We start from the raw sequence: 257,046 nt of genomic DNA, 5'->3' as shown, positions 1-257,046 counted from the left end.
TGTTTCGGACTCTCTCCTTTTCCCCTCTCACTCCCCGTAGAGGGTAGAGGGGGATCGCCTCCCACCCTGGAGTCTCCGATCCCGGCCCGATTTTATCTTCCCCGGTTCGCACTCACGTTAGAAGGCTCTCTCAGTGGATTCTGTGTCCTTTTTCTCCCAATCTCTCAGGTTTTGTAAGGTTTCCAATGGCTTCAGATCTTTTCTGTGTGATGTATGGGCGCGAGTGCAAGTGCGGAGCTCCTTACTTCTCCGCCATCTTGCCCCCCTCCACTTACTAGATTTTTTAATGACATAGTTTATATGTTTTATAATATGTAGAATTGATTAATCAATTAGGTGTTTAAATAAAATCTATCATATTTAATTTTTAAAAAAATTATGATCTATTCACATTCACAATGGAAAATATGATACTATAAGACAAAATTTAACAGTGAGAGGGTAGACAGTTGTCTCTGGTACTTGATAAACTAATTGAACCATATGTCCTTACTTAGGGCAGGGGTAGAATTCTTTCTCTTCTCTCCTCAGTTTTCTATACCTCACTTACTCTATATGTCCCCTCCATCCCTGTACTCCCAGTTCTCTTCTCTCTCTTACCAGCATTGTGTTGGCTTTCTTTTCTTTTCTTTTCTTTTTTTTTTTTGTCTAAGTGTCCATGTTTGTAAAGTGGACTTGGATCTTTTTTTTTTCCCCCTGAGATATAACTGAAATCTCAGAAGCCATCACCTTCAGCATTAAGTTTGAATTCTTGTCCCCCAAACATTCTACACAGTTATTGGTACAGCCCAGTACTTTAGATAGGATAGAGTTTGATTTCAGGATGGAATATAAATAATTTCAATTAGTTTTTATAGAAGGATCAACAATAATAGGGCAGGCAGACAGATAAAATCTTAACTAGATACACATTTGCTGGCATAATGGGAACTATAAGTGGAAGAAAAAGAAGAAGTTGAATGAATTAAATATTTATCTTGGAAGAATATTCTAAGTTCAATAAACTCAAATGAATTATCCTAGTTTAAAAATTATTTTTAATTGTGAGTTACAAATATCAACTGAATCATATATGAGTTGAATGGCTTTAATTTCTTATCTTAAATCTTTTAAGACTGGTGGTTCTTGACCATGGCTGCATATTAGAACTGACTTTGGTTGGGGGTGGGTGATTTAAAAATTCCCAAAGTCCAGGGACACCCATGTGGCTCAGTTGGTTAAGCATCTGATTTCTGCTCAGGTCATAATCTCACCATTTGTGAGTGTGAGCCCCCTTTTGGCTCTACATGCTGACAGTAAGGACCTACTTAGGATTTTCTGTCTCCAACTCTCCTTGCCCCTCCCCCACTCACACTCTCTCTGTGTCTCTCAAAAATAAATAAAAATAAAGCATTAAAACACCTAAAAATAAAAATTCCCGAAGTCCAGATTGCACCCTTCACCATAATATGTTGGGGGAGAGATACAGATCTTCACATTTTTCTGAAGTTCCTTAGGTAATTGCAGTATGCCTAATACAATCACTTCAACAGATTACTAAATGTTCATCTATGTTGAATTTAGAGGTTGGCTTTAAGAACATTATTTCTATTGTGACAACAGATTTTGCTTCTCAGCCACTTGAAATATGGCTCTCCTCATAGGAATATCTTCCCATGGAGTAAGGATATTCAGTTTGGCAGAACTCAAACACAGGAAGAATCACAGAGGACTTTATCTTTCCTCTGGGCTCACAGCAATCATTACACATGAATGTGTTTATTTATCAGAATAGTAAATGTGTCATTCTGCAAACTCCATTTTAGATTCACATGCAAGACTCTACATCTTCAAAGAAGAGCCATTCAAAGACTAAAACCTCAAACTCACTCTCTGCATATATGTGAGTTTTGGTAGGCAGAATTTTCATTGACCAAAATCAAAAGGAGAAAAATTTTAAAACAAACAAACAAACAAATTTTAAAAACCCAGATATTTCAAGCAGGATGAAGAACAGGTGATTGGGCCCTTTCCTTAGAAAGAAAAATATGGGAAGAAAACATTCTTAGAATTCTTTTGCCATCCAAGAATCTTACATTTGTTGTTAAAGCCAATAGTTTTTCATTGTTAGGGAAATGGGGAATCTGAGCTTTTCCTCCACTTTGGGAATACTCCCCTACATAAACAGAGCTCAGCCTGTAGTCAGATACCAGCTAAATAAAGAGCCATCTTTTAATAGCTAAAGCATGCAATACTAAACAGCCCCAGTGGATAGAGATAAACGGAAAAGGAAAATTGGTTGATTTCAAGAAAGACATGGAATCACCCTCTGGGCTGACCCAAGTTGTTTCAGATGATGAGTGGCTATGGAGGTGACAAACTTTATTGGCCTAAAAGAAATATAGGGAAAATAAATAAGCTTTGTTTGCTTCTTTAGTGAAAAAAAATGTGTGCAGTGAATTTCCTCCCTAAGATTGGAGTGCATAGCCTGCTGTCAATTTCCTAAATATATCACCTTACAGAGAAGCAAAGACTACAAAGCCACCTTAAGCTGTGTCTCTAAGTAATTCTAAATAGAAAACCCAAGAAATTGAGATAGGAAAGGAAATACCCTTTTCTTAAACTTTTGGTATCAGTATCTTTTTAGTGCATCCTTAGCTCCCTCATACAACCCCATAATCCTTTACTGTTTTTAGTCTCCTTACATATCTAACCATCCTGGACAGGGTCCCTTTTATTTCAGAATAGTCTCGGTATTAGGCGTTATCACTTGGTAGGGGACTAAGGACATCACATGTGAACAGTTTAACTTGTTTATATTGAAGCACTATGGAATTCCATAGGACCTTTCAATACTAGTACCAAGCAGACTTTGTATTTGACTGGGCAATATTCATACATGAAATTTGCTGGCCAAGTTGAAGATGATACCCTTTGTCTCTGTCAGAAGTTAAACATTTAAAGATTATTTCATTTCTTATTTGCCCTTGGACTTTCTTTTCCAAGGTTGTTCATTGTTTTCCACATAAATACAGGAAAATTTTCCTGTTTGAATGGCAGTGACTCAAACTAGCTTGGGTGGGTTTGCATTCAAGTCATTCCACCAGCAATTGACTCTTGCACCCAAGAATCTGTTTCTATATACTAGCACTCTCCAGAAACTATTTTCCATGTTGAAAATTCAGGGAAGGGATGGAAACACTGAAAAATATATTCCTTGTTATTAGAGTATACAAACTTTACTATGAAAATAAAGTTGTTTCTTTTAATTCACTACTAATAACTGAAGTCCTAAAGTGTCGCAAGCATATTACTTTAATCAACACTACAGATTTCTGGGATTGCTAACCTGGTGAGCAAAAGAGTTGAATCATATAAAAAGATTTTTTAAAAAGACCAATAGATTTGGGGGCACACTATTGCAGACTTATCATTATTATCGGTATGCAACTTTTCCCCCCTTAACTTTGCAAAAATAATAGGAAATGGAAAATGTTATGTATTCACAATTTGAACTGAAATGTATCAAAACAAGAATGGGTTAAATGTCCTTTCTTGGAATGATGTACTTACAGAGTTGGACCACAGGATAATAGCTAAGATTCTACAACTCAGAAGAATCAAAAGATACTGCAGTAACACAAAATTGACTTTTAATGTTTGTTTACCAGTTCATTGTATCTTACAGAAAATGAAAACATTTTTTTTTGGTAATACAGATTGGTTTTTCTCCTCAGATTTGTACTCAGTAGGTATTAAATGCCTTTAAATACTGATTGTTCTCTTAATCAGGTGGTTTAATGACTCTGACTTTTTCATTTCTTTTGTTGTACATCATTGCTGCTCTGGCAGTAGTGAGCTATGAGACAGTTCACTTCTCTACAAAATTATGTCAGTTATCCATTGGTTGTTCTTGATGCCTTCTATGCTGAAAATTGATAGGTAATTCCCTTTAAATCCTCTCCTCCTTAGTGGTCAGCTACTCCATGAGACCACCATATTCTTTGGAGCACTGAAATCAAGAAACCCAGTATGGCTGCCAGCAACCAAATCAGAATCTCCTTTGAGTCTACTTCTAATTGCCAAAATAATAAGCAACTACATCATTGCATACAATAAAGGTTTAACAGGTACCGGCCCCCTTTCTATGACAGAAAGTTTAAATTTACAAATACCATATTTGACTAACAGTTACTGTGATAAAATATGGCAGCAGTCATTTAAAGATGGTTTCCAGTGTTAATGTGACTTACTTTCATTCCTATTCCTTCTTTTCGTATGAATCATTTCTTTTTGTTTGTGTTTTTAAACGTAGGTATCTCAGTGAAATTTTCAAATCACCTTTGCTCTTTATACGGGCCACACGTGTTAATTATGGGCAAAATGATCAAAATGGGATTTCCTAACCCAGACTCCCATCTCATCCCTCTGATGTTCTTGGAACCCAAGTCTGAGGAGTAATTTCTGAATTTGTCAGTGCTGTACTGACTTTCTGTTAGGAATTGTATTAGGATAACTTTTCTTTTTTAGAAATTCGCAGTGAGATATCTTGGAGAATAAAGTAGGAAAATAGACACTGGTGGAAAACAGCAAAATAAGAACATTAAAAAAACCCTTATTCAGGTTGGAGTCCAAAGGGATAAGAGGATTCTAGTCCTTTGAGGGAAGTCAGAAGATAAAAATTCTGCCCAGCAGTATTCATTCTGTTAAGGTTTTTTTGTTTTGTTTTGTTTTTTTTTTTACAAGCATGGAAAAATGGTGTGCAACCAGAATAGATTTTATTTAGCTAACAGTCACTCCAGAGATTTTGATCAGCACCAATTCCAATACTAGTAAGTATTCAAAAGTTAAGAAATACTACTATGCATAATATTATAAAGGTAGAGTTCTGCAGCAATATCTGAAAATTATATATCTGCCTCAATAGAAATTTGTTCCCACTTGCATTTCCCATATAATTCTTATAATGTGGGTCATAATCATTCAAGTATGGGCTTCCTCCAATGAGCTAACCCCCATATTTGCGGTGTTAAATTTGCTATTTTGGAGATACCCCTCTTTAAATAATATATTCATCTTTTCCTAGACCATTCAGGTATTTTTAATTTAGAAGTTTGAGTTCTAGTTATATCAGCAGTGTTAGAGTTAAACTTTGCAATCTCTTTGGATTTATATTTTTGTACAATTTGCATATCCAACCTAATGTAAAAAGTGCATGCATACATTGTCCTCTTTTAATATTAAAGCATCTGAAATTTCCCAGATCTACTTTGACAAAGAAATGGTCTACTTTTATTTACAATATTTTGTCTAGATAATGTATGAAGATAATTATGGTTTCATGGACTTCCGATTGTTCTATACCTTCCACACATGTAACTCTACATTTATATAGAGTAAATTTATTAGAATTATTACAGAGCTTTAAATGCAACCACAATCAATTCAGGAAACAGATTTATTTACTCATGTTCATGGGAAGAAAATCTGCATAAAAACATTCATGAAAGCATACCAGCTATGTCATACTTGGATTATTATACTAAATCCCATTTATTGGAACTCATTGTGAAACAATGGGAAACCATGAAATGTAATTTGAATACAAATATTGGTCCCTGCGGGGTCTCAACAGTCATAAAAATATAGGAAAACAGAGCTTTATTTAATTTTGGAACTGCTAATGTCTAAAGTTGTTTTTCTGAAGCTGACCTTACCCTTTCATTTAAAGCCTCAAAGATTTTAGTGTAAACTCTTTGATGAGAGCTTCTGCGTTTCATTTAAGCCTAATGATGACCAGCAAGGAAAGTGACAACATTGACCACATTTTCTACATGGAGGAAGGTTTAGAACTACTTGTTCACTCCCCCCCCCCCCCACAGGCACCAGTTGGGCTTTCTAGTAAACATACAAATAAGAATAATAAGGGTTTTGAAAGTTGGCTCCATATTTCTTGTTTAGGCAAGTGTATAGTTATACATTATTCTTGTGATTTAAATTTTTTTTGTGTAAGGTAAATAAGGAAATATTAAATAGTTTAAAGTTATTTTTATAGGACAATAATATTTCATAAGCTAACATAAAGTCAAGCTGCTAAATTTTACAGTTTTTTCTGTCCAGCAGTTTATCTATATAACTGCCCTGAGTAGATGCTAATGCTGCTTAGCAAACGGCCCTTAGAATTTAAATATAACTCAGTAAAGCTACTCAAAAGATATAACAATTCTTCTCAGGTATGTGTAATTTTAATTAAAAGAAGATAGGAGTCTCTCATTGGTTAAATATTATCTGCTTATTTATGTTTCATACTTCATATAAATGGGGTTATTAAGGAGTTTTAACTGTGCTTGTTAATATGCATTGGAGTCCATGTGAATTTATTTATTGGTTTCTTTTGGTCAAAAGGCAGGAGTTTTAAGAGTAAAACATTCTGTCCATTGGAGAATTGAAAGAATACCTTTTAGAAAAGTGTAGATTGTTCCCATGTGTAACTGAGTTTTGTGCAATCTCTCAGAATCTGGGTTTATGTAAAGAAGTTCAAATCTGTTGCTCTAATTTGCTGATTGTAGTGCATTTGAAAATTGTACAAATGTGAAAAATTTGTGCTTGTGGGAGCTGCTGCTCTGAGTAGCCAGTGCCTCCCTTAACTTAATCCTAACAATCCTCAAGCTATCGCGTGCCCGTTCATGAAAGGATACTTTGCTGGGACGATGTAGCTGAAACAGTTTGGCTCTAAAGCCTCCTTGTATAGCGCTTCCCTCAAAATTATATTAATTTATAATAGATATTGAATGATAGCTTTACAAAAAAAATTAATGAATTGGTCTTTATGAAAATGACTCATTACAGTAAGTAAAAAAGGGTTATCACAGTTTTGGTAACTTGCATGAGTTCGTATTGAAGAAAAAAAAACACCTTTCACATGTTCTTAATGACCTTGACACTGATGTGCTCTAGGGGCACCCTCAGTTGTATGCTCTGAAGCAGTAGACACCATACAGCTTATGCTTTTTATCTGGGAACCCCACGAAGCGCACGGCAGCCTCAGTAGGACTGCAGCGCCGCCTTGGCCTGGAGATGGGGTAGCGGACACTGCCATCCGCCAGCCAGCCTGCGTCGCAGCGATCATATCCCAGAAGTTTCCAGGCAGCGAAGATCTGGCCCACTTTGGCAATCTGAGCACCATCATTGAGACAAGCCTGCACCGCCTCATCATAGGTCAGCTTGGTGGGGTGGATCAGGTAGTAAAAACGGCCTGTGGAGAGGAGGAGAGAGTCACTGGGCGTGTCTGCGGCTGAGCCACACAGAGATGGAAGAAGGCCACATGGGAGTGTTTCTCCATGAAGGGGGATAGAAAGCAATGTCTGTAAGGCTTCGAGAACATAGGGTTGTCAGTTCAATGTACTGCCCCTCAGTCACTCGCCATTAAATTAGCTTATTCCTTGCCCCTTACTATGTGATCAGACATGCCCTTTTATGGCATTAAAACAGAAAAGGGAAATGACAGTTGCAGTTTCTGTTAGCTAATTAGTGATTCAAAGGGCCCTTCTGTAGCACTAGAGAAGACAGAATTCCATGTTAAAAGCAAGAGCTATTTAAATTCTAGCTGTAGCAAGACTGAACCCCAGCACAATTTTCTGGAGAGGCAAAATTTGAATGTGAAAAGATTAAAAAACATTCCTGACATAAAAGTCCATTTAAAAAAACTCAAAAGCCCTCAAGTCCTTTTCATTACAGGTATCAATAAGACATTATTCTTATTCAGAGACTACAGTATGAAAATGCAAAAAATACAGGAAGTCACTTGCCATAAATAGTGCGGACTCAGAATGTGAATCCAGTCTGTTCACTTACTGGCAAAGAGGACGAATTTATTTTTTTTCAACTTCCCTCCATGGGAGCCCTGACACCTAACCATTTCCTCACTTCCCAAGAAAGAGCAGGTTAGTCTCAACCAATTATTGAGTGAAATTAAACACTGAAATGGCTTCAGTATGTATTAAACATGCATACGATGTATGAAGTATGACATCAATGGACTGTGGTGAAACACTGAAGATTCTTTCAGACTTGTAGCTTCAAGTAGAACATAATCAGACTCTCTCATCTGATTATACACTGTAATGTGATGTCTTCTTGCCCTCCATTACCTATAGATTATTGAAGTCTAAATTAATGCTTGCCATTTCTTCCATGGCTAAGACAGTGTGATTTGGAGAAAAGGTAGAGGCCACTGCAACATTCGCTGCAAGGTTAGGTCTGTCATCCACACCAGAGGTCCTCAAGAGTCCACTGATGTCTTGTTAGAACAGAGCTGCACCCATCTGTGTAAAACTGTCTACGGCTGTTTTGTGTTACAGTGTACAAACCACACCGAGTAGTTGCAACAGAGACCATGTGGCCCACAAAACCAATATTTATTATCTGGCCCTTTACAGAAAGTTTGTTGATCCCTGATCCGTGCTGTTTTTCCCACAGCATATCATTAGGGACCTACAATATAAAAGGATGGGTCTAGTGTTTGCTTTATGAATGTGTGACCTGTGCAGTTACCCTGGGCCCTATGCTTGGAGTAACCTGCTGCTGTCACCATCTAAAAAATCTTACGTTTTGAAAAAGGAGCCCGTATTTTCATTTGTCACTGGGCCCCACAAATGATGTAGCTGGGTTTGGATGGAACAAGACAGGCTTGGGGGTTACATGGAAGGGAGTAAGCAACACCGAGGCAACCTGATCCCTCTTCTGCTTTCACCTCCAGTGTTATTGCTACTTTGTTTTCTTGCCAAGTTGTCTTTACTCTGAGCTCTCCTCCTTACGGTGCACTTTGCTGATCAACTCTGAACATAACTGGCTTTGTAATTTAGAGAAGGAGAGCATGACTCAGAATCTACCCTTACTTCATGAAAAGCTCTGTGTCCCAGGGCACACACCTCTCTCACTCACAGTGGCAGTATCATCTTTGTCAATAAGAAACAGACTCCCTACAATACCACAATTTAAACTATTTTATAATAATCAGATGCAATAAAACCCAGGAATAATAGAAATATGCATTTTTGCTTGCCCTGCATGGATAGTTTTTGAAATTAGGACATTAAAGAACTTTCCATTTTTTCAAACTGGAGCAATACATCAAAGCCATGTTCTTTTCTGACTGGTAAGGTTAGGAAGTTGAGTGTGGTGAGTACGCATTGGTGCCCTGGGACCTGGGAAGGAAAGAAGGCAGTACAGTTAATAGCTTACCATTGAAGTTAGATGTAAAACAGAAAACATCATATCTGCTTTTATCTTTATCCCAAAACCCGTAGTTTCTGACGCCGGGCACCGTGTTCTGGCCTCCGCAGGGCTCTCTGGGCTTTGTGATAGGATACTGCACAGACCCATCACTGAGCCAGCCGGCATTGCACCAATCCAGCCCGCCCCGCCAGGCGTCGTACAGCTGGTCAAAGGAGGCGATCATAGCATCCTGGTCCAGGCAAGCCTGCTGTGCCTCGTGAAAATTGAGATTGTAGCGCCCCAGTCGTGGGAAGTAAGGGAACACCACACCTGTCCAAAGGAGAGGCCAAGGGATTAGTGGTACAAGAAGGAACTATGAGCAAATGCCACTTGATTGGTGAAAGCATAGTAGAATCTCCATCTGTTGAAAGTGCAGTTTATGGTCAACTTGCAATGGTTTCTCATGGTCCCTTTTCCCCATCAACAGCGTCTTGGTTCTGAGCATGTCACAGTGAGCTATGCAGTTTCATACATTCAGTGATTTACCCTTTTGCTAAGAGTTCCATTCAAGCCTTAAAATTCTCCTTTCTGGAATGATTCAGGTTATATTTTTAAATAGCCCTCCTTGAGAATTTACCTTCTGTTGTTGGTCACTCATCTTAAAATGGGTTTCTACTGAGTCCTTTGCAGCTGGGAAAAAGTCAGTATTGAATACTAATAGCGGTACAGGGTATAGAAATAGTGCTCAGAGAGAAGGTATTTTGTTTTTCTCCATGTTTTTCTTAGTAATCATTCTCACATAATTAGTAATTAGCTTAGTATAGCCTTTTAAATATATGAACAAACATGGTAACAGATGATTCAAATGTAGGTATATACTTGCTTTTACATATGTTCCTAAACACTTGCAAGTAAGATACTTTCCCTTAGGGGGTTTCTTATTTAGAGAAACTCTAAAGTGAGTTTACATGTCAAACAAAAACCTAATTAAGCACCCTATTTCATATTAATAAGATCATTCTTTCCAGTGTGGCACAACCTCCATAGTGAGTATCCTGACTTTTATCCTTTTAAAAAACAAATGTTTGTAATGTTTATTTATTTTTGAGAGAGAGACAGAGTGTGAGTGGGGGAGGGGCAAGGAGAGAGTGAGACACAGAATCTGAAGCAGGCTCCAGGCTCTGAGGTGTCAGCACAGAGCCTGATGTGGGGCTTGAACTCACAAATGACAAAATCAGGACATGAGCTGAAGTCGGATGCTCAACTGACTGAGCCACCCAGGCGCTCTATAACTCGTAATACGTTTCAACTTTTAGTGTAGCCCTTAATCTTATTTTTTTTCTGTCCTTGAATGGCACAACTAAAATGAGAGTTTTCATTAAAAAATATTTATATTACTGTTTTCAGCTTCCATATTCATATGTTGAAAACTGAAGCTAGCTTTTAAAAACATTTTTTATTTCAAATATAAAAACAGAAAAACCTTCTCAAAGCTTAGCTTATACAAGGTAGATACAGAATAAACATCTTTTGAATTAATGCCAAAGAATTAAGTGAAATATTTGAGAGCGTGAAAACACTTAACGAATGTGAACAGTGTGACTTCGGCGCTTGACTTCACCTGGGAAGATGCAATGGCTTTCCAAAAGCATTCTTTTTGGTTAAATAATCACCAAGGGTCATTTAGCCGTCTCATAACTTTCTGTGCAATTTCCTTAAAGGGTAAGAATTACATCACAAGGAAGCAAAGTTGTATCATTTGCCGGACTTTAGGAAGGACCACTGCATCAAAATGTCTCCCCATAAATTTATAAACATTAAAAAAGGGGGTGCACCTGGGTGGCTCAGTCAGTTAAGTGTTGGAGTTTGGCTGAGGTCATGATCTCATGGTTTGTGAGTTCAAGCCCCACATCAAGTTCATTGCTGTAAGCATAGAGCCCACTTCAGGTCCTCTGTCCCCCTCTCTCTGCCCTTCCCCCAGTCATTATCTGTCTCTCTCTCTGTCTCAAAAATAAGTAAACATTACAAAAAAATAAATAAAAGACTATTAATTTAGAGTGGTTATTCAAGGCCTTGCCTTGGATTTTTTTAATATAATTAGAAATGATGAACACTTGAGCATGTGGAATATGAAAAAGTGTCCCAGTGACACAGTAATTTGGTAGGTTATATCACAAGTGCTATTTCATGAGACCGCAGACCGTATTCAAGATGAATGTAGAATTCACTAATAGTGTAACCAGGACAAGGAAATGTTTCCTTTTATAAGTTGTCCTAGAAGACTCTACAAGAAGAAATTTCAATAGCCTAAATCAAGTCCTGTCCACCCAAGGCCTCTGCAGGACACGTTTGTCCCTCTAGGGCAATCCAGCTGGCACTCTTCACTGGAGGCAGAGATCCAGGAAGGCTTCCTGATCTCATCCTGCCTTCTCAGGTTCTTGGCTGAGGGATCTGTAAGCTGAATCAGAGCCAAAAGGAAGGAGGAAAAGACTCTCTCAGTTGCCACTGCACCCTGCAGTGATGGGGGTGGAGGGGAGCCTGAGATGGTTCTATCTAAGAAGAGTTATTTCCAGGCATCTGGCTAAGAACCCCAGTTAGTCCTGGGAAGGATCTGCTATAGCCCTCCCTGTCCCCTCATGCCTTTCATCCTCTTTGCTCAGAACTCCAGCAATGCCCATGAAAAGAGAAATTTATTAATTTATCCAGTAGAGATTTCCTTGGCAGCTAGACCCCAAGTGAAAGAAAAATCTCAAAGCATTTCAATCTGGAGAGAGAAAGAAACCATTTGGGTTGGATTTTGTTTCCCAAATGTCTCAAGATGGGAATAGGGGAGAATGTAGGATATTTTAATTTGTAATGATTTTAAAGGCCTAGACAATCTTTCTGGTTTAAATTCACCATGGTGTATTTAGTGGACTCTCATGGACATTAGGAAAAAATTATCTTTAGTGGTTTGTTCTTGATTAATGATTATTACTGAAATATGATTGATTCCGTTCCAAATTTAGTGTAATTTATTTTTATTTAAGTTGCTCTCAAATTTAACATAACTTCATGCAACCCCTTCTTAAAATCAAAGTGAAACCCTATATTACAACTTTGTAATTTTTCAATTGTAGGAATAAATGGTCAACTTATTGTTATACCAACTTAAAAGATTTACTTGAATTTTAATTGATGTTTGATGATTATGGAAGGAGTATATTCCAAGCAAATCACGATCAATTTCTATGTCTTAGCCAAAGTTGTAAAAGTTTCACTGTATTGAGCACATTTGGTGCACATATTTCAATAATCAGATGTTTCTTACAAGCAGGGGCATTTCTGGAGCTACATGTTTGTTACCATTTTATTTATTTACTTGTTTTGCTTCTATCGAGTTAAGACTTTAATATCTAAGACTATAATTGCAGAAACCTTGGCCCTGTGGAAAAATGTTTCTACATTTCCTACAGATGAATTATGGGGCAAATGGTTATTGCTTTTATCCAGCATTACAAAAATAAGAAAAGTTAAATTCCCACATGTGAACACTAAGGGTGTGTGATTATTTTTCAAGTATGATTATTTTATACTTACATGTCACAGTGTTACCAAAAACCATATCTTTTCCCATGAAGGGATGGTATGTATCACTACAAAGGAGATTAATAAGAATGACATATTGTGTGGAAAAGGATAATAGCAAATGATGTGAGTTCACTTAGTCAAAGTATGTTTTGAAAACACATTCATTAATATTTACAATTTTGCAGTCCAATTCTTCCTAGTTGTGGGCAAATATCAATTTGTTAGACACATAAAGATGTTCATACCATGGCCCATATGAAAGCTAATATAAATTTCAGTAATCTTATAAAGTAAATATGTTGAGTAATAAAAAGACAGAAGCCATAAAGTATTATTTCACTGTCTTCAGTGCCTATCAGTCCTATACACATATCTGAAATTATTTTTCTATTTGTAGAAGTTCTCAGACTATATTTTTGTATACCTGGAGCTGTTGTTACCAGTGGAAAACCAATACAATGGAAGATTGGAAGCAAGATATCATGTTCTTTTTCATAGCTCTATTTATATATGTGTTGATTGTTGAGATGAATTCTGTAGACCCAACTATTCATTAAATTCTGGTGACATGAATCTCTTCATTATACATTATACTCTGTCTCTCTGCCCTTCCCCCACTTGCATTCTGTCTCTCAAAAGTAAATAAATATTTAAAAAATTTAAGAGCAGGGCACTGTGCTGTGTTCTCTAGGATACAGATTTGGGGTATGACCTATTAGTGAAAAGAGCTCATGATTTGATATGCATATACTACACATGTAAAAATTTGAATCCAAAACAGAATAAAATCTTGTAATATAAACCGAAAGCATATAATTTGGACATCTCGAAGAAGAATGACTTTTTCCTAATTGGAAAAATTCTTTTGAGAACATAGCACTTAGTCTGTAATAAAGGACAATATCGTTTAAGACATTGTACAATCACAGTGGAAAAGGAAGCATAGTCATGACACTTAAAATGACACGCTTCCCTCTTCCCTGCTCTTATTTATGCACATGAGCAGATTGACAAGGAGCTTGACTGAAACTTGCCTGATTGGTAGATGGTCTCATGTAAGGACAAAACTGATAATGAAAACAATTCAAAAACTGGGGTGGAGCTAGTAAGTGATAACTGCAAGCTTCCTTTTGCCACATGCAGTTTATCTTAGCCTTGAGACTGCACCTTACTCCTCTATCCCAGACTATGTGGAAGCTATCAAGTCACTTCCAGTGTCTATCCTCAAGTGAGCAAGCGAGCTCCTCAAGTTTTATTCTCCAATGGCTGTCTTAATTTTTTCTGTAATTTCATTTTAAAAGATGAGTCCTTATCTCCTATTGCAGCATGTGTGGATAAAATACTATGCTTTCTGAGTTTTACTTGAAAATTATTCAGTAGAAATAGGATTATATAAAGCAAGATACTATAAGATGCCATTATCATAATTTTTGAAGCTGGACAGTCTTTATACTTTCCAAATATTTGAAATTGGCTATAATAAAAATTTCCATCTCACCCTATTGCTGAGCTTAGAGCCCTAAACCAGTCCATGTGGATACTGACTGTCTATGGCATCTGTTGTTCGCATTTTAATCTTCCAGGAATTTCTCTATCATACCCAAGAAGGCCCTCTCCCTTGCTTTTTCACACTCTCTACCCTTTGGAAGGACCAATTCATCTTTCATGGTCCAAATCAAGTGTTGCTTCTTTCAGAGTGCTTTCCATGGCATTCACATTTTGTTTTTTGTATTTAAAAGTTAAAACCCAGTTTATCTAACATTCAGTCGCTTGTAAACTATTTACTGAGCACCAACTGTGTTCATGACACTTGAATGCCTTCAAGTAGATTGTAGTTAGCAAATGGAAACAAGCAAGTTTGCAAATATTTACAAGACAAAATGTGATTAGTGCTAAATGGAAAGCTGTGTAAGCTTAGGAGAGGAAGGGGAAGGCTCAGGGTAGAACTCCAATTTTATTCTTTGAAGATTTGTATTTTCTTCACTTGCTCGCAAATGGGTATAAGGCTAACTGTTAAAATAATAGCTTTTTCAAGGCAGGTCCTCTGGTTACTAACGGCTTCTACACTTTCTGCAGCACTCAAGAAAGTTGGAAAACCACTGTCTGCAGTGAGGGGAATTGAAGAGCTACCATGGATACACCAATTAATGCAGTAGGACCAAGGTATAGTTTGTAGGTTATCTCCCAAATAACTCTGGGGACTTTAGGAATTCTGTCAGGCTGGGAGCGGCCAAAGACTGCTGTCCTTTTGAAGCCTCTGGTCTTGTCTCCAACAGAGAATTTGTCCTTCCTATGAATCCCTGGATCATAGTGGATAAAGGCATAGGGTTTTCCCAATGTCTTGGTTTCAAATTTCAATTCTCACTCTTGCTACTAGCCGTGTCACCTTAGAAAAGGAGTTTTCCCCAAGTCTCATGTGTCAGGTGGGAAAACTGAATGTGGGCAAAATACATAGTACATACAATTATAGCAGTTGGTTTGTACCCACTTACTTTACCAAATTCTACCTGATTTCATTTATTTATTTATTTTAATTCAAGTGTAGCTGACCTACAATATTATAACTTCTGCCTTATTTTAAAATACTTCCTTTTAAAAGTGTATGAGAATCTTTAATGGCCTATAAGACTTTTGAATAAAAGAAACAAGGTTTGGAAATCTTTACATCTCCTGGCACCAAAACAGTCCTTGGAAAAATATTTATCAGTTAAATTGGTTTCTTGGACACAGTTACTTGGCTCTTATGCTTATGGGTTATATGGTAGGGAAGTTCCAGTCGTATGGAAAACATGGCAATTTGGCATGGTACAGAGCCCAGGCAGGAAAAACTATTCTTCTTATAGTTCCTTTTCAGCACCTCTAATTATGTCTTGAATACAGTCTCAACTTGACCTTAGAGTGCATTATCCTCTAACATATGCTGAATCTCCTTTTCAAGCAAAGGTAGAGCAGGCTTCATGCTCAAAGCTATGAGCACACAGGTACCCAGGTGGAATATAGAAGTATCTTATATTAGTTGTGTTTATTTTTGTGGTTTCTTTCCATTTCTGGCAAATTATACTGGTTTCTATTCACTTAAAATTTGATTTTAAAACAAATGTGGGGAGGCAGTAAATATGGTTGTGAATTATTTAGGTTTAGGAAATAAATGGTATGTAAACAGAATTTTAGAAGAAAAAGTAACTGAATGGGTAATAATAGTTCAACGTATTATTGATAGAAGAGGAAGCCAGGTACCATAAGGATAAATAACTTTCCCTAGTTATAAAACTCATACTGGTAGAGATGGAACTAACCTAGGAGTCTTGGTACTATTAGCTCAAGGCTGTGTTCACTGTCTAATGCTCCTTCAAGAAAGGAAATTGGCTGTCAATTCATATTTGATGATTAACTGTCTTCTCTAAGCCAATCACTTCTTTCATCCTGAATAATGCTAATGTTTATGGATATTAATATAAATCAATAAAAACTGAAAGTACACGGTGACATGTAATCAGGAGCCAAGAACTACAACTATGACAAAGAAGGTCACAAAAATGTACTTTATGACATTGTACAAATCTATTAGATATGTAAAGCTAATGAATCTCCATACACGTGATGGGATTCTATGGGATTTAGAAGGTCAAATCATCAGTGATGTGTTAGTGGACCAAACAGATTCTCTTCCAAAGGCACACATCTGTCCTAGGATGTGAAAGGAGCTTCTAATAAACATACACCTATAGTTTATGTGCATAAGGAAGGAACGTGTTCCAACAATTTAGCCAATATTCATCCTTCAGTGTAAAGAAACACTGAAATTCATAAATATGAGAATGTTTTGAGATACATGAGAAACAGAGAGGAGTTCCCTATCAGTGGGGCATATAGATGGTGGGCTTTGGGCAGAAGGGAGGCAGGATGGCGAGGACATTTTTTATTGTTTAGCATTCTCTACATTTTGGATTTTGAACCTACTACATAGATTACATATTCAAGAAATAAAATTCCCCCAGAGTCCCTTGAATATTTGGTATTTGGTGTCTAAAAGACTCTGGACCATTAAACATGTTTACTTCTTTACTTACTTATTTAAGTAAATCTGGAGGGCATTTTTTTGTTAAATTAAGTTTTCAGTTACTTTATAGAATACAATTACATGTATTTTAGTTAGCAGATGTCCTTCACAAAAGTTGCCATTATTTGAAACTGAGATAATTTTAGAAGCATAATAAAAATGCATCCAATCTGAATCTCTCAATAACCATGTAATGAGATTTAAATTTTGAATAAGCATAAGGCAGTTTCCAAGTATTGTTAATTCACTTCCACAGCACGTTTCTCCTACTTGCAAATAGCTTCACTTTTGCATATAACCATTGTGTGTACATTTCACACATGAAAGCTGGAAGCAATGACAGACTGCAAAACACAAAAGAGCAGAAACATTCCATTCATGGACTTCTGATTTCTCACATTATCACTGTGGTAACCACTAGACATTACTCATCACGAAAAATGATTAATTATCATTTCCAAGGTTAGCATGATTTATAGGTACCTACCTTGTAAATCTAATGCTACCACAGCAGTATCATCTTCTAATCCTTCAATCACCTCACACTTATATCTCCCATAATCCTCCAGGGTGAGGTCTGCAATCACCAGAGAAGCATCATTATCACTGCCTCCCTTCAGAAACACTCTGCCCTGGTAGCCTCCATAGGCTTTCTTGTGATATCCCATGGAAACAAAAACGTCCACTTCCTTGAGGTAATCTGAAGTTAGCTTGGTCCACTTGATTCGGATTTTGTGGGTTCCTGAGCCAAATGCTGTAGGGTCTCGATAAAATTTACATGGCAGTGTAACATTGCCACCTCTGTGTGAGAACACCTTGGTTTGTTCTGCTTCTACGAGTAGACGGGGGCCATTTTCTGCTATAATTAAAAAGAAAAGAAAAGAACCATTAAAATGCTTGTAGACTTTTTAAAAAATAAAATGAAGTATGCTATCTATATATCTATATAGGGTATCTGCCAAAGACTAGCATTAGGTAAAAAGCTTTGCTGTGTTCTTGAACAGTAACCGTTTTTTGAAGCACATAGGAAGGTACCTCTAATACCTAGAGGGCATCTATAAGGGAGTCATGTCCTTTAAACCATTGAAAAAAAGAATGGTGTTAATTAGACTAATTGAGAGTTATTGAATAGAAAACTCTACAATCTTCAAAGTGTAATGATTTAATAACAAATTCCATTCACTTTTTTCTACGTTTAAGTATCAAAAATGTAGAAACAAGACCAAGGGAAATGATATAGTTCCATGACTAATTTCATCAATCTAAACCAAAGCATTTCAAGGTGGGTAAATTTCTCTATCCTCCTGAGCTTTCTAATATAATAAATCTCTATTTTATTTATAGGAAGAGTATAAAACTACATGATCAGTTTTCATTGCAGTGTTCTGGTCAAAGAACTTAGAATATCCTCACGTTTGTGGCTTTTGTTCAAATACACACCTGTGATATGCCATCCAGAAACATTTCAAGCAGTACTTACAGAATTTATTTTCATACAAAGACTAGACATCAGAAAGGTACTTTTAGCCAGTGCTTTAAAAAATTCAGATTTTGAAATATATTCCTCAGAACTTGAATGCTGAAAGTATATCCAAAGTTACGTGTATTTTCTGATTAACCAAATAATTACTGGTTTCTTTGTACCCTTACAATCTCCTTCTACTCCTTGTCTTTGCTTTCCGCTACATCTTGTTTGATAGTTTATCTCATCGCTCTCACCTTTCTTCTCCTCACCCTTTGGTTTCCCTCTTCCCTGCCTCAAGAACAAGAGAGCCTTCCAGAGAGTACCGCAAGAGTCCAAGTATGCCAAGCCAGCAGGGCTGCCATTCTCTAGGTAGCCAGCTGTTATTTTCACATCTTGCCTTTCTCTGGGGTTTTTCCTGGTTAGCTCATTGTGCTTTTGACCTTGACAAGGTCTCTTGAGGACATGCAAGATTTGAAAATGAGAAAGCAGTTTAAAAACTGGACACACACACTTCTCATCTCTACACAGCTTTCGAACTATATACAGGTCACGAAGAGTACCCACTCACCTCTGGACAGATTCTACACCTTACTTATTTAATGGCATATGCAGGATTCAGATTTTAAAATAAAAAGTGTGAGAAATAGACATAGTAGCTCTATTTTTATTATATAGCAATGAGTATTTCAAAATGAACATATTTCATTTCTAAGTCAGCCCCAGTGCTCAGAAGCTGAAAAGTTTAAGACATTAATGCCTCCACTTGGAATAGATAATAAAATAAGAGGATAATGGCTTAATTAAAATGAATCATAAATCCAGCTCATTAAGCATTTCCTTTGCATTTTATTCTTTATCTTCTTATTTGGGAAATTATAGAGGATGAATGGTAAATCTACCCAACTCTAACCTACATGTAATTTTTTTCCTACAATATCCCTAATGACTGCATCCAAGTACCTTCTTTCTGGGAGGGGAAAGTGCTGTAGACTGCTCAGTAGTGCCTGAAGGGTGTAGGGAACATTTCCTACCTAATCCTTGGAAGGACACCTGCTACAGGAGCCTGGAGTCTCATGATTCTTTCAAGATTTTTACAGTTGAAACCAATGTCCAAATACACAGGCTTAGGGGATATTATAGTAGTTAGGAGTCGGGACTGTAATTTGATACCTCCTTATAACCTCACCTCCTCAATTTACTAGCTCTGTAGACTTCAGCAAGTTGTGCAGCTTCTAAGTTCTGATTTCTTTATATGCGAATTAGGGATAGTAGTATCTACCATTTATAGGATCTAATAGACACACAAAGCACTTAGAATCATGTCTGATCAACGGTAAGTGTGTACTCACTGCTAATTCTTCCTGGTGCGTGGATTTTGCACAGGAAGATTTATTTCTCAAATATGGTATGGCCTGATACCAAGCATAATTTTGGCATATGTTAAGCTTCCACAGTTCTACTTACTTATAAAGCTTGGAACCATGTGGGGTGATAAATACATAAAATGACACTTGTGTTATAAAGGAGATGTAGAAATCATTGTGTGCTTTCACATAATCATAAGGTGTTCCAGAATGAATAAAAGGTCTGAGTGTTTCATAAATTAAGGAGTTCAAGCAAAGATCAAAACCCTTGTACAAGGGACTGAGACTTCTAATTTCTTTCCTGTGGTTACCTGTACATCATCTTGTAGTGTTGTAGAATTACAGGCTTCTGATTTTTTAAGGTACTCTTTGCTTATAATCCAACATTATGAGTAGGTGATGATTTATGTGGTATAATATTGAGAATTGAGCAGACATCAAAACTCCACTGATTTCCCACAAAATAATTTTCCTAACAAGGCTGCCATAGTGTATACAATTCTACCATTCTTGTTTTGGGGGAAGGGAGACTAGGGTGTTGAGGGAATCAAAGCCATGAGTCCGTTGCTGAAATTCAAGGAACTCTAAGAAAGATGTGCAATACATAACACATTGGGTGACAAAGGGCCATCAATGTTCATTAGGCTACACCCTCAGCGTGGCATTGAGAACAATGGTGTTTGTTTGTTTGTTTATTTTTAGAAGATCGAGACTGCAGATTATACAGCACTGAGTACTGTTGGTGAGAGTGGTCTGTTGCAGAACAAGTGAGATAGAGTAAGGAGCGCTGGCCAGTGAGTGAGGAGCTTGGGGAGTTTGACTGACTGGTCTGCCTTATGAGAACATTCAGTTTAAGATTCTTACCAGGCTCTTAATCATGAGAGGGGTCAGCCAGGAAACAACAGCTAGAGAAAGGAGAAGGTGGGTACAGAGCAGAAAAGAGAATCGAGTGTGCGGATGACAAACGTTGCATCCATCTTGCCTAGAATAAGTCTTGAATCTCATCACTGGATGCAAAAACCCACGTGGTTTGAAATTGATGTTTAAATCAACCTGTTTGATCAGTGGGCAAAGCACATAAAAACATAAAAGATAAAAATAAACTTTGACCATCAGAATGAGCATTGCTTATTTCCTTTTTTTTTAAATTAAACAATATGAAAGAATAAAGATAGGCAACATATGCTCATTTTGGAAGGACTGGATTTATTTTACAAGTTTAACTTGTAAGTTACAGAAATTTCCTATTTCTATTAGTGAGTGTCCAAGACAGTGACTTGACAGATTTGATGCCCTTCAAAGACCACAGTTGTCTCCAGGGGAAACAGCAGGGCCTCATTATTATTTTACAAATTCTGCTGTGAAATTCAGAGGACAGCATTCAATTTCACCAAATTGTGAAGGCAGTGGCATGACTAAACAATGGATCTTTGCATTGCTGTGTAATTTAGATGAAGTCTTTTACATAAAAGGACGAAAGCAATTGGTTGCAGCAAAACAATTTAGAAATATGGTATTTCTACCATATTTCATTGTTCTTAGTTCCTCTAAAGGTTTCATTGTTGCTATTATTATTATTATTATTATTTTAGCAGTTTACTGTCAAAGAAATACACATAACAGAAAAAAAGAGAAGGTGTTATGGATTAAAGTTTGTCTTTTAAAAGTGAATTGTGGATTCTGCAAAATAACCAGTGTTAGTATTAGTTACTTTCTTATTGGGGTACAGATGAAGAAGCCTCAAGAATTTAGGATTCCCTAGACTAATAAAATGTAAAAAAAAAAAAAAAAGAAAAAAACCACCCAGAATAAAACTGAGGAATATGTTTAAGATGGCTAAACAAGGACATTAAAAATACTCTTCTTTCAATAAAAAAACTCCACCAACCTCATTTGAAATATTTTTATTGTGGTACAATGTACATAAAATTTGTCATTTTAATCATTTTAAGTGTACAATTCAGCGGCATTAATTAGTTTCACTGTGTTGTGTATCCACCACCACTATTTCTAAAATTTTTCATCACTTTGAAGAAAAAGCTAATTCCTCCCTGGCATTCCAAACTGGGAGGCAAAAATTCAATTGTCAGCTCCACAATGAGTCATTTGAGAAAATTGCACAGGTTTTAAAAATAATTCCTTATTTTTGTGACATTTGTTATCACCTGGCGAGTTTGGATGTGTAAGACTAACAGTGTGGAAGGTGTTAGTTTCCTTAGGGTAGACAAACTAGTTCGAGGTAGCTTCATCATAAGCATCCTTGCTGCAAGGTATTTTTGCTACAAATATTCAATTGCATAAATAAGTGGTATAAGGTAATTTTGCCGTAAAAGATAAAATAACAACAACAACAACAACTGTTTGCCATTTTGGTTTGATAGTTTGTTAATTTCATCAGCTGGTCGACAGTTTGGTTTCATTTCTTCATTGATTGAGTACTCCCATTTTATGTTCCATAAACTTTAGCCTTCATACAGAGACACAGAGTTTGAGCCCATGTTTCCCATAGAGCTTTGGAATGTCTACCATGGGACAGGGACAATATGCCAAGTACAAACAACAGTGTGGCAGGCTTTTTGTATCTGTGTGTAACTGTGATACAAAGCTCAGTTACAAATAGGCATCCTCATATTTGGAAATTGTTTAGTCTCTTAATGAAGGAAGAGATTTTAGAGAAGAAAGAAAAAGTGAGAGGCTGAACAAGGAATTGAATCAACAGGAAAAAAAAAAAAAAGAGCCTCATACTATGAATGAAAGACTTTGAAGACAAGTCTTTAAAGGTGGCATCCACAAAACAAAATCAGTTCTTTGCTCAGTATTGCCATGACTCTACACACATTTAAATGTACTCAAATATTCTGTATTTCATAATAAAGTGTTTTTAATTGTTATTAATACCTCATGTTTCATTATGTCCCTTTTTAAAAGTTTGCTTATTTATTTTGAGAGAGAGCAAGAGAGCACAATCAGAGAAGGAACACAGAGAGAGAATCCCAAGGAGACTCCACACTATCAGCTCAGAGCCTGATGTGGGGCTAGAACTCAGGAGCCATGAGATCATGACCTGACCCGAAGTCAATAGTTGGATGCTTAACTGACTGAGCCAACCAGGTGCCCCTCAGTATGCCTTTTTAAGTGAAGGTCCCTTTTAAAAAATTTTTCTGTAGTTTTTTTTTATGGCACAATTGTCTTACCGCCAATCAGTTATGCCATGAAAATGTCTGCAGCAAAAATGCTATGGGGAAGATGTAAGCCAAACCTGCTGAAGGATGAGCAACTCAGATGGGTTCCTGTCTTCAGGGCTGTGCTTACCGTAATCTACTGAAAATGACCGCTCTGCCTCTCTAGGTCATGCCTTGTTAACATTGTTCCTCCAGCGTCAGGTGGCGCCTGGCGACAGCAAGTGTCTGGAACTGCCATGGGCTGGCTCTGCCTAGCACCTCAGCTGGCTGTGACAGACATGGGTGTGCCTGGCTTTGCTTTACTTCCTAATGTAGCTCCAAGGTAAAAACATTTTATAGACATAGTTAAATATACCTATTAAAAGGACAAGATTTTAGCAGAATCTTTGACCTTTGTTTCTCACTGTACCTTACACATTACATTTGAGTAGGAGACATAATTTAGGAAAAAATTAAGGAGCATCTTACTCATTAACCTTCACCTGTGAATATTTTGTTTCCTTCAAAGTGGAATGACTCTAGTTTTCTCCTGAAGTTGCCCGCCAGGAGTCTGAGGCCATTGTTTGGCCATGATTCTGTTGTGTCTAGTCAGCTGTGCGTTAAAAACTTTTATGTGGGCCCTTTCTGCTGTCTTGGCTCTTCCCTACCCCCCCACCCCCCGACCTGTCTCCAGACAGCCTTTAGTGTCCTTTCTGAGGGATGGTTGCTTTTAATTTTTCAGAAACAGAGCTTCAATTTCTTCCCCAGCTGTTTCTAAACACAAAGGATGCTTAGCCTCTCTGCTGGGACTCAGCATCTCAGGAAAAGCTAACCTGAAAAGGCCAGAGAACAAGCTCTAATGAGGATCCATTCTTGCCCTTTGTCCTCAGCTAGTTGATTTGGGTTTGAGATTTAGGTTCCTTCTTTGGATTTGTCTGCAGCCCATCTTTGCTTTCATCTGGAGTTCAAAGTCTGACCTGGGGCACCTGGGTTACTCAGTCCGTTAAGAGTCTGACTTGGGCTCAGGTCATGATCTTGTGGTCCGGGACTTCAAGCCCTGCATCAGGCTCTGTGCTGAGAGCTCAGAGACTGGAGCCTGCTTCAGATTCTTTGTCTCCCTGTTTCTCTGCCCTTCCCCTGCTCCCATTCTGTCTCTCTCTTCCTCTCTCTCAAAAATAAACATTACAAATTTAAAGTCTGACCTGAGGATACATAGGAAAAATTTTCTATGTGTTTCTTGCCATTTATTTAAATTCAAAAGAAATCATTATATTTGCTTAAACTGTATCTGAAAGGATTTCAAGAAACACAAGGAACTAATAACTTTGGTAGCCTGTGGGAAGGTGAGGTGGATATCTAGGAGAGGAATCTTGAGAGAATTTCATTATGCACATTTATATATTTTAAAAATTTGGAACTGTGAAAATATTTCACCCATGCCCATGCTAAATAAAATGATATGAAAATAAATAAAATAGCCGAGGGAATTTAATTGACAAATAAATAAACACAAAGCTTTGCCGAAAGTACCTCTGGAGAGATGCACAAGACGATGGTAGCCACAACTGCAGTATATTGTTGTGTGATTGCAGGATTGTATTTTTATAGAGTTATGCCTCTGTTGATAAAGATGTTATCTTTAAACATGTCTTCAAAGCATGAACGTTTGAATTCATTTTCCCTTTTCTTTGAAGAAGCTATTGACAAAGGTACTGATTGTTGTCTAGTTTTGACTATAACGGACCAGTCTAGTGTTAAAAATATGGTAGGCAAGGACTGCTTTTTGCTATAAAGGGATTATAGCTGTTTGTCACCATCTGCAACCCTGCCATTTGGACTCACAGAGTACAGGAACACACCTCTTCCCCCCATCTACCTCTGACCCCCTGCCAGGGCCCACTTTTTCCTTAACTACTGTATAGTCTGTGCCCTGCTAGCTCCTATCAATCTGCAGCTGAATCAAATTGCCTAGAAATTGTGGCTTCACAATGTCCTTAAATGGCACTTGTCCTTTCTGTCAAGACTTGCATTATCTGATGTGATGTGCTACGGAGCATTATCTTACATATTGGCCATATCCATCTTCCTTCCTTGCCTTAGAGCTAAATTGATTCTGTAATGGGAAACTGCCCACACCAAAATATAGTATTGCTTTTGAGTGATGTTTATCATGAATGTGCATGGTGTTATTGTCTTATCCAAGTTTCATAGTAAAAAAAATAGGGATACATGTTATCATTGTTTTAGACCCTAGAGGTTGATCTATGGCAATATTTGAAAAATGAGAAAAACATTTTTTTTCTGGGACAGTGGGACTTCTTCTTCCCATAGGATATCTTAGACAAAGCTTTGCCACATATATCTGATAAAAGGTGAGCTTCTCTGCTTGAAACAGGCATCAGGAGCCTCCAGGTAGCTCTAGGGGATCCACTGAACACAGTTTAAAAATCTTTGTTCTCAGGGGTAAACCTGAAATTGTGTTAACATCCTGAAAAATATTCTGTCTCTTCTTCATCTGTTTTTCTAGCAGGAAGAAGTAAAGTATGATGAGGATGTTTAGATCTGTCTGTTAAGTTCTTTTTGGGCTTTGTTTTTCCATGTTCAGGATTTGTTCATCTATGTTTTCAGCGGTTATAATTCTTTGATTAAGCATATGGACTCTTGTATTGTGTTACTTAACTTTCCTGTGACTCTGTTTCCTCTTGAGTAAAATGGAGTCAAGCCACCTTCTTCCTAGATTCTTGTGTGAGTTAGATGAGGTAATTCATTGGGAACTTAGCCTTGTGCCTGACACACCATGAGTGCCTAGTGTCTCTTACTAACAAATATTTACTAAGGTCCAAAGTGTGCCTGGTATGCAAACCAGCTTCTCTCTTCCACATTGGCTTCTTTCCTGTGCTCTTTCAGAAGATAGTTCCTAGAAAGTATTGGTTCCTGAGAAATTGACATCTCATCAACTTTCTATGGTTCTGCTAATCTAGTAGTTCTTAACAGGACAGGACTATATCCAGGATCACCATCTTGAAGTCTTTTCAGATAACTCAAATCTACATACGTCTAGAGAATCCAACTTCTTCCTGCCTCCTCCTCACTTTCCCTGGGGGGTTCCAGACAGTCTTCACTTATGGAAAGCGGTGGCATGTATGCATTGGCAGCTGCCACTCCACCTTCCTCCTCTAACTCTTCTTTTTTTTTTTTTTTTTTTTAATTTCTAGGAGAGAGAGAGAGACAGCGTGAGCAGGGGAGGGTCAGAGAGAGAGGGAGTCACAGACTGAAACAGGCTCCAGGCTCTGAGCTGGCAGTCAGCACAGAGCCCGACGCGGGGCTCGAACCCACGAACCGCGAGATCACGACCTGAGCGAAAGTCCGACGCTTAACCGACTAAGCCACCCAGGTGCCCCCCTTTTTTTTTTTTTTAAATGTTTTTTATTTATTTCTAGGAGAGAGAGAGACAGCGTCTCCTCTAACTCTTCTTAAGAATCACTACGGTGGCCAGGTTTCTCCTAGAAATAGGAATAGTCCATAAGAATAATTTACTCAAGGTCCAAGACCAGATTTTTTAAAATAGTGATTTGATTTCTTCTGAAACATAGTTATATCGATGGAATGGAATAAAATGAGAGCCATTTTCACCTATTGATTCACTCAGCGGTCTTCAAGAGTTGACTCCTATTTGGATTAGGAGCATGAGAGTCAGCCTGCCTGAGTTTGAATCCCAGCTTTCCACTTAATAACCATATGACCAGGGGCAAACTTCAAACCTCTCTCAACTTCAGTGAGGAGAACCACCTTCATTCAGTGCTGTGGTGAGTCCTAAACGAGATGACCCAGATAGTTCATTTTCTGTTGTGGATCACACATAATTAGTGGCTTTAAATGTTAATAGTTGCTTGTTAGTATTACTGCCATTGCTTCGTCCAATATAACTGGCTTAGTACTAGAGACAGGCTTGCTACTGTTGTCAACTCAGGGTTATCCGCTCTGGTTGATAATTTTCAGAATTTAAATTTATGTTATCAAAGTTTGATTCATAATGAAACAGCATTTAATTACTGTTACTTTAAACTAAATCACAGTGATAGAGAGATTAAGGAGTACATTACACAAAATAAAATAAAATTGAATTTTCACTAATAAGCTGAATGGCATTCCTAACAACAACATACTTTTCAGGTTTTTAACTGTAATACAGGTTTCTTTCAAAGGGTACGGGGAAACCAAAACATTAGCATGAGTCAGTCTTCCTCATTAGGCTATTATTAACCACACACTCTTTAATTATTGGCAATGTGGCTTTATGTAGTAAAGGGGTAGAGCTCAAGTCTATTTGTCTCTGCTCAGACCACTTCCGCTTTGTGGTGAAAGGTAAGGTCAAGTTATCCATGATTGGCAGAAAAGACATTGTTGGCTTTATACACCAGTATGGTTAAAGTCTTCACTTAGTATGCAAGACATCAAGATAATACTGTCACAGAGTCAATCCTGGGGGCGAAAGGGATCTTTTGGTTCTTTACAATAAACAATCATAAATTGATAGTCTATAATGTGTCAAGTATCGAGTTGAGTGCTGAAGCAAATGAAAGGTCAGTTGAACACAAATGCCCAGGTGGGCAAGGCTGAGGGAAGTGATGGGCGCACCAAGGTACTGAGGAACAACAGGGAGTGGAATGGACCATGCCATCCATTCTGATGGGGAGCAGGATACCGATTCCCACTGACGTTGTCCAGTGGGAATGCAGGTTGAAAAACAGCAGGTCTCTGGAATTTTCAGCAGATGCTAGAAATGAACATTTTCATGCAAATTTCTCCAATTTTAAAATGTTTATAATTAATTTTGATTTTTTAAAATGTTATAGGAGAAAAAAATTACTGTATATCAGTGATCACGATTCAGACTCTGGGAAGCAAACCTGTGACCATTGCATCCTCTTTCACCCTACCTGTTGGTGTTGAGCATCTCCAAAGCTCAGACCAGGGCTATCTCCTTATCTCTGCCTGCACTGCCTCCTTCTCTAGGTGTTTTCATCTGATCCATGGTTATAAATAGCACCATGTGCTAATAATTCCAAAAGTTTCTCGCAGTGCACTTTTCCCTGAGCTTTTAAATGCTTCTGGAGTCAAGTCTGAACTCTATACTCTAGACCAAATATAAAGTAATATGGTCTTACTCCTGCTTACTCTTCCAATCTCATCTTAAATCACACCCTTGTCACTGTGAGGCTGCAGTCCCTCCAGCTGCTTTCCAGCCTGAGGACACCATGTTAGTCCCATCTCAGAGAATTTTCTTCATTTCTCACTCTTTCTACCTGGAGTGCTCTGTCCCTGGCTTTTGATGTGACTGGTTCCTGCTCACTGTGAGATCTCAGCTCACAGAATCCCTCTTGACTCTCCTCTAAAGCAATTCATCCCACACCCCCTTGGAGGCCCCCTCACAACATTTTTTTTCCTCTTAAAAACACTTTTATATTGATTGCTTATGTGTTCCTTTGTTTCATTTATTTAGTTACATATGAGGCCCATATTAAAGTTGTAAGAAAAGAGACTGAAGTTCAAGAAGCTTTGTTTTGAAGTAATGTCGATCTTAGTATACTGTAAACAGTCTATAAAAACCTGTTATTTTATTCATCTTTTAAAATAAGATATTCTGTTTCCATGAAAACATTTCAGTGAAGTACAGTATTAACTATGTAATCAGCTTTTCATTATGTAAGCTACAAGACTCCTCCTTAGTGATTGTGTGATAAAAGACAATGTGAGAATTAAAAACAATCTTATGCATATTTTGGAGATTTAAAACCTATCAGCATAATTTATGACACATTTCAAAAGAAAGTAAGAATTGTTCATAACCTACATTACACTAGGGAAGAAAACTTTAAAATTTACCCGTCCATTCTTAAAAATAAACAAAACAAAACAAAACAAAAAACAGGAAAAATAAACTATGGTGTGAAAATGTTCATTATTTTTTCTTAGCAATAATATTAGCCCCAGCTAATCATAATTCCATATTGAAAAAATACAGTCCTGTAACTAAGAACATAAGAAATTTACATAACGCCTATTGTGACTTATAAGGAAACCTACCTGTCTTCAACTGCCATGTCTCTTGTTCACCTGTGCTTTCACTACCATTCAGTAACTCTGTAACTCTGAGCCAAATATGCAAACATCATTTCCAGTACTTTCCAGGAATAAAGCAAAGCAAGGAGGCAAAGCAAGCACCATTACAAATAGAATCATCTAGAAGTGGAAATCTCCAGACTTCAAGAAGATAGGTTTTCAATGGTGTTCTTCTTTTAGGTTTATAATCCCTCTTGAGAAATGTGGTAGAACACTCCTTTTTTCCACCTTCTTCACCTAATTAACACACTTGACTATAGTGAATGCTCCCTGTTGTAACGTGTCTTGTTCATTTCATATGTGATGGACGAGGTAGCAACTTTCTGTGTTTATATCTTTAATGTCCCTGACCCTTTCAAGTGGACAGTGTTTGGAAAATGTAGGGAGAATTCCTGTTTAACTTACGTTGTTCAATATACCTCACAGAATAATCCATAACTGTGTGAAAACATACTACTCAGAGCTTATACATGTGGTAATTTGTCACTGAGTAAGCACAGAAGTCAAGTAACCAACATGAATAATTTAAACAAGATTAAAATGCATACTGTTTGTATTGACTACATTTTTGAGTGCACACATTTAGTCCTACTACAATAGACACAAAATATTTTAAAATAAATTTTATAGAACTTTTACATTTCTTAATGCTCTTCAGTGTTTTCATTTTAAAATAAAAATATTGCCATAAGAAAGATTTATCTCCACTGGATATTATCAGTTTGATAACCTCTTAATCAAATATTTTAACTTCTTAGCATTTTGGTAGATTTTTCTATGCCAAAAGACTCTTCTAAAACAGTAATTTTTCACTTTACATTTAAAATAAAGAGCCAAAGCAATAAAGAAATCTAAATCTATTATTTTCTTGATATCTAGTAAAGTCAAAGAAACATAGAATGTTGAGATTAATTTAACATTCAGCCATTAAGCTATAGGTCACTCTTTAGCTGAGTCAACATTGGTTCTTGCAAAATTGCAACCAAAGGGAAAGGTTTCTCTATTAAATGGGTTTTCTCGGTGTTTGGGAAAGTTTCCAAATAATTATTGGCTTCCTGCATGATTTGCCCAGTTCAGCACCCAGAACGGAATAGAGAAAGCATTGGCTGTTAGTGTGAATTTGTTGCTACCTGAAGAGATTTTTAAATGTAGGTTTTTATACCTGGAAATATTCTAAAATGTATTGCTTTAATGTGCATTATAGAATAACACAGAATCAGCATTCCAGGTTACTCAGTAACAAGCATAGAAATATTCTTAAAATGTATTTTATGAGTTTAAATCTACTAAGTGATAAAAAAAAAAAACTTTAGTGAGTATGGACACAAAGTTCTAAATAGTAAGAGGTTTTTCTTTAGTTGCCCATTACTCTTTTCTCCATGTTTCCACCTCTGTTTAACACTTACTTTGTTCGTTTTTGGTCACCATTTTTTGCCCTCATAATCTTGTCGGTAATCTCACTGAGGAAATGATCCCGTCCTTCCTCAGAGAAGAACCCAGTGCTTTGCTTGAAAGAGGCCAATGTCCATCAAGTGCCTGACTGCAGATTTTCTCAAAAGGACACACAACTGCAGAGAAGCCTAGGGCATGGGCTAGCAGATGCAAAATTGGCGTGAAAATATACTTATTTCTGAATCAAGATTAAGGAATTTATAGAAATTATATATCAATCTAGAATCATTTCATCCCTTGCTTTATCTGTTTATAACCATTGCATATGTGTGTATATGTATATAACCGTACACATGTGTGTGTATCCAGTGACTATAGTTGAAGAAAGGTATTGCCATATTTGACTTTTATCTGGAAAGAAACTGCTTTTTTGAATGCTTCTGTTTAAATAAAAGTGATAACAGGTAATGCTGTCTTCTCTGTAGTATTCCATAATTTCTCTATCAGTTATCATAGTCATTAGTTCTATATTCATAGTAATGTCTGTCTCTCACTAGATGAAAAGCTGTATGAACACAATGACTGTGTGTTCTGTTTATCATTCTGTCCTCTATGCCTCTAGGAGTAGGTGCTGGCTATAGACTGAATGTATGCCTTCAAAATTCATATGTTAGGGGCATCGGGGTGACTCAGTCAGTTAAGCATCTGACTCGTGATTTCAGCTCAGGTCATGATCTCACAGCTCATGAGTTTGAGCCCTACATGGAAGTCCACACTGACAGTGTCATGTCTGCTTGGGATTCTCTCTCTTTCCCTCTCTCTCTGCCCTTCCACAGTCATACTTTCTCTCTCAAAATAAATAAAGTTAAAACTTTCTTTTAATATGTTGAACACTGATCCCCACGTAATGATTTTTAGAGGTAGAACCTTTGGTATGTGACTAGGTGGTGAGGGTGTAGCCCTCATGAATGGAATTAGTGCCCTTACAGAAAAGAGCCAGGAGGGTACCTTGTTCTTTTCCACCATGTTCTATGAATCAAGAACTAGCTCTCATCAGACACCACATTTGCCAGTGCTATGATTTGGACTTCTCAGCCTCCAGAACTGTGAGAAATAAATTTCTGTTATGTATAAGCCATCCAATTTATGGTGTTTTCTTACAGCAGCACCACTAAGTGCATATATGTATGTATGCAGTTCATGAGTACTTTTCCATATGCATGATTATATATACATTTTCCTTCCTTTGAGGGCTCATTTATTATGTTCATATTCTTAGTCTGACCAAATGATAATGTAGTTGGTTCTTATTATCGTATTTGGCTTTATGTCCTATCATAAACTAATAGATTTTAGAAAGATCATCCAATACTCATGGTGTTGCTAATTTTTATAATTTGATGATGAACTTTGCTGATATTTTATAGCCAGTAATTTCTAGATAGAATCGTCAATAGTATATATATTTCTCTAAATGCAATTTGAAAAATATACTTAATCTTTGGATTTTACATTTGTGACAAACAGCCTGACTCTGCCTCAAAAATACAAAAATGAATTAATTTATTAATTTTTTTATAACAGACTCAGAGTCCAAATGAGTTTTAAGCGTAAGAGAGAAAATTAAGCTGGAGGAAGACGTATCCAGTTCTCACATTAAACGTTGACTCTGCGAATGGTTTGTGATCATAAATTATTAAATTCATCCCATCCCCTGTGGTCCGCTCTGCACCACCAGATCCCAACTCTGCAGATATTACATAAGGAAAAGAATAGCATTGCAGTGACCAAATGTAAATCGAATAGTCTTCAAAGCTGCATATACACATCAGGAAGATTACTGCCTTCTGTCCCTGGTGCACTCTCGTGGAGTGTAAGATGCTATGTGCAGTATGCGAGCCATGCATACAACCAAACAAAATTTGCTATCACACTTCTAATTCTCATCAGCTGCCTCTCATTCCATGAACTGGAAAGACATCACATTCATTGCTTTGGTAACACTGACTATAGCTTGATTAGAAAACGTGCCTGGATTTTGGTCCTGGATTTATTCAACAAATATGTATTGATCACCTACTACGTGCCAGGTAGTGGTTTAGGTGACTGGATATATCAGACAAAGATCCCGACCTACTTTTGTGGAGTAGATGGACACATGTAGCAGAGATGGATACAATTACATAAAAATAAGTAGAATAGAGGGGCACCTGATGGCTCAGTCAGTTAAGCACCCGATTTTGACACAGGACATGATCTCCTGCTTCATGGGTTTGAGCCCCGCATCGGGTTCTGTACTGACAGCTCAGAGCCTGGAGCCTGATTCAGATTCTCTGTCTCCCTCTCCCTCCGCCCCTCCCCTGCTCATGTTCTGTCTTTCAAAATTAAGTGAATAAACATCTTTAAAAAGTAGAGTAGATAATCAGTGCTATAGAGAAAAAGAAAAGAAAGTATTAGAGAAATCGGGGTGCCAGAGAAGGGGCAGAATGTAGTTGACAGGGACATTTCATTAAGAAAGTGAGAAACGTGCCCAGATTTGAAGAAGGGGAGGGCATTAGCTGAGAAACTTCCCCTCATCAGCCGTGCAACCTGGGACAAGCAACTAAAGGGTATGAGTCTTGATTTCCTCATTTGTACAATGGTGTATTGTTCTAGATGATCTACACTAGTTCTTTTAAATTCCTAAGTTCTGTATACTATGATTTAATTTATGCCAACATTACAGAATGGAAGCGGTCCTTAATGTTCATTAAGCCCACACAATGTGTGCTAAATGCTGTGAATGACTCAGGACTTAAACACTCATTATGATAGCAATCATTTGGAAGTATCTCTTTGTACTCATTTTTCAACAAACATACGCTAAGTACCTACTATGTGCCAGCCAAGCACTACCACACAGTTGGGGTATTACAAAGCTCACAGTCTGATGAGGCAAGGGAGGCGTGTTAGCATAAGCAACACATATTAAACTGAAGCAGAGGAGTTGTTTGGGACACACACTGGGTGAAAGGATCAACCGCACAGAGTGGGCGTGTCCACTTCCGCTGGGGTTCCAGACATACATTATATTTTCCTCTTAATATTCTTTCAAAGAATTTAAGGTAACTTATCTGTGTTCACCGAGTAAGTATGTTAAGGGAAATATTACTTATGTTTGGAAAGCTTCAGTTTCCATAAGAAAAGTAAAAATTATCAGATGATGTTTAACATTGTTGGAGAAAGCTTAAATTGTGAAATTAAAGAGGACAAAGAAGATACCTTATAAAATGTTTACTTCCTTAGAACTAAGATAATGATAAGATTCTGTTAACAAATGAATTTGAAAAGATAACCAGTGGTTTTTTTTACTGGTATTTGTGTTCCTATTTCTATTGAAAAGTTAGGGTTTCTGTTGTTGTTGCTATTATTTTTTTCTCAACTATTTATTTATTTTAAATGTTTATTTTTGAGAGACAGACAGAGACAGAGCACAAGCTGGGGAGGGGCCGAGAGAGGGAGACACAGAATTCAAAGTAGGCTCCAGGCTCTGAGCTGTCAGCACCGAGACTGATGCAGGGATCAAACTCACGGACTGAGAGTTCATGACCTGAGCTGAAGTCAGACACTTAACTGACGGAGCCACCCAGGCGCCCCTCAACTTTTTATTTAGATTCCAGCGAATTATCATACAGTGCAATGTACAAATTAGCGATTCAACACTTCCATACAACACGTAATGTTTGTCCCAAGTGCCTTCTTTAATCCCCATCACCCACTTAACCCATGCCCTCCACCCATAAACATCAGTTTTCCATTACGGTTAGGAAGTAATACCCATGACGATAATTACTATTATCTAGCAGGAGCTTATTGTGTGCTAGATTCAGTACTAAGCACTTTTCCATGCATCACCTAATTTAATTCTCACAGAACTCTATGGAATCATGATAATGCCTACTTTCCTAGAAGTGATAACTGAGATAACTGAGTGACACTCGAAGAGATTAGTGTCCAAGGTCTAAAGCAAGTAAGTGGCATGGGTAAAACTCTTGAACTTGCAGTCAGAAGACCTTCTCTTGAACACTAGAGGCAGGAAGTGCTGGCTTTCTGACTTGGATTAGGTCAAGCAGTTACATAGTCAGTATAACTCACCTGCTTTGCTTTTCCCATTGGTTAATGGGCAAATGAGCATAACATTTCTGTCTTAAGTTTGTACTTTAAAAAGTATATTCATCATCTCTGAACTTCTACTAGCAATTGAAAGTCTACACAAAGAGCTTTTGGACCTGATCCAAATATTTTAAAAATTGTGCTTCTGTGTATTTTGGAATTCCATATAAAATTCTTCCCAATGATCTCAAGTTTCAAAGGATATAGAAGTTGTTTGACTAGGCACATTACGAAATGAGGAATATAATCCATTAGTTGAGAGTGTTATGGAGAAGGCATTAACGGAAACCATCTCTTCCTATAGAACTTTTTGAGGAAATGACCCTTTCCTACGTTGAGGACAGTGTATGACATATAATCTGTTCTCAATATATATGAAATATCTTGACTACTCATTTATAGCAGACTTCACAGACAAGTGAAATTTGCTTTCTTGTGTAACCAAATTGATTCAAGAAAAAAAAAAGATTAAATTAGTGCATGTGCAAATTTTTTTAAAGCTGTGTTTTCCTCCATGGGAATCTGGGAGACCTTTCATCACCAGATAATTCTTTTCACTAAAAACACTTTGCATAGAGGCCTACACTTGCTGGTTGTTGTTGTTGTTATTTTTTCTCCTGGTAATCTGACTTTTTAAAAAACCCACATTAAGTTTTTGTGCCTCTATCTCTGTAGAAACTTCTACAACAAAATTGGCAGGAAGCCTTCAGGAAATTAATTAGGTAACTCTTATGCATGACACTCAAGGATGTATTAAAGCGTTGAACATTTTTACCATGGCAGCCAAGGAGAATCTGAGGATGATGAGCATTATTCCTCCAGTGTTATTTAGGCCTGGTGTACTTAGAGTACAAAAGCAGAGACTTAATGAAAAATGGGAGATAGAAGAGGTATTTTTGCAGTAACATGACTCTTGAGCAATTTTCTATCCCTGAGAGAAGCTCATACTGCTTCTCAGTTCAATTCAGGAATTTGGGATTTATATTACTAATTTAATCCTCTGACTGCAAAATTCATATAAAATTTCACGAGGATTTCAGCTCCCTTGAATGCCTTCTGTGCCAAGTTTGATTAATAACAGTTTCAAACGTGCAAAAATGATGTAGTATTTCAGCAAATAATAAAGGGCATCTGCTTCCATGATTATCTGCTGTGCTGTCTGCTTTACTTTTGTGTTGTATAAAGTCAACGGAAATTATGGCAGACCACTTGGAGGTGTTTCTCTGAAGGACCGAAGAATATGAAAGTTCAATCTGAGTACAATCCTCAAGAAAAAAGACAACTTTTTATTAAATAAAAATAACGATGATGGGTATTTAGGGCAATATTAAAATAACTTCCGACTTACAGACATAGCATCATAATATTGTCCCAAATCACATTTCAGTATCACCTTCCACAAGCAAAGTATAGTGTTGTTACTTGAAAGCTGTGAGTAACTTTCTAAGAATAGGAATTTACAATTAAAATGAGGAGGACTATCAGGTCACTTAAAAAATTGGGTGGTAGTACATGCAAATAAATGATCTGGATAATTCTGACCCCTTGTGTCAGAAATTCCTTTGCACTGAATTTCAGCAGAGTATATGGGTTTGGAAAGGCTGGAAGAACTGAAGTTCTCCTTGCTGAGATAACTTGAGTTTGACTTAGAGACTCCTCAGGAGTAAGTTTTAACATGTTAACACATTTTAAAAATAATATTTTCATACTCTGGGTGCAATTCAGGCTAAATGGTTTGTACATAGTTAATAATGTCACAGGAATTTAATAATTACTTGAAACCACAGCTAGAATTTATTTTACATTGCATTTAAAACTGCTATTGGTAATGACTAGGCATTACTATTTTGGCTGCATTTAATTCTGTGATTAGATGTTAAAGGATGTTATCCCTCATGAAAAAATCTCTGTGTAAATACCATATAGTCTTTGGGAGACAGCCTGGATTCTGCTCGACACGTTCAAGAAAACTGCTGAGTCAGCAGCTTGCCTAGTAAAATTTATGATTATATAATTCCTTTTCACGGTCCAGCATTGGAAAACCTAAAGCTGTGGGGAGCAAAGAGAACTGAAAGATCTCTAAAATAGCTAGACGTCATCAAATTCAGAATTCTATTTGTGCTGTCATAATATATACAGGAAAATACTTCGAGCCAGACTAGCATTTGACCTTCACCAACCACACTTTCCAACAGTGAATGCAGTTTTCGGAGACTATACTTTTGACCTTGAAGATGTAACTTAATGTTTTACGTCTCTGAGCAAACTTACAATACTTCTGGTCCCCACACTGAGCTCATCTAAAATTAATATCATCATGTGCTTAAACTGTTAAAGTCTATAATTCTTATTTTAATTATTCAGCATTCAAGGGCAAAGAGAAAAGCTGCAGCTCCTTTAAAACTATCTTTTCTTATTGCATAAGTCTCTCAGCTCTCTTAATGCAGGATGTCCCTTGTCTGAAGCTGGGACTGAGGAAACAGCTGCATTGTACTGCAGCCTACAGCTCTCAGGCTTAGGATTCAGCTGAGCTGAAAAGACATATGCGGGAGCAATAGGCTGGTCTATGGGAACTAAAGCTTTGCCAGAGGAGATTGTCATAGAGTGAGTTACTCTTTCCTGAACCTTAGCTTGTCCGACTTTCATTTTCACACTGTTTTCCTTAATGGTCACTCGAACAGAATGACCTTAAATCGTAAGTTTTACTCCCTAGTGTTCCCTCCTTTTGCTTACATTTAAATAAACTTTTATGCCCTTCATTCTACTTGGAAGACACCAACTGTAGTAAAAAGCCCTGAACAATTGCATCAGCCCCTTGCGGTTGGACATTCCTAAGCCATTCCACGTTAATCGTCCTCAGTGCTCTACTGTAATGCAATAACATTCAAAAGCCAGAGAGCATGTTCACCAATTAACAGAAAGGAAAGAAAAAGCCAATGCTGCAGGGCTAAAATTAAGAAACACCAACCACGCACCCCAACTCCAAGTAACTTGGAATTAATTGACTTTCATATGAGAACCTGCGTTTTCTTACCTTGGGTGTGAATAACTCTGTCATGATCTAGAGTGTAGTTGTCTGAATGAAGATCAGCCCCGCAGATTGAAATCAGCACCAGGAGAAGTAGACTCTTCATGTTTATAACCCACAGAATCTTCTTCACTGTGAGAGCATCACATACAAAGAGGCTTGTGAGATTTGGAACCCTTTGGAGTGTTGCACTGCACAACTTATTACCGTCTTATCATCATAGAATGGGTCTGTAAAAATATTTAACCCAATCTGTTCAGAAAGTTACTGTAGCTGTCTTTGGGAGCTGAAGACTGCAGCTTTGAATAATTCCAGTTTCCCTCATGCAGCCAGAGTCCAAATAGTGTTTAACTCTATCTTTGCAGAATTGTAAATCTAGTAATTTAAATCACTACTGTTTTGATATAGAAAGTTACAGTTAGTTACAAAAGATATGGCAAGGATTACAAATTATTTGGATCTCTGAATTTGAAGTATTACTTAACAAAACCACCATCTGACATATCTGCATGTGAGTATCACCCGGTCTAATTCAGAACTGAGTCTTAAACCACAGCAAAAGAAGAATATTTGCATGAAACTTGACAGCATCACTCATTTTATATCTGGAGTCCTAAGCAGGTTGGATTTGTTTGTCCTGAAAAAAAAAAAAAGAAAAGAAAAAGAAAAATCCCTGATGAAGCAAAAGCAGCACGTTTATTACAGATTCACTTACCATCTTAAACACTGGTTGGGTCGATGGTGAAGAGTTGAAGATTAGGGACAAACTAGGTTAGAGTTGTGCAGGGTACCACTGCAGTCATCCTGATTGATTTTTCATTCATTCCTACCTAAAGTGCTGAAGCACCAGTTTAGGGTGCCAGGTGGGGTCTCTGCAGTCAGCAGAGGCACGGCTGCAGGGAATGTCCCTGCCAGCCTCCCAGGGCAATTAGGGCAAAGGAAGAGCTGAGACAACAGCCTAACACAGCCCTGGTCCTAAGTGAAAGGGGCAGAGCCATCCCTTGGCTGTTCTTTACTGCAAGCTCAGTTTCATCAAAGGGGGACACAGTCCCCCCAAATGTTGCCATTGGAAGGACCAAAAAGTGACTCCAAGTGATACAAACCTTATGACCTTGGCAGTATTTGCCAGGCAAGAATTTCAGTGTAGCTCCTCCATTTCCACGTGAAAGCCGAGGCAAGTATTAACAAGGGCTTTCTTTTTCTCCCATGCACATCGCAGCCTTAACAACACTTGGCTATTTTTAAAACTGAAATTGCACAGTACTGGCTCCTCACACTAATTTGTTTCTTCCAGGAAAGCCTGACTCCCTGGAATACTCATTACAGAGCGCTGAGTCTGTTCCTGGAGGTCCTCGTAGGCCTGCCTCAACTCCAGAGCCCGATGACGCACTAGTCACGAGCGTCTCGGTCTCTCCTGGGGCAGAAATCCCTCTCTGCATTCTCCTCTCTAACGCTGGGTGTTGCTGTGGTGCCTGTGGCTTCAGCCGTTCACGTTAGCTCCAATCCTTTTCTTTCTTTCCTTATGTCACAGAAAGAAGATGGTGGATGAGCAAATGAAGAAACTTACTCTTCCAGAAAATTGAATGTCACTTTCCAAATGTTACTTCATTTGCTCATCTTACTTTCTGAAGTTCACTTGCCTGTGACTCTGAGGGCTTTTTGGAAATGATTGTTTTTAAAAAATTTTTAAAAATATTTATTTTTGAGTGAGAGAAAGACACACACAGAGCATGCGTGAGGGAGGGGCAGAGAGAGAGGGAGACACACAATCTGAAGCAGGTTCTAGGATCTGAGTTGTCAGCACAGAGCCCGATGTGGGGCTTGAACCCACGGACCTCGAGAGTGTGACCTGAGCCAAAGTCAGACGCTTAACTGATTTAGCCACCCAGGCCTCCCAGAAATGATTACGTTTTTGAATATACTGACTCTTGTCCATAGGAATATTATTAAGAAATATTACCCCTTTTCAGCTCAGAACTGCACTTTGGGTGAATAAACATAATAAAAGTGATCTTTTGGAATTTGGAATATAATTGGGACAATTACGTGCACAAGCAGAAGACAACAGGCAAACCAGCACAAGAGGTGTCACAGGCTCTCTGCCACGGGAATCAAAGGAGAGGGGAATGTAGGGCTGCCTGGGTGGCTCAGCCGGTTAAGCATCTGACTTTGGTTTAGGTCATGAGCTCAAGGTTTGAGAGCATGAGCCTCACATCAGGCTCCGTGCTGTCAGCTCATGACCGGGAACCCACTTCGGATTCTGCGTCTCCCTTTCTCACTGCCCCTCCCCGACTTGCGCTCTGCCTCTCTCCTTCAAAAATAAATAGACATTAAATTTTTTTTAAAAAAAGGAGAAGGAAATATGGAAGAGAGAGTGGGAGGAAAGCCTATAATTTCATCAGTTAAAGAGTGGAGAAATTCTAAGTGAGGTATCGGATGAGCAGAGGTAGAGAACTTACTGCATTAATTTTCGCATTTGTGTGGTCATTTACAGCAGAATTTATATACACACACATACATATGCACACTGTTAGAGTTGTACATCCTCGCACTGTAGTCACCCTCATTTTTATTCACTTTTACCTAAAGCATATTATACACAAATTTCTGTATCTCCTTTAAATCCATACTATAGTATTAGAAATTATATCACTAAAGGTTCATTCCATTGAATTAACATGTTAATTGTCCAACATCTCAATTTTAAAATGCAAACATCCCAGATTAGGTGGGGAGTATAAATAATAATAATAGTAACAACAGCACCTTTTAATTGAATGTCTACTTTTTGCCAAGTGCTATGCTAAACACAGTACCTACAATGGCTTGAGACCATGAGACTAAAATTCCCATTCTTCCTGACACAGACAGTTACCTCGCTGAAGATCATACAACTAGGAAGCAGTAAGTCACATTTGCTTTCAAGCAAAAGCAACATCTACTCTGAGTTATATTTCTTGTTCTGAAAGCAAAACTTAACTTGTTATTGGTTTAATTGCCTTTTTTGTTTAGGCTCCTTAACGTGTACCTATTAAGCTCTTAAAACGTCCATTTGTGTTATATGAGAATATAAACTTGTTTTCCCACAACTTATAGAGGAGAAGTCAGATGGCACTTTCTTTAACGTGGCTGTGCCCTGCCTCATTTGTAAAACCAACCCAGTGCCGTGGACACTGCCTTGATGCTCATGTGCGCGCACACACAAAAACACACACAGACACACATACTGTCTTCATTTTTAGAAGGCTATGGCACGTCTTCAGTGATTTGTGATCCAAGTAGAGGTGTGTACACTTTCACGTGCCCTCACTGACATTCATGCCCTCCAAGCAGGAGAGGGTGTGACTAGTACATGCTAAGCTCCCCTGGCCTCATTACAGTTGTCTCACCAAAAGAGGTGAAACTAGGAAAGCGAACTCCAGGCACACAGTGTTCAGGCGTTGAAGCAAACCGCACTGCGACATGAGGTACTGCACACTAGGGTGATGTCCTTCAGGACAAGGGCTGTGCCAGAGGTCTGCGTGCTAGTGCTCAGTGGAGAAGGATGTCTCAGACGCAGCAGGTGCTCATGTGAGTGAATGAATTGAATCCTGCTTATTTGTATTTTGTAACAATGTTTTCTCTGAATATCTCGGTATGTTAGGTAAAAAGTTTTAGTTTTTGATATGAAATTCCTAAAATTTAGGAAATCTGGGGGACTTTTATACCACCATTATCAACCTTGAATTAGCACTCAGTTCAACTGCAACTCACACCATCGACGGTCTCTTTTTACAGGCCGTCAGCCTGGATGCGAGATGGTGCAGCCAGTTTGAAGATGGGTTCAAATTGAATTGCCTGTGTTCTTGGTCAAAGACATATGATAGGGCTGTAATTTTCCAGTGCTGCTTTGGTGATAATTAAATTGCTATTTGGAAGCAAGGTAGTGTAGCCAACATAGACGTCTAGTAGTTTGATAGAAATTTAAATATACTAATACCAACATTCAAATACCAAAGTGGCCAATTGCTATTCCTTAAACACTATTAAAATTTGTGTTAGGATGGTGGCTACACTGTGACACAAGGTAATGTATAGACTTGTCAAATCAGGGGTGCGTGGGGGACTCAGCTGGTTGTGTCAGCCTTCGGCTCAGGTCATGACCTCATGGTTCATGAGTTCGAGCCACACATTGGGCTCTGTGCTGACAGCTCAGAGCCTGCAGCCTGTTTTGGATTCTGTGTCTCATTCTGTCTCTGTCCCTTCCCCCCTCATGCTCTCTCTCTCTCTCTCTCTCTCTCAAAAATAAACATAAAAAAATTTTAAATTAAAAAAAGAAACAAACCACTGTGTTGTACACCTGAAATTAATGTAGCACCGTGTGTCAACTTTAATTGAATTTAAGAAAACAACAAAAAATAAAACTACTGTGTTAGGTGGTAGATTAATAAAACCAAGTGGAAGGTATGCATGCTGTTTTCTGTGCCAGGAGAGCTATGTCACATATTTCCTGAACAACTACTACATGCTGAGCACTGCCCTTGAAGCTTCATCCATTTAATTATTACTTCTCAAAGCAATGCAATGGAAGAATCGTATTCTTATACACATTTTACAGTTCCAGAACCAGAGTCGGAGTGGTGAAGTCCAAAGCACATAAAGCAATAACCAGGGGACCTGACTCCAGGGCTTGCACTCTCTGGTGCCACTCACAGCATCTGTCCTGTGTGCCTCAAGGAATGCCATCAGCTGTCCCAGCCAGGTCTCCCAAATCCCTTACAGTTCACACAGGCTAGATTGCTGTCCTTCATCTCTCTCTCACTGGATGATAGGAGTAGCACCTCATCACAGCCCTGTTTGCACAAGACATGTTTGAGTTCACAGTATAGATGTTTTTCTCACTGCATGTCCAGCACTCAGAACTTCCCTGTGTCCAGAGGAAGGATGAATGGAAAATCAGACCAGGGAGAAACAGCTACAAGGACCAAAGCAGCGGAGACTGAGGAGACTTTAATACTGTTTAAAGAGTTTCACGTATTATTATATGGAGGGTAGCAAGAGTTACTTTTTCTCTCCCCTAAGGACTTACCGAAGTAAACCAGGTGTCCATTTAGTACTTGAAACTTAGTTTAAAAATTGTAAGAATCAATACAAAGGTTACTATACATTGAATAAGAATCTCATTTGACAGAGTGACTTTGAAATAGATGGAATCTTTTCCTCTTTGGTATCTTTTAAGTCTGATCTAGTTATAGGCAAAAGAGCGTTTATGATCAGTGCTTCTTAAAAATTAGTCAGTGGTGCAGTGAAATGGAAAAAAATAAGAAAGAAAAACAAAAGAGAAGGGAATGCAAAAGTGTACTTTTTTATTTGGTAAGGTTAATTCATTTGGTAAGGTTAATTTATTTTTTAAATAAAAATTTGTTCTTTTTTTGAAGTAACCTTTTTTACCTTTTTGCTAGTAGAATGGCCTTTATTTCAGGGAATTAAGAGTTATAGACTTCTCAAGTTGTATATTTTTTGTGTTGACCATTTTTTTAAAATGATAACCTTATGCCAACTTCTCAGTTGTTTTACTGTTATTATTTGGCCTTGCTTTCTGTTTTGACTCTACAGAGGTGTGCAATCCAGTAGTCAGACCTCTGACCCAAATGATGGCTAAAGAATTTACATTAATGATGCATTCGAATTGTTCAGTGTGCAGAGGGAAACTTGGATTTTTACCTAAGCCCCAGGATTTATTGCACACAATGGGGGTGGTAGAATGCAGAACAGCTTGGAATATACCCAATGCTCAAGAGAAAAAGCATGATAAAAAAAGGAGAAATCTTTGTTCAATGATACAATTTCCCTCAGAGTGAGTCTGTATAAACTTCAAGTGAACATAGCATTTCCTCCTGCCATATTGCATTGTTATATCAAAGCACAAGCTACTGAAGAGGCTAAAGAGCATTTTTGATGCCCTGAATTAGATGGCCAGCCAAGGTCACTTTCTCATCTGGTCGTGGTCAGTCTATTGCTTCCTAGGATCCTCATGACTCTTAGAATAACCTGCATCCTAACATTTATGAGTTATTTCTTTTTCTCTTTCTGTAGTTTGAAATCACCGACTTTATTTCCATTTGTCCTCTATGTTTTCCATCATTGTTTTATGTCTTCTTGTTTTTCCTCTCTACTTCTATTTCTCCATTCACTGCATATGAATCTTACCCTGCCTCTCCACTTTTCTCTTCTTCTTATATTTTATTATATTTATCACATTATTCATTGTTTGACATGATTAATATGCATAGAATGAACAGGAAAATTATTTATATGGAAAAACAGGAGTGTGTAAATTGGGGCTCTCCTGGGCAGATGGGGAGATATGGTAGAAGTGCAAGGAAGGAAGGGCAGAATTGAGTTTCATTTCATTCCTTGCTCTGCCACTATCTAGTTGTGTGAGCCTGAGATAAGTCATTCAGCCGCTTTGGGGTCCAGATTTTTACCCATCATTTGGAATAGCTGATGACAAATGTCAGTGCCTTACACACATTATTTATTATTGTTTTTATGTAATTCTTTCTTACTGGAGAGATCAGGCCCTCCTCCATTCTACTTATATTGCATTTTAGGGCTGTCATCCCCAGCAAACAAATTCATGGGTTTTTAAGGGGATAATATCAATAATGCTTGTTTAAATAGCAATCCAATTCACTTACTGCTTTTGGCTGGTCATTCTTTGCCAGCCCTCTCCTAGAGAATATTGAAGGAGTTTGAGACAAACTCAGCATCCCTTCACTTAATCAAAGTGCATTTGCTCAAGCTGTTCATTGACCCATCTGAAGCTGCTTTGAATAATTCTTGAGGTAAGAGTTAGACTTCCCCCAAACCAGCTTTATGAAAGGGTTCTACAGTGATTTTGTTTGCTGATAGGTTTTCCCAAACTGAAAAAAGGCATACATGAATAAAAATAGGAATTGCATTTGATGTTTATAGTGTTCAATTCTGCAAGCTTTTGTTGAGTATCTAAGGTGTGTGGGGGAAGCAGTGGATATACATATTAATAAGCTTAAGAACTTGTTTCTGAGAACAGTCTAGCATTGCTCGATGAATAAATAAATGAAGCACATATAGCAGGATTCTGATTCTTCTAGGTTATAAACTAAGTAAAACCCTAAACTTAAAGTAATGCTTAAAAGTTGCAAACATTTCATTCAAAGTTGATTTGCATGCAATACCTTCATTGGAATTGTGTTATCAATCCCAGCTCATACTGAGGTTGGAGATGGATTTATAGATATAATATAGTATTATATATTTATTTTACAGCTTATTTGATTCATTTTTCTACTATGAAAAGAGTAAGCAGAGTAAATTATGCCTTTCCACTGTTGTAGTGTGTCCTCTTTACGCAAGAATCTCTCAAAATGGGATAATACCACTGGACAGGTGGTTGTCAAAATTCACTCACAGGACAGGAAGGAAAGAATTTAAGTTGTAACTATAGTAAAAGAGTACTTTCTCGTGATCGTATGTTCTTAGTGACTTTTGCATGTGTAGCCACATCATATGGGTGGTATGGCATGTGTACACAGACACACCTATTCATTCTGAAATTACATACTTAAAAATGTCTGTTTCCCTGTGCATTTACATGGACAGTCAGTAAGATCCTCCTTTCTGGTCATTCAGAGGAAATCACAGACTTGCTATCAACGCATTTCAATATTCTAGTTCTAATGTTAGCAGATAAGTCACAATTTGTTGGAGAAAAAAAATGGTACCATAGGTAGACAAGAAGACTTACGGTTTCAAAGCCATAGAATGTAGTAGAAATTGCTACAGAAGCTTTAGTGTATTTTTGCCAGCTCTGTCTCCATACCATCTGCAGGTATTCTCACCATCTACTCAAAAGCTTTTGGTTACGTGAGGTTTCTAAGATTTCAGGCAGGAACGTGTCTTCCATAATTAACGGAAGACATTAATTAATTAATTAGTTTGTTTCTTAAGCAGATAGTTGTTAGTAGAGGAAGTCAATAAATACATTATTAACATATAACAATAAATACATTTTGATGATGGTGATGGTATAAGAAAATCAATATTTTCCCTTTTATTTATCTTTGGCAAATGGATTTTACTTTTGCTACCCTGAAAACCATAATTTTACCATAGAATATTAAAAATCAGAGTATACTTGATTTAAATATTGTATTGCTTGCTCTTAAATGTGCATCCTTCATGGAATACACAGGAAAATATTCTTTTTCTATCATTACACATAAAGAAAATGGTCAAAAATCAAATCACATCATGAATATTTCTTAAAAGACAATTCAATCTGTCAGAATATAAATTAACATAGCTGCCACTTCTCAGGAAATCTCATAGTTTCTTTATTGTTTAATAGGCTAAATGCCACATTATATTGGCATTATAATAATGATTAGATTATGGGGATAATAAGTCCACATGCTAGAGGTAATTTTGACTAAAATAAAAATTTCATTAACATTTTCTTTATTTCTAGCCTAGAGTAATTTCCTCAAAAACCAAAAATAAAGCGTATATCTATGTTAGCACCATTCTCTGAAAAAGGTTTTCTCTCTAGAGTGAATAAGCATAGTATAAAGAGTATTCCTGCTAGGCACTCTTGTGCAAGAAAGACTTCATTTTATCATTCATTCCTTTTTGATTCCATGATGAAAAATCTCAGTAGCATCAATAGCAAAGCATTATGTTGAGCAATAGCAAATTAGACTTCAAAAATATTTTTTAATGTATAAAATCAAGTGACTTACTGTCATTATCAGTAACCGTAAATGGTTTTTGAATACAAAACCAGGAATTCGGCACTAAGTTAAGAACTCTACAAAGGTAGACATATTCCCTAGTGAATTGCAATTCAAACAGAACTTAATTAAACACAGCATTTAAAAGAGATTGGAAGGAGCCCTTTAACCAAAAATGTAGACATCTTTTTTTCTGAAACAGTATAAAAGACGTATATATATATATATGAAGAATTTAGATTGCTACCTCATTGTGTCCTAACAAATAACAAATCTGAAAACAGACAATAACAAATAAAACAACTTCCATTTTTTTTTACTCATTTACATCATTTTTAAACTGTGGAAAAATAATTACCTTTTTAATATTTTAATGTGCAAATATGAGTAAAATTGACAAATATTAGGACTGCTTTTAATCATAGGCTACATAAGAATGAGTTTAAAATCTAGCTCACATGCATACCAGTAATTGGATGCAAACCTCCACAGTCCTTAGAATTTGAAAGAAAAGTTTTTAAATAAAATATTTAGAAGTAGGGTTTATATGGGTAGAGAACTGATCATAACATCACTTACAATTAAACTCTGTTTGAAAGTATGTCTACTCAAGCTGACACAACACTATTTTAAGACTGTTTCATTTAAAATCTTGGCATTTCTTTAAAAGTTCAAAAATTTCAACAGCTCTAAGTTAAACATTATATTAACACTGGATCTAAAAATACAGCTGCACATCATCTACCAGACAGCTTTGGTGGCATCACGGACTAAGTGTCACCAGTTTTCTGCATAACACAAAATCCAACTCTAAACTCGGCACGGCATCCCACATCATGTGCTAAACTAGCTGACAAACAATAAGAATCAGGCAACTCACATATATTTTTTACGGTGATCAGACTCTGAGGAGGTGTAGAAAGACTTTAAATGTATGTCAATTCTGATTTTTTACCAAATACAAGGAAGAGCTTTATGATCGATGATTTACTGAGGTATCTGATCGTACTAAGTCATGATAAAAACAAAAAAATCCATTAACGATCGTTAGCAGCAGAAACTTCTGTCCCCTTCTTGCTTGGTGCAGTCCCCACCTCTTTTGGCTGACACTTTTGAGGTCTCTTCCAAGACCCTGAAGCAGGTTTACTATTGGTTCATATCCTACGTCAAAGCACGATTCTCATCAGAATTCAGTTCATTGGCTTATGAGTAACAAAGGCTGTTCCAGCCTAGAAGGCTGCGTCTACACCCCACAAAAAGGGAGAATACAATATTCTCCAATTAACTTGGCAAATATCCACAGTTAAGCTCATTAAATTAAGTTTCCAAATTGTTTTTATGATGCAAGATAGAGCCAATAATTCACCTTGATGGGTTTTTAAGTTATAGTAAGTTTTGAAAGTACTTTTTTAAGATTTTAAAATGAAATAATCCTCATTTACATCTTCTTTCGCTGAGGAATTTGTTCATTCTGAAAGCAACTAAAATCATTTAACGAACTAACCAACCTTCTTTATAGGCACTGAAGCACTGACTTAGTCACTTAGAGCTGACTACTCTAGATTCCAAAGCATCTACATAATTTGTAACTTTCTTTTCTAAATAACAATATCATTTACAACTTTTGTAGTATATAAGGATTAGGCTTGCCTTTGACTTAGAACTAAATAATCATCTGAGTATAAAATATAAACATATGAGTAGGATTCTCACAAAAAGTAGTGAAGATATGTACACCTGAATCTCAAAGGTTTTCAGGGTCCTTGGACACCATAAAATTACCATCCCCACCCCTTCCACAGACTCTTCCTTTCAATCTGGCTCCAAATTCCCACCACTAGAATTATCAACACTAAGTCTCCCAGGGTCTTTTCCATTTCAAATGTGACCATGGCTTTGTAAAGTTTTATGGAGAGTCTCAAGTCCATGCTAGTGAGAGCAGTGTAGAGGTGCCATTGTTCCTGGGTGGGTTTTGCCAAAGTTCAGAGGAAGGGAGCCAACATAAAAACTGTGTTTTGCTCTTCCACAGTTTTCATAGAAAGCAACATTCATTCCCTGAACATAAAAGTCCCAAATTCTCATCAATGCTGAGCAAATGACAGTTGAGAATTATTTCTGTACTTAAGACCTTTGAATAATCTCTTTTACCTTGTTAACTAGCAGGTATGCAGATGTATTTATACCTAGGTGATGAAATGTGATCTTGAGAATACACAGTATCAGGAAAGCAAGAGAAATGGTAACATTGTATAACTCTTCAAAAAAGAAACTGCGATCAAACATAGCACATGCACACCTTACATACAGAGCTCTCAGTCACTGTGCTCGGAGGCTGGTAATAACTGCACAGCTGAAAATAATTTGTAGTGCCTACTATACAGCAAATACCGAAGAGGACCCCTAAAGCTACAAATGTCATGGGCAATAAACCCTACTTCTAAATATTTTATTTAAAAACTTTTCTTTCAAATTCTAAGGCCTGTGGAGGTTTGCATCCAATTACTGGTATGCATGTGAGCTAGATTTTAAACTCATTTTTATGTAGCTTCTAAAAAAGCGTGCTTTTGTAAGCGGTTGTTGAACATGCAAAAGCCCCTATCTCTGAGAAGCACCCAGAAAAGAACAGGAGAATGAAGAGGAGGAGCAAGAGGGGAACGGGGAATTGGGGAGAGAGAGAAGAGAAGAGAAGAAGGAGAAGAGGAAGAAGAGAAAAAGGGAGGGGAAGGAGCAGGAGAAGAAAAACTCAGCAGCTGGAAGAGAAGGAGCAGTGTTCCTTAGTGCTAATAGACACCTGGCAGTAACAGCCACTGGAAATGGGAAAAATGACTTGAAGAACAGAAATCACAACCAAGAAAAACCTGCCAGATAGGCTAAGTGAAGAATCTGAGCAAATCCAGAGAGGGAAATACCAGCCTTATGTAGTTTAAGGGCCCCTGAATTATGTACTATGCCATATGAAGCCACAATTCAAGTAATTATCCACTGAGTACCACTTTATGGCAGGCAAGTAGAAATGAGGTTTCAGATCCCAAAGCAGTCACCCTTCAGGAAGGCTGCACAGGAGCAGCACAGAACACAGTGTGAAGTGCATAGAGACATACTCGGGATGCTATGAGAGAAAGAGGAGGGGCTTCCCAGGGTAGAGGGCGAATGGCACCCTCTGGAGTTGTATGATGCAGCAGCCTTGGCAGGCACCAGAGCCAGCCTGGGAGGAGACAGGGATGGTTTCACTAAGAAGATGATGGCACAGCTGTATCTGCAAGACAAGGAGATAGAGAAGAGGGCAAAGCCCGTTGCTGTCTATCAGAATAGCCTGCGCTAAGGAAATGAGCTGGGAGAGGCCTGGGGTTGCTGACCGGTGCATGAAGCCTCACGTGACTGCAGAGTAGGATCATCAGAATAATGATGTGGATAAGCAGGAGCGTGGTCGGACAGGCAGCCAGGGCACGGTCAAGAAGGCCTTGCAAGGCAATGAGAAAGAATGAAATCTGGCCACGTGTAGCGACATGGATGGACCTTGAGGGTGTTATGCTGAGCGAAATAAGTCAGGCAGAGAAGGACAAATACCATATATTTGCACATATAGGAGGATTAGGAGGAACTGAACGGAGGACCGTGGGGGAGAAGAAGGGGGAAACAGTGGGGGAGAGGGAGGGAGGCAAACCATGAGAGACTCTTGAATGCTGAGAACAAACTGAGGACTGATGGATGTGGGGGGGAGGGAGGAGATGGGCATGGAGGAGGGCACTTGTGGGGATGAGCACTGGGTGTTATATGGAAACCAACTTGACAATAAACTATTTGTAAAAAAAAAAAAGAAGAAGAAGAAGAAGGCCTTGCAAGGCATGCTAATTTGCATTTTTCCTGATGCTAGCGGGTCTTCTAAACAATGCTTCACCACTACTGCAAATCATTTACCTTATCTCTACATATCTCAGAGCAATACCCTAAAAAGATAACAGAGAGCACTACAAACAGGGATTTTCTTGATCATGCCATGTTCTATTTACTAAAGAAGTTGCATCCATAACACACTTTGAAAAGATTTCCGATGTTTTACAAAAAGCATGATGTAAACATTTCAAAGTCTGTCAGGCTAACTTTTAGTATTGGATTTCATCTACTGTTCAGGAATGCCAGATTCACACAGATGTTGCTGTAAGTTCAGCCTCAATGTAATCACAGAGCACACCAAACATTTAATATATTTTCATATTGGGTTGTATCGAAAGAGTGTCAAGTTGCATACTTGAAGCTAGTTCTCTGAATATTATGTGGGATGCAAGAGCAGAATACACCCCATTGCATGAGTGTGTAACTCCTGGAATGCAAGCTCCAGAACGGTAGAAATTATTTACCACGATATCCTCTGGGACCCACTAGGAGCTCAGGGGTATTGGTGTTGCACTGTGCACTGCAGAATGAATGGCACCCCCCAGCATTGTATGGTACACAACCTGCACAACCGTATGTTGTAGCCCTCTCTATATGAGACATAAAACACACACAGACACAACTAACCTATTGAACAAATCATCACATTTCATACAAATGAAAGAAACAATCATAACTTTTTCAAATGATTAATGAAGCATATCAAAGTGATTCCATGCTAATGTTACAAAAGTCTAAACCTCACTGAGGACAAAAACTGGATTTCAGAGTTTAATGATATTTTATAAAGATACTCCTGGCATCTAGTGAGATTTCCCTGACTGTACAATGAATGAATGAAGGAGGTCGGAATCTCTGTGGTCCTAAACACAGCTGATGTAAGGGTGATCCACAGTTAACTAAAGCAGTTACTAGAGTAACTCAGTTACTCCCTTGCTTGGGTGGATTGCTATGATCCTTTCTTACCTGCCTCAATCTCAACCTGCCATGGGCATATCTTGTATTTGGCTGGTCATTTGAAAAGCATAATCCACTCTAACATAAGAGCCCGCTTTTGGCCAAGGGCATACATCTGCTTATACCTTCTCTCAAGTATTTCCACACAAGTTTTTACGGTCCGATTGCAGGAGAACATAAAGCACAAAAGTTACTAAAACATTTACACAGGCTCTCATTGCTAACTGCCCACCTCCTCTACCTCTATCATCAATCCCTAGGCCATCTTCTTGATAGAATATTCTCACACCGATGGAAAATAAACATAGGATAAGCTCCTGAAAGCTTAGTATGAGTGAGTCGATATTTCATCAGTATTTTCCACTTTATTTCTTCGTACTGGTACTCTGGAGATTGTCTGAAGTTGGACTGCCACTGACGGCAGTCAAACAAAAATTAGGGATGGAGAATGCAGTCAAAGAGGGGGAAGAAAGGAAAGAACAAGATGGCGAAAATATCTGTCTCACTTCCTCCTACCTGCTAATTTAAAATTTACCTACGGATCATGCCCTTAGACTAATACCTTGCATGATTATCTGACCTCTGTCTTAAAAACGGAAAGGTATGACAGGGAAAACAAAGAAGCAGCAGTTATGAGTGGTGAAAAGGTAGAAGAGAGAACAAGACCAGTCTGTCCAATATAATCACCTTAGTGAGGCTTTCTGAACTCTGCTGGTCTCTTCCTGCACAGCTTATAGAAACCTCCCCTGGATTGTATGAGAGGCAAAGATAGTGAAATCCACATACTTTAATTCTCATCTTTAATAGCAAGAGCAGCAATGAAATAAAAAGGCTCAATGCTGTTGGAGGTGGTAATTTCTAGCAATGAATTCTGAGGCAACCATGTTATCTCTTTCTTTTGCTGATGCTGATTGAAAATGTAGTGCAGCAAATTCAGTGCCAACGCAGGCAGAGGCCCCACCCCCCACCTCATCCCAGACGTTTCAGAGACTTGGCATGTGAACTCAGGAAACTCTTTGGATCTACATTGCCAGGCCACAGGGTGGGAGAGGAGAGTCAAGCAGGTGGGGTGCAAAGTGACACAAAACAAAAGAAGGCCAATTAAATTTCAGGAAGTTCACAGCAGGATAAGGTTTATTTTCTCCACATCTGGAAGGGTGTGTTGTTGTTGTCGTCGTTTATTTCTTATTCCTGAATTTCAAGGGAAGAATTTCATTCTGTAAAAATGCCATTAGAGACAAAAAGCTAATAAGTTAAGCTGGCTGTTTCTAAGTTAAGATAGTTAATGTGACCGGTATCTAAAAATATATACAAAAGAGGAAAGGTACTTGAAAATAATGAAAGGACTTCAACATAACTGGTATAAAAAGGGCTGCAAGTTATTAAAAAGCAAAACACACACACACACACACACACACACACACACACACATGAAAAGAGGACGAGACAGTGCTCTCATTGAATCATTAACCTCAATGATCCAGTCCAGTCAAAATCAATTTTTTAAAAACTGCACAATTGGCAAATATTCTCTTGGTATGTAGTGAATAGCCTAAGGATGCATCTGCTGTTTCTCCCATTGAATAGCATGGCCCTCAGTTAAGGAGTCCTTGACCACAATCTGCATTTCTAGTTGATAGTTTAGGCAGGTCTTTGCAAAATGACCTGTTCAGCAAAAGCATAGATTTCTGTTTAGTCTCCTGCAGAATGACAGAATAAATATCTACTTACTGGCATAGTATACAAAGCAGTTTATTCAACAGTATTTTAGAGGAAAGTATATAAAATGCAATTCATAGCCCCAAATATCTTACCATTATGGAATCCAAAGCAGGAATGACCTTTTTAAATCCCATTGGATTGCATTTGATGTCATACAAATGTGATCAGATGCTCAGTTTCCCCAACTAGAATGTAACTCTCTTGCCCATATTGTATTGTCAGTCCTTGAATCTCTACCATGCAGCCTGGAAGAATGTCCTCATGCTATTTTGTAAGTTATCTGTCAATTTTAATATTTTAGAACATTCTACTCTTTAATCTGGATAATGGAAAGAAAGGAGAATGTATCGGGAGATTCGATTAACTTTGTATTTTTGTTCTTTGGTGTTACAAATATAAATTATGGAAATGCATTTATAAGAACATTCCCAGTTACTGCTCTTCATTTGACACATCAAAAGGCTTCGTTTGTCCCCTTGGTTTTTGTTAAGAAACAAATACCGGATAGACAAGAATTTCTAGTCACAAAATAAGCCAAATGTGATGAAGAAAATGTGTTCTTATATCCCTCCATTCTTTCCTTTGTTTCTGTTCTTTCTTCTTCCTCCCTTTAGAACACCCTGATGTGGGGGACATTTTAGTTACTCAGAGACTTACATTCAAGGCTCTTTCTTCAGACCTGCTATCTTGACCCTAGTGATAGCTCTTTTCTGACCTTCCGTATCCTCAAATCCAGTATTTCCTTTGCCTTGAGGCTTCTGTTGGTCCCTTGCTTCTTGAACAACACCTTCGATTTTTATCTTCCAGAGCGAACATTTTAGGCAATGGGAGAAATATTTTGCCCAAGAAATCATCCCAGTGACTACTGAATCACACCATCCACCTTGGCTGCCTGTTCTGAGGCACAGGCCACGTTTATCTCTATATAGCAGGGTAGTTCCTGCCATTCTTTATTTGGTTCTCTTCACAAGTTAAACTTTTCAATATCCACAATGGATCTGGCATGAAATCATTGGCATAGTCCCCACTTTAAGAAGCCTTTATTCTCAATTGTAACATGAAGTTGCTCTAAAATACTACCATAATGGCAAATCAAAGTCTCTCCAATAATTTAATGCACATGAAAAGCAAATGGTTGTTGAACTCGTGAGCACCCACAATTGTGGATAATTTCCTGGGATAGTAGTTGTCAAATGCAGGCAGGTTTGAATCTTTTTTTTTTTTTTTTTTTTACTTTGGAAAATGGATATTTGAGGAAATTTTATTTAAATGAGAGACATTAGTATAGACTGGGGAGACAATAATGCTGTAAGGTGATGCATTCAGGGCAGATACTGGACAGAGGCAGAAAACTTCCATCACTTTCTGCTTATGTACAATGAGAAACAGTTACTAATAATTCCACGAATAAAGCCTTAAGCTAAGAAAACTAAGCTGAAGGCCATGGCAATATTCATTTGCCCACCAATGCCTATTTGGCCAAGAGAAGATGAAGCTTAGCAGCACCATGGGGGAACTTATTCAGGCTTATGTACAATTAGTACAGACATTGTATTAGTACAGCCAAAAATGCCATTTAAAATGTGCTTGCCTGGAAGACTTACAAAGTCTATAATAGGTATGAATAAAGTCTACTTTACTTGAATTTGCTCAGTCCATTAGCCAATCACCCTAATTATTAGGCCCCCATTTGTGTAAGATTTTCTTTCTTCATGACAAAATTAATTTGACTATCCTTTCTGTTTGGGGTGGATGGTGGGGAGAATTTGGAGTCACTGGATTTAGCCAAGGCCCTAACTGAACATTCTGAGCCTAAATGGTGATTGTTTTCATTGTCAAACTGTTAGGTAGACACAGCCAGTATAGTAATGAAAACCACAGTTATGGGTATTTGAATAGTGATGATTAGTAATATTGTCAGCCTGTCCTATGTTTCTCTGGAGGGGACTGCTGCCCAAATGATTATTTTTTTGTGCAATAAATGGCCTCAAAACTGAAATAAATTTTTTTTTTCACTGACTAGCCAAGAAGTCTAAAAAGGAGAAAGGAGATTCTGGAAGAAGGAAGTACTGACAAATACCTACTGCAACTACTTTAGTCTTTTGCCTAGGGCAGACTGAAATTGGGGGAATGGAAGGCAGATAATATCTGTAGAACACATGAGTGATTTCAGATTTGAAAGTAGAATCAAATATGCAGACTAAGGCCAAGTAATGACAATTTTTCTCAGAAATGGAGGAAGTTCTTTATTTATTAAATATCCTTAGATATTTAAATTTTATTGTACACTGATTTTAATATAGAATGTAGAATGCACATAGGCATCTATTTCCATATAAAAATAATAAAACCAAGTACACAACACACACACACAGAGTTATGCTCAGTTAATTCTAAGCCCAAATATATACACATTAAACATTTTTTTCTTCCATTGGATTTATGTCGTTTTTCCCTCTTAAAAGTCAGAGATAGGAAATTCTCTGTTAATAAACAAAAGACACTAAATTTCTATTCATTCTTCCTTAGTTTTAAGTTAAATAACTAATATCATTTTATATTTGTAGTATTACTTGTTCACTATTTTCTTCAAAGAACTATTTTTTAAAAGACCACCCAGAAGTTTGAACTAATTGAGGAAGCAATCTTCAGCTTACTTTAGAAGAAAGACTGCACGGGACATATTCCTGGCACTAGTCTTTGGTCATATCTATTTGGAAATAATGCAAAGGACAATCATTTTGAAAATACTTGATCTTTTCTTTTTGCCCTTAAAAGACCAAAACATTCATAGTTAAGAACCTCTGATACTTTTTTTCAGAAAAATTGCTTCATAATTTGAGGTTTAGAAATGCCAAGAATAAACGAGCCACCCAAGGAGATCATAAAAGCCAAAGTCACAGATGTAGAAACAGGTTTTTAGTAGTGTGATGAATCTGAGTTTGGGAAAAGTGAAAGATGTAATTCAAAGTTGAGCATTTAGGCCATGGAATTCTCATTAGCTATTTGGTCATGAGAGAAACATCTGTAAGTGGGGACTAAAAGGATTTATGAAAAAATATAGAGGGAACACATGGAATCTAGAATAAGAAAAATGTTGGGCCACTTCTGTTTAGAGCCATGTTAATGGCATTTTCATCAGTACAATTGTGGCATTTTAGGGCTATTAATATGAGTTTGATATATTGAAAGCCCCATGTCCCTTTTTAAAGATTTTTTCTATTTTCCTCTCTTAGGTTATGATATTTGTGTGCCTTTGATTTTATCCAGTCAGGGAAAAAATACCTGATATAATTTGAAAATCATTTATATAACTATTTGTTAGACATTCAAGCATGTTAGTATGATTAATAACCAAGTAAATCCTTTAGTACTATCCTGACTACTATTAAAATAAGTCAAATATCTTTATTATTACAAGTTTCTATGTATGTGTGTACTATTTCAGAAAAACTACAGAAATAAAGAAAAGCAAAAAGCTGAAAATAAAACCATGTAGAACTTCTGCTTCAGATCCAGATGGAGTAAAAAGGGCAGGATTTATACCCTCCTGTCTAAACTAACTTAAAGAAAAGCAGAAAAAACATAGAAAAACCCGCACTCAAAATGTGCTATGTGTATGACTGTCCCAGGTTATTGCCTAAAGAAAGTTTCCGTGCTACAGTGCAGGATGATGGAGTCTACATCAATGCCACTGGAAAACTTCAGATGAGGGGATGGAGCACAGAGTTCTTGAAATCCAGTGAAGTCAGAGATCACAGGGCAGAATGATTGAGAGGAGAGAAAAGAGAAGAGAGGAGTGGAGACGAGAGGAGAAGAGAGGAAAGATGTGAGGATAGGGGAAGAGAAAGGAGGGATGTGGGGAGGAGAGAGTAGCTCAAAGAAAGAACTTAAGTGATCTATACACCCAATATGGGGTTGGAACTCACAACCCTGAGATCAAGAGTCATGATCTAGTGACTGAGCCAGCCAGGCACCCTGAAAACATTTTTAATGTTAAATTAATCCAAAAAAGAAGAAAAAGAGGGGGCCAAGGAATGAAGAATAGAAGAGGCAAATAGAAAAATTAGCAACCTGATAGATTCAAAACCAACAATGTCAATATTTGTGTTAAATGTAAGTGATCCAAGTAAAACAATTAAAAGCCAGATATTGTCATACTGAGTTTAAAAGAAAGACTGAACTATTTCCTAAAAGATACTCACGTTAAATGAAAAAGACAAAAAATATTAAAAGTAAGAGAATGGAAAAGTATAAAACTAATGTAAAATATGTATGCTAATACTAATAGAAAAGAATCTGGGGAGACTATGTTAAAATCAGAAAGTAAATTTTAGAACAAACTATCAGCAAGGAGAGGAGGATAATTTCATAATGATAAGGAAATAAAATCATTAGTAAGATATTACGGTCTTACCAAATGTATGCCCCTAATAGCAGAGTTTCAAAATACATGAACGTTATACCTAATACAACTGTAAGGAGAGAATATCTCTTTGTCAATAGTTTATAGAGTAAATAGTCAGAAAAATCAGTAAACCAAAAAAAAAAGATTTGGATGCTATAAATCAGCCTGATCTCACTGGTATTTATACAACATTCTATTCAATAATAGCAGAATATACATTCCTTTCATGTGTATATCAGGCATCTATCAGGATTCTACAAGATACTACATTCTGGGCCATCAAATACTTCTTAATAAATGTAGAAAGATCTAAGTCATGCACAATATACTCTCTGACAATAGTAGAGTTAGGTTAGAAATCAGTTACAAAAAGGTAGTTGGATACACAGATCAATGGAACAGGATAAAGACCTAAGAACTAAACCCAAACTTCTGTGGTTAATTAATCTATGGCAAATGAAGCAAGAATATATAATGGGGAAAAGACAGTCTTTTTAATTAAGGGTATTTGGAAAACTGGACAGCTACATGCAAAAAGGAAAGAAACTGGATCACTTTCTTATAGCATACACAAATATAAACTCAAAATGAATTAATGACCTAAATCTGAGACCTGAAAACACAAATTTCCTAAAAGAAAATATAGGCAATAATCTCTTCAACATTTCCCTTAGCAACATATTTATGGATCTGTCTCCTCAGTCAAGGAAAACACTAGCACAAATAAACCATTGGGACTACATCAAAAATAACAGCTTCTGGATAGCAAAAGGAACCATCAACAAAATGAAAAGGTAACCTCCTGACTGGGAGAAAATATTTGCAAATGATATATCTGATAAGGGTTAATATCCAAAATATATAAAGAAGTCATACAATGCAACACCACAAAACCACAAATAATCTGATTAAACATGAGCAAATGATCTAAATATACATTTTTCTAAAGAAGACATACAGATGTTCAACATCACTAATCATCAAGGAAGTGCAAACCAAAGCCACAGTAAGATACCACTTCACAACAGTCAGAATGGCTAGTATCAAAGACACCAGAAGTAAGTTTTGGTGAAGATATAGAGAAAAGGGAACTCTTGCACACTTTTGGTAGGAATGTAAATTGCTGCATCCACTGTCGAATACAATATGGAGTCTCTTTGAAAAAGTAAAAATAGAACCACCATATGGCCCAGTAATTCCACCAGTGAGTATTTACCGAAAGAAAAAACAATACTAATTCAAAGTGATATATTTACCACTATGTTTATTGCAGCATTATTTTTACTATAGCCAAAATATTTATTGCATACACATCTAAACCTTTTAGCCAAATAATAAGTGCTCTTTTCATTTTCACGGAAATAAAACCGAATTATATAGTGTTTTTAAAAACTGAATATATGATTGGCATCTTTCCATTTCATCAAATCTCCTTTTACATGGATATGGATGTTTAAATGTGTATAAAATATACATGTCAAAAATATTTTTAAAAATTAATCTATTTTGTATATGTAAGTATATTTTTATCCTTTTTCTAATAAAACATTGTCATCACATAGCTATAGATAAATTTTTAGCAATCTAAATTTATTTTCCTAGGCTCAGTTCTACAAAGTGAGATTAGTAAGTTAAAAATATATATCTACAAAGTTGTGCACCCATTACCACTGTCTAATTCTAGAACATTCCATTACTCCTGAAAGAAACTTTATACCCGTGATAGTCACTCTCCATTCTCTGAAAACCACACATCTATTTTCTGTCTGTATCAATTTATCTATTCTGGACATCTCATATAAATGGAATGATAACACTATGTGTTTTTTTAATGACTGGCTTCCTTCATTTAGCATCATGTTTTCAAGGTTCATCCCTCCTATAACATATATAAGTACTTCATTCTTTTTAATAATCCTTTGCGTGAATATATCACCTTTTGCTTATCCATTTAGAAGTTGATGGCTATTAGGCTTATATTTTCATTTTTTGCCTCTGATGAACAATGCTGCTATGAACATCCAGGAACAAGTTTTTGTGTGAACTGGTAATGGAATTGCACTTCTGTTTTACATTCCTACAAACAATGCATGAGGGTTCTGATTTCTCCATGTCTTTACCAGGATATGTTTTAATTAAACAAATTATTGTCTGTCTTTTTAATTATAGCCATTCTAGTGGATGTGAAGTGGCATTTTAATTTTTAAAAAGTTTATTTATTTATTTTAAGAGAGAGAGAGAGAAGCAGAGTAAGAGGAAGAGAGAATCCCAGGTAGGTTCCACATCAGTGCAGAGCCTGATGTGGAACTTGATCTCACAGACCGTGAGATCATGCATGACCTGAGCCAAAATCAAGAGTTGGATACTTAACTGAATGAGTCACCCAGGCACCCCTCATTTTGGTTTTCTTGTTTCCCAGTGACTAATGATGTCGAACAACTTGTCGTGTGTTTATTGCTCATTTGTATATCTTCTTGGGAGAAATGGCTATTAAATTCTTTGCCCATTTTTTTGGATTTCTTTTCTTTTCTTTTTATTTTTTTAATAAGTAAGGTCTTTTTTTTTCCTTTTATAGTTTATTGTCAAATTGGTTTCCATATAACACCCACTGCTCATCCCAACAAGTGCCCTCCTTCGTGCCCATCACCCTCCTTCCTCTCTCCCCTAGCCCCATCAACCCTCAGTCTGTTCTCAGTATTCAAGAGTCTCTCATGGTTTGCCTCCCTCCCTCTCCCCAACTATTTTCTCCCCATCCTCTCCGCCATGGTCCTCTGTTAAGTTTCTCCTGTTCCACATATGAGTGAAAACATAGGATATCTGTCCTTCTCTGTGTGACTTATTTCACTTAGCCTAACACACTCGAGTTCTATCCACATTGCTATGAATCTCTTTGCCCATTTTTAAATTAAGTTGTTTTTTAAACATTGAGTTGTAGGTATTCTTTATATATTCTAGACAACAGACAACAGATACATGGTTTGGAAATATTTCTCCCAATCTGTGCATTGTCTTCATTTTCTTGATGTTGACATTTGGAGCATAACGGTTTTTAATTTTGATGAAGCCCAGTTTATCCATTTTTACTTTGCTTGCTTGTGCTGTTAATGTCATCTCAAAGAAACCATTGCCTAATTCAAGGTCATGAATATCCACTCCTCTGTTTTCTTCTAAGAATTTTATAGTTTTAGCTCCTACATTGAGTTCTTGGCTCTATATTCAATGAATTTTGTGTATGGTATGAGGTAGAAGTCCAAACTGATTCTTCTGTATGTGGCTGTTTAGTTTTTCCAGCATAATTTGTTGAAAAGAGCATAGTTTCTCCATTGAATTGTCTTGGCACTCCTGTTGAAACTATGTTATTGATTTTTAAGAACTTTTTGCATATTAGGGATACTGCTCTTTGTGTTTTCAGTGCATAATGATGGTAAGCTACATCACATTGAATATTTTACATCTCTTTGGTTACTTCAGCTATGGGCTGTGTAGAGAGAACCATGAAATAATCAAACAAATGTGATGAGCTTACCATCAATAAACTACTGAAGGAACATATTTGTTTGTTTGCTTATTGGGTTTGGGTTTTTTGGTAGAATTTATTCCTTCTGTCCTCTGTCTCCTTCCATAGTGCCCTTTGAAATAAGCTTCTAATCCCTATTACACTTTGTATCTTAGCCAACAAGCAAAGGCTTTCTGGCATCTAAATGTAACTATCTGGCCTTATAAACAAAGATACAGTTTGTTTTTTTATCTCTGTTCACCACTTTTCAATCTGCTCTTTAACCAGCTAATAATCTACCAAGAGCAGAGACTCTTAGAGGAGATTATTTTTGTTATCAGGTGTGTCCAAAATATTTTTGGTGATTTTCCATGATTACTATCCTTAGGGTAACTTACATAGAGCTTGCTCATGCTGAGTAACACTCCTTTGGTTATCCTTAAGGGGCAAATTGTAAATTATCAAGGGCCAGGATTCCTTTTGTTTTACTTCAAGAGAAATCCTATGGGCTGTACAAAAAGTTGCTCTGCTCTGGAACAATGTTCTTTAATCAAAGGACCCTAAGAATTACACAGAGCATGAATGCAGTTATATCAAAACCTCAACTTCACAGACAGTCAATATACTGCAAGCCATTTTGCGTACGCTTAGATAATTTTCAGCTGTATAGCAGGGCACAGATGAAGGGAAATGTTCTTGTATAGTCCATTCAAACTTGAATTTCCTGTAGTGTTCACCGAGGCACCAAAAATTTGGATTTGCAATTCATGAGAACATCCTGATACACATATGAAATATATAAACAAAAAACTGATTCCTGTTCTATTTAATAGTAAACCAGTCCTGTTCCATAGTTTAGGATAATAGGCTTAATTAACAACAGATTAAAATACTTCAAGCTATGCTTGTACTTTAACATCAGGAGCAGAACACTGGAATTCCTTCTGTCAATTGGCTAAAACACACACTTTATTTAAAACTACACTTATCTACTACTATGCTGCATAGAAACCATGATTTTAAAAAAGAAGGTGCCCTGGCATTCTGGGTATTGTAGGTGGGTCATATCTGAATAACTTTCTCCCTTTCTATTAGTTTGAGGTGGCAGTTACTGGCCTATAGCAAGGCCATGGAATATTTATTACCCAGGAGTCATAGATTGTTTACTTCTGATCCTTAGCATGGATATTTCATGCCGGTGCAGACAAAGAGGGATGAGGGGAGGCAGTGCATTTTTTTTTTTTTTTTTTTACAGAATGCATAGTCACACACATTAAGATCATGTTTTGCTCCATACTAATTTCTTTTTTAAATTTGAGAGAGAGTGTGAGTGTGGGTGTGGGAGGACAGAGAGAGATGGGGAGAGAGAATTCCAAGCAGGTTCTGAGCTGTCAGTGCAGAGTCCTAAGCAGGACTTGGCTTGAACTCAGGAACCTTTAGGTCATGACCTGAGCCAAAGTCAGGAGTTGGATGCTTAACTGATTGAGCCACCCAGGTTCCCCTGCTCTATATCAATTATAGTAAATTCGTCTTTTCCTTCACCTTTTAGATCTCAAACTCTTAGTACCATTTTGTTTTACATTTGGGCAATTAATGCATTACCATGAATAACTTAACTGTGAGACCAAGCTAGGTTTCAGTTTTTGATATAACCTAACCTTTTATGGGATGCAGATGTTTAAATGATGATGCATAGTTCTTCTCAATCTGCTATCTGAAGATTAATTTGAAATAGTAATAATACACAATGAGATAGTCACAATAAAGGACTACAGAAGATCAATGCCTTCTATTTTGAAAATAAAGGTTTTCAACTCTGCAGTGACATTTATTTTCCATTTCTCTGGTGCACCAGCTATTTGTTTAATAAAAAGAGACCTTTCCAGTGACAAGGACATTATCTTACTCATTTCTATAATTCTGTGAGCACTATCAATCAGGGGGTTTGCTTTCAAGTCATGTTAATACAAAGTGGGTTTTTCGTTTCAGTTGTAGATCTCAAAGCCTGTACATGGGGTATAAAGCTAATACTAAGAGTAATTACAATGACTGTGGCTTGGAAGCTAGATGAAATAAAATGATCTGTGGAGTTTGGAATGATGTGCCCCAAATAATAAACTTTTATAGAACAAAAGATACTGTTTTGCATTTAGAAATAAATTGCCCAGATATGAACTAGGAAGATAATAAACTTATTCAAGGTAACTTCACAGGACAAAACTAGAACAAATGGATGACAGTGAGGAAAGTCAATTTCACACAATGCAGAAAGAATTTTGGTTAAGTCTTCTCAAAGTGAAATGAACTGCCCTACAAAATACATAATGCTTTCTGGGGCTGCAGGTGTTGAGGCAGATCAACAAATTATAACACACAAGGGACTCCTGCAGTGGAATCCTTTCGGGTTGGAATCTGATCTAACCTTTCAGGTCAAAACTCTTTAGAACATCAGGTGGATAAAACAGTCTGTAACAAGGAGGCTATAAATGAGCAAAAGACATGTCAATAATTAATTACAGCATAAATACATAGAAAAGTATGCTACATAGAGTGATGGTGATGCAAATAAAATACTAAGAGGGAATTGAGAAAAAAGTGACTAATTTCAGCAAGTGGTACAATATAAGGTTGCCTGGAGGAAGTATTCTATTAATGATCCTAGTGGGAGCCATAACTCAGGTGGGAGGGATCACGTGTAAGGGATTCCTGCCTGAGAGAAGTGAACGAGCAAAGGATGAGAGAACTATATGAATGTTTGGGAAGAGAAGATAGATAGTCTGGAGAGTGTCATTATCATCATCTTTGTGATAAATTTGCATTTACTGTAGCTACTGAGATCTGCCTTAACAAATAGTTGCGGTATTGTAAAATATCCTATATAAATCATAAACTTCACGATCATTCTATTGATATCCTCTTTGTAATGTAAAATAACATTGGAGAGTGATAAAGTTACAAAGTTAGGAAGCTTCTTCCCTCACTAGGAAAATAAAAGTAAGTAATGTTTTAAATCATAAACCTAGTCTGATTTGCTCACAAGATCCATTGGGTTCCTACTTCAGTTCAAATAACTGTAAAATTCATGCGGCAGTTTAGTTTTAGCCATCCTCTATTTATTGAGTTCCATCTTTTAATTGTTCTCTTTAAAATGTTTTTCTGGGTATCTGATGTTTGCATTTTCCACTTTTTTTGACAGTAAAGTATCCAAGATAACCAAAATAAATACATAAATAACATTAGATTGTATTACAGTTGGATATGAACCTCCCAAACTTGTTCATAATTTTTCCTAGACAGCAATACGACTGGACAACACCTGAAAACAGACTGCAGGAACTGAGTCACCATTAACTCTCAGTATCTCAGTCTAGCTCCTTCAGGGAACTAAGGACTCTGATATCCCTCTGGGCTTGAAGACTTCGCTCTCTCAGAGAAATTAGGCCAAGAAGTTCAGAGCCACCCAGTCAAGCCAACCTGCTGACTTTGGGCATTTTCTACTATGGGGGAAAGAAAAGCAGAATTTCCAACTGGCTGATGTTGCTACTTGTTAGTCTACCTGAAGCCCTTTATTTCCAGAACCTATTATTAGTCTCTCTTTGTTTTTGTCAGCAGTTTTTCTATGCCGTGCCAGGGGGTGGTTTTTCTTTGTTTGTTTGTTGATTTTGTTTTTTGGTATTTATTCTGTTGTAGCTTTGTAGTGTTTTTTGAATCTGTGCCATGGACAGTAACAAGCTATTATTTCTAATTCTTTTTTTTTTCTTTTTGAGAGAGAGAGAGTGAGAGAGAGAGAGGCAGAGCGAGGGGGAGACACAGAATCCAAAGCAAGCTCCAGGCTCTGAGCTGTCAGCATAGAGCCGGATATGGGGTTCGAACTCACCAACTGAGAGATCATTACCTGAGCCAACACCCGACACTGAACAGACTGAGCCACCCAGATGCCCCACAAGCTACTATTTCTAAAACATCGTTTCGTTCTCACTTGCTGTTTCTCCTTCTGGGGTGGCCATGTCCACATTGCTCACAGATCTTTTACTCTCCTCTCCCCTCACACCTTGTTACCCAAGCCCCAGTACCTTTATCCCTTCTGTCAGGTTTCAGTCGACTTCTTGTTGTCATTGTTGTTTTTCAGACCTTTTTTTCATTTACTGTCTCTTCAATGTGTCTCAACTTTTTGTAAACTCCTGGATTGAGTTCTTAATTTTAGTTATTATTTAATTATTATTGTTTTCCCAGTATTAGAATTTCCATTTAAATGCTTTTTGTATTTTTGTAGTTTCCAGTTCTTTGGCAAACTTCTTTAGAGTCTAATTTCTTACACATATCACTCACATAAAATCTACATCTGATAACTGATTTTAGATCTCTTATTGATCTGTTTCTATTTTCTGTTTCATTACTGGGATTTTTTGCTTATTTCTTTTTTTCTTTTTTTATGTTTTTATTTTTATTTTTGGGAGAGAGAGACAGACAGAAAGACAGACAGTGTGAGTGGAGCAGGGGCAGAGAGAGAGGGAGACACACAATCTGAAGCAGGCTCCAGGCTCTGAGCTGTCATCACAGAGCCTGACATGGGGCTTGAACTCACAAACTCTGAGATCATGACCTGAGCCAAAGTCTGACACTCAACTGACTGAGTCACCCAGGGTCTTCTTTGCTTGTTTGTTTTGGTCCTTTGGGCCTTCCAGCTGATATACTGGTTAATTGTAGGTGAGGAGAGGTGAAGCTAGAAAGGTAAGCTAGCTCTGGTCACTGAGAACCTTGCAAATGATATTAAATAATTTGAACTTAATGTTCAAAGTAATAGAAAGGTGTTGAAGGGGTTAAGCAGGCAACTGTTTTCAGATTTACACTTGAAAAACAGTAGCTTCAGTGTGGGAGAACAATGGTAAGATTTGCAAGAATTTGGACAAGAGAGGATGGGTCACAGAGGGTAGGGTTTATGCTAATGGAGATAGACAAGGAGATATTTATGGGATAGAATCAATATGGTGACACTGTCTTTCTGTTTTTGGAAATAGAGTGTAGACAAAATGGTGTAATTCACTACACTAGATAAAATTGGGAGCAGTTAAAATTTCAGAGAAAGAAAACATATCAAAACAAATCTTCGGTGACCCCAATGAGGAGTGTTCCATTGAGGTAGTTGAGGGAGAAAGCATATTGTTGTGAGTTGAAAAGTGGATGTGGTGAAGGGTTAGAGCGTGACCATATGTAATCAATATATGAAGCCCGGCTCTGATGGGAAGGAGAGAGATTGGTAGATAGGAATGCATGTGGGATTATGGAGAATTATATATTTTTAAGACAAAAAGTTATGACCATAGTTAAATGCCAATGGGAAGAAATAACCAGAGTGGAGAAGTTGAAGATACAAGAGAGAAAAAGCTTAATTAATGGGGACTATCTCTGAGAAGACAGGAGGATCTGGGATCTGGAGCTCAGGGGACAATGTCTGCCTTAGACTCTTAGAGGTAAAGTATAGCTTTTGTTGTTGTTGTTTCCTAATAGAAGGGAAGAGAGAATATATGGGGGTGCTGATGGTCAAAAACAAGCTTTGCTGGCAGGAGGGTGACATAATTCTTTCCAGATGGCTTCTATTTTCAGTATGAATTAGGGAGGCTTAGACATCTGCTACAGGGGTTCAAGAAACAGAAAAACCTGTAAGAAATCTGGTAGAACTGCCACACAGCATTAACAATCCAGCTGAGGTCAGATATGATGACCTGTGGCCCATTCTACAGGGTGTTAGAAGTTTTCCCTAGGAGTTCCCAGCAACTTGGAGCAAGTATGGAAGAAGTAGGCTGTTGGACTTTCCTGAAAAAGCATTTCTGGCTGGTGGGCTCCTCTGCAGACAACGGGTCAGTGACAGCGAGAATGTTGGCAAGCTGATGGACAACAGAGGAGCAAGTGAAGTGAGGGAGCAAACAGGTGGAAGAAAGACAGCAAGTCTGGGATGGAAGTTTCAGGTCAATTCGATGGAACAGTAGTCCAAACGTTCTTGTTTGGATGACGGGGACTGTGACAGTTTTTAACTTGTGTATAAGAAAACCAGTTTGCTTGAGGCAGTCTTGGTTTATACTTGGTTTATACTACTTTGCTGGAATGATTAGTAAGTCACCTTACTAATTTCACCTTCCTTCACCTTCCAAGTGTTCTCAGTTGGCTAATAAATTATATGGCCTTGGGTCTATATAGAGATGGCATGGACCAGGCTTGGTAGAAGGAAGATAATGAGTTCAAGGTTGAAAGGTCAAGTAAACATTACATGCAGATACAACCAAAATTCAATCATAAAACAAAACAGTTCTAAAGGATTTATAATTTATTATCTTAAGAATGATATACCAATTTGCAGGTCATAAACTTATAAAAAATATTTGCATTAAATACTTGAGAGCCCTTTCTAGGGTATAAAATATATGACACTTTTGGTAAAATGAAAAATATTAATCACGTGAGGAATCTGGTATAACATGTAAACAAACTGAGTTAAGTTGAATCATACCTCAAAACATCACAAGGTGGCAGCACAACTACAAAATGAAATAATTAACAAGAGCAAAGATCCCTTTTAGCTATTTCTGCCATTAGAATATTTGGGAGTTTATATCCATTGTACATGCTTGTATGAATGTATGCTTTTTCATTTCAAAGTAATTTTATCATTATGTTGCCATAATGTTTTATCATTATATTGCCAACTTGAAAAACTGAAAATTAAAAAGTTTAAGTTTTTAACATGGACATTAGTTTAAAACATTTTAGGGAGGCCAAAATACATATCATTATGTCATTTTTATAACTATTAGCGTATAGGCTATCTATACAAAACACCATCATTACAAATGTTTTATAAATTTGCATCAGTTGGTATATTGTAGTTAGATAATTTTATCTCAATGACCTTTTCAATACATTTTTAACTAGAGAAAATAAATTCAGTAACTTCATTTGGCGACTTGTAGAAGGGAAGTGTTCAGAAGTCTCATGGAGACCTTCTTGTTTGTCATATTCTAGTAGTAGTAACTTCAAGTGCAGGGTAGGGTTATCCAATAAAAACTACAGGATGCCCAGCTAAATTTGAACTTCAGGTAAACAACAAATAATCTCATTAGCATAAGTATGTACCATGAAATATTTGAGACATAGTTCTACAAAACATTATTCAGTTATCCTTTGGTGTTTATAAGGCAGTACTAGTATGGGGAGCACTGGGAGGGAGAAGAACTGAGGGGTGGGGGGAGTGGAAAGCAAGCTACTGGAAAAAAAACAGAGAAATCCAGGACTCTGGGCTCCAAATCTGATCTAAGATTTAGAGGTCTTCAAGATCAAGGAACTAGGAAAAGAATTATAAATGGACCTGAACTAGGCTGCATTCTGTGGCGAACTCATTTGTATGTTAAGCTAAACAACATGGGCTAAGGTTAATCAAGTACTTTGGTGAATTACCATCTACACCACACATTGATTACTGATTTTTAAACAACAAAATGCAACAACATATATTTAAAGCTAGCTCAGTATCAGACAAAATTGAATAAATAACTACAATTCAGACATTTGGGGGTCTTACCCGGGTTCAGAGTTATTATTAAGTTATTATTCTGAAAATCTGTCATTAGAGTATCGAGGCTCGGAAATACCATTTTAATTTCATTTAATTTAACAAACATGTCTCATGTCTGGTACCTTCTCTATGCAGAGGACTGACTAAGACTCTGAGACATAAGGATTCATAACACTGTGATGTTATCCAACTCAGTGGACGTTTATCGTTGATAAAATAAGAGTTAAAATCATGCACAAGCGATGGCAAAATTCATTCTTACCAATTTTTTCCTGGGTTTCAGTTAATGGTCAGCTGCTTTTCCCTTTGTTCTTCCCTGAGATGATCTCCTTCCCTCTTCCATATGATTTTCAACTACCATTTTAATACCAAAGACTTCCAAATCTATTTCAGTCATGAGTTCTCCCCTCTGCTTAAAATACATACATTCAACTCACATGGGTTCTTCACTGTCCTGTCAGTCTTCCTGAATTAGATTCACAATATTCTCCTAGAAACTTTCATTCTTCCTTTATTCTCAGTCTTAGTCTATTGCATCTCTTTTCATGTTATCATATGCCCTTGAACAAGTCACACTATCCTTGACTTCTTTCTTCTATTCAATAAATGCATCCTTTTTAGATCATGCCTACACTGTTCAAAGCCTCTCTAAACTCATTTCCAGGCTTTAGTCTTGCTTTTCTTAACTTCAGAGAATTATTGAAATTATCAATTCTACTTACAGTATTCATCTTATGCCAATTTTTATTACTTAAATCTGAGAAGATTTTATGCACTTAACAACACTGAAAGATAGAAAGAAGACTAAAAAGGAAATAGAGTCAGGGGATGGCCTGAGGCTGGGAAGTGTTCAGACATCTGGAACACAGGCACTTGGGAAAAAAGACCAGGAGATGCAGAAAGCCCCATGTTCTGCACTTCCTGGGCACTGACAAGAACAGTAAGCATTTATAGGGCACCTACTGAATACGGGCATCTATATATTCTAGCTAGGTGAATAATGCAGACCAATGAGCCTTTTCCTCTAGGCTGCGGGGAAGAAAGGGAAGGAAACGGGACTCTCTACATCTGGGTTATCAGACCTGGCAATTTAAAAAGGGGTGAGAACATCTTTATATAAGAAAAGGTAGTATCTCACAGGACTACCAAACTCTGGTGTCATAATCCAAGGAATGTAATCAACGAGAACATAAATCTGAAGCAACTAATAAAATATGACTATTGTTATGCTGTATGTTAATTAGACATAATACAGGAAGGAATTTACACAAATGACTGTGATTAGTGTTCCTTATATAAAGCCAAAGCAAATGTTCAATTTTTTTTCCCCACAGTTCGTTTTCCAGAATCTATAATCAGAATCAATGTCAAAATTTCTCTGAAGCCAATTGTAGTTAGGTACCTGAGCCTGATTTCAAAAGATGTTGACTTTGACCCATATTTTCAACATGAGGGTTGATTCCTGTGCTTGCCCTACACATATTTCATCTTCTTCCCTCAGCCCCTTCACTTGGAAGAGTCCTTGGACCAAATATGTAGATTTCTGTCACTCCCTCCCTCCAGACCTGGACATTTAGGGTAGCCTAAGGGCTCAAACAGTAGAACATAAGAAGCTCTAGGTGCCCTCTCTGTCCAGGAGCAGCAACCCAAGTGCTGCAGAGGACGTGAGAGCAGCTTTTGGCAAAGTAAACCAAAGGGTTCAAACAGATGGGCTTTGGAAGCCCCTCCAGGCAGGAGAGGGGAAACTTGGTCTGGGCAAAGCTCTGGGAGAGGGTGAAAGGACAGGCTGATCCGGCTCAGCTAAAAGGAGCCATCATTAACAGGACCCAATGTCCTTCAAGTTTTTAGAAACTGGCCTTGAGGGAGTCCCCCTAGCCTCACACGTGGAGTGGAGAAAATGAGAGATTGAAGACCATGGAGGACTAAATCAGCTTAATTACACCCTTTGGTGTAAGGATAGGAAGGCCCCTAAATGTTTGAAATTCTTTTTACAAAACAAAACATTTGCTTTAGGGACATAAAAGGCTTGAAATGTAAATGCATGAGTGAAACTCATTCACACTGAAGTGTAATCAGTCAGTCAAGAAGTCAATAAACCAGAGAAGTATCAGATCTTCCGGAGTGGGGGTGGCAAGCTGGCGTTTCACTTTATGAGGTAGAGGCGAGGTGGAAAGTTTGGATAAAGGCAAAGAAAAGAGACCCAGGAGACTATGAAGGCAAACTTCACCTACGTGGTAAATTTTACTAGTGATTCATGATGTGCACCCACCTGTCTTCTCCACTGGCTTGTGAACTCCTCACGCCAATTACTCTGCAACCCCTAGCATGGTGCCTGGTGCAAATGGTAAGCACGACATCATCCTGTGCTCAATCTGAATTTAGCTGCAAACTGGCAGACAGCAACTGTGTGCAAATGAATTTTTGCTTTTCCTGTCCATCCAAGCAGACAGATTATTGGAACCCTAGCCCTCCTGGAGTTCTGGAGTGTCAGAGGTGCCCTCCCAGGCCCATCTGTGCCCACACAACTGAAAAAAAACAAAGCTCTTATCCACTTAGGTAGATAGCAAATAAGGAAAATGATTTTAAAGGTGTATGCCCCAAATTCTCCTAATATGAAAACTCTGAGGCTAGAATTTTTGGGTTGTTTCTGTTTCTCAGTGTACCTTCGGATCTTGTAGCATTTTAGATTCATTATCATTATTTTGACCTGATTTTTTTTTTTTAAATGAATTTTCATGGAAGGGTCCCAGCACATAGGGCTAGCACAGTGCCTGGTAAATAGCAAGTATTGAATCACTTTTCATTGAATGAACAAAACAAATGCGTGAATGATCAAATGAGGTGGTCCCCAATTCAAAATAAGAGAGTCAAAATAGGAAAAATTCATACACTGTAGGTGGGGAGTGATCCAAGATATTATTCATGAAACATTATAAGTTTAGGAAAATCCAGATGCACCATAAAAATAATATGAATTTCATTTAACTTAATTGGATTTTATTTAACACAGTAAATGTACCTGGAGCATAGTAATTGGAATTTAGTAACAAATCAAGTGATTTGTGTTCCTTTTAGGGACACTTCTGTAGCTCCCAAGACTGAGAACCAACCCCTGAACTGTAGTCAGTTTTCTGTTACTTTTATTTTGTGAGTTTGTTTCGCTTGTTTTTGTCTTGCCTTGTTTCGCAAATAGTCACTTGGTCTGCTAGCCAACCCCCCACCCCCATCTCAGGTGTCACTCTCCCACGCCTCTGTTAAACTAGAAGACAGTGAATAAAAGTTCAAAATAGTCCAGCACCATTTGATATTTTAAACAAATCCTGGATTTATCTGAACATGGCTAGGAACTCTTCAATCCCAGCAGCCTCCTCATCTCCATCCCTGGGAGAAGCTATTCTGTGGGCCTAATACTTACGATATAGCCAAGAACGCAGTAGCAAGAGAGCATTTCAGAGATCTTGACTGGTTCTTTCTCATGAATTTGTTATTATCTAGTACCCTTAAGTCAACTGAAATCATTAATGACAATTTTGTAATCTGAATTGTCTGAATTTTGACTTTCATGGCCTCTGACTTTTAGGTGCTTACGCTACAAATATGGGGTCCATTCTAAATCACAAGGATGGTTAGATGAAATTGTTAACAGAATGGTTTGTTTCTGGTGGATAACAACCTATTAGAAATAAGAATTAAGATAATATGCCTTATTTTACATGATTGATAGTGTTTCCAGCCACCACCTCTGATCAACTCAGGCTATAATTTTGTGGCATTAATGAAAAAGGACTTAATGAGAGGTTCTCCTTTCACCGCGTAGGTCTTACTGCCATACACAAAACCAAAGTCCCCAAAATAGGAAACTTCCATTCCACACCAGCAAGCCTAACTCAGTTTGTGGATTACACCTCTAGAGCTCAGCAAGTAACAAATTAATCATTTCTTTTTCTTACCGAGGCATTTTACCTTCCAATGTGAATTTCAGAACTTGTCTTGATTAACGCTCGTGTGCTGAACACTGTTGCCATTAAGTCATAGATCTTGCAAAAGGCCAATTGGAATAATATCTCATGTATCTCCTGGAGAAAAGTTTAACTTTTCTCAATGCAGTATTTTGATGGATTCATCTATGCCTTCCTGATGCTTCTTTCAAACAGTGGCTTTCCTTGTAATAGTTGTTTTTTTTTTTTTTAGGATTTTTTTCTATTATGTCAATTTAATGAAAGCAATGTTCCTGCTTCAAAACTGCATATGAACAGCAGGTATTGAAGATGTTGTTCCACATGCTAATTACTAGCATTTGAGAGCAATATTCTATAAAATATTCTTCTAGTATCCCCAAATAAATTTTACTACTATCCTTTTACATTTAAAGAAAAAATGTCTAGAGAATATGTAATAATATGTGCTAGTATATGTGTGCTAGTTTTTTTAAGCTAGTATTTATTTACTCATGTAAACTCCGTAACACTGAACTTTACAGAAATGTATTTCCATTTGAGAAAGTGATTCAATATAGAAATGTACTTTCATTTAAGAAAGAGTGATTCAAGATTCCATCTCTCCCCATCCTTTCTTGAACTAGGTAGGTCATGACATCTTTGCACAAAACACATCCTCTATTGGAAATGGGTTACAGTTATTAAACTATCTCCTCATGGGGGCAGAAAGTTGATGGTAAATTACTCAGTACAGATTATTCTGATTTTAAATGCAACCACTGGGAATTTAATCAACTATTAAGTGGTGCCTTGAGTTTTAAATGATATGAAAGCCACTTACCGTATTTTCTACTGTGAGCACCTACCCCAATGTCTGGCAAACAGTGTTCAATGTCAACAGAATGGAAGTCAGACTTTCAGACTTTTTTTTAAGGAGAGGCTGGTGAGAAAGCCTTCTGTGACTCTTCCACTAGGTGGCACACAGGGACCGTACTTCACACACAGAAACATCACAAACCCTACCTTTCATGGTGTAAATAAAGAGCTGCATTATTAATTTATGCTATCACGTCCATTCTACACCTAATATTTGTTTAACCAGCTGTTTCCTCTAATTCTCCTTAAACACTATTGATTACAATCCTAAGTATATTCAGGGTTCCATATCTCCCCATTTTCTTCCAACAATATTTTGTTACCTTTAAATAACAAACTAAATACATTTAAATAGCATAGACCAAGTACCGTGGTTACTAATAATGAATCCAAGATGTTGAAAAATTAACTAAAGGCAACAGAAGACTCTGATGTAAAAGTTATTTTCAAATTTGCTGTGCATTTTGTTGGAGTTTTAATTGGTGGAATACCATTACCTTAAAGTAGTCTGGAAAATAAAACATGCATGGGGAACATGCAAAAGGAAATGAAAAGAAAGCTAGGACTAGTATTTTCTGGAAATGAGAGTTATTTTCTGAAAATTATTCGTGTTCATTTTTCCAGAGGCAAAGTAGTGTCACCTTAAGATTCAAAGACTTCTTCAGCTCTTCAGAAAATACTAATATTCCACAACCAAGATGTTAAAAGGCAGGACTGTTCCGTAAACCATCTACTCATAAAGTATCTTTCTGCATATTCCGCCAAATGTATTTATCCTGGATGTGTTACTTGCTCCCAAAGGAAGGAAGAGGAAGTGAAACTACTAGGGACATAATGAATTGATTCTTCTCTGTGAAAGTCTCTTCAGTACTTCTAAATTACAGTGTCCGTCATTCCTCTGAAAGACAGGGTCTGCTGACAATAAATAAATGGCTCACTTTATAAGAACATGATGCTCTCCTCTTTCTTTTTTTCTAATAGAAAGCCCAGGCCCACCAGACGCTTCTGTTTGGAATACCGGCTTCTGGGCATGTTCTCCCTGGGGACCAGATATCTTTTGAGTTTGTTGGTTTTTTCTTGCTCATTCAATTAAGTTTAAGGAAAATTACTTCCACTTATCTATTTTCCCATTTTAAGCTGTTTCCAATTTTGTGAAGAGGTTACCAAAAGTGTAACATCATTCTCATAGCTTAAACAATTAAATTATTGAGAACAGATAGCCCGCAAATGACTAAAGGCTAATAAATACTCAATAGACTTCTGGCGTACATTCTATTTTACTGAATGGAATTGAAACTTCTTAATTAGTAGAAATAAATGCAACTGAGGGTAAAAACTGATGTAAGAATTAAGAAATATCGCACTAAAAGTTATCCAAAAAGAACTACTATGATATGTTTTTGGTAGAACAGTATTCCCATTTTATGATTCCATTAAAATATTGAAGTCACCGAAGTGTGCATAAAATTACTGCAAAATTTAGTACACTGAAATAATCAAATAGAATGATTACCAGAAACGATATTTGTAATGAATAAATATTACATTTCACTTAGAAATTAATTCATGGGCTTTATTTCTCAAGAACCGTTAGCTTCCAAGAAGCCAGCCAGTATGTTTTATTTTATGACATCACGCTGGAACATGTACAGGAATACTTTCCACCCTAAAAATTCCCAAATGTACTAGCCACTTTGTGTATTTTTCCAGTGATAAATGAAAATAAAATAACTTATTTTCAAAGTAGTAAACCGTCTCATTTTGAACACAACAGTCACATTCAATGGAAGAAAACAACTTCACTTAAGCCCCAAGGTGTTCAGATTTGCTTAGAGTGGCGAACAGTCTCACCACATAAATTGTTTAACCAACTTTTAAAAGTAATCTTAACAACTATGACTTTAAACTATTTTTCAGTGTCTTAAAATCATCTATCAACATCATCCTATGTATGACATGCATCATAATTCTATGATCTTAATTTCACAATTAACTGGTGAAGCTGGAAACAAAACCGGGAACTTCTCAAAGATTATCAGTCTAACAGGTATTACCTACATGATTATGGTAACTTTCTTTTCCACACAAACTTATGTATTTCCTACAACAAAACTTCTAGGTCTGGAATGGTCGTTTCCATTCCTCACCATTTCCTTCAACCTATACTATCCTTTTTTTTTTTTTTTTTTTAATCTCAGGTGCTATAAAAATGCTTGTTGAGACACAAATGGAAAAGCCACCAGTTGGAAACCACATGCCTACCAGATTTATAGTAGCGCTAGCAAAACCCAGGATACTAGAGTTAATCCTTACCCCAATCTAGACTGAACTTCTTAAATTGCAATCCAGCATTTTGTCTGACAATATGACTCTTCCAAAAAAAAAAAAAAGTGGAAGTGTCATGTTAAACCCCCCCAAAATTAAAGAAAAATAAGAAAAATCATTTTAATGTATATATACATCATAATATGTATTGCTCTCTGAAATCTTAAAGGCACAAGGTTTGAGAGGAAGAGTGAAAAATTTATGGAAGTTTTACCTTGTCCTGAAAGCCAGAAGTTCAGATGCTCTCAAGTCCTGATGTGGTTGGTGCCTGGAGATCAAGTGAAGCTAGCGCTCTTTCTCCTCACCTTAAGTCTGTCTCTTGGCAAGTGTATGTGTGTGCGTGTGTGAGTGTGTGTGTGTGCAGAATGTGCCTTTGTGGCGCTGGATGGCAGAGGTCCTGGTCCTGGGAAGAAGGAGGCACTTTCTCACCAAGAGCAGAAGAAAAGCAAAGCGTCACCAGGAAAGTTCTCCTCCCAGATCCCCTAATTACAGCCTAACGTGCACTTCATGCAAACTTCAGGGAGGAAGGGAGGGGCAGCTCTGTGCCCAGATCTTGTGAAACAGCAGCTTCTTAGATGACTTTCCACTCTGCTCGGATCCCCGAGTATCCCGCTCAGGGGTTCAGAAAAAGCAGCAGCTAGAGCCGCAGCCCCCGCCCCCCCCCCAACACCTCCTGAACCCTCACCAGTCCTAGGTCTGTACAGAGGGGCTGGAGCAAGGGGTCTGGAGGATGATCTCTGGGGCAGCGGTGTGAGGCAGAAACTCCAGGACAGTACATTTTCGCTTGGTTTTTTAGCCTCTGTTTAAAGAAAAATCCGAAGGTAGAAAAGGTCCTGGGGCTTCTCCACCTCCCTCTCCCCAAAGTAGATCAAGGGTGAATAGGTAGAGAGGCAGTCATGACAACAGCAGACAGAGTTTCACAAATGGAGGTACCCTTTCACCCAAATTGCAAGAAGTGTGTTTTCTTGTCAACTGGACTCAATTATCAATACTGGGTTTGAATCTCCCTTAACAAACAACTGCTATTGTATCCCTGGATGACAGAGCTCAAAGAACCTGGAGTTATTTATAGAGTGAGGAATGCGAGGGGCAGACGAGATGGGTGGGGTTGGCTTATGGATCCATACCCAGGATTAGAACCAGATGGGCGCAGGGTGCGCACACACACAGGCGCGCGCGCGCGCGCGCACACACACCCCTAAAATAACCTCTGGGGAAGATGCTGGGACACGCGGGAAAACGCCTCCTGAACAAATAGACGTTTATTTATAACTCCTGGGAGAGTATATAGGTCCATTGATTCCCGCCTTGAGTAACCTAGGGTTTTGGAGAGGAAACGGCTTCATATTTCAATAACAGAGCCACCTTTGATGGAGACTAGGAGGGGAAAAAAAGAAACACACCGCAGGAAGCAAACGGCTGTTGGAGCAGCCGGGAGGGAGCGGGGTTGGCCCGGGGATGAGGACAAGCAAACAAGCTGAGGGGCTCCGGGCCAGCGAGGAGGCGAGACGTGGGCTGGCCCGCCCGCGAGCCCGGGGGTGCAGGGCACCACAGGCGCGGGGCGCTGGGAGGCGTCCAGGGACTCGCGGCCGCATTCCCGCTCTGGCCCGAGGGCCGGGGAGGCGCAGGCTGGACTGCGGGCTCCTCACCACCGCGGCTGCAGCTGGGGCGCTCGTAGGGCGGGGAGACCCGTGGGGCAGAAGGGCTGGCGGGGCCGAGGACTCAGGAGCAGACGGATTGGTGCGGCCGGGGGACTTGGGGGCAGATGAGCTGGTGGAAATGTGCAATGGGACAGAGGCGCAGTGAGACACGGGTCCAGGGAGGCAGGGACGTCCGCGGGCCAGGTGACTCGTGGGGCAGATGAGCTGGCCGGGTGGGGGACGAGGGCGCGAGCAGGGCCAGGCGACAGGTCTGAGCTGCGCCCGAGGCGGCGAGCGGCGCTATTGTCTCAGAGATAAAGCCAAAGCCTAACCCACGCCGGTGGCTTCCGCTGTGGAGAGAGGCGGGAAAGTGGTCTTAAAAAAAAAAAAAAAAAAAATTTGCCCCCAGCTTTCCCTTGACGTATTTCACTGATTCTTGCCCCAGACTCGTCGTCCTTGCCATTCAGGTGTTTGGTAAGTTAACACGTGCCTCTTGGAAAGATTTTGTTCCAAAAACAAACCAAACACCCACAAACCCTCACTAAAAGAAGGCAGTTATATTCAAACTGAAATAATTAAAAAAAAAAAACGAATCCTCCAACAGCCAATCCAACATCTTTCTTGTAGAGTCGTCCCAAAACCCGGGGAAGATGCCGTTTTAGTCATTTTTTCTATTTCTCCCCACAGAACACTGGCCGCTAAAGGTTTTGCCATTTTATGTCGTTAATTTAATGGCTATTGAGACAGCTGTTATACTGTAGGCCCCCACATTAATTGCCAATAAAAATAAGATACTTCTCTGCTTTTCAACTATGAGAAGAGTTTTTATGCTTTCTTGTAAATGTTCAGGATGATGTATATTTTAAGGAACATAAAGGAATTAGGCTTAAAAACAAGTATCTTACAGCTTTTATATCAAAGATTCATAACGATGGTGAGGCTGGTGGTGTGTGGTTATGAAATCATGTAAAGCGAGTTTAAACACTAACCTTGTTCTTTCAGCTTAAAAACCTAATTTCTGGGAGTTGCCTGGGGAGTACATCAAATCGGCTGGCCAATGCATGGCACTTGTTCCCTTTGTTTTGTGGTCTGCTCCATAAATTTATTCTCTTCAGGAATTGTCTGTTAGGCATACAAGGCCATCTGTTTTGCAATTTGGATGGATCGCAGTGAGTTACTCTAGAATTTTTGTTTGTTTCAATCTCAGGTATAACCCCGCCAATTGAGATAAGCTTCAAGAAACCATGATAGCTACTTACCTCTGTTCCAGACAAGAGGTATCCTTATTTCTTAGCTCCCTTTCCAAGTCACCTAGTTACTAGCCTTTGTTAAAAGATCTCCAGTATTTTTAATCATAAATACTTACCTTGTCAATAGTGTGTGTTTTAAGGCTGATTAAGACTTAGTTTAATTGACATCAGATACATTTTCATTCATTTTCGATTTCACATATTTTACCAATTATTTAAAATTTACACTGGAATCATCTTTAAGAATCTTAAAAATATTTTTAGGTTTAAGTTAATTAATCTTCACCTAAATAATGCTTTATAGAGGTAGACATTACTTTGATCAATTACTATAATTATGCATCAGGTCCAAGTCATATTAATAAATCTTAGTTAAAAAAATCTAATGAAGGAACTAATTAAATAAATACAAATCTATTTTATGACCAAATATATTGGGAAGGTAGAAGTTGTAGGGGCGCCTGGGTGGCTCAGTCAGTTAAGCGACCGACTTCAGCTCAGGTCATGATCTCACCGTTTGTGGGTTCTAGCCCTGCGTTGGGCTCTGAGCTGAGCTGTTAGGCCTTGTATGCCTAACAGACAGCTCAGCTCAGAGCCTGGAGCCTGTTTCAGATTCTGTGTCTACCTTTCTCTCTGACCCGCCCTACTCATGCTGTCTCTCTCTCTCTCTCTCAGAAATAAATAAAAAACATTAAAAAAAAAGAAACTGTAAAAAAAATTGGAAGACCCAAATACCTGTATTCTGTGTATGGAGCTTCCCTCTAATTATTAACATTACTAATTCATGTGGAATCACATGTCTTTCATGGCATATTGAAGTATTTTTGGTTTTGTTTGGGGGAAGGCAGGGCAACCAGTTTTTAATATTTTAAGAAAAGCCAAATATTCTCTCCAGTATTAATTTTTAAAATGACTACGTGCTTAAAATGTATGTCAGGTTCTACCTTAAGTTACTTGGCTAGTGGTAGAGATACAAAACCTAAAAATCAAAGTTGAAAATCAAGGCAAGTGCAAGAAAAACCAAATACAAAGTTAGAGCTAATGGTCACACACACACACACACACACACACACACACACACACACATCAGCACATTTTGAGAGGATCTTGTTTAGCATGGTGCAAAAATACTTTTTAAGAATGAAATTAGATCAGGATGGTACTATGAAATGTAACTTTCCATTCTTTTCCTAATTGTAAGACAACTTAAATAATCCAGTTGGACTGGATAACTTGGAATATTCAACCATTTTGACCTACAAAAAGGCAATTTCATCCACCTTAACCTAATACAAACTTAAATATGTGCATAAACATTTTCACCATTAAAAAAAATATCAACCTAAAATATCATGAATTTTTAATATGTGATAAATTTGCAAGGAGAATGGCATTCCTCCTGGCATATTACATCGCTAATGAAATATACATTTGTATTCAAATGGTGATTATCTAAATTCATCTGCTTTTCAAACTCTGAAAGAGGCTGTTCTATTATCCACTGAATTCCAAAGAACTCTTAGCCTGTGAGTTCACGTTTCCTGGAATTTTTGCCTCGGGCTAATATTATACCTGGCTGAACATCTGTGGGGATAAAGGTGCAGCTATGTGCACTTTGAGGTGCCTAGGGAGGAAAGCCATTTGACCTTTCCTGTCTGAGGGCTCAGAACTTCATTAAAACATCCCTTGGGATTGCAGGCATAACCATGAGAAAGACATCACTTGTAATTAAGTCCTTCCCACTGGCTATATTCCTGTTGAACTCCATGATTAAAATACAAATTCAATATTCGAAATGGTCACAAAGCATTTGATAAAAGGTTATTTTGCTTTTAATGCAATGGGGGGATGATAACTTTCCAAGGGCCCACTTTTTGTGCTCTCACTCCCAGAAAGTGTCCTGTAGAGAGTCTCTTCAAAAGGGCAAATGAAATAATTAGGCAGTAAATTGTTCAAATGTTAAGAGCAGAGCTGTTCTAGAAGCTAGTGAGGCTATATGAATATCATATCAAGTGATAAATATCCTCACCTCCTGAGAAGTGAGCGTCTACAGGGTCCCCTGCTTGCCTGTTGGACTGGTTTTGGTTTCGTAGCACCTTTCTTATAATCTATTGTTTCTCAGTGTGTTTCTTTTGTCCAGAATGCCCAAACTCTTTCTTCATATTTTCCACAAATTGCTATTTCATTATTAACCAGATTCTTTCCATTTTGCAGTAAAACCCAGATTGAGTCCCATGACTTTTGTCATGTTGTCTTTGACTGTCCTAGTATCAGAAACGTCTTTGTCTTTCACAGTCCTATATTGTGTTAAGAATGCCCACTTACCACTTTATGCTGCCTTGCATTTTATTTGTATTTTCATAGATTCAGCTTTTTAAATCAGCTATGTCATAAACTTCCCGAAGGACAATATTATATCTTTGCATCTTCAATTTCTAGCACACAGCCTTGCTGTTGGAACCTGATCAAAAAATGTTTATTGCTATTGTTGAAGGTAATGATGAGAGTATCTATATTCAGGAGAGAAAGTAAAAACAAATGAGGAAAGCTAGTTATTGAACAAGCTAGTTCAGAGTATTTTGCATCTAAAGCCAATGGCATAAATAGTAAATCATCGAAGGTTGATTAATAATTTGTATCATTGTTATTGATCTCATAACATTAAGAGAAACATAATACATATTTTTCTTCCATGCTTGGCTAATGAGTGATGTTATAAGTGATAATAAACAAAGGTAAAATACTTTACTCTTTTAAGAAACTAGGTTGAGGTTAGGAGAAAATAAGGTTATTGTTTTAGAATTATAATATCAACCACTGAAACTGATTTTTTTTGCTTGCGTTTACATTGTTATTTTAAATTGAAACCAATTGTAACTATCAGTAAATGGAGTTCTTTTTGTATTTTCTTCTTCTTTTTTCTTATAACCTTTAGAAAAGGATGTCAAGTCTAATTGGGCTGGAGTGATTTATATGTAGTTCTTAGGCTACCATGGGTGAATTAGCTAATGCATCAAGGTTGGCATAGAGAAGACTACTCAGGAGAGACTGAAGTGTGGGGCTTTTATTATTTGAAAGTGAAGGAAATGGTCTAGAGGTGTCAAACAGATGGAGAGAAAGACAGGATTATATTATATCAGAAGCTCATGAAGAATTTCAAAACGGAGAGATTAGTCAAGTGCCAAGATTAGGGACAGTTCTACCAGAAGGCTGGAAGAGAATATTAACATAAATACTTAGAGTAACGTGCCTCTTAGTGAATTTTAATTTAAGCTTGAATCGGAATCAACATTGAGGTATTTTGAAATTTTATAAACAAATCCATGCTAAAATCTAACTTTTTCCTAATATGACCAAATATACAGAATTAATTCTCTCCTTATATCCAAGGCAGGCACTAGACAGTATTTAAAAGAATAGCTAAGACAATATATACACACATACATCTACCATATATGAATAGATATGTATACTTTTTTTGCATTAAGGTCATTAGAAAGCTCACTTGCGGTTTATTTTAAGTGCTGAGGAAGTAAAAGGATTTTAGAAGGAGCCTTTGAACAGTAAGAGTAGAAATAGCTTTATATACATTTATCTTCAATACTTCCGTTCACAGGCTAGCTCAGCCAATACATTCCACTGCAAATAGGAAATCTGAATTTCTTTCTTAACCATAATCTAATTGTTCCAACATATGGCTAAATTAAGGTAGGAAAGGTTAAACTGGAAGAAAGACCCAATTTGTAAACACAGAAAAGAGGAAGTATTTCTCCATTTTGTGTCTAATTGCTACTAGCCTTGTTGCAATCCTGCCCTAAATGTCAACTAGAACACTAGAACATGCTTGCTGGTGTAAATACCCAATGTCACATCTCTTTTGAGCTTAAAGGCAGGTAATTTGGGAACATGGAAATAAAAGCCTTATCGGTAACTTCAGAATCCTGCAAATGTCCTCTGCCCTAAGCCCTCCTTACCCCCTTCCAATAACACTTAAGTAGAAGCACAAAGTTTTTAGACTTAAAAGTAAGCTAAAATGATTTAACTCAGTCCTTTACTTTCTGGATAAATAAACGGAGTCTCCTGAGATTAAGGAATTGTTCCAAAATTGCCCTAGTATCCTGTGAAATGTTCTCAGCCACCTATTTCTGTACATCAAAGTACTTAGAATACAGTTGTAATTAATGTATTTCTTCTAGAACATAACTAGGAATTAATTATTTCTTCCTCTATGTTTATTACCTCATAACTCTATTACAGAATTTTGCATAGTTCAACTCATTAGTTAGGTATATACCTATCTTCTTCATTATACTTTAAGCACATTGACTGTTTATGTCAAATTTATATTGAAACCTTCTAGCATTGCCTACTACCCATCGCAAGCACAATGCCTTGTACCTATAAGGTTAAAGGAAAGTTTGCTGAATTGAATCACCTCAAAACCACAGAGGAAGTATGTTAGCAGGAGAAAACCGGAAAGTGATTTCTGATTGAACTCTCAGGTTTATCTTCTATAAAAAAATAACAACATAATTCGATTTGGGACTCGACTCATTTTTATGGCCTCTTCCCTCTTAGTTTCTTCTCGTCAGCTTCTCAGTGCCTTGCCACACAAATGCCTGAGCATTCCTACAAATTGAATTACCATGTCAGGAATCTGTTGCCTCTAGAAGGAAGTCTGAAGTGTTTCACATACCTGTCTCCTTCTCATTTTGAATGTCCCTTTCTATTTGAATCTCACTCTTTTAGTAGCATCCTGCTTGCTTTCTCTGACTCAGCTCTCACCAGCAGTCTGTTTCTACAGGCTCATAATACCATTTTCCTCTGTCACGACTCTGAATATAACACTGCCTTCATCAAAACCTTTTTGACAAAGCTTGCTGGATAGCTAAAAACCTGAGATGCGAACTTGATTTTGTGATCTAGATGTTAAAAACTACATTGCTTTACTATACTTGGCCTGAGTGTGGCATTCTTTACTCTGAATTAATTAAGTTGTATGGAGGAAGTAGAAACTATCTTTGGATAAAGTTGAGTGAACAGAGTTGTTCATCAGACTCTGGCAACCCCTAAAATAGATTTTTTTGATGCCCTAAATTACTATGCATGAAACTTAAACAGGTCACTGCTGAATGGAATTTTGTACTCCAATTTCATAGACAGTCACTATGCTCTATTTTTGTGTATCTAAAAACAATAGAGACATATTTATTGTCCAAAAATATGCTCGATCATTTTGTGGTACGGTTTGATGCCTTTGTGGATTTTCTTGTGGCTGTTAGGCTTGAACTATTTGAAGATTACTTGTTATCTGAGTATTGCTATTAGAATAGTGTACAGAGTTCAGGAGCTATCCCCCTCAGCTGGAATATCTGTAAGAAATAAAAATGGAAAACTGTGTACATTGCTTTACTGAGTGTCTATTTTAAAAAAAAATCCTTATTTTTTTAGAGCAGTTTTAGGTTCACAGCAAAATTAATAGAAGGGTATAGATAGCACTCAAATTCTCCTTTCCCCACAATCTCCCCCCTTACCAATATCCCCCTGGAGTGATCCATTTATTGCAAATGATGAATCTTTTATATCGACACATCCTTATCCTCCAAAGTTCTTAGTCAGTCTTGGTGGTGTGCATTCTGTGGGTTTGGACAAAAGTATAATGAGATGTATCCACTATTATAGTATTGTACAAAATATTTTCACTGCCCTAAAAATCCTCTGTGGTCTGCTTATTCATCCTTCTTTCCACCTAACCCTTGGAAATCACTGACTGAGTTTCCATTTTTGATGCTTCTCAGTAATTGAAGAAGCTAAGAATGAGTTTCCATGAGATCCCATCCTGAATGAATATAGTCCTAGCAACCATTAAGAAAACACAACAAAGCACAAATTTAGGAGCTTAAAATACATATTATTTATTTAAAAATATGTCCTAATACTGTCTAACCTCTGTATAGGAGAGGATAAGTATAAGTATTAAGATAAAATCAGTGCAGTTAGGAGTATATTCCTGGCACCTTTAAAAAGGGTAAAGCCTTTTTTCTATCTAGTTAACTGTCATGAAGGCTGGTTTACATTCCTGATAATTAATTCAGTGATTGACCTTTGATGGTATTATTTTCTATTTTGTAGTTTTGCTATTAAAAATCATGAGCTATTTTTAATCAACTTCATAATTTAAGGTAAAATTAAGGTTCATGGCTTTATTTTCATTTCAGTGTAAACTATTTATGTCATTTTGTAACTACTCTTTGAAAAGCTAACTGTGAAAATGATTTCTTTCCGCCATTTAAAAAAATAATTGAATTGGAAGCATATTTTGTCTCATTGATTCTTCAAAGTTCTGGTTGTCAAAAGGTATTTTTTTTTCTTTAGGGTCTAGAGAAAAAAGATGAGTCTTAAATAATATAACACTTAAATTTAATGCCTGTAATCTTTCTGATATTATGTATGCTAGTATTATCAGATAATAAGAGAAATAATAGACCCATGGCTATAATTTCCATTCTTAACTTGACCTCTAGGAAGGGGGTAATTTGATACAATCCACATTTGTTGTTTTGACGCAGTGACTATTTTGGTTAAAATTTTTGTTGTTTTCATTTGAAAATGGAAGCAGGTTTTATCCCAAACCATGATGACATTAATCAATGACATTAATCAATTGATCAATTAAAAAGATACCAATAGTCTGTTCTTTATGTTTTGAGTCATCTAGTTTGTGTTCTTGTATCAAAATATTCATTAGCAGTTATTGAGACTATTTGGAGTATTCATGCAATGAAACGAATAATTCAAAGGGGTGCCTGGGTGGCTGAGTTGGTTAAGCATATGACTCTTGATCTTATCTCAGATTTTGATCTCAGGGTCGGGAGTTCAAGACCTGTTGGGCTCTGCACTGGGCATGGAGTCTTAAAATTATTAAATTTTCCCTTCTGTCAAGGGAAGGGTGAAGCATTTGATGCTTGGAAAAGTTGTAATAGGGCAGTAGTTTTAGAACCCTAATTGCCTTGCCAGATACATTTCTGTTGTTTTTTCTTAAAGGCATTGCATGATTTTCTCTTCTTTAGAAGTGTTTACCAGCACATTGGTAAAAGGGACTATAATCACTTCTATTTTAATTTGTACTTGAGGAATAGTTTTTGGGAAAAAACACCCACTTGATCTGTCAAAATACTTGAAGACTTCTGCTTATGCTGTCTTTGAATTTCAATCTCTATAAAATTATACTCTAAACTAGATTAAGCTATTATAGTTAGAATATATAAGATTACTACCTACCAAGTTCTAATGTTATTTAGAAATTAAAAGTACAGTTATATATGAAGAGGAATCTGAAAAGGACCTCCATTAAATTCTCTTTTGCTCTCATTTCTTTTTTTACAATACTTTTCACATAAGGAATGATAAACTATGAAAATTGTAATAGATCTGGAAGTAAACGATATCTAAATTTTTCCTCTTAAGAATTATAGCTTTATTATCTAGAATAATTATGCTTATTAATATTTCTGTAGGGATAGTGGCTTAGAAAATTTTCAGTTAAATGGGACACTGTGCTGCAGTTGATACCAATAAATTTTGGAACACACACGCACACACACACACATGCAGAATTATAGTTTCAGTTTCTGTGTCATAAACTTCCTTAGCAACCTGGACCTCTTTACATCATGTTTTTATGACTTGTTTGATATTTGTCTTCCTTGGTCTGAGCTACCCTAGGGCAACAACTAAGTCCATTTTGTTCACCACTTTATCTTGAGTGACTAGCATGTGGAAAGTTATTAACAAATACCTGACAAATGTTAAAAAATGAAGTTTATTTTAAAAGTTAAAAAACAAAAGCGTGTCTCAGCAGGTCAGTCGGTGGAGTGTCCAAGTTTGGCTCAGGTTATGCTCTCACAGCTCTTGAGTTTGAGTCCCACCTTGGGCTTTGTGCTGACAGCTCAGAGGCTGGAGCCTGCTTTGGATTCTGTGTCTCCCTGTCTGCCCCTCTCCTACTCACACTCTCTCTCTGTCTCTCTCTGTCTCTCTCAAAAATAAACATTAAAAAAATTAAAAGTAAAAAAAATTAAAAATAAAAAAGAGCAAAAAATCCATAACTAAAATTAGATTTCATGTCCAGTGTCCTTAACTGAATCTTCGTAGGACATTGACAGTTGAGAGAAAAATGTTTTCCTATTCTAAGTTACTTGTTCTTTTTTACAAATCTTCCAGATCTATTAATAAGAAATGGTATTAAATTTGTTTGAGGTACAGTGATCCCAATTATAAACAGAGTGGGAGGCAACTTCCGTGGTATAATTTGAGGGACAGAGAGAGGTGTGTCTGTTCAAAAATACCCCCCACCTGGCTACCACATCATTGGAATCCTCATCGAGTTGTGTGTTGTTGTTGCTAAAGTGTCTCCAGGAGACACATTTTAAACTTATTTATTCTGGTTGTTGTAAAAACAAAAGGACATACTACCTTATTTATGAGGCCACTTGTTAAATGACATCAGATGTGCTATCATTTTGTTGAATAGGCAGAGATTTTCCACCTGGAAATTCGAGAAAGGGGGGAAGACTCTCTAAAAAGACCTGTTAAGCTTCAGAAAAGGATTAGAAGGTATTCCTCTAAGAAGGGTAAGTGGATAAGAGATTAAACAATATCAGCAAAGAGATTATCAGTGTAAATCTAATAAAAAAAAAACCCAAAACATTCCTGAAGTATGGAAGAAACTCGGAATGTGGAAATTCAATGTATTATTCATGTATTTGGTTTATGGAATGAGTAGGATGACAGGGCCAAAGTTTGATGACCAGGGATGGGGGACAGACCTGGGGGTGAGAAAGGTAAATTGCTTAGCAACTCAAAGGCCATCAAAGCAATGAGACCTTGTCAGAAGAGACACCCTGGCTTGGGGGATCACCATCTGCCCATTCACCTAAGCCAGGAAGCACAGGAGAAGTAGGGCTAGGGGTGGTGCAGATTTCACCTGATTTACATAAGCCTAAGTGGGATACTGGGATTTATAATAATAAATATAGATTTGGTCTTATCTCTGTTTCTGGAACAGAGCTCCTAAAACCTTTGAAATTTCCTAAGTGAAAAGAGCAACAAAGATGTCTTTTCTTTATGTTAATGAGGTGACTTTTAGACGGTGCCTAAGGATGAGGCTGGGTGCCGGAACCAACCATGATTTGAGGATTAGAACTTTCAGTTCCACCTTGGGGCCTCCCGGCAGAGGGGAGGGGCTGGAATTTGAATCAATCGCCAAAGGCCAATGGTTTAGTCATGCCTATATAATCATGCCTAGGTAATGAAGTCATAAAAATCCAAAAAGAAAGGGTTTGAAGAACTTTAAGGTTCATGAATAGGCGGAGATTCAGGGAGAATAGTGCACTCTGAGAGGGTATGGAAACTCTGTGCCTTTCCTTTATACCTTGCCCTACACATCTCTTTCAGTTGGCTGTTCCTAAATATTATAATAATCAGGTAATCAAAGGGGGATGAAGGCGAGGCAAATTAAGGAACAGACTCTTTTTTTAAATGTTTATTTCCTGAGAGAGAGAGAGAGAGAGAGAGAGAGAGAGAGAGAAAGCTAGGGAGGGACAGAGAGGGAGACAGAGATCCCAGGCAGGGTCCACACTGTTAGTGCAGAGCCCAAAGGTGGGGCTCAACCTGATGAACTGTGATATCATGACCTGAGCCAAAATCAAGAGTCTGGATGCTTAACCTACTGAGCCACCCAGTCACCCCAAGACTCTTAACTATAGAGAACAAACTGATGGTTACCAGAGGGGAGGTAGGTGTGGGATGGGTGAAACAGGTGATAGAAATTAAGGAGTGTACTTGCTGTGAGGAGCACCGGTGTTGTATAGAAGTGTTTAATCACCTGAAACTGAACATTACACTGTATGTTAACTAAACAGAATTTAAATAAAATCTATTTTTTTAAAAAAATAAACAGGTATCAAGAAAGTAAATTTTTTCTGATTTCTGTGAGCTGTTCAAGCTCTAGTAACAACCTGTACTTCTGACTGTCCTCTGAAGTTGGGGGTCAAGGGGAGCCATGGTTGTAGGACTGAACTCTTAAATCTGTGGGATCTGATGCTCTCTCTAGGTAGAAAATGTCAGAATTGGGTTAAAATTCGAGTTAAATTGTAGGACACTCAGTTGGTTTTCTGGGCATTGTTGGTGGTTTGGAGGATCCTCTCACCCTCCATACACGTTAGAATTGAGGGCTCTTTGGTGGTGTGAGGAAAACCTTCATGTCTCAGATGAGTAGAAGTGTTCTGTGGGAGTCTGGTAGTAGTGTGAGAGTAAAAAAGAAACACAGAAGGACTGGGTTTTTCCTTACACCTGTAGATCATACTGCTTTTCCTATTTACTGCTTTTCTTTTTCAAGATTGCTTTGCTATTTGGGGTCTTTTGTGGTTCCATACAAATTTTAGGATTGTTTTTTCCAGCTCTGTGAAAAATGCTGGTGGTTATTTGATAGGGATTGGACTGAATGTGTCGATTGCTCTGGGTAGTATAGATATTTAAACAATATTTGTTCTTCCAATTCATGAGCATGGAATGTTTTCCATTTCTTTGTGTCATCTTCAGTTTTGTTCCACACTGTTTTATAGTTTTCAGAATACAGGTCTTTCACCCCTTTGGTTGGGTTTATTCTTAGCTATCTTAGTGGTTTTGGTGCAATTGTAAATGGGATCGGTTTCATAATTTCTCTTCCTGCTCTTTCATTATTGGTGTATAGTTTTTATTAAAACTTTATTTAAGTTTTTATTAAATTCCAGTTAGTTAATATACAGTGTAATATTAATTTCAGGTGTACAGTATAGTGATTCAACACTTACATGCAACACCTGGTGCTCATTACAAGTGATTTCCTTAATCCCCATTATCTATTTACAAAGGTTAAATCACCTGTCTGGAGACTGCTAGGAAGAGAGCATGCTCAGATTTAAATATAAATAGTCACTCTCTGCTGTGGTTCGTTTGTTTTTTGGCTTCTTCTCTGTAGGTACGCTACTCATTTATTCGGTGGAAGAATCCTTGGGTTAAGAAAACAGGTAAAAAGTGACTCAAATTCTTGATGATTCAGGAGACTGTTTATTATGGGAATAATTAATCTATTACTTTCCTTTCTTCCTTCTTGGTTTTGCTGAGTAGCCACTGCCGAAGACCTTCTCACCTTTCATGAAGAGAAACTAACCAAAATCTACACAAGGTAAACTAAAACTACTTTGTTGAGGGCTTTTATCATGAATGTGTTTTGTACTTTGTCAAATGCTTTTTCTGTGTCTATTGAGAGGATGATACAATTCTTATCCTTTCTTATATTAATGTGGTATATCATGTTGATTGATTTGTAGATATCGAATAACTCTTGAAAACCAGGAAGAAATCCCACTTGATCTTGCTGAATGATTATTTAATGTGTTGTTGGATCTGATTTGCTAGTATTTTATTCAAGATTTTTGCTTCCGTGTTCATCAGGGATATTGGCCTAAAGTTCTCTTTTTTACTGGTCTTAATATGGTTTTGGTATCAGGTTAATGCTAGCCTTATAGAATGAATTGGGAAGTTTTCCTTCCTTTTTTATGTTTTGGAGTAGTTTGAGGAGAAAAGGTGTTTATTCTTCTTTAAATGTTCGGTAGAATTCACCTCAAAGCTCACTGCCCTTACCAGAAGTTAGCTATTTTTTCTTGAATAAACACTGCTTGGATTCTGGTGTGTATTAGTTAGTTTTCAGAGCTCTGAGAAAGTTGGTTTTGTCCTTGTTTTCTTTACTTTTATGGAGGAGTGCATTTTTGGGGATGCTTATCCTCCTGGTCCAGAAGCCTGTCTCTTCAACAGTATCTTAGTAGTTTCCTTTCTTGCCAACTTGGATCAAGCATGTAATTTGACATCAGTGAGCCCTAATCTCTTCATCTGTAAAGTAAAAACCATCACATAAGCCTCATCAGGTTGCTGTAGATCATGAAAGTTACCCAGCTCTGTGCATTGATTGTAGTAGGCTGTTAAGAGAGATGGTTTCTCCCCTTCTTCTTGTGTATTTCTAGTTCATTGTGCACTGTTGAAATCTTCCCTAAGTCTAGCTTACAAACCGGAAGTGATTATTCACACTTTGGAAAATCTACTACTCTGCTTATATCTCCGTGCCTTCCATGTTTGAATCCTAATTTAACTTTCCATTAAGAGATTTTTCTATACTCTGGCATTAATGCTTGGCTCCAGCCAGCCTGTTTCAGTCAATTGTGCTTGGAGTACATATGACATGGAGGTTTTTTCAACTATTAATCTGTTTACTATCTGGGTTTTCCTCTCTTTTATCTCTGCTTTCTCACTGATACCCTGCACACTGTTTCCTGCCCCCTCCCCCCATTCCCAAACCAGAGCAGATCAATGAATCAAGGCATTTCTTACTTGACAGAAAGGCAAAAGCATTTGGTCCCTGCTAGCAGAGCTGTTTCTGGGTGTCCTACCCTTCAAAGCCCTCTCTGTCTTTATCCTATACACCTCTAAGGTGCTCAAGTGCTACCATCTCCTTTAAATGTTCATTCACACCCACTTTGAAGCTCAGTCTATTTCTGTACATGATTGAAATCAGTTTATTTAGGTATACTATCTTTTGGTCTCTATGATTGCTTTATGGCCAAAGCTTTGGCAAAGTGTATATATTAGCATATCAGTTCAATGTACAAACATCAGAAGAAAATAAAATTTTAAAAGGTTTGAGTATAAAAATAGGCAGTATTTCAGAAAGGCACTAATAAAAGGAATTTTTGTGCAGTTTGTTCCTGCATAATTTTGCCCATGGCCTCTAAAATAAAAGTGAGTTATCTTTTAAACCGTGCCATTTGGAAAATGTAACTTTAGATACTATCAATTAAATAGCTTCTGTAAATGATTAGGAAATGCACACACATTTTGCTACTTCATATCAAACAACTCCATACTGTTGTTGTCAAGCATATTACTACTCTTGGTATTTTCAAGGTTTATAGTATATACATTCTTAAACTGACCAAATATCTACATCATTTTAAGTGATAAAAACACTTTGCAGCCTTTGTTCTGTGGACGAGTAGTCTATTCCGTGACAAGGCTGTCCCATAACTGATGTAACCTACATCCTCTTATAGGACATGTATGATAGTTTCCATTTTTCTTAGTAAAGCAATATTCTGATGATTAATCTCAGCAAGTTTTGCTCACATAAGATTCCTATCCTTTCCTCCTTAGCTTTATGAAGAAAAAACCAAGAAAAGTTAAAAAAAAAAAAAAAAAGTCTAGGTAATCATTGGCTCTCCTGCTGACCAAGCATACAGGAATTTCAATTAATGTATACTAAACCTACCATAGTTCACCCATAAAATTAAAATGTAAATGCCTTTCTCCCTGAGATTTTGAAAGTTGCGGTTCGATAGCATCTGAAAAAAGATACACTATCAAACAGCGCAGTATATTACTAATTTCATTGTTGAGGCAGTTTTATGAAATGACTGCCACCCCAGCACTGCTTTTATGCTTTATTCCTTTTTGACATAAATGACTACTTAAAAAAAACTGAAAATACTATGAAAATGTCACAACAGTCCTGGGTTCTACACATCCCTAACTTTATAGAATCTAGCAGATCATGAGGTTTCAAAATAGGTTTTCATTAGGAATTCCTGACACATATCTTTTTGGAACAATACATGACTTTTTTCAAATATTTCATTGATGAACTATTGTATTAGAAATTATCAACCTAAAACTTTAATAGGGGGATTATTGTCCCTGTAATTGCAGTCCAATCCACCAACTATAGTGATGGCATTTTGTGTATTTTAAAAAGTCGTCATCTCTACATGTGCCTTATAAATACAGATGTTAAAATAATCACTTTTAGCTTGTTAGGTTAGTGCCTTTGATAATATTTCCAAAAATTACACTGAAACCCCTACCCTCACAGAATGAGTTAAGGTTGGAGAGCTTTATTTTTAACAATCTACCTAAATATATACTTAGGTTAAAGGAGAGACAGTGTGCATTAATAATACAAAATGCTACCATTTATAATTGCCTAATGAAAAAGAAAAAGCTATTCACTGACTCTGTTGAGTGGAGTGTCTGTATGTAAGTGAAGTCTCTGTACCATTAGCTTTGATGTTCTGTTTAGAAGTGTTTAACAGAGAAGCAAATGCCATAGTAAATATGCCACAACTTTGCAAGGGATAAGCAGTGAAGCAAACATACAGTAAGATGCTACTATGTAGTGAGCACTGTCCTAGGTGGTGGAGGCCCCAAGATCAGTGAATGGTGGTTTTTGTGTCTGACGAGTTGATAGTTTAGGGAGAGAAACAGATTCTTGGACAAGTCATCTTAATCTAATTGTTGTAAATTATTATTTAGGCAGAAGCACTACAAATACTTTGGGGAAAAGAGTATTGACCCTGTCTGGAGAGGTGAGGTAATGGTTAAACTCAATCGTCAAAGATGAACGCTACTCACATAGAGGTACTCTGAAGTCCAGCTCCTGATGATCTGACTTGCTCTCATAGGCTGTTTTGTAATTCATCTGCCTAGAGCAGGCACCTTTCTGTAATTTCTGTATTGAGTGTGGTTTCTTTTTGTGTTGATTCACTCAGAAGGGGCGTTTATACATTTATACAAAGTGTTTATATAAATTATGCCATTTATGTGATGATACTGTACTGTTAACCTTGCACTGTTGATCAGAGGGCTAGAACTTCTTTTCATGTCCTTTTTAACTCAGAAATTTTCTAAGCTCTAACATCCTTTACTCTATCTTCTGGAAGCTTCCACATATCCTGAGCTTTCCTGTCTGTGGATGGTGAAGAGCTATCAGATTGAGAAGCTGATGGAAAGGGCTGGTCTGGCTCTCGGCTGTCTCTCTGTGGTCTAGATCAAAGTCAATACAAACTGAAGGAAATGTGGGCAACTGGCTGACTACTCAAGGGAATGGTTCTCAAAAGGCAACAGCTGCACATTTAGTTAGAGTCCAGAAAATTTAGCTTCCAGGGACTAGTGGTTTCCTTACTTTATTTTCCTTTCTATGTGGTGTATACCTTCCTCCTAATAGTTTGCTTCTAGAGATGCTGCCAGTGGAAAACTTCTGCCATAACTCTGAATCTTCTATCTTCCACTGTTCTCAGGCTCTGTTTATGTTTGTACATTTGATGATTTCACATGTACTTTTCCCTGTGGAGCCTTGGGAAAGGGAAGAGGTTCCTGGGGGAAACAGCTGGAAAAGTTCAGAGAACTAAATTCAGACAAGGTGTTCATATAGGGAAAACAGATTTAAATTTGAAAATACTATACTACCATGTGTGTATGCTGGAAATTACTTAGAAAAGAACACTTTGAAAATGCACTAGGATAGTGGCCAGTATATACAGTCACTTAGTTAAATTGAATGAAGGATTCAGATAAAACAGATCTCCAAGAAACAGGTCCATAGTACTGGTAATGAACAGTGCGCAGTACAATATCACAACTCCAGCAAAGAGAAGCTTGGTACTATGTTTGAAGTTGGTAGGCAAATATTAACCCTATAGATAATAAAGGATTGATAGTAAGTAGTTTCAATTGCTCTTGTGCTCATTGAGCAAGACAAAAGACCCTTAGGAGTATTCAAAGGCTTTGAGGCATCTGGCTGGCTCAGTCAGTTGAGCCTTCGACTCTTAATCTCAGAGTGTGAGTTTGAGCTCCATGTTGGGTGCAGAGTTTACCTAATAAATGTTTTTTTAAAAAGTATTCAAAAACCTTTAAATTTCTTACTAGGTGTCTCTGAGGAGCTCCAAGGAAAAGGTTGCAAACTGGGAAGCATGACTTTGAACAGAAGTTGTGTGATCTTAGGGAAGTCCCAACCCAGCAAAGTCTTTTTTTACTTAAAAGTTGGACACAGAAGTCTGATTCTTAGCCAAGAAACCCAGCAGTAGCTGTCCAGTGATCAACTGGAAACTAAAATACACATTTTGGAGAGGAAAACTGCTGGGATAGAATTATCCAAACAAATTGGAGGATGAGATAATTTGATCAGGGCTCCTGGAAGAGGTGATTGACATGTAAGCATGACGTAGAGAGACTGAACAAATACTACTCCTTAGGGTAGGTAGGCTCAAGGTAATTTTTGACAAGGTGACCAAAATTCTGTAGACATTGTGCCACCACCACATACACCACCTTAAGGCAGTGTTCCATAGAAAAGGCTGAAGATCACTTGCAGCACAAGCATTGGTGATACTGTGGATCTGTGGATACTGGTGATATTGTGCCCGCTAGATCGTACCCTGGGTTTGCATCATTGGTATGTCTGAGAGTGACATGGGAAAATGTTTTTGTAATGACCCCCAGTAATCCCAAGTCTATTAGCACTTAAGCATCAATGACTTCTAGAATACTACATACTGTGTACAGTACGGAGAGATGAACATTTAGGAGTCTGTTTCCACAAAGAAGCTACAGATGGAGACTTTTAGACGCAGATACTCTAAATGGTGTGTAGATGACTCTTTACGAGAAGACTGCAAAGATACATTGCTACTTTAGAAAAGAGTTCTTCTACCAAGTCAATATGCTTTTCACTTAGGTTTTTCCTTCTTTAAAAATCATGAGACAGTTTTATATAGATGAATTGGGAGTGGATAGATGAGAAAAAGGGAAAGAATTCTGGTGTTGACATAGTAGCCTGCCTATAATTAAAGTGATAAATGCATAAATAAATGACACTGAGTATTATGGTGATAGGCTTGCAAGTGTGGAACCACTAGATCTTTGGGAAAAAGTCCTAATTTGTAGAATTTGCTTGCATTTGTGGTGTAAATACCAGGCTGATCAATTTTGAACTACCAACAAGTTCACATTTCCATGCATTTTCCCCCCCTTTGCTGCCCTTTGTGCATCATTATGATGTACTGCAGCATGGCCAGTACAATTTTCACATCAATTGTTTTTCTAGAGTTACACATCTTTAATGTGATTTGAACAGAAACAAAAAGACCTTACAATAGTGATGAAAAACTAACGACTACCAGATGAAGTAAGTTGAAGTTATTTTTAAAAAGTACTTATAAAACTAAATGGCATCAATATATCAGATACCATCTGATTCTTTTTTAAAAATTCTCTTCTGAAAAATAACGTGGTTCATAGACTTGGAGGATAAGGAGGTATCTGGCTCAATTGCTACAAAATTCTAAATAACTGTGCTTGATATTCACTCTCAGTGAATTCTCTGGCAGCCAATGGGTCTGGCAGAGAAATAATTGTTGTATAATTTTCTGAAGGCATGGGAGAAATCTGGGGAGTTCTTAGAACAGTATCTAAAGATACCACATAAAACTTTTCAGAGTTGGAGAGGTTAGTGAAAAAGACAGGTGTATTTTGAGGAAGCTCTGGAAGATGATTGTGACTTAATTATTATGATACCGTCTATGGGCTGCTCTCCCTTTCTCTGCCCAACCCACACTCCTTTATGAAGTATTTAGGTAGGATATAGACAAATATTGGATAAGAGTTATGATTAATTCAGTTCTACCTGAAAATGTCAGTTTTATAGGAAGTTAGGAACTAGGAATTTAATTTTACAAAGCATGATTAAATTGTTGTTCTATTGAGTAATTCAGCTAAAGTAATGTGGGCTAATTGGTAGGGGGGGATACTGTGGTGAGATTGGCTAAAAACGTGAAACCTCTGGATTATACGTTGTTAAGGACTGAATTGTGTTATAAGGAGAGACCCTAATTGGAGAGGACTAGTGTCCTTATAAGAAGATAAAGGAAGAGCTCTCTTGCCCTCTTCTTCCCTCCTTCCCTTGTTTGCTTCTCTTCCTCTTCCCTCCCTTTCTCCCTGTTTACCCTTCTCCCATTCTCCTCCTCTCCCTTCCTCCTGGTCTTCCCTTTCTGCCCCTTTGTGTGCACACAGAACAAAGGCCCAAAAAGAGAGCCCTCACCAGAACCCAACCTGTGAGGCCTTCATCTTGGACTTTGTGAGAGTCTCAGAACTGTGAGAATAACTTTCTCTTGTTGAAACCACACAATCTGTGATAATTTGTTAGGGCAGCCTGAGCAGATTAATATATATGTATTATAAGATGATGCATATTGGTACTTTCAAGCTTATCAAATAATTAAAGATGGGCTGAATACTTGTTTAACACTCTGAATACAATAGCCTCTTACACTTAATAAATTCTTCTGCTTGTTCATATTTCTGTTTTGGCCACACACAGTCTCCATTTCTCTGCTAGTATCAACTCATTTAATTGTCACAAGGCTATTGAGCTGGTACTCACATTATTGTTTTTCCTGTGTTAGGAAATGAGGAAATGGGAGGCACAAGAGTTTTAGGAATTTGTTCAATACCACGCACCAACTAAGTGGTAACATCTTTGAACCTATTCTGGCTCAAGAGCACAAGCTCCTACTCACTATGCTATAAGAGCCATTTATTTGTGAACTACAATAATTCTGTGTCGATCAAGTTTTATTTTCCTAAAAGTAAATTATTCACCTAAATTGCTTATCATTCTTGACCACAAAGCTATCATTTGTACAAGTTATTTCCAGGGGAGTGTAGGTTAAGGGTAATAATAAAAGTTCATCTAAGCTTGTTTAAAAATCCATCCCTCTTGACCCCCTACCCTTACTTTAGCCATAGAGAACCCCTGCTACTGACAGGAATTATCACATATGCCAAGAGCACAGAGAAAGGACATGTTTGAGAACCATTGGTTGATATCATTAGATTTTTAAAATAATAATGAGGGACCTGAATGAGTCTCTAGACCATAAGTTCTGCTTTCTTGACAACACATGCAGTAGAGTATGCACAAACATAATTACTTGAATAACAAAAATGTTTTTGGACATCCAGTTGTACCTAAGGGTGTGAGTCAAACAGAAAAAGGAAGTCAGTATCTATTTCCAATGAGTTTCCATGATAGAAAATTACAATATACCTGGAGAAAAAATGTTAATGGGGAAAAATATATTTCACAGTGGAGGTGAAAATAATTTAAGGCAGGACTCTGTTTTCTAATGATATGTATTGTTTTAAATATAAATTTCACTCTCCCAAATAGAAGGTGGGTTTTAAAGCAAACAAGTACATAACTATGCTAGGTTCTTGTGTATATTCCTATATGTGGTAGCATTAAAGATAAAAAGTGAAGCCAAAACATGGCAAAGAAGTCCCTGTTCTTCTCACCAGGGATAAGATGGTTCCCCCCCCCCCACCCCGGAGTGTTGGTATTTTAAGGAAAGAATAGTCTCATAGCCTACATAGACTTCTTTGATGGTATAACACTTCATCACTTGGCAGTACATCTTCTTGTCCAAAACTCTGGTAAAAGTTCTGCTGTAGAACAGAAATAGTTGATTCCTAAGAAGGAATAAATAAAGATGGATCTGTAGCATTCATCAGTTTACTTGGGTACAGATTTTCTTTCTTGCTTAAAAAGGAAGAAAGGGCTGGCTACTGCCCAATTTTTTTTTTTTTTTAAAGAACCTATATCTAATACCACACACGTGCACGTGCGCGCGCACACACACACACACACACACACACACACACACACACATTTCCTGGCTAGAACAAAGGGTGACTTTGGTGGTTATCAAGATCCTTCCTGTTTCTGCTATATTTGGCATCTTCCTGCATTCTTCTCTTTGGCTCTTCATCTCCTTCAGATCCTCTGTCTTGGCCATTTGCTTGAACTTTGAACTTCTATTGGCACCTTCTTGGAGTAGTCTGTTTATGTCTCTCACAGTGTAAGGTCTTAAGTATTTCTGATGATTATTTTTTTCATTAATAACTACCCAGAGGTTAACTTTTGGTTCCAATAATTAGAACCATTTATTAAAAGTACGAGTTCAAAGACTTAGTAGTTCTTTAAGCTTTCATTTTTAGCTTACAAATCTTAGTATTGTAATTACTAAGTCTAGCAACTTTGAACCATCATTTTAAATTACTTTTGGAATAATATTTGGCACCACTTCAAACTTAGTGGACACCTTCAAATATACTTAGGTGAATTTATAGATTATATACTGTATGTTGAATATTCTTAAATATTTCAATTGTGCAAAGGGAGGAGTCATGTCCTCCTCAAACCCTGCATCTTTCTGCTTGGTTTCTACCTGGCTGTCCTGTGCTGGTGAGATACTGCTTTCAAGAAAAAGCCATGGAAACGTGAATATCCTTCAGTGCAGTTCCCTTCTTCAGTTTAATAATTTGTCCAGAGTTTTAATTGTTTTATGTGGGAGGGTTAGTCTGATACCAACTACATTGTCATTACCTGAACTGGACCTCTTAGATGAGAAGCTCTTGATAAATAGAAAATGGAGACTGAGGAAATAAAGATACCACAGATAGTTATCCAACAACAAATAGCTTATTTCATCAAAGGTGGAAAGTTTAAATGCAGAATTCACATGTGTATTGGGCCATAGTGATGCAGTAAAACGTTTTAAATTTTATTTTGGGGACAGCGAGACTATTGTCTTCCTGGCAGAACAGAAGGGAGGCTGCTATTTCATTTGTGTGACCAGTGGTGCTTTAGACTTGGCAGTGGCTAAAAATTCGTCTTCCAAAACCTTGCCCTAGAACCCATGGCTTAGATACCCAACAAATAGAAGATAACTGGTCTTTTAGCCTGCAAAAAAGAATGGATATGCCTTTAGCATATCAAGACTCTTAGACTTCGATAACTATAAATTCTGTGAGCTTAAACTTAAGAGAGAATTTGTCATTACAGCATTTGAAACTTACCATTCTACCAAAATGCCTCATTTAATGCTTTGGATAAAAAAATAGCAAGGAGGAAGTACAGAGGATGGTAGAGGAAACAATTTTCAACAAAACATTACACATACAATGTATATGAGAAAAAGGAACACAGAGACATAGGGAGCTGGGTTAACTGTCTCCACCAAAAGAGTAACCACTTTGGTGAACTGGTCTATGCCAATATGGCTTGTCAACAATGTCACATAAGATAAATAGAGATACGTGGGAGGCTACCTTTCATGTTAACAGGTGATACTTTATGTTGAAAGCAAGTCTTAGCCTAAACCCAAGTTCTGTCTAATGTATAAACGTTTATTAATGAACAGAAAAAATCATAGTCATAAAATCTGTTCTTATTTCCTATGGAACATCCATTTCTCTGTTCTCAGCCATTCTGACAGGTAGCTTACATGAAAGATTTAACCTGAGGCCAATGCTACAATATTTTGATGCCCATGTCAGCCAATGGTTACTGGGGTCAAATGACAGAGTTGTCCCTGAAATGGAGTGGCCCAAGGCCTTGGCAGTCATGAATCTCAAGTGATTGCCAATTTGGATTTGTTGAATTTTTATGCCATCTTCATTTAGTCTCGGATTTAGCCAATCGTGTATTTCAGAAACGATTAATTTTAGCAATGAAAATTTACTGCTGAGTTTCTTTGTGATGAACAAAGTTTCTTGTAGAGTTTTTGATAAAATATTTGAAGTGCCTAAGTGCACTTCCTGACTGTGGATTTCTCTTTAATCTATTTGAAATGCTAACTCGATGCCTTGCCTTGAGTATTAAAGGTAACCTATACCTGTATATGTTACACTGCTAACTGATGGGTTTTGAAAGCAATTGACTTCACAGACTTCTATAAAATCAGATTTGTCTAGAATCCCTTCACCCAAATGAACAGATCTGAATCCCCACCCATGCACTGAGGGTAGACATTGCTAATGAATAATTACCAGCTTCCTGCTAGGATTAAATACAGATTCTCAGTCTTGAGCAGCACAGGCAGCCACTACCAATCAAAACATTCAGCAAAGATACAAGTTGTCTTACTGGCCTTCGTCTTCCTCAGTTTAATGTCCAGCATTTATTTAAATGTTTAGGCAATAACTGACCCTTTCCATTTCACATAGAATGTGGCAGCAGCTTCAGGCAAGACATATTGGACATTTGTAGTCATTAAATATTTGTGGTCCTAATGCAGACAAATAAAGTGGGAGGCAGTTCTTCCCTAAGTATCACAGCTTTGAGAAGTCAACATTGCAAACGATTGCTTGAGAGCAGTAGGAGCAAGAGACCGCCTATGAGGAAAAAAGAGATAATTACAAACAACAATCACAGCTGCTACCAGCAGCACTCATAACACATCAGAGTGAAAAGATTGTAACTAATGCATCAGACACTGAGCCACACCCAGTCACCGTGATGGACCCGGAGCAGAGACGATCTAAAGACAAAGCCAGCACTAATAGCACGGGAGGTTGAAACTATAGAGTTGTCCTTGTGTGAGAAATTCTTACTCATTCCAGAATTGAGACCCAAAGGTTTAGCTTATTTTGCATAAGAGATTTATTATCTAAAGGTTACTTAACAATCAACTCTGCAAGCCTTCTTAACATACTTGAATATTTCCTATAAATGGCACTTGAATCATTATGCTTATTTTTCCCAACTGGATAAAGAACCACCCTTCGTACAGGTATTGTGCTCTGTACTCTAGTTCCAAAGCCGTTGAGAAAACATTTCATTGCTCCTTGACAGGGACATAGAATTTTCAGTAGCCAAAGCTTAGCTGTGTTGGACTCTTCTCCAGAAAAAGATAATTATGATTTATTAAAGAATATACATTTCTGCGGGCACCCTCCTACACTGTTGGTGGGAATGTAAACTGGTACAGCCCCTCTGGAAAACAGTGTGGAGGTTCCTAAGGAAACTAACAATAGAACTCCCCTATGACCCAGCAAAAGCACTGCTAGGAATTTACCCAAGGGATACAGAAATGCTGAGGCATAGGAGCACATGTACCCCAATGTTCATAGCAGCACTCTCCACAATAGTCAAAACATGGAAAGAGCCTAAGTGTCCATCCACAGACAAATGGATCAAGAAGATGTGGTTTATCTATACCATGGAATACTACATGGCAACGAGAAACAATGAAATCTGGCCATGTGTAGCAACATGGATGGACCTTGAGGGTGTTATGCTGAGTCAAATAAGTCAGGCAGAGAAGGACAAATATCATATGTTTGCACATATAGGAGGATTAGGAGGAACTTGACGGAGGAACAAGGGGGAGAAGAAGGGGGGAAATGGTGGGGGAAAGGGAGAGAGGCAAACCATGAGAGACTCTTGAATGCTGACAAAAACTGAGGACCAATGGATGTGGGGGGGAGGAGGGGATGGGCATGGAGGAGGGCACTTGTGGGGATGAGCACTGGGTGTTATGTGGAAACTAATTTGACAATAAACTATTTAAAAAAAATACACGTTTCTGGAAATACTCATTTCATTTCCTGTGAAGCATTTTAAATATTAGAATTATTTAGTAAATGTATTTTTCCTTTAATTTCTTTTGCAGTCCTATATTACCAAACTCACAGAATAACCAGCAACTGTGACAAGTCAGGTGATGTGAAAAAACAAAACATGCCTAAAAATAACATAAGTCAAATAGATTAATTTAAATTCTGATAAAATCATATTCTGCTTTGAAATAAGCAGTATAATCAGAATATATAAAAATTTATAAATAAGGTAGAAGATAATATTGTCATCACTGCTTTTCTTTGTGTTCCCAATCTGCATATCCTATTAACATAAATTATATGCATTTGAAATGTTTATTGTCATGCACAGAAAACATGTTTTGATTTTGGCAAAGTGTTAGTAATGTGTCTACTTGAGGGACACCGAATGCAAAAATAAAATGATGAATTTAGTTTCTGTTTGAAGTAAATGTGGGTTAGCTGGCCTATGGTGAGACTTAACTGGATCTATCTATTTGAGAGATGAAAATATACAGAGTAGTTACAGCCTTTGCCAGAAATGAGTTTGCATGGGGAATGTATACAGGAGCATCTGATTGTAAGGCAAGCAAAGATGTGTGTAGATTTAGGTTACTTAACGAGAAGGGAGGGATATTAGGGTAATTTCTGCATCCTGGTGCTTCTGTTTGCTCTTAGAAGAAAGGTGAGGTTACTTTCAAAACTCCTAGTGATAATTCCTTCTTACAAGTTTTGAACGACCCATTTCTTTTTCAAACCTCAGTGTCCCTGTCCCTCCCGCCAAATATGATTTCCCTACTGTTAATGTTGATTTTTGGAAGGAACTTTATGTAAAACGTACTTTTTCCATGCTCCTGGACTATGCTCCCTGCTCCTGTGCAGATCGGTCATGAGTAAAGTGATGACCACGGGAAAAACTGCACACGTTCCTTTCCTACCTCTTGCATGTGTGCCAATATATCAACAAACTAAAGAACTTTTGCATATATCCAAGTGCATTCTGCATATAGACTATGTTTAGCATTGTCACATACAATATTTTATTAGATCTGCATGATAATCCCAAAAGAAAAAAGGGAAGACCTTAATATTATTCAGACTCTAAAAGCATTTCCTGTTTATAAAGCATCTTACATAATATGTAAAGTATTTTCATACAATCTTACCTCAGCTTCAGACAAATTACCATGGTACCAGGACAATTTGCAAGAGAATAAGTGTGAGTAGTTAGTATTCACCAAAGTTGTTCAAGGTCACTTATGATCAAAGAAATACAAATTAAAATTACCACAAGACATTGTCACCTGTCAAATAATTGAGGAAATGATCTCCATTTTGTCAAGGGCATGTGTTGGTAAAATGGGGGCTATTACAGGCTGCTGTTGAAGTTACCATTTGTTAGACCTGTTCTGAATGATTATTTTGGCACTAGGAATTCACTGAGGGTAAATTGGAGATATAAACAAAGGTTTATGTGTAACTGAATTCATTACAGAGGTATTTATAATACAGAATTTGAGAGATGACATTGATCTGGGAAAATGTAAGTTGAGGCAGCCATTTTGGATCATGAGGAAATCTTGCAAATTGAGTCCCTATAAAGTGAAACAAGTTGAAAGAAGGCTGGGAACAAGAGTGGCCATAATCACCTGCACTGCCGTTCCCTTGAGTTTTATAGGAGAAAAATTAAATGCTAGTGTAAAGCACTGGGACTGTTCTTTTGGGGTTCACTTGTTAATAGCCCAAACTAATTTTAACTGATGTAACCATACTTGCTGGCTTATGGATATATGAATGCATTTATTTAATATTTAAAAATATGTTTTAGAAAACCTTAATCCCTTTATTGTAAGCACAGAAACTGTTATTAGGGAACAGTAGGAATGAATCTACATAGTAATCACTGACTCGTTAGCCAATAGAAATTGAAAATCTAAAGGTCTTTTCAAAACTATATAAATATGTTTCTGATTAAACTGCTTAGGTAATATCCTTTATTCTTCTTCTAGAACTTGATGATCCTGACACTTCTTTTAGCTTTATGAGTCTACAGTTGGTTCACTAGCCACATTTATTATTTGAAGAAAGCAGGAAAGCTGGTGTTAAATATTCCTTAAAGTAACACTGAGGTTTTAATTATTACAGGACACATGGAGGAAAGAGGACCTGAGCAGCTTCTTTCCAAGCCTGAAAATTTTTCAGTGAATATTTCAAAATACAGCAGTGTGCCTGTTCAATGAGGAAGCTGTTGATGTTTGTTTATTTGCTCTCACTGGGCAAAACTTTGGCTACTCAAGTCATTGTAGCCCTTCTAAATGAATAGAGAAAACTTTTTGTTCATGGATGAATATTCCCTTAATTTTCACTTACACCAAATCAATGCTATAAAAAGTATGAAACAGTTTGGGTTATGGATGCATACCTTGGGATATAATTTTGAGGGCACCGTAACAGTTAATGAAATCTGCAAAGTTCAATTCAGTATACTGAGCTGTAGGAAATTCTCAAATTTCTTCTCTTGTGAATTTTGATAGTGAAGATGGCAGGCTTTTTGACTATTTAAACAGCTTTCCTTAAAAAGTTTTTTTTCAGCTGACAACCCTCATACTTCTTAATTTTTCTATAGCATCTTCCCTTATGTAACATTTTCTCCTTTCTCCCTGTTTCCCTGCCTGTAACCTTTTCTCTTTTCCTTCTCCGTTACTGAGAGTAACATGTTGGTGCTGAGGGGTGCCTGGGTGGCTCAGTCAGTTGAGCTGACATCAGCTCCAGTCATGATCTCACAGGTTCGTGGGTTCCACCCTGCACTGGGCTCTATGCTGACAGCTTGAAGCCTGGAGCCTGCTTCAGATTCCGTGTCTCCCCCCAACCCTCCGTTCCTACCCCACTTGTGCTCTGTCTCTCAAAAATAACATTTAAAAAATGTTTAAAAAAATGTTGGTGCTACAGTAGATAAGGTCCATGGGAAACTTTGGCTTTATTTGGGCATTTTATCGGGAGTGGGACTAAAACACTCCCTGGAATGAATTAGGCCACCTGCATGCTGGCATAGATGAATGTGTAAGGGCCGTCTGTACCTGCAGGCATACATGGTGGAGAGCAGAGAACTGTTATGTTCTGAGGACATGGGGTTGCAAAGGAGAGCTCTGCCTTCCTGGGATCTGTTCCCATACCCCCCACGCTCTTGCTTTGTTCTGTCACTGCTCATTGTCCTGTTTTTTGTCTCCTCTGTACATCTCCACCTAATTTCTTCATTGCTGCCTCCTTTTCTTCTAGGTTGTTATCTTGAAGCTTGGTTATTCCTGGGTTTCATTCTTCTTCCTTTTACCCACTCCCTTTGGGGTCTCTTTGCACAGTGTGGCTTTACTTATTTATAAAGTTAATCACTAAATTTACTTCTTCAGTTCTGGCTTCGAGTCTCCTCACTGAACATCAGTACTAAAACTCGTTTTTAAAACCAAACTTCTCTTTCCCTCTATACAAACCATCCCTTTGATGTCACATTTTTGCTACTATATCACACTTCTCTAGTCACCCAGACGCAGAAAGTCTGATAGCCTTTCCTCTAATCAGACATTCCTTTGCTGTATCTTCTGAATCCATCCTTTCCTTTCCATTCCCACTGATACCACGCTGGCTCCATCCGCTTCAAGATCAGTTGCACCGAATTTGAAAGGCCACACAAAGATTAGCTTATGCTCAAAGCGTTTTTAGCCTCTCCCTGGTTCAGCTCACCCTGCATACATCAATCTTCTTTAAGGTTAATCTCCCTTGCCTTTGGGACTAAATCCCTTTATACTGCATCTGAGGGCTTGCACAATTTACCCTTTATATACCTTTGGAGCTAATCTACTTTGCTCACACAAAGCTTCGATTCCAATCCAATTCCTTTAACATTGTTTTTCCTCCATGTCTTTGCTCACTTGGTTCTCCCTACAAAGAAATTTTCAGCACATTTTTCTATCAAAATACCACCTTTCTCTAAGGGTCCAACTTAAAATTTCACCCTTTCATGAGCCTCTCTCAATGTGAAATTATATATGCTGCCTTTTCAACTCAATGATGTTTTTATGACATTTTTGATAATTTGTCAGTTTTATGATGCTTTGTGGCTCTGTCTCCTATGATATCTTTTTATCTAATTTTAGATGTGTGTTTTGATCTATCATTTTATTCCATTCTTGGGGTATTTAGAGCTCCTATTTGGAAAGTTACTGTTATCGTTGGTAACAATAGTTGTTGTTGGTAAGTATTATCATTGTGCACAAAGAAGTAAGTCTCTGGAAGTTAGCAAAGCAAATCTTCTCATTCTATAACCACATGGAAAATTGCCAGATTGAAACTATCTGAGGACTTAGGACTGCCCCATAAGAAGGCTTTTCTGTGACAATCCACAAAGCTTGAAGTTTCCAAGGCTACAAGTAACATATGGTCAAGTTGGGGACCAACAAAACTAATGGGAAGACCTTTCCCAGAAAGACCTTGTGGTCGTGTGGTCACCTTTGTCCTGGGAACTGACACCCCTCCCCACCCAGGGTGTGTGTTGACAATGAGGCTGACAGCAGGTTCCTCTCCCGCTTTTGGAAGCAAAGGTTGGTTATGGGCAGTAAGAAAACCAGTACAGTTAAAGCATCTGCCTAACATAAAAGCCATACTGCTTATGTTTCAGCACAAAATGAAAAAAAAATTAAATACGTGGAATTCATATTCCAAAAAGCAGTTCACATAATTTGCAGTACTTACTCTTGGTGCGGGGGGGGGGGGGGTAAGAGAGCTTGAACAGAAAATGATGCAGTAGAAGAGAGGGAGAGAGAGAGAATGAGAGAGCGCTCTTTGTTCTCAAATGTGAAGTAATTCTGACTTTTTTTGTATATTGAAAGAAGCCACTTTGGAGTTGTAAAAATCTATAGAATCCTTTGTTTCAGATAATTTTTATTGATTCATCTACAAGCAGAAATATTAGAATCCAATTGTCTGTAAACTGCTTTCATCATGTATTCATTAAAATGTACTATGCACATTTCCCATAGCCTCTTTTTTGTGTTCTTTTTCTAGGCAAACTGTACTACTAAGCATTCAGTTGGTACAATTTCCCACCTCTGAATCTCTGTTCTTATTATCTTTACATCAGAAAACCCGAAGGATTGCGGTATATAAGCAACCCAATATTAAGTGAGTTATAGTATACCTAACCATACCTTCTTTGTAGGAGACAAAGAAGGACTTAGGGTCACTCTTAAATTATATTACATGCAGCTGTCTGGCTACTTGATAAACATCTTCAGATAAGTAATGAAGGACTGCAAAAGGGTTAAAGTAGTGGCTGTACCAACCTTTGCAGTTGTAATGGTGAGCTTAGAAAGAAATCACTGTCTCTAATTTTTGGAAATTAAGATACATGCTGAAAGAGCAAGAACATATAGTTCTCACTTTCAGGACTCCATTCAGCATTTTTAGAACCTGGTAAATTTGCAATAATTTCTATGGCTGTTTATGGCCTCTGTACAGCCAGTTGAAGTGGAGGTTAGCGTTGACTGAAGTAGGGCAATTTTCTGGTTTTTGGCAGTGTGTGACTTTTAATATTGGTTGCAGTCTCTGTTTTGATTGCTGAGGTTTTCAGATTTTGTTTTAGAAGTAAAAAGTTTTGATAATTCTTTAAAGGTTCTAGCTTTAATCATGTTTAGCATGCTTAGAAATTAAACAGCATCTGATTAGATGCTTATGAGAGAAAGCAGAGCAAAAGGCAAAAATCTAGCTTTCAAGCCTGGATAGAATTAGCTTATCTATATAAGTAAAGTTTTTAAGAAATAACTGCCAAAAGTCATTATGTCCAGTGCTTTGCTGAAGTTATCTCATGTATTTGTCATGGTGGTAATGTAAAATCGGAATGAGTAAGCCATGCTGTGGACTTACAAAATTTTTAAATTGCTTTTGTCTTTTTCTTTCTGGAACTGCTACTCCATGTAATTTTGATGGTGCAGAAAGTAATTGTGCCTTCATTTCTATGTAACATAGATCAAATTGGCCATTTTTGAAAACTTGATCTCAGTAGCCAAAGTTACTATTCCAAGGTTGAAAACAGAACTCCGAAAAAGTCATCCAGAATCCATGGTTCTGGATTCATGGGGCTCCTAGGGGAGAGACACCTTGCCATTTTATCTGGGTTTTCTAGTATTGGGGAAATCTATATACTATACATCTTTGCTTGCTCCATGGGAAGAATCTTCCTATAAATGAGGCCAACCCTAATAAAACAGGGTTAATAAATTATGGTAGCCAATACATTTTCTTTGTTTTTAGTTAAGCCACCTTTAGTAGGGTTTTTGACATTTAAAATCAAAAGAATTCTAAGATTCCTTTCCATTGTATATAGAAGAGTTTACTTGACTTCCCCCAAAATTCACAGCTTATTGGTGGTTTCAATCTAAATCTCTGATTCCAGAACCACAGTCTTATAATGACACTGAGAATAGCTTGGGGAATTTGGGACCAGTCAGTTAAGCTATCAACATGGCCATGGGCTCTGACTCCAATTGAGGTAACCATTTTCTTCCCAAGAGGTTTTTGTGTGCCCTAAAATGATAAGGGGAATAGTTTTTTTTGAAGGATGGATGTAGCCCGGAAGATTCTAGCAAATACACTCTTTTTTTTGTTGAGACAGTTTTGAAGAATGGTTGCTTATCTTAATCTTGGCAAGTGAAAATGTTCTGTAGAAATTGCTATTTTTTTTTTTTTTTTACTTCTATCAGTGTTGGCTTGCACCAGTTATAAATTGTGGTTTACTGTGGTTTTCCTCATATGTGCTTCCATAAGAGACTTTCTAGCCCCTCCCTGTGTTTTGATGACCTAGTTAGTAAGAGCTCTGTGCTTGGATGGCATGGATAACTATACTGTGGGAAAGCTGCTTCTCTGATGTCTGAGACATTTAGTGAAATCTTACAGTCTGGACCACTAAGTATATCCCTTTGGTTGAGATAAAAACAAGTGTAGGAATTCTCAAAGATTTCAAAACTTGTTCCAAAATTTCCTCAAAATAAAATGTTTGAAAACAAGTTTAAGTATTAAGATAGATGGCACACTTCTTAGGTGCAGGGAGAAGTGCCTTCATTTCTTCCTGAAATTTAAGTTCCTTAACAATAATTTATGGAGATAAGGTTGCAAGTATTCAATAATTTAAGAATCTCAGACTTAGTGGATACAATGAAAACTTGTGAATGGTAGATATTCAGGTCTCACAGATGTTCAAGTTTTTGTTTCATTTTGGGGACGCTTTTGTTGACTCCAGAGCAGAAAGAAAATTTTCAGTACCCCGATTCCAAAATTTAGGATTCAAATACTCAATATTCATCAGAGTGCCTATTTTAAACTCTATTTACCCAAGTTCCAGGACCAAGGCTGAGTTAAATATCATATCAAATTACTTTAAAGTATATTTGTACTGCCTGCTATCCACTTAAATTTAGTTGGAAGAAAAAAAAAATGACTCCAACTTTGTTGCTAGAAAATCTAGTGTTTGGGGTTTACAATAAATAAGTAGACATGAGTAGTTGAGGCCTAACTTTTAACGTCTTTAAAAACAAAAGTGTAGTATAAAATGCAAATTGTGAAGTTAAACACAGTGGGTTGAATAAGCATTAGCATCTGTTCCCTCCTGAAAATGTAATAAAATGACATAGAAGTATTTTTTAAAGATGAGGACAATGAGAGAGAAGAGGAGAGATCAGTAATGAAACATTGGAAGCCAAAAGATGGAAGAATTATAACTGACTTAGCAGTTCCCAGAATGCGGAGTCCTAATTACACAGCGGAGAAAGCAAAGAAGCCAACTGATTTATACCATGAGACCTGCAAAGGGCTCCCGAATTGCTGATGCTAGAAAGTGCTGGAAGTGGAGATAAAAGTGGGCTGGAAACAAGAATTTTGGTTGAAAGTCTTTTCAGGAAGTCAGTCACCCAATTCACTCCTCTCTTCTCTGCTCAGCTGGCCACTGCTTTCCTCCAGTGCTGGCAGGTTTGTCCCCTATAGAAGGTCTGTCCTGCTTGTGTTTGAAAACACATGTAGAAGCAGGGGAATGAAGTGAAGATTGATGTATCTATGTTGACTCTCCAAGCTTGCCTGTTAGGATTATATCCACAAGCAAGAATGGAAGAAACTGTCTCTGGGGAATGAGTGGTCCCCTAAGTAAAGATGTTGAGTATCTCCAGTGGATTAACTTAGGTAGACAACTCTAAAAAGAAGACACATTCATCTCTGTTCACCACAGGTAGACTTTCTAATCAACAGTTTTTGATACAGTCATAAGTTGGAGCAGACTGTAGAGGGTCACCAGGCATTTGAAAAAGCCTCCAATGTGAAAAAGTATACTCCAAAAATTAAGAAACAAAGTCATCTGGAGGGAAGAGTTTCTGGTGTATAGAAGAGACAAAATGATCAGAGTATATTGAATAGCCTACCATGGCTGAAAATGAACACTGGTCTAATAAAAATGATGTGTTATCCTGAGTGAATGGGAGATGGGAAGTATTAATGCATGGGTGGGAGCCTCATCTTCACAATGGGAAGTCAATAGTGTCTGAAATGCAAAGGTCAAGAAGAAGCAATTAAAGTAGATTACTCAGAAAAATAAAAATTAATAAAAAATTGTTGAATTCAGAAGTGGTTGCCACTGTAAATCAGGAAGCAGTGGCATATGGGAGGTCAGAGGCGTGCTGTTTTGTTAAAACAAAAGCTGTTACTTCGGAATAGTGTTCATGTATAACTTTGACAAAAATAAAAATCAAATAAAAAATATCATGCATGGGAGGAAAAATTTTTCAAAAGCTATATAGGTATCTGGACTACAATTTTTACAGACCCCTTTGCCATTCAGTGTCGTAATGTGTAGTCTTCATTACCTGTGAATATACATATATATAACACAGAAATAGGTACTCCTGTTTCTTTTTACTATTGAGAATAAAGCTGCAGTTTACATCCCTACTCATAACTTTATTCTTAAATTTTTATATGTATATGTATGCATACATACTCATATACTTATGTATATATCCAAATAAATGATTTGTGATTTCGAAATGAGGGTCTATAGAAGGGAAAATGATAGAGCAACTTCCAAAATTGCACTAGAGCCCCTTCTGGCACACTTAAAGCATGAATGTTCATTTCTTACCATGTTTTTAAGGCCTAGCTCAAATGCCAGTACTACAAGCCTTCGCTGACCCATTCGTCTGAAAGCAAAGTGGACTATGCATTCCTTTACCTTTTGATCTTTGTCACAAGTGATTGTCTTTCTGTTTTTGCCTCTAATCTAGTGTTGAACGGGGTTCCTTTACCACCTTCTTAAAAATTTTACATATTTTGAGAGAGGGGAAGAGTGTGTGTGCCTGCACTCATGCACACACTGGCAGGGTAGGAGCAGAGAAAGAGAGGGGGAAAGAATCCCAAACAGGCTCCAAGCCCAGAGGAGAGTCCCATGTGGGGCTCAGTTTGATGACTTTGAGATCTCCTCCTCAGCTGAAACCGAGAGTCAGACGTTTAATTGAATGAGCCATCCAGATGTCCCATGAGATGCCTCTTCTTAAGACATCTATCTGTATGAAGGAGAAAGGGTATTTCCAGAAGGTACTAGACAGAGGCTTCAAGTATTTTCCACACCAGTGTTCATTATTACTGCTTTAGAAAAGAGGATGAGTAATTATTGGTAAGATGATGTTGAGTCAAACCTGTTAAAGTAAGAAAGGAAAGGTGTCTTGAGATTTGTTAAAGAAACCGGCCCTTCCCTGCTGACCCAATGCTGTTCTATTCATTGATTAATTTATTTTGTTATTAGGTTTAATTAAGACTGTATAACATTAAAAAAATTTTATATATAAATATGGTGGTCAAAGCAATAACTTGATCTCTTACGTCTCTTCACTGATAACATTTATTCAGCAATGTGGTTTTCAGATACATGTTCTCAAGTGTTTAATGCTTCTTAATTTCTGTAGAAATTCCAATAAAAGGTTAGATTGGATCACTATAGAAAAATTAAACCAGAATCTGATCAATAGACACAGAGATAGGACTGTAGGAAACAGAAAATACTTGGGCAATGGCACAGTTTACCAGTTGAACATAGCAATAAAATTGTCCAGCACTATTACTGCTGTCAGGTATTCAGTGATACAGGTATTGCCACTGAGGAATCTGTAACTGCTCAATGAGGTAGGACAATAGGGATTTTAGAAAATCTACGTGATGTTTAGATTATAAATATACGTAATTATCAATTCATTTGAGGAGTACTGACCTAAGAAATGATTCATGTGAATAACTGTGTTCTTTTTAAACCTTTATTTATTGAGAGAGCGCGCATGCGCGCGCACGCACACACACACACACACACACACACACACACACACACACACACACACGTGAGCGAGGGAAACCAAGAGGGAGAGAGAGACTCCCAAGCTGAGCACAGAGCCTGACACAGGGCTGGAACCCATGAACCCTGAGATAACCTGAACTGAGATCAAGAGCCAGATGCTTAACTGAGCCAGGCACCCAGATACCCCAACCATATTCTGATTTGTTGGCATTACATGATTCAATTTTTCACACTGAAATTGTCCTTTGTCTAAACATATGTGTGTTCATTTAATACTTAGTCCAGAGCAGAAAAACAACATAATTTTCTCTGAAGAAAGTTTCATTCTTTGGGAAAAGTTGCATTTTTATACTTGATTCTTTTGTAATTAATGGATTAATTTTGCGTTCTTACTTCGTGCTTAAGTATACCAAGTACAGATTCCTCATTTAAAATACAGAACCTAATCATCCTATTTCCGTTGCTTTGGGAGCCTTGCTCTCCCAGCTAACCATTCATCATTGGCATTTAAATTGCTGTAGGCAAGCAGAAAAGGATTTCCTTCTTTAAATTTTCTTAGTATAATTTCACAGAAAAGAAAATTAATAGAAGTATAAAAGACTCCCTGAGAACTTTTGCGCCCACTGCAATTTAGAAACGTTATTGAATTGGTACAAAAGTATGAAATAAAAATATTAGGCTAAAGAAACCTGCAGTTTTGCTTTTTAAAGTCTCTGTAACGAGGCTCAGGCTGACTGACCACTGTGGTCAAAGCCTGCTGCTCCACAGAGACGGACACCCCCTCATGCACAGTCTCATCAGCCCAAATGTTAGATGGTGACTGTGACAGTGGCAGACGCACCCAGTCTCATTCTGAATGAAACACAGGTAAATCACAGCTATAATGAAATACTGTTTCCAGCTACCAGATTGGCAGAGATTGAAAGGTTTGCTAATACACTTGGAGAGCAAGCATGTGGAGAAAACCGCTTTTTGCCCTCCAACCCTATTGGGAATGTGGGTTGGTATGACCTCCACAGAGGACAATTTGGCATATTTACCAAAATCAAAAGTGCCCATACTCTTGGCCTAGAGTTCTATTTCTAAAAACTTACCTTTAGAAACTATATCCTTATGTATAAAGATATTCATTGTGACTTTTGTTTTTGCAAATAAAGCAATAAGCCAGGGAATACTTTAAGCATCCATTCATATAGACTACTGGTTAAATAAATTGTGGCAAATATACGATAGAGGAAAGTCTGTACCATATACAAGAGGTACTATAAATGCAGAGTGGTGTGTACAGGCAGAACACTACCATTTGTGTTTTCTCTCTTTTACTTTTTTCCCTTATTTTTAAAGACTTAGTGATTCTGTGTCTCCCTTTCTCTCTGCCTCTTCCCTGCTCATGCTGGCGCTCTCTCTCCCTCTCTCAAAAATAAACATTAAGAAGCTGAGTACAGTATTTGCCTTGGAGAGGGAGGTTCGAGGGGATCTTTTGATATTGTGAAAAAATTTTCCCATGTCAAACACAACATTTTCTGCTGAGATAAGAAAAAAAATGGCAAGTCTGGTTTCATGAGCTCATATTCCTACTGGCCACTGCAGCTCAAACCTGTCATGGACCCCTAAATGTCCAGTGGCAGGCTCCAGAGCTGACAGAAAAGTAGGAAACAGATGGAGCAAATCCTGTGACATGAATAACAAAGGAATCATGATATTACTTCATGTCTTTTGAATACTTATAATGCTCCTGGTATTGTAAGCATTTTGCATGGATTAACCTACTTAACTCCTACATCTATCTTAGAAAGTATATATTGTCATTTTCCTTATTTTTAGAGGAGCTAGACCTGAGAGACAGAAAGATTGAGGAACCCGGCCACGATCACCTAATTATTAAATGATTGCACATGATTTCAAAGACTGCCCTCAGCAAAGTGGGGGAGCTCCCTGCATTCCCAACCAGCACTATTTTGCCCTTTATGTTCAACTGGATTCTCAGTCCAATAAAAAGGTATTTTTCTCTGTGTGCTCATTTTCAAAAAGGGAGACCTGTTTTAGTTCACTATTCGAATTTGCAAATATTTGCAGAGACTGTTTGGCCCCATTAAAACTATTTAGTTCCTTGGAAATTGAAAGGCTAAACAAACAAAGAAATGAGTGGAAGATATGCCAGGCAAATGCCAAGAGAAGGATAGTGGGTTGTCAATATCAGAAAAGATTATAAGAAAGTCATAATTCATAAGAAAGCTTTCTTAAAATATTGGCAAAATATTAAATAACCACAGTAAAATACCATGGCCATGAATATTGAGTCATTAAATATATGAAATGCATGCAACCAAAGATAGTAAAAACTCAAGAAGTGGACAAAGCCAGTTACAGTGGCAGATTTTAACACATATTCCCATCTGTCTCTGTCACATCATATATAAAATGATAATGCTATAAATAATAATAAATGAAAGAAAAGGAACTAAAATAAGCTAGTGATATAAATGATTTACAACTCTGCATCTCATAAAATTTGCATATACATTTATTAAAATTTTTAATGATCTGGGATTTTGATGCCAATGTAGGATGATGGGATTTCTTTCCCTATATAACATTTCTTGATGATAGCATAGGTTATTTTAAATCGTAGGAACATGATAGGATCATATCGTAGGAAATGTATTCAGATGCAGGCAATAGTAGCATTCTTAATAAGGTAGAGAAAAGAGATTCTGCTAATAAGGTAATTGGAGTCATGCTATTCAATTACTGCCAATCTTTTAGGGTAAAAAGATATGCTTGCCTTGTGGCTTTTACACCCTGATGCTGAACCAGAAAAAATGGAATTTTTAAAAATCCCCTGCCTACAAGCAGAGACTGATAAAATCATCAGGTAGAACCAAATGACTGACAATTTAGGCCAGAGCTCATGCCAGAGAAGTGGCAAGACACAGACCAGAGACCAGAAGGGGATAAGGGACCATGGAGGGAAAGTCCTATTTCTCCATTTACTGACCACTAGGATTTCTTGTGAGTTGTCTAGTCCCATCCTATCTATTTTTAAATTAGATTATTTATCTTTTACTTATTGTTTTCTAGAAGCTACTTATATATTATTAACCTTTTATTTTACATTCAAATTATATCTAAATATACCTAAATATTTGTATACAATTGTACATTAAATATTTTTTAAAAATGTTAAGTTTTTATTTAAATTCCAATGGACATACAGTGTAATAATAGTTCCAGAAGTAGAATTTAGTTATTCAACACTTTCATACAACACTTGGTGTTTATCATAGCAAGTGTACTCCTTAATCCCCATCACCAATTTTACCATCACCCACCCACTTCCCTTCTGGTAACAATCTTTGTTCTCTTTGGTTGAGTTGTCTGTTTCTTGGTTTGCCTCCCTCTCTCTCTTTTCCCCTTTGTTCATTTGTTTTGTTTCTTAAATTCCAAATATGAGTGAAATCATATATTTGTCTTTAACTGACTTATTTTGCTTGTATATACTAGCTCCATTCACATCATTGCAAATGCCAAGAATTTATTCTTTTTTATAGCTGAATGATATTCCATTGTGTATATATGTGTGTGCGCAAGTGTGTGTGTGTGTGTGTGTATGTACACATATGTACATACTGCCTCTTTATACATTTATCACTTAATGGACATTTTAGCTCTTTCCATAATTTGGCTATTGGAGATAATGGTGCCATAAAGATCCAGGTACATGTATCTGTTCAAATTAGCATTTCTGTGTCCTTTGTGTAACAACCTTGTAGTGCAATTGCTGGGACATAGGGTAGTTACATTTTTAACTTTTTGAGGAAACTCCATACTGTTTTCCAGAATGGTTGTACCAGTTTGTGCCTCTGCACACACACACACAGAGTGTTCCCTTTTCTCCACATCTTTGTCAGTGCCTGTAGTTCCTTGGGTTGCTGATTTTAGCCATTCTGACAGGAGAGAAGTTTTGATTTATATTTCCCTGATTATGAGTAAGGTTGAGCTGCTTTTCAAGTGCCTGTTGGCCTTCTGTATGCCTTCTTTGGAAAAATGTTTGTGTCTTCTGCTCATTTCTTAATTGGATTATTTGTTGTTTTGGGTGTTGAGTTTTATAAATTCTTTATAAATTTTGGATACTAACCTGTATCAAATATGTCATTTGCAAATATCTTCTCCCATTCTATCGGTTGCCTTTTAGTTTTGTTGATTGTTTCCTTCACTGTGCAGAAGCTTTCTGTTTTGAAGTCTCAATAGTTTATTTATGCCTTTGTTCGCCTTGCCTCTAGAGACATACCTAGTAAGAAGCTGATATAGCTGGCAGGCTACTACCTGTGTCCTCCTCTAGGATTTTATGGTTTCCTGTCTCACACTTAGATCTTTATCCATTTTGAATTTATTCTTGTGTATGGTATAAGAAAATGGTCCAGTTTTATTCTTGTGCATGTTGCTATTTTTCCCAACATCATTTGTTGAAGAGCCTGTATTTTGCCCATTGGATAATCTTTACTACTTTTTTAAAGATTAAATGGCCATACAGTTGTGGGTTCATTTCTGGGTTTTCTATTCTCTTCCATTGCTCTTTGTGGCTGTTTTTGTGCCAGTACCATACTGTCTTGATAACTACAACTTTGTAGTAGAACTTGAGGTCCAGAATTTGATGCCTCCAGCTTTGCTTTTCTTCTTCATTGTTGCTTTGACTATTCAGGCTGTTTTGTGATTCCATACAAAGTTTAGGATTGTTATTTCTAACTCCGTGAAAAATGTTGTTGGTATTTTGATAGGGATTGCATTAAATGTGTAGGTTGCTTTGGGTTATATAGATATTTTAACAATATTATTCTAATTCCTGTGCATGGAATCTTTTTCCATTTCTTTGTATTTTCTTCAGTCTGTTTCATCAATGTTCTATAGTTTTCACAACGCAGGTTTCGTCACTTTGGTAGGTATGTTCCTATGTATCTTATGGTTTGTGATGCACTTGTAAATGGGACTGATTTTTAAATTTCTTTTTCTGCTTCTTCATTATTGCTGTATAGAAATGCAATGGATTTCTGTGTGTTGATTTTGTATCCTGCGATTTTACTGAATTTATCATTTCTAACAGTTGTTGGTGAAGTCTCCTGGGCTTTCTGTATAGAGTATCATGTCATCTGCAAATATTGAAAGCTTGAGTTCTTTCTTTACAGTTTGGGTGTCTTTTGTCTCTTTGTGTTGTCTGACTGCTCTGGCTAGGACTTCTCGAACTATGTTAAATAACAGTGGTGAGAGTGGATATCCCTGTCTTGTTCCTGACTGTAGAGGAAAAGCTGTCAGTTTTTCCTAATTGAGGCTGATATTAGCTGTGAGTTTTTGGTTTTGCTTTTTTGTTTTTAAATTTTATTTAAATATAAGTTAATTAACATGTAGTGTAATGTTGGTTTCAGGAGTAGAATTTAGTGATCCATCACTTTTATATAACACCCAGTGATCATCCCAACAAAGGCCCTTCTTAATGCCCATCACTCATTTAGCCCATGCCCCCACCCGATACCTCTCCAGCAATCAACTCTGTTCTCTGTAATTAAGGGTCTCTTATGGTTTTCTTCTCTCTCTATTTTTATCTTATTTTTCCCTCCTTTGCCCTATGTTAATCTGTTTTGTATCTTAAATTCTACATACGAGTAAAATCAGGATATTTATCTTTTTCTTACTTACTTTGCTTGACATAATATATTCTAGTTCCATCATTGTTGTGCAAATGATAAGATTTCATTCTTTATGATTGCGGAGTAATATTCCATTGTATACCTATATCACATCTTCTTTATCCATTCATCAGTTAATGGACATTTGGGCTCCTTCCATACTTTGGCTGTTGATAATGCTGCTATAAACATTGAGGTGCATGTGCCCCTTTGAATCAGCATTTTTGTATCCTCTGGATAAATACCTAGTAGTGGAGCTGCTGGGTTGTAAGGCAGTTCTATTTTTAACTTTTTGAGGAACCTCCATACTGTTTTCCAGAGTGGCTGTGCCAGTTTGCATTTCTCCCAGCAATGCAGAAAGGTTCCTCTTTCTCAGCATCCTCGCCAGCATCTGTTGTTGCCCGAGTTGTTAATTTTTGCTATTCTGACAGATGTGAGGTAGTATCTCATTGTGGTTTTGATTGTTTTTCCCTGATGATGAGTGATGTTGAGCATCTTTTCATGTGTCTGTTGGTCATCTCGATGTCTTCTTTTGGAAAATTGTCTATTCACGTCTTTTGCCCATGTATTCACTGGATTCTTTGTGCTTCAGGTTTTGAGTTGTCTAAGTTCTTTATAGATTTTGGATACTAACCCTGTATCAGATATGTCATTTGCAAATATCTTCTCTCATTCCATCAGTTGCCTTTTAGTTTTGTTGACTGTTCCTTCACTGGGCAGAAACTTTTTATCTTGATGAAGTCCCAATAGTTCATGTTTGCTTTTGTATCCCTTGTCTCAAGGAATTGCTGTGGTCAAATTGCTGCCTGTTTTCTCCTCCAGGATTTTGATGGTTTCTTGTCTCATATTTATGTCTTTGATCCATTTTCATTTGTGTATGGTGTAATAAATTCTTCTGCATTTCGCTGTCTAGTTTTCCCCAATACCATTTGCAAAAGAGACCCTCTTTTTTCCATTGGATATTCTCTCCTGCTTTGTCAAAGATTAGTTGGTCATACATTTGTGGGTTCACATCTGGGTTCTCTATTCTGTTCCATTGATCTATGTGTCTGTTTTTGTGCCAGTGCCAATGATTACAGCTTTGTAAACTGTGGGTTTTTGATGTTGAGGTATGTTCCCCCTAAACCTAATTTATGAGGGTTTTTATCATGAATGGATGCTGTGCTTGGTCAAATGCTTTTTATGCATATACTGAGAGGATCATATGGTTCTTATTCTTTCATTAATGTGGTATATCATTAAGATAAGAATATCGAGCCATCCCTGCAGCCTAGGAATAAATCCCACTTGATTCTGGTGAATGATTCTTTTAATCACTGTCAGATTTGGCTTGCTAGGATCTTATTGAGATTTTTTGCATCCGCATCCATGTTTATCAGGGATATTGGCCTGTGGTTCTCTTTTAGGGGGGTCTTTTTCTGGTTTTGGTATCAGGGTAATGCTGGCCTCATGAATGGATTTGGAAGTTTTTCTTCCATTTCTATTTTTTGGAATAGTTTGAGAAGAATTGGTATTAGCTTAAACGATTGGTTGAATTCTCTGCTGAAGTCATCTGTACCTGGACTTTTGTTTTTGGGGAGACTTTTGATTACTGATTGCCTTTCTTTGCTGGCAATTGGTCTTTTCCAGTTTCTAGGAATTTGTCCATTTCTTCCAGGTTGTCCAATTTGTTGGCATATAGTTTTTCATAAAATTCTTTTATAATTGTTTGTATTTCTGTGGCGTTGGTTGTTATTTTTCCTCTTTCATTTATGATATTCTTTATTTGGGTCCTTTGTCTTTTCTTTTTGATAAGTTTGGCTAGGAGCTTATCAGTTTTATTAATTTTTTCAAAGAACAAGTTCCTGATTTCATGGATATCTTCTATTGTTTTTTTTTGTTTTAGTTTCTGTATCATTTCTTTCTGCTCTAGTCTTTATCATTTCCTTCTTTCTGCTGGTTTTAGGCTTCTATTGTTATTTTTCTAGCTTCTTCAGGTGCAAGATTAGTTTGAGATTTTTATTGCTTTGGTTCTATTATATTCAAATATTAACTCTATAATATATCCAAATATATTTACATAGCTTCCAGTGCATCTTTGGATTCATTTTTGTGTAGTTTTATCTACAAGTGTTTGTATTTTGTGTGAAATGTATGTTTTATGTCCATAATCATTTCTAGATCCTTGTTTTATTAGATAAAATTTAACAATTTCATTTAGTAATGGTTTTTCCAAATTAGAAATTTTAACCTCTATCCTAGTAGCTCCGTTTATTACTTCTAAGGTATTTTAATTATTACGTGGAACTTGTTTATCCTGCATGTTTGGTACATTAACTTGGGAGTTAACCCTTCCCTTGGGGCTCAGTTTGGTGAATCCTCTTGGTGACCTCTTTAAGAGAACTTCTTAGTCCACTACTTAGGTGCCATTTTTTTGTTTTCATTCTGTCTTTGCTCTCTGAGTTATGCAGTCTATGGTCTGCTTTGATACTCATTTCCTAAAACCTGCCAGCAGGAAATAATTAACTGTAATTGCTTGATCAATAATGAGGTAGGGACTATCTTTATTTCTGTGTCAGATTTTATATCTTCCATTACTATTTATAGTTTCAAAATGTCCATTATCTAAGCAACACATCAGTAAAAATACACTCCTATTAAAATCCCCTTTATTACTCTCCCCCCTGTAAGACATCTATCTGGCTACTCTGCCTCAGATTCACGGTCCTCAGATGGTCTCTTTAAATGGCATCTGTCATCCCAGTAGGGCGGTGAGTGCTGCCTCTGCCCGTCACTCTTTGGAACTACCTTGCAAGGACTCTGTTCTCTCACTGCTCTGTCAGGTACATATTTCTCTTAGTATCACCTTAAATCTTTGTGGTGCCAGAGCTTTAAGATAATCTTGTACAATTGGGGAAAAGTGTCTTTTCCTCCTTTGTATTATACCTTTTTAATAGAATTTAAAACCTGAGTTATTTGGATCCAGTGATACACTATATTCAGTGAGTAACTTAGTTTGGATTCCTCAAAAGCTGACTCTGAGATGAAGACTTAATAACAGGTGGTTTGTTTATGGAGTATTCCAGGAAGTACAAATTAAGGAGTAAAGAAAGAGATGGGGTGGGGGTTGGGGGGAAGAAGCACTGATAAAGGTTCATTCATAAGTTGGTGATGGGCTCAACCTCACTATAGGCTACTTGAGATATTGGGTGGAATACATGTCACAATTGTCCACTGAGGGCCTAGGAAGCTTGGTTATTTATCTCCTGACTCCCATTTCTCATTTGTTGAGCAGTGCTTCTGGGGAGTGACAAGTCTCCAGCTGGGCTATTTCTGGCCTACCCTGTAACACTGGGCAAATCCCCATGACTCTGGAGAAAGCCCTATGACTGAGAAACAAAGAGATGCAGGTTCTGAGGCAAGCTAGCATTGCTGCTACCTCAGCACTTGCCTCTGACAAATTCCACTTTCATTTTATACTTAAAAACTCCTTGTACCATCTATGCAAATATATTTTCTCTGAGCCAAGTTTACCATGAATGTTGCTGTCCTTTGTGGAATCCACCTGCTGTCTAAACGGGCTGCTGCCTTCTCTTCCCCTGATATGCTCTGTCAACTACTCCAGCTTTCCAGGTAGACCTGAAGACATCTGAACCCCATAAATGGATACAGACTCGGTTATTTCCAGGGAGCCCCAGTAGACTTGCTTACAAACAGATTTCCCAGTAGTTGACAGCATGACACATTTGAATAGTGGACACAGTAGCCCTCAAGCTGAGAATCACACCACACAATCTCAAAATAAAATTTTATCTTATTTTTTTTCTGACCTCTGCTGACTGGTACTTGGCTTATTCTATATACTGTAACACAGATTTACTTACAGTGTTTTAACAGTTTTCTCTAGATACTCTTAGCAACGGGCTTCTTAAAACCTGTCTTAAGTGCAGAGTTAAAGTGACAGCATTCCTTTATTTGAGACATTGGAAAGAAACTAATTGGTTCCATCATGCTTAGAATGCCACATGATTTGTTGCCCCTTCTTTGTTACATACATTCAGCTGCATTTATTTACTTATGATGATTTAGAAGAAAATATGTCAACAAAGTTTAACTTAGGCAATTGACCTTCTGTCACAACCATCCAAAGATAGAAGAGAATGATTTGCACTTGGGTGGTTACTGATGTCCTCTCTCCATTGATGTATGTTGAAGCTCCAGACAAGGAAGCCAGCTCCTGTATCATGCACCTCCCTCTGTTTTAATATGGTAAGACTTATGTGCTAAAGGATTCCAGGAAAGGTGGCCAGTGTAGGCCAATGTAGTACAAGGAGAGCCTGCAGGCTCCTGTTAGCAACCCACATTAGGTGAGATTAATTTGTGTGTGGGTTACCCTCCCAATTAGCACTGTACCTGAAGTAGCCCTTGTAGGGCCTAAGCATTTATTGTTTGGGTTGTATGAACTCTAACACTGTTTCACATAGGTTGTCATCTGATCGGTGTTTCTCTAGACTACCTGGTTTAGCACTGTATCCATGATGTACTTACCAAATGCCAAGTGATATATTGCCATATGTTAAGGCTATATTAAATAGCCTCAAATTTGTATCTAATATTTTTCTTCATATTCAGGGGAAGAGACAAATTTGTAGAGAAATAAAGAATTTCTTCTTTATTATAGCTGTAGAATTGAGGGAAGACAAATGGTCAGTCCCTGTTTTCATTTCTTTCCAGTTCACCTCTATGTTTTTGTTTTTGTCTACCCCCCTCTTTATCTATTTCATGCACATGCACACTTGTGTGTATACACCCATACTATTGAGATTGTCTCTTTTCTGCCAAGAATATTCCCTACACTTAAAGTTAGACTTGACCTATCCATTTGAGATGCATGAGTAGGGAAGTGTCGTATTAGTGTAAAAAGTAGAGGTTTTGATAATGAACAGTTTTGAACCCTACCTCTGACACTCAGCTATATGGCATGCAAGTTACATAAATTTTTGAACCTTCTATGAAGTTCTAAATATTTGCTAGCCCTCAACAGTGAGAAGAAGGACATATCTCTTCCCATGCCATGTGGGTCATGGTAGTTTTCCCTGAGAGTATTAGACTTCTAGCCATTACATCATATTTGCCCAAGTGACTTGCTTTAGTCAAGGTATTGTGAGTAAAAGCTTTAGGAGCCATTTGGGGTTTCCACTATTGGTCTTTTCCTCTCATAAAACTGGTCTATACGAGATAGGGACTGTTTCCTCAGTTTTGGTCTGGAAAAAAAGAAGACATGGAGCACAGACACAACCTATCCACAGTGGAGACCCATAATGTGAACAGGAAATAAACCCTTATTGCTGTAAACCACTAAAACTACACAGTTCCTTAGCCTAAAGTGATTTAAACATTCTCGTATCTATAAAATGGGCATAACATTATGCATCCTACAAAGCTAATGTACAACAGAGTGAGATCTTCATTAAGACATACGTTAAAGCTCAGGAGCTGGTAGTCAACACAAGGCTTAGAGATGGCAGTTGACAAGTTTGGGTGCTAACAAGGAGAGATTTCAAAGGTGCTTTTCCAAGAAAAGACACTTTCTTCTAAAGTAATCTCTTTTTTTTCCCTTCTGGGAAAATGTCTTTAATTCAAGTCACAGTTCTAATTTCACATCTTCTCTAAAGATTTACCTGAACCTCTGTCCCTATGAAAAATCAATTGCCTCTCTGTAGCCATAACAACATTGTATTATAAATGTTTGCATGCTGACCTTCTCAATAGACTGTACAGGCCTTTAGGGTAGAAGCTAATTTTTATATTCAAACATCCAAAAAGCAATACAGTAGGTAGAAATTATAGTGGAGTCTCATCATAGTAACGATTTTAATTTATGCCAACAAACACAGCAAAATTTGATAGGACCCTATTGTACAGTAACAAACACATCTAGTAATGTGCATTCACATTTTATTGATGATCTCAAAGAGCCAGTGGGAGTTTCACTGATACCTAGTCTAGCTAGTGGGAACCGGGATACTACACTGTCTTGTATGTGTTTCAGGAACTGTTCTCACTTATCCTTACGGATGGTTCTGGCCCTTTCTTTGAGTAGTTTTGCCTCTACGCATGCTGTGATCTAAACTCTCCTGAATTTTCAAGAGGGATCTTCTGCAGATCTTTAGTGCTTCCTTTTCTGTGCATCTGACTTCTCTCCAGTACTCTGTCTTGAGAACTACATCCTCTTGGTCTCCCTTAGATTCCATCTCTTCACCTTAAAGAATCAACCGAACTCCACCTTGTCTCCCCTCCTCATAACACTATCAGGAAACTCTCTCAAGGCAGTGAACTGGGTAGTCACAAGGATCACTTCATCTGTTACCCATCCTTGGGGATCACTGTTTTGTTTGCCTGGTGTCCAGAGTCCTGAAATTCATTATTTCAAATATGCTGTCTGTTGTTGGCAGTGTTTCAGAAAGAGGGTTAATCTGACCCTGTTATTCCATCTTCTTCCAAGATGGCAGAAGTCCCTTACAGTGAATTTTGATTATGTGACTTTTTTTACCTCATTAAATTAAGTCTAAAAAAGTTATCTGATGTGATTAAGATTATGCTGCTAGTAAATTAAGCCTAGCTAGGAACAGCTAGGCCTAGAACTCATAACCGGGTCTTTATTCCATTCAGTACTCAATCTCTAACAACCTTCAGTTTACAAAATTTGCATGTAGTCATGTGTATGTTGGGCACATATGCACAACTATATCAATTTCTGATGCTCAATAACTTAATTTCAAGTAATTCACACATAATGCCAGTAAAAAATAGCAAGTTCAATAATATGATTTTTGCAAAGATCTATTCCAGTCTTCATGCCTACAGTTACTTTCGTGTAAATTCACCATTACCTAGTGTGTGATGGAGCTAACAGATCTAATTTTACGGAGTTTTTCCAACACTAATCATACAAAGCTGTCAGATGTCAGCTATATATTTATTTTACATCAAGTATATCCTCAAAGGTGAAAATTTCTACTTAAATATCATGATTTCTATGCAGAGATAATGCTTAAATTAACAATAGGGAGATTTAATTTCATTTACATATTTTAACATAACGAGAAATTGTATCTTCCAGATTTTGTTGGCAAAAACTATTTTTGTTTGTTATTGGCGAATATATAATATTAAGTGCTTCCATATGGGAACAACCATTCGTGCTGAATTAAATGTATCACTGGACAGTTTATGAGTGTATGTATGTATGCATATATGTATATACTCGAGTATATACATATATACATATATATACTCAAGAATATTTAATTAATGAGTGAATACTTGTATGTTTCTTCAAGCCCCTGACCATACTTTCTGTTCTTTCATTTTTAACTTTACAAATATTGACTGAGTGCTTGTTCAGCTCATGAGCACAAAGATGAGTAAATCTTAGTTGCTACACTTACAGACCTGATGGTCTAGCATATGGCATTATCCAGGAGGCACAAACTATAGAGTACAAGGTGATGTATGCAGGGTTAATGCCATACAAGAGCACAACCAAAGTTCTTAAAGGGTGGTCATTTCAAAATCAGGGTGCAGACACCTCCACTCAGGAGGAATTAGGAAAAGAGACAAGGCATTGGAGATGGGTCTGGAAATATGCATAATACTGTGATAGTAATATTTGATGAATTAGGCATCAAGGAAATTTTAAGCAAGAGAACAACATGTACACAGCTAGGCGTGCTTGGGTGATGACAGTGTTCCATTATCTAATAAGTGGGGAAACTGCAGAAAGGGTTGAGGGATAAAGCTGGAGTGACAGAAGAATAAAGTCACAGTGACATTGTTAGCAGCCATGAAAATGTGCAGGACGAGTTTGTGTCTGATGTCCCTAGGCAGCTGGAAGCCACTCCCTTACTTCACTAGGGATTTGGTATATGATCAGAGCTGTGTGCATGAATACAAACCAACACTTGCATGTATGAAAGTGGGAGGTGATACTTGTGGAAGCACAGAGCATAAGCAAAATAATTCTGGGGCTGAATAGGTGAAGTAGGAGATGGAAACATTGTACAGACGTTTCATAGGCAAAAGTCTATGTAATTTGGCAACTGGTTAAATAGGAGTTATTGAAGTGAAAAAAAAAACACGAAGGGATTTGCTACAGAGAAAGAATTTTACAAATATGCTCAATCTGTTTTTAGCCAAAATTCCCAAACAAGAAACCAAAAAATACTGAACATGAAGTATGTGTGACTACATGGTAATATGAATGTAGCTGTGTCGTTAAGATCTGTACACAGAGGGGCGCCTGGGTGGCTTAGTCGGTTAAGCGTCCGACTTTCGCTTAGGTCATGATCTTGCGGTTCGTGGGTTCGAGCCCCGCGTCGGGCTCTGTGCTGACTGCCAGCTCAGAGCCTGGAGCCTGTTTCAGTCTGTGACTCCCTCTCTCTCTGACCCTCCCCTGCTCACGCTGTCTCTCTCTCTCTCTCCTAGAGATAAATAAAACATTAAAAAAAAAAAAAAAAAAAGATCTGTACACAGAAATTGATGTCTGAAACATTAGACCAACACATTGGGTAAATAAAAGTTTTTAAAAGCACTCCCATGGGTAGGCTAAGGCACGGTTGTGAGGTTGTATGGCTAGTGGAGTAGGTCTACTATTAATGGAATCTTGGAATCCAGGGAGCAGACCAATATATTGATTACTTAACAATCCCATCTCCTTGGATTCCTGAATGCCACCAAAACCAAACAAAAGAAACAAAACATTTCAGCATCTTTCTTCTTCATCTTCTCTAAGAATAAAAAATCGTATTTGAATTGCCAGGTTAAAGACATATGACAAAGTCAACTGTTCTTATAGGAGAACAGTTGAAAGAATGGGTTAGGTTTTAAAAGGCCACAATTAAGTCCATTCATTGCAAGGTCCAAATGAACTCTGCAAACACCGAGACTTTCCCTGAATTAACACTGAGTTAACAGATATCTGATACTGATGCTCAAACATTTTTAAATTCCAATAATCACTTTTGTGTCTTACTCATTTCTGAGTGTTCTTGTGCTGTATGTGAACTCTTTGTTTTTTAGAATTGCTTCTGATTTCACATGTTTCATCCCCTACCCAACACTCATCATTTTTCACCACATCAGTGATTTCATCTTTTCCAGCACTTTTAATATTTCCCCCTGAAAATTCAGGGGGAAAATTAAATTCCCCCTATTATTTGAAAATTAATAGGATATATATTCATAAAGCATGAGAACAGCAAACACACAGTGTAGGTGAGCAAGTCCCATGACAGGCAACACTGGAAGGAGTGTCCATAACAGTTAACATTCTCTGTTGTTTATGTGCAGAAATGAAACAACTTTGCGTTGCCTATAAGAGTCAGAAGGTTGAGAATTTGAGGAGTCCAGGAGATGTCTGTATCTCAGGCCTTCTCTCTCCTGAGTACATACCAGAAGGGAGTCTTTCTTTTCCTGCTGGTCAGCCATGACAGGGTAAGACTTTCCTTTCTCTGCTAAGAGAAGAGAGGTGTGATGAGTACTTCATTAACATTTGAGTGACGTCTGCATCCCTCACATTGAGAAAATCACAAGAAACATTCATGAAAAGACTCGTAACAAGGAACTTCTCAGTGAGAAAATGCACACAGCTCACAACTCACCAGTCTCTCTTGTGGGTTTTATTTGAAATCTCAGGACTTGGGGACTTTTGCCAGGCTCAGGTAGGTACCCTGTGAGGGTGGGGCAGAGACTTCTCATTTTACCAAGTCTGTACTGGGACAAATCCCTGCTGTCATAGCACTTGCCCTACCCTGGGAAAATGCAGGTATGTCAGTATTCTCTTTGATTTATATTCCTCTTTGTAAATCCCTTTTATTATTTCCCCCACTAACTATGCTTTACTTTTCTTTAAATCACATTGGTTCTTGATGTGCAAAGGAAGAGAGCTTTAAGAGGCAACTTCTGTGTTTCAAAGGTATCAGTTAGATATCTAGAAATTAAATGACAACACCAGGCAAGGTGTGGGGCTGGAAATGGGACCCAAAATAAATAGAATAGTTGGCATGCAATATAGCATGGACTAATTGTCCTGTAATCCAGAAAGCAAAATTTTAGAAAGTTACTTCTATGTTTGGAACAATGGAAATTGGGTTTTCCAAGTCCAGTATTACTGATTGTTTCAGAGAATTGGGTGATATTCAATATTTAATCAGATTCCATTTTACCTATAAAGTTAAGTGGAAAATTGAGAAAATGCCTCTTTTTTAAAACTCAGATTTGCTGGGTTACCTTGCTGGCTCAGTTGATGGAGCATGCAACTCTTTATGTCAGGGTTGTGAGTTTGAGCCCCACAATAGGTGTAGAGACTAGTTAAAAATAAAATCTTAAAAAATAAAATAAAAACTCAGATTTGTTAATACAGAAAAAAGTGGCTTATGCTAGAAAATCTACTCTCTAGATAAATATGACTCTATTTCCTAAATCATCTATACTGGGTAACATTTGGGCAATAGATTGCTTATTGACACTGGCTAATATCTTCAAGCCGAAGAGCTCATGTACGGTTGTGGCACTGTTTTGTGTTCATACTTGTATTGTTTTAACAACTTAATTTTTAGTTAAGTGGCTGGTAACCATATGTTCAGGATTTTATAGAACTGTCTTGATTTAAAACAGGGATTCTCAAGAGAGGGGGATTTTGACCTCCCCTGCTCCTTGTAGGTAACAATATATAGAAATCTTTTTGCTTGTCACAATTTGGAAGATAGGGGTGGATTGTTAATGGCATTTGTGGGTAAAGGCATGAGGTTCTAGTAAATGTACTATAATGCACAGGACAGCTTCCCACAACAAAGAATTTCCCACCCCCAAATGTTAGTAATACTCTGCTTGACAAATTCTGATTCAAAATACTCTATCTCATTGTCCTTCTGCATACTTATCAGTTCATTTATTCTTATATTCCTAATTTGGAGTTTGATAAGTATTATCTCATAATTTTATTCTACAGTGAGCTCCAATTAGATCAGGATATACAGCAAATGCACTTAAAAAATATACTCATCCTTAGATGTAAAACTGCTGCCTTATATAAGACATAAATGTACTTTTTGTTTTATTTCCATTCTGCATTAACATTTTAATACAGTTTGTGCAAGCTTATTATGCCAGCTATCCTTTGAAAACACATTCTGAACGGACAACAGAGTGCTTTGCAAACATAGGCTGGAACACCAAGTTAATAATTTTCTTGCTAGGAAATCTCCAAAACTTAAATCAAGAATTCTAAACTGTAAAACATGACTTTCTTTCAACAACATTTCATTTGCTCTGGCTTGAACTACCGTATAGAATAGGTACTAACGTTCTTAAACTTGGACAGAAGGTGAACTTCTTACCCAGTGGTTGCAGAATGACTGAACACACTGTTCCGCCTTTCCAGGCCCTCCTCCTTACAAAGGGGCCATTTTGGGTGTATGCATACCTGGTGGTGGGATTGCAGCTGGGACCTATGAGTGGGTGTGAATAATCTTTCTGTGGGTTGAGTTGTACCCAAGAATAAAGTAAGACCTGAGCTTCAAAATGCAGCCTCTGTATTCTGTTTTAAAGACTTTCATTTATCTTTAGGTTAAATAACATTCGAGAATATGTAAGCAAAGGCCCCACGGTACATGGTGTCGTAGTTAGAACAAACTGCACAAAAGCAAAGCTTGTATTAGGCATGTTGTGTGCCTGCTGTTCTGTGGACATTGCAGTATCCTATGCATTTTCAAAACAAAAGTGGGTGTTTCAGCAATACGCTAATTTTTAGGGTCCATAAATGTTACGCATCTGGAAATATAAATGCAAATTCACATCAAACATAGCTGGCCTGTTGAAAGGTCCACAGATTTACTATTCCTCCATCCCCCACCCACAACCCCTTTGGTCTTATAATCAAAGCTTGCTGTGTATTGACATTTTAAAAATGAATGTGACAAAAACTTATTTCTTCATTATCCTGAGTTTCTCTTCTACAGGGAAACTATTCTCTAGGGTTGCTATCTTTTGATTCATGATGCAGCATTCATATTACAATTGTGTGCATTTTTTTCTGTTTATTCAATCAATAAGGAGATTGAAATTTATAACCTCAGAAATATCAGATTCACTATAGAATACACTCAATCAGGGCTAAACTATTTCATTGTTATTTGTGGAGGAATAAGGCAAAATTTCAAAATAGGTATATAAAATTGAAAATGTAATGCAGCTGTGGCTTTTCAGTTCTAGGTTATAATATTTTTAGAAATCACTTAAGATAGCTTAAGAGCTTTAACCAAAGGAAGCCTGACTCATTTGCCTTAATTAACAAAGTTTTAGTCTTAGATATGGTAACTTTTCATCAGCCTCCTTAAGAACAATAGTTTTAAAATTAAGCTCATTATTCGTAGGGGGTGAGAGAAAGAATCCTAAGGAGAGAAGAAAGTACTGAGCAGATAAGGGAGTATGACAGTAACAACATTTCCAGGGTCCCTGTATCTAATATTTGTCTATTACTTGTCACTTGTTAACACTTTTCCCAAATCCTCTTTTTTTTGGTCCTCTTTCAAGTTTACAATTTACTTTCTCGTTTGGCAAATTAATAAACACATACCTGAAATAACCTTTTCTATATTTATCCCTCCTCTACTCCATTGCAAGTATTTAAATATTTAGTGCAAGACACTGTAGAAGGTCTTGTGGGGATAGTAGATATGTGGGCCATAGAGCTCAGCATATCTGCAAAACTGGCTGACGAACAATTAGAGAGGGGGCTAAAAGATGGATCTCTTACAATCCCACCTTCACCAGCACACTGCCCACCCTATCTAGCTTGACTTTGTATTTCCACTGTGAGAATTCTCATCATTCAGGGTTGCAAATTTACCAAAGCCAATACAGCTGTTGAGCTGTATGGTCAGGTGGTTACTTTTTGGTAAACATCAGAGAGTTAGGGGTAGGTACTGATTTTCTATCACCATCTCTATGAACTACTGACCAGATAGTTCATTATAATAAAAATAAATCTAAAGCCCAAGTCTGCCAAAGTTACCTCCATTTTTTCGTGGGCTGTCTGAAAAAGTATCAGAGACTGTTCATGTAACTTGGGGGGAATACCTATCCTTAAACCCTCTGAGTAGTACCATGCATAAAAAGTTCACTTTGAGAAAGATGCAATGATACCATTTAGTTTTTATTGTTAATATATAATTAAAATATAATCATAAGTGTTAGTTTGTTGAGTTTGATAGTTTTATATACCCCAGAAAATACTGTCCCAAATAAGTTTCCTTCCTTATTCCTCAGATGAGAAGCCGGTGCTCTCTATGTCATCAAATCCCCTCCCTTAACAACTGTCTGGTTTCTGTCCCCAAAAATTAGTTTCCCTAGATTTAGATTTCATATATGCAACTGTATTCTAAAGCAAGTTGGTAGTTGAATCAGGACAGAAGCCCTGTGAAGTGAAAGGATGCATTGCTGGATGGGACTGCCTTCTTAAGCTTCCATCACACAGGAAGTGGGTCTGTGAAGTCTTTCTAGCCAACTACATATCTTAAATACCTTAAACATCATGGATGAAGAATTATTTTTTCCAAATTTTTATTTAAATTCTAGTTAAAATATAGTGTAATATTAGTTTCAGGAGTAGAATCTTGTGATTCATCACTTACATGTAACATCAGTGCTCATTCCAACAAGTGCCCTCTTTAATACCCATCACCCATTTATCTCATCGCCCTACCCACCTCTCTCCATCAACCCTTAGTTCTCTATAGTTGAGAGTCTCTTATGGTTTGCATCTCTTTTTTCCATAAGTTCATATGTTTTGTTTTTTAAGTTACATATATGAGTGAAATCATATGGTATTTTCTTTCTCTGACTTACTTTGCTTAGCATAATACTCTCAAGTTCTATCCATGTTGTTGCAAATGACAAGATTTCATTCTTTTTGATGGCTGAGTAATATTCCACTGTAGATATACACCACATCTTCTTTATCCATTTATCAGTATATGGACATTGAGCTCTTTCCATAGTTTGCTATTGTTGATAGTGATGCTATAAATGTTGAACTGCATGTACCCCATTCAAATCTGTATTTTTGTATCCTTTGAATAAATGCATAGTAGTCTCACTGTTGGACCAGAGTTCTATTTTTAACATTTTGAGGCAACTCCACACTGTCTTCCAGGGTGCCTGAATCAGTTTGCATGCCCACCAACAATGTAAGAGGGTTCCCCTTTCTCTATATTCTTGCTAACATCTGTTGTTTCTTGTGTTGTTAATTTTAGCCATTCTAACATGTGTGAGATGGTATTTCATCATGGTTTTGATTTATACTTTCCTAATGATGAGTGATGTTAAGCATCTTTTCATGGATCTGTTAGCCATCTGGGTATCTTCTTTGGAAAAGTATCTATTCATGTCTTCTGCCCATTTCTTAACTGAATTCTTTGTATTTTGGGTGTTGAATTGGGTAAATTCTTTATAGATTTTGGATACTAATCCTTTACCTGATATGCCATTTGCAAATATCTTTTCCCCATTCTATTGGTTGCTCTTTTGTTGTTGCCTTCATTGTGCAGAAGCTTTATATCTTGAAGTCCCAATACTTGATTTTTGCTTTTGTTTTCCTTGTCTCCAGCGATGTGTCTACTAAGAAGTTGTTATGGCCATGTTTAAAGAGATTGCTGCCTGAGTTCTCCTCTAGGATTTTGATGGTTTCCTGTCCAAATTTAAGTCCTTTATCTATTTTGAATTTATTTTTGGGTATGGTGTAGGAAAGTGTTCCTGTCCAGTTTTCCCAATGCCATTTGTTGAAGAGATTTGTTTTTCCATTGGATAGTCTTTCCTGGTTTGTTGAAGATTAGTTGACCATATAGTTATGGGTCTATTTCTGGCTTTTCTTTTTTTTTTTAAGTTCATTTATTTCGAGAGGGGGAGAGAGGCAGGCAGAGAGATAAATCCCAAACAGGCCCTGTGCTGTCAGACCCAAGCCCAGTATAGAACCGGATCCCACAAAATGTGAGATCATTACCTGAGCTGAAATCAAGAGTTGGACGCTTATCCAACTGAGCCACCCAGATGCCCCCATTTCTGGGTTTTGTATTCTGTTCCATTGATCTAGGTGTCTGTGTTTTTGCCAGTACCATATTGTCTTTGTGATTATAGTTTTGTAATATAGCTTGAAGTCTGGAATTGTGATGCATCCAGGTTGGCTTTTCTTTTTCATAATTGCTTGGTTATTCATGGTCTTTTGTGGTTCCATACAAATTGTTGGATTGTTTGTTCTAGCTCTGCAAAAAATGGTATTTTGATAGGGATTGCATTAAATGTGTAGATGCTTTAAATAGTATAGACATTTCAACAATGTTCTTCCAATCCATGAGCATGGAATGCTTTTCAATTTCTTTGTGTCCTCTTTAATTTCTTACATAAATGTTCTGTAGTTTTTAGAATATAGATCTTTTACCTCTTTAATTTACCTCCTAGGTATCCTATGGTTTTTGGTGCAATTGGAAATGGGATTGATTCTTTGATATATTTTTCTGCTGCTTTGTTATTAGTGTATAGATATGCAACAAATATCTGCATGTTGATATCCTGTGATTTTGCTAAGTTCATGTATTAGTTCTAGCAATATTTTGGTGGAGTCTTTTGGATTTTATACATAATATCATATTATCCACAAATACTTAAAATTTGACTTCTTCCTTGCTGATTTGGGTGCTTTTTCTTCCTTTGTGCTGTCTGATTGCTGACACTAAGTCTTTGAGTACTACGTTAAGTAGTAATGGTGAGAGTAGACATGCTTGTCTTGTTCCTTACTGTAGGGGGAAGACTCAGTTTTTCCTCAATGAGGATGATATTAGCTGTGGGTCTTTGGTGATGGCCTTTATGATATCGAGGCCCCTTTTGTATATGGTCTTTGTTGAAATCTTTTATATATGGCCTCTGCTTTGTTGACAATTTTTATCAAGAATGGAGGCTGCATTTTGTCAAATGTTTTTTTTTTTTTTTCTGCATCTAATGACAGTGTCATATGGTTCTTAACCTTTATTAATGTGGTGTGTGTGTGTGTGTGTGTGTGTGTGTGTGTGTGTATTCTTTAATTTCCTGGTTAACCTGTTCATTCTTTAGTATGATGTTCTTTAACCTCCTTGTATTTGAGAGCTTTCCATATTTTTTCTTAGGGTTGTCACAGTGTTATGATCTGAAAAAAATGTGTGGTATGATCTCAGTCTTTTGGTACTTGTTGAGATCTTTTGTACTTGTTAATTTGTGACTCAGTATGTGATCTATTATAAAGAATATTCTATGTACACTCAAAAGTAATGTATATTTTGCTGATTTAGGATATAATGTTCTGAATATATCCATTATGTACATCCGGTCTGATGTCATTCAAAGCCATTGTTTCCTGTTGTTTCTCTGCTTAGATGATCAATTCTCTACTATTATTATAGTATTATCAATGAGTTTATGTTTGTTATTAATTGATTTATATGGGTGATCTCAAGTTGGAGGCATAAATATTTACAGTTGTTAGATTGATGGTTAGATCCCTTAATTACGATATAGTGCCCTTATTCACCTCTTGTTACAGTCTTAAGTTTAAAATCTAGTTTGTTTTTATGGGGTACTCTGATATGGGTACTCTGACTTTCTTTTGACATCTATTATCATGACAGATGGTTTTCCATCCCCTTACTTTCAATTTGCAGGTGTCTTTAAGTCTAAAATGAGTCTCTTGTAGGCAGCATATAGATGGGTCTTTTATATATATATTTATATATATATATATAACTATGTTATGTATATACATACATACATTCTGTTACCCTATGTCTTTTGATTGGAGCATTTAGTCCATTTAATTCAGAGTTATTATTGATAGGAATTTTGTGCCACTGTGTTACCTGTAAAGTTGATGTTTCTGGTGGTGTTTTCTGTTCCTTTCTAGTCTTTGTAGCTTTTGGTCTTTATTTCCCACTCAGAGTCCCTTTTAATACTTGCTGTAGGGCTAGTTTAGTGGTCACAAACTCCTTTAGTTTTTGTTTTTGGGAAACTGTTTATTTTTTCTTCTCTTCTGAATGATAGCCTTGGGGGATAAAGTATTCTTGGCAGCATACTTTTCCCATTCAGCATGTTGAATGTATCTGTCACTCTCTCTGGCCTGCTACATTTCTGTGGACAGATGTGCTGTGAACCTGATTTGTCTTCCTTTGTAGATTAAGGACATATTTTTCCTTTGTTGCTTTCAGGATTCTTTCCTTGTCTGTGTATTTTGTGAATTTGATTATGATATGTCTTGGTATGGACTGGCTTTTTTTGAATTTCATGGGAGTTGTTTGTGCAACTTGGATTTTTATGCATATTTCCTTCCCCATATTAAGGAAGTTTTTTAGCTATAATTTACTCAAATATTTGCCCGCTTTCCCCTCTCTTCTTCTGTGACTCCTATGTTAGGAATGTTACTATGATTTAAGGAGTTGCTGAGTTCTTTAAGTCTACATTCATGACCATAGTTTTCTTTCCTTCTTCTTTTCAGCCTCATTACTTTCCATAATTCATCTGCTTCACCCATCCTCTTTTCACTGCTATAACTGAGATGTAAAACTGACTGGATGTATTTTTTTAATTTCAGCTTGACTAGTTTTTAGTTGTTTTATATTTGCAGTAAGCACTTCTCTAGTGTCTTCTATGCATTTCTCAAGCCCAGCTAGTATCCTTATGATTGTTATAAATTCTGGTTTAGGCATCTTATATCAGTTTAAGTTAAATCCCTAGCCATTACTTCTACTTCTTGTTCTTTCTTTTGAAGTGTATTCTTTTGTCTTGTCATTTTTGTCTAGGTCACACTTTTTGGTGTGAGTGTTAGGAAAGCCTGTTTTATTCCTGGTCCAGAAAGTAATGGTTATGTTAAGAAGAGGTTCTACACTGTCTTGGGCCTGGTGCTTTGGGAATTGATTCTGGTGTATGCTCTGCGCACTCTCCTTTTGTATTTTGGCTACTCCTTCCCTCAGGTCAAACCTCTGAAGAGTTTCTCTTTGCCTGCCATAGGAAGTTTGGACCTTGTCTACTGTGTGGCAAGTTTTAAGTAGGTGTATTTTGGGCTGATTTTTGAAAGAAGCTAGATCCTATTTCCCCTAGAGCTGAAGCTTTGCAGCCCTCTATGATCAGTAGACTTGGTGTGAGGGAGGAATTTGTGCTAATCTTCTTGGAGAGGGGCCTGCTGCACGGATTCTGAGGCATACTTGCCCTAGTGAAGATTCACTTGCAGGGAACAGGGGGGTGGGACTTGGTGTAAGTAGCTCCAGCCTCCACTAGGGGGAGGTTTGTTGCTCACTGAAGTTGGTAAGTGCTGATGGGAGGGTGGGGGTGGGTGTCACCCTGCTCTCATGTCCCTGGAACAGGGAGTTCACACCTGCCACTCTTCAGGAAGCCTTCACAAAAGTGGAAACAGTCTTCCCTCCTGTGTCCCCAGCCTCCATCAGGTCCTTGCTTTCACCCTGTGTCTTATCTGCACCAGCTGGATTTTAAAATTCCAGATTTTTGGGACCTGTGGTGATCCTTTGTGATAGGCTCTCACTGCACTGTGGCTGGTGCTGGTTTGTTGCAGAAGAGCAGCTGCACAACTGTGTGGCAACTAAGTTTATGGTAAAATGCAGCAAAAATCTGGTACCAAGCTCAACAGGTGTCTCTGTTATTATGCTAGTAAAGGGATGGTTGGTGCCCACCAGTTCTTTTGTCTCTGGAACAGACAAGAAGGGGAAACTGTTTCTCTCCATGTGGTCCAGGTCCTCAAACCATGCTGTCTGCTCCCAGGTCTCTGTTCCTTCTTACAGAAGCACAGCTAAGACCACCAGGCATGAACTTCTAAAACTTCAGAGTTTAAGCTCCACTGCTCATAAAAACTTGTAGTAGTCAGCCCCTTTCTTTTTCCTAGTCATTGATTTTAGGGCAGGGTTTTTCTTGTGCAATCCCCTGAAGACTGTGTTCACTTTTTCTTGTTCACTCCTATCTCTTTGATCAGGGCTCCCTACCCTCTGCAGCACCTGCAATTTTTTTCTCCCCCAAATTAATTCTCCACAGCATCTGCCTTCCATGATGTGGCTATTTCTCTCCCTCTAGATGCTGGTTCGCTCAGTCTTCAGATTGACTTCTTGGGTGTTCAGAATGATTGGATATTTATCTAGCTCTCTTCGAGGGATGAAGCAAGCTAAGGTTCCCCCTCTCATCTGCCATCTTAACTTCTCTCTTGAAAAATTATTTCTTACATTCATTATGCTAATTAGAGCCTTTGGCATATATTTTAATAACAGTATGTGAGGCAGCTATCTTGAGGAGTGTATTAAATTTTTCATAGCCACAACATGTATCAGAGGTGGGATAGGAAAAAATTGTCTTCTGAAGATCTTACTCCTGCCTCTACCTCCTTTCCTGAATAAATCCCACTCACCCTTAAATGTACAGCTCAATAGCCCCTGGCGCATCACCAGAGCAGTTTACTGGTTCTCCTGCTTCCTATAGTTCTTTGTATCAACTTTCATCATAGCACTGTAAACTGAATTTACCACAGAATGGCTTTCCTTGCATGTAGGCTTTCTCCTCAGAGGTCAGATCTTAGACATCTTGGTGTATTTTCCATGTAAATCACTGTGCCTTCCAGGGTAGATACGCAGGTGTTATCTGGGGCTTTTTCAAAGAGTAGTTAATCGGGAATTCATGACATTGTCTCATCTAGTTGAAATCTCAAGTTCAAAGAAAAAAGGGGATTTTAACTACAAATTCTTTCTGGCTGGGTGAGCCAAAACTGATGCCATCTGATTAGGAAATATACCTCTCTAGGGAACTAAGAAAAGATGGATGATGGTGAAGTCTATAAAAGAAGATAGGTCTTTCTTGGGTTTGCATGGCTTCCTTGCCATTATCATTTTCCTTATTTCCTCCCTTAATTTTTATATGAAGTTTATTGTATTATAAGAGGATTTAAGAGGTTAATTATGTCAGTGAATCAGCTAGAATTCATTGCAAGATTTTATCTTTGAAAGACTGAGATGACGGGCTTAGTAAGAAAAGATTCCTAGGAAGTAGTAATTTGGATACTCATGACTATCGTAGTCATGATTTTTATTTCCTGAAATCATAGGAAAAAACCTTCCTCTGGATAAAAAAGCTTATGTATTGACATAGCTTACTAAAAAACACAAAAACAAAAAAACCTCAGTCTCACAATTTGCTTCACAATTCATTAGAAATCACTAAAATCCTCAATATCTGTTCCAAGTGATCAATTAATTGATTCTAACTTGGTGAAATAAAAATTAATTTTTTCCTAATTTCACAAGTAGGACACGTGCTCCTCTGTAACCAGAGAGCAAATTTTTATTTCCTAATGGATTCTTAGCACTAATTAGTGTTATACAATTATAGTTCAATGAACTAAAAAAAGAATGCTCATGAGAAAAATAGCACACTAATTAGGGTTTTAAATATGAAAAGGAGAAATGCCTTTATCCAAGGAACATCAGTCTTTTGCCTCTCCTTTTAATTCAGGGAAACACTCCATTTCTAGCTACATACTCTTTCTCTGCCTCATCTTTCAATCTCATGGCTCCCTCCTTCTGTCCTGGTCTCCTTTGAGCTATTTTTGACCCAGAAGCCAGAGTGATTCTATTAAACCACAAATCAAATTATGTCACTCCCTTGCTGAAAACCTCCTAGTGACTTTCCATCTCACTCAGCCCTAAAGCCTATCACTATCAGTATCACTATATCCAAAGCTGTAAGAAAACCTGACCTTGCTCTGGAACAAGAGACTGTATTTTTCAAGTTTTTTCACTGTATAAACATCCTTGAGAAAATAGCCCAGAACAAAGGCAGTCAGTACCCCAGATCACAATATATGGGAAAATGTGAGAGACCCAGGGAGAATTGTTTCTCAACAATTATGTATTTTATTTGTCTTACTGTCTGTCTCTGCCATTAGATTTTAAACCCTAAGAAATAGGGATTCATATTTGTCTTTCCTGCCCTCCACCAGTATATCTCCAGTACATGGAAGAATAGCTGATAATAGATATTGAACATATACTTGCTGACCTTCTTTACCAGAGGTTACAAAGGAAGTTGGCTGACAGAACTAGATTACAGAAGCTGGGAAGCCCAAGATGTGCAGTCAGCAAGTTGGGGAGTCAGGAGGGCTTATGATGTAGGTTTCAACTGCAAGTCCAAGTGCTTAGAACCAGGAGAGCTGGCAGTATGAGAAAAAGCAATGCCCAAACTCAAAGACAGTCAGAAAGAAATTAAAACATAGAAATAGAGTATTCTTTAACTTCATTTATTTTTGAGAGAGAAAGGGAGAGAGACTCCAAGGCAGGCTCTGCACCATCAGTGTGGAGCCTGATGAGGAGCTCGAACCCACAAACTGAGATTATGACCTGAGTCAAAATCAAGAGTCGGACACTTAACTGAATGAGCCACCCAGGTGCCCCTAAAAGAATTCTTTATTTCTCAGCCTTCTATTCTATCCAAGCCTTCAACAGACTGGCTGAGGCACACCCACATCAGGGAAGATAATCTGTGCTCAGGTTGCTTACAGCAGGAATTGAGGTGCAAATGTCAGGATATAGGGTACTTTGTAGGATCGTAAGTATGGCTAAGAAGTAACCAAGGAGAAGAGAGACTGGAATGGGTAGAGGAAACGTTATGGGGTCCCTCCTGGCCTGAAAGATACAGAAGATTACTGTGATGTCTCTTGGAATATTGTGTATTCTTCTCTTTTGCTAAATTGGAGGGTCCTAAGACTTCCTCTCTTTGTTTGTTCTTAACTTATACTGGGAAATTTAGACTTGAGCTCCATCTCTCCAACAAACTACTGCTTTCTTTGTGATCAAATTAATAAAGCTGGGTTAGGAAGGAGGACAAGCGTCATTCTACAGGTAAGGGTGGAAACTCAATCATCTTATCCAGAAACACCATCTCAGACACAGCCAGGAACCATGTTTGAGCAAAAACCTGGTATTCAAGCACTGTGGGGAATAGGTTCAGCTGAGTCTGAAGAATGGATCAAACAGGAGAGACCACCCAGGACTAGTCAAGTTGACATATAAAAAAACCCATCATAATCACTAGAGTCCCACCAATTCTTAATAGGTACTAATAAGTAAATAACACTGTTCTAAAAATCTAATGTGTTCAGACCATTGTGTTCGGGGTCATCTTTGCCACACACAAAGATTAAATGATCAAGGGGGACAAAAGGTTAGTTCACCTTAGCAGCTGATGGCTGTTGATGGACAAGCTCATGCTAAATTAACTGAAAATGAAGAATTTAGAAATATATGAGAGACAAAACAATTAACTTGGTCGTTGATTTTTAAAATGATCTCTACATTCAACTTGGGGCTTGAACTCACAACCCCAAGATCAAGTGTTGCAACCTCCTCAGACTGAAAAAAGTAGATTGTCCCCATAGAATAGAAGCTCTGTGGAATGCATGTCCAAATAAGGGTGGAACAGGAGGGACAAAGGCAGTAGGGACTGCCAGTGTGGCTAATAACACTCCTAGGGCATAAGTGAGCTGTCTCCTCTACTCACATAAAAAGTTATGAAATATGCTTGCTTTCCGAAGTCTTTTTTTTTTTTTCATCATGCCCAAATGAAAATTTTAACTCTCCAGATCGCTCAGTCATGGAACTGAATCTTATTAGACTTAAAAATGTAGACTATTATGTTAAAGACTGTTTGTAACTAGTTATTTTCAAAAAAGTGCTAAAGTAGTTGCAAATAATGAGTGAAGCTCTATGTAAATAAATTATTTGACCTGTTTAATTTTTTAATTAAAGTGTTTGACAGATAAATTTACAGCTTCATGTGTTACATGTATTTTTAAAAATAACTTTAAAAATTGCAATCAGTATCCATGTTTCTTCTAATTCATAGTTAGAGAAAGTTTGTTCTGCTGCTTTTTCGTTCTGAAAGAATCAGAATTTTACATGTTGAAAATTAACCAAGGTTATTTTTCTTTTGGGAAAAAAAAAGGCTTTGACTCACCAAAATCTCACAAGACTTCTTTCAAAGCTTGAGCTTCCCTTTTGGCATCTTATTCATTACTTCCTGAGAGCGGCCAGTCTCTTAGGTAGAAATGACTAGATTTCTAGAAATGGTGCCTCAGTGAGTCATCATTTTGGCCTGAAAATCCCATTTCCAGGGCACAACATCATGGATAGTGGCACACCCCTTATGAGACATGCGTTAGCAGAACTGAAGCATTTATGCATTGAAAATATTTTTTCCCCTAAAGTTTTTGGATGTAAAACAGAGAAATTAACCTAAGTGTAAGTTAGGAGTCATCCACTGAATGGGGTCATGTACTGTTTTGTGGAAAATGGTTTCACAAGTACAAACTAGCAGTGCTATACGAGTTGGTTCACTGAGGGGGGGATGACCTAAGCTTGAGGGTAAGACCAGAGTTCAGGACTCTCCAACCAGGGATCAGAAAATCCCAAGAACAGGGTGGATGAATTACAGAATTAGAATTGTGAATGGGCAGTCCTAATTAAGAACCAGTAGAAGTCAGTAAGTCATAAAGGGACTCAGGAAATAAATATAAGACATTCCAATGAAATCTTGCTAATGGAGACTTGCTGAGCTTTTTTTTTTTTTTTAATGGGTTTATATGAGCTTCATTAAATTAAAAAAAACACTTATGTGTATAAATTTAAAAACCAAAGGGAGAATTGACATATTTGCTATATTAAGCCTTTGCATTCATGAATATATCTCCATTTATTCAAGTCGGTGTTTATGTTCCTCAGTCTAGTATTATTCCTCCAAGTCTTTCTATTGTTTTTTAGGTCTATTCTTGGCTTCACTGTGGTTTTGTCATTACTGTTGTTTCCTACAATGAACAAAATTTTTTCTATGATTTCTTATAATTGATTGTTGTTGTGTAGGAACCTTAATAATTCTGATATTGACTTTGTATCCTGCACATTTTGTGAAATCTATTGGTGAAAATTCCACAATACATAGGTAGGCAATACATATAATTTTCTTTCTTTATTTGTAATATATTCCATTGGCTAAAATTTACAATCCAGTAGAGGAATTACCTACATTTGTTATCTAAGTATCTATTTTTTTAATCAAAGACTTGAATTTTATGAAATGCTTTTTTCCTACTATTTATTATGATCAGGTGGTTTACCCTGTTGATTAGTGTAGAATTTTATGAAATGCTTTTTTTCTACTATTTATTATGATCAGGTGGTTTACCCTGTTGATTAGTGTAATATGCAATAGTTTTCTACTGAACTCTTTCTATATCACCAGGACAAATGGAATTAGAACATGATGTGTCATTTCATATACACCTTTACTTCTAAATAATACTATATTATTTAATATTTTGGCATTTATATTTATGTCAGATTGCTCCGTAAATTTGATTTCAATTTAAAATGTGCTTTATATCTACAGGTGTGTCTTGTGCATTTCTCATGTTTGTGTTATGTTTTAGTGATTAGTCTTATTTCTTTTTCACTTTTTTTTCATCCTGAAATCAGGTTTGATTTCATTGGTTACTTTTCTTCACTTCCTTGTTTTCTACTTTACTTATACCTGCTCCTATTATTTTCTTGCTTCAACTTTCTTCAGATTTATTGTGTTTTACTTTTCCTAGTTTCTTCAGTTAAATGCTTAACTCATTTAGTTTGAAAAAAAACCTGTTTTAAAATACTTTTCAAAGAAATGACTAAGTTTATTAGATTTCCATTCTTAGAACAGCAATGCCTGCATCCTATAAATTTTGCTCTATAGTATTTTAAACTATCCTTTGTTTCTAAGTGTCCTCATTTCCATTAAAGCTTCCTTGTTATTCTGTGAGCAAGTACCTAGGAGCACATTTTAAAGTTTTAGTGTATATGCATATGTGTTTTCAGACATGTTTACTCTTTTGTAACTAATTTGCTTGCCTTGTGGGTAAAAACCAAAGTCCATATGGTATTAATTACTTGAAATATTTTGAGACCTTCTCTGTTCTTAAGTTTCTATCTCTGGCTTGTAGTTTTTACTTAGCCTCAAAGTCCAGAAGTAGGTCTTATAATTAAAGTTTAAAGCTTCTTTTCTGCAGTGATTGATACTGAAGACACAGAAAATGTGGACAGTAATCCTACAGGTCTCTTGATTGACTATTCTGAATGTATCAGTATTCATGGTCTTCATACATGGGCAGCTCCATAGAAACAGTAACACCTAAGAGGTGGCTGGGTGGCTCAGTCAGTTAAGTGTCTGACGTCTGTTCAGGTCATGATCTCACAGTCCATGGGTTAGAGCCCTGCATCGTGCTCTGTGCTGACAGCTCAGAGCCTGGAGCCTGCTTCAGATTTCTGTTTCCTCTCTCTGCCTCTTCCCTGCTTGTGCTCCATCTCTCTTGGGAGTGTTCCCCCCACCCCCCAAGTATGTTTCATAAGAGGGGAACTCCCTTCCTGTCTGTAACTTTAAGGAGTGGCCCCTGACTGACCTGGACTACTTTTGGCTCCCTGTTCACAGGGGCTCACAGAGCTTGGCTCTTGGTCCCTACTGTCTGTTCCCAGACCCAGAGCTCAGATGACCAATGGGTTTGAGACCCACTCAGCATCTTGAGTTTTCTATTTCTGATTCAAAATAAGTTTCATTTTACCTTTTATCATGTTATGGCATTTTGGTTTTTCCTTTCTATATTTTATTCCTATGTGTTTTGATCAGAGGGAGTGCATCCAACCATAAACTTCCTGCACTTTATTGATTTAAAATTTATCTTAAAAAATTTGGACTTTTTCTGTGTATGGTATAGGATGAAATTTCTCTCTCTCTCTTCAAGACTGAATAAAAGCATCTCACTTATGCAATGATAAATGACAATTCAGTCCATCCTGTGGGATGGATTAAAAATATCACAAATTGGGCACCTGGGTGGCACAGTTGTTCAAGTGTCTGACTCCTGATCTCCCCTCAGGTAATGACCTCACAGTTTGTGGGATCAAGCCCCACCTTGGGCTCTGTGCTGACAGCACAGAGCCTGCTTGGGATTCTTTCTCTCTTAAGTAGATAAGCAAACTTAAAAAATAATATCACATATTGGCGGACTCTGTAAAATTGATTTGGAACTCACTAAGATGTAGATTTATATATTTATATTTTCTTTTGGAATTTTGAAAGGAGACCAGAGTTTACAGTTAAGTTCACAACTTTTTCTATCATCTTAAAACCCATTTCACTCACTTGTACAACTTGCCAGGCCCTAAAAGCATCGAGTATGCAAATTATACTGTAAAATGCAAGTCCTTTACCTTTCAAGCTCATGGATACCATTGTTTTTGACTCATTCATAGGAGTATTTTTGAAAAATTTACTTCCCAAAATATTTTTCCTCTGATTTTGCTTGCATATAGCATAACTCTCTCCAGACTGCAAATGAAATATCTGCAGAGGAGATGGTTAATGTCTAATCTAAGATTTGGCAGGAAATATTTGTGGAGCAATAAGTCATCTTTTAAAGATCACTGAACCTTGCTTGACCTTAACTTCTTCATCTGTTAAAATGAGAGAAATGGATTATCTGACCTTTGAGATTCGTGTAGGAACATGGCTGTGTCTATATCCTGGCTCTGAATAAATAATAATAGTAAATGGCATTTGGGAGGAACTACCATATGGTATGTAACTAGGTGTGATGCCATGTCTAATTCTGTTGATTTAAAATTCGTAAAAAACCATTAGTGAGTTGGAAGACCGGGTGAAGAACCTATTAATTACATGGGCAAACGATGCTATATAAGGAGATGTTACAAATGGGGAAGAAACGATAGGTGTGGCACGCATGCCCAAGAGAGAGAGTAAAGCACTTACTGACTGATGTGCGCATTATGTTACTCTAGCAAGAATTTTTCTTAATGAGCCAGATTTTCCCATTGTTTAAACTGTTCCCTTATTTCTTCCAGGTGCTAGAGTACTATGCCCTGGAGTATCAAAACTGCCTTTGATGTTACCCTGATGTCCCAAATGTTGTACTTGTCAAAGCGTGGTTTAGGCAGCTGAGAAGATCTGGTTCAATTTAATGTTCAGTTTTCCGTACCAGGAGTTTTTACATGATATCCTGTTTTATCCCCAGAGGATTATATTAATTGCAATAGGAACACTGAGGTAGTAACACATTTAGCATTATTTATCTTGGCATTAGCACACTAAGGACCTATTTAGCCGGTGGGAGCTTCAGAAGCATCATTTTCAGTTTCTAAAGAAATCAAGTTTTATTCCCAATCCTTGGCATTTCTTAAGCAAGCCTCTGTGTAGCCTTAATGAGCTATTCACCTTCTCAAAGGAAAACTGAGTATTAATAACAAACTATCCATATTGCCCAAAGGGACCAACGTTTTGTCGACTTCTAGTCTTCCTAATTTTTCAGATTTGCTGACTGTGGCATAATTCTGGTTACTTATTCTTTCATGTTTTGTTGCAGCTGCTACTGTTGTTTAACATCAAAGCAATTTCATAACTTTGACATGAATAGTACTTTTTAGTGCTATGAAATGTTTATTTCAGTATATATACTCACAGTTGCTGTAGCTCAAGTTCAGACTCATATATCATACTGTTATCTAATATTTGCCCTTCACGTTTGTCCTTCTCAGGTTGTGTTTTGACGGACATGAACTGAAGTTAGTTACCCATTAGGACTCTGCCTGATCTGGGCCCCTTTCCCCTCTGAAAGAAAAGAAAACAGGTTATTTTCATTTTAAAATTTTACAGTCACTTACTGTATATAGGGAAGTGAAAAGAAGCATTAAAGATAACAAAGTAAAGCACATTTAGAATTTCACTCATTTTGTATGTATTCTTTTCAAGGACAGAAGAGTAGATCTTTTGCAGGTTTTTTTTCCTACTTTAATCCTTGAACAGTCATCACCAAGCATCCTTTATGAAGGCCACATTTACTTTTCAAAACTTTTTGTCTTTCAGACTATAAGTAATGCATATTCATTGTATATATTGTGTACATTCCTGAATTAGATAAATTCCTAAGGTACAAAAAAAGATTCTAATAATAAACACCATTAAAATCTCACCCATATTTTTACTACTGAGGCAACTACTAGTTTTCCTATCTTTTTGTGTATACACAGTGCTTTTCTTTAAATAGTTTTTTAATGTTTATTTATTTTTAAGAGAGAGAGAGACAGAATCTGAAGCAATCTCAGTCAGCACAGAGCCTGACGCATGGCTCGAACTCATGAGCCGTGAGGTCATAAACTGAGGCCAAGTCGGACACTTAACTGACTTAGCTACCCAGATGCCCTTGTATACACAATGCTTTTTGATCAAGTTTGCTATTACATTTGGGGAATAGTGACCAGTGTCTACCAAGCATGTCTGCCGCTATGAATTTTAAATACTTGAATTTCTGTTAAGAAGCACAATGATCCATTACAACATTATTTGTTGGGAAAATTCAAACACCACCAGTGTTACTAGGATCAGGTTTCTGAGGACTTGGAGATGCAGTAGAGAAGTTGTCCCTAACCACTTCTGCTTCTAGATGGGCAGTCAGAGGGATAACTGCATATGGACATGTGAATGGATCAGCTTTCTTCAGCAAAGCAAAATATCTAAACAAAAAATAACCACTTGACAGACAATAAAAATTAATGAAATAGCATTTCATGTCTTTGGCATCAAACAGTGCATTTAGCTGACCATTATAAATAGCCATATGATTTCTAATTCTAAAAATGACATAATGTAATTAAGTCATGTCTGGCAAAAAAAAAAATCTTAATTTGGTTAATCTTATGATTTCTCTCCCAAATATTTCTGGACTGAGCTGCTGGCATTTCTTTATACCTAAAATATATTTCACTGCACAAATATTTGAATTGGGTACAGAGTTTCATGCATTTAATCTTGTATATCTTCTGCCTCAAATCATGTTTCACTGGAGTAAAGCTTAGTTTTATTCTGTCAGCAAAGTGGTTGCTAGCATTCTCCAAGCTATCCAATGAGAACAGAGGACACCAAATAGAAAACACTAGACCAGATCTGGTTTACAGTTATCTTCTGTTAGGTCTGATTTTTTTAAAATCAGTTGCTACCATTTAAAAACTGGTAGAATGCATACAAAGATATGGGTCCCTTGCTTTCTTTATATATCAAGAGATCAGGCAATCCTGGGACTGCACTGAAGTACAGTATCAGTTGGTCTGGACTGAGTAGTGCTGTTCCCTGCTAGTCTATTTTCATAGTCACCTCTCATCCTATTTTTATATTCTAGATAAGACATTTGCAATTTTTTGAAGAATTATTTCAGCCTATATTGTCCCATTTTCTTAAAATGCACTTGTTCTTCTCATCATCCCTTGGATATCATGTACAGTCTCTCAGCATCAGTATCAATGCCACATTTTCCTGATGTAGCCTGGCCTTTTACTAGCTAAATTAAGGGTCTCCCCATTTGTCTTCCACTGAAACTTTGGCTATAGTTCTATTGAACTATTTATCCTATTAATGACCTTAGAGGGCAATTTTTTTTATCTATGGCCCCTATGCTTCTCCACCTCCTGACTTGTTCCTTGAGGGAAAGGACCATATATCATGTAAACTTAATGTGTTCACAATCAGTAATTTGCTCAAGACATGCAAGCTGAATAAATAGGAAGTAAAATACATAGGGGCACCAGGGTGGCTCAGTTGGTTAAGCATCGACTCTTGGTTTTGGCTCAGGTCATGATCTCATGGTTTCAGGAGTTCAAACCCCGAGTCTGGCTCTGCACTGGCATCATGGAGCTTGCTTGGTATTCTGTCTCTCTCTCTCTGCCCCTCTTTCACTCATACTGTCTCTCTCAAAATAAACTTAAAAACATTAGAGAAGTAAAGTATGTATTTTTTTAGTGTTTGTTTTTGAGAGAGAGAGAGACAAAGCATGAGCACTGGAGAGGCAGACACACACAGAATCTGAAGTAGGCCAGGCTGTTAGCATAGAGCCTGATGCGGGGCTTGAACACACAAACCATGAAATCATGACCTTAGCCAAAATCGGAGGCTTAACCAACTGCATTACTCATGCACCTCTTAAAGATAAATTTCATTAAATTGAGCTTTAATGACTATTTTTATTGACACTTTTAATATTTGATGGTATAAGGCTTCTCCCTTTCTCTTCCCTTCCTCTTTTTCTTCCCCTGTCCTATCGGCTGTGGGTGTACGTGTACAAACACCTACACATGCACACCACTGCCACCACATAGCAAAATAATCATACTATGTAAGTATCCAGTAGGTTTCATTAGTACAGAAGTATCAATTTAAAATTTGCAGTGTAAATACCAAACTTATTATATGCCACTGCCCTATATAGTTCATCATATCTCATTTTTATATTTATCTCAAAAATAAGATGGAGAGACAGAATTAAAAGAAAAGGAAATTCTAAAGGCTCAAAGACTGCTATTTAGTAGGGATCATGTAGATGTGGTTGTTTTCTGAATGGAAGTTAGGAACTTTTAGATAAGCTCTAAAGGAGTTGACTACTGAAAACTTCTTCATGATTACAGTATCATGTCTACTTGCAAATGTGGGACATGAATACCCTCATCTGTGTGCCTACTGTGGAGCCATTTGTCTTTATGGGACTTTGCACAGCTGACAGCTAATGCAGGCGTTTAAATGCAAAATCTGGCACTGACGTTTCCCCCCGAATGACACTTCGATTCATAAATTATATGAATGTGTTTAGCACTATTCATTTATGAAATAATGCAGCTACCACTTAGTAATGCAATTCAAAACATCTTTCACTTTATTTAGCCATTTCCAACCTCATTACATGGGACTATGAAAAGAATAGAAATTGATTAGATAAGGAGAGAAAAGTGGGCAAAAGCATTTCCCAGCATGTTGCCCGCCTTGTGGCAAAATGATGGAACCATAACATTTTACTTCCTATTGAGGAGATGTTGCTTGCTTAGGTGGCCTGTTTCTGATTAAAAGCATCTTTGTAATATTGCGTTCATTTCCATAAAAAGAAAAATATGCCTTGTGCCAAAGAGCTAGTACTGACTGCAAAAAGAAACATGTTACTGTGGCAAGACAGGATATTCTTGGTTCCAAAGCCTGTAGGATGGCGGGTTTTGAATATGTAGCAAATTGGGGCACCTGGGTGGCTCAGTTGGTTAAGCGTCTGACTTCACTCAGGTCATGATTTCACGATCCGTGGGTTCGAGCCCCATGTCGGGTTCTGTGCTGACAACTAGCTCAGAGCCTGGAGTCTGTTTAAGATTCTGTATCTCCCTCTCTCACTCTGACCCTTCCCTGCTCATGCTGTCTCTCTCTCTCTCTCTGAAATAAATAAAACATTTTTAAAAATGTAGCAAATTAGGAGTTTAGAAGCCTAATTTCTCTACATTGGGTCAACGATAAAGGTAGAAATCATATAACCATTACTAGTGGCTAACTTAAGAATAGGTATAATTTTTTAGCACTTCTCGAATGCTATTTCCTCAAAATATATTACCTGTAATTGTCAAAACAACCTGGAGATAGGGAACTACTGTCCTATTTTATAAACGTGAACTCAGACTCAGCCTGGTTAACTTAACCAGGAGGTTAACTTAACCTTAATCTGCAGGAGGTGGGCAGTGGGGGTTTGAGCCAACCTTGCAACTGTTAACTTCTTATCTCTCATTCTCGTAGCTACTTTAGGGCCTACAGTGCCTCTTTTTGGAAAGATACAAGTGTTCCCATTGACTGTGTTCCTTATAGTGATTCGTGGGTCTTTGTGATGGGGTTACTCTTTGCTTGCTCCCATAAACTTTTTAGACTTGTAACAAAAGTATTTTGCTGTTTATGATTTTCCTTTTGAGGGACTGGTCTGGATACAGATCTGTTCTGTTTGAGGAGTGATGGGGAAAATGCACAATCATCAATCATGTCTCTGATGGCACGTGGGTGTGTGGTCTTGGTAAGTTACTCCATTGTCAATGAGATCAGGACACACTCATGTACTCATTCACAGAGGATGACTTAGAAGCAGCTCAAATTAGATTAAGAGTCTGATAAGGAATAACTGGTCAAAGGACAAGGGAGACATTTCACATAGTTTTCTATTATGTGGTATTAAGTATGAGGACCTTGCATTTGGAGCAGAAGGCTGCTAATTTCTCATGTGATCTTTATCAAGAAGTACAAAATCAGTGAGCAGCATACAGCTTGAGGAACGTGTCTCAGGTGGGTTATGAATTATACAGCCAGATGGCCTCACCTCCCCAAGGACTATTCTAAAGTCATATACATTCTTTATTCATTAATTTCAAATTTTTGCCTAACATTTCATTCATATGAGCCTTTTCTGCAAGGGAAAACATTTTAATAAAAAGGAAAATAATAAATTTGGATATTACTCATTTTGCAGGAAAATACAATCCTATCCTTTAAAAAAAAGTAAATGCTAAGATAGTATTTGTGATAAAAATATATTCACCAAGTGTTTTTACACTTCATTTATCAGAACTATGTAAGTCTTACCATTTCCTTCTTATTAAGGTCATGCACCTTATTAGTGGCAGAAAGAGCTTTATAGACCAAACATATTTATGTTGTATTTTAAATATAACACGAGGCTTATTGAATAGAACTGCTTTCCTTTTCCTCTTTGGTTTATTTCATTTTCTAAATAAGCCTGATACTATATTTTTAGTCAACTGGAATGTTCACTAATTTTATACTGGAAAAGGTATTAGGTTGGAATCTCAGGCTGAAAATCTAATATTTGTAAGCAAAGGAAAAGACTTAACTGATCCTGGTTAACACCAGAAAAGCTTTATGTTAAATACAGACAAGGCTATCCTAAAGTAATTGGTATAATTAAAAAATGTTCCTTTCTTTCAAAGTTTCGTCCTCAGCTTGTAACTATTGTATGATTTCTGCATCTACTGTCACGGACATATGATGGGAAAGCAGAGCAAACCGAATACGATCTCTTCCGCATTTATATATATTCATTAGATCAACATATTTGCCTTTGTGTTTTGCATAATCTGAAAGTGGTACCTTTGAAATGATGAACACGGGGCAGATGGTCTGCTCTAATCCGTCTGGCCTCTTCCCAGTCCGTGAACAGAGCTTGTCGGTTCCACCTGCAGGAAGGTCGTTGTGCTGCTCTCTCTCCACCTGTCCTCCCTCCTTCCCTGCAGGGTCCCGCACCCAACCCTTGCTTTCACCCAGTCTTCCTTGGTCTCAGAAAACACACAGCATATAACTGCATTTCGTTCAGTCCTCTGGTCTGCTGCTTTTGGGTGTGAGTTGCCCTCCACAACTGGATAGTGGGCCCCCTGAAGATAGGGAAGCTGTCGTCTGCACCCCTCAGCACAAAGCAGAGCTTGGGCTCTCAGCAGGAACTCACTGATTGAGAGCCTGCTTTCTGCTACTTTATGTCCTGCAGAATCACACTCAATTAAATAATAAACTGTGCCCTTGAAACCAAGACACCCTTGGGAGCTATATTAACTTAGGGCACATGGGCCCTATTTATTTACTGTTGCAATACACTGAGTTAGCTGTACTATCAATCACATAATCTGACAGTCTTTTAAGAATGCAGTGCTTCTTCTGCATCTTTTGGCTTTGCTCCTTCTCTGATGACCTTTTGGAAGCAGTGGAGTGGGACTAGAGGAAGAGGAAGACTTGTCATGCTCTGTCAACTTCTACAACCTGAATTAGAAAACCTAAGAAGAACAAGGATTCCTCTGTCATTTTTAAAAAACGAATAAAGCAGTACCCTTCTGATAAGTACAGAAAAGCACAGTATTTCTATTTACTCTTAGAACTATAGACATAGGATGAGGTGAGGGCTTCCCTTAGGGTGGCATTTGTCAAGGTAGACTTGTACTTATATTCCTGTTTTCTCTTTTCTTTAATAGAGACCGTCTGGTTCCTGTGTATCTGAGATAGCATGGATGAGTGTTTGGGGCCTACTTAGGACTAAGCCACCAGACACATCTCAGCCAAGGTACATTTCCATTAAAGTACTCCAAATAGTGCTTCCATGGCCATAAGGTTTTCTGGGAGCTCTGAGTTAGGAAAATGGATCTAGTGGCGACGAACTTGAAGAAAGCCTGGGAGGAACAAATTAATCCAAGGCCAGACACTGCCTAAACAGTCAAGTTACAAAGGCATAAGAATTTTAAATGTGTCCAGGTTAGTATCGAAATGCCCACTGTTTGAAGGTGTCTGAACAGAGAGAGGAAAAAAAAAAGTCAAACCTTTCTTCCATAAGGAAAGCAGAAAGTTGGGTCCAGCCCAGGAGAAAGGGGTTGCTAGTGGACACTTTGGTTGGATTAGGCTAGACAGTCCCTAGACTGTGCAGAAATTTTAATGAGAAGTTAAGACTAGGGTAAAAGATTGATTTTACTCATGAAGGGAAGCTAAAGTCTGATGCTCTCACAGGTACACTGAAAGAAGATAGGATTCTTGACATTCCTTGCTGGAGTGTAGGAGCTCTTAAACTACCACCGTACCTGGCTCTCTAGGCCTTAGGGTCCTCTACTCAGCACACCTTTATTGCTGGCCTCAGAGCTGGGCAAGTGTTGGTGGCAATTCTCATAAAGACTCCTGAGAAAACATGTCAGTTTGGGGCTTTGACTAAAAATGGCATTAGGGTGGCCTGAGAGAGCACTGGGCCAAACCTAGTCCCTGGTTATGCCCTAGAGTAAACCCAAACTCTAAATCTCTGAATTATTCTTATGGATCTTCTGGCTTTCAAGACCACAAGGGCCTTCTCTGGGCAAGATGAGACTCCAGGATTAGGCTCAAACAAAATGTATTTCTTTGGAAACCATCTAGCATGGAAATAGCCTTCTCTTGGTCAGCAGCCCATGTGTGGTACAGCATTGCTCAACACAGCACATTCTTCCTAACGTATGACTGTAGAGGGAAGGGAGGACTAAGCGTGGAGGGTTGAGGGTAGAGGTTTCTCAGAAATGTCTGTTTCACAAAGCAGCTATTTTTCTCAGTTGAACAACTTTGAGCTTATTTCTTTCATTTTCCTCAAATATCTATCAAGGCTTTGTAACTTATGAGCAAACAAACTGAAACAGAAAGCCATTTTTTAAGTTAATTTTATATTTGGTACAGGATTAGAAACTGCTCTGTTCACACATCGGCTATAGCTTGTAGCACAGAAACCGTGCCTGCTTTTCCAGCACATCTCTGTGATATTTGGTTAGAAGGGGATTAAGGATACGAAAAAGAAAAAAAAAAAAAAAAGGTCAGTTTCTATTTGTAGGTAATTCTCAATGTCCCTACTCAGAATCTCAACTACTACTTCTCTCTTATTTTCTTTTCCATGTGTGTCATGGCCCTAAGACTTGATGGAAACACTAACGTCCTACATTCTCATCAGCAGCCATGGATCACAGTACCACTCACTAACATTTTATTACAGTGTCCTGAGCTGCCCAGTCACCTCATGCTAAATTTAAGTTTAAATAAACAGAACATCTTAGTTGCAGTGCTACTAGAAAGCAGCTGGAAGGAGAATAAGTGGACTATTGCTTTCATATTGCTGTAGTGTGGCAGATAACTTGGAGAGGTTTTTTTTTTTTAAATGTTTTATTTATTTCTAGGAGAGAGAGAGAGAGAGATAGCGTGAGCAGGGGAGGGTCAGAGAGAGAGAGGGAGTCACAGACTGAAACAGGCTCCAGGCTCTGAGCTGGCAGTCAGCACAGAGCCCGACGCGGGGCTCGAACCCACGAACCGCGAGATCACGACCTAAGCGAAAGTCGGACGCTTAACCGACTAAGCCACCCAGGCGCCCCTGAGGTTTTTTGTTTTTAACCAAATATATAGAGATACTGATCATATTTCTGAGTAGTTCTGAATACATCAAATGCATATTCAGGTCTGGTTTTGAATTCAAAAGTCCCAAGCTGAAACAGTTGTCAGCCCCTTAGCCTTGTTAAAACCCTACGTTGTTCCATTTCACATTTCTGGTTTATTCTGTAATGATTCAAGAGATGCACCCTACCTCCCCAACAAGGGAAGGACTAATGTTAGTCTCCCTTAGACTTTCGTATAATCTGCCGTGAACTTGATCATACGAGGAATGTTTCCTGAAGGGATTTGCCTTTTAAAATTATAAAATCAAGACTTACTTAGTTCAAAAATATTTTTTTTGAACATAAACACAATACAAAATATAAAAGCTGCCACAGAGTAGAAATTTAAAAGGTAATGATGCTCCTTACCCCTATCTTCTACTCAGGTTTCCTCCTGAGAAGCAGAGGTTCCTGTGTAACTCTTCAAAAATCCTGTATTTATTTACAAACACACAGAGAAATGTATATATGTGTATATTAAATGCTAGCTAAGTATATATACTGTCCTGCATTTGATCCTTTTTTTCTAACCTAACTATGTATCCTGGAGAATTCTCTATTAACATAAGAAAGCTAATGTATTCTTTTAAAGAGCTGCATAGGATATATTCTATGGATGTATGTTGTTCCAAACTTTTTACTATTATCACTGATATAGCAAGAATATCTTTGTATATGTCTTTTTATAGAAGGGCAAGTATAGCTAAAGGATAAATACCTTGGAATAGAATTGCTGTGTAAAGGCATTGATAAATCGCTCTCTACCAACTTTTTCTCTAACCAACTTACAATGCATGTGGTGACTATTTCCTCGACATACCCTGTGATACCCAAGGGAAGAAAGTGACATTATCAATGGCAAACACTTACATAGCACTTAGTCTGCACCAGGCGCTGGTCTATGTGCTTTACATATATTATCTCAAGACTCACAACAACCTTGGGAGGGAGGTACTTTCATCTCCAATTTACAGTTGAGATAAGATTTTGCTTCAGGTCACCCAGCTAGTAAATAGCAGATGACATCTGAGCCTAAGCTGGCTCTAGAACTTGGTTCTTATAAGCATGACCCTAAAATGTGCTAATCATGACATTCTTTTACTGAATATTCTCTGACATAGGATAACTTCTCAAGAACCAAATGTTCAAGTCTTCACAAAGGAAGACAGCACCTCCAACATCTTTAAAAGATTTAGCTCCCAGCTCACTAGCATATTTTCTAAACTTACTTTGGTCATAATTTGTTGAAATACCAATATTCCTGTAGATGAACCTTATACTATCCTACCTAGGAGTTCCTCAATCTCCTCTCAATGATCTTAACCTCCACCCTAAATCAGCTTTCTTTTCTGCCATCATAACCAAGTTATAGATCATCAATAACTGCATCTCTTTTATAATGTCTATTTTACATATCCTACCTTCATATCAGCAATTCTTATTTTCCCACTCACTCCATTTAATACCCATTCCCCACCACTCTTTGCCCCACCAGGGTATACAATCCATTGATCCCATCAGTTTTTCACTGTTCATTCCCACAATGGTGCCCTCATTTTCCCCCGACACAGTAGCTTAGGTTGCACAATCTATTGCTACAATCAGTCTTACTTAGGTTACTGTAGAGCCAGCCTTCTGACAAATCATTCCTTTCCCTTTCCCCCCTTCTAATGTAGTCTCAAAACAGCAAGTGACTAATAAAATGTAAGTCAGATTAAGTCACTTGTCAGTTTAAAACCCTCCAATATCTTCCCATTTGAGTCAGAAACAAGGCAAAGTATTTTGAGTGGTTTATAAGACCCTGTACAGTCTATTTCATACTGCTCACCCTACTAAAGCCACATGTTCCCTTCTCCAAATCATGGTACTTGCTTTCTGCTTTTCCCTGGAACATTCTTCCTCCAGATACCTATGTGTCTCCCTCCCTCAATCCCATAATCTCAAGGAAAATAGTGTGCAAATGTTAACTTTATGCCTTTTTACACTGAGCTCAACATAGTGTATTTCCCATGATTAACTAAACTTTTAATCTAACAACAAATTTTAACAATAAATGGATAAAGTTTGATTAAAAGTCTCTGACACTCTTGCTCATGCACTTCTCTTCATCATTAATATAAATTCCTGGTTCTGGAGATGGAGGTTTACTTAAGAGACCTGACATGGGAATGCAGATACATTTGTTCCGGGGCAACAGGCTGTCAAGACTGACAGCCTGCATGAAATGTGTACTTCCTATTTAATTGTTTGTAATTTTGTTTAAAATAATTTAAAAAACTGGAAATAGCTTCAATATCCATAACTGGAAGATAATGCTTGGCACATTTACAAAATGGAAGGCTACATAGTTATTAAAAAGTAAGGTAATATAGCCAAAAATGCTGATAATGGAAAGATCATCAAACTAAGAAAGAAATATAAGTGAGAAAAAAATAAGAGTATATACACTGTTTTCTATGTATTTTCCTATATATTACTATATAGGATTCCTATATATATTTTATACATGTAGGTGTAAGTATACATAAGGAACCACTAAGAGTTTACTTTGGGGAAAAAGAGGGTAAGGAGATTTTTAGTTTTTATTTTTAACTTTTGTATTTAAATTTAGAGTTACATTAAATTATTGAGCTGAGCCATCTAGCATAAACCTATTTGTTATTTTTAGTGAAAAACAAATCACTCTTAGGCTCATGCTCTGAGCATAGCACTAGGCCAGGGGACACCATAAAAGAAAAAAACAATCACTGAACTAACCAAACTTAAAATATGACAAAGGAACTAAGATTTCCAGAATCAATGAGAGAAGAACACAAAGTACATATAATTCAGACTAATGTCCTTGAAGTGGATGATATGTATTACATGGATGAGACAATGAAAAGACAAGTTGCCAGGTGTCATCAGGCAAAGAAGATATAATCTGCATCTGGTGTTGAAAAAACCATAAGGATTTGATTAGGGGAAGGAAATGGAAAAGACAAGCCAGGAAGGAATAACATATATCTGGCAGCTTTAGTAAGGTCAAGAGTAACAAACCAACAAGGTCAAAATGTTCCAGGAAAGTGGATTAGCACCAGTGTGAGGACTGATAAAGATGGGCAGAGACTGGGTAGGAAAGAAGTTTAAAGGTTAACATAGAAATGAAAGCCTGCATATTTCAGTCTAAAGTAGAAGAATATAATTTAGATGGAGAAAAAAGGATGAATCCAGAATTGCTGAAAAGGAAAAAGCAATCTTACATAGGGCTCGGTTAAATGTTTACCCCGCAAAACGATTTTTAGAAAATAATTTCAGAAAAGGAAACGTTTCTATTTTTCTTACACTGAGCACATACTGATATAATATACAGATATAGTACGTCTATCCAATTAAGAACTAAAGAATAGAAAAAACAGTTTTATAAACGGTCTCTCAGTAGAATTACTGATATCTATACAAGTAACTATAAATCTATTTAGTAAAATTGAACATAAAACTCAAAAGAATAATAAAAACAATGTACTAAGAATAATCTAGATACAACATTAAGATATAACAGAAAATATTGAAGGAAGGGAGTGGTTTTATGTAACTCTTAATACAGTATTTCAACCTTGACTCTAAACATTGAGAAATGTTGTCTCCATGCTACTTCCCCTGGATTGGCCTAACCCTCCGGGATAATGTTAAGAGAAAGGAACAGAATTCAAGCTCTAGACTTATTAGATTGCTTTGCACCCCTACATAGAGCACCAGAAGGCTGATCACCTGCTTTTACATAGGAAACATTTGTTAAGAATTTTGTTTTGTTTTTTAAAAAAGCAATGCCACAATAAATGAGGCAACTTGGATGAGGTAAATACATGACTCGTTACTTAATGTCTACTCCAACCTGGATCACAAAGAAGAGCAGTAAATCTGCAATGCCCAGAAGGTCTCTCATATATCCCTGAATAGGTGTCACATTCTTCCCCTTCACCTAACACAGTTCTTGATCTCCATCAAAAACCCTTTCCAAACTCTTCCTAGACCCTCCCCCAAAGTGAGATTCTCCAGGCCATGTGTGCCTCCACCTATAATTATTCATTTAATATGCATGTGATCTTTCTTATTATAATTCATTTTCATGAATTTCATGACTATGGTCAGGTCAATACAATTAAGCTTTGCCCAGAACTCCTAACGCTGCCTGGTCTGATTGCTGCTATGTTCTTGCACACCCTTCTGCCAAAGGATGAAGAAGTACTTCTCAAAAATGTTTACTCCCTAAACTCTGGAACCTATAAATATGCCATGTTACACAGCAAAAGCACTGTCCAGATGTGAACTTTATGGATCTTGAAATGTAAAGATTATCCCTTTAAGATAAATATAATCACACCAGCCTGTGAAAGGAAGAGAAACTGTTATAAGGAAGGAAGGGAGCTAGGTTGTTTCCTATCTATTTAAGTGATATTTAAGAAAAATTAATTTGGCAACTTTTTGATGAAAAGTTGACTAAATCAGAGAAAGACTGGATTCAAAGTGCTGTGTGTTATTTTAAAATTGCAGAGAAAACCAAACAAAACATACAAGGAGAAGATACCCCAGCTGGAGTCAGAGACTTGCAGTGTGACAACCTGACCTACAACTACTGACTCCGAAGATGGAGGAAGGGGACGCTGAGTGAAGGAATGCAGACAGCATCTAGAAGCTGAGACCAGCCCTCAGCTGATAGCCAGCAATGAAACCGAACCTCTTAGTCCTACAATTGTAAGGAACTAAATTCTACCAGTAGTCCAAATAAACAAGAAGATTCTTTCCCAGAACCTTCTGAAAGGAACTTAAGGCTGCCAAGACCTTGATATCAGTCTTGGGAGACTCTAAGCAGAGACTTGAGCCCACTAGACTTCTGACCTACAGAACCTGCACTGTATGTTAAGAGAATGCAAGTCATGTGATGGGTTCTACTTTTCTTTATTCCTGTTCTCCTTTCATTTCCCTTCAATGTCTAGTTGATAGACACAATTCTTCTTCATTCTGTAACTTCAGTTGCTTCTGGTAAACTGTGAAGATTATCCATGTTTAGTATGAAACAGATTCTCTTTCTGATCAAGGCATCCCACTCAAAATAATGAAGTGTGGGTAAATGGCAGGAGTAACTATGACTCTCTTAGGTAGCCAAAAGCCTCATCATCTAATTAGTGACACACATGAATGGATGAAGGGGTTCCCACTGTCCATACCTACTATCCAGTGAAACCACAGCCAAGGGAATGGGCTTGGCAAAATCAGCAGGGAAAGAAGATCCTGTTGAGCTTGACTCTAGTCTGGCATGGTGAAGAGACATGAGAGGTGTAGAATAAGTGGGAGGACCCCAAGTGAAATGCCACTACACTTATTGTTTTTCACCGACCTGGAGGGCAGGCAGGGGGGGAAGTGGGGGGGTGGGGAACGAGCCCTGAGGGGCTCTTGCTTCTGGCACCAAGTGCCCAGCCGGGCTGGCCCAGTACAACCCGCTCTGGGGACAGTGCCAGGTGGGGAGTTTGACTGGGGTAGTATGCCTGTCAAATAGTAAAGCAGGTGTCCTAAGGAGAGCTCAGGGAGGACAGAAACCTCCTATGGAGTAGAAGGGCAAAAACTCACTTGATCTTGATTTTCAGTATGAATACAGGCCGTGAAAGCAGGGCCTCACATCCTTCTGACCTTTTGGGTTTTACGCAGGTGGTGTCAGGTTACCACAGGGATAACCGGCTTGTGCCAGGTCCACTTATACACAGGTGTTTTGTTTCGATAAATATAGTACAAGAGTGTAAATACATTTTGTGATTTTTAAAACCTTTTCCTCTAGATCAGTTATAAGAATACAGTATATAATACATCTACAAAATCTGTGTTAATCATCTGTTTATGTTATCAGTAAAACTAGTCAACAGATAGGCTTTTAGTAAAGTTTTGGGGGAATGAAAAGTCATACATGGATTTTTGACTTGAGGGGGCACTGGTGCCCCCAAATCCCTACATTGTTCAAGGGTTAACTCCACCTTCACTTTAGAAGAAGCACTGGTTACAATAATAATATCAGCCAATGGTTAAAAACAAAAGCTCAAAATAGGATAAAAGTTTTCTTTTTATATTGTTAAGCTATATAATTTATGTAAAGGACTTAAAGTGGTATGAGTCATCTATTACATAAAATTTTATTAGACTATATAAAGAAAAAATGTAGGGAGAAATTCAAAGAAACAAAAATTTTAAAATATCTAACATTTCACAAAGAAGTAAAATATAAATAAGGATGTATTTTCTCTGAATTAGAAAATAAGGCTTGTTTAAATGTATTTCAACATATACCTTATGAGAGAGATGCAAATTCTTTACCAGGCATTATTTAGCATTCCAACAAATTCCTGAAAAAAGATATTTTATGGGTTTCCTATGCAAACTGCTTAAATTAATATTAGAAATTTGTAGCAACAGATTAATTCTAAAAATTCAATCACTTATAAATATACTGAGTAATTATTGGTTCGAACTAGAAACATCATTACAATGTGAAATAAGCCAAGACTATTCTTTCCATCCTATGACCCAATCCATCTCCCCAAAGTAGGTAGGATTCTTAGGACTTTAAATCTTTGCCATTCAGGCACTTCTAGCATCCACAAAGACAGCTAAAATACAGTCTCGTCTTTCATTTTAGGATGTCCCCATCTTTAGGTAGATATTTTGAGAAGTGATGCACGGAGAAGGAATGAGAGGTAGAAAAACTGAAACATGAAAGGAGGGAAAGCCAACTGAGGGCATGTTTCCAAAGAGATGCTTCAAAAACCACACTGATCATCCATTTTGATTCTTTTGTCAGTATGGAACAAAGCCATCTGAAAACTTGCTTATTTGAAAACCCCTTTTCACACCCATAAAATTTTTTCCTTTGGTGAAAATCCTCCCTCCAAGTTTTAAGAATAAATCATGTCTGGATACCAACATGGCAGCATAGTAGGAGGACCCTAGCTTTGTCTTGTCCCTGGAACACAACTAGATAGCTATCAAATCTTTGTAAATACCACAAGAAACCATCTTGAGGACTAAAAGAACAAACTACATAACTAGAAGGAAGGAGAAGACACACCGAGGAAGGTAGGAAGTGTGGAGATGTGGCTTGGTGGAGAAATGGACTGTAAGTGCTAAAGACAAGAAGGAGCCCTGCTCACAGAGAAAGGCTAAAGAGAGGAGTCTGCAGGGTAATGCACAAGGAAAACACTTCCCCAAAGTCACTGGCTGCAAAAATGAGATGGGCTAATTTTCTTGCAACCAGCAGGGTTTAAAGACTGCAGTTTTAAATAAAGGCCCTCAAGGTTTGGGTGGGATAGAGCCACAGTGACCAGAGGAATGCCTGGGACACACAGAAGGGAGATTATTTGCTCCTGTTGGAGTGAGTTGCTGAGAGGTAGTGTTCATGGGATGCCTCTCTGGAAATAAAGGAGCAAGATGGTTTCACTGTCCACCCCCCGCCCCCAGCATAAACCTAGAACTACCTGTATTAAGCAGCAAAGCACTGACAGTTGCTGTCTACCCTGCTTGCTCCAAGTCCCACACTCCTGCACTGTGGTGTCACTGTCCTTCTCAGTCAAACTTGCCTCAGTCCCAATATGCCAAGATCCTTCCCCAAAAGACCAGTAGAAACCCCTAACCACATAACATCTCTTGACCAGCCAGTTCTGCAAGGCTTAAGTTCTTGTGGAAAGCGTATCAGGTCTCATTAAACAAGCAGACCACAGCACACCAGTTAAAACGTGCCATATTCTGGGCAAAAAACAAACACCACTCATGTCAGGCAAGGAGAGTCTCTAGTCATAATGGTCCTGAAGGACAGAGAAGCCAAAACATGTCCAGTAAAGGACATGCAGCACACACCAGAGGAACTTCCTGAATACTGTATAACCTCTTCTTCATAAAGCCATTACTCTCAGGAACAGGGACCATAATGGGTTTTTCTAACATACAAAAGTAAACAGAGACAGACAAAATGCCAGGATGGAGGACTTCATTCCAAATGAAAGAACAAGATGAGGTCACAGCCAGAGATAAACAGATTTAAATAACATGCCTAATGGAAAATTTAAAGCAAGAATCATAAGGATACTGCCTGGGCTTGAGAAGAAAATGAAAGACTTCAGGGAGAACTTTACTGAAGAGATAAGAGTTAAACAATCAGAAATGAAAAAATACAGTAACTGATATTGAAAACAGGCTTGATGCAATGAACACAAGGCTAGAAGAAACAAAGGAATGAATATGTGATTTTAAAAGAAAGACAAAATAATGGAAAATAATAAATCTGAACAAAAGAGAAAAGGAATTATGGAACATGAGAATAGACTTAGGGAAGTCGGTAACTCTATCAAATGTATCTTCTGAAGTCCCAGAAAAAAAGAAAAGGGGTAGAAAACCTAAGAAATTAATAGCTTAAAATGTTCCCTAATATCAGGAAGGAAACAGATATCCAGATCTAGGAGGCACAGAGAACTCCCATCAAAATCAACAAAAGCAAGCCCAAACCAAGATATATTGCAATTAAATTGCAAAATGTGATGAGGGGAAAAAAATCTTAAAAGCAATAGCAAAAGAAGTTATTAACTTACAGGGGAAGACTCTAAGGCTCCCTACAGATTTCTTAACAAATGGGGCAAGACAGAGGGAGTGGCATGGTATAAGAAACATGCTGAATGGGAAAAGTCTGCAACCAAGAATACTCTATATAACAAGGCTATCATTCAGAATAGAAGGAGAGAGAACCAGTTTCCCAGACAAACAAAAACTAAAGGAGTTCATGACCACCACATCAGCCCTGCAAGAACATTAAAAGGACTCATTGAGTACAAAGGAAAGACCAAAAGTGACAAAGACCAAGGAACAGAGGAAATCTCCAGAAAACAATGACAAAACAAGTAATAAAATAGTACTAAATATGCATCTATCAATAATTACTCTGAATGTAAATGTACTAAACACTCCAATCAAAAGACATGGGGTGGGGGGGGGCTGCAAGATGGTGGAGAAGTAGGGAGCTCCTTGCATTTCGCTTGCACCCATATCTCAAACAGAGAAGGCCTGAAGTCATAGGACACTGAGTCACAGGAGTTTGGGAAGAGAAAGAGACAGGATACACTGGGAAGGAAACCTCATAAGTGAGTAAGTGTGAACTGGCGAAGATAAAAGAGGCTGGGACCCAGAGACACGGAGAGAGGGGAGGGAACCTGGCTTCCATGCACCTGCAGTGAGTGATGAGCCCTGGTGAGGCGAGCTGTGGTGAGCTGCTGAGAATCCAGGGGAAAGGAAAAAGCAGCTGAGATTGCCCACAGAACCATCCTGGAGAAGAGAAAAACCTTGGGTTGGAAAGAGAGTGTTTTTTAGCTCTGGCTGGGGTGCCAACTTTGAACTAGGTGTCCCCGGTCCCAGAAGGTACCAGGAAAAACTGCTCTGCTGCACTCCCAGCACCATCCCCAGTGGCAGCTTGAACAGGCCTGAGGCTGCTGCGTTCCTTTCCTGGCATGCTCGAGGTTGCAGAGGCTCCGATCCCAGGTTGTATGACTGCTTGACCCTGGTGGATCTGAGGCTGCAACACTTCCCCCATCCCCTACCTCAACCCCAGGCAGCAGGGAAGCAGCAACCTGTGACCTGCATGAAGTGACTGTCTTGGGCGGTATAAACAGCCCTCTGACTGGGACCTGGAAACAAGGCGGTGTGTGGGACACAGAAGACAGCCCACCTTGGCTACATCCTCAGCACAGGGAGATCGGACCCAAAGGAGTGATTTGCAATGCTTGGTTGAGAAGGGACAGAGGCAACGCCATTTTTTTCCCAACAAACACCAAGGCGGGGCATCAGGGAGCAGCCAGCTGGATGCAGTGGAGGCAAGACCTGCCTACACCAAACCATGCCCATTCCTGCCAGAGAGCTGGGTTTTTTTTGTTTTGTTTTTACCTGAGCCTGGGGCAAGACCTACGTGGATGCACTGCCATGATTAATCCTAGATAATTCTTTGTATTCAGATATAATCTCCATTTTCTCATTCATAACCATCCACTCTGCTGGTCAGGGCACTCTGGTTACTGGTTGGCTTAAACAGTCACAATTAATCCATTCTCTAGATGTACACTCTACACCTCCACCACTACCTATTCTCTCTCTGGAGTAAACAGATTATATAGTTTCTCTGAGTGCTTCTTAGTCTCTCTGCCTGGTCATTTCCAATTTTGCTTCCTTCCTGCCCTGTCATTTCTCTCTGTGTATATGCTCTTCCATCAGCACTGCATACACTTGCTCTTTATTTGTAGCTGGGAATTCTGGTTTTATGCCTTTAGACTGTCCTTTGTCTTTTGGGTTTTTTTCTTTTTACTTTTTCAATTTTTTAATTAATTTTAATTTTTATTATTTGTCTTCCCTTCTTCCTCATTTTTTTTTTGTACTGTTTTGTTTTTTCTCCCCTCCTTTTTTTCCTTTCCTTTTTCCCTTTCAGTTTGCGTGTTTACTGGATTTGTCTGTACATTTGAGTACCTTTGTTCCCTGTGTGGTTGTCTGTTTTCTTTTTCCAAGGCTACCTCAAGAAACAAGCCAAAGTACACATGGTGGAGAGTCTCAAATACCACTACGAGTAGGGAAACAAAATAACCAAAGTCTCAACAAGAAAAACTAAGAGACACCATTCAAAGAACACTTCCTGAATGGACAGGCCCTAGACAGTCAAAGAGCCCTCTTTAATACAGCAGAACCCATAGGGGCAGAGTGCACAACAAGCTTTTAAAATTAACAAGAGATAGAAAGCTAACCAAAATGATGAAATGGAAAAACTCTCCTCCAAAGAAATTCCAGGAAGAAATGACAGCTAAAGAACTGCTCGAAACAGATATAAGCAACATTACTGAACAAGAATTTAGAACAAGAGTCATAAAATTAATTGCTGGGCTTGAAAAAAGCATGGAAGACATCAGAGAAACTATTGCTACAAAGACCATGGAGTTCAAAAATAGTTGTGATGAATTTAAAAAATGCTATAAATGAAATGCAAAATAAAATAGAGTCATCCAATGCATGGATTGAAGAGGCAGAAAGGAGAATAAGTGATTTAGAAGACACAATTACAGAAAAAGAGGAAGCTGAGAAAAAGAGAGATAAACTGATCCAGGAACATGAAAGAAGAGTTTGAGAGCTCAGTGATACAATCAAACAGAACAATATCCATATTAGGAATTCCAGAAGAGGAAAAGAGAGGGAAAGGTGCCGAAGGAATCCTTAAACAAATTATAGCAGAGAACTTCCCAGCCTGGGGAGGGAAGTAGATGTTGAAATCCAAGAGGCAAAGAGAACTCCCTTCAGATGTAACCTGGATGGCAGCTATGCTCACCACTATACCACCAATGCAAGAACTTCAGACATAACCTGAATCGATCTTCTGCATGACATATCATAGTGAAACTGGCAAAATATAAGGACAAAGAGAGAATTCTAAAGGCACCTAGGGAGAAAAGGGCCCTAACATACAAAGGGAAACCTATCAGAGTGGTGACAGATCTATCTACTGAAACTTGGCAGGCAAGAAAGGAATGGCAGGAAATTTTCAATGTGATGAGCAGAAAAAATATGCAGCCAAGAATCCTCTATCCAGCAAGCTTGCCATTCAGAATAGAAGGAGAGACAAGTCTTTCCAAATAAATAAAAATTCAAAGAATTTGTCACCACTAAACCAGCCCTACAAGAAACCCTGAGGGGGACTCTCTGAGGGAAATGTTGCAAGGAATGCAAGATACTAGATACACCACCACAAGCCTGAATCCCACAAAGGACACAATGACTCTAAACCCACATATTTCAATAATAACACTGAATGTAAATGGGCTGAATGCTCCAATCAAAAGACATAGGGTAGCAGAATGGATAAGAAAACAAAATCCATCTATTTGCTGTCTACAAGAAACTCATTTTGGGTTGGAGGACACCTTCAGATTAAAGTAAGGGGATGGAGAAATATCTATCATGCTACTGGAAGTCAAAAGAAAGCTGGAGTAGCTATACTTACATCAGGCAAACTGGACTTTAAATTAAAGACAGTAACAAGGGATGAAGAAGGACATTATATAATAATTACAGGGTCTATCCATCAGGAAGAACTAACAGTTATAAATGCCTATGCACCGAATATGGGAGCACCTAAATACTTAAAACAATCACAAACAGAAACAATCTTATGGATAAGAATGTGCTAATAGCAGGGGACTTTAATACTCCACTTACAGCAATGGATAGATCAGCCAGACAGAAAATCACTAAAGAAACAATGGACTTGAATGACACACTGGACCAGAAGGATTTGACAGATATATTTAGAACTCGACATCCTGAGGCTACGGAATTCACATTCTTCTCATGTGCACATGGCACATTCTCTAAGAAAGATCACATACTGGGAAGTAAAGCAGCCCTCAAAAAATATAAAAGAATTGAGATCATACCATGCACACTTTCAGATCATAATGCTTTGAAACTTGAAATCAATCACAGGAACAACTCTGGAAAACCTCCAAAAACATGGATGTTAAAGAACACCCTACTAAAGAACAAATGGTCCAATCAGGCAATTAGAGAAAAAATTAAAAAATATATGGAAACAAATGAAAACGAAAATACAACAATCCACACTCTATGGATGCGGCAAAGGTAGTCCTAAGAGGAAAGTACATTGCACCCCAGGCCTATTTAAAGAAATTAGAAAAAGCACAAGTGCAAAATCTAACAGTGCACCTAAAGGAACTAGAGGGAGATCAACAAGAGCACGCCAAACCCAGTAGGAGAAGACAAATAATAAAAGTCAGGGCAGAAATAAACAATATAGAAACCAAAGAAACAGATGAACAGATCAACCAAGAGTTGGTTTCTTGAAAAAATAAACAAAATTGACAAACCTGTAGCCAGGCTTCTAAAAAAGAAAAGAAAGAGCACTCAAATAGACAAAATCATGAATGAAAATGGACTTATTACAACCAACCCTTCATAAATACAAGCAATTATCAGGGAATAGTATGAAAAATTATGTGCCAACAAATTGGACTACTTAGAAGAAATGGACAAATTCCTAAACACACACTCACTACCAAAATTCACACGGGAAGAGATAGAAAATCTGAACAGATCCATAACTAGTGAAGAAATTGAATCAGTTATCAAAAATCTCCCAACAAATAAGAGTCCTGGGCCAGAAGGCTTCCCTGGGGAATTCTACCAGACATTTATAACAGAATTAATACCCATTCTTCTCAAGCTATTCCAAAAAATAGAAATTGAAGGAAAACTTCTGAACTCATTCTATGAAGCCAGCATCACTTTGATTCCCAAGCCAGAGACCCAGCAGAAAACAGAGAACTACAGGCCAATATCCTTGATGAATACAGATGCAAGAATCATCAACAAGATACTTGAAAATTGAATCCAACAGCACATAAAAAGAATTATCCACCAAGATCAAGTGGGATTCATTCCTGGGTTACAGGGCTGGTTCAATATTCACAAATCAATCAATGTGGTATATCACATCAACGAGAGATAAAAACCACATGATCCTGTCGATAGATGTAGAAGAAGCATTCGACAAAATACAGCATCCCTTCTTCATATAGACCCTAAAGAAAGTCGTGGTAGGAGGAACTTACTTAAACATCATAAAAGCCATCTATGAGAAGCCCTCCGCTAACATCATCCTCAATGGGGAAAAACTGAGAGCTTTCCCTCTAAAATCTGGAACATGACAGGGATGTCCACTCTCACCACTGTTGTTTAACATAGTGCTGGAAGTCCTAGCATCAGCCATCAGACAACAAAAGGAAATAAAAGGCATCAGAATTGGCAAGGAAGAAGTCAAACTTTCACTTCTCACAGAAGACATGATACTCTACATAGAAAACCTGACAGACTCCACCAGAAGCCTGCTAGAACTGATCCATGAATTCAGCAAAGTTGCAGGATACAAAATCATTATACAGAAATCGGTTGCATTTTTATACACCAATAATGAAGCAACAGAAAGAGATATCAAGAAACTGATCCCATTCACAATTGCACAAAAACCCATAAAATACCTAAAGATAAACCTAACCAAAGATATAAGAGATAGGTATGATGAAAACTATAGAACTTATAAAGGAAATTGAAGAAGACACAAAGAAATGGAAAAACATTCCATGCTCATGGATTGGAAGAATAAATATAGTTAAAATGTCATTACTATCCAAAGCAATTTACACATTCAATGCAATCCCAGTCAAAATTGCACCAGCATTCTTCTCAAAACTAGAACAAATTCTCCTAAAATTTCTATGGAACCACAAAAGGCCCTGAATAGCCAAAGTAATATTGAAGAAGAAAACCAAAACAGGAGGCATCACCATTCCAGACTTTAGCCTCTATACAAAGCTGTCATCATCAAGACAGTATGATAGTGGCACAAAAACAGACACACAGACCAATGGAATAGAATAGAGAATTCAGAATTGGACCCAAAAATGTACAGCCAACTAATCTTTGACAAAGCAGGAAAGTGTATCCAATGAAAAAAGACAGCCGCTTTAACAGATGGTGCTGGGAGAGCTGGACAGCAACATGCAGAAGAATGAAACTAGATCATTTTCTCACATCATACACATGGATCAAAGATCTGAATGGGAGACAGGAAGCCATCAAAACCCTAGAGGAGAAACCAGGAAACAACTTCCTTGACCTCCACCGCAGCAATTTCTTACTTGACATATCCCCAAAGGCAAGGGAATCAAGAGCAAAAATGAACTACTGGGACCCCATCAAGATTAAAAACTTCTGCATGGCAAATGAAACAATGATAAAACTAATAGGCAACTGACAGAATGGGAAAGGATACTTGCAAATGACATATCAGATAAAGGGCTAGTATCCAACATGTATAAGGAACTCACCAAACTCCACACCTGAGAAACAAACAATCCAGTGAAGAAATGGGCAGACGATATGTACAGACACGTCTCCAAAGAGGACATCCAGATGGCCAACAGACACATGAAACAATGCTCAGCATCCCTCCTCATCAGGGATATACAAATCAAAACCACACTGAGATACCACCTCACAGCAGTCAGAGTGGCTAAAATGAACAAATCAGAGGACTCTAGATGCTGGCAAGGATATGGAGAAATGGGCACCCTCCTACACTGATGGTGGGAATGTAAACTGGTACAGCCCCTCTGGAAAACAGTGTGGAGGGAAAAAATTAACACTAGAACTCCCCTGTGACCCAGCAATAGCACTGCTAGGAATTTACCCAAGGTATACAGGAGTGCTGATGCATAGGGGCACGTGTACCCCAATGTTCATAGCACTCTCAACAATAGCCAAATCATGGAAAGAGCCTAAGTGTCCATCAATGGACGAATGGATCAAGATGTGGTTTATCTATACAATGGAATACTACATGGCAATGAGAAAGAATGAATCTGGCCATGTGTATCAACATGGATGGAACTTGAGACTGTTATGCTGAGCAAAATAAGTCAGGCAGAGAAGGACAGCTAACATATGTTTGCATGTATAGAAGGATTAGGAGTAACTTAATGGAGGACTGTCGGGGAGAAGAAGGGGAAAAATAGCGGGGGTAGAAAGGGAGGCAAACCATGAGAGACTCTTGAATGCCGAGAACAAACTCAGAGCTGATGGAGGTGGGGGAGAGGGGAAGGGGGTTGGTGGTAATGGAGGAGCGCACTTGTGGGGTGAGCACTGGGTGTTATATAAAATCCAACTTGACAATAAACTATTTAAAAAAAAAAGACACAGGGTGTCAGAATGGACAAAAAAACCAAGATCCATCTATATGCTGCCTATAAGAGCTTCATTTTAGACCTAAAGACATGAGCAGATTAAAGAGAGGGGATGGAGAAACATTTATCATGCAAATGGGTATCAGAGAAACTAGACTTTAAATGAAAGACTGAGCAAAAGATGAAGAAGGGCACTATATCATCATAAAAGGGGCCATCCAACAAGAAGATGTAACAATTGTAAATATGCACCCAACATGAAAGTACCCAAATATATAAAAGAGTAAGAGACATAAAGAAACTCATTGATAATAATGCAGTTGTAGTAGTCGACTTTAAAACACTATTTACATCAATGGACAGTCTAAGCAGAAAATCAGTAAAAAAAAAAAAAAAAAAACAATGACTTTGAATGACACACTGGACCAGGTGGACTTAACAGATACATTCAGAACATTTCATCCTAAAGCAGCAGAATACACATTCATTTCAAGTGCACATGGGACATTCTCCAGAACAGATTACACAAATCAGAATTCAATAAGTACTAAAGACTGAGATATCATTCATATTTCCTAACCACAATTTTATAAAACTTGAAGCCCATCACAAGAAAAAAAAATTGGAAAGACCACAAATACATGGAGGTTAAACCACATACTACTAAACAATGAATGGGTCAACCATGAAATAAGAGAAGAAATGTAAAAAAAAAAAATACATGGAAACAAATGAAAATGAAAATACAATGGTCCAACCTTTGGGATGCAACCAGAGTGGTCCTAAAATGGAAGTACATAGCTATATGGGTGTCTACCTCAAGAAGCAAGAAAAATCTCAAACAACCTAACCTTACACATAGGCTTGTATTGTTTGGTTGTTATGGCTAGGATGTCCAGTACTAAATTAAATAATGTCTGAGAGTTGAAATCCCTGTCTTATTTCTGGGGAAAACTCTCAGTTTTTCCCCATTGAGGGTGGGGACAAATAAATCCCACAGCCAGCAGAAGGAAAGAAACATTAAATATTAGAGCAGAAATAAATGCTATAGGAACTAAAAATAATAGAACAGATGAATAAAACCAGGAACTGGTTCTTTAAAAAAATTAATAAAATTGATAAACCCCTAAGCAGACATCAAAAAGAAAATTAAAAGGACCCAAATAAATAAAATCACAAATTGGAGGAGAAATAACAACCAACACCCCAGAAATATACACAATTATAAGAATATTATGAAAAACTATATGCCAACAAATTGGACAACTTGAAGAAATGGATAAATTCCTAGAAACATATAAACTACCAAAACTGAAGCAGAAATAAATAGAAAACTGGAACAGACCGATAACCAGCAAAGATATTGAATCAGTAATCAAAAATCTCCCAACAAACAAAAGTCCAGGTCCAGAAGGCTTCACAGGTGTTTCTACCTAATATTCAAAGACACGTTAATACCTATTCCTCTCAAACTATAGCAAAAATAGAAATGGAAGGACAACTTGCAAATTCATTCTCTTAGTCCAGCCTTACCCTGGACAAAAACCATATAAAGACTCCCCTAAAAAAGAGAACTGCAGAACAATATCCCTGATGAGCATGGATGCAAAAAATCTCAATAAAATCTTAGCAAATCAAATCTAACTGTACATTAAAAGAATCTTCACAATCAAGTGGGACTTACTCCTTGGCTGCAAAAGTGGTTCCATATTCATAAATCAATCAACATGGTACACCACAGTTATAAAAGATAGGATAAGAACCATACGATCCTCTCAATAGACGCAGAAAATGCATGTGACAAAGTGCAACATCCATTCATTATTTAAAAAAACCCTCATAACATAGGTTAAGGGGAATGTCATGAAGGCCATCTATGAAAAAGCCACAGCTAGTATCATCCTCAGTGGACAAAGATTGAGAGCTTATCATCTACAGACAGAAAGAAGACAGGGATTTCCTCTCTCACCACTGGTATTTAACACAGTGCTGGAAATCCTAGCCATAACAATCAGCCAATACAAAGAAATAAAAGGCATCCCAATCAGCAAGGAAGAAGTCAAATCTTCACTATTTGCAGATAACAGGACACTATAAAGAGAAAACCCAAAAGACTCCACCAAAACATTGATAGAACTAATAACACAAGTTCATTAAAGTTGCAGAATACAAAATCAGCATACAGAAATCATTGCATTTCTATGTACCAATAATGAAGCAGCAGAAAGAGAAATCAAGGAATTGGTTGCATTTACAACTGCACCAAAACCTGTAAGATAACTAGGAATAAATGTTAACCAAATAGAGGAAAGATCTGTACTCTGAGAATTATAAAACACCGACAAAAGAAATGAAAGATGACACAAAGAAATGGAAAAAGATTCCATGCTCACGGATTGGATGGACAAATATTGTTAAAATGTCTTTATCTCCCAAAGCAATCTACATATTTAATGCAATCTCTATCAAAATACCAACAACAGTTTTCAAAGAGCTAGAGCAAATAATCCTAAAATTTGTATGAAACCACAGATGACCCTGACCTCAAGTTCTATTACAAAGCTGTAGTTATCAAAACAGTATGGTACTCACACAAAAACAGGCACATAGAACAATGGAACAGAGTAAAAACCCAGAAAGGAATCCACAACTATGTGGTCAATGAATCTTTGACATAGTAGGAAAGATTATATAATGGGCAAAAGACAGTCTCTTCAACAAATAGTGCCTAAGAATGAAACTGCAACACTTTCTTATACCATATACAAAAATAAATTCAAAATGGATGAAAGACCTAAATGTGAGACTTGGAACCATTGAAATCTTAGATGATAACATAGGCAATAACCTCTGTGACACTGGCTGAACCAACTTCTTACTAGAAATGTCTCCTAAGGCAGAAGATATTAAGGCAGAAATAAACTATTGAGGCTTCATCAAAATAAAAAGCTGCTGCACAGTGGAGGTAACAATCAAACAGAACTAAAAGGTAGCATATGGGATGAGAGAAGATATTTGCAAATGACATATCTGCTGAGGGGTTAATATCTAAAATATATAATAAGCTTATAAAGTTCAACACCTAAAAATGAGTAATTCAATTAAAAATGAGAAGAAATGAATAGACATTTTTCCAAAGAAGACATATAGATGGCCAACACAGACATGAACATGTACTCAACATCACTCATCAAGGAAACACAAATCAAAACTACAATGAGGTACCACCTCACATTGTCAAAATGGCTAAAATTAACAACACAAGAACAAAAAGTGTTGGCAAGGAAGCAGAGAAAGGACAACACTCTCACACTGTTGGTGGGAATGCAAATTGGCGCAGTCACTCTGGAATACAGTTCTGAGTTTCCTCAAAAAGTTTAAAATAGAATTACTCTATAATCCAGCAACTGCACTACAAAGTATTTACCTAAAGAATGCAAAAATACTAATTCAAAGGTATACATGCACCTGATGTTTATAGCAGCAGCGCAGAGCCTACTTGGGAATCTCAGTCTCCCTCCCTCTCTCTCTCAGAATATTTAAAAAAAAACCCTTTGGCATTCTTTGAACAATTTTAAAACATCATTTAACAAGAGAAAGTCTGTGTTAATACCCTCTGTGCTTTCAGAGAAATTAACACTTCAGCAGATGTCAATGATGCTTTTTTTTTCCCTAGTAGTGATGGCCTTGCTCAAATTCAAGATTTAAAGTAAATTTTCTAAATGTACATCCATAGAGCATTTATGGACTTTAATGAAGACATATTAAAGGAATGTCTAAATTACCCAGTTTGGAGGAAAAAGAGAAAGCAAAAATTAAATATAAGGGGATGAAATAGATGAATGCATGTGGTTGACATCATTGTTCACTTTTTTCCCCCTGGGGTTCAGATTAGAGCTTTCTTTACAACATACCATATATACCTATTTCTATTTTATAATGTATGTGCTACTGCACCATAGGTGACCTAAGGGAGTTTTTCTTGCTGACTGTTAACTGTCCATCTTACTGACAGTGCTGGAAATGAAAGGGGATGCAGACCCTAGATAGGTTATCCATCCTGGGGAGATTAATCTGCTTCGAATTGAGGGTCTCCATTGCTCTGAAATTGGTCTGGATTGGTACAATTATAAGGTCAAACCCGAGAGAGAAGATCTAGAAGCCAGGAGAGGAAGAATAAGCACAAAGTTGGAGACAAATTTATCCAGTCAGCGACAGTGGTATGCTTTGACCTGGAATGGAATTTTAGATAACTGCTCTAGTCTTCGATTCTTTAAATGTGAAGCGACATTGTAATTGGATAGCATAAATTTTAAAGTCTCCATTTTGGCTACGGGAATGGTGTACAAAATGTGATTATTTTTTACATTCAGGTTTACTCCTTTTTGTTTTGTTTTCCCTCTGTGAGTCAAGGTAATTATATATGAACACTAATTGTCTAGGAGTTAGAGATATCTATTATTAATCACCAATGAGTTCTGAAGTACAACTTATTTTAGGATCCACAGTCTAATTTTCCAATTTTCTTTTGGGTAGGGAGAGAACAAACCAATGGCACAAGTTAAAATTCTTGTTCCACAAGGGAAAACAGTGTCTAAGAATCTAATTGTTTTTCTTTGATCACCAAAAATAATGAGATCTCCAGCTGGTCAGTTTCCATTACCATTTCCCTCCTCGTGCAAAAGCTGAAAAGGGGAGGGTATGTTTAATACCTCTAGGATAGAAACATTAGCCTGAAGTCTCCTGGGTGGCACATACATGCCAGAGAGGACACTATGGTAAGGATCTGATGGTACTTTTTAAATTCCCTATAATCTGCAAAGCATGGGGCTGCTTTTTCTTACTGTTTTATATTTACCAGCCCCAAACCTAAAGAGTCTGGCAGTTTTCTAGCTAATCTGATTATTTTAGGCAGACAGATTAAATAATTCATTCCCAGATGGAATATGATGGACCTGAATGACCTGGTTTGGTGGTTGCAATCATCTAATTGACATACATATTGCCAAATCTCCACATCATGGCAGTTTTACAACGTTTGGAACCTCTGCTTTGAGTATCAGTTCCATGAGACCTAGGCTGGCTCTTGCTGTTAATGAATTTAGTTACACACATGTTGCTTGCTCACATCCTCCTTTACTGGCAAAAATCTAGTTAGAGAAGTAGATAAAAGATAGTGGGATTGTTAGAGATGGCATTTTGAAGGTTGTGCAGAGTCATGCTTCCATAGTGAAGGAGGAACAGGAATATTTCAGAAATTAGGAAAAACAGATCATTTCCATTTTTTCCTCAGCCTCACTGGGGACTTGAGTTAAAGCAGCCAATGGATTAATGTGGCACTCTGATTAGGTCTAATGCTTCCCAGGAATCCTATTAGAGTTTTCACTTGCAGTTCTGGGGAGACAGCAAGGCTACCCCACAGCCCCACCCCCCCACATGTTCTGATTGGCTAGGCTGCCAACCAGAGTGGCCCTGAGCCCAGGCCAAGTGGCCAGGGCTGCCCCAGCTTGGCTGTAGAGACAGGCACAGTCTGCAACTCAGCACAGTTCTGGTTCCAGGCATTTTTGGCTGTGTAGATTTTATTTCTGTTTTCAAAAATATCTCTGAAGCAAGCAGTGAGCAGTCCATAAGAGATCTTCTGTAGATTTTCCCTCTCCTTCTATATCACCTACATCTAAGTAAGAAGAGTTTTGTTTTTGTTTTGTTTTCCATAGTCTTAGTTTCAAGGAGAACACTCAAGAGAGAGTAAAGCTGAGACACTGAATTGTTGTGAAAACTGAATTGGAAGAATCAAGTCACAGATGAGCTTTTACCTCAAGAATTTTTGTCATTGCTGCCCTTGGAACTGCAAACCACCTGGGGAACACCATATAAAGGAGCATGTTTATAAAGATTGAATTTGCCCCTAAAACTTGAACATAAAAAATGAATGTGCAGTCCTAAGCAATTCTGATCTCATAACTAAGGGAAAAAAGTCACCAAATATCTTTATCTAAAATATAACAGCAGGTGTGTATAAGAAAACCAATATGAAAAAATAAAATAACAACAGTGAAACAAGACAGAGAAAAGAAATTGGCTTAAATTACAGCCAAACTTGTATTACATATTAGAAACTTTAATTCTAACTGAAATATTTGAGGGAAAGCAATGGTATATGGCTGTCAGAAAACTATTTAGGTAAGATTGTATCTGTATATTTATTTTAAAAGTTTTCAGAATAACTTGTTTATGTAGAAACAGTGGTGGGAACTAAATGCTTTTTAGGGGTCCTTTGGAAAACTGTAATTTGACAGTCTCTATCTGATAGTCTACATGCCTTGTGTAGCTCAGAGAATGAAATACCCCCTCTCCCCAAGAAAAAATCACACTAGTCTCTTCCTACTCTTTATTCATTCTTTAATATTAAGAATTTATTCATTCTTCTTGGCCCATTCAAGAGAATTCAGGAGAAAGTAGTTAAGTTCAGAGTGATACCAAGAATCAGCAATTATGACCACAGTGGAGTGGTGTTGCAGGATTTGCAGATCCTAGATTTCACTGTAATTATCTTTTCTTTTTCTTGCTATCTTTCCTCCCACATCTAGTATTATAGCAATCTCAAACCCATCATAATTAGGATAGTTCTTTCTTTTTAATATTTTTAAGTAATCTGTACACTCAACATGGGACTTGAACTTACTCCCTGAGATCAAGAGTTAGTCACATGCTCCACCAACTGAGCCAGCCAGGCTCCCCCTAGGATAGTTATTCTTGATAGTAGTTTGGATTTTAAACTCTTGAAAGGATTCTTGCATTGCTAAATAAGGCTACAGAAGAATGTTTGGTGCAGCAGCAGAAGGAAGTCTAAGCATCTGTAGGTGTCAGAAGACCAGCAGTGTCTTCAAGAGAGATAGAGAGATGACCAAAGTGGTCCCACACACTTTCTGACTAGAATACCTATATCTTTTGTCTGGTTCCCAAAGAGGCCTTGTCCCTGCAATCAGATTGCTGGGTCTGATTATCAATAACTACGTATTTTTTTCTTATTCTTTTTTAACTATCCTTGCGTCTTCCACAGGTCTGTGGAGTATGGGTCAACAAGATGTCCATTATTTATACACGCAGAGGCTCGGCAGCTTCCTTAATTTCATTTTCATCTTCATGGTTGTGACAAAAGGCAAAGAAAATGAAAACAAGGGAACACTGGGCTTGAAGGGTATTGAGGACAGATATGCTGGGAACTAATATTAGATACAGAACAAGACACTATTATTTAATGTTCAATCCAGAATATGCCAGAATACTCAAAACACAGAAACTCATTTTCATCGAATTGTTATTTTAACAAAATCAGACTAAATGAGACTGTCAGAAATGCTGCATCCTCCTAGTAATTTCATATGCCATCTGTACTGTGATCTTAGCAACGGGCTGTTATTACTAAGTATAAGGCAATGTAACATGCCTAGAGTGTCTTCATATTCTATGGATAGTTTTAAAAGATAAGCTTTTCCATGCTGGCTGCTAAATAAATAAGCAAACACAAATTATATAAACAGTAAAAAAAAAAAAAAAACAAAAAAAAAAACAAGCAAAAGTTACCACATTAACCTCTCTGAACTGTCATTGCTCTTCAGGTTTTAAACACTGGTGTTCCAGCATATTCTATTTGCTGTTTTACCATCAGATAGGCTCTCCTAGGTGCAGTTCCTGGTGCTGTGCAGCATTGCTCAACAAGTGAAGTAGGCCCAGGGTACAATCCTACAAGCTTATGTTTTCTTGAGGACAGAGGGGAGGTGTTTGCCACCAAAACTCGAAGTCAATGCAACAGTCCTCTCCAAGTTGCTCCCCAGGGCCAGCTCTAGGCAAAAATGTGAAGCAAATGAAATGTGCTTTTGGTACTCTAAGCTTTCTCATTTTTATTCTTCCCCATTTGTCAGCATTTACTTCCTTCAGCTTCTTAACTCTGTCAAAATTTACTCTTAGAAAAAGAGCTCCTTGAAGTCTTTTTAAGTCATAGTATGAAATTCTACGTGTCACCTCTCCCAGAGTGATTTGTATGTTAATTTATAATGATAATTATAGAATGAAATGCTGTGCCTCTTTTCAGGAATACCATGCATGAATGGGCAAGTTAGAAAGAGATTCTGAAGCAAACGAAAAAAAGCCAACCCAGCACTCTGGAATACACCTTGAGTTCACACACGTGTGGTAAAGTAAAAGCAAACACTAAGACGTATCTCTTCTCCCAGGTATGGAGACTGAGTATGTTAGTATGTTAGGAGGCATACTAACAATCATTTGTATGTTTCTCATTAAATTCTGTACTGCACAAAGTCAGATCCAAGGAAGAGGTCAAGTTATTTCATCAAGGTCACACAACTATTCAATATCGGATCCAGAATAACAAGCTCAGCCAACATCCAGTTTCTTGTCTCCATGTATTCTAATTACTTTTGTTGATCTGTGTTTGTACCGAAAGTGTTAAAGACTTCAAATCCACACAAAAATGTGGGAGAAGCCAAGTGAGAATAAATGTAAAATCCTCTCCGAAATCCCAGAGGGAAACCAGACTGATTTCAGTGTCTGAAGTCTTGACTCCTTTTTCCCCTGATTTCTAAACAGACACTTCATTTATCATCTTTGTGTCATCTCTTGCTTTGGTTAACGGATGGTGTTACTCTTTGATTACTGACGGATCTCTCATAACTTCCGTGCTATGAGGCATGAAACATTTCACATCACAAAACATGACCTTCTCACTATGGAGTAACTAAATATTTATTTCCCTAGAAATGTTCAGCATGGTCTGGGTGTCTTGTTTTCACAGTTTCCAACTTTTCCTCTTATATTCATTTCATTATTACTATCTACATTTTGTCATAAAACCATTTTCTTAAAGATCATAGGCAAAATGAATCTAGAGTCCTTTCATGAATGTTACTGCATTCTCAACTCCCTGTGGACATGAATATCTGAACATTAGACAGACTTACAGGTACTCAGCACAGCAAAGAAGCCCCTAAAGTGTATACTTCTAAATGTTTAACATTCTTTCTTCTTTACTGTTCTTTAATTACTTATGTTCACAGCAACAAGGAAACATCATTTCATACCTCAATGATTGCTGTAGTAAGCTAAGAGTATTATTTTTACACTACTTAAATATTTGACTTCCATCAGCAAGGCAAGTCAAAGAGTTTGAGAACTGTTTTCATTAGTATAACAAGTGCTGGTGGCCTATTACATATGCATACATATTACAATGGCCTATTACATATTACATTACATTGTCGAACTAGGGAAACGATGGTGAGTAAAAGAGGTGTGTCTGCTCTCGTACAGACTACTGTTACTCGCATGAGAATGCAGAATAATGTATGATTACAAATGGAAGCATGTGCTCTCCAGGAAAGGAAAGGAGGAGGGAAGAAAAGTGGGAGGGAAGGAAAGTTTCTATGGGAGCTTAGACCCTGGTCTAGAATGAGAATTTGAGGAACAGAAAGCTGCCAGAGAAAGGGATCTCAGAGTTGAGATCTGAAGGATGTGGGAGTGAAATCAGGAGAAGGATGTGGGAGTGAAAGCAGAGAGGCCTGGCATTTGGAAAAAGAAAAGTAGTTTAAAAACTGAGAGAAGGCAGTTTGGCCAGAGCTCCCCATCCAAGTAGAGACGTATGATTAATGAGACTGGGGAGATAAGGAAGGGCCAGACCAGGTGGACATGTGAGCAGAGAGGAGGATGTTGTTCTTCACTTCAAGAGCAATGAGAAGCTACTGCAGGGTATTAAGCATGGGGGTAAAATGATTGATTTACTTTGCATTTTAGAAAAATTACTTTCTGTTCCTGGCAGAATGTCGGCTTGTGGAAGGGAACTCATTTACCAATTTTGTTCTCTAATGTGCAATTATTGTTAAGATTTGATGGCAGAGAAATATGAGGAATGTGGTCTATATAATGCTGTTAGGGAATTTCTTTCCTTCCTTCTGGATTTACTACTATCAAAGCTGGGTTTTTCAAATGGAAAACAGCTACTTGGAAAAGGAATTTACAAAGTTTCACTTAAACTTTGAATTCTCAAACTGAGTGAAGAAAGAGTGATAAATAAAAACCAATGGCCAAATTTATAAGGTAGAAGCAAAATTCTTCCTCAAATGAATATAATGCTATATAGAGAAGACATGACATACTTCCTTATTTACAAAGATGTTGTAATTATGTGTGGAATTTTTTTCTGAGAAATATGGATGTTTTATACAACTATGGGATCAAAGGAGTCTTTTTCCCCAGATAGAGGTACACCAAAACCTACTGGATAGATGTGTGTGATATTTTTTCTCAGTGCTAAAATGGGGCTCATATTTGGTGATTCATTCATTTATTAAACACATTTTTATGGACATCAACTCTGTGTCAGGTACTGATTCTAGAAATATAGGCAAGAACTGAAGAGAGAAGACAGTTTCTGTTCCTATGAAACATGTATTTTGGGTGGGGTAGATAATAAAGAGATAATTAGGGAACTACACTAAAACCTTGGATTGTGAGTAATTTGTGTTGCGAGTGTTCTTCAAGAGGAGCAAACATTTCTAATAAATTTTAACTTAATAAATGAGTGATGTCTTCCAATGCAAGTAGTACATGATGCCGAATATCACATATCACAACTGAGCCAATGGTTCTTCTCTCTCTCTCTCTTTCTTGATGCAGGATTGTGGGTGATCTTCTCCCATGCTCAGATGCTTGGTCTCAGGCTGTGGTGTTTGGGAGAAATTTGTGATTTTTCAGAACGTTGGAAGGTGCCCACACCTGGCACTAACTAGTGTACTTTTTGTTACTTCAAAGTACTTATGGACAGTCCTTTGCTTTTCCATACAAGAGTAAGCTTAGGAATACTCTGCTTCATTTTAGGTTATTGAATAGATTCCTTGTTAAAGCTGCACAAAAATAAAGAGATTCTCTCGAGCCACTAGATAGCAGTGATTCTGTTAGTGATCGTGAAAGTCATCCTACACAATAACCCTCCTCTCTCTCATCTCCCTCACACCAGCCACAAAGATTTTCAAAGGTAACTGCAGGTTACTTTATTTTTGTTTATATTTTGTATTTTATTATTTTGTATATTACAGTATCAATCTTTTTTATTATCATAATCATATTTATTTTTGGGTTGTAGAATGAATCACCTGAATTTCTTTTATTTCTTATTGGGAAAATTGCTTTCCATATACAAGTGTTTTGGATTATAAGCACGTTTCTGGAACGAATTATGCTCACAAACCAAGGTTTTACTGTATATCATATATTAGATAGTGGAGACAAAGGGAAATGGGATCTCAAGACCCATTTTGAGTCTGGAAGTCTTGGTATATATTTATTTATAATTTATAAATAAATAATTTGTAAGTACAATTTATAATATCCCCACCAGTAAGATACACACACATATATATGTATAAATATATGTGTATATGTACATACATATTTAGGGAGAAGACCTTACTGATGGGGCAGCATCTGAGCAGGTCAAAATGCTGACACGCTAAGTCAAAGAATATTTTAAAAATCCCTGTCAAAATTTTATCTTCACTCATTGGGGAAAGACACACCAGGTCACCTTAATTGCTAATTTTTTTCAACATATGTGTTCTTGGTATTTTATATTGGGAGATCATGCCACTGCTACCTCACCTTCCAATCTGCTATCCCCTCTTCTTCTGCATTATTCGTAATTGCTTGTGGCTGATCTACTTCTGGCTCTGCCTGGAGTGCCTGCTATTTGATGATTCTGGATGCTATGAATAGCATGTTTGGGCAAAGATCCACTTCATTTGCGACACACTTTAATTACAAGAGAACTTTTAAAACTAATGTTTCTTTGCTAATTCCTTTCTCAAACTTGGTTTCTCTTTTTTTGTTTAGCAGATGTGTTTTCATTACACACCCATTTGGCAATTTTGTAACAAGTTCACAACAGAGCACATTTCCTAAACAAATCTGCACAAATATGCAAACTGTGAACTTGACATTCAGCTCTACAGCTGCAACAACCAAAGAATAAATAGTTTCAAGATTTACCATCATGAGATTAAAAATTAAAATTCACTTTTAGGACAGTATCATCAAACACTATTACCTGCCTTGATTCCCAGAAAAAAATGTTATCATATTTATGTAATAGCCACGATTTCAAAGTATTTTAAAATGTACTTCTTTAGTTTAATAGCATGAAATATGAAATTATGTCAAGTCAAATCTAAGCACATTTTAAAAACTGCTTTCACTGCTTTTAAAGTTGTAAGTCTATCATGGGCTACCCTATAGAATTCTCTTTATTTTTATTTTATTTTTTTTTTAATGAAAGGAAGTCCACATTTTTCTTTCTTTCTTTCTTTCTTTCTTTCTTTCTTTCTTTCTTTCTTTCTTTCTTTCTTTCTTTCTTTCTCTTTCTTTCTTTCTCTCTCTCTCTCTTTCTTTCTTTCTTGGAGAGAGAGAGAGACAGCGTGAGCAGGGGAGGGTCAGAGAGAGAGGGAGATACAGACTCTGAAATAGGCTCCAGGCTCTAAGCTGGCAGTCAGCACAGAGCCCGACACGGGGCTCGAACCCACGAACCGCGAGATCATGACCTAAGCGGAAGTCGGACGCTTAACCGACTAAGCCACCCAGGCGCCCCTACAGAATTCTCTTTAATGGATTGAATTATTCAAAGTACTCAAGTTGTATCTACTCTGTTAATAAATGAATTTATTGATAAAAGCAATGTGACTGAAATACTAATCTGTAGTTATTTTATACAGAGTATCAGAATATGGAAGCAAAAACACAAAAAAGGTGACAGGATACACACAAGACTGTTTCTTGTGTACAAACAAGTACACTGACATTACAGGGTCCCCAATTCTCCTTCTAGATCCTTAAAATTCAAAAACATATGCAAGTAAAAAGTCCACCCTCAGTTTCTCTAGCTTTCAATAATGTTTGATATATTAAGCAGTATGTTAAGGAAAATCATTAAGTTGACATCTCACTAAGGCAGTGATGTCTACTTGTTACATGAAATTTAACTTTCCTATTAAAAGGAATAGAAGGGAGCCAAGATGGTGGAATAGCATGGAAGGGTTTTTGTTTTTTGTTTTGTTTTGTTTTGTTTTTGCATCTCTCATCCTTGAAATGCAGCCAGACCAATACCAAACCATCTTGCACACCTAGAAAACTAATTTGAGGATTAACACAACAATCTGCACAACATGAACCACAGAACTCAGCAGGTACAGGATGTAGAGAGGTGAACTAAGGGAGAGAGAGGAACACTGAAAACAGCTGCAAAGGTCTGAAAATAAAAGGGAGAAAGGAGAAAGAAGAGAGTTTAAATTCCATTAAGACTGTATGAACAGGGGGAGTGCAGAGTCTGCAACTCCACAGCTTGATACTTGGTGTTGCTGTGGTGGGTAGGGCAAACCCTCAGAAGCAGAGAGTAAAGTCCAAGAGGTCCTGCAGTCACATGGGGAGAGGTGGTTCCCCTGCTGGGAGGACATTTGGTATAGACTATGAGGCCACCCTACAGGCAAGGGTCCCAGTGGACTCTAGAGATCAGCCACATTCATTGGTGTTGGAACAAGGAAGTTGGGGGTGAAGCCTGGCGCCAGATATATGTTGCAATTTGCCACAGTCTCTGAAATGCTGCTGCTACATGATAGCATGAACTTTTTTTGGAGCGGCTGGTGCTTGGTCTCAGTCCTTAGTAGCAGCAAAGTCCCACGCCTGTTCCTGGAGTCAGCCAGCACCCGGCCACTGCTCGGTCAGACCCTCCCCCAGACAGAATGAGCAGGTCAAGGGTGCAGTCCCTTAGAAGTGAGGGGTTGAGAAACATAGCCCCATCTGAGGTAAATCTCAGGAGGGAGGTGCCACCTGGCACCTGATGGATTGATCACAAAAGTGTAGAAGTGGGGAGTAGACAGAAGCTAGAGACAAAGGAGGTGTGCTTGACTGACGGTCTGGGAGAGCACAGGGTTCTGAAACTAGAGACTGGGTAGCAGGCTGACGCCATTTTCACCTCTCCTGTGCATGGGCATAAAGGCCTACGTGCGCCACAACAATCCACCCCAGCAAGCTAAGCAGCGCCATCTAGTGGAGAATGGAGCTGTTAAAGTAAGCTTCACCCAACGGGGAAACCGTGCTCTTGAGGAACACTACAATTCTCTTCACTTGTTAGTTTACCGATTATAAAATGCTTCCTAATTTGACTTGTAAGGGAAACTGGGTGTAATTTCAATCACGTTTCCTTCGGTTCGCTGGTCCATCTATTAATTTTTTACCCCATTTTCTTTTCTTATTCTTGAATACAGAAAGAGAAAATTAATTTTATTTTCTGTTTTTATATAAAGATTTTTCTTGATTTTTTCTACTATATTTTTTCACTTTTTTGTAAGTTTTTTAAATTCTATTTTACTTTCATCATCTCATTTTGTTTTATTTTATTGTATTCACTTTTTCAAATGTTTTCTTCCTGCACCCTCCCTTTCTTTTCTTTCCCTTTTTTCTCTATTCTATCAAACTTCTTTCAACAACCAGACCAAAACACACCTAGGGTCTAGCGTCCTTTATTTGAATCTTTTGTGTTGTTTTTAATTTTTTAATTTGTATATTTTAACTTTATTAATTCCTATTCTTCCTTCAAAATGACAAAATGGAAGTATTCACTCCAAAAGAAAGAAAAGGAATAAATGACAGCCAGTGACTTAACACAGATACAAGCAAGGTGTCTGAACCGGAATTTACAATCACAGTAAGAATACTAGCTTGGGCTGAAAATATATTAGAAGTCCTTTCTGCAGTGATAAAAGAAGTAAAAGCTAGTCAGGGTGAAATAACTGAGCTGCAATCTTGAATGGCTGCCACGGTGGCAAGTATGGATGAAGTAGAGCAGCAAATCAGCGATTTAGAGAATGAACTTATGGAAAATAATGAAGCAGAAAAAAAGAGGGAGACTAAGGCAAAAGAACATGATTGAAGAATTAGAGAACTCAGTGACTCATTAGAAAGGAATAAACTCAGAATTACACGGGTCCCATAAATTGAAGAGAGAGAAAAAGGGATAGAAAGTCGATGTGAGCAAATCCTAGCAGAAAACTGGGGAAAGACACAGATATCCAAATCCAGGAAGCACAGAGGACTCTCGTTATATTAGTCAAAAACCAAAAATCAACAAAGCATATCATAGTCAAATTCACAAAATACTCAGGCAAGGAAAGAAGTATCAAAGCAGCAAGGGAAAAAAGTCCTTTACCTACAAGGGAAGACAGATCAGGTTTGCATCAGAACTATCGACAGAAACTTGGCAGGACAGAAAGGGGTGGTAGGATATATTCAATGTGCTGAACTGGAAAAATAGGCAGCCAAGAATTATCCAGCAAGACTGTCATTCAAAACAGGAGGAGAGATAAAAAGTTTCTCAGACAAACAAAACTAAAGGAGTTCATGACCACTTATACCAGCCCTGCCAGAAATTTTAAGAGGTACTCTCTAAGGAGAGAAAAGATGAAAAAAAAAAAATCCAAAAAGACCAAAAGCAACAAAGACTAGAAAGGACCAGAGAACACTACCAGGGACTCCAACTTTATAGGCAACATAATGGCAGTAAATTTATATCTTTCAGTATTCATCTAAACATCAATGGGCGAAACACTCCAATAAAAAAATATAAGGTAATAGAATGGATAAGAAAACAAGATCCATCTATATGCGGTTTACAAGAGACCCATTTTAGACCTATTCAGGTTGAAAGTAAGGAGATGAAGAACCATCTTTCACGCTAATGGTCACCAAATGAAAGCCAGAGTAGCTATACTTATATCAGACAACATAGATATTAAAATAAAGGTTGTAACAAGAGATGAAGAAGGACATTATATCACAATTAAGGATTCTATATACCAAGAAGATCTAACAATTATAAACATTTATGCGCCAAATGTGATGGCACCCAAAGATAAAGAAACTCACTAACAATAATACAAAATAGTAAGGAACTTCAATACCCCACTTACAGCAATGGACAGATCATCAAAAAAGAAAATCAACAAGGAAACAATGGCTTTGAATGACATGCCGGACTGGATGGACTTAACAGATATATACCGAACATTTCATCCTAAAGCAGAATACACCTTCTTCTCAAGTGCACATGGAACATTCTCCATAGGAGATCACATACTGGGACATAAATCAGCCCTCAACAAGTACAAAATGATTGAGATAATACCATGCATATTTTCAGACCACAATGCTATGAAATTTGAAATGATCTTGAGGACTGAGTGCTCCACAGACCACACTTTGAGAACTATTGTCTTAGATCAATGGTTCTTACCTCTCTGTTTTTAGAATGATCGATTCCTTTGGGAATTGATTTAAAACAAACAAATCTGCAGTATAGTGATACTAACTGCTGTGTATTTAGAGATAACTGCATCTATTATTCTAAGTATAAGCTAAGTATCTTAGACATGTTATCTTCTAGAAACCTGTACTAGAAAACCTGTAGTGGGAGATGGTTGTATTTGGAAATTGATGAACCTCAAAGGTCTAAGTTTTCCAAGATCACCTAACTTGTTATTTGTGGAGCTGATAATAGGGCCTTTACACTTGTGATGTAAAACCCTAACTATTCTTAGCTGCAAGGTTATTTTTCAATAGAAATACACATTTGAATATAAATGTAAGGTGATTCAGGGACCCTGAAAAGTGAATATATACATAATTATTGTTATGGAATTGAGATCACTTGTAAATATTGCAAGAAAGATTTCCTACAATGGTTTCCATAGAGCATCAGGGTTTATACTTTTTCCTATAGAAAACCAATTTTTGTCTTAACTACTGATTTTTAATTTATCACTTTCCACATAGTCTGCATCTAATGGAGGCAAATTTTTTAATTTTAGGGGAGAACACTGATAATGTCCTTATTTTTAAAATTTAAATTCAAGTTAGTTAACATATAGTGTAATAATGGTTTCAGGAGTACAATTTGGTGATTCATCACTTACATATAAAACCCAGTGCTCATCCCAACAAATGCCCTCCTTAATGCCCATCACCCATTTAGCCCCCCATCCCACCATTCAAGACTTCTTCAGCAACCCTCAGTTTTTTCTGTATTTAGAGTCTCTGATGGTTTGTTTCCCTCTCATTTTATATTTTTCCTTCCCTTCCCCTGTGTTCATCTAGTTGTTTCTTAAATTCCACATATGAGTGAAATAGTATGATATTTATCTTTCTCTGACCTCTATGGCTTAGTTCCATCCACTCGGTTGTAAATGGCAAGATTCCATTATTTTTGATTGCCAAATCCTTTTTAAAATCTAGATATGCACAAAAAATAAATAAATCTAGATACATTTTGATATGGATAGAATTTCAGTGGTTCTATTTTATACACATGCTCATTTGGGACTCTCATATGGGTCTAGATTAATCAGGCATGACTTCCTTTTCCAGAAGTGTGTTGTTTTCTTTCAAATGGTAAGTCTATGGGAACAGGAACTTGTCTCATCCCTATATTATCTCTTGCATGACATCATTGGTGCTACTCCTGATAAGCAAGACATGGAGATGAGAGGATGTGCCCTGCCAAGGGTTGATAACCTAACAAATTCTATTCATTTCCTAGTTGAGTTGATTCTTTCCTCTCAGATAACAAGATCTTGGAATTGTGGAAACTGTGCTCCAGGAGGAACAATCAGGAGTCCAGTGAATACCTAACATCTAGGCTGAGGGAATTTGGCAAGCCACTAGATGTAGCATATGCTAGCTGTGTAAATGCTTCATTTCCTTTGGAGGGCAGAAGTATATGGTTCCTAGCTCTGCATGGCTATCATTCACATCCACTCCTGGACTTAAATTGGCAAAAGAGAAGTATATACTGCTACTGAAAATACATATAATCCAATATTCTTACTTATTCTAATCATTAACACTTTCATTAAAAAAAAAAAAAAGTTTCTAGGCACTTATGGTAGGCACAGTGTTAGGAGCTGGGAAGCAATAGCAAATAAGAGAGGAGGTTCTTGTCCTCAGAAAGCAAACATTTCTGCCTATAAGGAAACATTATGGTAGGGCCTTTCTTACCCTTGATTGGTTACCAAAAAAAAAAAAAAAGTATCTTGGCAAATAGGAAAATCTTCCTTTTGGGTCAGGACCTGTTAAAACCACCTGTTTTATGTCATCCCAGAACTCTGCTATGGGCTAGCCAAGTTGTAGCCACACAAAACCTCTTCCTGGACTACCAAGCTTTCTTTGCTTATATGACTTTGCACCTACCCTTTTCCAGGAAAACTACTCATTCTACTAGTCTATTTCAACCATTCCTTTCTTTGCAGAGCATTCTTCAACTTACAAGAGAGAGCAAATCAGCCCCTTTGTTGTATTGCCCTGAGCACTGAAGAAGCCAGAAAGAACAAGCTTTCCTTGCAAGGAGTCAGAATTGAGAATGCTTAGGTTTGAAAGCCAGCTCTGCTACACTTTGCTGGGTGATAATGGAATAGTTATATAAACTCTCCAGGCTTCAATTTCCTCAACTAAATTTGAGAATAGGTTTACTGTGCAGATTTGTGAAATAACCTACCTACCACATAGTAAGCACTCAATTCATTAGCCAAACATATATTATTGATTGCCTTCTTTCTTTGGTATGTAATTACTTGCTATATATCAGGTTGTTTTGTGTGTGTGTGTGTGTGTGTGTGTCTTTGAAAGAATATTTAAAAGCCTAATTTAGAACATTTCTCACCTCTACTCAAACTCCTACAGTAGCTCCCTTCTTATTCAGAGTAAAAGTGAAAGTCATTACAATAACCTATAATAAGAGACTAGGGAATCTGTCCCCTTTTACCTCTCTTTCCCCACCTCCTACTCCTCTTTCTCTCCCATACTCTACTCTAGCCACTCTGGTTTCCATGCTGTTATTCCACTGTACCAATCTCCTGCCTCTGAGCTTTTATGCTCATTGCCTTTCCCTGGAATGCTCTTTCTGCAGACATCCTCCCTGATTCCTCCTTTACATCCTTCACCATCTTTTCAATGAAGAACCATTCTTCCCAGTCACTTGAAATTGCTGTACTCCTGACATTACTCCTTAGTCCATTTTCTTGCTTTATTTTTTTACAGTACTTATATTGCTGTGTATCTTCTTTATTGTCTCTTCCTCCCTCTAGAATTTACATTATAAGGTAGAAATTTGTGTCTCTTTCACTCATTACCAAAAATACTGAGTGCCTAGAATAGTGACTGGTATCTAGGAGATACTCAGTAATTGCTGCTGGGGGGAAAAAAGTGGTCTTCTGCCTTGCTCCCCAAGTCCCTCCACAGATCCATTTATAGGAGATATTCTGTATATACTAATTTGTCTTAAGCAAATATCTTGCAGTAAGTGAATGGATTTAATAGGTTACCTAATCAGTTTTTATCTTTAACAGTGACTCTAAAAGATGATTTCCTGTGTGGACAAGTCTTTCTACTCATTTTAACTATAGATTTTCACTGTTCACATCAGAATCATTTCAGAAACCCCTCACGGAAGTGTTTATTATTTAATGATTTCCCCCTACAGCTCTCTTCAGCAAGAGAATATAGAAAATGTTATCTGACATTCAGGTGTGCTTTTTCCCCTGAATCTGGAAGCATGAAAGAACATAGAACTTATCCTTGAAGTTTGAAAATTTTTAGTTTGGACTTCCAAATTCTAAGAACTTCTCAGGTTGTTCAGATGACCCATGGCTATATTCCACTCAAGCACTAGTGTCATATTTACAAGGGTTTAAAACAAATAATTCTAGTGCAGTATCAGACTGCAGTCAGCATTTATAGGAGTTGGCTTTTCCAGTACTCCACTCCTATTACCATTCAAGAATTAAATCTATAGCCAAGTTGCTGTTTCATTTGATCTCATCTGTTGACTATTTTTAAAGATAAATTGTGTAGATTTCAAGGGGCCAACATGGCAGAAAAGTAGGGGGATCCAGAGTTCCATCATCTCTCAAAGTACTACAGAGGCCAAAGGAATTTGAACTCTAAGAGTCCAGGTGGCAAAGCCACAGAGACGCTTCTAAGAACCCACAAGGACAATCTGATGCACCACAGGTGCGTGATTGGGAACTGGGAGAGAGAAAATGAATGGAGGAGTGGGATCTCCTTCTGTAGAGACAAAGGAAGAGAAAGAGAGGCTGGGGAAGTATAGGACTATATCTGGACAAGAGAAAAACATGGACCTGGACAAAAAAAGATCCAATCTCTAACTATAGGGCTTTCTCTGGACTGGGCCAGCTGCCCTGTTCACTCACCTGGGGAGGAGAGGAGGCCACCCCAGGTTCAGTAACTAGTTCAGAGGTTCAGTCCACAGTAGGAGAAAGTGATCTCTGGAGTGCTGTGGGAGGAAAGTATATATCCACTCAAAGGAGTGGCATATCCCCAAAACTGAGGCGGATGAAGTGGGAACCTGAAACACATTGCAGTTTAAATCTAGGCCAAACACCAGGGAGGCCTGGGAGTTGGCAGTGCAGGACAAACCATTTCATTTGTGCCCACAGCACAGTGAGCACGGCTTGAACAGAGTGGTCTGGGACACCCAGTCTGTGGAGGAAAGACTCGGTGTCACCATTTTCCTCCCCATCACCAAGAATGGGGTGCTTCAGGGAACAGAGAATGGGGGCCCACAGTGGCAGCAGGACCCACCTATACCAAACCACGCCCCTCCACGCCTGGTAACTGCATATCTACAGAAGCGGGATGGACTCTGATGAACCAGACAGCCCCTCCTCCAGACCAGCACTGTCGCATTGTCTTATTTAATTCTCAGACAATTCTTATTATATGGATATATTCTTCTTTCCTTTTCTCCTTCCTATCTCTTCCCTCCTCTAGTCTGGTTACTCTGATTGTTGATATGTTGAAGGAGACGTACTTAATTTATTCTTCTGACACATGTTCTACACCTCCTTCTTTATTCTCTGTTCTCTCTCTCTGGATTAAGCTGAATAGTTTCACTGTCTGGTGAATTTTCTTTTCTTTTCCCTCCACCTCCTTCTTTATTTTTCTCACTCTCTCTTTGGATTAGGCCATATAGTTTCTCTGTCAGGTCAATTTTATTTTCTTTCCTTTTTCCCTGCCTCCTTTAGTTTCCATTTTCTCTCTCTGGATTAAGCCCTGTAGTTTCTCTGTATGGTCAACTGTACTTTATTTTCTTTTTCCCCCACCTTGTTTATTTTCTTTTCTCTCTCTCTGGATTAAGTTGCATAATATCTCTGGTCAACTTTTTTTTCCCCCACCCCTGTCATTTCTCCCTTGGTATGGGATAAGGGCTCTTTCACCAGAAGTACCTCCACCCTATTGTTTACCTGTAGCTGTTGTTATTGTTTTTTTGTTTGTATCTTTGCTTCCTCTCCCCCCCCCCGTTTGCTGTTTCTTTGTTTTCCTTTCCAGGGCCACTTCAAAGAATAAGTCAAAGCACACCTGATGAAAGTTCCCAAATATCACTAGGAGTAGGAATATAAAGTAACTGTAGTCACAACAGAGAGCAAATAACACTCTCCAAAAAACACCTCCTGAATGGCCAGGTCTTGGACAGTGTATGACTGTTCTTTAATATAGTAGTGCTTGCAGGTGTAGGACACATAAGCTTTTAAAACACATAAGGTCCATAAAACTAGCCAAAATGATAAAATGGAAGAAATCTCCTCAAAAGAAATTCCAGGAAGAAATGACAGCTAAAGAATTGATCAAAACAGATATAAGCAATATAATTGAACAATAATTTAGAGTAATCCTCATAAGATTAGTCACTGGGCTTGGAAAAAAGCATAGAAGACAGCAGAGAATCTATTGCTACAAAGATCAAGGAACTAAAAAATTGTCATGAATTTAAAAATCCTGTAAATGAGCAAAACAAACTAGAGGTGGTGACAGCAATGATGGAAGAGGCAAAATGATGGAAGAGGCAGAATTCTTAAATGAATTAGATAAAATTATGGAAAAAAGATAAAGCTGAGAAAAAGAGGGAAAATATTCTGGACCATGACGTGAGAATTAGAGAACTAAGTGATTCAATGAAATGGAACAAGATCTGTATCATAGGAACTAGAAGAAAAGAGAAAGGGGCTGTAAGGGTACTTGAACAAATCATAGCTGAGAACTTCCCCAATCTGGGGAAGGAGACAGACATTGAAATCCAGGAGGCACAGAGAACTCCCTCCAGATGTAACTTAAATTGATTTTCTGGATGACATGTCATAGTGAAACTGGCAAAATACAGAGAAAAAGAGAGAATTCTGAAAGTAGCTAGGGATAAATGGACCTTAACCTACAAAGGTATATGCATAAGGGTAGTAGACCTATCTACTGAAACTTGGCAGGGCAGAAAGGAATGGCAGATAATTTTCAATGTGCCAAATAGGAAAAATAATGCAGCCAAGAATCCTTTATCCAGCAAGCCTGTCATTCAGAATAGGAGAGATAAAGGTTTTCCCAGACAAACAAAAACTGAACTAACTTATTACCATTAAACCAGCCCTTCAAGAGATCCTAAAGGGACTCTGTGAGTGAAATGTTTCAAAGACCACAAACAATCAGAGACATCCCTATTAGCATGAATTATACAGATAAACAATGACTCTAAACCCATGTCCTTCAATAAGAACACTGAATGTAAATGGACTAAATCTTCCAATCAGAAGACATAGGGTATCAGAATGGATTAAAAAAAAAAAAAAAAAGACTCATCTATTTGCTGTCTACAAGAGGCTCAATTGAGACCTGAGGACACTTTCAGATTGAAAGTGAGGGGATGGATAATTATCTCTCATGCTACTGGAAGTCAAAAAGAAAGCTGAAGTAGGCATATTTATATCAGAGAAACTAGATTTTAAACTAAAGGCTGAAAGAAAAAAATGAAGAAGGACATTATGTCATAATTACAGCGTTTATCCATCAAAAAGATATAACAATTACAAATGTTTATGCATTGAATTTGGGAACACCCAAATATATAAAGCAGTCACAAATCTAACCAATCTTATTGGTAAGAATGTGGTAATTATAGGAGACTTTAATGCTCCACTTACAGAAATGAATAGATCATCTAGACAGAAAATCAAGAAAGAAACAATGGCCCCAAATGATACACTGGACCAGAACGACTTGATAGATATATTTAGAACTTTTCATCCTCAAGCAGCAGAATACACATTATCTTCTCTAGTGCACATGGAACATTCTCCAAGATAGATCACAGGCTGGGTCACAAAACAGCCCTCAATAAATATAAAAGAATTGAGATCAAACCACACACAGTTTCAGATTGCAATGTTATGAAACTTGAAATCAACCCCAGGAAAAAGTTTAGAAAACCTTCAAATGCGTGGAGGATAAATAATAAAGATCAGATCAGAAATAAACAATGTAGAATCCAAAAACAAACAAACCAGTAGAAAAGATCAATAAAAATAAGAGTTGGCTTTTTGAAAAATAAGCAAAATTGATAAGTTGGTTTTTTTTTAAAATAAACATCCTACTAAAGAATCAAAGGTTCAACCATGCAATTAAAGAAGAAATTTAAAAATATATAGAAACAAATGAAAGTGAAAACACACTATCTAAATCCTTTGGGATGCAACAATGCAGTTCTAAAAGGAAAATACATTGCAATCCAGGCCTATTCTCAAGAAACAAGAAAAATCCCAAATACAAAGTCTAACAGCATACCTAAAGGAACTAGAGCAAAACAATGAAGAAACCCCAAAGCCAGCAGCAGAAGAGAAATAATAAAGACCAGAGCAGAAATAAACAATATAGAATCCAAAAACAAACCAACCAGCACAACAGATCAATAAAACTATTTTCTGAAAAAATAAACAAAATTGATAAACTCCTAGCCAGACATCTCAAAAAGAAAAGACAGAGGACACAAGTAGATAGAATCACCAATGAAAATGGATTTATCAGAACCCATCCCTCAGAAATACAAGCAATTATCAGAGAATACTATGACAAATTATATACCAACAAACTGGACAACCTGGAAGAAATGGAAATTCCTAGACACCCACACACTACCAAACCTCAAACAGAAGAAATAGAAAATGTGAACAGACCCATAACCGGCAGAGAAATTCAATCAGTTATCAAAAATCTCCCAACAAACAAGCATCCTAGGCAAGATGTCTTCACAGGGGAATTCTACCAGAAATTTAAAGCAGAATTAATACCTATACTTCTCAAGCTGTTCCAAAAAATAGAAATGGAAGAAAAATTTCTGGACTCATTCTATGAAGCCAGCATTACCTTATTTCCCAAACCAGACACAGGCCCCATAAAAAAGGGGGAATTACAGGCCAATATCCTTGATGAACATGGATGAAAAAATTCCCAACAAAATACTAGGAAATTGAATTAAACAACATATAAAAAGAATCATTCACCATGATCAAGTGGGATTCATTCCTGGGATTCAGCGCTGGTTCCATATTGGCAAATCAATCAGCGTGGTATACCACATTAATAAAAGAAAGGATAAGAACCATATGATCTTGTCAATAGATGCAGAAAAAGCATTTGACAAAATACAGCATCCTTTCCTTAATAAAAACCCTCTGGAAAGTCAGGATAGAAGGAATTTACATAAACATCATAAAAGCCATATATGAAAAACCCACAGCTAATATCGTCCTCAATGGGGAAATACTGAGAGCTTTCTCCCTGAGATCAGGAACATGACAGGAATGTCCACTCTCACCACGGTTGTTTAACATCGTGCTGGAAATCCTAGCATCAGCAATCAACAAAAGGGAATAAAAGACATCAAAATTGGCAAAGAAGATATCAAACTTTCACTTTTCACAGATTACATAATACTCTACATGGAAAACCTGAAAGACTCCACCAAAAGACTGCCAGAAGTGATACATGAATTTAGCAAAATCTCATGGTACAAAATCAATGTACAGAAATCAGTTACATTTCTATATACCAGTAATGAAGCAACAGAAAGAGAAATCAATAAACAGATCTCATTTCCAATTGCACCAAGAACCATAAAATACCTAGGAATAAACCCAACCAAAGATGTAAAAGATCTGTATGCTGAAAACCATAGAACACTTATGAAGGAAATTGAATAAGACACAAAGGATTCGAAAAACAATCCATGCTCATGGATTTTAAGAATATTGTTAAAAAGTCAATACTACCCAAAGCAATCTATACATCCAATGCAATCCTAATCAAAATTGCACCAGTATTCTTCTCAAAGCTAGAAAAACAATTCAAAAATTTGTATAGAACCACAAACGACCTCAAATAGCCAAAGTAATATTGAAGAAGAAAACCAAAATGGGAGGCATCACCATCCCAGACTTTAGCCTCTACTAAAAAGTTGTCATCATCAACACAGTATGGTATTGGCACAAAAACAGACACAAAGACCAATGGAATATAATAGAGAACCCAGAACTGGACCCACAAATGTACGGCCAAGTAATCTTTGACAAAGCAGAAAAGAGCATCCAATGGAAAAAGGATGGTCTCTTCAAAAAATGGTGCTGGGAGAACTGGACAACAACATGCAGAAGAATGAAACTAGAACACTTTCTTACACTATACACAAAAATAAACTCAAAATGGATGAAAGACCTAAATGTGAGACAGGAAGTCATCAAAATGCTAGAGGAGAAAGCAGGCAACAACCTCTTAGATCTCAGCTGCATCAATTTCTTGCTTGACACATCTCCAAAAGCAAGGGAATTAAAAAGCTTCATCATGAAAAGGAAACAATCAACCAAACTAAAGGCAATTGATGGAATGGGAAAAGATATTTGCAAATGACATATCTGATCAAGGGTTAGTAACCAAAATCTATAAATAATTTACCAAACTCAACACCCAAAAAACCAAATAATCAAGTGAAGAAGTGGGAAGAAGACATGAACAGACACTTTTCCAAAAACACCCAGATGGCTAACAAACAAATGAAAAGATGTTCAACGTCACTCATCATCAGGGAAATACAAATCAAAACCACACTGAAATACCACCTCACGCTGATCAGAGCAACTAAAACGAACAACTCAGGAAACTGCAGATACTTGAGGTGATTTGAAAAAATGAGAAACCCTCTTGTACTGTTGGTGAGAATGCGAGCTGGTGCAGCCACTCTGGGAAACAGTGTGGAGGTTCCTCAAAAAATTAAAAACAGAACTACCCTACATCCCAGCAATAGCACTACTAGGAATTTATTCAAGGATACAGGAGTGCTGATGCACAGGGGCACATGTACCCCAACGTTTATAGCAGCACTTTCAGCAATAGCCAAATTATGGAAAGAGCCTAAATGCCCATTAATTGGTGAATGGATAATAAAGATATGGTTTATATATACAATGCAATACTAGTTGGCAATGATAAAGAATGATATCATGCCATTTGCAGCAATGTGGATGGAACTGGAAGTTATTATGCTAAGTGAAATAAGTCAGAGAAGAAAATACCGTATGTTTACATTCTTATGTGGATCTTGAGAAACTTAACAGAGAACCATGGGGGAAGAGAAGGGGAAATATAGTTACAAACAAAGAGGGAGGGAGGCAAACCATAAGACACTCTTAAATACAGAGAACAAACTGAGGGTGGATGGGGGTGGGAGGGGAGAGGAAAAAATGGGTGATGAGCACTGAGAAGCACACTTATTAAAATAAACATTGGGTGTTGTATGTAAGTGATGAACCACGTGAATCTACCCCAAAAAACAAGAGCACATTTTACACACTGTATGTTAGCCTATTAGATAATAAGTTATATTTAAAAAAATAATGTAATGCTGCTTTTGAAAAGTATTCACTCCACTGTATTCTTTTAGAACCTATCTTTCAATCTTAAAAGTCAAATCTATTACTGACAGCCTTTTCCTAAGAATACAAGTGATGTGTATATAAATTATACAAAACTCCCCAAATACTAACATACTGCTAGAAAACATAGAAAACTGGTATAGTTTAAGACTTTTCTGAAGACAGCAGAGGTGAACAGTTTAATGATGCTTAGACAGGTTACTCCAAGAAACACACATTAATCTCCTTCCTCTTACTTTCCTAGAATTTGAGAACCACACATTGCCTCTCTAATAAGTCATTGTTAAATTGGTCCCAGAGACTGGTGATAAGGAAACTTGTTAAGAGATCAGGTTCGCTTTCTATTATGTTTTGTTATCATTATGAATTTTTGTTTAATCACTTAAAGAGGGGGAAATGCTTCTTTAGTGATCTCATAGTGTAGCACCAAATGTAAAACAAGTCATTAAATATAAAGTGTGAGCGTGAGATGGGAAACTGCAAAATTTAAATGACTATAATTTCAAAGAAAAAAAGCAGGAAATATAGAAATGAGCTTCTGTTTGGTTTGGGAATTTGCAGATGTCAGCTTTCTATGCACCCTTGCAGGTCTCTTTTTGATATGCTCTCCTTTCTACTGACCCTCTGGTGGCAGAAACAGCTCCAGACTTTCTGAGAAGCAAGCTCTCCACCCAGGGTCTGGCTGCCCACCTTCACAGTTGACAGATGAAGGCTGACTCTCATCAGTGCTGAAGTTAGGTCCATGAGCTCAGAACTAGTTTAGCAGCCATTAATCCACTAGTTTTGGTTATCTGGTTTGTTGTATAATTATTGTCTTTAGTGTTACCTAATTACACTTGAGCAATTGTGTAAAAGACTTTGTTACATATTAAAAACCAGGGAGTATCAATTATGAACCTTACATGTATATTTTATTTTCTCATAATTTTATCATCACTTAGAGACAAGAGAAGATATTCCAAGGAAAATGGCCATCCATTTTAGTAGTTGTGGATCTGTGTACAAATTACATTGAAAGCAATGACAGATGATCATAAAAGACAATGGAATATTTGACAAAAATGGCATTCTTAACATGTTCAATATGGCATTTTAAATACTCTACTAAATTTCCTTTCCATTTCATAGCTGCTTTGAAAATCTTAACACAATTTTCTTTCATATGCATTTTGTGGGTCACATGGCCCTGTGGAACAGTACAAATATAGTAATAAAAATGATTACTTTTCAGTATTTCCTTCTAAAAGATAAATGTTTTGCTTCATTAATCTCCTTTCTCTAACTTTCCTAGAATGTGAGAACCACACATTGCCTAACCAGTTTTATTAGAAGTAAAATGTGATGTAGTATGTATTAAATCCAATAGGTGAATGTAGTATTACGTAAGCTGCTTTTGTATATAAGATTATTAAGACAAAAGGCAACATCTAAATTCTAATAGTACATTTCTTCAAAAAAAAAATTTAGCCATAGAGGAATACTTCTCAGGCTGAATATTGCAATCTCAAGATGAGTCATGATGTTATTTTTTGAAAATTAAAAAGAGCCCTCCAATCGTAGAATCCAATAAACTTTGAGCTACTTGAAATGAGGAATTGATGGGTGACAGAAAAGACTGATTTTCCATCTTTTGAGAAGCGGCCATTAATACAAACTACAAACAAAGCCCTTTGAAGTCCAAGGATGAATTTACTCATGTAACATTATAGACCTTCTCAATAAGAGTATGCACAGTTTCCATCACACCTGTAACTAAATTAGACTTTGCGTTGGAAATACTTCACCTTGTTGGGTATATGCATTTTAAAAAACATTCCTTTTAATTTGAAACATCTAATTTATTATATTTAACCCAACTTTAATACATAGTGACTCGGGAGCTACTTTCCCAAACACCTCAATCAGGAGGCCATTTGTAAGACATCCAAAGACAAGTGACCACAGGCATGAGGCCTGGGAAGGGAGTTTGAAACAGCAGCCAAAGAAAACTGTATTTTGCTAAATGGGCATGTTATTTAGAAACAAAGTTGTCCTTTTGCAAAGTGTACATTTGGAATGTTTCCAACTTTGGGGTGACATTAAGCAAAAATGAGTTAAAATGGAGTCCTTCAGCCTTGTTCTCTGATGATTTTGCGAATTAGGCATCAGGCTGTGTACCGGAGGTGCCATTTTAGGACTGGGGCAGAGAAGCAGCTGAAAAGAAAAAGCACTTTGCTCAGACAGGATGTGCCTATGTGCTTGCTCTCCACAGCTGCATCCTCAAAGAGGATAAATGAGGGCATATTCAGTCATTAATCAACCAAAAGAGATCATGCACTCAGAAAAAGCTCCAATCAAGTCCCTCGGATGTCGTGGTCCTTAAGTACTATCACTAATTGCCTGGAATTGTGCCTGTAGTTCTTAGAGTTGGCCCTGGCCCTCTCTTGCTGTGAGTCCAGTCAAAATAGCAAGAGACAGCTCCCCAAATCCCATCTACAGCTAAAACTTCAGATCTTGACACACTCAGCTATCTCTTATTGAATTTTCAAGGAACAAAGTGACAACCAGATTTTAAGTGGCTGAAGAAACAGGACTAGGAATGATGTGGTGGAATATTCTATCTCTTCCAAAAGAGTCTTAATTATTTCATTTGGTTTATCTCTTTTGTTCTTGTTGATGTTTTCACACTGCAGGTTGCTTTCATTTCTAGAGTAGACACCCTGAGGACTCCACATGTAATATGACAATGTGAGTGTGCTTTCAGCTGAGCTTCCTATGAGTCTGTGAGGAGGGCTATGTCCAGCTTGGAGCAGAGCTGTGCTGTGAGATCTTGACAGCCATTCTTCACAGCAAGACTTTATTATTTAAAGACAAACTTGGAGATGCTTTGATTTGTTATGGTGGAAGAGGCCCTACATTCAGTCTCTGATCTCACTGTTTTCCCTAAGAGGCTACAGAGGAGCAGCAACGTGCCCAGGTTACTCAGCGGCTGATCCAGGACTGGTTCCCAAAAGTTTGGATTCTCAGCTGCAGTGCTTCAGTTTGAAGTGGATTTCCAGATCATATTCAAAGGCAAGGATCAAAACACATTCAGAAGTGAAAGATAAAACATTCCCCCCCCCTCCCAGAATATATACTTGCTTTATCTTTGTTAGGAATAGAAAAGTCTTAATTATTTGCAATGCTTATTTTGAAAGGGGGAGAGAGAATAATTAAGGCAAATGTGTATCTATCCTTTAATTATAATGGAGAAATAGCACTACTTTAGCAAGAATTTTAAAATAAATTTAGAATACATCAATTACACACTGAATTTAATGTCATGGTTTAGCAAGTTGTGGAAAGGCAAATTTGGGGACTGAGAAGAGACAAAACTTTATTATTGGAAGCTTTCTACCTTTTTGCCTGTATGTGCTTTCCTTCAGTTCCTTAAACTAGACAATAGCGTGGTTATATCCTCCCAGTCATATAGGCAAGTATGGGAGGTAGCATGGAGTCTCTATCCTTTGGACAGAGTAAGCCTTCACTGAGGCACCCCTGAAATTAAATTCCAAAATGATAACCAGCACAGAGATGTTAACAAACTTTAAATAAAGGCATTGTGTACATAGAGGGAGAGATTCTGCCTCTGTAGATTCTAATGAAGCAGGCAGGTGTTCCTGAGTAGATTTTTGACACCACGGAGCGGAGTTTTAATATTCATAATGGTGGTTTGTTTTGGAAGTTTCTATAACTTTCACCTCTCGGAAACTATATTTTTTCTTCAAGAATATAATCTTGCCAGGTTTATTAGCAACTCAAAAGAAAGATAACATGAACCATGTATCACACATAAATCAGCCCCAAAGCTTTTCTTGTCAATAAAGACACAGAAGGGCTGATCAATAGATCAATGCAGATTGTTCTCAACTTATGATGGGGTCATGTCCTGATAAACCCATTGTTAGTTGAAAATACTGTAAGTTGAAAATGCTTTTAATATACCCCACCCATTGAACATCATAGCTTAACCTGTCTTAAATGTGCTCACAACACTTGCATTAGCCTACAGTTGGGCAAAGTCATCTAAAACAAAGCCTATTTTATATTAAAGCATTAAAGATCTCACATGATTTACTGAATACTGTATAGAACATGAAAAACAGAACAGATGTACATGTAGAAATGGTTTTAAGCCTATCAGTTCTTTACCCTTGTAATTGCCTGGTTGATTGGGAGCTGCAACTCTTTGACCCTGCCCAGCATCAAGAGAGAGTATCATACTCTATCATCACTAGCCCAGGAAAAGATCAAAATTCAAAGGGTGATTTCCACTGAATATGTATTGCTTTCACACCATCATAAAGTCAAAAAGTCATGTCAGACTAGTGCAGGTCAGGAACCATCTGCAGTAGGATGAAGAGGTGAATGGTTGTCATTGGTAATTTAGCACCATGACATTCCACCTCTTCTTTAAACCTCTCTAGCCTTTGCTGTCAGTCATATTTGCTTTGCAAAGATAGGCTTTTGATATTTCAGGATGGCATTGCTGGTGGTAAAGTTTGGAGTCAAGAAAAAGAAGTGTTAGGAAGTTTTGACAAAGGAGTATCCAAGTTCTGGCCTGAGCTACAGTGGACCAGGAGTACACTATTAGGAAGGGGGCTAAGTACACAGGCTAGAACAAGGCTGACTCTTAGAAAGTACCAGTCCACTCCACTCAACAAGCAGGTCTTGTTCCAGACTCGAATTCTCATTTAAAAAAAAAAAATTTTAATGTTTTATTTATTTCTGAGAGAGACATAGACAGACAGACAGTGTGAGCAGGGGAGGGTCAGAGAGAGAGAGAGGGAGACACAGAATCTGAAGCAGGCTCCAGGCTCTGAGCTGTCAGCACAGAGCCTGACACAGAGCTCGAACCCACGAACCGCGAGATCATGATCTGAGCCGAAGTCGGACGCTTAACCGACTGAGCCACCCAGGCGCCCCTGGAATTCTCATTCTTTCTGTATCACCATAATTAAAATGTTAATAATTTCTTATTAATACCATTTGCCTACAATTTTAAACAATGTCAGTGGTAAAATACTCCTCACCAAAGAGGCCCATTCCCACTTTGACAAAATTTTATCATTCTATAAATATTTTCCAATATAAAATTAATCCTAAATATTTTATCTCTCATCAGTATCCTTTCATATTACAAATTTTATATATGCCTGTCATGCCTAGTTTGTTTACACAATCCCCTGTTTTTCACTAATTTAAACAAACTCTTTCTAATTTTTCTCCTTTATATTTAATTACCTTTATTTTAAAAGTGGAACTGTTTAGTCCAAAACAGTATGGAAAAAAACTTAAGCTTTATTGTAATAGAGCAAACTTCATTGTAAACAGTTATTACTATTGACAATCCCATCAGTCATGTAAAGAGAGCATGCATTTCGCATCAGCTATGCCAACAATGGCAATTATCTTAAAAGAAAACAACACATTTTTGTATCATTTGGATAAATACCTAGTAGTGCAATTGCTGGGTTGCAGGGTAGTTTTATTTTTAATCTTTTGAGGAAACTCTGTACTGTTTTCCAGAGTGGCTGTACCAGTTTGCATTTCCAGCAGTCCAAGAGGATTCCTTTCTCTTGACATCCTCGCCAACATCTGTTGCCTGAGTTATGAGGTGTGAGGTGGTATCTTCTTACAGTTTTGATTTGTATTTCCTTGACAATGACTGACAGTGAGCATCTTTTCATGTGTCTGTTAGCCATCTGGATGTCTTCTTTGGAGAAATGTCTATTCATGTCTTCTCCCCATTTCTTCACTGGATTATTTTTATTATTATTATTATGGGTGTTGAGTTTGATAAGTGCTTTATAGATTTTGGATACTGACTTAGCTGATATATCATTTGCAATTATCTTCTCCCACCCCATCAGTAGCCTTTTAGTTTCGTGGATTGTTTCCTTCACTGTGCAGAAGGTTTTTATCTTAATGAGGTCCCAAAAGTCCTTTTTTGCTTTTGTTTCCCTTGCCTTCAGAGACATGTCTAGTAAGAAGCTGCTGGAGCTGAGGTCAAAGAGGTTGTTGTCTGTTTTCTCTTCTAGGATTTTAACAGTTTGCCTATCTCACATTTAGGTCTTTCATCCATTTAAAAAAATTTTTTTAATGCTTTTATTTTTCAGAGGGAAACAGAGCATGAATGGGGGAGGAGCACAGAGAGAGACACACACACAGAATCTGAAGCTTGCTCAAGGCTCCGAGCTGTCAGCACAGAGCCTGATGCAGGGCTTGAACTCGTGGACTGTAAGATCATGACCTGAGGTGAAGTTGGACGCCTAAGTGACTGAGCCACCCAGGTGCCTCCCTTTCATCCATTTTGAGTTTATTCTTGTGTATGATGTAAGAAAGTGGTCCAGGTTCATTCTTCTGCATGTCACTGTCCAGTTTTCCCAACACCCACCTCTTTCCCAACAAGAGACTGTCTTGTTCCATTGGATATTCTTTCCTACTTTGTCAAAAATTAATGGACATTGTGCGCCCATTTATGGGTTCTCTATTCTGTCCCTTTGATCTCTGTGTTTGTTTTTTGTGCCAGTACCATACTGTCTTGATGATTACTGTCTTGAAAACAGCTTTAAGTCCGGAATTATGAGGCCTCTAGCTTTGGTTTTCTTTTTCAACATTACTTAGCCTTTTTGGGGTCTTTTGTGGTTCCATGCAAATTTTAGATTTGTTTGTTCTTTCTCTGTGATGAATGTTGGTGTTATTTTGATAGTCATTGCATTGAATATGTAAATTGCTTTGGGCAGTACTGGTATTTTAACAATATCTGTTCTTCCAATCCATGAGCATGGGGTGTTTTCCCATTTTTTGTGTTTTTCCATGTCTTTCATAAGCTTTCTATAGTTTCCAGTGTATAGATTTTTCATTTCTTTGGTTAGGTATTTATTCAAAGGATACAAAAATGCTGATTCAAATGGGCACATGCATCCTCATGTTTATAGCAGGCCTATTGACAATAGCCAAAATATGTCAAGAGCCCAAAAGTCCATCAACTGATGAATGGGTAAGAAAGATGTGGTGTACACAGAATAGCTGTTGTATTTAATTTTGGTTTTGTAATTTACATTACTTTGATTAGTTATAGGGATGATCACATTTAGCTGTAATATTTTCCAAAATCAAGAGGGGATCATACTCCCTCACATTTTCTTCTAGCATTTCTCTTCTTTACACTTACTGTTATACTTCATTAGGAATATATTTTGAAATATAAAATAGTCACTCAGTTAAGATGCTCTATTGAATTCCAGCCTCTCCTTTCTGATACTAAATTATTTTCTCTCTTTTCCAAGTGTTTATTTTGGGATAGATAGCATGCATGTGAGTGGGGTGAAAGCAGAAAGAGAAGGAGAGAGAGAATCCTAAGCATGCTCCTTGCTGTCAACAGAGCCCAACACAGGGTTCTGTCTCATGAAGCAGGAGATCATGACCTGGAGTGAAATCAAGAGTCAGATGCTTAATCGACTAAGCCACCCAGGTGCCCCTCTTTCTTTCTCTCTCCATCTTTATATATGAGATATAGAAGATAACTTCCTTATATATATGACTATATAAATAATTCATATATACGGCTGAATTTGGACTTTTGTTTAATAATCTGTACGTTCTATACTTAGGACAAAGTCACTGTATTTTAATTATCTTCTATATTTCTATATCAAGTATGGTATATTCTCCTTGATGACATTTTTATAATTTGAGTTTTTTCCAACCTTTATACTATAAGATATACTGGAAAATCACACATACAAATTAAAAACAATAAAAAATGCTGTTAGAATTTCTATTAGAAATATACTAGTTTCTAATTTTATTGCATTATAATTTGACATTGAATGAGTTCTATTTTTATTTTTTAATTAGAGAGGTTTTCCCTAGAAGTACTTCATGAACATATAAAAGAATATAGAGGTTCTTTCTAGAGGGGAATACTATTGTTAATTCTGTCTTCCAGCTGTCTATATTTTATCTCTGCTTTCCCCTACCACTTCATAGTTTATTAACAATTACTTTTAGGCGTGTTCTTTTGATTCCTATTTATTTTTTTGTGATTATATTGCCTAATAACTTTTCTTTCAAAGGCCAGAGAAATGTAACAAAGACATATTGGATTTTCTCATTATTGTGTTTTGTGAGTTTCTTGTATTTCTGACAGCCTAATTCTAGTTACGTTGATATTTTATTAAGTGACACATAAAGGCCAATGATTATTATATATTTATTGAGAATTGTACCTATTAGCAAAAAAATGATTTTATATCTCATTTAATTTTCCTTGGATTTTCTCTTGTATCCTATTGATGATCACTGCTTTCTTTTTCTTTGTATTTTCTAGATAAGTCTTTACTCATTCTTTTCTATCTTTTACCTAATTTTATTTTAGATACTTGTTACATAAATACCATTTTTATAGTAGAGGAAAACTGCATCTGTCTTGAGGAACTGAGCGAGAGTATGGGAATAGTGACGACATAATTTATATTCAGGAAAATAAAATCTCTAGTGCCCTTGTATTTACACAGGCATACAGAAGAGGGAAAATGAACACTGAAATTTGAAAGCCCATTCTTCTGGGTTGCTAAAAGGTGAGACTCAGAGGAGAAGGGCTGTTGGGATAGTGATATTAATAAGACTTTGGAAAAGCACAGGCACAAAAGAAGACTCTTTGTGGTTCAAAAGCTGGAAAAACTGCCCTGCTTAATAAAGGAATAGAAGCTGTTGAGTTCCTGCAAGCAGAGTGGCGAGGGGCTCTTGGTAATCTGAGAGGCCTGGAGATATGCAGGGAGTTTTAAGGATGAAAGAAGGACTCATCATAGGGGGAAATCACTTTTCCATGGTCCTAGAGCTTCAGTGGTATCTGCAACCCCAGCATTTCCTGTCTAAGGATTCTGGGATGGGGAAACCCAAGACAGGAGCAGGAGGAAAAGCTGGAGATGTAGGAGGTCAGATGCAATCAAGATTTAGACTTCAGATATTGAAAGACCTTGGGTCTGGCAAGAACTTTAAGAATATACCACCACAGAGCACTGATTTTGTGAAATGTGAGGTATTACAATGCATGTTTGTTTTAATGTCATAGGAGAATATAATCTCCTTTGACATCTGGATTATATGTTAAGAATTTTTCTGTTTAACCTAACCTGACTAATTGCTTTTTAATAAGGAGTATAATGTACTTAAATTTACTATCATATCTGATGTAGTTGGGGTTATCATCACATCATTTTATGTGCAATTTTGTTATTTCTTATTCCATTCTGCCTTTCCATTCATACATATTGGGCTGATTTTTAAATTTTTAAACTGGTGTGTTTTTTTGCTTCCATGATTTGGAAGTTATAGGTGTTTTTTTTTTTTTTTCCTCTTAACTAGTAGTCATACTTGAGGATTTAGAATTATTTGATCTTAGTACTTTTACTTAATACTCATTGTGATGAGTGAAGCAGTAGTTAAAAGTATGTTAAATGAAAATTTAGCTTTTACTTTGAATTTCCTCTCCCCTATTGCTTCTCAACTTGTTATTAACAGTTACTATCCATTCTTGCTCAGTTTGAATCTTGTTCATCCCTTCGCAATTTGGAGTACAATGTCAAGTAGTTTTCAGAAATGATGATACACAGGTAGATATAAATTTTTCACCACTTAAATGCCTAAAAATGTTTTTCATAGCTTTATCACAAGAACAAAATCAAAAATGGATAAATTTGTGGTTAAATTTTTAGTTGTTGTTTACTTTTCCAAAGTCCATAAATATTGCCTGATTATTTCCTGGTGTTAAGGTTGAGAAGGAGATATCTAGCTAGGTGCAATGTGAATTTTGTTCCTTTATAGGAATAAGTAGGATGTATTATCTCTTCATTATTTACATTGTATATATGTCAAATCCTTTGATAAAAATTCATGTCTTTCTTCAGGTCAACATTAAATTTTTTTTCATTTACTATTGATTTTATGATTTCTTAAAAATGATTTTCCTTTTTCCTGGGATGTCTATTATAGGTTGGATTTTCTGAATCTTTCCTCTATATCTAACATATTTTATTACATAATTTTATTTTATTTTATTACATAATTTTCACCTTTTTCTATTTCTTTTCTGAATTCTGAGCTCATTTCTTGAGTTCATCTTTTATTACACTAACATAACTATGCAGAATCTAGTCTACTGTTCACTTTCAGTATCAGGTTCAAAGTATAGGTAAGTAAGAGATATATTATCTACAGAGACTTTAAAAACAATAATAAAAACAATTAGAAGTCAGTTTGCTTTTTGTTATCACCCTTTGCTAACAAATACAATAATGCTGGTTTAGGGTACAGATTGTGTCTCCAGTCCAGGTATGACTACATACTTCTACATGAAAACAGTGAATATAAAAACTAACCAACAGACATGTAGTTATTTCAAGTCTGTCTCTCCAGGTGGCAGTTTTTATTTGTGCTTAAAATTTAAAGCAGTGAACAAAGTGTGAACCACAAGTGCATTGTTTTTGATGGGTAAATGCAAATTTTCGTTTATACATAAAATATTTTATTTCATTTAAAGACATTTTATATTTACACACACACACACACACACACACACACACACACACACACACAAGTGGGTGAGGGGGCACAGCGAGAGAGATCATCTCAAACAGGCTTCATGCTTTGCACGGAGCTCAATGCCAGGCTCAATCCCAGGACTATGAGATCAGGACCTGAACTGAAAGGAAGAGTTGGACACTTAACTGACTGAGCCACCCAGGTGCCCCTAAACAATGTTTTTATATTCGAGTATTCTTTTAAGTGATAACTGTTTTAGAACTAAAAAATAAATTATGATTAGTACTGACTGCTGTGACAAGTAATTGCTATTTTTGTCATACAGGGGAAGGAGATTAACAAGTAATCTCTGGTTATCAAATATGCTACTCAGATCACTGTCAACCATGATGACAGCTTTTTGTAGCAGCTCACTCCATGGGGAAGTCTGAGGAGTTAGGTTTTCTCTTTGGGTAGCAATCTATTCTTCAAGGAAGTACCTAGTTATTGATATTTCTTCATTCTGGCTACCTGCTCTGGGATGCAAACCTATAAACATTGATATTCTGCTTGGTGTGTCCCTCTGGCCTACACTCATCTCCTTTCTCTTCCTGCACTCCAATCCTGCATGAATGGAACTATATGAGTTATTTTTAAATTCTCTGACCCTTATTTCTTAGACAAAATTTTTGCAGGTCTCTGTGCCTCTTTTAGTCTTGCCTGCTCTCCATCTTGAAGAAATTCAACAATGCTTCTGATTTTTTATGGCGCCTTTTCTAGTTTCCAGGTTGGTACATGTTTTCTTATATGTTAATAGTTATTATTATTTTATTTCCATAGACATCCATGAGGTGGTGGGGAAACATCTATACCAATGTCTTTTCGCAAATTCTCTGCTTCTTATTGACTTCAATTCCCCAAACTCTCACTGTCATTATTACATTTCTGAAAGAGGTGTTAATAAGGAATGTGTGTGTGTGTGTGTGTGTGTGTGTGTATGCAAGCAAGTGTGTGAAGTCGTGTGCAAATATGTGCGTGGATTAATTTTAAAGACTTGCAGCTGTTAGAAGGAAGCTCTTGAGTAATCCTATAATTACAGTGTGGTGAATAGTTTCAATGAATCCATGTAATTTTATCTTTCTTTCTTTGAATTCATGCAAGAGTCTGAATAAGAGTACTGTTATGACAAATTCTTGACCTGGAATTTTAAAATTTATACACGCTTGCATTCATAAAAGAGGAGATCCAGAAAAACGCTTTGATCAATTCAGGAAATATAACCTTCATGGTCCCAAAGAGAACACCCACAGTAGCTTGCAGAGGTAGCAGAATAGGTTAAGAATGACTGTTTTGAAGCTGAAATCTCAGGATCAGTTTAGAGAGTTGTGCCCAGGACTGTAAAATTCTTTATTTTATTCTATATACTTCACAACTGATATTTTCCTACTCTTAGATTTATCCGATGTAATGTACCTTTGATAAAACTGGTTCTACAGAATGTGGCTGAATCTCTGGCTTCTGAGGGACTACCAGCAGCTCCATAATACTGGCTGCAGGTACAGCAAGGATGTAAAACTCCTGGAAAACACCAGAGGGATTTCAGTAATTCAGTACTGAGCTGAGAGCCTGGGGTAAATAGAATCCTATTACGGAGACAGTAATATTTGCCAAGATTAATAGTTGAATTATTGAAAGTTAGTACTTATGATGTTTAAGAGCTAAGTCCATAAGGAAAGGAGAAGGAAGGCTAATTAATAGTGGCATTTTTTTTTTCAGGAGAAGGGCAGCCTTGTGTGATGGGGGAAAAGAAGGCATTTGAGATTCTGCCACCCTGTGAGGTCTCCCTGGTTCACCCTTTCAGAGTAAGTCTCTCATTCCCACCCCACCATGTCATATGCACATCCTAGGATGTATCTCCAATGAACTGTGGGTCATTTCCTGAGCACACGTTTCTTTTCACAGCACTGTTCCTTACACTAAGCCCTCTGCTTTGGATGCCTTTCCCTTTCTGGACTGCATGATAACCCCTCCTCATGCATCAAGGCGCAGTTCACATGGTTCGTCTACTGGAAAATAACCCTAAGTTGTTCCAGTCCCTGTGCCCACAACACCTCATCACCTTCCCTGAGCTCAGCATCTTGTTTCCACCAGCAACTATCACATTGTTTGTCATGAATGTCCTCTTCCTGTCTCCCCACTGCATGGCAAGCTCCTTGAGGACTGAACTAAGCCCAGGCTTTCTTTGCGTTTCCTGTATCTTAAACATGTCTGCTCTTTAGCAGAAGCCAAATATGTTAAGGACATGAAGGGGTGAAGGAAACAATCCCACGTTAAATGCTTTGTGCATTTCACTCGCACCCATCTCTCAAACAGAGAAGGCCTGAAGCGATAGGACACGGAGCCACAGCAGTTTGGGAAGAAAAAGAGAGTACACTGGGAAGGCAACCTCTTAAGTGTGTGGGTGTGAACTGGGGAAGATAAACGCCATCTGGGACCAGAGACATGGAGGGAGGGGAGGGAGCCACCGTCCCGGGGAGCTGGAGTGAGTTGAAGGAAAAAGAAAGAGCGGCTGAAACTGCTCAGAGACCAGTCCCTGGAGAAGAGAAAAACCTCGGCTTAGACGGAGAGTGTTCTTAGTTCTAGCTGGGGTGGCGAGTTTGAACTGGGTAACCCTGGCCAGCGCCAGGACAAACTGCTCTCCTGGCTCTACCCCAGCTGCGGCGGAAAGGTGGCCTACTCCACGCTGTGCTCCACTCCCCGCGCTTGACCCCGCGGTACGGAAGCTGAGACCTGCAGGACTGTGTTCCACGTGGTACCAATAAAGCACGGACTGGGACCTGGACACAGGACATGGCCCAACTTGGCTGCACCCATGGCACAAGGAGATCGGACCCAAAAGAGTGATTTGGAACGCCTGGGGCGACGCCATTTTTCTCCCCACAACCACCAAGGTGGGTCCTCAGAGAGTGGCTGCCAGGACTGCAATGGATCTAAGACTGGTCTACAGCAAACCACAGCCATCCCCACTAGAGATAGAGAGCTTTTTTTTTTTTTTTTTTTAAACACCAGAGCCCAGGGCAAGACCAACATGGAAGCATCGCCTTGATTAATTCTAGATCAATTCTTTCTATTCAGATATATTTTCCCTGGTCTCATACGTATCCCTCCCCTCTGCTGGACTGGGCACTCTGGTCATTGGTTTGCTTAAAAAGTCATATTTAATCCATTCTCTAGATGTATATTCTGCACCTCCGCCACTACCTTTCTCTCTCTCTCTCTCTGGAGTAATTAAACTATATACTTTCTCTGAGTAACAGTTTCTTCATTTCTTTCTCCTCACCCCTTACCATATTCTCCTCTTTCTCTCTCTGAACTAAGCCTCTTAGTCTCTCTGCCTGGTCATTGTCCAGTTTTGCTTCCTCCCTGTCATTTCTCTCTGTGTATAAGCTCTTTCATCATCACTGCATACACCCTGCTCTTTATTTGTAGCTGGGAATTCTGGTTTTATGCTTTTAGACTGTTTTTTCATTTGGGTTTTCTTTTTTCTTTTCTTCATCTTTTAATTTTTATTATTTGTTTTTCTTCCTTCCTTTTTTCCCCCTTCCTTCTTTTTTAAATCCTCTCTTTTTCTTTTTCCCTTTTGGTTTGAGTGCTTCCTGGATTTATCTGTGTGTTTGTGTGTCACTGTTCCGTGTGTTTGTCTGTTTTCCTTCCCAGGGCTACCTCAAGAAACCAGCCCAAGTACACATGGTGGAGAGTCCCAAATATCACTATGAGTAGGGAAATAAGATAGCAAAAATCTCAACAAGAGAGATGAAGAGACACCATTCAAAGAATACTTCCTGAACAGACAGGCCCTAGACAGTCAAATAGCCCTCTTTAATACAGCAGTACTTGCAGGTGCAGAGTGCATAACAAGCTTTTAAAACTAACAAGAGACAGGAAGTTAGCCAAAATTACGAAACGGAAGAACTCCCCTCTGAATAAATTCCAGGAAGAAATGACAGCTAAAGAACTGCTCAAAACAGATATAAGCAACATTACTGAACAAGAATTTAGAACAAAAGTCATAAAATTAATCCCTGGGCTTGAAAAAAGCATGGAAGACATCAGAGAAACTATTGCTACAAAGAATATGGAGCTTAAAAATAGTTGTGATGAATTAAAAATGTTATAAATGAGATGCATAATAAAATGGAGATGTCCAATGTATGCACTGCAGAGGCAGAGAGGAGAATAGGTGAATTAGAAGACACAATTATAGAAAAAGAGGAAGCCAAGAAAGAGAGACATAAACTGATCCAGGAACACAAAAGGAGAGTTCAAGAGCTGAGTGATAAATCAAACGGAACAATTTCCATATCATAGAAATCCCAGAAGAGGAAGAAAGAGTGAAAGGCACTGAAGGAGTCCTTGAACAAAAAGAGAACTTCCCCAACCTGGAGAAGGAAGCAGACATTGAAATCCATGAGGCACAGAGAACTCCCCTCAGACGTAACTTGAATCGATCTTCTGCATGACGTATCATAATGAAACTGGCAAAATACAAGCACAAAGAGAATTCTGAAAGCAGCTAGGGGTTACATGCCCTAACATATAAAGGGAAACTTATCAGAGTGGTGACAGACCTATCTACTGAAACTTGGCAGGCTAGAAAGGAATGGCAGGAAATCTTCAATGTGATGAACAGAAAAAAATATGCAGCCAAGAATCCTCTATCCAGCAAGCCTGTCATTCAGAATAGGAGGAGAGATAAAAGTCTTCCCAAATAAACAGAAATTGAAAGAATTCGTCACCACTAAACCAGCCCTACAAGAAATCCTAAGGGGAACTCTGAGGGAAATGTTCCAAGGAAGACAAGGTACCAAAGACATCACTACAAACATGAATCCAACAGAGAACACAATGACTTTAAACCCATATTTTTCAATAATAACACTGAATGTAAATGAATTAAATGCTCCAATCAAAAGACATAGGGTAGCAGAATGGATAAAAAAACAAAACCCATCTATTTGCTGTCTACAAGAAACTCATTTTAGACCTGAGGACACCTGCAGATTGAAAGTAAGGGGATGGAGAATATATCATGCTACTGGAAGTCAAAAGAAAGCTGGAGTAGCTACACTTATATCAGACAAACTGGACTTTAAAGTAAAGACAGTAACAAAGGATGAAGAAGGGCATTATATAATAATTACAGGGTCTATCCATCAGGAAGAGCTAACAATTATAAATGTCTATGCACTGAATATGGGAGCACCCAAATACATCAAACAATCAAAAACAGAAACAATCTTATGGATAAGAAGGTGCTAATAGCAGGGGACTTTAATATTCCACTTACAGCAATGGATAGATCAACTAGACAGAATATCACTAAAGAAACAATGAACTTGAATGACACACTGGACCAGATGGATTTGAAAGATATATTTAGAAACCTACATCCTGAGACTATGGAATTCACTTTCTTCTCAAATGCACATGGCACATTCCCCATGATACATCACATACTGGAACATAAAGCAGCCCTCAATAAATATAAAATAATTTAGATCATACCATGCACACTTTCAGATCACAATGCTATGAAACTTTAAATCAATCACAGGAACAAGTTTGGAAAATCAAAACCAGAAACATGGAGGTTAAAGAACACCCTACTAAAGAACAAATGGGCCAATCAGGCAATTAGAGAAGAAATTAAAAAATATATGGAAACTAATGACAATGAAAATACAACAATCCACTCTATGGGATGCAGCAAAGGCAGTCCTAAGAGGAAAGTACATTGCACCCCACGCCTACTTCAAGAAACTAGAAAAAGCACAAATACAAAATCTAACAGCACACTTAAAGGAACTAGAAGGAGAGCAACAAGAGCACCCCAGACCAAGCAGGAGAAGAGAAATAATAAAAGTCAGGGCAGAAATAAACAATACAGAAACCAAAGAAACAGTTGAACAGATCAATGAAATCGAGAGTTGTTTTTTGAAAATATGAACAAAATTGACAAACCTCTAGCCAGGCTTCTCAAAAAGAAGAGCACCCACAATGACAAAATCATGAATGAAAATGGACTTATTACAACCAATCCCTCAGAAATACAAGCAATCATCATCAGGGAATATGATGAAAAATTATATGCCAACAAACTGAACAACTTAGAAGAAATGGACAAATTCTTAAACACACACTCACTACCAAAATTCACACAGGAAGAGATAGAAAATATGAACAGACCCATAACTAGTGAAGAAATTGAATAAAAATTCTCCCAACAAATAAGAGCCCTGGACCAGATGGCTTCCCTGCGGAATTCTACCAGACATTTAATACCCATTCTTCTCAAGCTATTCCAAAAAATAGAAATTGGAGGAAAACTTCTGGACTCATTCTACAAAGCCAGCATCACTTCGATTCCCAGGCCAGACAGAGACCCAGCAAAAAAAAAAAAAAAGAGAGAACTACAGGCCAATATCCTTGGTGAATATGGATACAAGAACCCTCAACAAGATACTTGCAAACAGAATCCAACAGCACATAAAAATAATTTTCCACCATGATAAAGTGGGATTCATTCCTGAGTTACAGAGCTGGTTCAATATTCACATCAATCAATTTGATACATCACATTAACAACAACAACAAAGATAAAAACCATATGATCCTATCCATAGATGCAGAAAAAGCAATTGACAAAATACAGTATCCCTTCTTAATAAAGACCCTCGAGAAAGTCGTGCTAAAAGGAACTTACTTAAACATCATAAAAGCCATCTATGAGAAGCCCTCAGCTAACATCATCCTCAATGGGGAAAAACTGAGAGCTTTCCCCGAGATCTGGAACATGACAGGGATGTCCACTCTCACCACTGTTGTTTAACATAGTGCTGGAAGTCCTAGCATCAGCCATCAGACAACAAAAGGAAATAAAAGGCATCAGAATTGGCAAGGAAGAAGTCAAACTTTCACTTCTCACAGAAGACATGATACTCTACATAGAAAACCTGACAGACTCCACCAGAAGCCTGCTAGAACTGATCCATGATTTCAGCAAAGTTGCAAGGTACAAAATCAGTGTACAGAAATTGGTTGCATTTTTATACACCAATAATGAAGCAACAGAAAGAGAAATCAAGAAACTGATCCCATTCACAATTGCACAAAAACCCATAAAATACCTAGGAATAAACCTAACCAAAGATATAAGAGATCGGTATGATGAAAACTATAGAAAATTTATGAGGGAAATTGAAGACACAAAGAAATGGAAAAACATTCCATCCTCATGGATCGAAAGAATAAATATAGTTAAAATGTCATTACTACCCAAAGCAATCTACACATTCAATGCAATACCAATCAAAATTGCACCAGCATACTTCTTGAAACTAGAAGAAATGTTCCTAAAATTTGTATGGAACCACAAAAGACCCTGAATAGCCAAAGTAATACTGAAGAAGAAAACCAAAATGGGAGGCATCACCATCCCAGACATTTGCCTCTCCTACAAAGCTGTCATCATCAAGACAGTATGGTATTGGCACAAAAACAGACACATAGACTGTTGGAACAGAATAGAGAACTCAGAATTGGACCCACGGATGTATGGCCAACTAATCTTTCACAAAGCAGGAAAGAGTATCCAATGGTAAAAGACAGCCGCTTTAACAGATGGTGCTGGGAGAACTGGACAGCAACATGCAGAGGAATGAAACTAGATCATTTTCTCACATCATACAGAAAAATAAAGTCAAAAGGGATAAAAGACCTGAATGGGAGACAGGAAACCATCAAAACACTAGAGGAGAAAGCAGGAAACAACCTTCTTGACCTCAACCGCAGCAACTTCGTACTTGACACATCCCCAGAAGCAAGGGAATCAAGAGCAAAAACGAACTACTGGGACCTCATCAAGATAAAAACCTTCTGTATGGCAAAGGAAACCATCCATAAAACTAATAGGAAACTGACAGAATGGGAAAAGATAGTGCAAATAACATATCAGATAAAGAGCTAGTATCCAAAATCTGTAAGGAACTCACAAAACTCCACACTCAAAAAAGAAACAATCCAGTGAAGAAATGGGCAGAAGATATGAACAGACACGTCTCCAAAGAGGACATCCAGATGGCCAACAGACACATGAACGATGCTCAGCATCCCTCTTCATCAGGCATATATAGATCAAAACCACACTAAGATACCACCTCACGCCGGTCAGAGTGGCTCAAATGAACAAAGCAGGAGACTCTAGATGCTGGTGAGGATGAGGAGAAACGGGCACCCTCCTACACTGTTGGTGGGAATGTTAGCTGGTGCAGCCCTTCTGGAAAACAGTGTGAAAGTTCCTCAAAAAATTAACAACAGAACTCCCCTATGACCCAGCAATAGCACTGCTGGGAATTTACCCAAGGGATACAGGAATGCTGATGCACAGGGGCACATGGAACCCCATGGTCATAGCAGCACTCTCAACAATAGCCAAAACATGGAAAGAGCCTAAGTGTCCATCAAATGACAAATGGATCAAGAAGATGTGCTTAATCTTCTTGGAATACTACATAGCAATGATAAATAATGAAACCTGGCCATGTGTAGCAACACGGATGGAACTAGAGTGTGTTATGCTGAGCGAAGTAAGTCAGGCAGAGAAGGACAAATACCATATGTTTGCATGTATAGGTGGATTAGGAGGAACTTAATGGAGGAGCATGGGGGAGAAGGGGAAAAATAGTTGGAGGGAGGGAGGCAAACCATGAGGGACTCTTCAATACTGAGAACAAACTGAGGGCTGATGGGGGTGGAGGAGAGGGGAAGGGGGGTGATGGGCACGAAGGAGGGCACTTGTTGAGATGAGCACTGGGTGTTATATGGAAACCAACATGACAATAAACTATTTAAGAATAAATGCACTGGCATAACACATACTTTGCTTTTTTCTTTAAATTTTCTTAAATATTTTTGAAAGAGTCACACAGAGAGCCAGACACCATGTAAGTAGTTGAGAGGCAGAGAGACAGAATCCAAAGATGGCTCTAAGCTGTTAGCCGTTAGCACAGAGCCCTATGTGGGCTTGAACTGATGGACCACTAAATCATGACCTGAGTAGCAGTTGGCTGCTTAACTAACTGAGCCACCCAGGTGTCCTGCATTTTTCTTAAGGCTTACAGAAACCTCAAAGACTAATCTGGAAGTTCAGTAGGGGAGGCAGAAAAACCACACTACATTATACTGCTCTGGCAACAGATTCTACAATGGCACTTACAAGGGCTTCATAAATTAAGAATTCATGGGAGTGTACATGTACGATTTTTTCCTGCCATCTGTGATTGACCTGCAATGCTGCAAATTATTTATACAGGACTGCAGAGATCACTCTCATTAGCACTGTACTTATCAGAGCTTGTCCACACAATGTGCAATGTCTTTGATTTCACAGACCAATTCTTCAAGTCCCCATTCAAGTATTAATGGAAATGAATATAATATGCACTGCATGTGTATATGTAAAGAAGTGCCCACTTTGGGGTCTTCAGAAACATGTCTGCAATTTGCTCAAGATGATATTCTGAACCAAAGAAACAAAGTTAACCTGTAACTTAATTGATCGTATCTAGACATCAACTCCTGTTCATGCATCTACACCCTCCTTCTTTGTATGCTAGCTCCTAATTCAAAAACTGGTAGCAATTTAAATGGAGTATTTCAGAATCTGCTTCTGCCTTGGAAACCTCTATCTACAGTAGCTAGTTACAGATAATTACATGAGAGATTCTTGACTTTTGGGATAAAGCATATCTATGTAGCTAAAATGCCATACAATTGTGCCGAGATGCCAATTCCTTCAATCCCCAGAGTGGCCAGAACAAATATACCTCTGGCTGCCAACAGCCTCATACTCTCCTTCTAGTCTGCATGCCAAGTGTTATAATTAGTTGTGTGTGCCATGATATGTGAGAACATTTTAAAAGCACTGAACTGTGGTATACAGATATAAAAATCTATGAAATATATTGGCAAGAGGGCCAACTGAGGACATTGAGGGGATCACAGTATAGTGGCAAGGAGCCTGGGCTTGATGTGATGATGTGCTCTAGGAGTTTGTTTCCCTAGTCTGTTCTTTGAGTATCATACAACACCGGACCAATGATTTAGCTTCTCCTTGTGTCACTTTTCCTCATCTTTTAAATAGAGCTAATAATAAAACCTAGCCTTTAGGATTGAAAAGAGAAAGTAATATAGCTAGAGTGCTTAGAACATGTCTGACATACAGTAAAGGCAATCCAAGTGTTTACTATTAGGATTAATTTTTTGGTGAGGATTAAGTTCAAATTATCATATAATTCATGCACAAATCTATCTCCAGCATCTACAATGCTATCATTAAGATGCATTCATCTCCCATACACAATGAACAAGTCTACTAGGTTTGTATTAACTCATGTAAAATCTATAGCACTAAGGGCTTCCTTAGAATTCTTATGATCTCATTGACATCACTCTACAAGCAAGTACTGTTATTCTTGAGGAGTTTTATAAAAGTTCTAAGAATTTTTTCTTGGACTAGACTTTAGGACTTAAGGATTATATAAATAGTAGAAAGAGAAAATAATCCCCAAACTGGTAAATTGCAATAGTTTGTGAGCCAGATAATTTTCTTAACAGAGTATTTCATTAGGGAAAATGTGAAAAGTGAACAAGACAAAGAAAGCTCCTTCACTTCGGAGAGGGTAGTCACGGATGGCTCAGGGCATCTGCCTAGGAAAAGAGTAAGAATGGATTCCCAAGCTTCAACAACTCTAACATGTGGACCTGTAAATAGACACTGGCTCTACTTAAAAACTGACATGCACTTTTTCCCTCTCATCTAACCATTTTCCTACACCAAGAATCTTTTTTTTTTAGGATTTATTTTTGATAGGTTAGTACAAACTAGAGGGCCCCAGTGGATAGGAATTTGTTACTCAACTGATCCAAACCATAAAGTGTCATACTTAAAAACAGACAAAATATGATAATTATAAGATTTTTTTTTCCACTACAGGTGGCCCATGTGTTGTATTTCTGATTTGTAGTTAAAGCTGTCAAGGATTTAATATTTCAGTATCATCTTTATTAGTGGTACCCAAAGAACTGCTTTATACATTGAGACAGTGCAGGCATCTATCTATATTGTACTCTTATGTTTGAGGAATACTGAAAAGATTTTTTTCATTCTACAGTCTATACTACCAACTCAATGCTTCAGTTCATTTCAATCCCACATATCTGGTAACTACTCCCTTTCTGAAAATTAAGTCTACCCCTTAACTAACATTGTGATCAAGCCATAAATTAATCATGCAGTTTATTCACCCCAATGCTGCAGTCATTCTCCAGTAGCTATGTGGAGGCCTCAGAGAGTAAGTTGACTATGGAAGTGCACAAAATGGCATCTTAATGACCTGAAAGAGCTAATACACTTCTGTAAGTGCCTAGCTAAATATCACAGAGTGACTTGGACACTGGGGAAAGCTTGGCTCATTATTCCACTCTGCTGAGTTAAATCACTTGGGTTCTCTTTATTTGCTGTTGGCCTTTCTCTTTTCCTTTATCTGCTCATGCATAAAGGATATTGATTTAAATAAAAGATACTGTAAACATGCACTTTGTTAGGGAAATCCGACTATGCAAGTATAATTTCAAAGGTCAGAGATCTAGCAATGCTTGATTTACATTAATTTGTGCTTGAGGAAATGCCTACTTGACTGAATTTAAAAAAAAAATTTGATTCACATATTGCTCTGTGCTCTTCTATCATGTTCTGCCAGAGCTGATCAAAGTGGAAAATCATATTTACTAGAAATCTCCTACTTGGAATCACCCAATGTAGTACAAGAGATAAACCTCTAGGAAAAATATATAGTCTGTATGCAAGTCTCAAAGAATATGTATCTCCATCCTAAAATGTTTTGCCATAGTGAAATAATCTTTAAAAATAGTAACTATTTAATACCTGTTTGTAGGACAGCACACCTTTTAAATTACATGCAGAGATTTAAATGGGGTGTTTTTATGACATGGAAAAACTGACAAATTTAAAATTTTTTAATGTTTATTTTAAGAGAGAGAGATAAAAGGGGCGCCTGGGTGGCTTAGTCGGTTAAGCGTCCGACTTTCGCTTAGGTCATGATCTCGCGGTTCGTGGGTTTGAGCCCCATGTTGGGCTCTGTGCTGACTGCCAGCTCAGAGCCTGGAGGCTGCTTCAGATTCTGTGTCTCCCTCTCTCTCTGACCTTCCCCTCCTCACGCTGTCTCTCTCTCTCTCTCTCTCTCCTAGAAATAAATAAAACATTAAAAAGAGAGAGAGAGAGAGGGGGAGAGAGAGAGAGAGTGAGAGAAAAGAAGGTGAAAGCAGGGGAGGGGCACAGAGAGAGAGGGAGGCATAGGACTAAAGCAGGCTCCAGGCTCTGAGCTGTCAGCACAGAGCCCGATGCGGGGCTTGAGTTCACAAACTAGGAGATCATGACCAGAGACAAAGTCAGATGCTTAACCGACTGAGCCATGCAGACTCCCAAAAAAACAGACAACAGTTTTTTAAAAACAGATGACTGTTTGCTTCATGTACTGCAAAACTGCAAATCATTTCATTGTTTTGATCACTCCAGTAAAAATGGCCACCTTTAAATGACCTAAATTTTGCACAGATTTACTTTCAGGGCTGATTTGCTTATATTAAAATGTACTTCTATTAATAAGGTTGATAAACATTTTCTTAGAGTGCTTTTCCTTCAGTGTATTTTCAAAATTGTTTCCCAGTTTGTTATTTTAATTATTCTGTAGAGTAAAAAGATAAAGATTAATTAAAACTTTGTATGCTAATAACCAAATGCAATTGACATTACTGTCATAAGCAGAAAATCCTTTAATTATGTAGTATCACGTATTTTTTTTAAACTTGATGTCTGTGGGTTTATTTGCCAAACAAATGTAGTTCCAATTTTCAGATATATTTCTTAATAGCTAAATTGTGAAGAGGAGATAATTACAACCTTATAAATTGTTGAGGAAAGTGACCACCTAGGAATCCTTTTATTTTTATTGTTTTTATTTTTTTAAGTTTCTTTATTATGTATTTTGAGAGAGAGAGAGAGAGTGAAGGAGGAGAAGAGAGAAGGAGAGAGAGAATCCCAAGCAGGCTCCATAGGTCGGTGCAGAGACCAAAGTGGGGCTACAAAGCATGAGATCATGACCCGACCTCAAGTTGGAAGCATAAGCAAATGGGCCACCTACGTGCCCTTTGAAATCTTTTTATTATGTTTATTCCCCTTCTAATGTGTTAAGGACCTTATTCTTCCATTTCCTCCTTACGGGAAACTTTTAACGTAGGTAGCAATATTATTATAATTATAAATGAAAAACTCAAGTTATGTAATCAAGAACACATACCTAGTAAATTGCAGAAACTCACCAAAAAAACCAAACCCAAACATAACACACACACACACACACACCCTAAAAACTTAGCCACTGAATTATTGTTTCTAATTAGAGATGTTATTTTTATTTTTATAGTTTTTAACGCTTATTTTTGAGAGAGAGAGAGAGAGAGAGAGAGAGAGCAAGTGGGAGAGGGGCAGAGACAGAATCCAAAGCAGGCTGCAGGCTCTGAGCTGTCAGCACTGAGCCCATCCTGGGCTCAAACCAACCAACGAGGAGATCATGACCTGAACCAAAGTTGGACACTTAACTGACTTAGCCACCCAGGTGCCCCTAGTGGTATTATTTTTAAAGGATGTAAAAGTTTGCCTAGAACCTGACAGGAGCTCAATAATTAACTATCAAAATTGCTTTGATATTCAATAAAAGACACCTAAGCGATCAGAATTCAAAATTAATACTGGAGTTAAGGAGTGCTTACTTTTCTGGGCAGTTCAAATTCTAGACCCACCTTTGGCTTAGTTTATGGTTACATTAAGTAAGTACTTTTGACAGATTTATATTCTTTTATTAGTCAGACTAATACAGCATACAGAATCTTTTCTATTTCTGTTTTAGGTACATTTGGGTCATTTACCATTCCATGCCCATAACATTTCCTTAGATTTCCTGTGCCTAGTTCATGAAACCTTTCATTCATTAGAATTATTCCCCCAACCCCAATTTATATCTCTACACTTCTGCCGTTTTCATTGACTCCACACTCATTTTCCCCCCATAGAACTCTTACAGTACATAACATACATAATTTTCATGCCTGTGTACCTATTACTTTACTATTTCCATCTGTCTCCACATGTTGCTAAAAACCTCAGTAACATTTTTGCAAGAGGAAAATCTTAGAGCCTGGATAGTGCATATGAAAGTATTCTGCACATTCTTAATCATTAGTTAGGTATTTGTGGCAATTTAGTTTCAAGGTGAGCCTAGCCCTTTGTTGTCTCATTTGTGGGTCAGTTTTTCTTTATAAATGCTCAGAGTATTGTATACAGATAAGGAATCATGAAAGGTTTTGTAAACTTGAGGTGTACTTGGGGTTTTCAAGTGAATAAAAGTGATTCTATGTTAGGGATAGTCTTGGTCAACCTTCTAAGAGTGAAATGAACACTTATTCCTAGTTCTGGTGTTTTTTAAGCTATTATATATTGAATTCTGAGGAGTACTAGAAAGCTAGGAACAAAGATCAAAAGCCTATTTGTTTAATCTCTGCAATGGCATTATACAGTCATTAACCACTGTACACCACAATTTCATTCATTAAAACACACACATGCCTAAGAAACATAATTAGAAAAATGTATATATGTGTATAAATATATTTTGTGCATATACATACACTATGTATCTCATGTGCACATGTGTGTATATATGTATACACACACACTACCACAATTCAAGAGGAATTATATCATATACATTACATGTGATAGAATACAGGTTATATAAATTTCAGGTGAATTATTCCTTTTATTTAAAATCTATGGAATCAATTTGTTTAAGAGAACCTTATCATAAAGAGTTTTGCTATCCCATCTTTTCAGTTATATCGATGTAACAGAATGGATTTTGAATGTTCCTTATGATGCCAAGTAGTTCTGTCTCAGAACTCAGAGGGAGGGAGAGAACCCCAAGCAGGTTCCATGCTTCTAGTACAGAGCCCAAGATAGGGCTTGAACCCATGACCTAAGCCCAAACCAAGAGACAGATGCTTAACTGACTGGGCTGCCTAGGGGCCCCCTCTTTCATTTTAAAAGTGAGAACCTGGGGTGCCTGGGTGGTTCCATCAGTTAGGCGTCCTACTCTTTTTTTTTTTAATGTTTTATTTATTTCTAGGAGAGAGAGAGAGACAGCGTGAGCAGGGGAGGGTCAGCGAGAGAGGGAGTCACAGACTAAAACAGGCTCCAGGCTCTGAGCCGGCAGTCAGCACAGAGCCCGACGCGGGGCTCGAACCCACGAACCGCGAGATCATGACCTAAGCGAAAGTCGGACGCTTAACCCACTAAGCCACCCAGGCGCCCCTAGGTGTCCTACTCTTGATTTCACCTCAGGTCATGATCTCACTTTCTGTGAGATGAGCTCCGTAATGGGCCCTGTGCCAACATGAAGCATGTTTGGAGTTCTCTTTCTCACCCTCTCTCTCACCCTCTCTCAGAATAAAAAAGAAAACTTAAAGGTGAGAATCTTAAAAATGGATTCAGTTTCCTCAAAATCACATTTAATTTATTAATTACTTATATTAAACATTTACATTTCTCATTTTCTCTTTTTTTTTTTTTTTTTTTTAAGGATAACAAAGGCCCAGTCAGACAGAATCTAGACCTGCATCTAGATCTGCAGTGAATCCTACAGGTCATAAATCCAGAATCTTCATTTTATGTAGTATTTTCATATGAAGTTTGTAGTTTTTCATAAATAAAAGAATTAAAACAAATGTTTGACACCCAAGTGTTGGATTTTTAACCTTCCAAATTTTCTGTGACATTTTAATGCAAAACATAAAAAGATCCATTCCTTGGTTTTCAAGTTCCTCTTTAAAATTTTATAACAGCATCACTTCCCACAGAAGTATCTCCTAAAATGGCCTGAGGTAACCTCTATGGGATAATGGTTTATAAATACATTTTAGTTAGTTCAGTGGTAATTAGTGACACATGAATGAAGAACCATCTTTTAAGTTCATGGATACTGAACTTAGTGAATGATGTTTTGCTTTACAAGAGTCTGTTGGGGGCCATCATGAATAATAATGAGGGAAGAATATTTATTTGCATCTTTAGTGAATGTCCTGAGGCAGCAAGGCCTGGAGAACCCTCATATCCGGGTTCCAGTGCCTGAGTGGCATCCCAGGCTGGCCTCCCCAGCAGAGCAAAGCTGCAATCAGCATGTTGCTGCAAAGGATCATTACCTTTTTGACACCACTTTCATTGCTTCTTTCATCCTAAATTTCTCTGAGAATGAGATTTATTCATTCTATAACTATAATACATCTCGTTTTGACACTTTTTATCAGTAATTACAAAAGAATCAGTAGACTGGAATTTGGAGTAATTCAGGTATTGTCTAACTCGACTGTGGCTCCTGCTTTTGTAGCCCTTCTGGTATGAAATACGACATGCAAACTTTCCTGCTTTGTGAACTAAGGACCAGAGAAAGAGTATCTGCTCAAAATCCCCTCATTAGAGGTAACCTTTGGATATCCTTCCTAAACCAACACTATTCCTATCTTTCTCTATTTCCTCTCCCTGCATTATGTTCTTTCTAGCACACATCGCTTCTAACATTGTAATATTTATTAATTCACTCCCTGTCTCTCCAGTGGAATGTAAGCTTTAGAAGAATAGCATTTTGTCTATTTTATTTCACCTTTGTATCTTTAGTACTGCAACACTGTCTGGCACCCTTTTACTGGATGAACCAATGACACGTTCATAAAAACGTTGATGCTGCTTATATATATATTCGCCTAATGGGTTGCCAATTCTGGGGCAGTAGATTACAGCATTTATCCCACGTCAATTAAATTCTGACTATGTGCAAGGCATTAGAACAGGTGAAGATAGGGGCGCCTGGGTGGCTTAGTGGGTTAAGCGTTCGACTTTCGCTTAGGTCATGATCTCGCGGTTCATGGGTTCGAGCCCTGCATCGGGCTCTGTGCTGACTGCCAGCTCAGAGCCTGGAGCCTGTTTCAGTCTGTGACTCCCTCTCTCTCTGACCCTTCCCTGTTCATGCTGTCTCTCTCTCTCTCCTAGAAATAAATAAAACATTTTAAAAAATTTAAAAAAAGAACATGTGAAGATAATTAAGATAAACCCTTGCCCCACAGAACTTAATACCTCATAGAATATTATATTAGTCTGATTTCCTGGGTATAGGTTTTTATGATTGTGTAATTAGAAAGGCTTCATTTTATCTACAATCTCAGAGGCTGAATTTGAAGGTCATGAAAGGTACCCACTGCGCATCCCACAATAGAGTTGTATCAGCCATTAATGAATGTGAGCATGTTAGTAAGGGCTGGTGATTTATTAATGCAGTAACACTTACTATAACCTGTTTTCATTAAAGATATCGATTGAGTGTACTATGTCCTAAGTATGTATATATCCATTTATATTCACCAAGCACCCAGAAGCGGCACAGGAAAAGATGGTATTTGTGAATGGAACATCAGAGGCCATACTACCTGGTGGACAGGCATTAAAAAGAAAAGAAAATCAGATACAGAAGTAGAGGTTTGCCAACAAATAATGCTTATTTATTGGACTTTCGATAGAACTTTAATGTAGAGTCAGATTAGAAATCATCTACATCAACACTTCATTTTAGAAAATGAAAAAAAAAAACAAGAAATGGTGACTTCAGTTGCTAGAACATTAAGTATTCTACTACTATGGTTTTTATGATCAATTCCACATCCATTTTCTTCTTTTGTTAGCAAGGCTTGAGTTTTGTTTAGGGCTCTGCCTTACTTTTATGCCTGACTCTTGTAGCATAGTGAGCACCAGTCACAGACTCCAAGAGTGGAGCATGAGACCTCAGCTGAATCCAACCAGAACAAGCCATTTGTCTGGACACAATGATAGTTTCAATATGACTCCAGCTATGTGACTCGAGTGGCACACTGGTGCTCCCATCCAGGTGAGCTCTGGATCTAGTTTGACCAAGTTGCAAGGAGAAGGACTAAACCTGCTTCAACCATCTTGCTTCTGCCAGGTGGAGCCTGTCTGTAACTGGAGCCAAGGCAGAGAGTACTTGCAGGCCAGGGGGAGGGAAGGCTCAAGGCCTGGGGTCATTGTTGGAATTTCTGCATCAGCCTGTGCCTGCAAAGTAATACGGCCCCCTTGGGCTTCTCAGTCTCCTCAGCCACTGAACTTGTTTTTTTCTTTTTTCTTTCTTTCTTCCTTTCATTTTTGTCTTGCTTTGCTTATGTATGTTTGGACAAAACTGAGTTTGTCTTTGTCAGGTAAATGTCCTAACTGATACACTGGCAGATTCTTTTTCAGTTTTTATTTATTTGGTGTTTAAATGGGTTTCTTGTGGCTGTGACTTAAGGACAGTCACAGAGGTGAACATGTCTATTTGGTACAATTTAGTAGGAGTTTCAGTTTTAATGATAAGACCATGAAAAAATTAGGGTAGTACAGAAGTTAACAGTAACAAGCGTGGAATAAACCAACAGGAGCTCAAGTCTCAGTTTCTAATTTCTAATTCGTGTCTAATTTTAGACACAAAGAGGAGTTAATAGTTATACTTGTCTCCTGAGATAATCCTAAGGTTATTGTCAGGATAAGGATTACATGCTTGTAGCACCTCACAAAGCCCAGCATACACTGAAGACTTAGAAATATCTTATGGTGACTATTAATAACTGCTTAGTCCAAGTCTAACACATAGTCATTGCTAAGTAAATGGTAGGTGAAAAACAGATTGTTTCTAATTTGGGATCAGAAGAATTGGCCTTATTCTCTCCTTTATAGATTTATATTTTATATTTTTTTCTTTTTTAGAGAAACAGAATCCGAGCTTAGATGCCAGCAGGGGAGGGAGAGGAAGAGGGAATCCCAAGCAGGCTCCACGGCCAGCGCAAAGCCAGATGCCAAGCCAGATCTCACAACCTTGAGATCATGACCTGAGCTGAAATCCATAGTTGACACTTAACTTATTGCGACACCCATGTGCCCCTATAGATTCTATTTTTAAAATCATATTCTGGTCTTTTTTTCAATTTTGTAACCTTTATTTAGCCAATGAGTTTCTTATGCTCTCATTTTTTTCATATTGTTCTTTTTGAGATTTTATTTCCATCTCTGGTTTGGCCAAACTACTTAACAGACAACCTGCCTGCTAATAAAATATGCTCATAGAAACTGCATCTACTTTTATTTCTAATTTGTTTTTATACAATCTATAAAGCTGCTTCTTACAAGTTTCATTTCAGAGATCCCCATCATATTTTGACCTAATAAATATCATTTTATGCTTCCAAAATATATGTTAAGTAGAAAAATAGATCTTTTTTGTGTGTTTTAAATCTTATTATCTTCTTCAAAAGGGTAAAACTACCTTTTCACTGAGGGTTAGAATTCTCTGATTGTATGCTAACTCTCTTTATCACTTTATGGAAGCATGTACCAGAAGCAGTTTTAAGGACCACATGCTGAGGAGAATGAGATAACACAGGCAGCTAGAATTTAATAAGTACAGTAACTTGGGACTCTCCTTGTATTCTCCTTACTGAGTGATTAATGGGAATATGTGTATATAAGGTAATTCCAAGGCAAGATTTCCCAATTTCTTTTCTTTTTTTTAATATAATTTTAAAAAGTGGTATATAATACTTTTTTTTAATATTCCAACAAAACTCCAATCATGTAGAATCATTTTGAAGAAAACTGTATTATTTACAGTCCTTCAAACAGAATAGTTTCTACTATACTTTGGGATTTGAGCTTACAGGACCCTAAACAAAAGCCTACAACTAAGAAGAATTTTTTTAAGGTTCATCTACTTATTTTGAGAGAGAGAGAGAACGTGTTCACCCATGTGCATGAACAGGAGAGGGGCAGACAAAGAGACAATCCCAAGCAGGCTCTGTACTGTTAGCGAGGAGCCCAATGAGGGCTCAGTCTCACAAACCGTAGATCATGACCTGAGCCAATATCAAGAGTCAGACACTTAATCAACAGAGCTACCCAGGCACCCAAGAATATTTTTCAGAGCATGAGCAAACCAATGGACCCAGATGTATGTCTAACAACACGGTGTTGAGTGAGCCACTTGGGTTAAAGTTCATTAAATAGTTTTGTAAATGCTACATAAAAATATAATTTGGGGGACCTAAGACTTCCCTGAATAAATGTGACCTGGTAGCTTGCAGGATAGATTTTAGAAACTTAGTGCAATCTAGCTTGGGAATGAAGATGGTGACACCCACAGTGATATAGATTCATCCTGTAGTCAATCTTCAATTAGCATAAATAGAGTGTCTGAGAGAGGAGCATACAGTTTGTCTGATTTCTTCCCACATTAACTTTTTCTTCCCTGGTTTCTAGATCCAACAATAAAGTGGAGCAAATTTACAGGCAGGTTCTTAGCTGGTTTAAACTGAAGACATTTTTATGGGCCCCACGTTCATTGGTAGACCCTATGAAACCGTCACTGAGAGTTTTCAGGAATAATTTCTCAAACTATAACATACAGCAGAGATACACTCCAAAGGGAGCAGAGGACTCTTCAAGAACCCACTGAATCAAGAAGACAGCAACAAAACCATCTACTCCAGCCCCATATAACCTCTGTAGCATCTGCACCAGAAAACTGCATGCCACACAGCCTACCACTCTCCTATGAAACACAGCATACATTCAGAGTCTCCCAGGATCTGCCTGACAGAATGTAAATTGTCTGGAATTTTAGCTACACAAGAATCTGGGAAAACTAGTCTTTAGATTGCAAGCAACAGCAGACAGGCTAGAAGAGCACTGGAATGATTGCTGAGTGAGCTGGCCTCATTATCTGCCATGTGGGTCTAGAGGCACACATATTTTAACAACAGGAAAATCTAATGTGTAACAGTCTTAGGAGCAAACACTTCAAATTCTGTTCCTGAAATGTTTGGATTGTAAATATCTGATGATTTGGCTGAGATGCATGAAGGAAAGGCAGAAAGATGGGAGAGAACAGGAGGGTTGTAACAGAAGCCAAGGTCCTAGGATCAGACAGATTGATTTGGTGAAATCTTCTTTAGATTCTTTGATTTCTTTACTAGCCTAAGAAACACAAGCTACTTCAATCATCTTGCTACCCCCAGGTATAGCCTGTGACTGGAACCAAGCCAGAGGACTTGCAGCCCAAGAAGAGGGAAGGTTCAGGGCTTGGGCAGTTGCTTACATAAAACATCTCCTTGCTTTACCTTTTTTCTTCCTTCTCCTCTTTATCTCACTCTTTACCTCTAAGCAGAGGACAGAAACCACTTCTCTCCTCGGGCAAGAAAAAGCACTTTTGTCTGTGAGCAAGGAGTAGTTTTCTCTGTGTCCCTTTCATTTCCTAGACGACTAACATCAAATGTACCATTAAATACATGCACATTCTCTTACCACCACCACCATACAAGAAGGTTAAACTTGTTCCTTACCAGAGACGTGCACTTTTTCATGCATTTGCAACTTCCTGTGTGTTGCTTGGTGTTACTGCCAGCACTATTTGTTTGGGGAATGCTCACAGACGAGAGGGAGCTGGCAACGGTACAACAGCAGAGGCAGGAATGGGAGATTTCAGCAAGCAACGTATAGCCTGGCATCAAACCCTCAATTCCCCAGCCCTGCTGAATTACTTGCTTCTTTCCCCTTCTCAAGTGGCAGCATCTGGACAGAGTCTTCAAGATGAGGAACATCTGTTCCCACCCTTGAATTTTTTTACTCTCTGCCTAAAACTCCAACCTAAACCCTAGTGCCTAGCTGAGCCAACAACAAACATGCTGTGTGTCTGAGGGGCAAACAGGGATGCAGGTACCCCCTTTCTGAGCAGATTTGCAACCTTACTTCCGGTCAGGATGCACACAGGGTCTACTGTCTGTGGCTGCCTAAGGCTGGTTCTCTGCATCTTTTTTTTTTTTTAAGTTTTTATTTAAATTTCAGTGAGTTAACATACAGTGTAATATTAGTTTCAGGTGTACAATATTGTGATTCAACATTTCCATACCACACTTGGTGCTCATCACAAGTGCACTCCTTAATCCCCATCACCGATTTCACCCATCCTCCCACCCATCTCCCCTCTGGTAACTATCAGTTTGTTTTCAATAGTTTGGAGTCTCCCTCTCTCTCTCTCTCTCTCTCTTTTCTTGGTTTGCCCCTTTCTGTCTTTTTTTCCTTTTTGTTCATTTGTTTTGTTTCTTAAACTTCACATATGAGTGAAGTCATACGGTATTTGTCTTTCTTTGACTTATTTGCTTAGCATAATACTCTTTAGCTCCATGCATGTTGCTGCATATAGCAAGGTTTCATTCTTTTTTATGGCTGAGTGATATTCCACTGTATATATGTATACCACCTCTTCTTTATCTATTTATTGGTTGATGGACACCGAGACTTGTTTCCATAATTTAGTTATTGTAAATAATGCTGCTGTAAATATTGGGGTGCATGTATCCCTTCGAATTAGTATTTTTGTATCGTTTGAGTAAATACCTAGTGGTGGAATTGCTAAACTATAGGGTAGTTCTATTTTTAACCTTCTGAGGAACCTCCATACTGTTTTCCAGAGTGGCTATACCAGTTTGCATGCTCACCAACAATGGAAGGAGGGTTCCCCTTTCAACAACATCCTCACCAACACCTATTGTTTCTTGTGTTGCTGATTTTAGCCATTCTGACAGGTGTGAGGTGATCTCGTTGCAATTTTGATTTCAGCAGGGATGGCCTCATCAGCACATTCAGGGATATTTTCCCCCCAAAGGGGAGGGTCACCCTTAGCAATATCCCTCCCAGTGACTGCAAGAGAATCCTCTGGGGAGCTCTGGAAGGCACGGGCTGGGTTATAAGCTGCGACATATTATGCCGACAGGTCTGGTATCTCACTGTCTCCCTCTTCTTCACCAGAAGGGAGCAAATGGAGTAGGCTTATGTAAGACTTTCCCACCCACTCCCAAAATGCACTCTTCCAGACTACTCTGCAGGCACAGGTCCCCACATTAGAAATAAGATACCCCAATTCCTCAGCCTTTTTCTAAACTGAGAAGCAGTGAGAGCCGGGGCACAAGAACATTGCCTGCACTCTCCCCTTATCTAAGAGATTGCAGGGGAAAAGTGTAATAAAAGCTCTACCCTCCCTCCAGAGATCTTAAAGTCTATGAGACTTATGAATTCCATGAGAAGTTGTTTTTAGGCGGAAAGGGAGGTCGGGAAAGCTCATTTCAGAAATGTTTTTTTGAAAAACCATTAGACCATTAAATGTCTAATGGTTTTTAACATCTTTCACTCTTCTTACTGGTGCCATTTTGTAGAATAAGGAACAATGTTGACAGGTTTTATGGGAATTTTTTATACCTTTTTTTAAATCATGGACTTATATTTTTATGTTTTAACATTTTCATAGAAAATCTTTTGGTAACTGGAGCCACGTAACAAGTATGGGGGAAAATTGTGCCTCTTTCAACAGTCTTGCTAATTTTTAGGCTGGGAGATGATAGATGCCTAAAGTTTACCTTATGTTGAATTAAAATCAGTACTTCTCTAACTGGCTATGGTTTTGTTTTGTATTTCCCTGATAATGAGTGATGTTGAACATCTTTTCATATGTCTGTTGGCCATCTGCATGTCTTTTTTGGAAAAATGTCTATTTGTGTCTTCTGCCTATGTTTTAATTGCATTATTCATTTTTGGGTGTTGAGTTTTAGAAGCTCTTTATGGATTTTGGATACTAACCCATCAGCAGATATGTTATTCGCAAATATCTTCTCCCAATCCACAGTTTGCCTTTTAGTTTTGTTGCCTGTTTACTGTGCAGGAGCTTTTTCTTTTGATGAAGCCCCAATAGTTTATTTTTGCTTTTGTTTCCCTTGCCTCAGGAGACATAACTAGTAAGAAGGTGCTATGGTCGATATCAAAGAGGATACTATCTATGTTTGACGAGACAGGAAAGAATATCCCTTGGGAAAAAGACGGTATCTTCAACAAAGATACTGTTGGGAAAACTGGACAGCAGCATTCAGAAGAATGAAACTGGACCACTTTCTTACATCATACACAAAAATAAATTCAAAATGAATTAAAGACCTAAATGTGAGACTTGAAAGTATTAAAATCCTAAAGGAGAACACAGGATTGCATGTTGAAAGGATTCTGAGTTCCTTTCGGACTTCCTTTTGATGCTCTTTTTGATTCCGATTATCTTTTTGAGAAACTGAGATATTATGAACCAGACTGGAAAAGCCACTCACTTCCTCCTCCCAACACATGCAATTATTGAAAAACAGATTTGTAGACCTCATTAGGATGTTTGGAGGAAGTATTTTCAAAAAATTACCTAGCAGCCCTCCAGAGAGAGTTTCCATCCATTTTTATCTCTCTTACACACACACACACACACACACAGAGTAAACTAATGTCAATTGTTATTTCAAAAATTCTGAACTCTTCTGTGATTTTTTACATAAGATACCAGGCATTATCAAAGGTCTACAAAATAGGCTGTCCCCTCACCCACACATATGCCCTTGTCCTTTTAAACAATTCCGCACAGTTGACTGGGTGAGTCGATTCTATTAATGTCTGCTATTTGGTAGAAAGTAAATGGTCATTTGAGTCTAGTAAAGGACAATAGTTATCTTCTAATAGGGAATAGCAATATTAAATGTTGGCTTTAATTGCTGGAAGAGTCAATTGTATGACAATTGGATAAATGATTTTCCAAGTGAATGGAAATGTACATGGTTAGAAATGTTGCATTTTTTAGATGCATAGTCCTCAAGTTAACAAATTTAAATTCAATAAATATATTCACACTTGAATGTACTGCTGAAACTAATGTCTAATACATATACATGACAATGTAATGTCATATACATTTTAAAGATTCTATCAAATTTGGAAAACTTCTATCAGGTATTTTCCAAATGTGAATTATGCAATTTGGAAGAATTTCCTCTGGTCTGGTCCATTTCAAGCCTCTATTGTCCTTTACTGTTATTACCTTCCAGACATTATAACAGAAGTTCACATCCTCTGATTCAATCTCTGGCCCTATATCTAGATGTCATGGACCTGTACGGGTTGGTATAATGAGGGGTAAAGGTGTTCCTGAAATCTGTTCCCACACTGGATAGCCAGCAATAACTTAACTGTACATGGAAATGATGACAATTACATAATGTATCTCAGTAAAGCTAAGTCAAACATATCTTCAACTCACCCTCCCTGACTGTACACCCAAATCCTGATAACCTTTCCTACATGAAGGAAAGTGAAGCAAAGTAGAAGAGTAGAGACAAACAATTATGTGGGAAGCATGTGATGTTTTGAAATATTAAAAAAACAAGTTACTGTGTGAACATTGCTGGAACTCCTCCAAAGACTGTAGAAGGGGCCTTTGCAAATGAGAAGAGCCAAAGATTATGCTTCATTATTTCATGATAAAGTTGCCTTTGTGCTTAATGAGGTTTTTCTTCTTAGGGTACAATATTTATTGTATGGGTGTTATGCCTGAAATAGTATAATAAGATGGTAGTAGTTTAATGTTTAAGAGTTATAAGGTTCCATTTCCTTGAATAAGGCCTTTATCTTTTACAGACAATTTGAATTTTGTCTTTATTTATTTTGAACTACTGGCTCCTAATTTATTCATGCAGTTAACCAACAAATACGACATATGCAAGGTAGCATGCTAAACCCCACAATGAATCAACGATAATTCTGATTGAGTAAAACTGTATTTCATTTCTGAGAAGTTGTTCCTGCAAAGAAACCATTTTGATTCCATTAATTTAGTGATTTTTGTGGAATAGTATCATTTTATAAGAGTGACTCACATTTGCTTGTTAAGGGAGAATATTTCAGCTAAGAGTTACACTATTCATCTGCAAAACTAACAGCGTTAAGAGTGGAAAGAACCCAGGGCGCCTGGGTGGCTTAGTCGGTTAAGCTTCCGACTTTCGCTTAGGTCATGATCTCGCGGTTTGTGGGTTCGAGCCCCGCGTCGGGCTCTGTGCTGACTGCCAGCTCAGAGCCTGGAGCCTGTTTCAGTCTGTGACTCCCTCTCTCTCTGACCCTCCCCTGCTCACTCTGTCTCTCTCTCCTCTCTCCTAGAAATAAAATAAAACATTAAAAAAAAAATTTAAAAAAAAAAAAAAGAGTGGAAAGAACCCCTCTGCACAAAGAGAATCAGAGGCCTTGGATGAACGTGGGAGGAACTTACGGCATTGTGCATGGTTATCCTCTAATTAATCAAGATAGATTAAAAATAGTATTCTGTGTTTAAAGAAAGCATCAGAATAATGTTCCTAGTTACCCCTTCTACTTTTTAACAATTCTCACTTTCAGACAGTTGTTTTATTTGTAATAAAATGGCCCAAAACTGAATTTTGGAAAGGAATACAGGTGGCTGATGAGAGCTCTCAAAAAGGTACCATGAATTAAAGCAATGGTATTGAGGCTTGTAGTTTTGAAAATCTCCAATAGCTAACAGGGGAAATGAGGTAAAGTACTCTGCTTTACACAGGATTCCTATTAAGACCCTGGAAATGTGCAAATTTGTAAATATTCAATGAGCCTCTCCAAAATCAAGTGCAACTGCACCTCTGTTTCTCAGAAGCACCTTCTTTCTCATTCAGATCTCTTGGCTACCCACTGGTGAAATATTTTACTTTGTAGACACTACTCTCTTATTCAACAAAGTTTTTTCATTGTCCCTCATAATATTGAAGACAACACACTAAGAATCCAGAGATGAGCAAAGAGCCACAGTCCTTGACCTTAAGGAACTCAGTCTAGGAAGAGACAAACATGAGAATATGTGTGAAGAACTGTAGTGGTGGAATTATGCCCACCCAGAGAGGAGCAGATTAATAGGTATCACTAAACAAGGAAGAAATGGAGTTTTACCCACCCTGACTATAGAAGCATTTTAAAATAACTTTTTACGTTAGGAAATAGAATACTAAAGCTCTTAGGGAAGTGTGTTCTATTAGATTACATCTCCAAAATCTAGAACAACACAAATCCCCTAAGTGGATACCATTTTATGCCCTTGACCTAGGAATCTATTTTTATCTCTCACTCTTCTTGTGAACTGTATCTCATTCTATAAAATTCAATGCACAGATCAAAACCCATGGGAAACTCTCCAAGACAGCACTAATTACTTTCCTTCTGATTCAGAGTATCTTGAACAGAATTCTACTGATGCTTTTATCATATAATATAAATCTTATTGTTTACTTATTCAAATCACCAACTAGATACAGGGTTTGTTGTGAGTAGAAATGGCTCTGTCTTTATAGCAAGCATGCTGTGCAAATTAGTTGAATTGAGAAGTGCAAGTCATTTAAAAAAAAAACTTTTTAAATATTCATCTCTTTAATAGTAACTATTTCATCTGCAGAAAAAAGGAATAGCAGTATTTTAATTAGTTGTCTATTAGGGCATTAAAGTAGTAATATACCCAGTGTTATAAAATGAGCCTTAGAAGGGAGGATCAGGGACTGAAGTAATGGTAGAGCCAGACCTAAAACATGGGCAGAAGAAGTAGGGAAAACATATAGCATGCAGATGAGCAACTTCGTGCAATAAACTGACAAATATTTCTAATTAACCTGGAGGCTGGCCCCAACTCCCCAGATTAATTTTAAGCTCAGGAAGTCAGGGGCTGAATGTCATGACTTTTATCTCAAAAAATGGCAGACGAGCTACCGGAAATGGCAAACTTTTCAAAAGAAATTTTGAGGCATTTTATAATTATTTCCTCTAATTAGTAATTATCTATATGTAGAATTAGATGAGCATTATTGCTCTAACTTTAAAGACTATCTTTGGCACTTAAATATTTCTTATTTACTTATTCATCTTGTATTTTTACTTTAAGAGGTGTTTGGTTTTTCCTTGAAATGCAGAGGTAGCTTTAAAAAAAACGCTTTCTACTTAAAAAAAAATGTCATTGATACCACCTGGTAAATATAATCCTATAATTATGGGACAATTATATATTTAACATATATATAACTATAACTATGTATATATACAAAACTATTTTGTAGTTAAATGCACCTGCATTTTGACCTTTTCATGTTTCCTTGGGGTATTTTTCTTTACGCATTGTTATTTTAAGGATAACAATACATCAGCTTATTAAAAATTTTAAGCACAAACAAGAAGACAGGAGCAGACGAAGGACTATAATCTTGATGCGTTAGTAAGGGCCTTGTTTCTACTGTCTTTAATGTTATCAGTTTTGTTACATTTTCTCAGTATTTATGTTAATTACAGTATTTGTTTCAACCACTCCCTAAATACATCAGTAAATATGGAAGTAGAATTAGCACTCTTGAAAATTTGAGTTGCATATACCTGGTGTTTTCAATCTGAAAATAAGGTTAGTAACAACAAATAAAATGTGATTGTTGAAAAACCGTGAGAGAAGAAACTATGACTTATGGAGTTTCTTCTCACTAGGAGGGCAGGTCAGCCTCTGGAATGAGTCCTCAAAATGAGTCGCTGAGGTTTTTCACATACCTTGGATGATCTGTGTGTGTACAGATGCATGTATATAGGAATATGTATTTATGTGTGTACGTACATGTGTTAATACATATATATAATTTATACATAAATATTTATATACTATAGACAAATATAATGTGTATATATGCTACATATAATCTATTTTCATAATAAATTATATACGTTGATATTATCAGTATATTACATATATGTTTATGTATTTTACATGTGAATATATGGCCAAATAACAATAAAAATATAAAAATATTTTAACCAAATAACAATAAAAATATAAAGATATTTTTACTTTTATTTTATATATACTTCTATTATATGTACATACATATAAACTTTATGTGAGTGGAAGCTATTTTTTAAAAATTTAGAGAAATCAAAGCATGCATTTATGTCTTTAAGTAATGCACTTGAACTACTGTACTTGATTTATCAGTTTAAGTAAATCCTTACTGATTCCTTGCTATAAAATATGAGCCAACTTAAAGCTTTCTCTCACCTGCATTCCACTGCTCCATCTTTTGTCTTTTGTTAGTGATTTAAGTTATTTCTACATCTCAAAATTCCTGTTGTTATGCTATGATTTGCCCTTGAAAACATGGCCCAAATCAAAAGCTATATTACATTATATAAGTGTTTTTCTCTTGCTATAACATATTATTCTCTTCCAGAATGAGAGAAACATCTACTGTTGGCAGCAAAAACAAGTAAAATTCATGAAACAAAATAAATGATAATAATCTCTTCATAATAACAGGGCGTTCAACATGGCAACAGCTTTGTAAAAAGCCAGGTTCTCAGAGAGTTCCGGAAACAACAGTGTTACTGATCTATAAAGTATTTATTTACTCCGTGAATGGCAGTAGGTCCTTTGTCCTCTAAGGGTGGGTTGTCAACTGATATATGTTTGGATCAATACCATTTTGAAGGAGTCACCAAGTTAATTTATCCTTTTGGTTTCTTCTCTATATAGATTGACAGCTATGCAGACAGCCAAAGTGGAAACCTGTGTTTCTTAAGATGAGATAGTTTGTAGGGAATTCTAGGTCACTCTAATTACTATCACTCTAACATAAACATAATGGCAAGTTGCCTTTTGATTCAGAGCCCGATGGTATGAAGGGTTTTAAAAAATGAAACAAGGTTTCAATCCACTGTTCACAGAGGGTTGAATTGACAGTCACATGGGCAGAAGTAGGCACAAGCTGTGAGTAAAGCTGATAGAAATAAGACATCTTAATTTCTATTTTCTCCTAATTGTGACTGTCATCCTGATTAATCACAGGCTATGTCATAAGTATCTCCAGATTGAGGGACAGGTGACATTAGAATAATGCCTTTGATCAAAACTCGTGTGCTAATGGTTTTAAATGCAATTGATCCTCTTGGACCTTCCGTTGTCACACAGAAAGAAGGTTCCTGCTTGAGCCTTTTGAGCCCTGTTTTGTTGGAGCATCTGCTTCCATTGGCTCTGACAGAAGCACTTTACTAAGGGACTCCCACTCCCCTCTTTTCCTTTCAAATTATTCAGAAATGTTTCCCTCCTTCACTTAGCTACCTGCATTGGAGCAAAACTGTGTTCAGTGATTTCTCCAGAGATGAAGCTTAGCTGGCAAATCACCACAGACAACACAGATGTGAGAAGAAGTCATCTAAGAATCTGAAACTGTAAACAAGAAAAAAATCTATACCCAAGAAACTTAAGCAAAGACATTATCCATGTAAATACCTTGCCCAGCTCTTCAGAGATCACCCAGAAAAGGGGCTTTTATTTTCTTGCACTGAGTGGATGCTTAAACTCTGCTTCTTGATAATCTAGTGATGACTGCTGTAGCTATGCCTCTGTAAAAGAAAATACAATGTAATAATTATAGCTATCTATCTGCTGAATTGGGTGTCCTTGCAAATATCTTAGCTGGTTATTCTGTGTTCCTTAACATTAGCTGCACATGGCATAACTTGGGGAGGTTTAAAATATTAATGCCTGATTCCCATCACCAGAGATTCTAGTTTACATGGGCTAGTGTGTAGCCTGGACCTTGGGATTTTTAAAACCTCCCAGGTGACATGTACATGCAGCCAAGCTTGCAAATCATTGTCTATCTTGTATTAGCTTGCATTTAGTACCTCCATTTTACAGATGAGGACACTAAACTCAGGCCGAGTGAATTTCTCAAAGTCATGTGGCTGGTGAGTAGTAGAGAAAAAGATTTGCACTAGGTCTGTTCACAGTTCTCATTGGTGGAAGTTTTGAGACCAAGTTAGAACAAAAGGCTGGTTACATGTGAAATATGTTGTAAGGAAGTTTCCCAACTGGGCAGGAGACTGAGCTGGTCAGGGGATTCCAACTTTTCTTACTGATGGGAATTTTCTGGGGTTTCCAAGCCTCTTCTCCAGAAATGGATTCAACTGTAGTCGGTTGAGGGTTTAATGGTTTTGCTGATGTTGTTGTTAGTAAAAGTTTTGGCTGATTCTTATACTAGGGAAGCCAGGGAAGCACTGGACTGGAAAACTGCTGTAGGATCCTGGGATTCAGTGATCCATTCTGCAAATCCTTCTAAGGAAAAGCCAGAGGACTGAAAACATGTGGCACAAATGACCTTGCCACTAAATACTTTTGTGGTACAGGCTCTGCAGGTTATCCTGACCCCAGTGCTTTGGGGCTGCTGTTACTGTATCCATTCTGGCAACATCGGGACTGATGCGTTTTACACAGTGCTGGTCCTGCTGGGTCATTGGAGCCCCTTTCTCTCCTCTCAACAGTTGATTGTGCTTATCTCTGCCCAACTCTACCCTGTGTTTAGTGATGTCACCTTGGTGGCTTGAAATTGGCCACCATGAGTTTTTAAATTTTTATTTTCTTTTTTTAAGTTTGTCTGTTTATTTATTTATTTTTTTAATTTTATTTCAAGAGAGAGTGTGAGCAGGGGAGAACCAAAGAGAGACAGAAAGACAGAGAATCTCAAGCGAGCTCCACACTGTTAGCACAGAGCCTGATGTGAGACTCGAGCCCACAAACTGTGAGATCATGACTTGAGCAGAAATCAAGAAGATTTAAATCAGAGGTTTTACCAACTGAGTCACTCAAGCACCCCTAAAATCTTATTTTAAAACAAACTTTCATTTTAGAATAGTTTTAGATGTACAGAACAGTTACAAAGGTAAAATACAAAACCAGAGGTTTCTCATATTCCTCTCAGTGGGAGTTTTTACACCAAAGAAATCAGCAAATGGCAAAATCAGGACTCCACTCCTATCCCCATTCCCTATTTTCCAGGTCATTTTTAAACATTTAGCAGCACACCACTGCGTAAGCATCTAAAACTGCTTCTACAGGGTGATAGCATTTCTGACTGGAAAGGTCAAATTTTTGCTTAAGAGATATTTTCCAATTTTGCAGATTTTCTGTTTTGTGAGATCCTCACTTTAAACAATATCCCAATCTAGGAAATATATACTGAAAGTATGAAAGATGGAATGCAATGCTACTTCTCCCTGATAATTTTAAGCAATGGTGAACATAATGGGGAAAAAAAAACAATGAAATGGTATCTATATTTTAATCTCATATTACTAAAGAGGTAGATTAGGTAAATTTGATCTGAAGAAAACTTGTAGAAAGCCCATGGGCTTCAACCTCACCCTCTAGATATTAATGGATTTGTAATGATTTCATTTTTTATGAAGTGCTTACATAAATAGGACTTCACTGCAACCCACCACAGAAATTTACTTCATTGCAGTTAAATATTTCTAAATTTCCATCCTGGAGACTTTATGACATGATCAAATATTTTAAAAAGTATTTTTAATGTTTATTTATTTTAAAGAGAGCAACAGAGCATGCACAGGGAAGGGGGAGGGGCAGAGAGAGAAGGAGATACAGAATCCAAAGCAGGCTCCAGGTTCCAAGCTGTCAGCACAGAGCCCGATGTGGGTCTTGAACTCAAGAACTGTGAGATTGTGACCTGAGCTGAAGTCAGACGCCTAACCGACTGAGCCACCCAGGCGCCCCTGATCATGATCAAATATTTTAAGGGTTTTTGAAAGGTTTCTGTTTAGAAAACAAAAATGCTGGCCAATTATAAAAGCCATATTACATGTGACATCAGAGTGAACTTAGTGAAATCTAACTCCTGTGTCAAAGATAAGGCCATTTCTAAAGTGCTCCAAAATAACATTTCCTTCCTACACCAGTTCAGAATGATACTTCCTCCTTCTGATTTATTGCTGCTCCTCCTCTTCCCCCACAAACTATTTATCTGGCATTTAATACCAGGAGACTTGTATTTTGCAAGGTTGGTTTTTAGGTTTCTGAGGAGAGCTCCTGTTTTGTTATCAATATCTTGCCTTGATATTTATTTTAATCATGTTATTTTATTTCTCTTACACAGACTTCTTAGAATCTCAAATTCTGTAAAATCTTATGGTGTGAAGAAATTTTAAAGCTCATCTTTAAAGCTCATCCTCTCAAAAAGCCACCACCTTGTAACTCTGTCATCACTGAGGCATAGCTGACTTTGTGGCCTGGGCGGTCATGCAGGACTCCATATTCAGGAGGACCTCGCACTTGGCTTAATGCTCCACTGTTGTGTCTTGAAATTCTTAATAACTTTTGAGCAATGAACTCTGAATTTTATTTGGCAACGGGCCTATAAATTATGTAGTCAGTCCTTCCTGCAGCTTCTGATCACTTGAGGACACTGAGTACATCTTTCCTTTCTTCGTAATAATCCATTGTCCAAAATGTAATTACTACTCATTAAATATTTTCTGATTGTGTGGAGTAGACTCCCCAGTGATCCTTGCTGATCCCACCAAGGAAGATAGAGTCTAGGGGTATATATAATCTCTCTGGATGTAGAATGTTTTCACAGTGGTGAGGGCTTTTATTGTGTAATTAAATGTTTGATATTAGCCACAGAAAAGAAGACTTTTGGGGTAAATAGACACATTACATTATTTTACAAGGGAAATAACACTGAAGACATTTTTTATAATTCTAAAAATTAATATTTTAGGCTTTGTGTTGAATGTTGGTAATAATAATTTACATTTAAACTATAATACCAACATCAGGAAAAATCCAACTGAGATTTCTTGTCTCATTTTCACTTAAGCCTGAAGGTATTAAAAACACCAGTTGGCAAATGTAGGTTTGAATAATCAATTAGCAAAGCCTAAACCATTCCTTAATGTGTCAAGAAAATTTAAAAAAAAAAGAAGAAAAGATTTTTATTAGAGACTCACACTGAGCTTGCACTGCTCAGTGGGAAACCTCAATCAGCTCGTTATTGTGTATGTTATTTTCCTTCATTGGTAAGTTAACAACATTGAAAAATAAAATAATGAGCAAGCCAGTGGTCTTAGGTCTGTACCCTAAAAAAAACAACAAAAGATCTGCCACCAGTTATTTAAAAGCTAACAGACTCTTATGAAAAATGGAGCCTTTGATTACTGTATTTTAATACTTGCACGTGAAGATGGTGAGCTTGCATGACGTGGAAGAGAAATGCTCAGTGTCAAGATAGCACCTCGAATACTGAGGTATGGTATAAGCAGTTTTATTTGTGCCCTATAAACATATCCCATTTTTGCAATTGAGAGGTGCATAACTGAATGAAAGAAAATACTTAATCATATAGTAATACTGCCATAATGGTGTATTGATTTGTTAAATGGGTAATGACACTCTTCTATGTTTAGAGAATGAATAGACCAGAATCTTTGATATCTACTGATTTAATTTAGCCTGCTCTGAAATCATATAATTGAAGGAACTAGCACTACATTATATTGTATAAGCTATCTATACAGAATAGTAAACTCTGCAGGGACATATAAAGCATTACACTAGCAATGATTACTGTAATATTGAAAACTTGCCCTTTCTGACTATGCTGGCAGTTTTCTATTCAAACTCCAGGTTACTGAATAGTGGGTCAAATTGTCCCTTTGTCATTTTTATCTATTCAAGTTTCGTGCTGAGAAATATTACAGTGTAAGTGTTCAACAGTAAATAATATAATGATTTCCACCTAGTTTGCCTAAAAAGAAACCATTTATCTGGCACTGAAAACTGTGGGATTTTCAGGAGTCAGACTGGATGCATGGATAAGTGTTATCAAAAGGGGCAGCGTTTTGAATTTTTAAAAGGTAAGGAAAAATTATAAGCTAATTTTTTGTTTAAACATTAGAGATTTATCATGTGGAAACATTTAAAATGTATTAAATATAGTAACTTTAGAAAATAAGTTAGTTTACAACTTCTCAAACAAATATCACATTCTGTTTTAAATAATGATAAATCATACATTCATCACTTTCTTTAGTGGACTGTAGTTCCTAGTGAAGTAATGTCTGTACATTTTTTGCATATATTTCTAGAGGGAATGGTTGAATTATTACAGAGGTGGTAAAAACTGTGAAACTGCGATAACCTGACGAAGTAACTACTCAAATCAGCCAACAGGAAGATCAAAACCACTGACACTGTGTGAAAAAGACGTGAACAGAAATAATGAAATGTTCATTTTGGTCTTCTATGGACACATTATATTTCACGAGAATTTTTTTTTTTTTGAATCCTCAAATTTCCCCCATGCTAGCAATGTAAGAGACTAGAGACTAGCTATCTCAGTGAATGTAACCCCTGGACTACACCTAAGCTATGTATCAAACATGCTTTCCCACTGGCACACATCTGTCAGTTTACATCCTCTGAATATTTTTTGGAAGTATATAGGTTGATGAATTTCAAAGTATGTCTGTAGTATCTACATTTCATTTCTAGAAATCACACATAAGTTAGGCTCAAAAGCAGTCGGCTGGCTGCTTGCATGCTGTTATGGGAATCTTGTTGCTTCTTGGGGAAAGCTGATCCACGCTAAAGTAGAAGCAGAGGGCCATGTGGGCACTGGGGCGGGGCCCTTTCTGGCAGGCTCAGGGACAGGCTACCTCACCCTGCAGAGCAAGAAAGGATGAAACCTGAAGGCCAGATTTTTGGAAATGTTATCTGAAATCTGAAAACAGACTTACCATGAAATGAAACGTTTTCTCATTAAACTAATGACTGGAGAACAGCTGTTGACTTTAGTTCAGTGAGCTTTGGGGCTTTCTCTTATTGCATTTTTCATCATGTACAAGTGTTAGTGTAAGGATAAAGTCTTGGGCTTGCAGTTAGGTGACCTGAATTCAATTCCCTTTCCAGTGCTAATAGGCTACGTGATCTTCATCAAGCCTTTCCTCTGTCATACTTCATTGCCACTTATGAAATAGGGACAGTAATAAGGTGTCTTTTAGAGATTTTGTAATTTTTGTTGCAGCTATTGTCTTGAAAGGGATATAGATTCACTACTTTTATTAGATGATTGCTTGTCTTTTTCTTCTGATTTGCTACTTCAAGACGTGTGCTATTCATACACACACACACACACACACACACACACACACACACACATTTTTGTGGCCAAATGGAAAATACTTGTGGCTAACCCTCTAGGCAAAGGTACCTCCGTGTTTAAGAACATCTAAAATGTCTCTGTGTAAGTCTTCATGCATATTTTTTTTCAGTCACAGAGAGTTTATTTGATTTTGAAGTTCGTATTCCCTACTCTGTATTTATAGGTATATACTGCACACACCCTTTGGTTAAATCTCAGTTTACAGATTATTTTTGCTCACATCAGAGGATCTGTTAGTTTGCTTTGGTTCATAAAAGTCTGCATTTAGTTTGTAGAAAAAATTTAAAAAATGTGACCTTTAGAATTAAACTTACTCTGAGCTAAAGGTAGTGTGTCAATAGATCCCTTTCCTGTGGTTACACAATGGTTTTCTTTTATGAAACAGAGACTGTTTCTTGCTTTAATGATATTAAACTGCATAGATTCCATTTCTGCTAAGACAGCACATGAAAAAAACTGGATATGCCATGATTTTTATTTATTTATTAAGCCCAATTTGCATTCAAAATAGTGTGGGAAGTTGGAGAAAATCCTCAGAATCTGTATTTTTACAGAAGGTAAATATGGAGGGTCTTTAAGCTACCAGGCTGTTGAATTTGAAGTCAGTCCTCCTGACTAGATTGTGCTGTTTCTATTAAAAGACCTCGATAGGCTCTATTATTCCAAATACTTGCTTTCTTCCTATTGTGGTGTAACTGACTTTATCCCATTTATTGAGGATTCACAAAGCTTAGTGCCGGGTTAAGATAGTAAGGGCATGTATCTAACTACATCACTTATTTTGCAAGTTGAAATATAAAAGGTTGGAGTAAGATCTAAACTACCATGAAAAATGGGATTTATTATCAAAAGCTAGAATGTGGTAACGAGCAGATGTTCATGAAATTCACTGGTCTTACCATGTTCCCTGTCATCCTGGAAGCTTGTCTGATAGGACGGTAACATGGCCTTTTAAAGACTCAGTTACATTGCCAGATTCAGTTACAGTGCATTCCATACACTGCAAGCTGTGTATGCTTGAGAGTTGTATATGCCCTGTGTCAGCACTGTGCTGTCTTTCTCCCAGACAGTATCACAGGTCCAAAAATCAAGGGGTGTGAATGGGAGTGGCACCATTCTCTATTACCCCTAGTGACCCACTGGCAAAACTTTTGCTACTTGTTCTTGTAACTTTATGCTCTGCTGGCCTACAGGTCTTATTTGAAAGGGAGGAATGCCTCCACCAGGACACATAACAATGATTCCGCTGAACTAGACTTTAAGACAGCCACCTAGCCACTTTGGACTCCTCATTTCTCTGAATCAACAGGGGAAGAGAGGATTTACTCTGCTGGCTGGCGTGATTGATCCTCACTACCAAAGGAAACTGGATTACTATTCCCCAATGGAGGGAGACATATATCTGGAATATAAGAGATCCCACAGGGTGTCTCTTACTATTACCATGTCCTACAATTAAAGTCAATAGAAAACTACAACAACCCAACTCAGGCAGGAATACTAATGGCCTAGACCCTTCACTAATGAAAATCTGTGTCACTACACCAGATAGAGAATCATAGCCAGCTGAAGTGCTTGTTGAGGGCAAAGGGAATGGGTAATGGAAGAAAGTGGTTATAAATATCAGTTACGACCACATGACCAGATACAGAAACGAGGCCAATAGTTGTCAGGAGGATTTGTTCCTTATTTTGTTGTGAATTTGTTTGTGTATACACACACACACACACACACAAAGAATATTTGTGTTTTCTGTCTTTTCTTATCTCTATCACATAAGATATATTCACTGTATGTCATAGTATCTAAGAATTGTTGCCTTTACAACAAAGTAAGTTGCAAGAAGATATCAACAAGTAAAGTAAACATTACCCAGGGACTTTGCATCATGTTCTGATGAAAGATTTAGAACATTTTCAGTTGTAAATAGGATGCTTATGTCATGTTAAGTGGGAATATAACATTGTTATTGTTATTGTCATTGTCTTTATTTGGAGACTAACAGTGGTTTAAGATGTTCTTAGGTGCCAGGTTGACAAAGAGTGGATTTGTAATGGTTAATTTCATGTGTCAAACTAGTTAGGTCACATTAACCATATATTTGGTCAAGCATTTTTCTAGATGTTTCTGTGAAAGTATTTTTTAGGTAAGATTAACATTTGAATCAGTAGCCTTTGAGTAACGCACATTATTTTTCATTATGTGGGTGGGCCTCATCAATAGTTGAAGGTCTTAATTTCAGACATCTCTAGAAGAAAGAAAAATCCTTCAAGAAGACTGTATTTCAACTCTATATTGGCTCTGTCTTGGGCCTCCAGCTTTCCTGTCTAATCTGCAGATTTTGAACTTGCCAAGTGCCCATAATTACATGAACCAAATCCTTAAAATAAATTTATCTTTGTCTACTGTACCCTCTAACACAGAGAGTGATAAGTAGATCGCAACAAGTTTTTTTTTTTTTTTCATTTGTTTTTGTTTGTTTTTAGGGGATTTACTACAAAGAGAAAAGATGTAGTGAAGAAGGGAGATTTGGGGGGGATAGTGTTTAATAGGAAGGACTCTAAAATCCAGGTTTACTTACCAGGTAGTTGCTTGAATTTGGCCAAGTTCCTTTACCTTGTTGAGCCTTCTTATTCATCTACAGAGTACATATAATGATGTCACCTCACAGGGTTGTAGTTGGAGTTAAAAACATAAAACAATTCTCAGAATATTTTTCTGTAACTGGTGGGTGTAGCAGTTTTAAAACTTTAAATTCTTTGACATTCCCTGAGCGCTTTTTCTCACTTGAACCTGGAGTTATTGTAACTTCTCTGAGCAACAGAGTTTGCCGAAACTAATGATATGTGACTTTTGACACTGGGTCAAAAAATGTCATGCTGTCTTGTGCTCTTGGAACACTGAGACATCATGTAAGAAGTCCAACTACCCTGAAGCCACACACCATGCTGGAGAGGCCCTGTATAGATAATCTAGCCAACAGCCCTGGTTATGCCCAGCCTTTCAGCTGTTCCAGCCAAAGCTCCAGCATGTGAGTGAGGAAGGTGTCTGGCAAAGCTATTCTCTAGCCCCAGCTTTCCAGATCCCCCTTCCCCAACCATTTCAGGCTTCCCAACTACAACCTGTGTATCAAGAAGCAGAGATCTGTGTGTAGATTCCTTACTAAGTCTACATTTATTCTATACATTTATCCTTACTAAGACATCAGAAAAAGAATTCTTAGGTCTGCACTTTGATTTCCCTATATAATAAATGTAAATAACAGTGATGATAATACATTCACTATAGGTTTGCTATGAGAGTAACATACAATAGCTGGTGTGACATGCTTATTACCCTACTGGACATGATAACAACCACCTATATTCCTATTTTCCTGTTACTATTGCTGTGAAATATAGCACTCCAAACTTAGTATATAAGATCTGTGTGGCACTGTGACTTCCCCAGAGGCTAACATCAGTTCAGATATGGGCCTTGAGGAGGCCAACTTGGGGATGAGTTGAATGTTGGAGTAGTAGTATCAGTGTGCTAGAAGCAGGGAGTGAAATAGGGGGATAGGATAATTTATTCAGTCATATAATAAATATTATTTCTATCTACTATGTGCCAAGACCTCTTAAATAATTTTTTGGAGAGTCAAGGAAGCTGGTGAGGTAGGGTCTAGAGGAGTTGGGATGAACCGCCTCAGTCGATGGGATGAAAGTCTGAATGAGACCAAAAACAACTGCATGAGAGTAAGGAAGCAAGAGACCTAGTACATGAGAGACTGTGGTGAGAGAGGGAGACATTAATGTTTAAAATACCAAACGAGTAATATATCTTGCTGGTGACAAGGTCCTGAAATGGAGTAGCTATCTTTAATGGAGTGGAGGAAATAGTAGATATGAGAATTCAAGGAATGCTGAGGATAAACATTATATTTGCACAGTCCTCTTGACTATCACGTTGCTGGACATAAAGATAAGGTGACTACTATGGATGGAATGCTCAGTGGTCCACTCATATGATGAAATCCTAACCCCTAAAGTGATAGCATTAGGAAGTGGGACCTTTGGGAGGTACTTAGGTCAAGAGACCAGAGTCCTTATGACTGGGATTCGTACCCTTATAAAGTGGAGGCCCTAGGGGGCTTGCTTCCCCTGTCTCTGGCCTCTACCATTGAGGGTATAGGAGAGACATCCATTGCAAATGTCTGCTTATGAAGAGTCCTCTGCCAGAAGCTTCATCTTGAACTTCCCAGCCTCCAAAACAGTGAGAAATAAATGTCTGTCATTTAAGGCACATAGTCTATGTTATACTTGTTATATAGCAGACTGAGCTAAGACAGTGACCTTTAGGGTAGGCTTTTATAGATGAGTAGGATGCTTCCAGATAAAACATATGAAAAAGCATATTATAGTCACAGGGAACAGCTTCAGTGAAGGATACGAAAGCCCTTTGAGCCACACTCGCCTAGCTACTGCTTTAGAAATAGTGGCAATAGGAACTGTTTTCACAAGGGATACGAAAGGCTTAGCTTTATCCTGGGTAGAAGTCCTTTCTGAGTGGTAGTTTTTTTCATACATTTAATAATATTAGATGTTTGAATGAGATCAAACTCTGTTTACAGTGTCAAAATAATTTACTTAATTGTGAATGTTAGCACACCAGTAATAAAAATGTACACTGAGAGTCTGAGAAGTTATGTGAAAGTATTTGACACTTTTAATAGAACTATGTTCTAAATTCTTCTTTTCACACACACAGAGAGGGAGAAAGCACTCTTGACTTGTAGCCAAATAATATTAGCAGTGAAACATGAATGTACATGCTTAATTTAGACCTGGGGAATCATCCGACAGCTGGAAGAAGGTTATGCTTTTCCCTCTGTATGCTAAAGAACACAAACAAATGGCTTTATGAGTTCATAATTCACAGTGTATCATATCAGTCTGAAAACACAGAATGTTGGTAACAGTTTGGCTGGAATCACTCTACAGAGTGAGGTGCCGCAAAGACAATGATGGCACGTGAACATCCTACTACTAACTGTCACCTCTATTCATCATGCTCATCAAGCAAGCCTGAGCCCTGTGTCCTGATGTGGGGTCAGGAGGGCACAGTGATACTGAGCAAAGGGGGACAGCAATTGGGTTCACAGCAACCAGCAGATCACAAAAAAGGATTGCCCGAAGTGCCTGTGTTCAGCCTGCTGTTCAGGGGAGCTCATAGTGAAGCAGGGAGAAGCCAAGCTTCTGGCAAGTCTGGATGTGCCAGCTGCGAAGCCTTTCTGATGCATGGCCTACAACACTATCTTCCTGTTTGCTCTTTCTATAGTGTCTGCTTTCATTTAGTCATCAGCCCACATCAGGGCTGCTTCACAGTCTCTTAATTGATTTCCTTCTCTCCTCCGGACAATTTACTCACTCTTCAATGTATGTTTCTCAAGAAGAGTTACCATAATTTCGTTCTTGAGTAAGGCAGAGGTTGCCATTTAGCTGAAGAATATACTTCCCCGCTTCCCTTGTAGCTAGACATGGCCAAGGGATGAGATTGTGTCCAAGGAGACATGCAAAGAATGGATGGGTGCAAATTCTGGTTTATGGACTTGGAAAGGAAAGGACTATGTTCTCCCCTGGCCTTTTGTACTTGCCCTGCTGACTGAAATGCAGGTATGATGGGGGAGGGAGGGAAGGGATGGCACCAAGTGGATCCACCTGTTTAAGATGGCAGAGCAACAAGACAGATGAGGATATGCCCTGCTGGCACTGGACTGCTCATTCTCAGATCTTTTGTGCTGAAAGAATAGTCTTTCATATTGTTTTGTCCTTATCTGTGGCCTATTTTCTAAGGTACTGTGTTTACCATCCTCATTGACTCCCTATTGCTTAAAGGTAAGTCCTCCCTGAGGAGCACATTTAAAGTTCTTTGGAATCTAATTGCAGTTCACTCTGCAGCTCAATTCCCTGTCACTTGCCATGGGAATACACTCCTCTGGCCGAATTAATCCTCCATTTTCACCAAATAAACCTTTACACGGTGCTTTTACATACACTGTTCCCTCTTCTCTTGACCCATCCTTCAAGGCCTAGTGCTAAAGTCACCACTTCTGCTTTCCTGGAAATCGTGCAACAGTTTTCCCTGGCAGACTTCATTTCTTCTTCCTCAGGGCTTCAAAAGTGTGCCCTTTTGAAGGGTGTGTATCACATTCCCTTATAATTTCTTGCATTATAATTTTTGTTTATCACCCTCACTAGGGATTATTCCATTACATCTTACTGGCCAGAAGATTATACTCCACCTTTCATCTTGTTACAGGCAAAGAGAATGGTGGATAATCAGGAGGACACAAACCCAAAAATCTATCTTTCTTGAGGAGCAGAACCTGTTTGCAAAAAGGAGTGGAATAAACGTTGGGGGTGCTTGATGTTCTTTTCAACTACAATGCCTTTGACAACAGCAGGGAAACCAGGAAATCGAACAGCATGGGGTAGATGCCTTTGGTTACTGGACTCAAGCTGGAAAAACAGTCCCTGACAGGCTACAATCATTATTGTGTCTTTCTAGTACTTTGAAAGATAAGGAGGAAATCTGCAGAGTAGTCCCATAGGAATAGGAAGGAATCAGTCCAGTGTAGTCCCTGAAAACAGTCATGTCTTGTTTCACTGGATGTGGAAATGCTCTCCTATGTATCTGACTTCCACAGCTGCCCTTTGACACTCCCGTTCCTGACATATATGACTACAGCAGACCCACTCTATGCCAAGTGTAAAAGTCACAGCCAATGCATTTGGTTTAATCTGCTTAATCGCATGCTTAGCCTTAGCAGAGAAATGTTTTCAACATATGCAAATGAACAATCTATGTGTCTTAGCATTTTACATTTCCACTGAAAAACACTTCTCTGCTCTGAGCTGTGCCCCAAATATTCAAGCCCTATGAGAAGGGTCTATGGATTAGACTGTTATTGTTTCTAGTTTAGGAAAACATGAGATTACAGGAAAGCAGTGTGAATTTCTAAAGTTACAAACTAATTCTGAATATAAATTTTGAAATGAAAACCGATGATATAGTTTCTGTTCCTCACCCCTCCCCCACCGCCAATGTCTGAATAAGCTTAATATAGTAGGGAAAGTAGATTCTGTTAAGAATGAATGGAAGATGGTTAGGTAAACATGGTGGTCGAGAACACAAGTTCTGAGGTCAGAGTGTATGGGTTGGTGGCCTGGTTCCCAGGATACTAAAGCCTGCTATGCTTTAGTTTCCTTATATGTCATGTGGAGATACTATTACCGTCACCTCATAGGCCACTTATAAGTGAGATAAATAAATAAGTTCTTCTTTTATTGCTGGTACACAGTACAATATATATCAGCTCTCTCCATTATTATTTTATGTAACATTCATTTGTCAATTAATACTCTTTTCCTTGACCTCTTACGCAGTCTGAGGCAATGGACTGTTCCAAAAATCCTATCATATTGGTGGGACTGGTGACCTTATAAAAAGAAAATGTCAAGAATTCAATATCTCCTTTTGTGGTATGCTACGATATGAACTAGGAGAATTTAAGTTGATGTCTAAGTAATAACTCCACATGGGATTTTGAAAAAGAACAAAGTTCTATTATGTTGGTTCTTCTGAGTGTGTGAATCAAACTGGCATATGGTGGAATTCTGTAGGTAGGATTCTGTAGGTGGTAGTGGATAAAATCATAAATGCGTTGGAGGAGAAGGGCTCTTAAAATTAACCCACACAGTGTTTTTGGCACCTATCTTCATCCTGGCCACCCCTGAGACAGTGCAAGGGTTTGAAGTGGATTTATGCCCACATTCTTCATGGCATAATTTAAAAGAATTTAGGCAAAATATGCTGCCACAATGAACACACACTCTGTTTTATGAATGGTCTGTTTATTGCTGTGGTTCCACACAGCTAGAACAAACTGGTCTAAAACAGTCAAATTGATGCAGAGTCACGAGGCTGTGCTTTAAATCCATTCCTCACTCCTAAATCCACTTTCAGCTACATTAATGAGTAGATACGGCAATGAAATATACCTGGTTGCGCACCTTTTGAACAGCTCCTAGATGTCACTATTTAATGTGGAGTGTGAAGGAATCAATGTGTTCCTCCGGCCCGTGTGGGTCTGACTGCAGGAAATAGCAGCTCAATCTTTGAAGCAAAGACTTTTCCTCTGCTTCTCAGAGTAAATAGCCCGCGAGAGCTTCCTCACTCCAAGGAAGTCTAGATAAGTGTGTGATAGGAAGGGAGGGGCCTGCCTCTTGTGCTGTCAGAACAGCACCTGAAGGAAAGCAGCTGGCTCCCGCTGAGTGATAAGGCTAAGGTTACTGAGGCAGAGATAAAAAGCTCACTGGGCCAAAGTACATTAAAACCGAAAGAGCCCCAATCGGAGATTTTAGCATTGCATCCTAAGCCTTTCTCTGAACAAAATGACTGTTCTGTGGCTATTCTGTGGTTTTATTTATTTATTTGTTATTATTTTTTAAAAGGAATGCAAGAAGTATACTTCACTAAGAGGAACAAGTGCAGAACACACACACACACACACACACACACGCACACACACACACTCCCTTGGAAATGGTTTCACTAGCTGTAGATGCCTGACTCCTTCCGCGGTGTGGAAGGAGTCTTCTCTTTAAGAGAAGAAAACATTGCAAAGGACCAGGATGGACAGGACAGAGAATTTCATTGCTTGAAGCAGGAATTTTTATCTTTCCAGATACAGGTGTTGGTGGTGGTGATGCTGGTGGTGGTGCTAATTCAGTGAGGGAGCTTGAGGAATAAACACCTAGGCGTACACGGCCATGGAAAACTTCACTACCTCAATACTGTAGTGGGTCTCTAATCAACACTTTAAAACTCCTGCCTGCTTTTGATACACATTCACTTCTGAGGCACACTCTTCCCTTTGAAGTTCTCTCCACTGCCCCAGTGGTGTCTCCAGAGTGAAGATTTTGGGGGCTTTATTTTCTCTGGTTTCCCTTCCTCCTGAAACTTAGTTTGCCCTGCCCACAAAACACAAAATTATATTATCACTGTGACCTGTCTCCTTTCATACTGTATGTGGAACACTCCTTTATACCATACTGTTGGGGTTACCATCCTCACCTTTCCTCACCCCCATGTTTTCTATCAAACTTTTTTTTTTAAAAGACATACAGGCTTCCTGACACAGTTTGACAAGAAAAAGCAGTGGAAGAACTAGTAAAATATCAAGGCTTGTCTGAAAGAGATCTAACAAAATATGTGTCGTACCAAGGGGGTCTTCTTAATGGGAGATGCTTGTTACTTCCATCTGTTAAAGAACAAACAGATATTCCCTCTCTTGCTAGTTTCTTTGAGATGCCACTTCAACTTCTGTATTTCTTCCATGCCTCCCATCAACGATCCATAGTGTAGCAATAAATCCTGAACAAGAATTTGAATTTTGTTTACCCACTGCCAATTCAGATCTGTCTTAATGAACAAGGCCATCAGGGGGAGCTCTTTGAGAGAGCTTCCGTAGGGGTTAGGGGAAAGATAACGCCAGACATTAACAGGATAGCAGATGTGCAGGACCATTATTCCCTGCATGCTGGGGACACAAAGGTCACCTTCCCCCCAGACTTGCTGGGTAGGCATAGAAGGAGCTCAGCAAAAATGAGGAAATGGTCAAAGTTTTAAAGGAAATGAGCATGGGCCAACAGCTTGACGGCTGGATGGACAGGTGATTTTTGAATGCAGAACAGCGGGCGCGCCGTTATCTCCAGGCATCGTTTTTAGAAATCTAGACTTGGAAACATGGATGAAAGGGAACCCAGCACAAGCCTTTAGCCTCTGGTGGTGGTCCACTGACGCGGTAAGTAAGGGAGGGAGGTGAGCAAGAAACAAGGATATTTTTGTTGGAACCAGCACAGGGTTTGTTAAGGCAGAGTCCAGGAATAGCTAATGTAGAAGACCAGATTATTAGTTTACAGAATGACGAAGGAAATGGCAGATGCCGCAAAATGGAAGAAAGAAAAAAAAAAAACGCATATATGAAACTTCCCAAGACCTCTTTGAGCCAAGGAGGGATTTAAAGAGCCCAGAGGATCCAGGGAATTTGCTCAAAATGGTGAGTCAAATTTACTGTTCTAAAGTTGTATTAAAACCCGGTCATCTAGTATGACTTGGGACAGAGTGTGTTAAATGTGTCTGCACACACATCAAACAGTAGCATCTATACATTCCTTCACAAAGACAGTATATGTAGAGCTTCAAATATGGTGAACGCCCATTTCCAATAAGTCCAAATCATCATTCCGCACACTCCCCACCCCCACTTTAAACCATGTTTTCCTTGGTAAAAACAAAATTGAGAATGAGCAAGAGAAAAACAAAAGTGTAGCTTTTTTTCTTTCGGATGTCGGTAAAGAATTCTACATAAATGCCGCACTTACCTGTCTACGGTCTTCCACAAAGACACAGTGGAGAAAACCGTCCATGAAGCTAAGTGGTAGTGTTGCGCGTGGCGGAGTGACTGGCAATTGCGGCGAGACGGTTCCGACCTTGGCCTTTGCTCCGCGGAGCGCAGAGCCTGCTAAGAGAAGGCCTATGCTGCGCGTGCGCAGTCCACCCGTGCCGTCTTCAAAGTGCGTCAGTTGTTTTGAAACAAGATGGGTTAAAGCGGCTCTGTGCGCAACCAACTTTTCCAATTTTGTGGCTCGAAGACAACCTGCGTGCAGCCTTTCCTTCTTTCATTTTCTTTTCTTTCCTCTTCTTTTCTTCCTTTTTCTTTTCTTCTTTTCTTCTCTTTATCCCCCCCCTTTTTTTTTGATGAATCAAATTTACAAACATTTTGTTTATATTTGGACACCCTTGTTGGGAGCAATAGGAAAATTGAGGAATTTTGATGACTCCTCTTAAAATATGTTTCCTATCTAAAAAAAAAAAAAAAGGTAGCGCATTTTGGGACTTAATGTAGATGAGTTTAGTCTTTTCAAGTATTTCTTGGTGTTTCAGCCTGATCGGCTAGTTCTGAATTTACAAATGAAAAATTTCAGGATCAAAAAGGAGTCCAGAAGGAAAGAGAGGGTGAGAGAAATGGAGAGAGAATGAGAGACAGAAAGGAACAGAGAAAAGACAATAAAAGGAAATTTATAGAAATATTTAAAGATCAAAATGTTTTTTCTTCTTTTAGTTTATCAATTCCCAGTGCATTCAATTATAACTATAAAAAGTGACAATCATTTATTTAACTAAATGTGAATAACTTCTCATATCTTTTTCTTGCAGAATAGACTTGCTAAGAATCCTTATATATTTTTTTAACTATTTAGTCTTATATATAGTTTCAAAATATAGAAGCTGCCAATTTCATTTACAATCTTCAAATGAAAAAAGAAAAAATAGATATTATGTCATAATGCATTGTGCTTTAATTTAATAAAATCTCCTGAATGCATAGGCTTTATCTGTCTGCAAGTTCCTCAGTCCCTCCATTTTACTGACGAGGAAAATGATGTTCAGAAAGATCTAACATACTCTTATCTATGCATGTGACTAAATGATATATGAATTAGTAACTGAAGCATTCCTTCCCCAAAGACCTTCATGTCTTTAATTGCAGCCTTCTCCTAATTCTTCAATTTCAAGTTAAGGCAGAAAAGATATAGTCTGGGTGTCTCACAAAAAGTATTTGCAGAGAGCCATTGCTGACCAACTTAACTGCTCTCACATGTGATTTGTTCCAGGTGCCTCAGAGTTGGGCAGGAAGGAGTGATGAAGGGCAGAAGGGGTCCTCTGAATTGGTGCAGCGTCTGCACAGCCCAGTCCTCCCCGTTGGTGGTGGAGAGGCCTGCAGTCAAGAGCAGAAGTTACCTGTGACCTGCTGTCAGTCCAGAATTCTGGTTTCTGCAGCCTCACAAAATGCTAATGTTACACTGTCTTGAGGCTGTAGAAAGGAGGTGACTGAGTCAGGGCTCAGAGGTTCTGAAAACAGCACCATGTCTTCCTCTTCAAAGAGAATTTCTGTAGAATCTATATTTCTTCATTCATTCATTCATTCATTCATTCATTCAACAGATACCCACAGAGAATAGAATCTATGTAGGACTGAGATTCAGCAGTGCACAAAAGCCATCATGGAGCATTGCTTAGGATGCCATCCCAGTTCCCCCAAAGGTGGGTCTATGTCAACTTGGGCTTGAGGGGTCACAATAAAAGGCAGTAGCTTCTGACAGCATGAGGGAGTAGCAAGCGGCCCGAAGGAGACAAGGCTACTGCCATGGGTGGCAGCAGAGACGCCATCAACAGGACAGGCTGATTCTCTGTATCCCCCCAGATGCCTGATAAGACAGAGATGTGGGCATCCCTTGTCCCACTAACTCACATCTGTCTATATTCTCTGAAGCTTAGGCTCAACCCCAGTCAGAAAGACTGAAAGGGGGGAAATTAGTGAATTTGAGAAGAAATTAGTAAAGTGATAGAGTAATTTGGAAGTCTCTGAAGTAACTGAGTGTTCTTGGAAATAATGGAATTGCCTTTTTTTTGGTGGGGAAACCTTAGGTAAAATTTAAAGAATACCATTTTTATGCTCAGGTTTGTGGTCTGTGAAAAATATGTGTGTCACAGTGACAAAAACAAAAATCAAAACATCAAAACACAGAACTGTATTGAGTAACTGTATATATATATATATATATATATATATATATATATATATATATATATATATAAAATTTCCAGAGGAGAAACTTTTCAGGGAAGAAACTCCTGGTAGACTGCCCAGAGGAGATGGGGGATTTGAACTCAGGGTTGTCTGATTCCCAAACTTGAGATTTATTTTTTAGAGGCTGTAGAACCGTAGGCTCATTAACTCATGATAGTGATGATACTAATTATTTGTGAACATGAGTGTCTTGGGTATACCAATCTAGAGAAGGTATATCCACTAAATGGAAGAATTTGGCACTTGTCAACAGATGCTGCAGAATCCTGTAGGATGGCTGGTGCACTCCTTAGGGATAGATGGGGGGGATTTAAGTTTGCTAATAGAATTTACAACTTAAAGCACCGAACTGAGAATATGCTAATAATATTAAAGTTTATATATTTCTATGCTTTAAATAATGTCAGTGTTTGAGCCTGTGAATAACTAACTCTTTCTTTGGCAATCAAAGAGGTAGCAGAGGTAAGAATATGACTCTCAGATGGATTACTATTTTTATTAAAAGTTAACTCATAGTACTGAAACCACTCCATTGGAATAAATCTAGTCTAATAAATATTCCCTAAAGTAAATTTCAGCTAAGCCACAGTTATTGTTTCAAGCTCATTTTTGTGATGGGGCCAATTACATTTTTATTTAGGCAGGGTTACATAAATTCTGAAAACACCAAAGGATATGCCAACAGAAAGAAATATGACCTGTATAGGGAAACCATTGCGTTTGTTTTTGTGTGATTGTGAAGTGTAAATTTACTCAAACCAGGCGCTAACCTAGGAGATGTGTTTTTAATATTTTGAGAATCCTTTTAGAATATAAATCAATGACTGTCGTCTCCTGTTAATTTATGGGAGTGTTCTAATGAAAGTTTCAGTGGAATCACCTATTAATTCAAGTTTGCAGGAACACACACCCTGCTATTCAATCCATGTCTTTTTAGGGATATGCAGTATAGACCATAAATTATAACAGACCTGGACAAATTTTCAGTTTTATTTGCATGATTGAATAAATTTTTAATAAAGTATTTCAATAAACATGCTTTGAAGGAAAAAATAAGTCAAATATTTTGCAAATAGTCTGCAAAGGTAAACTGTGGCAAATTCAATGTTTTACCAGCTTTAATTTAATAATTAAATTAAAATAAAATATTTATTTTAATTTTAATATTAAAAATAATTAAATATTTTCTTCATGGAGAGTCAGAAACAAGGTCCTATGCACTTATTCAAGGTGTCAATATAATAAAAGAGCTTTCTCACATGGCGAGGGGCAATCTGCATCAGCTTCCTATTCTGCCTTCGCTGCCCCAGATTCCACCATTAATAGCAAGCCCTCTGAGTTCGGGTGGAAAT

The 257,046-nt window shown here is 37.7% G+C and overlaps 1 protein-coding gene and 1 long non-coding RNA gene across 4 annotated transcripts; both read right to left on the bottom strand.

The window, feature by feature from the left end:
* Positions 1-3,610: 3,610 nt before the first annotated feature.
* On the bottom strand, positions 3,611-75,908 carry HAPLN1 (hyaluronan and proteoglycan link protein 1). Its single transcript, XM_039241055.1, has 5 exons — positions 75,661-75,908; positions 37,517-37,642; positions 17,313-17,684; positions 9,223-9,525; positions 3,611-7,234 (listed from the first exon to the last, which is right to left on the bottom strand). The coding sequence occupies exons 2-5, from the start codon at positions 37,614-37,616 to the stop codon at positions 6,945-6,947; spliced, it is 1,065 nt and encodes a 354-aa protein (XP_039096986.1). The 5' UTR covers positions 37,617-37,642; positions 75,661-75,908; the 3' UTR covers positions 3,611-6,944.
* Positions 75,909-126,451: 50,543 nt separating this feature from the next.
* LOC120237659 lies at positions 126,452-253,552 on the bottom strand. Of its 3 annotated transcripts, none has more exons than XR_005530008.1 (5): positions 253,425-253,552; positions 245,579-245,635; positions 237,264-237,376; positions 145,295-145,443; positions 126,452-127,184 (listed from the first exon to the last, which is right to left on the bottom strand). It is a non-coding gene; the product is annotated as an uncharacterized LOC120237659 (long non-coding RNA). The 3 variants fall into 3 exon arrangements; XR_005530010.1 differs by having other exon boundaries at positions 126,452-127,181; XR_005530009.1 differs by lacking the exon at positions 245,579-245,635.
* Between the last annotated feature and the right edge of the window lie 3,494 nt (positions 253,553-257,046).

Source organism: Hyaena hyaena, unplaced genomic scaffold, assembly GCF_003009895.1.
Source record: "Hyaena hyaena isolate Hyena2069 unplaced genomic scaffold, ASM300989v1 scaffold_188, whole genome shotgun sequence".
Lineage (NCBI taxonomy): Eukaryota > Metazoa > Chordata > Mammalia > Carnivora > Hyaenidae > Hyaena > Hyaena hyaena.
The sequence above is the reverse complement of the archived record's forward strand: the minus strand, read 5'-3'. Positions and strand labels throughout refer to the sequence as shown.

Bases quoted from the DNA above. Each gene is read 5' to 3' on its own strand.
- HAPLN1 (XM_039241055.1), bottom strand. From the start codon at position 37,616: ATGAAGAGTCTACTTCTCCTGGTGCTGATTTCAATCTGCGGGGCTGAT. The intron at 9,526-17,312 runs GTAGGTACCTAT...TCCTTTGGACAG, and splicing joins GGTAGCATTAGATTTACAAG to GTGTGGTGTTCCCTTACTTC. The intron at 7,235-9,222 runs GTAAGCTATTAA...TCCTCTCCACAG, and splicing joins TTTTACATCTAACTTCAATG to GCCGTTTTTACTACCTGATC.